The sequence below is a fragment of the Abramis brama genome (assembly GCF_963993115.1).
Source record: "Abramis brama genome assembly, chromosome: 18".
NCBI lineage: Eukaryota > Metazoa > Chordata > Actinopteri > Cypriniformes > Leuciscidae > Abramis > Abramis brama.
In genome coordinates this window covers 29,545,665-29,759,838 of record NC_139980.1, presented here as the reverse complement: position 1 = coordinate 29,759,838, position 214,174 = coordinate 29,545,665, and the positions used below count along the sequence as shown (strand labels likewise).

Genomic DNA, 214,174 nt, shown 5'->3' with positions numbered 1-214,174 from the left:
TTCAGCACGCAAACATGAAGGATGCTTGGGCCAGTTAACAGGCCAGCACTGCATCGTCACAAGAGTTTAAGTCTGGAGAATTTAAATATTCAAGACACGAAAGAGAACTCAATTCGTTAATTACGCGCTGTGTGAGAAGTTTAGACATCTGAAGTGCGCGCACAGAAAGTGCATCTACGACAGTGCACAAACTGAATTGAGCTCTCTTTCACGTCTTCTTGCACTTGAATGGACAAATAAAATAAAAAAAATGTGTCAACATACCCGTCTCGGTGAGAATTCTAGTAAACATCGCCGGTTATGGCTTAAGTGAACGTAAAAAGTTGAGAAAGATGTACCACTATCAGTGTATTGGATACATGCATTAGTTTTAAAGGGGACATATCATGAAAATCTAACTTTTTACATGTTTAAGTGCAATAATTGGGTCCCCGGTGCATCTACCAACCCAGAAAACGTGAAAAGTGACAACCCAGTAACTTTGTTTTGGTGAGTCTTTCTCTGCAAGCATGTCAAAAAATAAGCCGAACAAACCGTTTGTGATGCACTTTTAAAAGGTAAGACGTTTAAAGAATAAGATTGTATATTATCAGTACATCTGAATCAAATTAACTTGTGTATTTAAGGATGCTGTCACGGTTCATGAATCCACTGTCTCCCTCTTGTGTGTTTGTGTGTGTGTGTATGTGTGTGGGTATGTGTGTGGGTGTGGTTATCCAATCTCAGGCTGATTATTGCGCCAGCTGTAATCAATTCCCTTTCCCTTTATATGTTCAGTGATAACTGTCTCATATTGTCAGATCGTTGTGGTTTCCCCAGTGTTATGTCCTGTTCCAGTGTGCTTCTCTCACCTTCCTCGTGTGGATTATCTTCGTTGTGCTTCGTCTTCGTTGGATTGTTGGTTCCCTGGATTCCTGTGCACGCCGATTACCGCACGCCATCACCGGGTTGCCTGTCGAAGTCCCTGCGTCAATTGTCACCTGAGTGTTTTGTTCCCTGACCTGTTGTTATCTACTACGAAGCTCCAATAAACCGTTTTACTTGCATTTGCATCCGTCTCTGTATCATTACAGATGCTAGTTGATTATTGCTCTCTAAATTTGTAATTTTAGGGGGCGTTATCAGATAAAAGATAGGTCATTGGATAAAGTTAGTAATGCATAACAAACCACAAACAGCCTATTAATGCTTAAACCCATTTCATCAATGCAGTTTTATCCTTTGTGTAATTAGAGGGAAATGCTTCTAAACGGGTTAAATATTATGGTCATTGGTCATAACATTGGGGAGTGTGATAGTGATGAGTGGAAGTGGTAAAATGAATATCCGTTTCATTCTTATGTGCAATAACAGAAAAAAAAAATCCTTATTTTAGATTACATATTTGAGTAAGCAAAAACGTTTTTTAGGCATTCTGTTTCTGTTGACTATTACTTGATCCAGCCTAACTCCATTGATTTGAATCATATACAGTATAAGAAATGGACACAAATAACCCCATAGAGTTCAACGGAGAAAAGTGAAGTCAATTAGAAGCACTCACTTCCTGATGGCTGAGCATATTGCGCAGCCTCAAACTGAGCTTGACAACGTAGATGTGACGTGTGCAACCTGTCTGACAGTTGTAAGTTTTCTAGTAGCTGTGCCAAGAGAAATCTGAATCATTCCCTTCCGAATCTTGCAGAGATGGAGAGCTTGAGTAGGAGCTGTCCATGAGCTAGGAGCAGGAGCAACTTTATGACTCTCTATGGGCTTCTCCCTTGACTTTATGCCTCCACATCCCCCCGATTGCCTTCGAGCTTTTCCTCCTGTCTATACGGTAATTTATCTACTGTGCGACAGAGAGTCGCTTGGTTATGACACAATCGTTAGCCTATTTTTACAAAAACGGCTTCTACGGGGCCATAACGTATCTTACATGAAGGATTCTCGGGCCAGTTAACAGGCCAGCACTGTAACTTAGCTGTTACAAGGTAATGGAGCCTTGTATACATTGTTGTGTTTCTTTAGAAATAAACAATGGACAAATGGAGTCTTTAAACGCCTCAGAAGTTATTTGCAGTCAAAGTGACTCCAAAATGAATGGGAGTCAATGGAATGCTAACAGCAGGTGATGGCTTGCTAGCCAATGGCTGCCCCCATGGAAGGTACGCTTTCCGGGTGCTGGTCCGTTAAGTCCGTGAGACCGTAGGGTGTCCCATTTTCATTTTAGGCCTCAGAAGGCTCGCGAGTGCCCCCTATGCGGTCGATATGCGCCCTCGATGCGCACTTTTGCCGAGCCGCAGACTTCTCCCCAACAGTCAAAGTGGCATTACGTCACGAAAGTGCGGACTCGTAGGAAGACCACAAGTGCTTAGGGTGCCATTTGGGACAGGACCTATATGGCTCTGGTGTAAAGGATCGGTCCTCTTCTGAATGGTGCGGGGAGCAGCAGCTCATTTGCATTTAAAGAGACGTGCACAAAAACGGAGCATTTTTGCTCACACCCAAAAAGGACAAGCTATAATAAATGAACTGGGAGGTATTTTGAGCTGAAATTTCACAGACACATTGAAAATTGGGGACACAATAGATTTATATTACATCTTGTGAAAAGGGGCATGTAATATGTCACATTTAAAGTGACAGCAACCTTATATTTCTGCTGCTGTCTGTTTTTAATGTTAATCAAACAACAAAAGACAAAAAATTATTCACTGCTCTTGACTGAATGACTTTTGTAAATTTAATAAGGATTAATTCATGTTAAATTTATATAGTGAAGACTATCCAGTGTTTTACATTTGATTAGTTTATTCAATGTCTCTACCTGAAAACTACTGTTACTTGTCTTTAATAAAGTTTCAAATTTATATTAGTTAAGCTAGTAGTTTTAGCTTTGGCTTTGAAATTGGAATAGAGAAAATTGGATTATTCACAGTCACCGGCCATTGGCAGGTGTGCCAAAAAGTTATTTTTAGGCCCTTTATACATATTTACATTTACAATTCAAATATATCACATGAATCACATTTGAGCTTTTTTTTGGTGTTCATCTCAACATTTCTTTCTAATAATATTCATGCTCAGTGTTTTACAATAATAAAGTAGCATCAGGTGATGTGGAACCTGATTCAGCAGAGTGAGAGGAGGAGGACTTTGACTCAGGTGAGGCGGGGGTTTACAGACCGCTTACAAAGAGTGCTGTTGAAGTGCACTACTGAGCAGTTTCATGTACACTGTCTTCTCAAACATCTTACACAAAGACTTGAAAAGGTAACATGGGCCCATTATCTCTTGTCCTGCTCTTTCTTTCAGCCCAGTGGTCCTGCGCTCAGGAAGACCCTCTTCTGCCTTTCTCTGAACACCTGGACCCCGAGCACAATGTGCGGCTGAAGTGGGGCTTTGATGAGATCCAGGGCACCATCTTGTTCGAGCTCACTGTCAACACCAGCGGCTGGGTCGGGTTTGGCTTCAGCCCTAAAGGAGGAATGACTGGAGCCGATATCGTCATTGGAGGAGTTGGACTGAAAGGCAGTTACTTCACGGTAAAGTAAAAAATGACTGACACTCATAACTGTCAAAGTCACTTACAGTAGATACTTTTATATTCTTGATTCTGATTCATATATGTATTTCAAATTTAGTTAAGAGTATCTCTTAGATGACTGATGATAACTGTCAATAACTCACTTCAAGTGGAGTTACAAGCTCTTCTTTATATTCTTGATTCTGATTCATACTGAGTGATATGTAATTAATATGTAGTTCATTAAATATAAGATTTTATATTATGAACTTAGTTAGTTTTCTCAGTGGCTGTAAGCTGGGATATTTTTTAAGTTATTTTATAAGTGTGACAAAGTCAAAGACAAGACAAAGTCTACTTTTGTATTAGACGAATAAGTTGAATTATATTTGTTTCCAAACTAGATGTTCTAAATAGATGTAAATGTTGATAAATTAACCTGATATTATTGAAAGTCAATCTATTAAATTAGTTTGAACTGGATTGGGAACTGTACATCTATAAACATAAAGACAAACACCTGTTGCATACGTACATACATCTATGTTTTCTTGTTGTTCAGGACCGTCATTCTGGGGGGAATTCAATACCTGTGGTTGACCAGCAACAGAACTACAAACTCCTGTCTCTAACCGAGTCTGATGGGAAAACTGTCATGAAGTTTCAGAGATCTATTGAGTCCTGTGATGAGAATGATTTACCCATCACTGTGAGCATAAACATTGAATGTGTTTCTTCCCCCTATACCACTACAAAGGAAGAGTAGTTTAACAACACCATGTAACCCTCATCTTTCTTCTGTGTAATATGTATTCTGCAGTTTCATCCAGAAAACAATGATGGTGAAACTATGGCATTGTTGACAAAACAAAACCAGCAATGTAATGGAATCCGCATGTCCTCAGGGATCAGGCCAGGGTGTTTCTGAGAACGCCTTCAACTAGCTTTCAGTTGTCCTTCTAAAAACCCTCCTTAACTCAGAAACCTTACATTTCTATATCAAACAAATAGCTGTTATCAGTGGCCATATGCACACAGCAAATTTTTGTGAGTGACAACCACATTTAGGTGCATTGTGTAGGTGGCCAAAGAGCTTCTTACTTTCCATTTAGAAATCACATTAAAAGTTTATTTTTATTTTTATTATTGCATGATCAGAATCTTCCCATGAAGCTGATCTATGCGTACGGACAGAGTGATGATATTGCGTACCATAATAACCGAAGGGGAATGAAGGAGGTGAACCTGTTGAAGTACATGCCTCGTGTCACTCCTCCAAACAGCAAGTATTTCGACATGACTATGGTCAATGTAAGAGATTTTTACTTTTTCTTTATGCCTGAAATTTCATGAGTAACATGTGACACTCATTGTAATTTCATAATAAAAAATTATGCCAATAATTTAGATCAAAAAGAAGAAAGTACTGGTTGTTTAAGTAATTTCAACTTAAATTTTACGTTAAACTGACTTAATCTTAATCCTTAAATGCATACATTTTTTTGCCAATCATATTAGGTTACATATTTGGGTCTTAGCGACCCGGATCTATAGATCTAACACAAAGCTGTATTTTCAGCAGCATTACTCCAGACTTCAGGGTCACGTGATCTTTCAAATCATATATGTTGAATAAAAGTAGGCTATTAATTTCTTCTTTTTTTAAATCATACTGACCCACAAACTTTTGAATGGTAGCCTAGGCTACTGTAAATGCATGTTGATCTCAAAACTCGGCACCAATCATGCAAGAAAAAAAAAAGTGAGTGTGAACTTTCACTTTACTTAATAGGCTGCTTACATTTAAAATCATTTCAGTTCTCTGTACCAGCCAATCAAACCTTCTATCACTGCAAGATCATGAGAGCCCCAACTTTTGATCGCAAACAACACATTTATCGTGTAAGTGAATCTATGAATTAACACACATGATCTATCCACCGATCTGTCGATCATCTTCATCTCTGACTTACTTTCCTCATGTCCAGATTGAGCCGTTCATCACAAACTTCGACCTCGTGCATCATCTGCTGTTGTACCGCTGCCCGCCGACTGTGACGGAGCCATTTGAAGTGCGTTGTTACACGGGTCGCGGGGAAGAGTGTATGGAGACCGTTGCTGTGTGGGGAGTTGGCGGAGGGGTTAGTCTCTCCTGTGATTGTGGTTTTAAAACATTTTCATGTGAGAAACAACCAAATTTAAGCAATTACTAACATAACTGATTCAGCTGGTTCACTAAAAAGTTTTTTCAATTTTTTATAAATAATATTACTTTATTATTGAAATAGCCTACTATTCATGTATTAATATGCAAAACTTGAGGTACAATTACTCACTGAAGCTCTATGTAACCTTTGAATTATATGATGTTTTTCAAGGCTTTTGAACTCCCTGAGATGGCAGGACTTCCAATTGGAGGAAATGTTGGAGATTTTTTCTACAGGCTTGAAGTGCATTACAACAACCCAAATAAAAGTTCAGGTCAGTCAGTAGTGGTTTACAATGTAAAATATCAATGTGTTGAATATTTAAAGTCAGCATGAAACGGAAGTTGCGATAGTCTTTTCTTCCCTATTGTGATTTGTGACATATCCGAGTGAAATGGCTTCTTGAATGTGAGGGGTGACTTTGTGGTTTGCTATAGAGTGCAACAGTCATGTTCCTGATGGAAAAACTCCATTTAATTTCTCCATAGGGAAATAGATTTTTTTTAACGATAACTTATAAATCTTTAAACAGGCTTTCTGTAAGCTACAAAAATACTTCCGGAACCAGCGTCGCTGAAAAAGTTAGTGGGGACTGTTGCACTATTGCTGTGATCTCATGTGTGACAGGTTGTCCCAACCTCTTTTGATTTCATGATGACAAAGTAAAACAATATTCCCCTCTACACAGGTCGAGTTGATAACTCGGGTCTGCGATTCTATTACACATCTGAACTCCGTCAGCATGATGCAGCTGTTCTGATGACAGGACTTGCCGTGGCCCCTGGGTACGCCATCCCACCCAAAGCCAAATCCTTCCTCACGTATGGCCTGTGTGACACTGCCTATATTCCAAAGGTATGTATGTATTAGCTACTCACATTCTCACAATCAAAGGCAGACTCAGCAGATGACTGGATGATCTGTTGTGTTCTGTGATCTACAGGTTCTGGAGTCGCCACATGATCTTCAGGTGTTTTCTGTGATGCTGCACACACACTTGGCTGGACGGAAGGTGCGAGTCGGACACTTCAGGTAAACATTTTTGGACTAATGACTGAATTAAAGTTCACCTGAAAATAATGTGCTTTTCTTTCTTCTGTGGTGCATAGCCTAAAGTTACTGTAATGAATTATTCTTTTTGTAAATTCTTATCCTCTTCAGAGGGGGAAAACAGATTGATCTTCTAGCCGTGGATGAAAACTACGATTTTGAAAATCAGGAAGTGACAAACATGGGCAAAACTAAGACAGTGAAGTTGGTAAGTACGAAAAGGTTTAAACTAATATATATATATTTAAATGTTTTGTCAGGAAGTGAAATAAAGCTACTTTTTTTGTCTTGCAGGGTGACAAATTGCTGGTGGAGTGCACATATAACACTGAAAACCGCGCCACACTCACATGGGTACATTTACATAGAGGCTCATATTGTCTTTTATTCAGCAGCGTGTAGTTTCAGTGTTGGGGAAAGTTAACTAATTGTGTAACTAATTATTAATTAAAAGTAACAAATTACTTTTTATGGAAAGTAATGTGTTATGTTACTTTTGTATTACTCTTTCTCAACTGGGCTGGGCTTCCTTGTTTGTATTTTAATAACAAAAAAGGTTCTATTTTTGGCAAATGTAATGGCCCTTTCACACTAAAAGTGAAATGAATAAACCTCAGGCTGAAGGAAATGCCATTCTGGATTGCAGAAGAATAGGACACTTACTTCAGCAATAAAAACAAAACAAAAACAAATGAGATGTTTATCTAAAGTCCTTTTCGCTTAGTATGGTTGAATTGGATCATCAAAGGTCAGCAGCAAAGACATTGGTTCATAAAGTGAGATTAAATACATAAAGTATATTTGTGTTATTTAACATATTTAATTATTGCAGGTTTGTGTATTATTCTGAGTATGCATTTCACCGTTTTATTTATTTTGAGGAATTCTGAATCTGTTTTTGTGCAAGTGAGATGAGTAAATGCTCACATTTAGAAATACACTAAGCATCATGTTCTCACAGCGCACACAACGCCTCTGCAATTACTCATGATTTCTCTCAAGAGGTGTCAGTCAATAAATGGGAAAATAAAGTAACCTGCATTGCTTATTTGAAAAAAGTAACTTGGATATTTTGTTGTAAATTTAAAAGTAATGCGTTTCTTTACTAGTTACTTGACAAAAGTAATCTGATTACTGGGGGGAATGTGGATGTGTAACTCTCTTTTTCTGCCCTCAGGGGGGGCTCTCGACTTCAGAAGAGATGTGTTTGTCTTTCCTCTTCTACTATCCAGCTATGAATCTGAGTAGTTGTGTGAGCTTCCCTAATTTACAGACATTAGGATCTGCAATGGGAGCAACAAATACAACGTAATCTAATTTAAAACATTGTTTTAATGAATTTAGCTCTCAATATTTGCCCTAATGATAATGTGGCTTTTATTTGATAACTTTGCAGTACCTGGGTCAATATGATGAACACGAACACTTGGAATGACACGTCTATCAATCAATACCAGCAAACACTGAAGAGAATTGATCAGCTAGTCATAGTCGTTGATTCATTTGTAAGTGTCCACACCTCTACAACATGAATGAAGCCTTTAAACATATTTCGGTTCTGACCTCAGCTGTTAACCTGACACCCTTTTCCGTGTATTTCCAGAACAACGGGTCATACAACCCAGGGATGATTCCTGATCTCAAAGTCATCCCGCCTGCACCCTGCATGAGCGGTTGTGCCATCAAAAGTCTTGCTTTGATATCGCTGCTCCTCTGTTTGGCAGTGCATTGGGCTTCTTTATGAAACGTTCATGCAAAATACTAAACATGATGTAACCTGATGTTCTTTCAGTGTATGTGATGAATATGTAAATCAATTTAACAAGCAACAACTCCTGGCTCAAAACAGGGACATACTTGACAGCAACCTAAAAACCAGAATAACAGACAATTTAGCTTTTTTACATAGATTTTTTAGCAAATTATATCAGGATGAAAATAAACTTTAAACTTTACTTCCATTGGTTTACTTTCAGTTATATTGTAAATAAAATGTAAATATATAGAATATTTCAAACCTTGAATTGTAATTAAAAACAACAAAAATGGCAATAATAATTATGATTTTTTTTTTTTTTTAAATACCCATTTATTCAGCCAATAGATCGAGTGTTTATGCCGTGGTAATGCATTTAAATGGTAGACGTGTGCTTATTGCGCCCTCTAGTGAGAAGAATAGACACTGTCAACTGCTTGCCTAAAAGGATAGTTCACCCAAAATTGAAAATTCTGTCATCATTTACTCACCCTCAAGTTGTTCCAAACCTGTATGAATTTCTTTCTTCTGCTGAACAGAAAAGAAGATATTTTGAAGAATATCGGTAACCAAACAGTTGATGGGCCCTATTGACAGATCTATGGTCCTATACTTATTTCGTCCACTTCACCAAGTGGAACACACTTCAAAATGGCGGCAGGGATTCCCCTGAGGGGAAGTGCTTAGGGAAGTTCGCAAGTGCGTGTCTAAAAGTGGACTGGAACACAGCCCTGGAGAAGCTGCGCTGGCTGAGTCCTCCGGCTATTCTAGAATCGCTCTCGCGGTACTCTGATGGCATACGTCACAGTCACGTGACATTGACGCTGTCTCAAGTGGGACAGCATTTATAACCGGCATTGCACTGCTTCAAGTCAGCTCCGATCGGTCTGCGCAGAGATGCATGAAGTCGAACAAGCCTATTCTTTCATGAATACGACTTCTCCAAGTACGGCTCACTGCAGCATGTGGTGGACATCCAACCCCGCCAACATCCAAGTGTGACGTCGAAAGCCGCACGCCCATGTCCAATACGTCACCTTCCTTGTGACTTGCTTTGTTGTACACATGTGCAAAAATTTTGCTACTTCCTCTTGGAAGAATGTAGAAGTTATCTTTCGTAACTAATCTTTTAGAATGTAGAAGTTAATGTTATCTTTCAGAACTAATCTTACGATAACTAGTACATGTTTTCTTTTTTTTGTAGTGAATGTCTAGGCTAAAATGGCACAAATTAATTCTAGGACAAAAAAAACCACTCTTTTTGCCACTCAGTGGGCGTAACAGCAGTCACTCTGGCCGACATAGATGTCATGCGCATACCGTTTATACAGATTATGACAATCAGACTTTCAGCAAGCAAACATGAAGGATGCTCGGGCCAGTTAACAGTCCAGGCTGCCCAGCGCAGCATCGTCACAAGAGTTTAAGTCTGGAGAATTGAAATATTCAAGCGCAAGAAGACATGAAAGAGAACTCAATTTGTTAATTACACGCTGTGTGAGAAGTTTAGACATCTGAAGTGCGCGCACAGAAAGTGCATCTCCGACAGCGCACAAAAACTGAATTGAGCTCTCTTTCACGTCTTCTTGCACTTGAACGGACAAATAAATTTAAAAAAAATGTGTCAACATACCTGTCTTGGTGAGTATTCTAGTAAAAATTGCAGTTTATGGCTTAAGTGAACGTAAACAGTTGAGAAAGATGTACCAGTATCAGTGTATTGGATACATGCATTAGTTTTAAAGGGGACATATCATGAAAATCTAACTTTTTCCAGGTTTCCAGGTGAGTCTTTCTCTGCAAACATGTCAAAAAATAAGCCGAACAAACCGTTTGTGATGCACTTTTAAAAGGTAAGACGTTTAAAGAATAAGATTGTATATTATCAGTACATCTGAATCAAATTAACTTGTGTATTTAAGGATACTAGTTGATTATTGCTCTCTAAATTTGTAGTTTTAGGGGGCGTTATCAGATAAAAGATAGGTTGGATTGGATAAAGTTAGTAATGCATGACAAACCACAAACAGCCTATTAATGGTTAAACCCAACCCATTCTATTAATGCAGTTTTATCCTTTGTTGTGTAATTAGAGGGAAATGCTTCTAATCAGGGGTTAAATATAACATTGGGGAGTGTGATAGTGATGGGTGGAAGTGGTAATATATCAACCAGTGAAATATCCGTTTCATTCCTTAAGTGCAATGACGAAAAAAAAAAAAAAAATCCTTATTTTAGATTGCATATTTGAGTAAGCAAAAACGCATGGGTGGAACTATCTGAGGTCTATGCGAATCATGTGACGACCAAGCATTTTGAACTTCCTCTTTAGCTGGATCCCAAATGGCACAATCCGGCCTTGTGGACCTCCTTCGAGTTCACACTTGGTGACGTCAGGAAGTGCAGACCTAGCGCTGGCCTCGAGTCCACGCCGAAGTCCGCATCGAGGACACAAAAGGCGGCGCTCACGAGCACACTTTTGAGCGCTGAAATGCCGAATGGGACAACCCTACTGACTTGTACACTTGGCGAGCACAAGCAATTTAAGGCCACGAGACCGCAAGTCCACATGAAGTGTGCCATTTGGGATCCAGCCTATCTCTATGGCCCTGTCCCAAATGGCACACTTCATATGCACCTTCGGTCTTGTGGACTTACACTGGCTGCCGCATGCGCATGTCCGTTAAGTCCGTGAGACCGTAGGGTGTCCCATTTGTCATTTTAGGCCTCAGAAGGGTGCTCGCGAGTGCCCCCTATGCGGTCGATATGCGCCCTCGATGCGCACTTTTGCCGAGCCGCAGACTTCTTCCCGACAGTCAAAGCGGCATTACGTCACTAAAGTGCGGACTCGTAGGAAGACCACGAGTGCTTAGGGTGCCATTTGGGACAGGACCTATATGGCTCTGGTGTAAAGGATCGGTCCTCTTCTGAATGGTGCGGGGAGCAGCAGCTCATTTGCATTTAAAGAGACGCGCACAAAAACGGAGCATTTTTGCTCACACCCAAAAAGGGGCAAATTTGACAAGCTATAATAAATGAACTGGGAGGTATTTTGAGCTGAAATTTCACAGACACATTGAAAATTGGGGACACAATAGATTTATATTACATCTTGTGAAAAGGGGCATATAATATGTCACATTTAAAGTGACAGCAACCTTATATTTCTGCTGCTGTCTGTTTTTAATGTTAATCAAAGAACCACAGACAAAAAAATATTCACTGCTCTTGACTGAATGACTTTTGTAAATTTAATAAGGATTAATTCATGTTAAATTTATATAGTGAAGACTATCCAGTGTTTTACATTTGATTAGTTTATTCAATGTCTCTACCTGAAAACTACTGTTACTTGTCTTTAATAAAGTTTCAAATTTATATTAGTTAAGCTAGTAGTTTTAGCTTTGGCTTTGAAATTGGAATAGAGAAAATTGGATTATTCACAGTCACCGGCCATTGGCAGGTGTGCCAAAAAGTTATTTTTAGGCCCTTTATACATATTTACATTTACAATTCAAATATATCACATGAATCACATTTGAGCTTTTTTTTGTTGTTCATCTCAACAATTCTTTCTAATAATATTCATGCTCAGTGTTTTACAATAATAGAGTAAAATCAGGTGATGTGGAACCTGATTCAGCAGAGTGAGAGGAGGAGGACTTTGACTCAGGTGAGGCGGGGGTTTACAGACCGCTTACAAAGAGTGCTGTTGAAGTGCACTACTGAGCAGTTTCATGTACACTGTCTTCTCAAACATCTTACACAAAGACTTGAAAAGGTAACATGGGCCCATTATCTCTTGTCCTGCTCTTTCTTTCAGCCCAGTGGTCCAGCGCTCAGGAAGACCCTCTTCTGCCTTTCTCTGAACACCTGGACCCCGAGCACAATGTGCGGCTGAAGTGGGGCTTTGATGAGATCCAGGGCACCATCTTGTTCGAGCTCACTGTCAACACCAGCGGCTGGGTCGGGTTTGGCTTCAGCCCTAAAGGAGGAATGACTGGAGCCGATATCGTCATTGGAGGAGTTGGACTGAAAGGCAGTTACTTCACGGTAAAGTAAAAAATGACTGACACTCATAACTGTCAAAGTCACTTACAGTAGATACTTTTATATTCTTGATTCTGATTCATATATGTATTTCAAATTTAGTTAGAGTATCTCTTAGATGACTGATGATAACTGTCAATAACTCACTTCAAGTGGAGTTACAAGCTCTTCTTTATATTCTTGATTCTGATTCATACTGAGTGATATGTAATTAGTTCATTAAATATAAGATTTTATATTATGAACTTTAGTTTTCTCAGTGGCTCTAAGCTGGGATATTTTTTAAGTTATTTTATAAGTGTGACAAAGTCAAAGACAAGACAAAGTCTACTTTTGTATTAGACGAATAAGTTGAATTATATTTGTTTCCAAACTAGATGTTCTTAATAGATGTAAATGTTGATAAATTAACCTGATATTATTGAAAGTCAATCTATTAAATTAGTTTGAACTGGATTGGGAACTGTACATCTATAAACATAAAGACAAACACCTGTTGCATACGTACATACATCTATGTTTCCCTGTTGTTCAGGACCGTCATGCTGGGGGGAATTCAATACCTGTGGTTGACCAGCAACAGAACTACAAACTCCTGTCTCTAACCGAGTCTGATGGGAAAACTGTCATGAAGTTTCAGAGATCCGTTGAGTCCTGTGATGAGAATGATTTACCCATCACTGTGAGTCCTGGAACAACATTCCCATACTACCATGTTTTGAAAGACATTAATACTTTTATTCAGCAAGGACGCATTAAATTGATCAAAAGTGACAGTAAAGACATTTATAATGTTACAAAAGATTTATATTTCAAGTAAATGCTTGGACTTTCTATTCAGAAATCAAAATGTATCACAGTTTCCATAACAATATTAAGCAGCACAGCTGTTTTCAACAATAATAAAAAATGTTTAGCATATTAGAATGATTTCTGAAGAATTATGTGACACTGAAGACTGGAGTAATTGCATCACAGGAATAAATTACATTTGAAAATATATATAAAATAGAAAACAGTTATTTTACATTGTAATCATATTTCACAATATTACTGTTTTTATTGTATTTTTGTGACAAATGCAGCCTTGGTGAGCAGAAGAGACTTCTTTCAAAAACATCAAAATATTATCATTTAAAAATGTCTACCTTTAAAAATGTGAGGATTATGGAATTTAACCTTTCAAACTACCATTTTTAGAGATTAAAATGTTTAAGTTTAAGGTTTGGGTAGTTGAACAAATATCCAGCAACAAATGATGTCCTACTTGAGTGAGCAGACAGGATAAATATACTGTTTGTTCCTGGAACTGGTCTAATGATAAACAGAACACCTATTTACTGAATTTGATATCCCATTTTCTGCTAAATCACCCCAAGGCATGTTTGCAATTTACGAAATGTGATGCGACCACAAAAAAAAAGTACTTGCAAGACAATCAGTTTCACTCTCCTCTTTTATTATGTATTACTCAGAAGTTTTACCCAGAAAACAATGTGAACGTAAGACCTACGGCATTGATAAAACCCTGAATTGTAAGATCTAAAGAGTGGTGTGGGTGTCCCCTTTCAGAGTCTTTTCACTCTCATACTGGAAATCCACACTGGGACCAGGAAGTTTCTACTGATTCTGTTTGTTTAGGGACTGTCAATTTGGCTACTTAATCTAAAGCTGCAGATGTGATGGACTGTCTGACTGAACTCAGAAACCCTGAAAGTCTCGATCCGAGAAAGAGTTTCTCATTTTTTCAGCTCAGATTTTCCAGCTGGTATCTGTGGATCAGATGTCTGTTTTGTTTTATTGCATGATCAGAATCTTCCCATGAAGCTGATCTATGCGTACGGACAGAGTGATGATGTCTCGTACCACAATAACCGAAGGGGAACGAAGGAGGTGAACCTGTTGAAGTACATGCCTCGTGTCACTCCTCCAAACAGCAAGTATTTCGACATGACTATGGTCAATGTAAGAAGTTTTTACTTTTTCTTTTGCCTTATTTATTTTGGTCAGTGTCATTAAGCAGATTTAAAAAATTTTTTTTTTTGCCATTTCGTTATTTGAGCTTTTGATAATCAAGAACTATTTTTTGTTCTTTCAAAATGCACAAAACTTTGACCTGGTGCAAATAACAAAGAGACAAGCAATATTCCAGGTTAAACTTCATATTTGTCCTACCAGGTTGTGACCACAACAAGCAACAGAATGTTTGGTGATTGGTCCAGGTGTACATTAAACATGGTTATTGAGAAAACATGATGCCATAACATTTAGACTAGACTATAGACAAGTCAAGTCACCTTTATTTTTTAGAGAGCTTTATACAATACAGATTATTTAAAAGTGATCAACAGGAAAATAAATCACTGTAAAGTACATTTCCAATTAGAAAAAAGTGTCATTGTTCGTCTGAAGTCACAAGAGTGATTTTAACAACAATGTAGGGCTAATTCACTAAAAAATAATATGTATACATTTACACATTTGGCATTCACTTTATGTGACTTAAAGGTGGCATGAACTGATAATTAAAATTTTCCTTGATCTTTTGGCAGTTATGAGTTTGTTATACTATAAAAATACCATGTAAGTTTCAAAACTCAAAACTTACTTGTTATTCCAAAAACTGCTTTTATTGAAACCATGGCCAGAAAACAGAGCGTTCAAATCAGAGGCTAAAATCAGGCTAGGAAAAATGCCTTTTATTTCTAAATTATGACAATTTTTTATGAAAAAATCATACTAACATTACAAGGGCACCACAAGAAACATTATAAAATAATAAAATAATCCAGTTCATGACCCCTTTAAGGTACATTTGATCAGATCAAGCATTCCCTGGGAATCGAACCCATGACCTTTGTCATTACTAGCGGCTGCTCTAATGTTTGATCTACAGACACTCTCTATCAGTGGTTCATTCTTAGTGAATTCCCCCATAATTCTCTTTGACTTAAAATGTCTAATGTTGGAACTTTCACTTTACATGTTGATTAAATCATTTCAGTTCTCTGTACCAGCCAATCAAACCTACTATCACTGCAAGATCATGAGAGCCCCAACTTTTGATCGCAAACAACACATTTATCGTGTAAGTGAGTCTATGAACTTAACACACATGATCTATCCACTGATCTGTCGATCATCTTCATCTCTGACTTACTTTCCTCATGTCCAGATTGAGCCGTTCATCACAAACTTCGACCTCGTGCATCATCTGCTGCTGTACCGCTGCCCGCCGACTGTGATGGAGCCATCTGAAGCGCGATGTTACACAAAATTGAGCATCAGTGAGTGTATGGAGACTATTGCAGTGTGGGGAGTTGGCGGAGGGGTCAGTATCTGTTCAGAAATCAAACATTCTCTTGGCTCATTTTCGCCTCTTGGTTATATTTTCTCATTTTTAATTTAAAAATATTAAAAAAATTTGCATATTAGTCATTTAAAATTTTTAAATGACTAATATGCAGCGGCGGGTTCACCATTTTGGTGTCCCCAAGCAAAGAAATATTGAAGAGAATTAAGTGAGACATTTAAAAAAAACATATTTATTAAAACTGCATGCCAAAAGTTGTCTACACTTTGGTACTTGCTCCCTTAAGCTTTAAGATATAAACCGTCTTGGTTTTGGATTCATCAAGAGTCTTCATTTTGTCCATTGTCTTCAATATTCAAAATGAGTCCATTTAGCTATGAGAAAATAAACCTCTTGGTTTTAGCTTGAACAATTGTCTTCTTATTTTGAAATATGGCTATCTGATATTTCGATTCTCAAAAATGTTTTAGTGATTTTATTTTGTCTTTTAAACACTTTTATAATGATCATATTAGATGATAACGGGTGAATAGTTTGCTCTTCACCGCAGAGAATCAGAGTTGTCGGATTTACAACACGCAAATTCATTCACATCCGAATGACATGAAATTAAGTGGCCAGTGAACTGGGAGAAGAATAAAAAGTAAAACTAAAAGTAAACTATTTAGTTACCTACACGATGTATTTCTGATGTCAATCATTTAGAATAATTTATTGCAGCTTCCATATATTTTACTTTAGTTTTTTTTTGTTATTTAGTTATTTTATTTTAACTAAATATTTTTTTTCTAGTATTAGGCCTACGTGTATTTAAATGAAACCTAAATTGGTGTTGTTGTTGGAAAAAACCTGCACAATTGTGAAAAATGGCAAGCACTGTCTCTTGCTCAGCGCCAAAGCACTCACGGCGATTTGGTTAGGGTTAGTTCACCCTAAAATGAAAATACCAACATTTACTACGTTCCATACAACGTTCCAAACCCATATGACTTTCGTGCATTTTCAGGACACAAATGTGAAGATTGCCTATTTGAATGAAATCTGGAAGATTTTCTGTCCCTCCATTGAAACTCTGACGCTTCAAAACGTTCATTAAGAATCATGAATCGAGTTTAATCCAGGAAGAGACATGATTGCTTTAAATGATGAGCAGATTTAATTCAGGCTTATTCACATATAAACATTGATCAGCAAACAATGCTTGCAGAATTAAAAATTTGGTTCCGGAAGCTGCTGTAACAGCAGTCAACAACTGATTTAATTGCTTGGTCAGCAGGGGGTCCCTCAAACCTGCGGGGCCTTACGCATTTGCGTGGTGGTTAATGTGAAGGATTTTTTAATTAATCATAACTAACATTTGTTTTTCTTGCAGGAACAGCATTCATATGCTTTTGAATTTTAAATGTATGAGTCCCCTTTGACGAACACTTGTGACTTTGGTTGTGTGAGTGTAAAAATAACAAATATGGGAAATGAAACTAGACAGATGACTAGGTTTGAAACCTTGTGGTTACCTAGTAACAAGAGGGCTTGTCTATGAAGAACCAATCAAGTTGTAGGGAATTTATGTAATGCATCATGTCATTTTCGCCCATTCTCCTATTCTATAAAAACTGTTGTATTTGTGTTTGCTGGTGGGATTCTCAATGGAATTTGTCTGAGATCTTCCGGCCTTGCTTCTTTTTGGGAGATTCTCTGGAGAACTGCTCTGAGATTCCCCGGCCGTGATTAAAGCATTTAAGTCTGTCTGAAGGCTGAAGTCTGTCTGTCGATTATTGCTGCACAGCAAGTCAGTTAGGGGAGCAAATTAGGGTTAGGTGACTCGGCCGACGTCGGTTGTAGACGCTCTGGAGTATAAATAAACTAAACGTTGACTGTAGACATTAGGGGATGTTGATTGTAGACGAGACTCAGGTACGCAGTTAAGGTTTAGGGAAAAATTTTACATTAACAACGCTACTGCTAATATGGAACATTTGTGGGGTCAATATATATATATATTTTTTTATATCTCTTTCTTTCAGGATTTTGAACTCCCTGAGATGGCAGGACTTCCAATTGGAGGAAATGTTGGAGATTTTTTCTACAGGCTTGAAGTGCATTACAACAACCCAAATAAAAGTGCAGGTCAGTCAGTAGTGGTTTACAATGTAAAATATCAATGTGATGAATATTTAAGGTCTTTTGACATGATTAAAACAATACTTTCTTCTGTACACAGGTCGAGTTGATAACTCAGGTCTGCGATTCTATTACACATCTGAACTCCGTCAGCATGATGCAGCTGTTTTAGGAACAGGGCTTGTAGTGGCCCCTGGGTACGCCATCCCACCCAAAGCCAAATCCTTCCTCACGTATGGCCTGTGTGACACTGCCTATATTCCAAAGGTATTTATGTATTAGCTACTCACATTCTCACAATCAAAGGCAGACTCAGCAGATGACTGGATGATCTGTTGTGTTCTGTGATCTACAGGTTCTGGAGTCGCCACATGATCTTCAGGTGTTTTCTGTGATGATGCACACACACTTGGCTGGACGGAAGGTGCGAGTCGGACACTTCAGGTAAATGTCTTCTGATCAATAACTGAATTAAAGCTCACTGGAATATCAAAATAAAAAATCATTTACTCATGTCATTCCAAACCTGTGTGCTTTTCTTTCTTCTGTGGAGGACAGGAGGAGATGTTAAGCTGAATGTTCATGCTGCTTTGTTCCATTTAATAATAATAACTTTTATTTGGGTGTTTTTTATGTTAATGACAAAAAAAAAAAAAAAAAAAAGTTAAGATAAAAAAGTTAAGTAAAAAGTTGTTTGACCTGATAAAAATAAGAGTTTTCTCATTTTTCTACTGAGGAAAAAAAAAACACATTAAAAGAATAGTTCGCCCAAAAATGAAAATTATCCTATAATTTTCTCACCTTCAAGCCATCTTAGGTGTATATGACTTTCTTCTTTCAGCAGAACACAATCGGAGAGTTATATAAAATAACTTCTCAGCTTTGTAATGGCATTGAATAATTTTTGAAGTTCAAAACAGCACATCCATCCATCATAAAAGTAATCCATACGACTCCAGTGGGTTAATAAAGGCCTTCTGAAGTGAAGCAATGGGTTTTCGTAAGAAAAAAATCCATATTTAATATTTTATAAACTATAATCACTAGCTTCCGGCAACGACCGTACGCGCGCTCATGAGAGAGTCGAGATCCGGCAGAAGGGTGACCTCTGAACCGACGAAATCCTCAGACATTTTTCTTTAAAACTACTAGTTTCTCTGATCCCTAACTTTATGATCCGTTTCATGTTATGCATGTTGTTTTCTGCCCTATCTGTACTGTCTCTTTGCCTGCTGTCGTGTTTACTTGCTATAATATAATAATGTATTGACCTTGAGTTTGCAGAAAGGCACTAAATAAAATAAACTTATTATTATTATCTTTCACTGCTCAAAATGTCTATAGGAAAAACAAAACATGTTAAGTATGTCTATTTCAGAGGAGGAAAACAGATCGATTTCTTAGCTGCGGATGAAAACTATGATTTTGAATACCAGGAAGTGACAAACTTGGGCCAAACTAAGACAGTGAAGTTGGTGAGTGTGGAATGATTTGAATTGTTGAACAACTTAAAAGGTTAGTTCACCAAAAAATGACATTTCTGTCATTAATTACTCACCCTCATGTCGTCCCAAACCCGTGAGACCTTTTCGGAACACAAATGAAGATATTTTTTATGAAATCCGAGAGCTTTCTGATCCCACATGGACGGCAACACAATTACCACTTTCAAGGCCCAGAAAGGTAGTAAAGACATTGTTCAAATATGTGAACATCATGACGCATGCGTGTGATGCTGACGCAGGAGCTGGCGTTCTGACGTAGAAATCGGAAACGCTGCACTGTGTTTATAGCGTGAACAGCGCCAGAGACTGACACGGAAGAGAAGAAATTGTTGAATATAGTGTTTTTTTGTGGTCTTTTTCCCTCCGAACAAAACGTATTCTCATCGCTTCATAACATTAAAGTTGAACCACTGAACCACTGTCTTTGCTACCTTTCTAGGCCTTGAAAGTGGTAATAACGTTTCATCAAACGCAGTTTAATCAAAAATGTGTATTAATTTGCATAATTTGTGTTCTGAAGATGAACGAAAGTCTTACGGGTTTGGAAAGACATGTCATTTTTGGGAGAACTATCCCTTTAACATGCTACTCACTTTCCAGGGATTGCTGCATCAAATATATACAATGTCATGTACAATATATTGTATATATACAATGCCATACATCATGCTTATATGTTAATCAAGCCAAAAAAGATGGTCTTGTCTGAAGGAGGTTTAGTTATTAATGCATAATTATTAGTAGTATTAAGCAAAATAAAACATCCTTTTTCTCTTTTAGGGTGACAAATTGCTGGTGGAGTGTACTTATAACACTGAAAACCGCACCACACTCACATGGGTTGGTACAACTATCTAACTTTTCTTCATGCAGCTTCACATTTCAATTGCTTCTTTACATAGAAATGTCTTTTATGTGTGTGTGTGTGTGTGTGTGTGTGTGTGTGTGTCCACAGGGGGGGCTCTCGACTTCAGAAGAGATGTGTTTGGCTTTCCTCTTCTACTATCCAGCTATGAATCTGAGCGGCTGTATGAGCTTCCCTAATGTAACCACTTTAAGATCTGCGATGGGAACACCAAGTCAAAAGTAATTCATTTGTAAACACTAATGTAATCTAAATGTGATCCATGAATGCATTTAGCCCCAATAATGACCTTGGCTTTTATTTGATAATTGTAGTGCATGGCTCAACATGATGAACAACATGACTTGGAATGACACGTCTATCAATAAATACCAAGAAACACTGAAGAAAATCGGTCAGCTTGTCATAATTGCAGATTCATTTGTAAGTGTCCACACCTCTACAACATGCATCAATCTCTCGTTTTTATAAGTTGCCGCCTAACAGTGTTGTGAATGTGTATTTCCAGAAAAACATATCACGCAACCCAGGGATGATTCCTGATCTCAAAGTCATCCCGTCTGCACCCTGCATGAGCGGTTGTGCCATCAAAAGTCTTGCTTTGATATCGCTGCTCCTCTGTTTGGCAGTGCATTGGGCTTCTTTATGAAACGTTCATGCAAAATACTAAACCTGATGTAACCTGATGTCTGTGATTAAAAGTCAATCAATCTAGATCAGGAGCTCAAGGCAGCTCCACCCTCAATAACAACCAGAGGGAAATCCTACAAAATGAATGTTTCATATCAGGGAATGTCAAAGGTGTGATTTCTAGGCCTAGAATAATCATAATTAATAAAATCTTAAAGGGTCATGGAAAATTCTATATTCAATATGAATTGTTCTAATATATCATTTTCATTGCATGTTAAATAAAAAAGCAAACACAATAAAACTACACTGACATAAAAAAAATAACATGCATTCATGCTGACATACAGATTATTATTTTTTTTTCATAAAAGTTGTCATGTTTACATTTTTTGCTGAGAATTGATTAATCCAAAATACTTTAAAAAGATAACTCAATGGCTTGGTTATACCTTTTCTAACATGTTTTCAATTTCAGAATTAAAATTCATTGTGATTTTTGTGGGGCAAAGTAGTAAATTGGGTGTAACTGTTGTGATAATTTAATAAAAAATATAATTAAAAGGCTAAAAAAAAAGGATTTTTATTTAAATGTTGTTCAATATCAATATGAGCCAACCATATGTAGCCAAGACTTTGTACTGTAGTAGCCGATCAATTTTCACTGGAGCAAAACGTGTGACAACTGACAACTAGCCCTGCATGATTCCTGACGACCTTACTGCGTTTTGAATTATGGGTGGCACTTCCGGTTTGGGGAACTTCCATTCAAAAAGGCTGAAACGAATCAAATCATAAGGTTGCCCTACAAATAAAGCTGATCCGTCAGTTTGACTGGATGAGCTGTCAATTTTCCTTCATGATATATTTTCAGACATCATGACATGTTATAACAAGAATATCTATGGCAAGAGCTCTTTTCAATCACTGCTTTCTTTTCCTCATGATAATTTTCTTTTTTCCCTTTGCAATAGGTAAAAGTATGAAAAAGGACAAGATATACTGCACATTTGTGGTCTGTTCTCCCGAATTTAATTTACGATATATTCCATTAATAATTAACTGGAATGCACGAAGAATCTCTCGTTATTCTCCTCAAATCCTCACGTCTCTTTCCAGGTTTGTTTTAAAAGGTAAATGCAATTTATAATCTGTCAAAATGACGAAAATCACTTTGAAATAGTATCACGTAATGCCGAAGTTAATGAACATTCTTGTTTAAGGAAATAATAGAGATATATTACGCGCTTTTGGGGTTATTTGGTAGTTGAAAGTACCTTGTTGATGCTTTTGCACTTTTAAATTTCCTTTTAATGTTCGATGCTTTAAGTAGATTAATGTCATCTCATTGTGACACTTTCGTTTCACTGATTGTTTACAGCTTAACGGAAGTTACACCCATAATTCGCGCAAAGCGTCATGGAGCGTAGGAACAAGGTGGATATGTAGCCTATAGCATGTCAAATTTTGTTAGTGTACATGAATGATAATAGTATCTATCCTTTTATGCAATGCTTGTTTGACAGTCACAGCGGACGCGCCCTTCAGCCCGATGCATTCTCCAGGTTAGTGGCTTTATAAAGCTGGCGTGAAGAATCAAAGGGCATTAGTTACAGCAGCAGAACTTCATCTAGACATGTCGCGCGCTTCCGCCACTCCACCGAACTTCTCGTGGGTTCAACCTCAGAAACTCGCCGGACTGGCCTGTCCTTCAGAAACTCAGCATTTCAAGTTCCTGGTGGAGAACGGCATCAAACACCTGGTGTGCTTGTTAGAATCAATCCCACCGAAATATGAGATCTGTCCAGCTCTCATCCTGCATCACATCAGCATAGTGGACTTCACGCCACCGAGTCTGGCTCAAATACTGCGATTCCTGAGCATCGTGGAGGAAGCCAATGCTAAAGGGGAGGTGAGGGTGGAAAACATTTTATAATTAATAGATGAGATCCATGATCGGATTAAAAGCCAAAAGCGTAATTTTCACGTTTTTTAAGACTACGACTAAAGTATAGTCGTACAAATCAATTTTTTTAAGTTCAATAATCATAAATGAATGGTCGATGAGTCAAGCGCAGAGAAAAGAAACGGGTGACACGTGACACCCCTGAGTGCATGAGCTACTCCAGCAGAGAAAACTAATACTTACTTACTATCTTAGTTGTCGTGTTGCGTTACCTTTCTTAAATGGTAAATTTGTAATACATAATCTGAAATCGAACTGACATGTATATACAAATACATAGTATAGGCTACATTTAATACGACAAATGTAGGCTATTTCAATTCATATATGCCCATTTGTATTCTTTTACGTTTTATGATATAAACATAAGTGTAAAAAAAAAAGTGCAATTAAACATCGTCAAAAACATTTTTTTTTTATATAATTAAAATGCTGCCCGTTCCGTTTACACCCAGAACGATAAAGATAGTTCTAAAAATCGTTCTAAATATAAAAGAATATAGCAGAGTCCGCACCGCAACTATAACGTCACGTGTCGATAACGGCACCGAGAAATGATATCATTGGAATAACTTGTTTCAGAACGATTTTTCCAGCTGATGAACGATAAAAACATTGACAGCTAATCAGAATTAATCTTGCTTTAAAGAGCCCGAGCTTTTAAAGCAGCAGAAGACGGATATTAAACAGAACGTTATCATGAGTTGGTGTGGACGCAAATATAGTTATCGCTCTTGGTGTGACAAGGCCTTAACAAGTTCATTAAACAGTTATGTTATAAAAACAGATTTATTATAATGTAATAAGTACTACTTATCTGTTATGTAGTGTTGTAATGCCCTATGTTAAAATATCATAGCTTAGAGTCAACAAAATGTTGAGTGTTTTCATCAGCCAGATGAAACCTGATGTTGGCCCTTTCTCATCCTTAGGCTGTTGCGGTTCACTGTATGCATGGTCATGGCAGGACAGGGACCATGCTAGCTTGCTATCTCGTGAAAACAAGGAACATCTCTGGTCTGGAAGCCATCAAAGAAATCCGCCGACTTCGAAAAGGGTCCATTGAGACAGAAGACCAGGAGAAAGCAGTGATAGAGTTTCACAAATACATTCAAAACTGTTCTCAAAAACATTAAATCCACATTCACATTTATATCCACATTGACAGGTGTCTGTGATCCGTGTTTTTCACCAGGTGTTAAGTCTTTCTCTCTCTCTCTCTCTCACACACACACACACACACACCAAAGAACAACTGCTTTGTGTAACCTAACCTACTCTTTAGGTAACCAATGATATATGGGTTAATACAGAAAACATGAACTTGTTCAGCTGGGCTCCTACTGCTTTATAAAATAACCCTGATATTAATACACAGCGCAGATTAGGATGCCACAGTTACAGCTACATCATGTTACATGAAGTCTGTTTATTTCCATTTAACAGTCCAGTTAATCTTGAATGCAATGTTAATTGGGTCAATGATGCTTTTGTTTGTATTTAGATCTAATGATTGATTAAAAAATGCATTAATAGTAAAGCTCATTCACAACAGCTTGATTTCACCTTTTCTAAATTCAAATCTATAGAGATGGGGCAAAGTAGAAAAATGGGTATAACTTTCCTGATATTACAATGAAAGTGTCTCATTAAAAGGCTGAAATAATAAATAAATATAAAATACTGACTGCTTTTTTCCAAAATAACGGAAACAGAAAAAATAAAATACTGAAATATTATTTATATATATATATATAAAATATAGAATTTTGTGTAAAATATTGGCTGAAATTACATAAAAATATAATTAAAATAAATAAAACCAACTATTATGCAAGTATAATCAATTTTTCATTACAGAATATAAACATATAGGCCTATATTTATATATGATGAATGATTCTTACAAAATAGACACTTTTCCAGCTTTTTTTGTAAAATCCGTATTTATTTATGATTTACAAAAGCCTATGTAACAACCATTAAAATGAATCAAATAAATTCATCTTTAACCTAAAATGTGTGTGTGCATATGTGTCAGTTTATGTTTCTCAAAGTGGCAAAAAAAGAAAGGATATTGACATTACCCTTATGCATCATTTGAATGTACAAAGTCTGTGTTCTCTGGAAAATTATTTACACAGGCGCCGACAGGTCTAAACTATGAATGAAGACACAGGTGCTTAAAAACTGAAGAGACAAGACCAGATCCTTGATTCAAATAAACATCTGCAATACTGAGCGGAGGGAAGCCGTTTAATGCACCATGAAACAGTGGATAGTGACTCGTTTACTGTGTCAAAAGACGTGTTTAATTCTCACGTTTGTCGCTCATCCATCAAATTTAACCTGCAGACTATCCAGACTTACAAATGCAAACAAATCTGTCACTATATCAATAGGTTCAAATAAATACCTGCCAATCAAAAGGCTCCTGCATCTCATTTCCACAAACCTCTATTTAAATCATCTCTTTTTAATATTACGCTACCATCAAACTTTGTTTCGTCAACGTCAGAACTGTGGACTACACATCATCCGGATCAGATAAACACAAAAAAGGAAAAATCTGGCAATTAGAAAATTCTAAACATTTTATAAAAGTGGTAAACCTCAGCGCTCTTACGGAATGACAGACTTGCAGATGATGCAGCAAAAATATTCAAGAAAACAAAACAAAAAACGACTACATTCTCAAAAGGAAAAACTGAATTTCACAAATGGTGCTAACAAGGTTACTGGAGCTCATTTCTGAGCAAAATCAGTTGAATGCAGACACGAGACGTGGCGGAAAGGTGCCTGTGTATCCATGAACGCGGAAGAACCAGCTGGAAAAAATAAAATAAAATAAACAGTGCGACAAGAAAAACGTGAGCCTCCTATATAAGTTTCCGTTGAGCTGTTCAATAATACACCGGGACCGACACGGACCCTGATCTGTACAGAGAGCTGTTAACATTGGTCTATAATATCGGCACTTACTTTCAAAAAAAAAAAAAAAACCAGAGGAAAGATGTAGAAAGAGAATAAAATAACACCATAAAATATCCCACTTTACTGCTATTAAAAAAAATAAAAACGAGCAAAAAATGCGTCATTTTTCAATAACATTTCACAAACAAAAATATACCCCCTTCATGTCATTTCAATTCTCTTACTAATATAATTAAAACAATTTACAGTGCTTTATTATAATATATCTTTCAAGGGAATTTATGGAATATCATCTCTTATTGCAGCTAAATGATACTTAATCGTCCAGTTATTCAATAAAACCAAAAAAGTATGTTTGGAAATGACTGGGAAGCCAAAGCTGGATGTGTTTTGTGTGTGTTTTTTTTCTTTTTTTTTTCTTCCAGGGATGGATCACGTATTGGCAATTAGTCCGGCTAGGGCTCTTCGCTACTGCTTTATGTTCAGTTCGTTCTCCAGTTCCATGAGCTTCCGGGACGCTTTCACTTTATTCGACACTTCCTTTCCCTGTGAGAAGAGTCTCTGGCGCTCCTTAAACGTCATAGTTTCTGGAGCTCCGCCTATTGTGTTCTCCTGATCGGGGCCGCTGCAATCAAACACAATCATGTGTGAGCAATGCAGGCTGAAAGAAATTATTCACCTTCACGTGGAACACAAAAGGATAGAATACAAATTTCATCCATTTTCTGATTTAAATATTGCATATCAAATTGTATGAAAGCTTTTATTTTGTCGCAACTGCAATTCAGGGTTTTTTTTCCCCCAGAATGTAATTAAAAAAGGTAATTGCGAGGTAATTCGTACTTTTTCTAACAATTGCGAGTTTATATCACAATTCTGACTCCGAATTACACGTTATAAACTAAATAAATAGTAATAAATAGTCGCAATTAGTCAAAACAAATTCTCACAATTGCAAGAGAAAAAAAGTCAGAATTGTGAGAGATAAACTGGCATTTAAAAAAGGTAAAAAGGTATTTTTTCTCACAAGAGAATATATATATTAGTTTTACTTTTTAAAAAGTAATACTAAATAGTATTTAGAATTACTTTTTTCTCACAAGAGAAAAAAGTCAGTTTTTATATCGCAATTCCAAGTTTATAACTTTTCATCTCACAGTTCTGACTTTTTACTTGCAGTTATGAGTTTATATCTTGCAATTCTGAGAGAAAAAAGTCAGAATTATGAGATATAAATTCATAACTGCAAGAAAAAAGTCAGAATTGTGAGATAAATCGCAATTACCTTTATTTATTTTTTTATTCCGTGGCTGAAACAAGCTTCCATAGTATCATGCCAGGTTTATAATATATATAAACATTCTACTAAGGAACACAAAAGATGAAGTTATATGGGTTTGGAATGGCATGAGGGTGAGTAAATGATGACTGACTTTTCATTTTGGGTAAACTAATCCTTTAACTTTGTCTACAAACAGGTCTAAGATTGTTTTGCAGTCAAAAACATCATTTAAAGCATTGCTAAATGTCGTAAGTAGACGGGTTCTTCTGTGTGTTTGTGTGTGTGGTGGTTCTACCACACCCAGTGCTGTGAGCTCAGAGTTAGAAGGGGTAATGATGTTTGTAGAGGCTTACAGAAATACCACAGCTTATGGTCCAACCCAAGCATGACATCATTGGTTTATATGCTTCATACAAACGTTCTGGGTTTTAAGAATCATTCTTAACAAGTGCATGATTGTGCTACTCACCCTTTCGTCCACTTCTCTCTCGGGTCATTGTAAACTTCTCCTGATCCTAGTCCTGTTGTGCTTCCAGTGTACGAATTAAATCCTGTTTTAATTTGGTCAAATGGTAAAAACAATGTGAAATTCACATGAAATATCAAGAATATAATTTCAAGAGCGATTAGCAAGATAACTGCAAAAGCTGCTGGGCTCTTAATGGTGGTGAACTGTGTGTGAATTATATATATAATATATATTTTAGTGCCATCAAATTAATTAATCATGATTAATCACATCTAACACACACATATATATATATATACATATAATTAAAATGTATATATAAATATATTGTCCAATACGTATTTGTTGTTGACTTTAAAACCCTACATCCCCATCATAGACCTTAAATCTGTTTAATATGAAGATCGTTCAGTTCAACCGTATACTAGCCCAGCAACTTCTGTTCTCCAAACGAAACGACTCCACAGACCAGAAGCTGAACAGCGAGAGGAAAGCTTGTTTAGTTAGTGTTAAAGCATTCCAAAGCACACCTGACACAAGGTCTGTGGATCACAGGTCAAAGGTGGAGGTCAAGCACCAGCTGCTTCTAAACTTGTCTGGTGTTGAGGAACGTCTCTGTCAGCAAGACGCTCCCCAGCTCCGCACGGCTGGCCTTCGCTGCGACCCCCACCGCTGACCTACCGTAGGCGTCGTCTATAAGGCTCACGTGTCCTTGTGTCTGTCGGGGTGAAGGGGCGGTCCGGATTGACCCGGGGAACGCCAGGTTGCTTCTAAGCAATGATGTGCAAGAGCACCACCGCAATCCAAATGCATGTTGACGGTTTCACTGATTGACTGATAATGGAATGAGTTTGGGCCGGAGGGAGAAAGACACAAACACATTGACTTGTGAACCAAAAAAACAAAAACAAAAAAACACCTTCTCCACTGGGGACAACCAAGTATTCAAGAGCAAAACAGGGCAGCTGGTGGTTTAGCCTAAAACAAGTGGCTCGAAAAGCAAAAACAAGCACAAAGCCAGAATAAAGTTGAGTTGAAAGGTTTTGTTTTTGAGGCCAAATGTGTTTTATATTGTGGTTTTGAATGCAATACAAAATATGCAGCGAAAGTCTGTAATTGTTTGTATGTTTGCACAGAGCTGTTCAGTTTGTATTCATAAAACCTTAAATGAGCTTCGATTCCCTTCAAGAATATTTAAGGGTTTTTTTTAAAGTTGGTTTTTGATTTATGAGCAAGATAAGATCTGTGGTTCACATTACTTTGAGGCTTTTTTGTTTTGTTTTGTTTTGTTGTGTAACATGAATTACAGAGTCAGATATTTTGAAACCATTGTGGGCTTTAGAAATGCAAGTTGTGACATAAGGACTACAACAATTCATCAAGCATGTAAACTCACATTTTGGTAGTAGTTATAGTCTTTATGTGCTTGTACACTGTCAAATATTTTACCTTTTGAAGTACAAAAGCTAGTTTGAAACAATGTTAGATATTTTGAAAGTAGTCTATTAAAGTACAACACTAGTTTTGAAATGTAAAAGTTCTAGTCTAAACATTTTGGAAATATTTCTATATCAATTTCAAATTAATATAGATGCTAATTTCGGCACTCAGTTTTTTCCTCAGTAAAAATAATATATCTTTGAAAAAGATGCGTGTGTATGTATATATATATATATATATATATATATATATATATATATATATATATATAAATATAAATGTATTATATTTTAATTATCATAATTAAATAAAAATAATAATTGAATAACAGGTGCATATTAATACCTTAGAGTAGGTAAATGGACACCACACTTAATGTAGTATTATGAACTTTTTAAGGGTACATAAATAAATAACTGCCCCAGTGACAAGCTTCTGTACCCATAAAGGTACAATTTTTGCCCCAAAAAATTCAGTGTATGTGTTTATGTTAGGTACGGCTGTGTGTAAATAATATTGTAGAAGTGAAACTTTTGAAGTAATGTTCACCAAACACCTTTTCACTCAAATCAAAAAAATGCTTTCTAAAAACCCATTAAAGATCCCCAAGGAAACGCATGGTGAATTAGCCTACAAACTGACATCGTGACTGAACAACTCTACAGTAGTATATGGCTGTGAGGCAATGCTCTTCCTTTCATCAAATCCCAACAAAGCCAAAAACAGAACTTTTTACTAAATTTTCTGATTTTGATAATAAACTTCTTTAACGATAAAGCATAAAATCAACATTAAAGGCTTAAAGTCCACAGGTAGTGATCCTTTTTTTGCTCAGAGACTTGGTTGTTCCAGCAGGTCGGCGCACCTTCTCAGAGAAGGTGATGGGAGGGGCTGTGGTGGAATCCCATGATTCCATGCGGCCCGATGTGAGAGGAAGCAGGGGAGGGTGGGTGGAGCCAAGCAAATGATGATGGCAAAGACACATCCATATAAAGACAAACTGGACAGCAAGACAGCAGACAGACAGAATATAAGAGTGAGAACTACAACACAGCTGAAACCAAGAGAAATCAATATTGCATCAGCGCTAAATCTCTGTTCCAAAAACTAGTGAGCTGCCTTCTAAGGTACATCCACAAACATAGCATCTTAATGTAATAATCTAATACACAATTTATGTTACACATTAATATTGGTTAAAACGGTTCAAGTAAATTAAATGATATTTTTCAGTAATCAATGAAATATTTATTTATCAATAATTTTTTTATTAAATACATTTATTATTATACATATAATTATTATCTAAATGACATTTGTATATAATTTGAGCAATGAAAGAAATATTATAATATGTATTATAATTATTAACATTTAAAATAAATGTTAAATCAAATATTTACTTTATCAAATACATTACTATTATTATACATGCATATTATTATTATCATTATCTACGTGTTATTTTCATTTGATATTTTTCAGTAATAATTGAAATATTTATAATTAACATTTAAAATGTAATATTTATTTTACTAAACACATTTATAATAATAATTATTATACATGCATGTATTTATTGTTTATTATTACTATTACTATATTTAACACATCCATAGACTCGTCCATCATCTTAGATTTACCTTCTTTTTTTTTAATCTCATTGCAATGCATTCTGGAAAGACAAAATTTAGAAGACAATGTCTTCCTGCAATGCCTTCTGTCTAAATAGGTAGCTTACTAGGTTTTGGAACTGAGTGCAAACGTAAAGATAACAACCAAAGGGTGTGTATAAAACAATGGTTTTGGGTCCATGAGGCTTCAGCAGTGTTGCAGACAGAAATAATGACATTAATATGGTAAGAGACGCATTAAGCAAAGCAGCAGCAATTGATTCATGGCTTAAAAAAAAGCTTCATTCAGTCTGAGCAGGGAGAAGTGCCGTGCTTTTTATTGGCTGATTAATGCAAAGTTAGTTCCTCGGTAAGCGTAAATGCAATTCTGATCACAACAGGCCCCAATGACATTAGGTGGAGGGAAGCTTTGTGCAGATTACATGCAAGGTCAGATACACTGGGCATCTTTGTGCAATAGGGTTGAACAGCTTTTTTTGCACATGACTGTTTAAAAGTTTCATATCTGTTGCAAAGTCACTCAAAATAAGTACGTACAGACAATTGCAAAATGTACAAATTAAATACTAAAATAAATAAATATGCAACCAAGTTTGAAAAAGTAAAACAACGACTTTGTAATTTTATCAAAATATGAATAAAATATAATATAAAATATGAATATAATAAAATATTTATTTAAAATAGTACTCATATGTATTCATATTTAAAATAAATATAATTATTATAAAACATAATAATTATAATTAAATTATAATAATAAATACATATTTCTTGCATCATTTTCCAAAGGTACAATTAATTTCCTTAGGGAAACAATTATTTTGAGGAAAAAAATGACTAAATCCAACTTGAAACGGATATAAAAATATTACGTTGTGTGTTAAAACTAGAGTTGTACTACAACATTTTTTTTTTTTTTTTTTTCAAACAGGTTTGACTTGGCAGAACTACATGCACTGATTTAAATGCTTAACACTTGAGGGAGCCAAACCCTAAACAAACCTTTAAATTCTAGCAGGACTGTACGCACCAAGATTGCTAAAGATACAAGTAAAACAAATTCAGATGGATTTTAAACAGTCAAGCAGAAGAAAAGCGCCTCATCCAACAGATCTTTTCCCCGTTGCCAAGTGTAAACAGGACTGAGGAGAGGTGCAGCGTTGAGCCCACCACTGCAAGTGACAAGAAGCCAGTGTCTCGTTCCCTGAGCTGATAATGTTCGAGCATGGGGTCTGGCCGCTGAGGCCTGGGCCTACCCCAAAAGCACATCACACACACATGAAGCGGCTGGCAACACCAACAGTACTTGGACTGATTTTGGACCGCACAGCGAATCACGAGGTCTACTGACTGCTTGTACGGCGCTAGGATGATTCGAGGAAGAGGAATCGGGGAGAATAGGTGATCGGAAAACAAACAAACAAAAAACTAATTACTATTTAAAAGGAACATTATGGGTTTAATACAAGCTGAGCTCACTTGATAGCATTTGTTGCGTAACATAAGTTTGATAACTTAGTAAAAAATAAAAAAGAATAACAGTAATTGTACCAATAAATTGCATCCAAGTTATGGTTAAAATGTTGTTCTGCTGATTCAAGGCGACGGTCCTGAACGACTCGTGTAAAATTACACCAACCTTTCTGGTATTCTTGTGTGAACAGTTTGCAGGCTTTTTACAGTAGTTACGTCATCATGACAACAAAGTTTGGATACAACTTTACATAGACAACGTGTAAAGTTATATTCCCCCCTCCCCCCCTCTCTGATTATCATACATGTTGAAAAATGTTTTTTTTTTTCTGGATCTTTGATATAAAGATCAAAAGAAAAGCATTATAAATAACTTTACTGTCACTTTTGATCGCTAATGCATCCTTGCTGAATAACAGATTTGATTTCTTTGAAAATAAAACAAATCTTACTGACCCCAAACTTTTGAGTCGTAGTTTAAAAAGAAAGAAAGAAACGAGTCGATATTGTTTTCTATGATAATGGATAAATGCTGTCAACTGAGCTCAACTGAACCCAGAAGATTCCAGCAAAAAGAGAAAAAAAAAAAAAAAAAAAGAAGATAAAAACCAGGACATATGATTCGATTGATTGGCTATGATACTACGCAAATTTACAGATAGAAAGGTAGAGGGAATATGGAAAATGTAGAGCGCTGAGTCTCCGTTGGAAAACAGGAAAAGGAACAAACGAACACCAAAAGAAAAAAAACAAAACATGAAAACGAATAACCCAATAACAAACGGAGGACGAGCGGGCTGAGGTCGGGCCCTTCTCTCTCCTCGGCGTCTCTACCTTTCGAGTTGGCTGACGGGATGAAGCTGGGTTTGGTGGGAGGGAGAGGGGGCTGCCCTGCCTTGAGAGCAGTACTGTTGGCATTGGCCGCTGTGGGCAGCTGGAATGAGCTGGACAGAAAGATGCCATCTGAGACGGGACGGGGCTTGCGCGCGGTTGGCGGCGGCTGGGGCTTTTGGGCGGGCGGAAGGTCACCGTAGGACTTCCGGGTGGCCGAGAGCTTAACCTGACCTGTTAGGCCCGCGTCCTCCTCATCCTCCTCCTCCTCGTCATTGTACGAGACAAACTTGGCAGTGTATATGGTGTCGGGGGAGGCGACCTGGGTTTTGAGGTAGGAGGTGTTTCTCTGAGGCGGGGGCGGAGGGGCGCTGTTGTTGATGTTAGTGGTGGGGGTGCTTGCGGGTGAAGGGGGCTGGTAGTCCCGGGGAAGGGGAGGTCTGTACAGACCAGGCTCGTCTGGCGTTAGCAGCTTACGCTCGGCTTCCTCGTGCTGCCGGCGCCGCCCTGCCTCCAGGCGGGTGTAGTACTCTTCCTCCTGTCTCCTCTGAAGGGGGAACATGGGAAGAGCTGGTTAGAGCTGCCTTCGCTAGCCTGCGCCGCTCACATTGACCACCAGGGGCACCGGCGAGGCCTGGGTCAAAGCTAACGGTACTCTGGCTAATGGATGCACCAATGTAGTAAAGCTACATTGTAGTAGAAGAAATGTGTTTGCTGATGTGATGTAATGTGTTTCTGAGTGAATCAAGTTGCTAAAACTTACTCCTGCATGTTTGGGGAAAGTGGGCCAGTGGCTTTAACAAATACAGTGAACACTGCAAGCAAGCAAGCAAAGGCACATACTAGACAAAGCAACAATACTGCTAGCTTGCATTGTCCCTTGTTGCATAGAGAGCCTTGTTATTTGTAATGCGCGTAGTTTTGCAAGTTCAGTGCACGTTGCAGCTTAATCTGGCCAAGAACCACCCATTTGGACAGGAAATGTCAGGCTGATTGACATGAAAAGGGACCAATCACTTACATATACACACATACAAGTGTTTAAAAGATATGTTTACATGACAACGATGTACTAAAAATAGAAAAGTTTTTTCTTTGTACAGATGACGTTATCAAAAGGATCCCCATTCACACGGATCTGCGAAAACGACTAAAAACGCTGTATTATGCATGCCAGGCCAGTAGTAGGTGATGTCACTTTGTAAAGAAAGACTATGCGCCTGTGCACATTCGCATTCTTTTACAGGACACTCGCCTGCCTATAGACTAAACACATAATACGCATGTGCATGCTATCACCTTTTTCACAGATTCACGTTTTTGTACTTAACATGGAAACAATAACGGTATTGTTTTAAAAACGTACACTTTGAAAACCAGTTTTCAAAAGTTTGCATTTTTAGGCCCCCAAAACACCGTTATCATTATCGCATTAAAAGTTTTCCGTTTCTAGTTGAAAACGGTGTCATGAAAACGGCCCCTTGATCTAACTCAAAAATGCCAATTGTATAAACACAATCTAGTTTAGTTTAGCTGCATTGTGTTGCTTGCTTGCAGTGAAGACGATGTATAAGACTTGCATTTGATTGTAAGCACACCAGATGGCACCAAAGAGAAACAAGTCACTACAGCTGACAGATGCGTCTTGTTCTAACTGTAATGGAAAGACTGGAGCATATGATACTGTTACAAGCTCCATGTCTGGCTGGCATTTGGCGGTTTAATTCTGGAGAAAAACAGCCAGTGGCTGGCTCTGCTCTGGTCTCTGTGCATGGATCCCCTGGGTTAGTATGCGGTGGGAATGTCTCTTATGAGTGCGTGTGGAGGCAAAACACACATGAGCTAGTTCAATCTGGGACGGCCTCCATGAAAACCAAGGTGGGCCCATTTCCAACAGCACTTCCAAGCAATGTTGTATGGAATGGCAATGGCCGCCCAACAAAATGCTGGATTGTTGTGCAAAGATCTGACGTGATTCTCATGCGTTTCTTTAAGGGGATGGGGATACATCACAAACACAAGAGTGGAGATGTTGTGAAGACATGCAGTTGGACATCACAACTGGCCTCTAAAATTACCAGTGGTCTGAAAATGACGCACACAGGCACAAATAAAACTGGATGGTCACATAGTGGGACGATACTGCTCACATTTTAGATGGAGAATGTAAATTCAGACCACTGGTAAGTCAATGACCTGCTGAGGCATTCCAGAAGTGTAACACATGGGAGTTAAACTCAATTTAGCCTTTATCAGTTAACGGTTCATTACTAACTCCAGGACTGCAGTAAACCTTATTATCAGTTAACAGTTCATTACTAACTCCAGGACTGCAGTAAACCTTATTATTATCAGCAAATATAGTATGTATATACATAGATACACATTATTTTAAACTAAGTATACAAGGGACTGTGATATTGTACAGCCTGACGTATTAAACATCAGCTGCTGTCTCTAATCACACCCACTTACAAGATCGTGAGGAACCATCCACATGGAAATCAGGCGAAAACCTTGAAAAAGCTTTGTATTAGCATAAATAAACATGGCTGATCACATGTCTCCTTCAGTTAAATATGTCAAAAGACTGATTCATAAAGGTGCAGAGAACGTTTTGGGAGAACATCTCACTATAATTAACCTGACTAATAATAGCAAGATTACAGGTCTGAGACAGTGAAATCTATCTGCTGTAGTCGTGACTTGTGTTTAAGGCCTGTTTGAGGGGGGAAAAAAAGACAAAGATAATCTGCATTCCATATGAAGTGTGCTAAAACATGCCTGCAATTGCACATTACACAAAAAAAACTTAACATATGCATGCTGCATTTTCGGTCTATGAGTCCTTTCTCATTAGAAACATCTTAAATAAATGCTTTTAACTACATATAGAAAGTTCCTAGTTGTCGCTGGTCCGTTTCGATCTCAATACCTTCTCCTCAGTCTCTCGTCTGGCTCTCTCCTCCTCTCTCCAGCGTCTCTCCTCCTCCTGTTTGGCTCGTTCTTCTGCTTCACGCTTACGGATTTCCTCCAACTGCTGTTTCCGTCGTCGCTCCTCGTCCTGTAGCTGAGGTGCACAATACATAATCAGGTTTAGAGGAAAAACACTGGACCACAGAGAGGATGGCTTGGACTGACTGAATTTGCCATTTTAAATCCTGGTGCTAAACCTAAATGGTTGACGTGTTCCTAAATTAAACTGATGACAACCTAGATATCTAGAAAAAAATTGGTGCTTGCGCCTGTTTTATTGGTTAATAACTAAATTTCATGTCAATTTAATCCTAAAACTACTGATATATAATCTAAAAAAAAAACTGGCTTTATTAGTTAACTAGTTTTGTTGGTTGATATTGTGATTTTAACAAACATCCACTACCGTTCAAAAGTTTGGGGTCTATAAGATTTTTTTCTTAAATTAATACTTTTAAAGACATTTATAATGCTTCAAAAGTTTTCTATTTTCATATAAATGCTTTTTTTTAACCTTCTATTCATTAAAGTATTCTGAAAAAATTTATTTTCACAAAAATATTATGCAGCACAACTGTGTTCAACTTTGATAATAATAAGAAATGTTTCTTAAATACAAATCAGCATATTAGAATGATTTCTGAAAGATCATGTGACTGAAGTCTGGAGTAATGATGCTGAAAAAATTCAGCTTTGCCATCATAGGAATACATTTTATAATACTAAATACAAAATATGTATTTTAAATGGTAATATTATTTCACAGTATCACCGATTTTACTGTATTGATCAAATAAATGCAGACTTGGTGAACATACAGTAAGAGAATCTTTCAAAAAAATGAAAAAAAAAAAATCTTACTGAGCCCAAACATTTGAACTTCAATTTAAACTTATAAACCTATATCTACACATAACATTAAACCAAATACTACATTTAAAAATATATATTTTTACAGTTTTAACAGTCATCTAGATAAAATGTGTAGTTGTTTTATTAATAGCTCATTTATAGACTAGCCTGCTGTGGTGATTTGTATAAAAAGCATCCTGTTGAATTATCACCAGTAAGTTTGTTGATGTGATCACTGTGAGTGGTATCGTGCATCAAACACAATCACACATTAAAAGAGAATGACATGCACATACACCGCTGCATGCAAAACAACTTACTGACAAAAACGCTTCTTCACATCTACAGAAAATCATTTGAAAGGTAATCCAAACACCTTGGTCAAACTTCATACACAATACATATACAATGCTCAACAGGTAGGGAAATACAAATCATGGCCATACAACGTTTCCATCGGAAATCAGAAGGAAGAGGACATAAACAGAGACATGTCCAGTAGTCAGGATAGGGGAAGAAGAAACCCAGCACCAAAAACCACGGAGAAACGCAGAATAAAGGAGCGGCAAAGCGCCAGGGTCAACACAGACACAGAGAGCAGTGATGAGTGGAGTGGAGGAAGAAACCGGAATGGAGATCACAGCATGGTGATGAGGCCCTCATGCAAGCAAGCTCAGGGCCGGAGAGACTGGGCTGGAAGAAAACATGCACCAACCCACCCCTCATGATGACACTGCATTGAAACAACGGCTGCCGAAACCAGCAGAGCTTCATCACGTTCTCCAAGAAGGAAAAAGAACTCAAAGCTTTCTTTGGAATGAATTTTGTGGTTTTCTAGATGCAAATGCTCATGTCTAAGCCTTGCACACACTTCCAGACGTAAGGTTGCTATCCTGAGCACATTTAAAGCTGAAGTGTGTGATTTTTGTAGATTGCCATAAAAAAATATTTCAACTTCTCCATCTTTTTCTTAAAAAAACAACAGTTACAGTGAAGCACTTACAATGGAAGTGAATGGAGCATCAAAATACCCACGGTTCAACAGTATAGCCACAACAACGTAAAAAAAAAGTTTATGTTAAGTTATATCCAATTTTGTTGACATGACAACGTCATAAACCTTAAAATGACGATAAAATGAAGAACCACTTTTACAGCTCAAATAATTCACAAGTTTTAACAAGAATTATTGTAAGTGCTTTTTATAAAAATTATAAGCTTAATATTTCTGAGGCCTTCAAAATATGGCCTCATTAACTTCTACTGTAAGTGCCTTGCGTTTTTTAAGAAAACGAGGGATGAGTCAAGTATTTTAATTATTAAAAAAATTCTTTAATTTTTTAAGAAAACAAATACTGGGTCAAAACGATTTGGATTTTAATTATCTTCATTTTTTTAAATTTGATTAATAATTAAAAATGATCTGGAGTGAGTTTGGAGGCGAGACCGTTTCCCCAACCAATGGAAGATGAAAACTAGTTTTGAATATAATAACTACAATACTTAGTCCATATGGTGACACTCGCTTAGAAATGACTAACTTTAGCTTTAAAAATGTATTTTCTATGATGTCTTTCCTTAAGGATTCATTCGGCTCATTTTTAGATAGTTGCAAAGCAGCAGTTTCCCAGTGAAGCACAATGAACATCCCGAGATGGAGTCCCCATGATGGTGTCCCCTGCTTGAAAAAGTGGTACATCTCTCTCAAAATAATACCCATGGGTAAAGGAGCCACCACGGCTGAATGAAGGGAGGGAGGTAGTGAACAAGAGGAGACACAGGTGGAGCCGAAACAGGAAGACAAGTAAAGAGCGTAAAGAACATACCAAGTCTAGTACAGAGATTGCTGGAACAGCAGTCTGCTGCAAGAGAAACAAAAACATACAGAGCAACCAAAGGGGTGGGAGAGAGAATAAATAAAGTAGTAAGAAATAAAGAAAAGGAGGGGTTTTAGAGAAGATAAAAGTAAAAAATAAAATAAAATAAAAACATTGGCGCAGTGGGCCGGGACGCAGTGATGTTCTGCCAGGAACATTCCAGGGCAGTTTGGGTCTGATTAGTGCCAGCGGTCCACTTCTCTCCACAAACACTTGAGCTGGTGAGGAATTTCCCCATCATTCCACGTCCCCCCCCACTGAAGCACTGGCAATATTTTCCTTCAAACACACAGGATTGTGTTGACCTTCCCTTAGACGGCTCGACCTGCCAACTCCTCAGAGATGGAGCGATATCAAAGTTAGCTTTGAGCACTGTGCTGCACACAGCAGAAACTCAGGTGAACGCTAGGCTACGGCAGGTGTTGGAAACCTAAGTGGACTTCGGGGGGCTGAAGTTTGTGCTAGCACTGAATGTCTCAGAGACTTGGAAAGCACAAAAAAGCCATTTGGAAATAACACACACAAACCAGCCCACCAAGAAGTCAAGAGCCTGAATTCAATTGAACTGAACTCAAATGTTTCGACATTAAAGGCTTTACTCATCACAGGCTGTTTCCTGAGCACAGATTAAGCCATTAGTTACTAATAGGGCTGGGCGATACATCTAATATTTACTATACATTCAGCAATTTTATGGATATATAAAATCGAAGTTGCCAAATTGAATATTAAACATTTTATTTAGCCAATATATATCCTAACGGTTACGAAATATTTTAATGGCAAATCGATTCATTTGAAATGACGATTTGTTAGCCATCTCTAAAAATTGTTTAAAATAAAATATATATATTTTTTTTAAATATATATTATATAAATATATAAATATATAAATATATATATATATATATATATATATATATATATATATATATATATATATATATATATATATAAATATAAATATATATAAAAGACGTATTAATTTAAAACAAAATATATGTAAATATAGTATAAATAAATAAATACATATATTAATGGGTCAATTTTGAAAATAGATATACATTGCTGATTATTATTGTATGTATAATAATATTGGTGCATAAAAATAATTAAATGTTAAATCTATCGATGCATATATAAATACATACACACACATCGATAGATTTAATATTTAATTATTTTTATTGATTTTATCACCCAGCCCTAGTTACTAACAGAATCAATGGTTTTGATTCTCCACCCCGGTCAGAGACGAGGCTTAATATGTGCCTGAAAAGTCCTTGCATATAAATAATAAATGTTCATGTCTTGTTCGAAATTGTTGTTAGCACATTTCAAATAATATTGATTCTGATCCTACTGTAAATGGTTGGTTAGCCAGTAGCTAAAGGTCAGAAATGGTTCCGCCACTGATCTGTTTTTAGAAGTTAAATGAATATCAGATTTTAAATGACAGATGAGATCAGGAGAGATGTACTGATCTGGACGAGGCAGGCTGATGCTGGGGCAAGCAGTGGAAACGTGTCCAGTGCTTGGCATCGTAAAGCCCTGGCTTCACCCCTCCGTCAGCGCAGCGTATATCAGCAGTGCAGCATGGAAAAGCAATGACATAGGCATGTTGCAGGAGCACATGGCAAAACATTCATTATAACAGCGGAGGCTTAATCAAAAATAAAAATAAAAACATTCACGCAAGGATTCCCAGGTTAGTGATTAGCGAGTCCATCACCAGTCTGTCCTGCTTCTGACTGCGGTTTCAAGCATAACGCAAAAGGCTATACGGACATACAAAGAGACCGGCACTCAACTTCAAACAATACCGCAGAGGTTTGCAACGACCTTAGACGATTCAATCTGCGCAGCAATGGGAAAAACACATGTGCAAGTGTACTCAAGTAGAACTAGTTCTTTCAAAAATGTCCTGACTCTGAGTCGTTCCAAAGCAGCTGAAAAACAATGTTAATGCTCTATACAAGTGTGAGGAAAAGGTTCATCACAAAACCATTTATCAAGATATAGTAACATTTTAAGTACTTAAAGTCAACATGAAAAGCATCACAACCTATTTGACTTTTGTGATGCGATGAATTTCAGACCTAAAAATTAAAATACGTTTTCCTATAGCTTAATATGAAGTGACAACTAGTACACCAATTGTAGGTTCACTAGGTTGTCTATTGGCTAATATTATTTTCCCTGCCCACATGGCTCATATCCACACCTTTCAGAGATGGAACAAGTTATTACATTTTGATGAAAGATTACAAAGACTTCTTTGAATTGACGTGCCCTGATAATTCGCTCACAATAAGACCAGGAATGCGCATTATGAAAGTAAACGAGGTCAGTTTTGATTTCATGTTGACTTCAACCATTTATATGCACACAGCAAACTACAGCTATCAATTTCCCCGTGTCTGCTCACCCGTGCTCTCTTCTCCGCCTCCAGTCTCTGCATAATTAGCGTGGTGTCTACATCTTCGTCATCCTCCTCCTCCTCATCCTCCTCGTTCTGCTTGGACTCCTGCAGTCTCTTCTGGAACTGCCACTCCAGCATGAGTTTGCGCATGCGGTCGCTCTCCTCGGCGGTGCGCTCGGGCTTGGCCTGAAGCTCCTGGATCTCCTTGTCCAGGAGGTCCACGATGTGAAGCTGCTGCTGTTTCTCCAGTTTCTCGCGGGCGTCCCTCTTCCAGGGGTCGGGCGATAGGCTGTCGCTGGCGGACAGTTCCTCTTTGCTGATGGTGATGTATTGCAGGTCGCGCCTCTCGATGGTGCGCGGCTGCTGCTGAGGCAGGAGGTCACGGATTACCGTGTCCTGTGGTGGTTGGCGAGGAAGGCTGGATAGTTTATCGGGCCGAGTTGGTTGTGGCGGCGGCGGTTGTGGCAGCTGGACCGGGGGAAGGTACGGTTGGGGCACCTGCACTGGCATGGGGGGCTGTGGATGGGGCATCTGTTGGTGCTGAGGGGCAGGTGGCAGCGGACCGTGCTGGTTGTTGTGCATGGCAGGGCCAGGGACGGCAGGGTTGCGAATCTGTACCAACTTCCTCTCCTGGTCTCTTCTCTTCCTCTCTCGCTCCTCTTCGAGCCGGGCCTTTTCCTTCTCATACCAGCGCTGTTGCTCTTCGCGTTTCTTGCGATCGGCCGCGGCCGCCGCCTGTTGCTGTGAAACAGACGGTGGTGGAGGAAGCGGCATGTCTGTTTGCGGCTCATAGTCGTAGTGTGCAGGTGGAGGAGGAGGAGGAGGGGGAAGGTCAGAACGGGAGGGTTGGGAGACGCCCACTGGGCCGGAATTGGGAACTATTGGGGTTTTCCAGCGGCCAGGGCCGCTCTTGTGGTTGCCCTGGGACCTAGAGCCAGAGGATGAGGAAAAGTTGAGGTGTTCTTGGCTGGAGGTACTGGACTCCACCGAAGAGGACACCTGGTGGTTCCAGTGCTCGCCTCCACCTCGCTGGTACTCAGCCTCACGCTGCTGCAGGAGCATCAGGTCTTCCTGACGCAGACGTTCACCTGGGTATCCGCCCGGAACGTCACACAGCTCCTCCTGAGAGCGCGCCACCCGCTAGCAAGACACAATGACACAGCAGTGAGATTCATTTCTTATTTTTGTGTGAAAATGTCACAGATGTTGCAGACAAATGTAAATTGTGACTAGACAGGAGTTACATATGAACTTTTATTTAATGGATAAGCTCAATCAAACCAAACTAGCAAATTACAAAATAATTAAGTATTATATTTAATATGTTTTTAAAAGATTTTTGAATCTCTGGGGGGGAAATAACAAAACAAAAAACAGGCAAATTTGTGTGAAAACCACACATTAAACAGATACAGTTTAAAGTATTAAGTCCTTGGTAATGTAATTAAATGTATTTAATTTGTAAGATAATGCATATAAAATGAATGAAATGAATGAATGAAAATTAAATTAAATCTTAAAAAATCTGAACATTAAATTAAATTTTCAGAAATAACTGATAACGTAAGAGATACTATACACTACCATTCAAAAGCTTGTGATTTGATTTTTAAATGTTTTTGAAAGAAATCTCTTATGCTCAGCAAGGCAGCATTTATTTGATAAAAAAAGTTATGGCAAAAACAGCAATATTGTGAAATATTACAATTTAAAATAGATTTTCTGTTGTAAAATATTCCTGTGATGGTAAAGCTGAAATTTCAGGATCATTACTCCAGTCTTCAGTGTCACATGATCCAAACATGTCTTAGGCTACGTTTACACGGAAACGATCTGAAGAGAAAACGCAAAAGTGATCACTTTTTATTCTGCGTTTAGACGAGCGTTATCGGGGGGAAATCTGCGTGCATATGGTGACGCAAAAGTATGTGAAATTCAATGTAGTATGCACTCCAGGCGGCTAGGTGGCAATGTGAAGCACTGATGTGAGCCTTCACTGTCTAGCAAACTTTTGCGTTTTTACCGTTTAGACGGAAACACGACGGTGGAGCGTTTTTAAGATTTCCACTCTGGAGGGTGGTTTCAATTTTTTGCGTTTTTAAGCCCCGAAAACGCCGTCAAAACGAAAGGCACATCTGATAAAATATTTTTACGTTTTCACCCGCGAGCGTTCACGTGTAAACAGGGCCGTCAATGTTGAAAACAGTTGTTATGCTTTATATTTCTGTGGAAAATTGGCAGTGATCAGACAATGTTTTTTCAGGATTCTTTGTTGAATAGCAGTTTTTTTTTTATTAGAAAACTTTTTTTTATAATATATAAATGTCTTTACACTCACTTTTGATCAATTATTGCATTCTTGCTGAATAAAAGTACTAATTTCTTTAAAAAAAAATCTTAAGTCTAAATTTTGAATGGTAGTGTGCATTATAACAATAAAAAAATATGCAAAATAAACATAAAAACATAAATGGACACAAAATGTACATAACATTTTACTGCAGAATGCCAAAATAATAGTAGCTCTCATACAAATAGTTGTATCTAATGTACAGTGCTGTTTGAAAAATACTGTGACACTGCCAATGTCGTGATATTACTGTGTCACCAGGACATCATGCAGAACTATTATGCATTCTCTTCCTAAAAAGGCTAACCTGCATAGCCATGCTGTTGTTAGAGTGGTTATCCATAGGGGGAAGAGGCTCCGGTTCGTTGTTTTGCCAGGGCTGGCCAGGGCCCATCCTGTCCTGAGATTTGGAGGCTGGGAAGGTGAAATACTCCCTTGGGTATGTCTGAGTGGGGATCGGATAAGCCTCTGGACGGGGTGGAGAGGGCTCCTCCTGTTGGACAAACAGGGTAAAGACAGATTAGACTGAGCTGTGAGTGTAAACTCCCTTTCCATAACTTTTTAGTGCAGCGTTATTGGTTATAATTCATCTAAAATGGAAACTAGTGTGAGAGTAAGCATGTATGTGTATAAATCAGAGGAATGTGAATAAAAGAGTGATTAGCCAATCAGATGGTGATTACAGACATGATTAGGATTAATTACAAGAGCAACACAACAATCAGCCATGAATCATGTTTCTATTAGGCCTCTATTAGCCTGTGGTTTCAGAGACAAAAAAATTATTCTGGTGTGTGTTTGGATTGGAGATTTTCTGGTTATTCAATTAAAACCAGAGACTTCACATGAAAACGACACACCCGCATTACAACACATTTCCGCATGAACTATTCTGATGTACTTCTGAATATAAGGGAGTAACTACCTAAAAAAACTACCTAAACTACACTAACTACATATTTAAGCGGCATGTCATTAGCTCAGCTGCTTACGTAATAGTTTCGTTTCTCTAGTAATAATGAGTCATTTTTCCATTTAACTGTGTAGTGTGACAAAACTCTAGGATTCATTTTCAGGTTGGTCCAAAAAGTTAAATGCAAATAGTCACTCAAAAATGTTCCCAGATGTCCAGTGTAGCAAATTTACATAATTTTTGTAGCAAACTTTTTAGTCAGACACTGCTATTTTTAATAGTTTTCATTTAAAAAATTGATTCAGATATACAAAGTTGCTGTATTGTCCCATTAAACAACTTAAATATGATTGAAGTAGCCACTTTTACTTAGTAAGTTACTAAATGACTTACTAGGGATAGGAATTGTATGGAATTTAATATTGACTCTTAATGATTCTTTAATGTGTATGTGTTTGATTCACTAACCAGCTCATAACAGTCATTTGCTTGTGAATTGGTTAAACTACACTAGTCATGCTGTATGTTTTGGATTCACTTAAAAAAAAAAAAAGTTCATAAGAATCATTTGTTTGGGAATTAGTTAAACTTCACTGTTCATGCTGTACATTTTTGATTCGCTAAAAAGAACCATCTCATAAGACTCATTCATCCGGGAATCAGTTGGACAACACAGTTCACACAGCCAACAGCAGTGTTGCAAACACTCTTGATTCACTGGGGAAAAAGAGCTCATGGCACACACGTGCAACATTCATCTTAGAGGTGCCGATGATTGTGTCTGCCCTACTCACATCAGGGCAGAGGTTTCCCGTTGAGACTGACGTGATCTTTCCTGGGGCTCCTGGGTAAACAGGCTTCCCACCTGGACTCTGAGCCTGGTCTTCAGGAGGTAAACAGTAGACATAAATATAATGTCAACACTTAAAATAAGCACATATGACAAGTCTTTGAAGTGGCACACTTACTAGCCACATTTGGGCTGGAGCGGTGGTCTGCACGATTCTTCAACAACCTGTCCTCCTTCTTTGGTTCAGGATAGGTGTCCCACGTGCCCTGGGGGCTCTCAGGAGAGCCATTCTGCACTGAGTTGTTATAGAGCTCAAAGCCCTCACTCTTTGGTCTTAGCTTTCCCTTGTCTCCACGTCCACGGTCTGATGCTGCAGAGATGAAAGACAGGTTTGAAAGAGACAAAACTCAGCACTGAGAATGTGCCCATCTCTTTGTAATGGGGGAATTCACCCACAACACACTAAATCAGAAACACTACCAGACACGCGTCGAAAGCATTTAGATTTAATGCATCACTTGAACCATTTTGTGTGTGACTGGGAACGCTGCGGGTGCCAGATCCACCACATTTCCACCTCTTTAAGGAATTAGTCACATGCACGCTGGGCAGCAGCTGCTGATATTTTTAAGCAGGATACTGAAGCTCCCACACACAAGCCTTTACACAAGCTTTAAAGAGGCCATATTATGCTATTGTAAAAGTTTGTTTTTGGGGTCTACTATAATAGGTTTTCATGCTTGAATGGGTTAGGGGTTAAAATGGGATTTATTTTTTTCATATTTTACACTGTTGCAGGACCTGACCTGACCCAGTCTGTCACTCTGTTAAATTCCGGTCTCTATGAATTGTCACGCCCCCTTCCCATAACTGCACATGCCTTTGGGCGGGAATTATTTAGATGAGGAATACTGTCACATGCCAGTTCCCAAAAGAAAACTCACTAAAATCGAGGCGTTTCAGGGAGTTCAGAAACAGCGCTTACTGATATAGAGAATAACTCCCTGTAGAATGGACTTTGTAACTTTGCAGACCTTTTTCATGCTCAAACATCAACATTACACACTAAAGAAAGTTGAAAATGTAAAAAAGCATAATAGGTCCTCTTTAAATAAATATTCACGCTGCAGTTGTGCGTTGTGTGCTTACCGCGGGACATCATGGGGGACGGCTGGCTGAGGAGCGTGGCCAGCCCGTGGTAAATGGCTCCCTGTTTGGCCACCTCAAGTGTTACAACCGAGCCGGTTCGTGTCATCAATTCCGCCGCCCTACAAGACAGAGACATCTTATGAGTAAAACACATAAAACAGCAGACTATGTGAATTTCATGACCAAAGCATTCATGTGCAATCCCACAATCTCATGAGAGCTTATTTCAAGAGACTAATCTCTTAGAATGTCTGTTTGGATTTGTTGTCAGCTAACTGTAAGCAAATGCCTCAAAGAGATGGACACTGGAACGAATACCAAAGGCAACTCAAGTTGTGTCCATTCACAACTGTTTTGAGCCATATGCTTCTCATTTAACTCAAATCCGCAGATTTAAGAGTTGCATCAATTCCACCGTATCTCAAAACTACATGCAAGACACAAACACAATTTTTTGGACAAAAACAAAAAATGTATGCCATTTTGACTTTGCAAACACAAAAGGTGCTTTGTACTGCACAACTTAATGTCTTTAAATGTTGAACTAAGTTCAAGTTAAATCCAGGATAATTACATGACAAACCTCAGTGTCAGAAATGAACTTCTCATTAAAGCCCAATATTCTCTTTTTACTTTAATGAGTGCATATTTGTGTAAACACATAAAAATGTCATTCTTCATGCAAAGTCATCCTAATAATGAGACTTTCCTCTTTCAGATAAAGTTAAATCAACAAAAAAACATAGGACCTTATTGAACTGTTCAATTTCAGGGGCATTTTTGCCTGAGCACCCCATCAATTGCTCTAAAAACATGAGACATCATATATTATTCTTCCATCACTTAATTGTGTGTATAAAGACACAGTCCTTGCTTGTGATGTGATGTAATAAAATGGTTTTAGCATGCAATCCTCCTGTTTATTTCACTGAGAAGCTCATCTTCTCTGATGTAGCCGGATATTACATGCTTTACCTGTAAGTCCATTTCAAATTTTTTAAATCCCATTCTACAGACATCATTATTAATGGTCTGAATGCTCCAGAATTACCTCTCCTGAGAGAGACCGACAAGACTTCGTCCATCCACGCTGAGCAACTGATCTCCGGCAGTCAGACGCCCATCCTGAAGAAAAACATTCAAAAACAAGACAGTCAAGCAAAGTTTGATTTTTACAGATTTTACAGTTTAATACTTAACAGTGCAATTAATTATAATAGTAGTAGTGTAATATTAATGATAATAATTGCGAGAAATAACACTAGCAATGCTAGCTACTAGTGGTTTCAGAAGAAATGAGGTCACAGCATCTGCTTTTGCCTATAAAGAACATAACATTAAAACATAAAAATATAAATAAACTCACCATGTCTGCCGCACCTCCTTTGACAACAGACTTGATGTAAATACCAAGTTTGTCTTGCCCGGCACCCTAAAAAACAAAGAGCAAAACTTTTTATTAGCACTATGAGAAAGATCTAAATGTCATTAACAGGCTCCAGAAGTTCCACTGCGGAAACCGCTGGACGAAGAAACCAGGCGTTCATTCACGAAAGACTATAAATCTGGAGCCAGCAGTGAAGACATTCACATAAATAAACTCATTCATGAATTCAGACCAGATCTGGGCTAGGTTTTGTTCAAACTAGCCATGTTTAACCCTCTCTGAGTACTTCACCCAATATGCGGGGTCAGAAGTCATCATCTGACAGGGGCCAGCTGGCTGCTGGACTGTGCAACCATTGAGATATCAGCTCGACCCTAAATGCCAATGCATGCTACAGAAATAATGCTCAAAATAAAACCTAGTAATTAACTTCAGGATAAAACAATGCATTCATTGAAGCACTTCCTGTACTCTTGAAATGGTAACACCGCACAAGCTTTAACACTCAGTCATAACATTTCTATCACGTAATGCTCCATAACTGGAGTTAAATGGTCTTTTCAAGGCTTTAAGCTGACTGAGCACCAGTGATATGAGCTTTAAAGGGGTTTGCTTAAGGACTGCGGTTTCAAGTTAGCAACATTTGTTTTTTTCCGATGGCTGGATTTGCTATTTGAGCAAGAAAGTACCCAAAAACCCCTGGCTGCTGCCAGCGGTTCTATTTTAGGGAGATCATGCTAAAATTTAACTACAAAAAATAAGATGTCTGTATTAAATTCCTAACTCTCACAGCTGTTTTCTCATACAGAAACCCACTTGACAAACTAATAACAGAAAAGTCTGACCACAGCAAATTGTCTACAAGAATATTACACAGCACAACCATTTTCAACATTAAATGATTCTTGAGCAGCAGATCAGCATATCAGCATATTAGAATGATTTCTGAAGGATCATGTGACACTGAGATCTGGAGTAATGATGCTGAAAATTCAGCTTTGACATCATAGGAATAAATTGCAAGTTAAACATTGTGCTAAAATAGCTGTGCTGCTTCTGTTAAGTGGTTAAAGGAAAGAACTGCTCCTTTAAAAAAAAAAAAAGAAAAAAAAAAGTGCTTTATATCAACATAATGTCTCTGCTTTAGTAGCCTGATATGAACTCTTTCAAAAGTACAATATTTACATCTAAATTCCAGGGCCAGACCTCCTCCAATGTCCATGCCATACTCCAAAAGATGATTTCATGGTCATAAACCCTTTTCTAAATGCCACACCACCCAAGTCTACAACATTCCCTCCATGCTGGCTGAGCACACCGACTCTGCTTTTCTCCATGGTTTCAGCACTATATATGAAAAACCCATGCTGATCAATACAGGACTGCCACGAGTTATGAGTGCAACGTCTACATTTACCATACAATCATGCTGTTGTACAGTATGTTGCTTTTAGCCTCTTTGAAAAGATTCAGACCCCACAAAATATCACATTAAATCACAATCTACCTTATGCAGGAACACTTAACCTGGGCCTGTTGTGGCTGTCCAATGGATTGAGATGTATATTGGGTCCATACTGGTGAAGCTACAGCTACTAGGTGTTAAAACTAATAGTTTTCAAATAGTTTCATTAGATAAATATGATATATTCCTTCCTTCAAATCTACAACCTACCAGACTGGTTTCCTCATTTTCAGAGGTTTTGGTTATCACTTGATTAGATTGGTATGTGCACCACATTGCTCATAAGCACTAAAAACCTAAACAAAGCTGACCAGAAGCAATGGATCGGGAAACCCAGTAACAAAATCTGCCTGGGAAACAGCGACGTCTTTTATTCTGCCCTCTAAAATAAAGCCAATGTTAGCCACAGACCCCCATAACCCACTCACATTACACTGGCATAAACACACCCTACAATTCTACACCCGGAACATGAACACCACACAAATATCACCCAGAACATTCATGACTTAACCACAAATATAAGAAAAATATGAATCAACATGCACTGTGTGCTAACAGGCCCAAAAAATGACTGAGGTCATGCCAGTTATAAAGCAGTCGGCCAAAGAGAATTTTAACAATGAAAATATTTTTTGTGCAGTCTGAAAAAGTGAAACAACACAAACTTCCAAAGAAAAATCTGCTGCATTAAATCAAGAATGGGTAATCAAATAAAGATTGATGAGTCATTTGCATAAAAATCACATAAGGAAAATAGAATAACCACACAGAAATGAGGGATTATAATAATATAACTAAAACTTAATAAAAAATTTCTGTTAATTGAAATAAAATAATATAAAACAATATATATAAAAACTTTAACTTATTTTATGTCAGCTAGTTGCCAAGGGAAATTTTAATTTAATTTTAATTTAGTTTAAATTGATGCATAAAAAAAAAACAGAAATAAAAATAAATGAAAACTGACAAAAAACTAAATGACTAAAACCTTAAAATAAAGATTAAAGCAGAAAAATAGGAATAAAAATGTTCAAAATATTAATAAAACCCATAATAGTATCTCAATTATAATAAAATAACACTGCCAATAACACCATCAAATAGCTACAAAGCTGTGAGATCAAGTGATAAAATGATGGAAACAGTAATGGAGAAAATACGCAAAGCGATGTCATAAATCATCTTATGGTGAAGATGAATAAAAACAACCTACCGCTATGTGCTCTGCCTTAGTATAGCACAAGTAACTTCGTTCCTGTATGTTGTGGGGGTGATATGATATGATCCTGGACAATGGCTCCTCCTCATAGGGAGTACACACAACAACAGGATGGGGGTTTTCCAAAGCATCAGAGGGAATACAAACCAACTGTTGGAAAACTACTTGAAACTGTAGTATACACAAGCTACAACATACTGATGATTAGGGCAACAAATCAGCAAAATACACTGCTAGGAGGGAAAGAATGCTAAGGAAGCAATTTAATGGTAACAACAATTAAACAGAAATTCTGCATATGCCATTTTACAAGGGGCATCAAAGCCTGCAACACATTAGAAACTGTGTGCATATTATCAACAAGTAAGAAAGCTGAAACACAGATATGCCAATGTTGTGCATGTGAGCAGCTTCTCATCTGCTGTAAGGTCTCAACTTGTCTGAGTCCTGAGAGAGATAAATGTCAGCTGGCAAAGCTTTCTGATTAGACTTTGAAAGTACGTATTACGCTGTGATGAGAAACAACCGTTCAAAAACCAGTCTCTCCACATTAAAGAGGGAACCTGCGGTGAGAGACACATGAGAAGCCCTAAGGTTGAGTTCTGAGGCGGAGGCGGTTTCCACGCAGTCTGAACACGACTGATGCTGGAGTCTCGTGCAGGCCCAGCGGGAGAGAAACTGAGCTGACCTTTCCTCAGGAAACTTGCGTTAAACTTGCTTTGATCAAAGCTGGAAAACCTGGCACGCAGAACATGAAATGGAGTACGGTCTATAAAAGCCACTGATAAAAAACAGATGCATGTTAACAAGAGAACTAATAGCTACTGTTTTTAAAACAAGGGGTGAGGAGATACTGGCACAGAGTTCATTACTGTTCGACAGAAGGCTAAAACAAGTCTCTGTTCTTCTAGACTGTAAACCTCAGCAACAGAAGAGCGTGTTTGAAATGTTTATGGAGAATATTGTCAACTAATTTACTGAGCTCTCTTCCGAAGTTTTGCTCTTGTGACAACAACAAAAAGTCATTAGAAGAGTACTCAAAACATACTCTATGCAAGTACACAAGTACAAAACCTAATTTAACATGTTAATTCATAACAAAACTTTTCTCTTTTAGCATAAGATATCTTTCATCGGCACTTTCTCATTAAGGTTAATAACATTTAAATGAAGTTTAAATGACTCATTAAGGTTAGTTAAATTTAATGAAAGGAAGTAGAAATGAAAAGAACTGAAATTTATATAACTTTCAAAACAAACTTTGAATGCTGAAGGTTTATAGGTTTATATCTGAAGGTGTATAGACTTTGATAGCATGATAGAATAATGATAGCATGACAGAATAATAGAACGATAGATGGGTACAAAAAAATGACAAACAAACGACAAACAAAGAGAACAAAAGATAGACAGAATGACAGATTGATCATATTTAATTAACTTTTGCTCACTGTCCAATCAGAATTAAGAGGTCAGCTGTTACTCACAGCAACACAGAACCACGCCAGTTCAACACCCTTGCATAAGTGTGTAAGTTGCCGAGCGTGTGGTGTGAGATTTTATTCTAGGCGTGGTTGTTTATGCGCTCATATTTCAGCTCAAAGAAAATGATAATGTCTGTGCAGCTAGTAGACATCTCAGCATATCCAAATGTGAGCATGATCTCATGTTGTGAAGAATATTTTACAGGTGCTAAATCCCTTGTAAGCAAAAACAGAAACTGTTATTCACAGCAGCAGGTTATTTGTTTTTCTTAGTGTGTCAGAAGGTAAAGGTCAGTAAACTTGGGAATGAACTGAGTCTGTTTGCTTGGGGCCCAGCATTGGCAACAAGAACTTCACACACAACGATATACCACAAAAAGACTGTTCAAGCACATATTTACCCCGCAACCGGTTGTCTGGCGTAGTCGGCATGCAAAATTATGCTTGCATTTTCAGTGCAGACATTAGACATTAACAGGAAAGTGTTGAAGTCTGAAGGTGTTCACTGATAACAGTACTTGGAGCAGATGCTCAAACCACAGAATTCCAGCTTCCTTTGATGGTCCTAAAACCCCATGCAACAAGCAAACAAAGTCTACAGCTTCTTGGTCCCACCCTGACGCTTCCTGTCTACGGAAAAGCTTCCCAAACCTGCCTTTGCAAATACATTTGTAACAGAAGTAGAACTGAACTTCAGTACTCAGTACTCGCGCCCCCATATAAAGGCGTACTATCTAGCCACCGTACCCCAAACACACAGCTTCCTGTTCAAGGTTTACGGTTGTGGATGTGATTGGCAAATCGAAGTCCTCAGGGAGCTACACGTGTAGACATAAATGGCCGAGTGTAATTTGTTAACAGCCCCAGGGAGTCAAGGCAGTGCCTGACCTCTGACAGAGATGGCGGAGTCCACGGTGCACTAGAAAAACAGAAAATGCATCTATTCACTGAAACTTGACCAATCACCATCATTTCCTGCCCCAATTAATCACCCACAACAAACACAGCACGCTGGGGAAAAAAGCAGCCGGGACAGTACTTCGCTCCTGAACGTAGCAGGTCCTTATTGTCACGTCTAGACAGATGGAAGACAGATGGACTGCTGAGGCTGATGGCTAATGGTGGGTGCAAAATATCATGACTAACTCAAGAGGCTTTCAATAATGAGCTGCTTTCAGCCGACGGTCTTCATCACGTCTGAGTGGCTCTAATGATCTGCAGACTCCTGGGCTACTTGCTTCAGTTAAGAAAGACCAAACAAAGAAGTCTGTCTTCCTTCATAGTCCTCTGGTGGTGCGTTTAGAAGACAACTCAGTTTTTGGACACAAAGGAAACATCTCTCCTCCAAATATTTTGCTGTAAAGGGACAGAATTATGTCCAAGACATGAGTCATAGCTTAATAGAGGGTTCGGTTTTTTACGTGCAAGCTTGACATCCTTTTCTTCAAACATAAGAATGTCCTGAAGTTTTACTAACTAACAACTTGTTATCTCATGTACTGAAATAGTTCCTTCCTGGACAACACATCTGTAAACTTTTAAATGGAAGATAGTGTTGCAATGGGACCCTACTCTTTCCTTCTGCTTTCTCTGTCAAAGCATGAAATGTCACGAACGTGATTATCTTGATGAACGCAAACTGACAGTTTGAAGCATCTCTAGTTGGACAATTCTAGGGGTTTCTGGTTTTATTTTGCCCAAGGACTTAAGCAAACTAGTTCTTGAGGTGTGGTCTGCACCCACACCTTTCAAAAGATCCCACCCCTAGCCACTAGAAAGTGCACACGATCCTAAATCCCTAGAAGACATAGTCAAAGAGTGTTTTCATGGTCATGTCTTCTTTTGAATCCGGGATCCAAAATAAAGTGTAATTTTGGTACATTTCCGGAGTGGGTAGTCACATTGGTTTCACTTTATATCAGTTCAGATTAGTAAAAGATTAGGAGACATAACATTCGAGAAAACTCCATGTTGGGCTCACATTCTGTTCTCCACTCTCAGAGTCCTCAGGAAATCCAGGCTCACGTATGGGAGTCACACATCCTTCCATTGTTGTCATACATGAGATCAAGAAGCCCACAGAGAAGGAAGTCAGTGAGCTATTGTGCACCAAATCAAGTACACAAAGCGAAAATTGAGATTCGCTTTTAGAAGTTGGGTTCTGCAATAAAACAGAAAAAAACGATCCTGGAGGCATTGATTCTTGTGGCAAAAACTTATGTTGGCGCTATAGCAGAATCTATGGGAAATTGGGAAAATGTCAGGTAGGGAGTCGCACATCCTTCCATTGTTGTCATACATGAGATCAAGAAGCCCACCGAGAAAGAAGTCAGTGAGCTAATGTGCTACAATCAAGTACACAAACAAACAAAACATTTATTTTTGCTTTGAGAAGTTGGGTTCTGCAATAAAACAGAAGGCCGATCCCGGCTTTGATTCTTGTAGCAACAACTTATTTTGGCGCCGAAGCAGAAATCATGTGAAAGTAAGAAAATGTCAGGTAAGCACTCAACAGTGTAAAGTATGGAGGTCAGGATTTCCCTTGTTCTTTCCCCTGAAACTCAACACCATCCCAAAAGAGCTGTTATGGCACAAACATCTGCAGCCTAAGAAAATCGAGCCCTGTGACGTAACGTGGCCATCCAGCTGGACCAACCCTGGATTGTTTGCAACAAATGATGATGAGTCACTAATACCGGGATACATATTGGGGAACTCAATGTTCAGAGCTTGCAAACATTACCCCTGTGACCCTGATTACAAGATACCGCTGTGTGCACAACCACGCACATCTAAGGTAGAAAATGTACAGTACAGTACAAAGTTATCTCAAACGAACACAGAATGAAATTGAGATATGCGTTTTGCTAAACTTTATCTGTAAATTCGTGCTTGCATTTGTTTTTGTGCCTAAACTAATATAGTTTTAAATGTGTGGAGAGAGCCAATAGAGAAAATGGACCACCTGTACAATGTTCATGTGCATGTTTGTGCAGTCTGGTCGCATGACTCTGTTTACATTGGCAAAACATTGCTTTCTTACACTTGATAACAGTCGCCGGAATTGATGTGTGCAAGTGTGCATGTCCTTGTCAGGCATTTATATAACTGATTCAAGACATCAACAGATCTCAATTTTACAATAATCTGATAGCTTTAATGTTTTATAATAAGGTGCTATACAATGGCATTAGCAATAGCTGGTATGAAATTATAAAAATAAAATAAAACTGTATTTTTACACCATTTATTAATCTTGGTTAATGTTAAATTCCACCCTGACGGCAAACTATAAACAAACTAAATTCACTGTGATGTCTTTTTAGCACACTATTAATCTCTTAGCGTTTACTTTCTTACTCTCCCACATAAAAAGAAAAAGAAAAAGACACACGCTCTATGTCAAGTGGTTTCTTACCGGCTCCTTCCTCCCGACCACAGAGAACCACATGGTACTGCGCTCCTCTTCGGGGTCAAAGCCAAACTGAGGAAAATCAACTAATAGCAGTCCAGGAAAACTTATCCAACTCTTTCAAAGCAGGCAGGACTACTGAGGAGCGACTCCTGGGCTACATGTTAAAAACCATATGCAAATATCTGAAGCCAGAGTAGGAAATACCACATCCAGACTGTTATGCAAGAGAAACTCCCACAACTCACTAACAGTTAGGTGAAGTTAACTCAGCTTCCAGCTGCGACCCAGCAAGCTTCACACCGGGACAAACCGTCTGTCCTATTTAGATCCACCCCTTTGTCCCAGAGCGTGCCTTACACCCCTTATTATTCACTCCTCCTTTCCTTCTCCTCCCATTTTTCACTCCTTCCCTCCCTTCTTTTCCTCCATTCTACCTCTACCAAACTTCATGCTTCCTCAGAGACACTAAGAGATGAAAATAGAAGCAGTAAAGGGGAGGTTTTGCTATGAAAATAAACAGTTCCTGAGAGCCCCCTTCTCCAGCCTCTACACCTCCCCTGAACCTGACGCACATCTGGTGGGGAAAAAAGGTTCTTCTGTCCACCAAAGTGGTGAAACACAGGCTACTGAACTGCAACTGTCTGTTCCATTAAACCCACCAAGAATAATCCAAATCTGAAACAAAACGTTTACTTGCGCAGTAACTGGTTCATTTTCTAACTGCGTATATCAGCCATTACTAGTATGAGTTTAAAGTATAAACAAAACCCTAACATGCAATGTTGACTGTTGTTGTTCAAAACTAATCTTATTTTCTATGCTGACGAGAGTAACTGGAAGAAACATGCCAAAACATTGAATATTTTAGCACTTAAACTGTGCTATAAACTCTAACATAAACGATTGCATTTTGTGAAAGGTGTGAAGACCCAAAAGGCATTTCCTTCTGCTGAAAACAGCAGACTAGAACAGCGCTCTGTTCGACACGGAAAAAGAAATGATTTGCTTATGACTTCTTTTTAAATTTGAATGTTTCAGAAGCACACAGACCAGTTTGTGACAAACAAACCAAGTGTATCCTCTCAAAAGCACATGCCTGTTTGGATGTCTGTTATGACCTGAGCTTGGTAAACTATGCCATACCATTACTGCCCACTCAGATTATAGCAGCTACCAACAGCAGAGACCAAAATGGTTATAGCAGCTACCAAGATCAGGAACCAAAATGGTTCCTCATAAACTCTGAGTTAAAACTGTACACTTTAACTGCATCAATGTGCTATTGGATCGATATCTATGCCAAAACCAAATGCCCAATCTGCTACAGCACTCAGACCCCTGCAAGAAGCGCACAGAAATTGAAAGTGGGTCAATATTATACACCCCCAAAAAGAAAAAGAAAAATTGTCTCTGACCTTGGCTGCCACAATACTGAGGCCCATCCCATTGTGTTTCTTCAAAGTCACAGTCACAATTTCCGGTTCCTTCCGCATTGGCTGTGGAGAGAGAAGACAGGTGAGTTTACTTGTGAAAAATACTGTATCTTCAGCTTTAGGTCCAAACTGCTTCTGGGAGCTGCGTCTGGTGGCTGTTCCTAGAGCAAACTGAGCTAAGATGAGGAGGAGGAGGGAGAATTAGGGAGGTTCTGCCACTGCTGGTTCTCAGAGCACAGCCGACCGCAGAGCGAAACGGCGGGCTCTGGAGACGAGTCAAGAATGAAAGCCACATGCGTCGGCTCCAGAGTGCATCAGGCCTCAGTGGGCTCGCATACGCACAGGCCGGGCCTGGGAGAAAGAGACCAGATTCCCATAGAGGAACGGTGCCACAGACTCTCCTTTAGCGAGCCCCACTGCGTAAATGCTGCACATGGCATGCATTTATTGAACAGGGAACTTCAGCTATGTTGCCCATCCACATTTTTAAAAACAGCTTGCGGGGTGGGGGCAGAATTGGTTTAATTGGTTGGGTAAAAAAGAAAAGAAAAATCCCTGCAAGCAAAAGGCAAGAGGGCAAATAGCTTTGCTAAAGCATGCTCTCTTCAAAAAGATTTTCCGGGACAGCATGTTTTCAAAATGTCTCGAAAAAAAGTATATTTGTAAGTCATTTTACTTCTATAATGAAAGAACATACAATGTGGAAAAATGGAAAAGGTAATATTATTTTTAATAATAATAATGTGGACTTATCTTGAAAAGGATACTGTAAATATATAAACAAACAAACTATGGGCAGGAGTTTTGAAAGCCAGCTACAAGCTATCAGCTACAACAGTCGCCTAAAACAGTGTCTGAATACCTATTTTGTTATTGGTGAACATTTTGTTTGGGCCAAGATAATGTCATGATTATAAACAATCTTTTATCTTTAAAATAATGTGTGCTGAATAATGCACAATAAGACCAGGAATGGCAAACAAGGTCAATTTTGATTTCACATGTACAATGTGTGAGTTTTACGGTAAGCATCGGTCCTGGGACGGCTGTAAGAAAGGGATGTGGGAGTGGGTGGGTTGGTCTGGCACACAACCAAGCTGCGTTCATAAGATTTCTGTGTGGTATTTAAACGTGCTCCGAGCCCCAGCTCGGTCTGCTGTGGGGCGGACCAACATTATGTAAAAAAAATTAATAATAATGATGACATTATGACATGTAAAAAAAAAAAAAAATCCACTTACGTAAAAACTCGAGAGACAGTAGAAGCAGACTAATTACAGGGGAAGAGCAGCAATTAAGAGCTTTGCGTGTTCAGGGTGAGGAGAAGGATATTATTTACAGCCAGTCCTTGGGACTATGGTCAAATATTGCCCTCTGTGGTGTAACTGGTGTTAGCTGGAATCTAAGAAAGTGTTAGTCTGACAGAACACACACTAGCAACCGATATCTATCTATCTATCTATCTATCTATCTATCTATCTATCTATCTATCTGTCTGTCTGTCTGTCTGTCTGTCTGTCTGTCTGTACCTACCACCCATCCATAAATCCATCCATCCATCCATCCATCCATCCATCCATCCATCCATCCATCCATCCATCCATCCATCCATCCATCCATCCATCCATCCATCCATCTATCTATCTGTCTGTCTGTACCTACCACCCATCCATCCATCCATCCATCCATCCATCTATCTATCTATCTATCTATCTATCTATCTATCTATCTATCTATCTATCTATCTATCTATCTATCTATCTATCTATCTATCTATCCAAATGGCATTATAACTTACCAGTTCTGACGTGTCAGCTGAGAAATGACTGTCGCAATCAGCTCCTTCGAAATAAATGGTCCAAGTTCCCGGAGAGCGTGGGTGAGGGGTCAATCTACAGAAACCTGGAGGAGAACAAGCGGATCAGAACATATCCACCAAATGTAAAACTTGAAATCCACTGGTCTCTCACTGTCTTCGTCAGACACCTGTAAAAACACACATGCACTCTCTCGAAAAAACAAATACTGATAGGAATGGCAGCAAACAGACTTTTCTACAGGACCTTAACAAACCACATTCCACTGGCATTGCGTCAGCCTTAAACAAATAACCGCAACAAACTCTGATTCACCATCCACCTGATACTAATTGTGCACACCACAATTGACATCAAACACTCTGAAACTCGTTTAGAGTGGCAGCAGTCTGAGTATCATCTGTACCTCTCTGGCAAAGCGGATCTAGGAACTCTTGGAATCCATTGGGAATGTTCCGCACCACATCGCATGAGTAGCCGTCCTCAGGCAGTAGGAAAGGCAGCTGGAGGTCAGGGTCCTCTTCCAGCTGTACTTCCCGCCCATCACTTCGGGCCAGTTCGTCTGCAGTGTTCTCGGCCACAGCCACCACATGATCGATCAGCTCCTGTGGGCATGAAGGGGTCAATGATCAGGATGTTAGATCATGAAGAACTCTAGCGAAACTTGACATGCTGCTGTTCTCCGCCATTCAGTGATGTGTATCTTTGTAGAGTTTTGGAAAAATACGGTGCGTTTAATTTGGTCTGGGAGAAGTTCCAGAATGGCTCAAATCAATTACAGCACATTTTACAGTATGAGTGTGATATTGCTTTTTAGAGTATGAGTGTGACATGAGTGTGATATTTCAATCAAACAAAAAGGTAATTTTATGAGAAACTTTGAGGATGAAGGAAATGAGCAGAGCTACTGTGAAAGTGCAGCACACCTGTTTCGATTTATCTCAAAAAGGACACATGTCATCAGAGCAGGACTACACAGCCCAAATGAGACAGTTCACTTACAGGAGGAATGTAGGGTTCATCGGGAGCACAGTGGTAGTTGCTCAGCAGAGCGTTGAGCTGCAAAGAGTTGAGCTTGAAGCAGGTGTTGTTGATGTTCTGCACGTCTTGCATGGAGTACTTGTCCATGGTGAGGAGGGTCGTTGCCTTGAGAGAAAGAAGGTCAGTTATGATCAAGTTTATTAGGACTTTTAAAACTTTCAGGTCAAGTACAACCTACGTTCAAACCAGAACATCATAGTCACTTATATATGAAGCAGGTGTATATATTATATATAATATATTAATATATTTAATTATATATATTTATTTATAATTAAAATAAAACATTAAAAGATATTTAAATAAAAAATAAATAATAATAATCTGTATTTTTAGTATTGTAAATTGTCTCGGCATACCACTGGTGGTACGTTAACCACACTTTAAAAAACATTGAGGGCGATACAATCATATTTATAAGTTTGCACTAAATTTGCACAAAAAAAACACTATTTGTCACTTGACAGCAATGTCACATTAAAAACAGTACTTTTATGATATTGTGATTGAATTAAAATATTTGTACTTGTAAAAAAAAAAAAATCCACTGTCACACTGTAAGAGAATTCAAGTGAACTTTTTTTAAAATCTGGTGACGAAAAACTGTTAAAAACATAATACATACAATCTACACTTTCTCTTATACATTCTTATACATCTAAAATCTTGACGTTGGGAAGTTGCCAATGTTAATTATCAACTACCCCAATACTGGAACACAAAATATTAGTGAAAGCATGAACAGGCAACACAACCTAAGGTCACATTTTGAAAAATTACACATTATGTTCCTCCATCTTATAAAAACAATCATTATATACACACAACAGACTAAGCCATAAGAAAGCAGCTCAAGGGGTTATAATCCTGTTGTGCATGTACATGCATGTTTTGCTGACGTTGTGGGGGTAAATGTTTCCAAAAGAATAGAAAGAGCTCTTTATGTGGATGAGCCCACAAGAAAAAAAGGTTAATAAATGGGGCAAATCATGTCTCGATTGTGTTTTAGGATTGGGTTTAGCAGTTGTTCCCAAACTGGGGTATAAGATGTGACAGAGGGGGTACACAAACAAAATGACGAGTTAGCCGTTCATTTAATTCATCTTTTGCGGTCAAAGCTGACTGCATCCACACAAGCACCGTGCATATGATAGGTTGTGTGCAGAGTATGCCGTCTTAGAAAATCACGTTACATTACTGCCCTTCTCGACAATTAGCATTACTAGCATGAAGAACAAATATAGACACAGAAAGTGCAGAGATCGATTCAAGACTCAAACTCTCTTCCATATAGAAATACACCCTGTGTGAGTTCTTGTTTTTAATGTTGATCATATATTATACGAATGCAATTCCCGAATATCCACACAACTGCAAATGTGACACTGATTTTATACAACAGTTCGACCAACAAAAAGGTAATACTAAGTGATGTACATTTTAAACAGTATTGTCAATGTATCTTTTGCTCTATTTTGCAACAAACCGATAGTTCCAATGAAAGCCACAGCAGAACTGTCGTGCATCTCCAATGCCATCCACATTATTTATGAATATAACATTATTCATCGTTATTGAACGAAACTGCGGCTTTGAAAAAATTGGGAGAGTCAATGAATACTGTATTCATTGACTCTCCCAATTCAGCCACTGAATAAATACAGAATGAATACAGAATACAGTTCATAAATACAGTCAGCCACTTGCTTCATTACTGAGTGAATTAATTAATCGATGACTCACTCATTAAGACAGTGATTGTTAGTTTAATTTGCTAAGTATCACTTTGTTTTTATCATCATTTCATATTTCTCTATTGAACATTTTCATTTAAAAATGACATTGTAATTGCATTCATGCCATCTCTGAGCGGCATTAAACTGTATAAATACATCTAGATGCAGCTTGGGTACACCACTCTACAAAATTTGGGAACCACTGGTCTAAAGAAATGCAATTTATGAAAATGTTGTCAAATATAGTTTTTAAAAAAAATCACTAATAAAAATGGAAATATTTGGACCAGATAAAGACAAAATGTGCCTGTAATGGTTTAGGTATGGGACGGGTGTAGTAAACATAACTAGTTTAACCTCTAACTTATAATAGCTAATTAAAAAATAAATAAATAAATAAAAATGCAACTCTACAGAAGGTTTTGATAAGTATAAGTATGACAGTATATATATATATACATACATACGTATATATATATATATTTGCGTGTTTTACCTGGACTATGCGGCTGAGGTGACAGTCTGCAGCCAGCTCCAGTCCCTGTTTCTCAGCCCAGGCCTCGATATGGCTGAGCTGCTGGCGTAAGATGGCGCCCCAGTAGTGCGAGCACAGGCCCGAGTCGGCCTCCGTCACCAGCTTGTTAAAGAGCCACATATTGATGAAGTGGAAGAGCTGTGAGAACAGCTGGATGGTGAGGGCCGCGTTGACTCGGCACCGCCGCAGAAGTGACATGGCGCCCGTCAGCGTGTGCAGAACATCGTCTGTTTCAAAAGAGGAAAGTCAGGGGCTTTTTACTGTATGCAGCATAAACAGAAAAGGGACTATCATTCTTGTATTTATTTTATTTGCCATTAAAATGGTGCAATGTTAAGGAACTATCGCTATTAGCTGGGACAAATATTTATTAAATGCATGTTTTGTGTTTTTTTAAGTATTCAGGAACATGTGGGTGGTTCCTGATGTGGGTCGTCCCTTAAAAAACCGTTTTCTAGAGAACTGGAAGTGTTACTGTGTTGCTTAACATGTTGACATCGTTCTAGTCAAGTGGGCATGCTTGTCTATTTGCCAAAGACATTTTGGTGAAACAGATCCACTTGTCAAAAAACAAACAAAAAAACTATTTAGTGACCAAGATAACATAGAAATTAAGACGCAGTAAACTCCTGTAAAGGAAATGAAATATCACCGTTTTGGGAAGAGCACTTCTGCTGTTTAGTTTCAAAACCACCACTAGGTGGTCCCACAACTATTTCAATTCTCACTTCCAACTAAGACAAAATATTTGTGTCCTTTAAACACAGGTTAAGACCAACCTATCTGTTTATTTTCATACATCCCTGACAAAAAAAGCAACTGTTGTGCATCTGAAAAGGTGAGATTGGGTCTCTGCTCACCTATCTTGGGCCTCTGAGGGTTCTGTTCATCGGGATCTTCCAGGAAAGCTGGCATGTAGTTATTCAGATCCGACTGCAGGCAGTGCACCAGGTACCTGCAAGAACATACATTATTTATTGTCCATATATATCCACCAGCAAGGGCCTAAAGGAACTTCCTGTAGAATCCCACAGTAAATCTGAGACCTGGCCGCTTCACAAACCGCACAGCCCGCACAAAAGCACAGTTGTTTCAGCTGGTCATTCCAGTGCTTAAATGAAACGGAGGCCCTCAGACCGCATTGTTTTTGCTGAAAACCAGCCCCAGGACCGTAACTCTCTCTCATAAACCCAAACTACAGCTCAGCCAATACAAGCCAGACCCAGACAATTCCTTACATTCAGCACTTCCTGCCACCTGATAATGGTTACAGGAACACAGTATGAACAAGTTAAAATGTATTTTACAAACCGCTTTTGTAATTGACCATTGACCAAATGTTTTCATATGAAAATAGTGAAATGAAATAGTGCTGAAATTTATGTATAAATAAATTAGAATTTAATAAGTTTAATAAGCTCAATAGGTTTTTTGACAGAGCTAATATTTTTTTGAGCACTAATGCATGCGTGTGCAAGCACTAACTTGAAAGCCATCTGAACCAGGTGAGCGAGAACATCCTGTGCGTCTAGCGTGATGCGACTCAGATCCTTGTCCTGCTTGATGAAGTTCAACAGCTCCGAGGCGTTAGCCATCCAGAAGGCCAGAGCCCCGGCGATGTTCTTCTGTTTCTGTGCAACGACAGACGAACACAGAGATTACACACAGCTAAAAATGAACCAATCCAACAAACAAACAAAAAAGAAAAGAGTTACAGCCATGAGAAGCACTGAGTAGCACTCCCAGGATAGACATGTGCCTCTGTCCAACCCTCCCGGCCTCCAACAACCAGTCACCGCGTCCAGACAGAGTAGAAATCATTCATGTGTTAGAGTTAGCTCAAGCTAGGCAGGGCTGAATGGGAAGCGGCGATGACTGGTTGTTCTGGATCCCACATCCCTGCAACACAGAGAGGGGATACACACGGCCCGGATCCAACCGGACCCCTGCGTATACCCGCACACGTCTATCCCACATAATGACGACGACAGAAACACCCCCCCGCCCCACCATGACCCTACGTCATACTGGCCACAGGACGCATCCATAAGAACAATGACGTTAACCACAGACATGAAGTCAAATGAAAAGGAAATTAAAGTTTTCAAACAAAGCAAAAGAACATGGGGTAGTCTCTCATCCACACTGAAGTGCAGTAAGCAGAGGTCAAAAATGGAAGATGCCGCAATTAAAATGTTCAGAGTTTGTTTTTTAGTATCACATGGTCCAGGTTGAGTCATAATGAGGGGTTATAAACGATTGCGTCCAGCTGTAGGAGGAGGGATTACTTAGTCGGCTTGGGTTGTTTGCTTTCTGTTATGGGGGGATAAAAGAGGCATGGAAGACGGAGCGAAGCTGCCAAATAGAACAGAGAGACAGAGAGAGAGGAAGAATGAGACGCCTCCCTAGCAGTGCAAACTCCTACCTGATCACCTTCAGCAATCTCCTGTAGAGATAGTAGGTGTTGGGGGGGAGGAGGGGGAGACAGACATCCGACAGGACAGAGAGAGAGACTGTCAACAACAGCCATGGCATGGACAGAATTCACAGGCATGTAAACACAGACATACACGCGTTCACACAGAACAGGTCACAACATCATCTTGCACGCACTGCCGTACGGGACGTTCTGCCACGTAAGGCTTGACTCTATGTGGTGGGATCCGTCACAGTGTTAGGAACCAATTATCTAGAGCAATTTTACTCGCTTTTATAATTACTGTTGCATTGTAAGGACGCCTGCCCGTGCAACGGCTTGACTTGAGTTGATGCCAAGGATAACACTAGCTGGACGGCATAGATAAAAGATCTCAGGAAGGTTGCAGAAATGTTTATGTAGATACAGGGGAAAGTGTTTTTAAAAAAAGTTGCATGGGGTCATTCACACTACTGTACTAATATATATTTTTAAAGAATTGAATACTTTTATTCAGCAAGGATGCATTAAACTGATCAAAAATGACATTAAATACATGTATAATGCTTTTCTTTTGAACTTTGTATTCATCAAAGATTCCTGGAAAAAAAATGTATCACAGTTTCTACAAATACATTAAGCAGCACAGCTGTTTTTAACATTATATTAATAAGAAAAAGAACTAGGTGAAAAAATTAATTTTAGAAAATGTATGTAACAGTCATGTGTCCAGTTTACTCTCTGCTGTCTGCATCGACCTAAAACTGGTCTTTTTGTAATCTTTTTGGAGTATTAAAATCATGCAGTTATTGCAACCCGTTTGTGATATTTGGATATATCGTGCAGCACTAATTGCCTAGAAAAGTTACTCCAAATAAAAACATTCAAATTAGGAACATCCTAACGTCTTTCTATTTTAAAAACGGAGCACAGCTTTAAGACCAGGTATTAAAAAATTAATTCATTCTCTTTTTCTGACATTATGTTTGTCATCTTCTAAGGTTAAAAATGTGAAGCTTTTAAGATTTTGGATATCCCGAAAATACAGAAAAAGAATATCAACCTTTAAATGAATTATGATACTAATGCTGACTGAATCCGTTCATATAAATGACAGTCTGTCTCTCATTTTAGATGCTGAACCCCAAATAATGTCTGGAATATTTATTAAACTATATGCATTTAAATATTGCAGTAAGCCTATGAGATATATAGTTTGAACACCTGGGTGGGCCACTCAAAAAACTGCAGGCACTGACCAGAAAAAGAACATAAACAGAGAGCATGTGGACCTCATTTCTGAACTGTAAAGAGGCGTTCACAGTCATTTGTGGTGACTAAATGATGAAAGTGAACGTTGGCAATGCAATGAGTGCATGTGCAGCTGAGAAAAGTTTAACTTTATGCAAATGAGCAACAACGACTTCTTGATGTTACTGTGAATGATTTCACTGTTCTGTAGAATTGTCTCATTCAGTCTTGTCCATGATATGATGTATTATGCACTGCTGATAGATACACCACTGTTCAAAAATTTGGAGTCTGTAAGATTTTCTTTTTAATTAATTTAATATTTTTATTCAGCAAGGATGCATTAAATTGATTAAGTGACTGTAAATGTTACAAAAAAATCAGATAGATGCTGTTCTATTAACTTTCTATTTATCAAAGAATCCTGAAATTCTTTTTCTGTTTCCACAAAAATATTAAGCAGCACAACGGTTTTCAACATTGAGAATAATAAGAAATATTTCTTGCTGCTGTAAATATGGCTCATGAATCAGGTAAAACAAGGCACAGATATAAACACATACACACAGACATTCACATACAAACAAACACAGGGGAAACACTGAGTGCAGTATTTTAAGCACTGTTTGCTGAGGCAATGACCTGAATCGATGAAAGCAAAGTGAAACAAGCTTTAACGCTAAAACTACAAAAGCACGTATAATGTAACTCCACAGACAGATCTCTACATCAGAGCTACAGCGACATGTCCAAGTATTAATATTAAAGTTATAATATAATAAAGTTACACACAACTCCCATTGTAAAAAATAAAGTATCAGAAGATAAATAGTAAAAATTGCAGACACCCACCTGGATAACTCCTTCCATCATGCTCACCATCTTGTTGACAATGGCGATGACCTTGTGCGTGCGCTCGGACGGGCTGATGTCGGGCCGGTATTGGCTGGACATGACGTAGCGGCAGGTCATGTACAGCACGTAAGTGGGAGACAGCTTGAAGTGCACCGTTGAGCTGTTGGTGTAGTTAATGATGGCGGACAAGAAGGCATCTTCGGCTATGGGGGGGTAATGATGGTATAAAGGAAACAAAAAGAGTGTTAAATGGGATGGACCAAGAAGGAGAGAGCTAGATTTTAGCGTGCCCATTCATTTAAATGGCAGTTGCATGGCTGGTGCATGGTGATTATTATTTATTTTTTTGCCAGTCACCTGAGCCGTAAATGCCATGTTACTGATAACGCTATTATTATAACTTGCAGTGAAAAGCATGTGGAAAAAGCAACTGTAATATTTTATAATCCATTTCATTTTGTGACATTTCATTCAAGTGTATGTTGCTTGCGAAATATATTATGAGGATCCTGCTTTTAGTTAGCCCATAACATAACTTATGATAACACATAACATACATATAACAAATAATAACACATTACATATAACACGGATAACATAACATGACACATAACATTACATGTAACAAAACATAACCATAACATACAACACATATAACATAATACATATAACAACGTTTTAAACTCAGGTCTTTGTGATCTTATTTTGAGATGCTTTCAACAAAATAAATATGCAAATTGGAATGTATAAATGCAAACAAAACATATAGTGGGTGATTATTTACTTTTACTAATTTATTTTTTTTACATTTTATTTTGTGCATAGTAGAAGAACATCTCTGTCTCCTCGCATAACACTCACTCCTGCCACCTAGTAGCATGGATGGACAGTTATATATTATTATTTTTTAATGGACAGAATGATTTTTCCACAGAAAATTGATGTATTAAAATATAAATGATCTTGAACTAACTGAACACTGACAGAACGGGATTTTTAGCAGTCATCAATACTTTCCATCCATTGATCTATGATGCAGCTAACCATAAATGATTTCTATAATTAGCTTTCTGATTTGCTCTGTAATCAGCACAGCCAATGAAAGCACAGCTATAATGTGTCTGCAACACCCAGGAAAAGCTAATGGCAAAACATGTACAGAAACAAAAAGCCGCCATACACCAGACAAAACACACGATCCATGACCCAGTTAAGGTCAGAAGGCACAAACAGAAAGGAAAACAGCACAAATCAATCGGTTTTGCTTTGTAGATGGATGTGGTACTCACAGTTTTCCCTGAACTCAATGCTGGCCGGCAGTGTGAGCTCTGGGCCGTCCTGGGACCTGCAGGGAAAAAACTGTTGCTCGATGAACCAGTTAAGATAGGACAGATTGACACCACTGTCTACAGACGCCCACCGCTCCAGAGACCCCGCTCCTGTCCTGCCGTACAACATCCTGTCACAGATGTCAAACTGTGCTGTGCGTGTGTGTGTGAATGCGTGTTCTCATCTCCACTGGATTATTGATGATGAGACTGAAGCCAGGTGAGCGGCGGGCTCAGGTGTCTCAGGTTCAGACAGAGAGACAGGGTTAGGTTACATATAGAGACCTGTACCCGGCACCGACTCCATAGAGACCCTCACTGACTGATAGCTGACATGCACAAAACCTGCTGTTACTGAACAGAGAATGCAACTGACATGGCACTGTTTTCTGTGTCATACTCTAAATCTGGTTTTATTATATTTTCTGCGCAACTGCAGAGGAAAATCAGCAGAATTCTGAATGTATTTAAAGTAACATCACATCAAAATCACCCCAAAAAATGGCAATGGCCTTATTTTGCATAATTTAACATCAGAATAATAATGAATTATGCAAAAAAAAAAAAAAAAAAACCAAGGCTAGCAACATTTATTAAAGTAATTACAATAACAAAATAATGTGAATTAATAAACCAATATTTTAATTTGATTAATTTTACTATTAATAAAATAATAATGGTTATTATAAATATTACTACTTTCTGAATAAATGTCCCTGGACTTATTTTGTATAATTCATAGTTATTTGCAAAATTATTTGAATTATTTCCTCTCTCTTATGGAACATAATGGGCTTACACAACAAGATGATATTATTTTCATCTAAATATTTCAGAAAAAAATACTTGTGTGTAAGTGATCATAAGGACGTGGTAGTAATTTTAAAAAATGTGCAATTTTTTGCAAAATCTTATTTATTTTGGTCTGTTACCAAATTCTGATCCATTTTAACTTTTAAAACAACCTATGGACAATTTTTTGTTCAGACTTGGAACAAAATTCAAAAATTTTGAATTCAAGAACAAAATTTTGTTCATTATTGAGTGTGGTGCACAGCCTTACCCAGTCTTCACAAATCTGTAATACTAATACTAATATTAATAATAATAATAATACAAAAAATCTAAATTGTTAGGCTATTAGATAACTAGCTAGGCTAGGCTAGTGGTGTACTATCAAGCTTTAATAACATGACCACTTTGGGTGATATGACCAAAATCTTATAAGCAACCCACAGCAAAACAAATACTCTTTTTAGTACCATCAAGCATATCATACTTTTTATTTGGTCATTCATCCATGTTTCTTAATCGCTTCGCCCTGTGCTTTGAACTTATGCGAGACAACAGGTGGGAAATGTTCGCTTTCACTTTGTTTCACACAGACCACTCACTGACATAACGTGCGCGGCATCTGTATCATCGCGAAAATAATGCATTGCAACTTAAATTTAAATTAGGGATAGTTCAATTAGATGATAAGAATTTATTTTTTGTGAGACCTTTTAATTTTTCAGATTATTTTGCGGCCAAGTCCTTACCTTCCGTCAAGTTTGTTAAAGTCCTGCTGTTCTCCTCTGATCATGGGCTTCACCAGGCCTCTTTCACTGTTGTTTCCTGGACGTTCCATCTCCAGCTTCCCTGAACTCTGAAACAACCAAACATCCCATAAGAGATGCATCACACCACACACATATACATGCAGAGATCAAAATGAAGCAGGCAGATGTGACACCTTGCTTGTAGGGAGAGCAGAGCCACTATGAATGTCCCCGTGAAGGTCAAAGGTCGTCTCTGCGACACTTCTGGGATAGAGAAAGACAGACACAAAAAGAAGGGGGGGGTTAAAAGGAAAAAGCAATAATTTCAGCAGATGTCATGAAAGTAAACACTGCCCGTGGCCAAACAAACAGACCTGCACACGCTCTAAAACACACAATTACATTAAACCTGAGCTGAATGGAAAGTCAAACAACAGCAGCGGCACACAGCCTCACGAACACCCGGATACATGAGAGTGTGTGCGTATGTGTGTGTGTGAGCTCTGAAGGCAATCAATAACATGCCAACATTCTTACCAGGCTAAATGAATGAGCAGGAATCCTACAGACTAACGATACACCCACACAGTGTTTGAACGAAAATTATACAAACGAAAAGTACCGTTAAAAACAAGATTACAAGGCAGCAAACTGCTACCGTGTTCAACAGCTGTCAAACAGCTGTATCCAGCTCTCAGCTTTCAGATAGACATAGTATATCCAGGTATCATCTATACTGCAGCTTGGGTGTGGGCACTTCAAAAAGCTGCTTTATATATTAAACAACCATGTGGTTAATCCAGAGAATTAAATATTTTACAAATTAAAGGTACAGTACTTTTTTTGGAACTTGATGGATGCAAACCAAAAGATACGATTATTCTGATAATATATTAAGCCTGGCATCAGTGCGAAAACAGCTCCACATTATGTAACTCCAAACAGTACAAGTAATATTTAAAAAATGGATAGTTCTCATTCAAATCTCTGATAGTTGAGAGCAGAACTGATTTTGATCAGAAATTGATCTACTGCTGTAATAATAGTAAAGCAAAAATGTTCAAAGACAACCTAAAGTTGCAATGTGCAATGCTGTTTACAATACACAACATGAAGATCAAGATTTACAAAAAGAGATTTTTTTTTAAAGAAATTAATACTTTTAATCAGCAAGGATGCATAAAATTGATCAAAAGTGACAGTAAAGAAATGTATAATGTCACAAAAGATTTATTTTTCAAATAAATGCTCTTCTTTTGAAAAATGCTACATTTTCCACAACTGTTTTCAACATTGATAAGCACATTAGAATGATTTCTGAAGGATCATGTGACACTGAAGACTGGAGGAATGATGTTGAAAATTCAGCTTTGCATCACAGGAATAAATTACATTTTAAAATGTTTACAAATATCTTAAATTGTTATTTAAATGTTTATTTTAAACTACTGTTTTTACTGTATTTTTGGTCAATTAAATAGAGAACTGGTGAGCATAGGAGATTTCCATCAAAAACATTTGAAAAAATCTTACCATCCCCCAAAATTTCTTTGCATTAACCTGCAGTACGAGTACAATTTTGTACATATGTGTACAGCACATAATCAGAAAAATCAGATACTACAAGGACTGAGCCCATGTTTGATCCTTCCCATCAGCAAGCTTCCCTGTCCTGGAATGAGCACCGCTGTAATCCAGCGGAACATCAGGACATCAGATTAGAGATTTCTGCTTACTGCCACAAACACGTTTGCTAAGAGATGACATGTTTTCACATCAAATCAATGCAGGAAATGAACCTAATTGAACCTAGACATAATGAATGAATGACCTGAAATAACCACAGATTTAATTACAGCGCATTCACATACTTGCATGGAATCTACATGCTCACACAAACAGCTCAAAACACTAAATTACTTTGCAGAGTCAACTGAGTTTTTTCCCCGCAACTCTGCAAAGTCAACATAAGAAACAGGAATTACAACACGGGGCATAGCTCACATGTTCTAACAGACAGTCATAATCTAATAATAAAACTATTGAGGTGGGCTGGGAAAATTGGTATGTTATGCAATTAAATGTATAATGTTTTTTCCCATTTCTTGAGGCTACATTTGAATACACAAGAATTCATATATATAATTATTAGTGCTGTCAAATCGATTAATCGCGGTTAATAACATCTAACATGAGTTATATATATAATATATGTGTGTGTGTATATACATTTTAATTTAAATATATTCCATATGTGTGTGTGTGTGTGCGCGTGTCTGTATATATACGTATACACATTTATAGGTATCTGTACAGTATAAATATGTGTGTGTTTGTGTGTTTAAACCGTATATACACAGACATTTATATAATAATATGTATATACATGCATATATATTATGTAAACAAAAACTCATGTTAGATGTGATTAATCGATTTGACAGGACTAATAATTATATACAGGTATAAAAAGCCTTGAAGTAATTTTACAAATTACAAAAAAATCCCCAAACTTTTGAATGGTATAACTTTTGAATATAACTAAATATGTTGTAGTCGATGTCTGCTTTTGTCTTGTGAGATTTTTGTTTTTCTATGCATTTTTTGCATAGTAAAATAAAACCTGTAGCTGTAGTTTGCCTTTTTTGCCAAATCATTTTGTCACATAAAAATGTTTTGTTCTTTCCTCATATTTCAAATATTTAAAAATAATAATAATAAAATATGTTCCTCATATTTTGATGGTTTAACTTGTAGGATAATTAAAAACAAATATCCCCTCGGGACATCACTTTTGATAGAGTAGGTTTTATTTAACTAATATACGTCAACTAACCACTAAAGTTAGTTTCAAAAGAAACTTTTGAGTTTAAGAGTTAAAAGAACGCTAATATTTTAATTAGCATTTGTCATTAGATAATACCAAAACTGTAAAAAAATAAATAAATAATAATAATCAAAATAAAGGCTGCTTATAATTAAATCAAAGTTTGAGAGTAATAAACAATACAACAAATCTTCATGGTCACCTGATCACTCAAGTGTACAACTCGTGTAAAGCATGGATGTACTCACCAGGACAGCTCTCGACGACTCTCTTCCCTGTCTGATATGTTTTACAGTGAAGTGTGTGTGTGTGTATGTGTGTGAGCGTCACTACTCTCCGCCCTGTCTCAAACACACTTCGCCAGCGTTTCTCTCAGAAATGACACTGGGACACACCCCTCTCCAACCCACGCTGATCAGATTATAGAGTCTCTCTCCGCCTGTGGCCGACATAACCTTCTGCTCACCCTCTCCCTGTCACTCCAGCCTCTTTTCCAACATTTCTCACAGTAAAGGCTGCATTTAAGACTAGAAATCTGAGAGGACAGTCACTGCAGAAGAACCCATGAAACTCCTGTTGCCATGGCAGCAGAGCATCCCATAACACAACACGCACTGGTCATTCAGAGTGACGGCAGACACAGATATAAACGTCACAAACCGAGAACAAACAAACGAGAAAGTGCAAGTAAGACACTTAACCATCTAAATACTGCCATCTAATGGCTCCACAAGTGCAAACCATCTCATGAAGAACAGTGACATACTAGTGCACGTCCGTAGCATTTTGAAGTCAACTTTAACAAAAACAGTCATAATATATAGGTGCTATCATTATATAAAGAAAAACATTCCCTGTTTTTCCTAACTCTATTTTGTGGCTCTTTTATTTTTTAACGAGTAGCTTGTCTGTAAGTTTAACTACTTTAAATAAGTAGCTAGGCAAGCAACAAAAGAAGCTTCCCCAGCTCTGTGTCTAATGTTACACAGAACAACAGATGGTTCATTGTGCAATACAGCCACAGCTGGTCAAGAAAAGATCCGTCGTCTATCGTCAAAACATGTAAACTATTTTAACACAAAGTAATATATTAAAAGTTGGATATATAGTACATACATACTGCATGCATACAGTATACTCTCACTCTCTCTCACACACACACACACACGTGTATGTATTTTATATATATATATCTATATTTATCTTAAAGACAAAATCTGAACTATATTATCACTCAGCTCTAATCTGCTTTATGTAATTAAGTCATGAAGATATCATCATGTTGTTGTTTTTTGTAAAGCTGCTTTGAAATGATGTGTATTCTGAAAAGCACTGCATAAATAAATATGTAATAAATAAGCTCTATGCTCTTAAAATGAAAATGGCTCACCCTGATTTGTGTCTTCCCTTCATCATGAGCCCTGGGTCTCTCTTGGACATGCTGTGGTCGTAGCTGGGGTCTACGAATTTGAAAACGTGAGTGGCCCCGAACTGGACAGTGTCACCGCTCCGCAGAACCGTAGTGTCCGAGATCCGCTGTCCATCTACAAACGTCTCAGCGTCCAAACTGACAGGGGTCACGGTCACCAAGCCGTCTGCATGCATCAGGTCGCAGTGATGAGGCAGAATCCCAGGCCCAGCCAGCTGCAGTGTGGGAAAATCAGGGAAGTTTTAGGTCTTTAAACGTTTCTCCCTGTTTCATTGTAAAACGCTGCAGCTTCAAAGTTGCCAAGCATTTTCCTTACCTGGATGTTTCCCTCTTCACTCCGATCAGATCCGACTTCAGTGACGCTGTGCTGTAGTCGGTAGAGTTTGGGTTTATCCCTGGAGTCTGACCCATCTAAAGAGCAGCCACAGAGCAGTGAGACACACACATTTGTGTTTTTTGCATTTTACTCAATTGAAAACACAAGCATGTGCACGTTGGCACAACCCATTAGTCACTTCTGTGCTTAAGGCCATGTAAAAGATATGCAAAACTACATGTTTCCAAATTCGTCTACTGTATAATTAGGCTGTTTTCACCCCTGAATGTAAAGACGCAACTCCCCCGAGAGGGTGTTCCGGGGTTGTACAGTATGCTAATTAAAGCACTGCCTCTAAAAATACACTCCTGTACAAAAGTTTGAGGACACGAAGATTTTTTTAAAACAAATTAATACTTTTATTCAGCAAGAACACATTAAATGGATAAAAAGTGACTGTAAATTATAAAAACTTTGTCTATTCTGTCTATTCATCAAAGAATCCTGAAAAAAAATTGTCAGTTTCCACAAAAATATTAAGCCGAACAACTGTTTTCAACATTAATAGTAGTAAGAAATGTTTGAGCAACAAATCAGCACATTAGAATGATTTCTGAAGGATCATGTGACATGAAGACTGGAGTAATGCTGAAAATTCAGCTTTGCATTACAGGAATAAATTACATTTTAAAGTATATTAAAATAGAAACCAGTTAATGTAAAAAATATTTCACAATACTATTGTTTTTACTGTATTTTTGATCAAATAAATGTAGCCTTGGTGAGCAGAAGAGACTTCTAAAAACTTAGACACCAAACTTTTGAATGGTACTGTATATACTGTAAATGCTGACCTCTCTCATCAACTAGTTGTTTCTTGATTGACTAGTCCACCCTCATGACACATCCTTACTAATAATTGTCAAGTACATTTTATGAATACTATGCAAAAACAAGTACTTTTTTATTTACCTGAAATTGGAACTTGATCACGATTTTTTGATTTTTGCTAAGAAACAAAGTACTTTTACAGGAAATCCAGTGTTATAAATGATGATGGGATGGTTATGGTTATATTTTAAATCATAGATTAGTGAGATGATTGGCAATTAGGAGTTATAAGCAAAATGCAAAGCACAAACAGTAAAAGAAGGAAATAAGATTTAAAAACATCATGTGTTTTGTGGGTTTTTTAATAGCCCGACACAGTGTATAATAATGTAGGTGACGTAAGGTGAAAAGTCTTTAGAGTAATTTTAGAGACACATTTTTGTAAAAAGAAAGGTTTTTTTCTTTATAACATGCACTGATGAATCGTGCACAGTAAAACCAGGAACTTGCATTAAAGAAATGTAACCGGGTCATGTTGGCTTTTAGGTAAGGATCTCTAACCACGAATACATGGTAAAAATAGATATTTAGGCCTTGTCCACACTAATACTTTTTCATTTGAAAACGCATTTTTTTCTCTCTGTTTTGGCCTTCCATCCACACTGATACAGCATTTCTGTCCTGCGAAAACTGAGCTTTTTGAAAATGCTTATGCAAGTGAATAAATTTGAAAATGGTGTTTTCGCGACTGTGAAAACAGAGGTATTTGAAAACGATGATGCATTTTTAGTCATGTGATGTACATTGAACGATAAGTATGTATGTTTATACTGCTATTGTGCCTGTTATGTGCCATTCACTTTCACACTGTTGCTAAAAATGTTACTTTGTAAACTCTTCATAATCACAGTACAGCAAAGATGCCAGAAATTTTACTCACAATTGCTGTCCTGCGGCAAAACATGAGAGCAGTTGCGTTTTAGACAAAACATATAATGGCGACTGAGTGCGAACTGGATTCATCAGTGAATGGTGAGATATTTAGCTAAATAAAATGATCCTGCCAGAAGAACAGCATGAGAACTTTATCATGTCTGCTCCGTCTGTATCAACTCAGTGAGCTTTTATGAGGTTTTACGCATGCGCACTAGGTGTGGCTGAGACACTTTTGGAAAACGCTTGAAAATGCTAGTGTGGACGGAGAGAGTTTTGAAACGAAAATGCCGTTTTCAATGGTATCCAGATTAATATTGACATAGCTTTAGCAATTATGTAAGAGCAAAGCTGGGAACTTTCTACCAATACAAGGAACATTGTGCTTGTAAAACTAAATGCTTTACCAGAAAATACCACATCCATCTTCTCTAGTGCCAACAATCTGACCACATAACTGCACACATTTCTCTTTCACAGTGTGTGAGAGAGAGAGGTAGAGCTAGGGGAGGGGTGGAGGTGCAGGCAGGTTTGTGTTACCTTCATGATGGCGGTAGTAGTAGGCATAGTGACTCCCTCGCCCTAGGATGGGACACATGCACAGGAGCCAGGAGCAGACAGAACGGCGGGACGCACGCCAACAACGCGCCAAAGAGAGAGACAGAGAGAGGAAAAGCCAAGGAGTACCAAACGCAGCAAGAAAGAGAAAAAGCGCCATAAGCAAGTGGTCAGTCTGTCTGCTGACACAAACTCAAGAGATGAGTAAATATGTCAATCAATTCCCAATTTCCGATCAATCAGTCGCTTCCAGTGTAGAGACGGTGTCATTACACATCAGGAGAGTTTCTGCTCAACTCTTTGCAGTTAAAAAGCATTGGTTATAAACTCAGTGAGAGGGTTAGTTGTGGGCCATAGCAGCGGGGAACAGTATGCAAGCAGCAGTTAGACTGAGAGACAGCGTTAGTGAGGTTTAGGTCTAGATGATGCGAATTTCCATCTCTAAAAAACCATCAACTCAACTGAAACTAAGGTGTATTTAAGGGTTCTCACTAGCTGACAATACAGCGGTCCAGAGACTGAACTCAATTGTTGGCCACAGCTCTACTCATGCGTGAATGTCAGTGGGCAATTGGTGGGCCACTCTTCATATCTGTCACATCAGTGCAACTGAAACTCTAGCGCAGGCTTAAATCAACATGACTGATCTACGAACAGCTCTGCTACCATTCTATGATATAAAAGCCTCTGTTTCTGCTCTAATTTTCCTTGTAAGTGGATGTGATATCATTGTGTATGTTTGTGTGTATGTCACCTGGGCTCAGTTCAACCAGGTAGGGCAGTTTCTCAGGAGGAATGGATCCCTGCTGCCCCATCCTGGTGTCAGGCTTACGTCCTTTCCTTGGAACATAGTCTGGAGGACGCTTTTTCAGCTGGAACACTAAGGCCTCTGTAAAATGGAAATTTTTTATGTAATAGCACATTAAAGTCAACAGGGGGTGGTATATACGCTGGTGTAAATGAGAGCCTTTTTATAATCTAACTCCTTTAAATGCAATTTTAGCAATTTAAGCATGCAATGCATAACTGGCATAAAGTGTATCTACATTTCAAAATGTGTCAGAATAAGAAATGGTATGTTTTGCTGACCTTTATCACTGGTCCAGTCTCTGAGGATCTGCAGAGGGCAATCGGTGTCATCTAGGATGGTCTCCTTCACTTGTTTATCATTTACATGAATCACCTGCACAAAGTGAACATGCACACACTTTAAGGGCCAAATTTACTAAACGGGGCAAATTAGCATGAGAGCGCAATCCCATAAAAGCACAGATGGGAGTGGAAAGTTCTCCGTGTGATCTACTGACGACACACAAATTAAAGAACACAGACGCATCCGGATAATTTCCATAATGACCAACGTAATCTACCAAGAGCAGCGCAAATTAGCATCTGGTTTAAGACATGCTTTTTTAGGGTGGTAAAAAATGGTGCAAATACCGGTAAAACGACTAGCGCAAACCTTAGTAAATCACCTTGCATGATTCATTTTAATACTCTCCTCCCATAAATTTTGCATCTGAAACTCTTACAAATGCATATGCAATAAGGTCAGCCACAAAAATAACCCTGTCCACGCCTTTTAAGCGCTAATTTTTCCTTAAATCCTGACTGTAGTTTTTTAATACCAAAAGGGGGTTTGCACCGGTGCATGCTGTGCAATCTGGCCCTAAGAGTTTAAAAATACAATTTTGTTGCCTAGAGAACTAATAAAGTTTGACTTATTTGGCAAAGCACAGTAATATTTCAGTTTGCACTCCAGGCAGGCAGTAAATACCTGTTTTAGTGACAGATACACACTCCCTGCCACGATTTAACAGCAGCTTTGTGGACAAGTCGTGTATGTAATTAAAATTGGCCAGAGTGATGGGATAAGATGTCACGATGGCACACTTCTCTCAGAAACTCTCAATGTGATTGGCTGAGATGGCGGCTGAAAAGAGCTGTGACCAAGGGCGCAGACAGCCCAAGGTTGACACTTTTGTATCAGCGATGTTTGTCATGTGTTGACAGCAGAGATTAGACCGGCCACTTCAAGCTCTTCCTGCTCTCCTCCTCTACACTTCCTCTTCATCCCCACGTATACATCTCTCTCAGCGTACAGCGCTAAACATGCGCAGGCGGGGCACTTTAGAACTGCACAATTCAATTACTCTCAGCTGAAGAGGTGAAGCAGATGCCAGCTCATGGCTTTAATCTGGAAGATAAATCATGCGGTGGCCTGATGAAATATGCTGGATTTGATCACTGGAAGAGGAGGGGATCCACCGAGAGAGACGGACACGGAAGGGACGTTGAATCTGATTAATAACTCAGACTCACATGGTGTGTGCAACCACAGAATTATGAAGAAAGTTCCAAAGATTTCAACAAAAGGTCCATCATTAATACAATTCTACATATGCCTTACATGTTCATTAATTTATTAAAATAGGGATTTTCTATTATTTTATTATTAATTCTAAATATTTTTACTTTGAAACATTCAGCGCTCACATTTATTTAAGTGAATCATAGCCTTTTCAAGTTTAATAATCCCATCCTCGGATTTAAGCCCTCTAATAACTATAATTAAGACTTTTGTTGCACCATTTAAGATATTTAAGACTTGACCTTAAATTTGATACAACTGAAATAGACTTTTAAAGGACCTGCAGGGACCATGTAAATAAATAAACGCATAAATACAAGTGAATTTAGGCATCACAACATTATAACAGTATAATATGAAAAATGGATATACATTTTGAGATTTGTTAAAGATTACATTTAACAGTGTTATTTACATTCATACATTTAGCAGATGTTTTTATCCCAAGTGATTTATAAAAGAACAAAACATTTAACAATATTGTTTCATAATATACAATACAAAGTGTGTTAGTTATTATTAGTGTTTTTAAAGATTAATTAAGTGAGCACTAGATGACAGCAAAAGTAATCTAAATGAGAAATGAGCACACATAATTTAATATCCAACACAGACTCTGATTGATACTGATTAAATCGTTAAATTTATAATATCGGCAGGATAACAATAAAATTCCAACATATTGTGCATTCCTCCATTCTACCATATTTAAATCTATCCTGCAGATTTTTAAAACACTGGCAGACGATGCTGCACCATCAAATTTATCATAGGGAAGTACAACTCTCTGAAAGCATCCCCTTGGAAAAGGGGGAAAGCGAACACTGTGTTAAACCTCACCTGGGCGATGCAGTAATCTCTAGGGTTTTCCTTCTCCAGACCATATTTCTCCAGAGCCTCGGCCACAGCAAAGTCAGCCATATCAGTAGTTGAGAGCAGAATGGTCTTGTAGGGAATGTTGGGCTTCAGACTATCGGCGTAGATCCTCAGAGTCCCTCCTAAATGAGAGCGATAGTGTCAAAGAGAATTAAGAGCTAATAGTGCGTAGATTAGCAGTAGACTGATACATTGGCGAGGCCAATTAATCAGATGATACTTGGCTTTTCCAGATTATCAGAATTGGCTGATAATCATGCATATTAACTTGCATCTACCTTGAGTCAGCTCCAAAGGCAGACCGATATATTGGCATGGCCAATTACTTGGCCAATACTCGGCATTTGCATCAGTTTAAAAACCTGCTGACAGCATAGTCAATGTACGATTTAATGCCGATTTACACTAACAGAATTAGCTGAAATTTTGCTCATAAAACACCCTCCTATATTCTGAATAATCATTTTGGTTGTGCCCAATGTGGGTTGTAGGATTTTATTAGTTTCGCAGCAGACACAGTGTGAGAACTCAAACATCCCCAACACTGGGATCTAAATCCCACCACGTGCCTCTAACCATTTCACACACTGCTTAACTCTTGCCGGACGGGGTGAATGTGATGACTAACTGGGAGACTTTTTATGTGTGTCACATTGAGGATTTGCCTCTGGTCTAAACCCTCGGTAGCAGACATACGTTATTATCCTGATTACATAAGCTCGGAAAATCTAAATATTCATGTCTGCCCAGAACAGAAAGGCTATTTTTGGTGTCGGTGTAAACAGAGCTAGAATATTAAGTTTTATGTTGAGGCCTGAAACGGTTTCCAAATTGAAAGTAGGTGGTTCTTTGGCAAAAGGTCCCAACAAGTGTAATGGACCTGCCAGGGTTCTGGTTTGGTGCTCTCATTATAAAATTACAGTTTACGGTATCCCATGGAGACATACTGCTGACATCATAGCCCATTTTGCATGAATGATTTCTAGATCCACATATAGACCGTATACGCAAGAGAAACGAGCGTGCAGCCATCATTAGAAATTTGTCTTAAAACTTCTGTTTTTGCGGTCGTAAACTAATTAGCTGATGAAGAGGATTTACTTATTGCAGAGTTAACAAAAGTTATCATGAGCATTGTAATGTTTGAAGCGGATGTAATAACAAATGTCAGTTGACCGGGAAGATTTTAAAACGAGCGGTTCGTTCATAAAGCAGTGAAAACAAACTCAATTTAGTACTGAGAGGTGGCTTTATGTGCGGGCACATTGGGTGGGAGTAAAATTATGCGCAAATTAAACTGTGTGTCGCTGTCGGAGAGGTCATGAGAGAGCAAGAAAGCGCAGCTGGTATTATGTATCTATTCTGCTGAAAATTAGCGATATTTCAATATCAATATGCATAAAAAAAATCTATATTTTTACAACACTACATTGCACTTAGTTTATTATTTCAGAAGCCTTTTTAAAAGACTACAATTGAAAAATGTATATATTATAAAATTCAACCCGCAAAAATGGCTAGTAGGAGTGTTGTATGTGTTGCCAGAAAAACAAGTTCTGAAAAAACAGCTTTTGTAGCTTGTAGTTTCAATAACTGGTCATAAGACTTCCATATGTAAATAAGCTCTATCATGACTGGCTAGCCTCTTCGCACGCAAAATGATAACAATGGATTCTACTGAATAATCTGCAATGTAAATACAGGTGGTGATATGTCACTGTAGAAAATGTTTACGCAGTAGTGCCGTACAAACCTGAGTCCGGTCGACCATCTCCGCTGCGGAATTCCTGCATCCTCTTCTCTAGCTTCTGCTGTCGTCTCCTCTTCATCACCACCTCGGGGTTAGAAATAGTCCGTGTAAAACTGGTCTCTGGCATGTCTTTATATACCTCAGCAGCCAACCTGGAGTCTCTATCAGGAAGAAAGTTAAAGATAGTCACAGAAATTAGCTATCCAGCACAACACCACAGAAAGAGAAACCTAAAATGTACTGAAAAGTGAAACAAAAGAAGCTGAGTGGATTTGTTTTTTAAGATGCTCTTATACGATTTACCCACAAACTGAGTCTTACTAAAATTCCTTTAAAATGACTTTATGTGCCCGTCTATCATACAAGGCAAATCATAGTCCTCACCCATCCTCACGGTTCAGCGTGTGATCGTCTCCATCTGGAATTCTAGAAAAGGCCTCCTTCTCCCTCTTCTTCTCTTTCTTCTTCTCCTTCTTGGACAGTGTTCTTTTGAAGTTCTGGATCACCCCCTCCTTCTCCTTCTCAGGGCCATTTGTCAGTGCTCTCTGGTGGAGAGATCGAGAGGAAAAATAAAGAGAAAGAGAGTTGTTGAGAAAAACTGCAGTGAGATATTTAGTAGAGTAGGTTATGGCTAGACCCACATGGATTCTATTAGGAATAGGAGAATTAATCCAGAAAATACTTTGCATCCTCTTTCATGTTTATTTGTTCCTCCCTTATTGGAACTATATTCTGAATAAACATTTCAAATTAAACTGTAAAATTTGAATATTAACTTTCGATTTTTTATATTGCTTTCAGTTTCCAATTAGAGAAGTACCTTTAAAATATTTATATATTAACTTTTATTATAGTACTAGCGGTTAACACTTAAAAATATTATTAATTTAAAAAAATTTATTTAATATTTAAATTATTTTTAAATAATCTTTTGCATTATTAAATTATTTATTATAGTTAAAAGGTGGTGAAAGACTAATGCTGAATTATGTGGAACAATGCGTTTCTATTGATTTCAGTTCTAAACACTCCAGAATTTGTTACAGAGGGATTTCAAAATATTGCATTATAAATGAATAATAAAAGGCCAAAGCAAGGATTGCAGAGTTCATATTCAAGCATCCTGAACAAGTTACTCTACAAGAGAGCGGCCAGACAGATGTCACAAAACCACTTCAGCTCTACATCATCAAATGGTTGAGCTGAGAGCAACTGAATAGCTCATTTTATGAACGAATTGAGTTCACAGTTGATATAAAAGCAATCCGTCATAAATTACTGACATGAACCACTATTTGCACGCTCCTGGTTACACTTACTCGTCTTGTTTTGCAACGTGCAAGTTAGTTATTTTCTGTGAATGTGTGAGGACAGCCATTAGCTGTTATAGATTAACTACAAGAATAACCAAGTGCCGTAAACAGTAAAGCTATTTGAGTTACAAACCAGTGTGTTTATGATTAAGATAATAAATTAAAATAATATAACAAGTACCAGTCTGCATTATTAAGCAGCCTAACAGGCTGTTTTTGTACAGCTAAAATAACTATGAGCAAATGACACCGGAAGCCGCGTACATTCAAGTTAAAATTAACCATATCTACTCTTATGTTAAAAATAAGGCAGATAGCAAACTGCATAATAAAACCATGACACTGGCATCTTCTCATCCTGAGATGTTACCAAGTTTTAGTGCAGTTAACACAAGCACTTATGTTGATGACTCAAACATACAGTACCACGTTTTGGAGGGTGGAATCCAACTTTAGTTCGGACTGAGCAATCAAACCAAGTGTGAAAACAGCCTAAAACGCAGAAAATTGTTGGGATCTACCGCCCACACACCTAAACACACACATTCTTGCAGACTCAGACAGTCCTAGCTCTGAGTTTATGTCTCTTTGGGGAGTATTGCTGCACACAACACTAAGAGCCACTGAAGTGAAGAGAGAGAGAGAGAGAGAGAGAGAGAGACAGACGGAGTAAAACGAAAAAAACGGAAAAAAAAGAATTGATCTGCTCCAGTTAAGCGAGGAAATGAAGTGTCTGCTGATGCCTGTGCGTTTGTATGTCCTGAGAGGGTTTTTAACTGACGTGCAATGGGCCGGCTTGTGGAGAAGATGGTTTTAGGGGCCGTCTGAACAGCAGGGGACTAAAAAAGCTGTTCCAACATAACCAAGAGCAGAAAACTCAACAGGAACAAACACAGACACCCTTAGTGAATCATTGCAAATCTGCAGCTCCTGCGTTCAAGCAGAACAAACCAAAGAAACAAGCTCTGTGAAAGGGAGTCGGCCTGGTCTCTCTCTCATCCACGTTTCCTCACCTTGGGCATGATGTCGTTCTCGTTCTTGAGAACGAAGCGGCCCTCTCTGTCGTCTTTGTTCCAGTTCAGCTGCACGACCAGTGGTTTCTCGTCCAAGTCCAGTTTCCTCTCTTCTGTCACAGAGACAGATTATGCCCGTCAGAAATTCACCTCTCTATAGACTTTAATCAGAATAGACTGAAACGAAAATGAGGCTAGTCCAAATGGGTCTCATTCTTTTCTTAATTATTGCATTTAATTGAAAGTGATATTACAAAAAAAAAGAAAAAAGATTAAAAGTGTTTACAGAAATTTGCTCTGCTCATGTTTTGTGAATAACCCAAAGCTGTGTTATTTACGGATATTTTGTGAATTACAGACAATTTTATCCGCTGCAAACTTGAATATAGTTACATGTATTGAATGGACTAGAACTCAACCTAGTACATCGGATTCAATACAATATTTATATATAAAACACATTTAAAAACAACCAAGGCTGACCAAAGTGCTATACAGAGCAATACTTTTTAGTCACTAAGAGTAACATTGCAAAAAAAAAAAGGTCTTCCAACCATATTGTATACGCAAAATCAATATTATAGTGTTTTCTAAAAATAAAAGGAAGAGCAAATATGAAATGTGCCATCAAATGCAACCAGATAAACTAAAATTTAAAGTATGCAACTACATGCAATATTTTATGAACTACATTGTGACAACAACATGAAATCAAGATTGTATTGCTAAATGTTCTTTCAAAAACATTTAAAAAAATCCCAAACCTTTAAAGGGATACTCCACCTTTTTTTCATATTAAACTATGTTATTCCCTTAACTAAGACGAGTTGATACATACCTCTCAACACATCAACGTTTTCCCTATTTAAAAACAGTTACACGAGTAGTTATACGACCAAGTATGGTGACACAAAATAAAACGTGGCGCTTTTCTAAGCGGGTTAAAAAGGATAACTATAATGTATGGCGGAATAGCACTTTTGGGAGTACTTCGACTCGGCGCAGTAAAAAGTCACGCCTGATCCTCTTCCCACTATTGACAGAAGTGACAGGAAGAGGATCAGGCGTGACTTTTTACTGCGCCGAGTCGAAGTACTCCCAAAAGTGCTATTCCGCCATACATTATAGTTATCCTTTTTAACCCGGTCGTATCCTTTTACTTGGTCGTATAACTACTCGTGTAACTGTTTTTAAATAGGGAAAACGTTGATGTGTTTGGTCACTTCTAAATTCATTGCTGTTAGATACCACTGAATATACTGGGCTAAGCTAAGTGCCATCAGAGTGTCACCGCGCGCCAAAGCGATTAAGTGCACGCACTGAGACGAGAGAGGTATGTATCAATTTGTCTTAGTTAAGGGAATAACATAGTTTAATATGAAAAAACGGTGGAGTATCCCTTTAAATGGTAATGTATGTTTCATGAAAAATTAATTATAACTTGTTGCTTCTGAAAGTATTAATTGTAAAAAGTCACAAAATGGCATTTTCAAGGGGTGTTTTTTTTTTTGGTGTTCCCATGACTCACCGCCACTGACATGGACCTCATAGAGGGAGTATTTAGGAGAAGACAGCATCCTCATGTCGGGTCTGAACTTCTCTGCCAGCGTCTCGATCACATCCTGCGTGGTGGCCGTGCTGGACACTCGGATACACTTTGTGGCGAAGTTCCCCGCCACGCGGTCCTGGAAGTAAAAGCGCATCACACCATGGAACTCCAAGTCCTGAAAGAAGAAAAAAATAATACAACAATCAGTTCATGCGGTTTCAACCCTCATTCAAAGAGCATCTTCAACATTCAGATTCACATTCAGCCTGCCGCAAAAGATCATCTCTTGCCCATCTGCGGTTAAATCTAGCAGTAGGCTACATCTGTACCATCTCTGTTGTGTGAAAAAACGACCAGCTCTGTGTGGCAACATTAAACTCGTAACCTGCAGCGGAGGCTGATATTTGAGCTGGCCGAGCAGGATGTATCTGGGACAAGAGGACAGCAGCCTTAGGACAACACTGAAGACGTACTTGAAGAAGCCTTTGTGTCTGTATAATAGAGGAGCAGGCTATCAGCTTACACTAATATTGTCTGATTATACCACAGCAATATGAGCATCAAGAGTGTTTTACACTCATCTCGATGAGCTGCGACACCACACCACGGATACACAACTCAATCACATTGTACGCTGTCGTTTCTGGACACACCCGAACACACGCCTGCTTGTGTGCCACAGTGTCTTACAGATGAGATTTCTGGACCCTCAGGGTCATGGTCATGAAGTTATATTTAGCAACAAAAGCAACAAAAAAAACTATGTATTCAAATTGTCCAGCACAGAAATGACTGCTATTACATTTGTGTGAACAGACACGCCCCAGTCAAATTTTAACTATAATGATGCCATACAATCAAATGCATCTATTCTATAACATAAAGGAAAAGTAAATAAAAATGGCATGAAATAGCCGTTGCAATGCATTGAAATCCTATAATATGACACACTTCTTAGTTAAAACAGCAGGAACTTCATAGTATTCATAAGGATTTGAGGTTGCTGCACCTTTTGACCAGTGAATTTCCCTGACTTTTCCAAGATCTTTCCGATAGTTTATACAGATAAAGATTTGAATATATATAATATATCTAAATTAATTAAACATATCATATATATATTTTTATTTTATTTTATTTTTATATATTCTTCAATAGCTGCTTTAGAAAAAAGGTGCCTTGATGTCTCAAAGCCCCAATAAGCAAGAAGGAAAAATGACTCCTATGCAGTGGAGGGAAACAAAGGAAACAAAGGCTCATAAATACACAGATAAGGGAAAACATTTTGGGATTCTAATTCCTGAAACGTGAATGTGTGTGCGAGAGGTGTGTCTTCAAACATCAAGAGAACAAACACCATGGCAACCAGAACAATGAATGTCAGGAGAGTCACCATGTGTTTCCTCAAAACACAAAGGGTTATTTCCTGTCAGGTCTAGTGTGTACACCAACTTCAGCCGTTTGATTACATCTGTAACAAAAGGCCTAATAAAGAAATAATCTAGCAATAAACTAGCATTACAGTGAATTTACCAGCTATGGGCCATTGCTAGACACAATCACGATAAAAAAATAAATATATATAAAAATTAATAATAAAATAAAATGAAAAAATTTAAATAAAATAACAATGAAATAAAATTATACATCACTTCATTTGTTAATCACAATTTTTTTTATACATCGATCAGATTTAGAACCAGAACGGTTCAGTTAATCATGCTGGATTGTACTAGACTTCATAGAGTTCAATTATCTAGCACACACAGACAGAGGAAGACAGCAGAACACACTCTTTGGCTTCACACAAGAATGTCTTTGAAGCATGGTAAGAGGGTTTGCTGATGAAAAGGAGACACATGAGAGCTGCGGCTGACTGTTTGCCCCCCGCCGTCCCACCTTCGACCTTGGAACTCTAAACCCTGCTGGAGAAAACTCATCCCAGCTTTATCATCATGCGTACAGAGGGACGCACAGTCTGAAGCCCTGCACTGTGCCGTGGAGCTCATAAATCAGTTATGGGGCGAGTAGCAACCTTTCATCTCTTATCCATTTGAATTTAAGGAATTCTGAAGTCGAGTCAAAGCTTCCATCCAGGCGGCTATCATCAGGCTTGTCTGCTGAGGACCGTAAATATGTCAACAGTCACCGCTTTCAGCATATGGAAAAACACGTGTGGAGCAACTGGAAAAATATCAGAGGTGGAATTTGAAAAATTCCAAAAACCTTGACGATACCTGATCCATTCAGGGAAGCTGGGTCCCTCAGTGGTGGTTAAACTCCAGTTTTTCACACATTACTTTTTTCCAGAGGTGGAAACTGCACATTTGATTTAAAAAAAAATTAAAAAAATGCTCTATGCATTGAAAGATCCTTTCAGGCACAGTCAAAAAAAAAAAAAAATACATTTGCAGGGAAGTGGCTGACATAAGAAATGGTGAAATTATACCAGCAGGGGGCGACGACAGGTTATTACAGCCTTCATGCAAATCATCAGGCAGTTTAACAACAACAAGCTTATGAGCTCATAGGTCTATCTCGAAGTGGAGAAAAAGCATAATAAAACATGTCAGTGGAGAATTTCGGTCAAGCTTGTGGCGACCCGACCTGACGATCACTCCCAGGATAACTCAAAACACATGGGGACTGCAGCCACCTCCCAATTCACACACCAGAGAGCATTTTAAAAGCATTTATCTTCCCTGAAAGTGGCGTTTAGTGACAACGACACAAGATTTAGTATTTTCAGATTACAAAATATGTGTGATATGCATTAAAATGCGGTTTCTATGATGTTCTGAGTGGTTTCTAACTTGTTATATTTACATGTGGCAGATGCTATAATTCAAAGATAGGCCTACTTCATTCAAGGTATCGTTTATCAGTTTATGAATTCCCTAGGAATCAAAAACATGATTTTTGGCATTGTTAGTTTAATTCTACACTGCTTATCTGCACTAAAATACCTTGTTCAAATCAGCCTGTATAAGCAAAAATAATAGTGATGCTTGCCTTCAGTAGGCTACAAAAAAAAGGTTGTCATCAGTATGAAACAGTGGAGAATGCAAACAGGCTAATCTGCTCACCACACCGTGTATGACTAAACATTTCCATGTACCAAACTGACAGTTCTGACCATTGAGATAGGACTGAGTCAACAACTTCAGCCTGCATCCTTCTGCAACGTCTACATACAAGAATAGCCCTAAAGACCACAGGGTCAGTGTTCATCTCTGCTCGAGCGCAATTAGCATACTAATAGCCCAGCTCTGCTCTGTTCTTGTCTCCTGCCTATCAATCTCCATAAAGAGAAACAAAAACGAATCGCTTGCAACACCAGCAGGCCTCGGTCGGCTGCTGTAGTGATCAGTTTAAAGGGATAGTTCACCCTTCACCCAAAAATGAAAATTCTGTCATCATTTATTCACCCTCATGTTGAGTTTCTTTCTTCTGCTGAACACAAAAGATGATATTTTGATTTGAAGAATGTTGGTAACCAAAAGGGACCCCATTGCCAAAGTCAACTGTCTGGTTACCAACATTCTTCAAAATATCTTGTTTTGTGTTCAGCAGGAGAAAGAAATTCATAGAGGATTTAGAACAACTTGAGGGTGAGTAAATTATGACAGAATTTTCATTTTCGGGTGAACTATCCCCCTAACTTCTGCTCTGCCAGAACTGAGTTAAAAATACTCCCATCATGGAAAACAATATTTTTCTTGCTCTTTTGAAACAAAAGTAGGGATGCACAATATATCAGGACCGTTTGTTCAATGTTAGTATTTAAATGTTGATTCTTAATGCAACCTATTTTCCAACTTTTGCCGTCATGTAGCACTAACTTAAAACTATACCATAATCTTGCACTATCCCTTTTATCACTTTAAGAGCTCCATTTCTGGAAAAGCAGTCCCTCATTGATTATAGGAACTACTTCATCTCAACTATTCAACTTTCTCATTACATCATCTTAAAGGCATAGTATTAAATAATATCAACATCCATATTTCTTACAGTACATTATAATGCTGTGATAGCTGAACAGACTTTAGCATCACAAAATTGATTTGACATTTTTTTGTTGATATTTTGAACAAAATAGTATAGACTTTTAATATTGGCCATAATAAAAATATAATTTTTATTTAAAATTTAAAATTGTCACTTCACGTCATAATTAACATATACATTTATTTAACATATTTTATTTAAAAATTAGAAAATAAATGAAAAATAAAAAAATATGATTGGTAAAAAATTTAAGAAAGAACTAGAAAATTTAGTAAAAGTCTTAACAACTAACAAATTAACATATGGCCACCCGTTATTAGTAACTTTTCCTGCCCAGACGAACGACAGTGTGATCCATTTCTGCCAAACACAACAGAGCTCACTTACATATACATGTATTAAATGTACAGTAGCAAAAACAGGCTGATTAACATTATAAGTAGACTTCAAAGAAAAATATAAAATGCTACAACCGGATACAATATGTCCCCTTTAAATGTTCAGATAATTAAAACCTAGTAAAGTACTAGAGAGGTCAGTGGGGCCATATTAAGTTGTTTTAAAAATGCAGTTAAGCAGAGAAAGCACATTCCTGCGTACGCACCTTTCACCTCTGACAGAGGCTGATCCCTGGGGAAATCAATGTGTTCAACAGGTCTCTGACCTGGATTAATGCAGTGGTGTGTTCAGAGGGGCAGCGTTAACCCCACGTCAGCAGGACACCCCGCTCGCAGAGACAGACCACACCATTAACCCAGACGAGCGTTTCGCTGATTTTACCCCCCATAGAAAATGTCTGGGCCTGCAGAACAAACTATTGAAATAATGTAGTAACAGAGTGCCAAGGTCACCAAATTCAAACTTTTGCTCTTAACAAAAGAAAATTAGAGTTAAAAGGAAGCAGCTGCTTTAGCTGTCCTACATCAGATAAGGAAAGACCAAAGCAGAAGTTGAACATCTAATTACATCTGAGTTTACAGAAGACAGGCAGCAAAACACTATGTAAACAACACTCTAAAGCCTTATAAACACACATACTGTACAGAGAGAGAGAGAGAGAGAGAGGAATGACAGAGAGAGATTGAGAGTGAGATAAGCTAAAGTATGTCAACCCAATATGAGTGAACAGAAAGAGGAAAAACGGGACCGCAGAAAGAAAGCGAGAGAGAGAGAGAAAGCAGGTTTGTCCTCTTCCTTCTCTGACTCCTTTAGTTCTGTCTCTGAGGGAAAGAGAGCTGTCCAGTGTCATATCACACCCCATTTTATTTCAAAATCTGAGAGGTGACATTTCAGGCAAAGGCGGTTTCATGTTTAGCTTTGGCAATTGTTCTATGCAACACAAGTCACAGGAAGGGCGGAGCAAGGATGGACAACGAACATGCTTCTGTATAAATCAACAGAGCAGTGTATAAATATAGATTTTTTTATTGCGAAATATTAAATAAAATAATTTTAGCAAAATAAAATACATTTTATCTAAAATAAAATGTTTGGCTAACATTAAAATAATATATACAATCTCAATTCAAAAATGGCTGTCGTTTAAAGGGGTATATTTAAGAATATTAATGTATTTAACGCTTTTTTATTGCCAATGTGTGAACAGTTTGTGACGAAACATAAAAAACAAGCCTTTCCCTGACTATGTTGTCTATGAAAGACTATAGACGGATCTTTACATAAAGGACTTATGGATTAATTAATTAAAACTATAACCTTACATAGCCAGATCTATATAGTCTATAGTCTCAAATGATCATAACAGTGTCATTTTAATGACCTCATCTGTCAACATGATCCCGGTGAATTGCAGAGCTCATGTAAACGTGCATATCGCTATGATCAGATGCTTTCTTGTCATTTTTGTTGTGTGTTTATTTTGTTATCGAGAGGAAAGCGCGCAGCACATATTTACACATCGCTCTCAGCGCGTGGACGGCATTGTGATGTTTGTTAAAAAAGAATATCGCTGCAAAGGTATTTCCAACTTGTTTTTACTTCTAAGAGAAGAACGAAAAGGAACCTTGCCGTGAGTGTATCGGGGCCTTGAATCATGTTCAGTCTCTTGTATGTTATGTGTGCATGAGTGTGAGCATGAGCAATAAGTTGCTGGTTGCAGTTCGCTTAACAGCCACTGGTGTTGCTAATAACAATGGTTTCTGAATTCTACATATAGCCCCTGCAAGACTTACTTTTTATTCTAGTCAAACAAAGACAGAATGTGTGATTTGGACAAAGAAGCCTCAACTTAGTTTATCAGTTACATCTCCACCCACAGTCATCTCCCGATTAGTCATTTCTATCTATGAAACTATTACAACACCGTTTCTGGTATAGTGATTCACACACACCCATAATGCTTCATTCAGCGTGGTGGATGTAGTAACCGGTTTACTCCACAGAGGCCGGGTGAGGGTTTATTCACAAGTCTGTGACAGAGTTGTCAGATAAACAATGAGCCATGGATGAGGTAAGCGTGTGGAAATGCAAAACATGTGACATCATAGGAAGATTAACGCCACAGGACCACAGCCCGAAGCAACAGATCTATAATCACAGGTTTAAAAGTAAGTGTGTGTGCTTTTTAAAACATAGCTGCTGTGCACAAGAGGACCGAAAAAGAGTTTTTTAAATCAAAATGGACATTTCTAGAGAAAAATAACCCAGTAAAGCTACTATTTTTCTTAATATACAAGAAACCAGCATCACCCGAGCCTACAAACTATAAGGGAAGCATAGATTTAGAGAGACAGATTTTACTTTGTAAAATTAGTCATTGAAATGAATGTAAAGCAAAAAAAGCCTGTATTCTGGCATAGAAAATGTATATAGACTAATTTGGGGGGAAAAAAATCCTGATATTAGCTCCTTCCAACTTCCCAAATAATAATAATAATAGATTATATATACACACATATATATTAGAGATGCACCAATTACAATTTTCTTGGCCGATTCCGATTTCCGATTTTTCATTGAGTTTGACCTGCCGATACCGATTTTAACCGATTACGATTTAATTTTTTCTAACCACTTTACAGCACACACAAATATTTATTTTCTATCTTTTCTTTAATAGAACATTTTGCACAGAACTAATTTTTTTGAACAGATAATTGCTATAAAATGTAACTATATAAATTACTCCTGGTGTGGGAAATTAAAAGTTAATTAAAATTAAACTAAAAGAAAGCTTATACTGTATATTCTGATATATATATATATAATAATAATTTTTTTTTTTTTTTTTTTTTATAAAACACCATATAGTACTTTTACCCAAACTGAATAATAAAAACAAGTTTAAATAAGTAAATGTTCTATAAATATTATTTTCTGACATAGTTTCTTGTTAAAACACACTAGACATGCAAATTCTGTGCATTTTGGGCACTTTTTGCGTGAAATAATGCTTATTTTGTCCATCAAAAGTGTGCTTTCACTTTAATTGAGTGTGAGCAGCAGCAAAAATAGGCTCAGCGCCGAAACCTGCGCTTCACTGCTGCTCACGCGCTGCTCCTGCTCGCAGTTGATTAACTTCATTATTAGTTGAATTCTTGATTAACATTCTTGATTTGAATTAGTTGAATTATTGATTAACATGCACGCCGAAAAAAAATACGCGCTGCTCATGTGCCACTCACGCTTGCGGTGTGAAACGGCCGTAATTCGCGAGGTTTCCTATTGCGTTCCGTTTGCACGTGTGATGCTGATGTTGCGCTATGTTAATCATGCGGCGCCCGGGTGCATTTGACCGGCATAAAATCGGCATATGTCAGACTAACCAGCCGGTCGCCGATCATGGCCGATCACGTGAAAATCGGCCAATTCCGGTCACCAGCCGATCAATCGGTGCATCTCTAATACATATAGACATTTAGCAAAATGTCTGAACTAATAATGATAAACATTAACCAAAAGGCAAATGCAAAGGCTAACAACACAAAATGAGGACGACGAAGTGGACACATCTGTTCCATTTGACATCAAACCAGCACTGTTCAGTTCTCTGAGGAGCCCTAAACGAATGTGACGGAGAGCTGAGAGCAGAAAACAGAAAGATGCTGCTTTGAGAGCAGCCATATATTAAAAATGGACAAAGAATGGGAACAGAGGGTAGAGAAGAGAGGCTGGAACAGTTGGTATGTGAAGTCGGGTCATGGAGAGCGAGAGGACTTCTGTTACTTCTGTAATGTTTCAACCGACACTACTTGTGTGTTATCATTCTCCAAAGCCCCGAGCCTGTGGGACTGTCCTGATTAACACTAAACTCTGAGTGAACTTCCCTTTTTACACACAGCTCTAACTAAGACACCACATTCTAAGACTCAAAGAAACTTCCATATTCTAAAGACAAAAAGATAATGATCGACTAGTTAAAAAAAATGGTGTGCATTTGGAGGGGGATTATCTTTTTACGGATGACTTCACCTTTAAAACTAAAGGAAATAAGTAATTTTCTGTGTCCCGCACACAGTCGTGTCTGCACAGCTTTTAAAGTGTAGTCAACCGGTGATGAGCGCAGACCAAAAACAATGGAGAATTATATGCTTTCTTTGTTTACCGTTCTTGGCACATTGTGTTGTTTTGTATTGCTCTTGCCACACTCTTCTACTAATGCACGTAGTGGACTCTTCTGTCTCAAAAGATTAGGCTGTACGTGGCCAGTGTGCCCAGGCGTCCACAGACCCTCCTGATGACGAAGATAACACCTAGGGCTGCACGATATTGAAGAAAAATGCGATATACGATAACAAAATAATGCGAAATTCGATATGCGATACGATAATGCTTAAAGTGTGTAAAATAAACTTAAATTATCTTTAAAATATATTTAAAATTATATAACCTACATATGTGTTTCACATTCTTTTTTTAACAAGAAAACATCCCTAAACTTCTGAAAGTGAACAGCAGTGTTTTACTGTAGCATAAGAAGTGTTATTTTAACATCAGTGTAAACCACGGGGTTTAGGGTTTCAGGTTATCCTACATTAGGGTTATTTAACAACAGAAACTGAATAATCAAATGTAAAAATAAAACACTGCTTAGTTTTCACAGCATGAATTAAATATATACTGACTCTTATTAAAGCTACAAAAGTTATTCAGCCAAGAGCAGTGAGTGATTTTGTCTTTGTCTTTTGTTCATGACCCATATTATTGCAAGCTGTTGCGATATGCATATCGCGATATATACATTTGCGGTATTTCGATCATTTTGATATATTGTGCAGCCCTAATAACATCCCACTGACAGAGCGAGGAATGTGGAGGGCCGAAGTACTTCAGGCTTGAGGCTTTTGGGTGCAATCTAGTTAGTAATGGGAATTTGTAATATATAGGTGACTATACTGGCATCAGGAAATATTATTACTTTTTTATCATCATCATTATGGTCAGTCTGAATCAACAGAATTCGAACAATATTCAGTTTATAATTCCAATTTATAAAGCTATTAAATAGGTTTGGTCTTTTCTATAACTGATTAAAAATGTGTTCATGTATTAAAGCATAAATTCAAGATAAATTATAAAAAAATAAATAGTCTGTGTACATATTTAAAATATTGGCCATGATATTGGTTATCAGTCCTAATAAACCTAATCATCAGACATCGGTATAGGTAAAAAGTTTAATATCGGTGCATCCCTAGTAAGCATTTCTCCATTCAGCCTCTGCCAGAGATAACAAAGCTTTATTGCAGACACAGCAGTTGTAGGACCATAAAGATCTTTTTTTGCCATTCATGAATATTCATTAAGACATAAACACATACTAATATCCCTATACACAACAAAATGACAAGATTATTCAATAAAGCAATGTTAGATGCAGTATAAATGAGCCATGATGCCAAAGCCAAGTAGCTAGTTTAAAAATCACCCTGCGTTCAATGGTTTAGACCTTCAATTACAGACGCAGTAAAAGCACCAACCATTCTTGAGATTTTTAAACCTCACACTTTACAAGCTCCATCAATTCTTTATACGTCCAAGCATCTTAAAGTAAAATGCTGAGCTAAACGAGACCATCCACTCGGTCCAGAGAGGACTGTAAATTTCTGATGGAATTAGACCATGTCCAGCTATAAACAGCCTGCTTGCATCCCAGAATAGAAACATATTTAAGCATCCTCATGGTTTGCCCTGCTGGCAGCTGGCAGATCTGGCCGTGAGCTCGTGGTGAAGATGCTGCTAACCCCCTGCGGTGGACGGGACGCTCACAGAACAGTGAGCCGCTGATAACAACACCTCTTATACATCACCGTCCTGAGAGAGAAAGCTGAAAGAACTCTAGAAAACTTTTGTGAATTTTCACTTTAGGATCGCACGCAATCTCAGCCATATATAGGGCTGCACAATTAATCAAATTTGTAATGGCGATTACAATTAACCCTTCGCTAAGCTCCGCCCTCCTTAGTTACTGTTGCTACGTCTGACAAGCTTTCGCGCCTAGCACGTCTATTACAGTATGAATGCACCGGTGTCAGACATTCCCAAGGAGATAATTAGTCATTTTTGGCGAACAGGTGAAATATCTGAGAGAGCAAGACAAAAGGGACTGCAGTATGCATTCGAGGGATATATCCACGACATAATATGCAACCGATTAGAGAATAATTGAATCAAAATTGAAGCTAAAGCCTATGAGGTTCACTTACATTATTCTGTGTGCTTAAGATGTGTTGTTGTTCTTTCTACAGCTTATCTTCAGCTTGTTTATTTTGATATAACAATATGGCATACAGTGGCTTCAAACAATGGCATAAAGCTATTCAAAACATCATTCAATGTAAATTGTGATAATCGTAATTTATAATCGCAATTACAATTTCAAGGGAATAAATCGACAATTATGATTTTTGTGATAATCGTGTATATTATCACAAATATAAAGAATAGACCCATATATAAAGAAAAGAAAAAGAAAAGACAGAAATATGCTGGGTACATGTAAAGTCCATGTCATATATAGCTGATTATTAGGTTTTTAAGAACACTAAAGAAGTGTTTTCCAAAAGAATTCATAAACAGGGCGGCAGAGCAGACTCCTGCTGATTGGACCAGCATTCAGGCGGGAAGAAAGACTAATCCTGATGCTGTCTGAGCTGCTGTTAGCAGGAGTGTGTATGTGTCTCCTGACACGCTCCAATGCACACACCAGTCACATGACCACTGACCAGTCTTCCATGGGGTCTCATGTTCTTTTGCGTTTATCCATGCAAACAAATAGGTCCATTCAAAACAATGATGGGTTTTAGGGTTGGAAGAGTGGGCAAATTTGTGGGTTATTTTGTTATTTTATATCATTATAAAAGGTTAGAACTTTTATATAAATTACAAAAAGGATTAGTACTTCTCTAGCATGGCATAGAAATAGACTACAAATAAGATTATCTTGCAAATAATGATCCTTTAAATGTATTATTATTATTGAATAATAATAATAATAATATTAATAATAATAATAATAATAATAATAATATTATGCAAGAAATATTGCAAATTAATATTAATAATAATTAATAATAATTTAATTGGAATACTACCGATCCCGACCTGAATTCTGACTTGTGATGCAGCCTGAATCATAAATCACACACTATTCGTTTGTTGGCCAGAGGAGAACTGGCACCCCGACTGAGTCTGGTTTATCCCAAGGGCTTTTTTTTTTTTTTTTGTCACCTGATGGAGTTTGGGTTCCTTGTCACTGTCGCTGCAGAACTGCTTTATAGATTAAATGAACTAATTTAATAATTGATGATCTTTACAACTGACCTGAATCAACACTGAACTGACTTCAGCTGAACAACAGCCGAAATGCATCATTTTCCTCTGTTATCACTGTAAAGCTGCTTTGAAACAATCCGTTTAGTATAAAGCGCTATATAAATAAAGGTGCCTTAACTTGGATAATCCGTAACAACAATTAATAATAATAATAATAATAATAATAACAACAATAATAATAATGAAAAAGAAAACAAAATAATGAGAGAAAGAAAACAAAATCCTACACAGGAAGTTATGTAATTCCTAAAAGCATTCTTACTCTTGATATCCCAGTGCATCATGTGACAAAATCTAATTTTGTGCAAGATAAAGCATGTTTTGTGTACTGGTCAATCCAACTAGGTGGTAATTAGTTTTGTTTCCTCAGGACATGAAAACATTGGGCTAACTAACTAATTAATTTGGATAATCTCCGTAAAAAGCAAATCTCTTAATCTATCAAATCAGCCTGACTCAATAGCAGCCCCATGTCCTGACAGCACACCAGAGACCACCTGTTCCTCCGTATATTAAAACACTGTAAGTGTGTATGTGTGTGTGTTTGTGTTAGCCTGGGCTAAAAACTCAGCTGCTAGAAAGACCAATGTCACACTTTCTTGCAACAGAATAACACATCTGGGTCTCCATCTGTCACTCCAATCTCTGAAAACACATGGACGAGCACATACACACTGCCTAGGACTTTCCCCCCCACAATCTTCTAGATGCATGTGACCCGTTCACACACAGTGTTCTGGGGTCAGCGTAGAATATAACATGCTTGTGTGTGCCGTTTTCTATTAACAAAGGATTTAGAACAACCACATGACTAGTATGACAACACCACTACATGCAGATGAGGCCAGGCCAGCTTGGCCAATCAGCTCAGAGCTGCATGCTTGCTCAGCCAATAGGGAGACAGTATTTTTCCCTTCACCTCATCCAGGTCTAGCTGTTTGAGAAGGGAGTGGCTTTGAGCCAAACACAGCCCTGTTAAATCTGATTAGCAGCTTGTTTGTGTAGCAGGATTAGGCCCAAGCGTTCCTCGCGGTTCGGTTTAAAAGCTTGAGGACGCGTGCGAGAATAAAGAGTTAACCGCGTTAATAATGCACGGTTGACCACACCCTTCCTCCATGATTTCCACACGGTAGTCCATTTAAAATCAGAGATGAAGGTAGGGCTGCACTTATCCACCCATACAACAAGGGCAAACTGGCAAAAAAGTTTGGGAACAGACTATAGACGGCATTTTAAATTTGATGCAAATAAGGGATAGAAGAATGGTCAGCAGGTTGTGGTGTTCTGTACTTTAGTGCCGATCATTCAGTCGATAAAAATATTAAAAAAATAAGTAGAAAACTTCCAATGAAATCTGGAAATTATGAGCTGTAAATATGAGTTGTGACCAAGGAACTTAACATAACATTTGCGACATACTTTGTGTCCATTTAAATTTGCTGTCTATTCTTACTAAGAAGGAAGGTGCTATGTTTGAGATGAGGTGCTTGATGAGAGATGCATCTTTAATGAGTGGACATTCACTACCAGACATCAATTTTTGGAAACAGGGCATCCCTTCCCCCCCCAACGTCAAGAATCCAATAATGGCCTCGTGTTCTCATGTTCAATAAAAACACAGTGATTGCACAGCATTAACTCAGTTCAGTAGGATCTGGATTCAACCCAATCGGACATTACCACACAAACATGAAAACATGTTTCTTGAGCACAAACTCAGCATATTACAATGATTCTTTGCCATCACAAGAATAAACAGCATTTTAAAAATATATGAAATCTTCCCCCGCAAGAGTTTTTTTTTTTTTTTTAGTTGCCAGCCACCCACCAGCATTTTTGATTGCTCATATCATTTGTATCTTTTTTCTATTGTATTTAACTATGCTTGTAATTTGTTTAGTTTATTATTTTCTATGCAGATGCACTCTCCTACAAAATCACTCAAATCATCCTAGAATGATTAATTCTTTACAAATAGAGCTATTCAAATCATCTGGTGAAATAGTTTTCATAAATCACAGAAAAACTAAATATCCCAATGTCAGTTTATTCCAATATCGTGCAGCCCTAACGTGTATAAGCAATGTTTTTATCGCTTGTTTTTGCTTATTTTTTTGCCTGTGTTTTGATCCGGAAATAATCTACTTTTTCAGAAGTTGCATAATAGCACCCCCCACCGTATAACAGTGAAAACGCGGAAAGCCGGAAAATTCCGTCAATGGTGGGGAAAGTGGTTAAAAAAAAAAATCCACTCATCCATTTCATTTTTCTCACTGTTATCACCATCAACTCCTTTCATAGAAAATGACAGGAAACATCCACTGATTTTTCTGCTTAGCAAGAATCATCCTTAACTTGGTTTGACCACAAAAACAGGCTCTGTCAGCTCAAACGTTCAACAAGACCCAATGATCGCGGATGACACTGAATACATACGCCCACGAGGAGCATGACCACCATTAGTCGCTGAGCCGGGGCCCTGGTTTACAGTGGGGACCCAGCAGCTGTTATCAGTGGGGTGATTTGGAGCCCGTCTAGTAGGCTTACAGTCGTTCCAGTGTGATGGGCTGAGTGCTGACGGCTGCTGACCCAGGGACAGTCTCTCCACGGAGAGGAACAATGAGGTTCTTTCAAGCCGAACACTTGTTGCTTTCTTGCCAAATCCCCCCTGCATGAGTCAACCCCTCCCCGAATCCTCAACAAGATAGAAAGTGGTTTCAGTCTCTCTCAAAAGAGGGAAAGAAAGAGAGGGGGCGGGGTACGTACGTGTGATGCTGATCGAGAGAGGGAGGAATAGTTGTAAATCCAACTCTTACACATTCCTTTCCCAATACAGTCGACAGTTTGGGAGTGGTTTGTCAAGGGTTACTCTTAACCACTGGAAATAGAGCGAGACAGACAGGGTCCAGAAATTCCATAGAAGAACCATGGGTTCCCCAAAGAACCTTTCAGTGAATAGTTCTTAAAAGAACCATTTTTTTTTCTTAGTCTGAAGAACATTTGAATTATCTAAAAGGTTATTTTTCCACTATAAAGAACAAGGGAAATATTCCATGGATATTGAAGGCTTTTCATGGAACCATCAATGCTAAAATAACCTTTATTTTTAAGAGTGCAGGGTAATGAGAATCTCAGGGCCACTGATTTACCAACAGGAATGTGGACAGCACATCTCCAAGAGAGTCAGTCAAGCCTATCCGCAGAGCTATTCCTCCTTGGAGACCGCATTCAGCTATGTGCTGGTTAGCACAGTCATGCAGGATAAATGGCATGGGGAGAAAAACAAAAGACCTGGTGCATGCTGGGATACTAGAGAGTGGCACTGATCCTGTGGCCAAGCTCGATGCTTGAATTCAATGAGGGGCACAGAGTCATGACTGAGATGTGAGAAAGAAGCCAAGCTCATTTCTCATGTGTGACTACACAAAGCGCACAGGAAACATGGATGAAAGTTCACAGAATGGCCACATCCTGAGGGCCAAGACGCCACCCTACGGGTCTGATGAGTAAATCCATGCATTTGGGCTGTGCTTTTGCAAGGATTCTGCAAGCATGAGACAAGCACAACAGTGATGCAAAAAGTTGCTTAAAAGGACTTTGAAACCCTTAACACAGAAATCTAGGCCTCACAAAAGCATCTACTCACAGCTAAGAAGGGTTAAGCAGGTCACAATGGGTGACTAAACAACTAGTTGATTAGTGGTCTAGCGGTTTTTACATTTATTTATTTTTTAATAAAAATAAACGCCACCATTCAAAAGTTTGGGGTCAGTAAGATTTTTTGTAATGTTTTAAATTAAAAGTCTCTTATGCTCACCAAGGCTGCATTTATTTGATCATAATAAAAACTGTAATATTGTGAAATAGGCCTAATATTTCAACGTCTATTATAACGTTTTAAAATGTAACATATTCCTGTGATGGCAAAGCTGAATTTTCAGCATCATTACTCCAGTCTTCAGTGTCACACGATCCTTCAGAAATCATTCTAATATGCTGATTTGGTGCACAGGAAACATTTATTGATGAATAGAAAGTTCAAAAGAAGAATTTTTTTTGATATAGAAATCTTTTGCAGTATTATAAATGTCTTTACTGTCACTGATCAATGTGTCCTTGTGAATAAAATTATTAAATTCATACTGACGCCAAACTTTTGAACAGTGTTGTTTTTGACAGAATGACAAGGGAACCGAAAACAAAACTGAGGTGTGAGATCTCTAATTACTACACAAAGGCGTCTTTACAATTTGCACAACAAAATTTCAAACTGTGTGTCTAAATTCACTGGGTCTCCATAGGAACTGATACAAGCTGAACACCTCTGTTGATTAGGGAATGTTCGTGTCAGAACAGGAACTTGAGAAAACAGCAGTATGCAAAATCAAGTGCCGGTCCTCATGATTACTGCATCAACACTGCATGTTTGCAGGGCGTTACACATGACTCTCAATCAGCCATAGCAGTGCATGACAGCCCAACAGCAACATCCGTATCCAAAACAGTCTGTGGCTGTATTCATATTATTAACATTATTACCATGATAAAATAAACTTTATAAATTTATTTAGCATAAAATACTAAAAATAACAAAAACACATACTGCACAAATATAGCAGAACTACAATACACACACATCTTAACTAGCCTAGATGTGGTTGTTGATCATTTTCAGTCTTAAACAAACAAACAAACAATTAATCAATCACAGCACTGCAAGTCATCTTGAATGAAACTTGTACCAAGCTTGTCGAACTGCAGTCTGGGATTGCGTTATCAATGAAAGGTGCATGCAACACCGCATTCGATTTTGGCAGAAATTTTCCTGCATACAGTTTAAAACATCAAAAACGTGCCTAAGGGTGTGATCTGGATCGAAAAAGAAAATTATACATTTAGTCCTGGTTCGCTTAGCATTCACATTGTCATTTTTAATACCAACCCTAAATGCGCTCATTGCATGCGTGTACATATGATGGTATTTTTATCAGCTGCAGAACTCACAAAGAGCTTACAAAATGTGTAAAGGAGTCAGAACAGAACAGTAGTAGGAATTCCTCTGTTGCACACAAACGAAGATCTGCTGCAAGGAGACAGCGTTTCCGACACCTGTACTGAACTGTAATAAACAACGTAGCTCTTATGACAAGAAAAAACAGGTGTGCTTAAGCATTCTGTCCTTTTTAGGGTCACATCTAATGACACCACATCTTATTTTTAGTTTAGATGTCCTTGGTCTGTGTTGCGTTCATATTTCAGTCGAACTACACCAGAGTTCATTGGGAAGTGGATCGAGACCCACCTTTTCAGCAGTCTTGGTCCGCTTGTTTGATGCACACCAGGGTTCAGATGATGGCGTTCACACTTATTAAAGTGAACCGCAGTAACAGAGCAATTGTACCAGAATTCGCTTTAATCTTACCAAAATCTGCCAAATGTGAACACACCCTAAGATGCTTAAAAAAGTTGTTTAGATAGGCTAGAGACATGTTAAAGGGATACTCCACTTTTTTGGAAATAGGCTCTGCGTCATATCATTACACCTGCTGGACCTATGGTTCGGCAGCAAAGTTTCTTGATTATTACGCAGGAATGAGAGTATAGTTCCTAGCCATATCAGCCTAGAAAATCACAACTTTACATTTTCCGTCGGTCTTAGTACACGATGTAACTACAGAAGAGTCAAGAAGAGTCAAGTTTTAAATAGGAAAAATATCGAAACTCTTTGGTCATTTTTTTGAGAGAGATGCTAATGGTCCTGTCCGATTCAATGATCTATGCTAAAAGTGGTACCGCCAGACCCGGAGATTGGCTGAATGGATTCGAAAACGGTAAAACTCAACTGTTTAACTCTGGGGGAGTTGTAAAATGAGCCTATTTCCAAAAAAAGTGGAGTATCCCTTTAAGGTAGACCTGTTGGTCCTCTCAGTCTCTGTATGTTTCTTGTACCTGAACAGCAAAACTAAAATTTCTCAATCAGCGGGTACAAAATACTGCCTAGGTTTCTTGAAGTTATATGGAGAACAGCTGCAGCAAAGCTGCATCTGTACGGCTCCAGGCAAGTGGTCTCAGACAGGATAAGTGTAAAAGCTGAGCATCACTCTCCAGGGCCCATCCATCAGGGCCGAGGGTGAAGGGGGTGGGGCAGGTCTCTCGGGATCTCTCCATCACCACACAGGCAGGAATAGGCCAGGGAAGAAGGGTCCGCCATCGTCAGCTCTCCAATCACCCAGGGGAACACACACGTCTGGCCACTATCCCTCACGTCTACACGTCCTTCAACGGCGAAGAGGGATCGGGCTCCGGCCGTCCTTGGCCTGCCGAGAGCGAGTGCCCATATGTAATAAGGATGTTGCAGAGGACAACATCGATCTGAATTTGAATATGCGGTAATGAGTCTGAGGCTACATCTAGATTAATACAGACACATTTGAAAATGCAACTTTTTCCCTTCAGTTTGGCCTTCCGTCCACACGGACATCATTCTTGTCCTGCGAAGACTGAGCTTTTTGAATACGCTCTCTCAATTGATTCAATCTCTAAATTTGAAATTGGCATATACGCATGGTAGCGTGGACTGTGAAAACTCAAAAAGGTATTTGAAAACGATGGCAATGTTTAGTCAAGTGACGTATATTGTACCAGGATTGTATGATTATACCAGCATTGTTGTGCCTGTCATTCATTTTCATTGTTGTTAAAAATAAATGCTAATTTGTACAATCTTCATACATTCCTGCAAAGATGACAGAAAATTCACTCAGAGATGTCAATTTGGAGTGCGACCCAGGCACATCAGTAAGTGGTGGGATATTTCACTAATAAAATGATTGTACCAGAAAAATAGCATGAGAACTTTATGTCTGTGCTCTCAGTCATCTCAGTGAACTTATTACATTTTATGCATGCACAGTAAGATGATGTAAGGGTTTTTCCAACATTTTAGTGTGGACGAGCAACTTTTGGAAAATGCTAGTGTGGACGGAGAGCGTCTTGAAACAAAAAAAAATGTATCTGGATTAATGTAGATGTACTCTGTTTTGGTTTCCAACCCCTCCAGGATAAAGTTACAGCGCCAAAGGCCTCCGAACTCCAATTGGCTTCCATCAAAACCATGGAATGCTGTGCTGCAAACAGACAGGTGTGCAGAAGGAAAACAACTTAAGAGGAAGCCCACTCTTGACCTTTTAATCACCAAGAGCAAACCACAATTTCCTTTACGTGGAAAGTTTTGACACAGAAGTCCTGAGGCAAAAGTGAGCTACACCCAAAACTGAGGCTCAAATACCACTATAGAAGCCAAAGCTAATATCGGTTTAGTCGCATTGAGGCCTTTACAGCAGCATCCAGCATCTACAGCTCAGAAGATCATCCCGTGATGGAGAACCTTCTTTGTATTCCTGCTAAAAAGTCCAATAACAACAAACAGCAATGACAGTCAGTTTTTGTGCAGCTCATTCATCATTGGTGACACGTTGGACCACAAGTGATGGTACACGGAGACCGCATTTCTGGTTACTGGAGGCACTCTGGTGGACGTTGTGCTTTGGGGTCGATGTGGTCCCACAGCTGTCAGAAAGCCAAACCAGAGGCATTTCTTGCTCAAGGGCAAACTATGGCCTGGAATCCGGTAGTCTTGCATTAGCATCGCCACCAATTTGAAGCTAGGCCAGTTGACCTCTTGTTTAAATACCGCCACATCAGCAGGCACATTAATCCGTCTGTCAATGTCAAATGTTTGCAGGCAAACAACAGGGCCATATTCATGAAGGACATGTGAAATCAGGCCACTACGATCCAGTACTTACAAACGAGACAGGATTAATGAAACGAGAGGGAAAAAAACCTACAGGGTTTTTTCACTCACATTGAGTCAAACTTCTCTTAAACGGGCACAACAGAGACATGGGAAGCAGCAGACAGCAAACGTGTGTTAATCAAGAAAAAATACAGACTTTGCTAGGGGGAGATGGATGCTCATCGCCGGCAAGCGCCTCAACGGTTCTAATTATCAGATAGTAAGCTCTGATAGTGTAAATAATCTTTACTGTGACCGCAGTCTTTCCTAAACTTTTCCAAACTTCTCAATCTTCTTCTCAATCAACTTCTTTAATCAAGACTGGTTTAAAAGTACTGGTACTACTTTGCTTAAATATATGCAAAAACACTGTACTAAATTGTTTAATTGCAATTGCTATGTGGGGGGGGGGGGGGGGGGGGGGGGGGGTTTAGAAATCACAAAAAGTATATCCAATATCAAATGATAAATTCTAAATAAAAATATATTAAAAAATAATAATAACTGAAAAAAAATAAAAACAAAATGTATATTATACATGCATCCCTAAAAGCAACAAAGTTCAATAGTACTTTAGGTTAAGACAAAGTTCAACCTGTTCTGATCAGAAAAAAAGGCTTGAGCTTTTTGTACAACAGGAATGTCCATCTACACCTGAAACCAAACCACAAAAAAAAAAAAAATCTTCCACAGGACTTCTTCCTTAAGACTTATGCTATTTTTTCGTACTCATGGTTGCTGCATAATACTTTTTAAGCCCAGAGCATTCCATATAAATGTGGACTGCTTTGTTTTGAATCCACCAGAGGATCCGGGCGGTTTCCTACAGGCAGACTGACAAGGATTGTGGTCCAGCTGGTTTACCAGCCTCTTGTTGTCCTTTTCCTGTTCAAGACAGGAAGAATAACAGCCAGTGGTGTCATGAAGACAAATGTCATACAGCTTTTGCCCCCTACCCCCTATGAAATAGACACGATTAGTTTCCTTGGCTTGCGGGGAAAATAACTATTTAACTTGGAGGGAAGTCACTTCAGCATTCCCACAACTTTTGACCAATGAATTTCTATGACTTTTCCATGACCTTTTTCAGCAGTTTGTAATTACTGGATGAGGATTAAAACATATCATTCACATTCCAAATGATTCACTGACAGATTCATTGAAAGCAATTCAAAAGAATGATTAGCTTACAAATCAGACATCACAAAGGTTTGTGAGTTTTACTTTACCCAAAAGCAAAATCTTGCTGAAAAACAAATTAAGGGAGGGGGAAAAAGCATTGTTATATTATTATTGGAATTTCGACTACTTTTCCCATGACGTTTTAAGATTTAAGGTTTTACATGATTGTGGGAACCCTGCACCTGCACTGGATGGTTTCACAAGTTGCAGAACAGACATTTTCAATTGCAGATTTCCTGGAAAGGGAAGAACGATTTGTCTGGACATCCAGGGAGCTGGTGCACCAATTCCAAGCAACTTATGAAATTGCGCACTGTACAACTGGACTGACATCTTCACTTAAAAATGCTACTGCAGTGATTTCGCATAAAAAACTGTCACAAGTTAACACTGTTGTTTTTCCTGTAACAGGAAGAGGAAGGCCACACAAAGATAATTAAGCATCCTGAAAAGATTCATCCATCTTACAAAAAGGGCAAGACTGAACCGAGATCATTTGTGCAAAATATCGACAGGACACCCAAGGTCGGAAGGCTAAGCTATACGCCCTCAGTGGCTGTCCTGCAATACGGAGGAAAGAAACAGGGAATGTTTATCAATCAGCCCAAACTGAAATACTTGACTTGGACTACACTATTAATCGAATAACTAGCTAATCAAACATGAAATGCGTCTATACCCGCATTCCATCCAGTCAGGGTCCAGAAACAAGAACATATTCCCTCTAACAAAATTCCTTTGCTTTTCTTTTCCTCCAGGCTGCAGCACTATATCATGCCCTGTTATCGGATATATTTACCTGTTCGTCTGGCAGCTGTCACCTGATAAGCAGAGACAAGCAGCCAAGCCTCTGAATAATGCATCGAGCTCCAGCGTTCTACATCTCGCCAACAAACAGGCCCTGCAGCTTCCTCTCTTCTGGGCCGAACCAAGCCAGAGACATGAATCGAGAGTTTTAATATTCGCCCATCACTTTGTGCATTATTAAAAGTGTGTCAAAACCATCTTCCAGTCAGTTGTTGCAAAAAAAAAAAGAAAAGAAAAAAGACAAGGACTTTCAGATAGCAATGACTCAGTGGGAACGTCCGTGTCTTCCGTTGCCAGTAAGGATTCACTGAGGTAGCAAAAAGAAAAAAAGATTCTCCTTTTCTCTGTGTTGAGATGAAAGAAAAAGCTTGCCTTTGTAATTCTCCTCCGCTGCTATGCTCTGCATATAAAAACCTCTCTCTGGGTTTTCCTGAGTCACATGAGTTTCCTGAGTATAATGAGTCACATCACATCTTCCCACTCAATTAATCTGATTCTGATTTGATCGACTATATTGGACGACGTTTAAATAAAAGAGGAAGCGCAGAGGGGCGGTCTTTACTTTTTCTTGTCTGCAGACACTTCAGAATTCAAGCAGCATCACGTTGGCCTTTATCCCGTCAAGAGATCGGCTCCTTCACCTTTGAATACCTGAAAACACTGTCACATGCTTCCTCCGAACACCTGACCCTTATCTAAAACGCTCCCAATAGCACCAAGTCATCTGGATAACTGCATAATTAACTTGATAATTGGCATCCATTATTTCTTCGCTAGATTAAATATGAGGAAGGGAATTAAATGGGAAATCACGTTGAGCAAGAGAGAGACTAAGCTCTCAAATGTGTCGCGGTGTCATGTGATGGTGTAGCGGTAGAAAATCACTTCACTAACCTCAATCAAAGTAATCGGGAAATAAATCAGACAGCCATGATAAAATAGCAAAGCTTCCGCATGCAAGCTCACAGCACAGACTCAGGAAAAATAATGGCTTTCTAACAACAACAGAAACTATATTTTGTGAAACATGCTAGATAGGGTGCTTAAGGGGGTCGGAAACGAGGAGCAAGACTCAGCTGTGCAGAAGGACAAGAACCTCCGGGCAAGTTAAAGCAGGGGTGTGACAAATGGCACCCGACACCAGCTGTGGTCATACTGTTTTTGAGTAGAATCAACATGACTTGACAAGTTTGGATGGCCTTCTGTTCACTACTGATGAAACATTAGCGGTCGATGTGCCGAAGCATCTGAAAAGTCAAATAGGAGCACTGCAGGGAAAATCTTTGGTAAAATGATTTAAACAGAACTGAGAGCGTAACACTTAAAGGGATGGTTCAGAGTAAAATCAACCTAGGGTCCTTTGCACCATGACCTCGAGCCAAACACCCCCCCAGAAGCCTTTTTTCCCTTGGTCGAACATTATTAAAGTTAGAGCTTATTTAGAGATATCAGCCGAATGGCTTAGTGCAGGCGCTAACGGATCCAAGGATGTATGCCGTAAATTACCCCACTAATAATGCCCAGAATGGTATCAAACTTCTACAGTAGTACAAATAGGATCTGTACTCATAAAATGAGGCATTGGAAAGTTTGTAAGTACATCAGGAGTTTATTTAAATAACACTTGCCTGACGGCTCATGCTACTGCTAACTCGGACGTCGACATCACTTCAGTGGTTGGGGAAAAGCCCATAAAAGTCCTGGCAGAAAGCGATGCATAGGGATGTAGTGTAACGACGAAGTGTTGACAACTTAGTGTTAACTAATAGGCTAATTGTTGCAAATGGCTCGAGGTCATGGTGCAAAGGACCCTAGGGTGATTTTACTCCGAGCCATCCCTTGAAGTGAAATAAAAGTATTATTATTTTTTTTTTTTTATATTGTTTTTTTGGTGATTTTCCTTTTATTGTTACAGGACAGTAGAGAGATGACAGGAAATGAGGTGGGAGAGAGATGGGGGATGGGATCGGGAAAGGTCTACGAACCGGGACTCAAACTCGGGCCGCCCGAGCGCAAAGGCGCTACATGTCGGTGCACTGACCACGAGGCCATTGGCGCCGACTAGTGTTGTCAAAAGACCCGGTACTTCGGTACCAAGTCGGTACTAATTTTTTTTTAAACGTCACGGTACCAGGTTTTCTCAAACCCGGTACTTGATGCGCGTGCATGCCCGAAGCGCGTGCAGTTGCGTCCTCTTCATAAAAGCGCTGATGGCGATCGGCGGTGCTGCTGATGTGGTGCTGATGTTTTTGCGCGTGCAGATACGTTATTTCAAATGGCGCGTGGCAAGCGCGCTCATAATAGAAGCGGCGCGCTCGCTTTTCCATGCGCGTTCATGGATGCATAGCAACGACAGACGCCACGGGAGTACAAACGCTTGTGCGAACTGCGCTCTCCATGACGACGAGGAAGTGTGACATAGGCCTATTAATTGATTTCTAGCCCTTGCATTAGCTTTACTACTAAATATATTTATGGAGATGAGAAATAAAAAGCCGTCATTAATATCAGTCCGTCAGAAAAGCAGTTCTAGTCTTATTCTTGGCTGGATAACTCTTAGCAGGTTTAAAAAGCCCCTTTAAAGTTAAATATGAATACAGTTTTGGATTAAATAAAAGTATAGTCAAGTCAAATAAAACATATTTTATCTCCTGTATAGTTTGGTAATGCTACAATAAGATACCATTCATTAACATCACTTAATGCGTTATCTAACATAACACATTGAGTGAACAATATATTTTTACAACATTAATTAATGTTTGTGAATGTTATTTAATACAAACACTTGATTGGTCATGTTTGTTCACTTCATTCATTGTGCATTAAATAATGTTAACAGAAATAATGTTAACTTTTGATTTTAAAAATGTATTTTTAAATTAACCCCTAAAGGAGAATAATTGCGACAGTATATAACTATTGTTTTTTTGTTAGGTCATTTTATCTAATGTTATCTAACAAATGGAATCTTATTGTAAAGTGTTTTTAATACTACAGTTTCCATCTTTGTAACTGTGATATACACTTTAATATAATTATGTAAATTTAATCTAAATTAAGCTTTGGTACCGAAATTGGTACCGAGAACCGTGGATTTTCACTGGTATCGGTACCGAATACTGAAATTTTGGTACCGTGACAACACTAGCGCCGACAAATAAAAGTATTATTGAATAGGAAAAATAATCATTTTATACACGGTCTCAGAATGGTCAAAATCCTCAAATAGCCTGGCTGATATATCAATCTAACACTGATTATTAAGAAGAAGAAAACTACAACAAGTAGGAAATGTGCAGAATTTTTTTAAAGTTGCATCTTTCAATTCCACATAAATCTGCTGAGCTTTCTTCTGAATTCTGCTTGCTCAGATAGCATCTCTTCTTCATGACACTGCAGTGTGACTGCTGTGAATTTAAAGTAAATTCACAATCACAGTGTCACAGATCACATCTAGATGATATCTAGAACTTCACAAACCTGACATTTGTCATTCCAGAAACAATCTAAAGATTCAAAAACAAATCTGATACCAAAAAAAATAATTTCAGGAACAAATGGCACACATTCTTTCAAACCAGAATTTGTACTTAGCAACATTATTAACCCTTAATGATTTGTAATGAGATTCATGAGTGTATAATTTGTGCAGTGACTGTTTTCCCTGGCTGTAATACAATGGAGCAAGAAATGACAACAAAAAAGCAAAGAGATTTTTTCTCCACTTAACAAGTAATTTCTGCATCTCCTCACAGGATGACTGAGTAGAGGAGCTTATCCCCTCCCCGCGCCAGGCCGAGACGGGACCGCTGAGGTATGCATTGACCGGGACATGACGAAACCCAAACTTTTGCTTTCACAAAAGACCACCACATGTAGAGAGAGCACAGAAGATACAGCCAAAATCTTCAGCGCCTCGAGAAATCGAATGAGACAAACCCTCTGGAATTTGGGAGGGTTAATTTGCACAATGGAAAATACTTTGATCATGCAGAAATAATTTCAGTACACTGCATCACTTCTTGGCTCTTTCTGTTGACGTTTGGGAGTGAGACTGTGAGACTGTGTTGGCAAACTCTCTAGTTTTGCTGCATTGTGATGGACCAATCCATGCGATTTGACACCACTCGAGCAATGGTAACAAATAAAGGCTACGCCTCTTTCTAAGAATTCAGAGCGCTCTCTTACTGGCCACTTCCTTGTGTCACTGTGGAAAATTACATGTCATTTAAAGCTAACAGCTTATTCCTAACCTTTCCTGGTGAGGCTGCGCTGAGAAATGCGATAACAAGAATACTTGCGAAAAGCTTTCGGTTCACGGTTCAAAATACCTTAAATCTCCAAGCTAAAGAGATCAAACATATCCAGCACTTGAAAAAACATAATACTGCCAAAAAAAAGAGCCAAACTGACCAGTTACCACATATGGGCAGAAAAAGCAAACCGCTCATGCCTGATTCAGGTAGAACATCAGAGAGCAAACACCATAATAGGACATTTCTTCTCTACGGTAACAAGTTATTGTTGGAGATCTATATGGAGCCAGTTTAAGCAAGCCCAGCAAAACCTAGGAGGTCCAAGAGCACAATCTGGGTCCATTCCCCCATCTCCACCAAAGAAACAAGTGGTCCTCGTTCCAAACCCATTTGACTTTCTTCTGCAGAACATAAAAGAAGACACATTTGAAGAACATTGTTGGGGTCCCACTAAATGGACACAAAAATATTTTCAAAAGATCTTAATTTGTGTTCCATAGAAGAAAGTAATTCGGGTTTTAGAATGACATGAGGGCAGGTAAATTATGATCGCTTTAATTTTGGGGTGAATTTTCCCTTTAAATCTGATATAAAAAAATAGATAAGCCTACATCAACAAATATGTCTGCAAAAAGGAAGGTTCTGCAAAGTTTCTCTGATATTAATAAATCTTATACGAACTTTATAATTTCTGACCGTACACATATACACAGCTAAATTAAATTACTTTGGATGTTAAAATGTGTTTAAAAGTAGGAGTAGGGCCCTATGATTTTCACAATGGGTTTTTGATAAATCAATTTAAACATAAAATAAGCTAAATTAAATTAATACAGACAACACAGAATTTCTGAAAAAATAAAACATTTCAAAGGGCCCTATAATTGTAAAAATTTGATTTCAATTAATTCAATAACTTTGATTATTAAAATTAAACCACAAAAACAGAATTTAAAAACAGAATTTGACATTTAAAAATATAATTTTAGTAAACTTTTAATAAATTGTTGTTTCATGATTTCAATTAAATTAGTCATGCTTTCTGATTACTAAAATTTATTTTAACCATTAAAAAAGAAAAAAAGAAAATGGAAAAAAAAGTGGAAGTGACATTTAAAAATAGAAACAGCAGGTTTGTCGTTCTGCAGGCCGTTTCTAAAAGAGTTCAACAGACACAACGGGCACCGGCTTAATTTGAAAGAAAAGGGCTAAAAGTGGGCCAGAAGGAACAAGAGGAGCAATCACCATGACTAAGGAAGTGTCGAGTCTGAGCTGATTTACAGCACAGGCCGCCCATCTCACCTCACTGAGGTTATTGGCAATGGCAGGTGGGCAATTTAAAGTCCTGAGATTGAGGGATTGCTTTGCGTAAATGGCTGACTTAAAAGCTAACAGAAACCGTTAGACTCAGTATTTTCAAATCTCCAGCTGGAAAAACCATTAAGCAATCCCATGAAGTCAGAGCTAAACTCTTTAAATCCAGTCCCATGCTGAGCGCCTACTGTTACAAAAAGCATCTAAAACAAGCTTTCAAACTACTTGCGTTCGATCCGTGTAAACGGGATGTGCAAAAACAGCACAAGAAATGATGCAACGGCCAAAGATGTCTATCTGACTGTGTACGGCTGTATCAGCAGTGCTTTGAGGGGGATGAATAACTTTTTTTTTTTTTTTTTTCATCACCAAAAACAAAAGATTCATTAAATTGATCAAAAGGACGAGTTTCCAGAAAATGTTAAGCAGCACAACTGTTTTCAACATTGATAATAAGAAATATTTCTTGAGCAGCAAATCAGCATATTAGAATGATTTCTGAAAGATCATGTGACACTGAAGACCGGAATAATGATGCTGAAAAATCTGTCATCACAGGAATAAATTATATTTGTAAAACAATTTCAAATAACTTATTTTAATATGTAATAATCTTAGTGAACATAAGAGATTTCTTTCAAAAACATTAAAAAATCTTTTCAAACGATAAACTAGTCAATCTTATCAAACAGCTAGCTCTTGGATGAATACTCGACAATCATGACTCATCCCCAACTGTGAAAAAACAGATACAAATGAATAAACCATCCTCTCTGTCTTCATCTCAACAACAAAGAGTCTATTCTGCTCACTTTGAGTCGAGAGGGACCAATTAGGACATTCTGAAGCAGCGCCCTGACAGCCTTCTAAATGTAAAGTGCCAGTCAGTCTTTTTTTAAAAGTCTTGTCTTGGCTAAATAAATAAATGATAAATAATAATCCTCCTCCCCACTAGAAGCTCGTGTTCACAGGCTGACATTAATGCCAGAGTCTCCATGCGGACGCAGCAGGAGTTTGTAGTGACTATAATTTTCATTGTCAGTGAGAACATCCTCTGAGCCCTGGTGGCTTTAATTAGAGGAGCAACACTGGCAGACGAAGACACCCATGAGACAAGACACCTGAGACCACCACGAGTCCAGCCAGGCACGTTTTATCAGTGCCGACAAGCCCATCTGGGGGGAAAAGACCCAGAGAGTCCAGTTCAAACACAGGCGTCAATGAGATTAACAGATTTATAGCAGTTCTCTTTCGCAAATTAGGCCGGATTGTTATGTCATTTGCAGACCACATGAACCATACGACAGATGCCTGTTTTCCAAACAGCTTTCAAATGAACCAAACTCTGACGTCAAACAGAAAGTGTGAAAACACCCTAAAATGGTTGGTTGCCTTTCAAACAACACTTACTTATTCAGTCCTGAATCTGATCTGGTTGACTGTTTATTGGTTTACTAGGACTGAACTTTGTCTTTTCCAGCTTTATGGTATCACACAGCTCATTAGATGAAGTAATGCTGCCAATGTGTGAGGAAAAAAGGGACTCAGCATGACAAAAAAAAAGAAAAATATGGGGGGAAATGAGTGGAGGAGGAAGATAATAAGATGAGGATCTGCACATAATCACAGCAAAAGCAGGTTTCAGCAGAAATAAGAATAAAACTAAACACCATTTAGAATAACATTTGTGAAAAGGCAATCCATTAACACCTGCTTGTCATATTTAACTACAAACTAAACGACTGCAAGCTCAGCATTTCACTGCATGCAGCTCTCCCAGCTTGATGGAGGCAATATTTACAAGTTATATCAGATGAATATGAAGGCAAATTGGCAATCATCTCACATTGGCTCTCTAAAAGCAAACTGGCACTGCAGACATCCAAGAACAGTCCGATAGTTTGCTACTTTGACCCCGCTGGGATCAAAACCATGCAATGGTCAGTTAAAAGATTAATCCACCTACATGAAGCAGAAAAATAAAACCATCAAGGTGATCACAACCCAAAAAGTTGTAGTTTAACTACCAGCTATGAAAGACTCCTCTCTGGGCTTTAGTGTTTGGTTAATGATCAATGAGTCACAAAAGAACATTTCAAACTACAGTTTCTCAAAAATAACTAGCATATCAGTTTAAGATTTTATTAACTCTTTCAATAATTCAAGTGTTCAAAAGACACTTAAAAATTAAATCTATTAAAATACCACAAAATTGTTGCATAACTAGTATTTTTTATTCACAAAAGCAATACAAAGCACCACTATGACTACAATTCCTAAACCACCACGAAATGCTGTTAAAACGCTTGTGTTTTTCTAATTATTAATAAATTATTTTTCCTAATTATCCTAATTATTTTTGTGCATGCTTAAGCCATTAGCAGGACAAGAACAGTTTTTAAGTATTGTAATTTGTTTAACCAAATCTATCAATTAAACATATATTCTATTATACAGTTATTTGTAAAAAAAAAAAAAAAAAAAAAAAACTTTTCCAAAACCATCTGGGGTTTTTCCAAAAACTTTTCCAGGCGTGGAAATTGCCATTTTAAAATTCCATGACTCCAGGTTGTTCAATAACTGTACATAACTATTACATGTCTAAGCAGAAAAATGCCAATAAATCTACAGTAACACCTGTACGTGAAATGAGTTGATAGTCGGTCTATGTCCTGATTTTTACGGTTCTTAAAAGTTACAGTACTGCACATTCATAGAAGCTAATAAAAAGCATCACCTGCTGATGTACACAATTCCAGCAATGAAACAAGCCCAAATGGGTTGTTTTATGAAGCACAGCGAAGACGAATGGTTACCTCAACATTCATTTGTTTTAATGTTTTAAATAAAAAAGGCGGTCTGGAAAAACCCCTGATGTCCAAACTGATATGCAAAGGTGTGATGATGAATCATGGAATTGTGCTCGTTCTCCACCTTCCCGGTTAATAAAAAAAGGGGGACTGAGTTCATTTGTTAATCATCTGCACAAATACAAAGAGCAATGAGACGGCTCGGTCGGGTCAGGATATGTGTGGCGTACAGGAACAACATCAAGGTCTCTCTATCTCTCTCCATGTAGCATTTGCTTTCCCTAGAGCAGTTCTGTGAGGTCTTAGCCAGAGGCTGCATTAGTTTGTGTGAATCACTGTTGTGATGCCAGGACTATTCCCTGAAGGTTATTATTATTACATTAATTTTCATATCTGCACAAGAACGAAAGAATCAAGTCAATGTACAAGAAGTAGTAATCTCTGAGGCTACAATATTATAAATATAAAAATGAATATGACTACATTACTCATTCATTATTATGAGATGACATACTGATTTTTCCCCCACCTCTATTTAGATGACACTGTTTTGGTTACCTAGAAAGTAGAAGCTGAGTGAATAATTAAGTACTAGTAATAGTTTACTACTCTGAACACTGTTTATTGTACTATCTCTGATAAAGAGGGTTTCCCATGCAGACCGGCTTCTGCCAGGCCACAAGCCCTGAATCAATCATGGGTGGGCCATGACGGCAGCAGGAGACCGCAGGGACGTGTTCTTTCTGTCATGTCTGTGTAACCCAGGTCAAATAACGACTCCTTAATTCAGAAATTCCTGAAAGAAAAGCCAAAGTGCTCAGCAGGACAAGACGAGGGAAAAAATAATGAAAGGATATACTGAAGGATCGAGAGGCTGTTCTTCACTGGCGAGACTCGACTATGAAAATGACATTAATGGACTTTCACAAGGTTTTTCTGCTGATATATTGCAGCTTTCTTGCTGAAATAACATGTACGTCATCAGAGGTTTAGCTGAGGCAGATGCTCCGCAGAACTGAGTCAGACAGAGGCTGGGTCGGTCAAGGGCAAGATGGAGGCCACAAGGGCCCGAGCTTGCAAAGGAAAGGACGTGTCTGCAGACCGTGGGTAAGCTCTGGGGATGACATGAGCACGCTTCTGCTGACAAAAAACAACAACCACATACCCCCATAAGGTTGGGGTTGGTTTAGGGCATTTAAACAATTGTGAAAACTGACAGCTCATTTGAATGATAGAAATAGGGCTGTGTATTTGGGGGGGAAAAACACCATACATACTTACAGTACAACATAATATCAAATTTCCAATTAATAGAAATATAAATTTGAATGATATCTATATACATTTTTAAAATCCCAAGACAAACAACTAAGAAGTGTAGCCAGTTCCTTTTAAGTGATTCACAAACAGAGTGCAACCAGTGCAGTCACATTCACAAACAAACCAGTCGAACCTTTGAATAAATTATTCAATAGACTTGTGAATACAAAAGTTACTTTTTGAATCAAGAACAAGTGATTCTTAAGAGCCAATCCTTTCAATTAATCATTCAGAAAGACACATGAACACGGAAGAAGTCACTTGTTTATAATTCAGGTGACTCTTAAGAAACATTCCTTTCAACGAATCATTCAAAAAGACTCAAACACATAAATTACCTTTTAAATCACAAACAAGTGACTCTTTTGAGCCGATCATTTGAATGAATCATTCAAAAGCACTCACAAAATCAGAAGTCAACATTTGAATCAAAAACAAGCAAGTCTTCTGAGCCAATACTTTCAATGAATCAGTCAAAAACACTCAAACTCAGAAGTAACCATTTGAATCAGTTTGATATAATCAATCACTGAATTCATCAGAGTGATTAATCAATCAACGTCTGGTTATAACTTCTAGGATAAATCCTTTTTTTTTTACATTCTAGAAGCCAAGGTTTCTTGTATAATTTATAGCATTAGCTTAAATGGAATTTCTTTCATATAAAATCAAAATAGACATTATATCTGAAACATGACCCAATGAATTGGAAACAAAATTGAAATCAAACTGAATAGGAATCATTTAATCAAACTGACAATCTGTGAATCAGAAACCAATAGTAGTGCAGACATCAATAACTTTTTGAACCAATGAAATTTCACTACAACCCAGTGCAACAGTCAAACAGAGGCCACAAATGACCGACAAAATGTTTTGTTGTGGTCACTGCTGGTTAGGAAACTGTTAAGGCGAAATCTTGAATGAGACAGTTAAACCAATTTAGACACGATAAGATTCTCAATCTATTTAAGGGTCTTATCTTCAAGTGGTGCTGATCTCAGCTCCGAAGAAATTCAAGCACAACCAAAAGATCTTCGCTTATCATTTAGAGATTAGCATAACATCTGCCACCTCTCGCAGAGAGCTCCGCTATCATGACTCACTATCACTGAACTGAGACAGTTTGTGAACTACACTAACCAGAAGTTCTCTCTGTAACAGCATGGATTTCTGTGGCCTAATAAAGCAGAGATAAATCTGTCAGACTCCAAGACTTTTCCAACGACGCCTCTCAACAGAACTGGATTTACAGGTTTCCAGAATCAAAACATCAAAATCCTCATAATACATGACGACAATGTCTATCCTACTTCACGAGGTTCATCTGAGGTGGACGTGGTTAACAAAACTAGACAGCTGGTGCGGTCCATTTGATGGGCCGCAGTGGTTTTTTAAAGAACAAAAACACATATGAAGTCTGTCCACATGGTCCTTCTACAAGGGAGAGCACTGCCCATCATCCTTCAACGTCCTGACAAATGAAGCACAGCTTTGCCAGGCATTCGCTAGAGGAAAAGCCAGCCCATTTGCTGAGATACCATTAACCACAGCAGCTTGTAATGCCATTAGCTCAGTGTGCTTTGTTAAACAAAAGAGACATCCTCGCCCAGGTCATAGAAGACAGATTCACAGCTGTGCTGGACCGCTGCCCCTGAGATGATTTGGCAAAAAGAGCAAAAGACAGACAACATCACTTGAGATGTCCGCATTACGATCATCCAACACTGCGAAATCACCAAAATCTCACTGTATTTATTCTATAAACCAAACCAACAGTTATATTTGTTAACAGCTATGTAAAATGTTTGAGTTTAATAATTTCAAATGATAAAACTAAATTTAAAATATTATTAAACAGTAGTGCAGATTGTAGTTTAATGAGAATTCCGTAAAAAAATGTTTGAAAGAAGGCCCACCAAGGTTGTATTTATTTGATCAAGAATACAGTAAAAACAGTAATATTGTGATATACTGTTACAATTTAAAGGGTTTCATGACCCTTTAATATAACTGTAATAAACTTCATATCTTTCGACAAAAAATAAATCTAACTGACCCTAGACTTTTGAATAGTACTGTACATCTACATTAAAAGAATCAAGCTGCAATGTGTTTTTCCCTTTTCTTCCTCATCTTGACTTGTTTTGAATATGTTAGGGTTATGAAATGAAGGTCTGCTCTTTATAATGTATTGTTAAAACCAGCTCAGATCTCATGGGAAAAAAGCCCAACATGTTAAAGCCGAAGCAGAGCTTGCGAGGACCTGCACACTTGCCTGAGCTCCCCAGCGGCCATTGGTGTTCACTGAGGTGATCAAAACACAGAGGAAAAAAGTGGACAATTTACAGGCTATCAGTGTTTGTGTTCCTGTCACGGCATTAGCAGGCAGACACAGACCTCCACCTAGCTCTTTTTGCACCGTGTTTTTAAAATCAAGGTTGCAAAGTGTGAATTTCAAAAGGCACAAAGGAGACTTTGATCTCAGTCACTACAAAGTACAAGGAGAGAAAAAAAAGTCTTGGAAATTTTTCATTCAGTGCTTTAATACCCTGTGCTTTTTCAAAGACAACATAAAATAACATCTGCAGCACGTCTGGCTCCCGTGTGGCACATTTCCAAATGAAAATTAACATCCACTGAAAAATAACATTTTACCCAATTTGATAGGGTCAACAAAAGTGCACTACCATTTTTTCTTATTTAAAACTCTTATTTACTTTTATTCAGGAAGGATGATTAAATTGATCAAAAGTGAAAAAGCCATTTATAATGTTACAAAAGATTTCTATTTCAAATAAACACTGTTCTTTTGAACTTTATATTCGTTGAAGAATCATAAAAATATACTCTCCCGCTATAAATGTGCTATGATCCAAATAGGAATAAACCATCTAAAATGCTTTGAATGATCAAACTACTAAACCTAAATGTGATTATGGTGATTTAAATGTTTCGAATGAATGCATTCTGATGTTTAGACTTGTCTTTATAACAACATGCACAGATGAATCATGTGCAAATAATGACATTAAATAAACAAAATAGGGTTGATTTCATGTTGATTCTTAATAAAAAACTTGATGGTTGGATCACTCTGTTAAGTGGTCTAAATGTATTTTTATAAATGTCGTCTGTGGAAGGCGTAGGACCATAAAATGTTCGTTCAATCGTTGTGTTCGGTCCGAGCGGTCCTATAGGATGTGTTCCCTGTCGGTCAGTGTGTGTTTGCAGGCAAGCAGCAACGAACTTTCCTTTTGAACCGACAACAAGTGGCACTGGCAAAGGATCTAAGATCTATATATCATCGAAGCCAAGCAGACTCTCATCATGGAAACCCTGTCATGCAAGAAATATTATTACACTGAAAGGTTTTGCTAGCTAAACAAACCGAAAACTAGCTGCATCTAATTCTGTTTTTAAGAATATGTTTACATTTGGTATTGTAGTGTTACTAACTGTACTATAAGGTTTTCTCACCGGTGAATGACACATGATATATTGCAGTAACGTTGTCTCCAGTCTTCTCGGCTGTGCGTGTTCATGCTTTCAGGAGGCGTGGCTTTGGACGGCGATTTGCAAGGAGGGTTGGACATACGCTTTTACTGCTATAGAGACAGAGCGTATTTAGGCCACGCCCACACCGGGGGGGAAAACAATCCAACCGTCTCCATTGACTTTGCATTGCGAGAGGCTGCCTCCTTGTCATTTATGACTTATAACAAAAAACTTTTGTGTCCTTAAACGCTCGTTTTTTGGGGTCGACAGATTATAAAAACTTATTTCTGGGTTTTTTAGCTTGTTTGCTGTACACCTTGTCACACAGCAGCTTTTAGGCATTTTTCTGTCTTTTGTTATAAGTCATAAATGACAAGGAGGCAGCCTCTCGCAATGCAAAGTCAATGGAGACCGTTGGATTGTTTTCCCCCCTGGTGGGCGTGGTCTTCAGATTATGACGCGTTGCGCTCTGTCTCTATCAGGCTAAAGTTAGCATTTTCCCACTTTAACCTGGCATGGTGTCTCTAGAGTAAAAACAACACCAATTGTGAAGCCGATGACAGTCTTTCCGATAAAGGGCCTGCTTCACATCAGTATCGGTAATTAATTCCAGATGCAAGTTGTCATCTCTTGTGGATTCATGGCCTTCGTCACACACCCACCCCTCCCATCGCTGAGCGCTCAGTAGGAGTAGAACAGCTGAGCGAAGGAGTCTCCTTTCCAAGTAAATATTTGCTGAGGATGATCAATGCATGACTACATACAACTGTGTACAATTATGTCAGAAACTTCCTGCAAGTACACTTTACACTTAAGAGAAACCAAACCTATAAATAACCCATGAATCAAAACAGAACACAGTATCGGGACTCAATTTATTTGAACATTAAACATAAGCATGAATCTGCCACTCAATAACACTTAGTGTTTACTCTTTCGTTTTCAGTCTGCATTGGTTGAAGGAGTTACCAGATACGAAACAGAGCGGCTAGGTGTAATTTATTACCCCAACAACAGCAATGTCACAAATCATGCTCGGCAAACACTCAACTGCGATGACAGGTGCGTTAATAAATGAGAGGACCAAGGTTAGGCCACGGCATTACAGTAGAAGCATTGTAACCGGAGCGATCACGAGGGTGTCGCTCCATTTACTGTCTCCTGAGCTGGAGTAATTTACCTCGCTCCTGAAATCTTCCCACAAGGCCACTGGGCCTGATGAGAACTGCCCCTTCAGCTCAGACTGGCAGTAAATTGAGGGGAGGAAATAGTCCCCAGTTAAATAAAATCCAGTGGTTAAGTGGCAGAAGATTTAAATGCTCTACCGATCACAGAGTGGGAGAGATTTCTTTCCCTCGACACTTGCAATTCAGCCATGAGTCATGGGAAGTTACAAGGATCTCTCCTATAAAACCTTCATCATGGACACACCGTGTCATTACAGCTGAAAAAACATAAACCTGTGGTGCGACAGGACAAGGGATAATCAGACAAGAAAATAACACACTCCAGAATACAGTCAACGTGAAATCATGGACGTCACGTCATGTAAACGCAGTCATAAAACAAGGTGTAGCTATCCAGATGGTTCTTCTAACCCTTAATGGAAAGGTCACATATACACATCCAATTTATCTTAGTGTCTTTTATAAAAATATCATCAACTGCAAATAAACAACATGTCATCATATGAACAACTAGTCAGTAATCATAATAATTAAAGGTTAACTTTAAATACACAAAACTCGCTTTGTTTCGAGACAGACATCACTTAACGTAATGAAAACCTACAGTTCAGTGAGTGAGTCTGATTCAGTGAAGGATTCATCAGACTGATTTAAACCAGTTTATGAGTACTGTTGAAGATTCATTAAAAGATGAAAGGTTTAATACAAGCCATTAAGGATCATGTGACACTGAAGACTGTAATGATTAATCATGCTGAAAATTCAGCTTTGCCATCACAAGAGTCAAGACAGGAATAAATTACATTTTAGAATATATTCAAATAGAAAATAATTATTTTAAACCGTAATATTACTGTTTTACTGTATTTTTAAATCAAATAAAATGAATGCTTGGTGTGCATAAGAGACTTTGTTCAAAGACATTAACAAAATTGTGTTAATCCTAAACTAATTTTGTGTTTCACATAAGAAAAAGAGTTCCACTTGACTATTTCTTTAACATTTATGATGAGGGATTTTGAGAACACAAAAATATTTTTTGCATTTTGGAAAACCTATGGGACATGTGCAAACTCATAGGTTTGACAGATCCAAAACAGTGTGTGTGTGTGTACATCAGTACAACAGTATCGGGTTCAAATAGTGACAAACACACACACACCAAGGCCTCTAAATTATGCAACAGCGCACAGTCCTATTACATCTGCCCTGAGCGGACTTGTACGGTAGGGACATTTTGTTTGCTGACGCATCCAATTACGCCCGATTAATTCACAATTCATCAGGAAACGATTATTGTTCAGACTGCATCCAAATTATCCTTTCAAAGGCTTGCTTTAGCAAAGTTAACACTCGGTGTGTGACTAAACAGAGAAACTTTGCAAAGAGGTGAAACTCTAGCCTCGTTTAAACTTTCATTACGGCCACACACTGGGGCGATCAGCTACTCCTACAGTCAATGAATGCAATGACTAAAGAAGGGAATTCAAGCCACACAACGAGGGTGTGCCGGTCGTTCACTTTAAATAGTTTATAAACAAACAACTCGGTTCATAAATGCATCTCAAAAACCCAACCATTTTCAACACCTCCTTCCCTGCTTGTCTGTGGAAGCCAGACTGCAGCCGGACTGCTCGTTCCATATGGAAGTGATTTTTTCAAGCAGGATTTCCCCCAAGGTTCACGCCAAGCACTACACCACCCGCCAGAACCAGACAGCATACAGTGGACCATCAGATACAGAGCCAACCGCATCCCCACACCTACAAAACCACCCAGAAGGCCCGCAAACCTCGTCTGTCCCTGCATCTGCAGCCCGAGACGATGCTCACGTCATGCTTGTAACATCTTTACATGTGATTTCAAATTGGGCAGAGCAGGTTTCATAAACAGAAACAGATGAAGTGAAGACATCTGTGCAGGGAGGAGCTGCATGCTTTTCATGTCGAAAGACGCTCTCTGGGGTCAAAATCGCAGTCTAGTTCAATAACCATCTGAGGGGCGGTGCTGTACTTGGAAACTCTCCCCTGCAGAGGTCATCTCCCATACATGCATTGTCTACTTGTTGCAATATTATTGCTCTCGGTAGGTAACGTCCCCCCTGCTCGGGGCCCTGGCGGGGTGGAGAGCTACAACGGAAAGGCCCGGACGACTGCCAAAGAAAGCACTTGCTCCGCTCAGGTATGGCTGTTACAATGCAGAAAGATCTGCTTTTTCAGGCTGGATTTAACACTCAAAAAATGTTAATGGACTAAAACGCAAGCTAACAGTGTTTATTGGCCTTATGGTGGTCTGCATGGACTAAACGCAGGAAATTAAGGCAGAACTGATTAAAAGGATTGTCGTCCTCATTATAAACTAGCCAATAATAGGCTTTACATCACAGCCTGCCAAAAGCACAATTCGCTACTTGCTAATGCCAGTCAATTGTAGATGGTATCGGAAGTAACTTTGGAGAGAAGTACTTTTTAAAAGTGTAGGCTATACTTTTAAAAACTTGCCTAACACACTAAAACAATTACACTAAACAACTAAAAGCCACAAAACGATTTTCATTTGACAAAAAAAAAAGAAAAAAAAAAGAAGCTCTTTAGTCAGACATTTAGACCTCCAAAACACTTCAAATGTTATGATCAAAATCACATTTAGTTAGGGCTACAGGATATGGGGAACAATGTAATAGTGATTTTTCTATAAAAAATTGTGAAAGCTTCAGGTCTGCTGTTCTTGTCTGTAGGGTTGCATAATTTGGTCCAAAATTTTGTGATTATATATCAACATGGCAATAAAATAATAATAATAATAATAATAATTATTATTATTATTATTATTATTATTATATAAAAATGTAATAATTACAATATATTTCATTCTCATTACAATTTTGGGAAGATGGTTGGTGCATGTTGCATTCCCATATACACACTAAGCAACCAAAACGAAGCACATGGAGAGATGAGCTCATGTGGAGCAGAATTTACTGCTTTGTTTTTCTTAATGGAAATGTTTACATTATAAGAATATAATGAAAAAATATAGCAAAAAGGAATTTGGTTTTACCTATGAAATGAACCGAGCCACTGGTTTTACCTACATTGGTTTTACCTACATTTACGAACCGAGCCACTGAAATCATGAGCTGCTCGAGTGTAGAAGAACACATTATTTTGATTAAAGGTGCCCTAGAATGTGAAATTGAATTTATCTTGGCATAGTTAAATAACAAGAGTTCAGTACATGGACATGACATACAGTGAGTCTCAAACAACATAGTTTTCTCTTTCTTATTTAAATCTCGTTTTTGAAAAACACCCCTGAAAAACAGGCGAATCTCCACATAACACCGACTGTGACGCAACAGTCGGGATCATTAATATGTACGCCTCCAAAAATTTGCATATGCCAGCCCATGCTCAGTGCCAGGCGGAACTGCGCAGCCGAATCATCGGAAGTTCTGCAGGTGAAGAAACAAGCAGGAGGAGGATCATAAGGAAAATGGCAGATCTATCTATAATCTATCTATCTATCCATCTATCTATCTATAATCGGATACCGCTACAGTTTAATTCGAAGTTGTTAGTTGCTCTGCCCATTTCACCACGGACTGTTTCTCTAACCTGGAACAATATCAAGCAGCCAGGCTTCTCTCGGCGTCTCAAACGGACGAAGGGGGCAATTTCAACTAACGTTATATTCCCGCAAGCGGTAAGTAGTGATTTTATTAACGATAATTTACACTGTGTTATCTAGATCCAGCGCGATATATTGTTTTTTCCTCGAGAGACATCGTGGCTTGCAAACGAGCGAACGAAGCATGGCAGTTGCTCAGTGTTTGGATGTACAAATGAACACAAAAATATTTTTTTAGTTCCTTCATCCGAGCCTCGGGAGAACCAGTGGGTTATGTGAATTTCTGATGTGTAATTGTTCAAGTTCAGACAGATAATCTTTCTCTCAAAGTCGTTCAACACTGTTTATGCATCAGTAAATCGCGTTGCAGTGATAAGATCTTCATTCACGCGATCAACAGGCTGTCATCTGCTCAATGCTCATCACTGCAACCTTTTATGTGATGGGAATAGATCTAAATACTTAAACTTCTCATGATTCGTTAATCCCGATAGCTGTAATAGTAAAAACATATAAAATCTGTAATAGTAAAAGTTTTCCAGATAGTTCTACATGTAATGCCAGATATTTCATATGCAAGCATGTCAGCCAATCACAGCAGTGGGCAACAACACTGAAGTCTCACAGCAGACACGCCCCTTCAAACTGAGTGTTCAAATCAGAGGATGAAATCAGGCTAGGAAATATGCCTTTTATTTCTAAATTATAACAAATTTTGATCTAAAAAACATACTAACATTATAAGGGCACCCCAGGAAACATTATAAAATCATAAAATAATCCATTCTACGGCACCTTTAATCATCCAGCCCTACATTTAGTTGTCACTGAAAACTTAGACAAAAAAAACAAAAAGTTAGAGCATTTTTCTTTAGTGAGATCCTAAATGCATTTAAGAGGCAAACGAATAGATTCGGGAAGCAGAACATCCTCTCTGAGGCCTGTGGTTCTTCCACGCTAGTCAGATCATCAGTCATTAGGCATTTCCTGGGCTGTGATTTAGCTGAGCACTTTCAGACAGCGAGTAGCTGACAGGGCCGTCCCCGTTCTCCGTCCCATGAGAGCAGGAGGCCTTTCTGCTGTGGTTGAACTCTCATTCCAGTGTTATCTTAAGGCCAGCACACACACTCACAGGATGGCTCTGCTTATCTCCTCTGTCCAACACAAACAGAGAGCTGACGCTGTGGTCATTTTCCCTCAACCCCTCTCAGCAGCCGATCTCGGCCCCCATAATTCAGCAGAGATTACGAGCACAGGGTTTTTTTTACCCATATGCTTTCTGGACTGAATCAGTAGATCTTTTTCAGCACTAATTTAGAATAAAGTGAAATGGATTTAAATACAATAAATGCATTAAACAGAGCAAACTTATTCTTAGCCTAAAGCATCCTTAATGCAAGACAAAATACTGAATATACAATAATGTAAAATATCTTGCATGCACAAAACTCTCAAAACTCAAGTGTTTTGTTTTAGTATTACTAGTAAATACACCCATCTGATGCTGGACAAGGTCATATAGGATCAGCCATCAAAATTGCACAACAATGGCCATTTTCAGTGCAACACGCATTACAACAACAGTGATATCAGCCGGCATGATACGGCCTGATTGTGCTCTGAGAAACCACATTTCGCACTCAAAAGCACTGAAGTAATAATGCATGCACTGCGCCGTACCATGAACCTTTCAACGAGCTGTAATGATGTCATAGCCACACATTCTATGATGGACATTCCTCAGTCCAACCAAATGTAAAGCTCTATTGTGCTGAAGTAAGGACAGGAACACTATACCTCACAGATAATATACGATCGCGGTCGTACGGGGAGCGTGGATGAACCAACACCCTGTGAATCCACACCCTATTTCGACCGAGTGAGATTGTTTAGACTTAATGAGTTTGAACTAGGGCTAGAACTTATTAATCGAATAATCTAACGATTATTTTTTTCTGGTTAATCTATTGTCTATTTACTGAATAGCCAATTAATACTTTGGTTAATTTACCAATAAATAATAACTAAATCTATGTACGAACTTGTACCTAATGATACTATTCATGACAAAAGATAAGGTTTATGCAGTGTAGGCCTAATTAGGAAAGGCGTTTATGGCTGCGTTCAGTCACTTTACAGCCGCAATTTACGGCTTAAATCCAAGTTTTTAAAGTGTAAATCCAGAAATATTTTGTTCATTCAGGAAATTAAAGTAGCTGCTTGAATATGTTCATTCAGCTGTATGATCAATAACCATCACAACCGCATTCAAATTTCACTGCTCAAATGCTGCACTTGTTCTGGTGAGAAGACGTACAAGGTGAGATCGTGAGGCGCTGTCAAATATGTTTTGAGCGATGTTATATATTGTTCATCCAAAGCATCACTGAAATATATTAAAAAAATATTTCTTTAAATTAAAAGTTATGGTTTATTATTTACTCTTACTGTTGTATTTTTCAATGATTCGATGACATTACAAAGTGAAACTATTACATGTGTTTTTCAATTTAAAAAATCTTTCCATTTTTATAACTTTGAGTGAAATTGTTTGGTAGTCAGAGAGAGAGAGAGAGTGAGAGTGAGAGTGAGAGTGTGTGTGTGTGTGTGTGTGTGTGTGTGTGTGTGTGTGTGTGTGTGTGTGTGTGTGTGTGTGTGTGTGTGTGTGTGTGTGTGTGTGTGTGTGTGTGTGTGTGCGTGCGTGTCAAAAAAGATTTTTTGAAAGCCAAAAAAGTTTGAGAACCACTGGATTATGTCGACGCCTCATTCCAGCCCTAGTTTGACGACCACACAGAAAATAAGACTGGTCACTGAAAGAGTTGAAAGTGTGGAACATTCCAGAACAATGAAAATGGGCCAATGTGTGCCTCAAACATGGAATTTCCACTTGCTTAGTTTTCCTTAATTATGAGAGAAAAAAGCTTATTCCCATCAACCTTATTTGACATTACGGCTAATCCCACCAACATTCAATTTTACTTTAATTACATTTGGATTACATTTTAATCCAATCTGCATAAAAATATCTCCATCAAGGACATGGCAGCACAGTGAGCGCACAATGTTATGAAATCATATATTGAGAATGATATGGCTTACATTGGTAACAGCACCTGTTTATTGTTATTTTTAATATAAAATTTTAAAGAAATATATATAATAATAAAATATACATGGTTTTACCATTTGATACATAACTGTACTATGGCACCATCACAGTACTTTCTGTAAAAACCAGTGCAGTAAACAAGAACAGGCCTCATGAGCGGTCAAGGGAACTTGGACAAGGCGTTCCAGCCTGCTCGCCAACCGAAAGAGAGTTTCACGCTCATGGGAGGACACATGCGTAGTGTAACAACAAAAGATGCATTCCAAAATGTGCAACACGCCACAAAATATTTGGCTAAGCTTTGAGGAACATTTGCAGTTTAGAAACAGACTTCAGGAGGGTGTGATGGGTCAGATTTCTCAACACTAAGCATTCAAAACAATACCATCAGAGATTTTACTCTAAAATTATATATTGTAAAAAAAAGTATATTCATGCCTAAATTTAGGATATGCATTCAATGAGTCTGGGGAATGTAAAAAGATAATTAACTGAAATAAAAGAGTCTGTTTGTGGTTGTTAATTGATGAGAGAGCATGTTGGAAAGAACAGCACAAACAAACAAGTCAACAGCTCTGAAAAGCCGTCTGATCCTGTGAGGTCACCTGTGTGTGACTACATACACGCACACAAGAATAGCGGGTCTGCGCACAATGGGTGTTTGTTGGAGGGAACGATGGCCAATCAGGTCAGCCCTGGAGCGGCCACTGACTGACCATCGGGCCTCCCAGGAGATTAATAGAGACTGACAGGCCAAGGCTAGGGCTGGGATCAGACCTCCCATTCACAGGACATCCATCCAGTCTAACGACAGCCATTCAGCACTGTGACAATAAGGCGTTTGTGTGCACAAACCACAGAACCACCTCACAAAAATAACAGGATCAAAGTCACTGGGTGGATGAAGGAAATCTAGGTGCCTTGATCTTGGACTATGTGGATAGGTGATGCATTATATGCATCAAATACTATAAAAACAACATACTGTGAATTTTGGGATTTCACATAAAAAAAAGCACTGGGTGGAAACACCAAAATGTGCATAAATTCCCATAAAATGTGCACGCCCATTAAAATACCTTTGCGCTCAAATGAGGCGGATCATTTTGTACAGAAACATGTACCGAATAGAGAAGTCAACTCATGTGACTTCAACAGAGAAGTCACAAGAATGTGATTAGATAACTGGACTAACCAGCGGATCCATTTCATTGTACAGCATCCCAAATGTTGGTTTGATCATTCTGTAATGCCTGAGCCAAATTCGGTCATCAAAATGGTTGGGTATAATGACCTCCCAGAAGGATCTCACACGATTGCGTTCCCAAAGACCAGACATCTGCTTCTGAACTCCAGATGACATGACAGTGTTTACTGCGTTTCATCTACACAAGTCATTTATGATGTACGAATAAAGAGCCACAATGTCTTCCCCGATTTCAACAACTTTCCTTTTTATTACAGATATTTTGTGCTAATTTCACAGGAAGTGATGATTTTGTTCTCTTGGACACATAGGATGGAACCGGTGCTTTATTCGCTAATGTCTTATGCAATATCCCAATTTTGCTAATTTGCAATTTTGGATGGAAACATAGCTAATACAATCAAAAAGTCAAATTCCATTGTGTTAAAAACATTTAAAATATATATATATAAAAAGGTAAAAAGCATTTTGTAGGTAAAACCAAATTCCTTTTTGCTATATTTTTTCATTATATTCTTATAATGTAAACATTTCCATTAAGAAAAACAAAGCAGTTAAATTTCGCTATAATCATTACATTTCGAAAACATAGGATACATGTACAGTATTCATCATTTTGAGCTACAAACTAAATTTGTTGTTGAACACCACATTCAAATTAACCATAACTGAATCATTCTAAAGACAATGCAAGTAGTACTGATGTTTTTACCAGTACTTGGGTGTCGGTCCGATACTGTGCTCATGTACTATAGCGCTCTTAAAAATACCCCGATACAACTGCACCCGTTACCACCTTAAGGGGCCGTTCACATATCGCGTCTAAAAATGTGTGGAGATTTACCGTTTCAGTAAAATGTTTCACCTTCTAGCGTCTGTCGTTGCTATGCAACCATGAACATAGGCATGCCTGGAAAAACGAGGCTCTCCTACATTTGAAATAATGAATTTGCAGAGCACGCGCAAAAAACGCGATATGTGAACGGCCCCTTATGGCAACCTGACATTAGCCTAACCTCTCGTCAGTTGAGCAGGTAGTCAGGGGAGGAGTAATTTCAGCCGTTGGGAGATATTTTAAGATAAGCGATGATGATAAAAGTACAGTAGACTGCAAACTATGCTCTGCAAAATTGTCAAAAGGAGGGGTGAGAAATAGCAATTTGCAAGCAATTTGATTATACAAGTTGAATAGGCCTATTTACTTTGTTTTATTTTCATCAGATGTTTTTCACTCTCTGACTGTAACATTATTAGAAGAACTGTAATGGTATTATTAAGTACTCATATTGGTACTTGGTATCGGCAAGTACCCAAATGTAAGTACTTGTACTGAAAAAAAGTGGTACCAATTCTGATTCTCTGTTGACAACCTCTCACGCTGAACTTGCACAACAGAGCCGATTAGCTGTTTTCAAAGCTCTCCTGCAGGAGGGAGGGTGAAGCACATGTGTGTGTACGAGTGGAATACAGTCGCTGTACGAGGAGGAAAAGCATGAGAGTGGAATACAATGATTCCGATAGCAACCCCACCCTCTGCACCACGTGAGGCCACTTGTTATGATTCAACACGCAGCCTTTGCACAGGAGCTCAGTCAACGGCTAAAGGTTCAGAGAAAAACACCAGCCAAAACCTGAACCTGTCACAGAACTTACTGTAGTTTCCTCAGGGAATCACAGAGATTAATAAACAGATTTCATCATAAAAAATTCTGAATAATAAATGAATGCCAAATGACTTCATAATGGATCAGAACTAGGAAATTGCTAAACATGGGATACTTTAACAACCTCATGAAATAGCTTTTAGTCCATGTCTGTTAGATTTGAGCCTATATACTAGTGAAATCCTAAATTGACAAAAAGACATTGTATATATACAGTATATTACATATATTAATTGTCTTCTAGCAAAATGGATCAAAAATATTTAAACATTTTAATGCTTTACGTCCTTTCCCATTCATCAACTGTTTACAAAGAAACTTGATAGAATCTACGTATTTTGAAAGCGTCTTCATCGCTTTCATTCACGGTACAAGTTGTCAAATGTGATGTAATTTAAACAATGTTATTTTCTGAACACCATTTTAATCAAAAACATCTCGCCCTTACTTTCCTGTTTTAACAGGAAATACGCCAACACAGGGGAAAAATCAGCTCTAACCATTTTATGGGAGTTTTTGTGATAAGAGACAGTTCCACGGCAAAAATAAAAGACAGATAAAGCACAGATATTCTTGATGATGTACCCAAAAGTGCATTAAAATCCCCTCAGATTAGGGAACCATGGATTAGGATTTTTAAATTACTGCTGAGGGAAACCTCTTGAGTTTTATACCTACACAATTACAGCGCAGACCGCAGTACATTTCTCACACAAAAAAAGAAAGAAAGGAAATCCAGGCTCAGATTGTGCACATTTAAAGGCATGAAAATCACCATGGAGATGATTTCCCAGAGAGCCACACGCTGTTGAGGTGACAAAGCCTCTTCATTTCTAATACAACATTTTCATACCCACCAAAAAGTTACATCTTTTAGCTTGCACACCTCATTGAACACAAAGACTTGAGTCTCCGATGCCCTGAGAAATCAGAATTAAAGTTCATTTAATGCAGTATGTGATTATAATCCACCAGAAATCATCCTAATGCACAGATTGTTCTGCAAAGAGGTCACATCTAATGTTCTCTAACATCACTGAGTGTAAAATTATACAAGATGAAGTTTTGCACACAAGAACACTATTTGCCTACAAACGCTACATAGCCACTGCCTCCACTAACAGTTATTTATCAGCATCATAAACATTATGCAAACATGCAGAGAGACTTACAAACATAATGTCAGATCTAAAGCTCTATATAAAGTCAACAAGTGTAAATGGTTGCCAAATTAGCACTATTATATATTAAATCCATTCAGTTAGATGCTTCAACCATGAGGAAGAGAGAGCGAGTCTGCATACGCAAATATTTTCCCACGTCGTCCACAAGTGACACTGAACTATCACCTGCTGGGAACAATCAGGTTAAGCGAAGATACTACCATGGGAAAACCTGATTTGATTACTCTTTCACGTCACCTTTACCCTGAGCTACACATTAATATGCTGAAAAAATAAGCTGACTGTGTAACAATCTGTGTCACAATCTTTAAAGGTATACCCTCTACACTTATCCATTCTTGATGCACAAATACTAGAGATTGAGGAATGTTGATTTGTTTTATGCTTAACTGTCCAATAAACAACTTGCAGAACTGAAATGTAATAATTTCTGCTTTTAGATCAACTAATATCTAAATCATTCACCATTAGCTTCTTAACACAACACCCTGCTTTACTTGACTAATATTGTACATTAGGGTTGTCACAGTACAAAAATGCGTTTTCAAATGCATCCACTTTGGAGAGTGTTTTCAAAAAGCTTTGTTTTCGTTAATTAAAACGCTGTCTCGGTGTGGTCGGATGGCCAAAACGGTGTGAAAACGTAGTGTGGACAAGGCCTAATAAACAGAAAGCAAAAAGAAGAGCCTCTCAATAAAGCACAAGCTTATTGAACTCTGCAATCTCGCGAAAACTCCCGTTATACAAAAAAAGGTGTCTTAATTGTACAGTGAATCTCTTATTTACATCATGTTTACACTTTGTTGGTTATTATAATGAAAGGATTTACTAGCGTGCGACTCGCATTGGACAAAACAAAACATTTTGCGTTTTCAGCGGATTCTGACTAAAGCGATCACTTCGTGATCCCATGTTTCAAACTTTAGTTAGTGTGTAATGTTGTTGTTAGAGTATAAATAATATCTGTAAAATTATAAAGCTCAAAGTTCAATGCCAAGCGAGATATTTTATTTAACAGAAGTCGCCTACATCGAACGGCCCGTTTGGACTACATCCCTCTACTTCCTTCTTTAATGACGTCACTAGAACAGTTTTTTGACTAACCTCCGCCCACAGGAATGCTCCCTCAACTCTACCGAAATACGTTTATGTACTTGCGCACTTCTTATAACTTACTGTGTTTACTCAGCTCCTACGGTGATTTTCTGAAGAAAAACTGACGCTTCATCTTTTGTGTGATGTACAATAAACTTTATTAAACTCATCAGTATATGTTTGATCATCATTCAGACAGCAGACTTGTAGGCTATTAATAAATAATGGATACATACAAGCAGGTGACAAATACGTTATAATAACCGTAATTAAACTACTAAACTATACCTGTACCATCTCTATACAGCACTCTGACTCTGTAGGCATTATTGTCCGACTCGAAATGAACACCGTTACTGAGAGTTTCTGATATTATCATCATTCCGTGAGATGAAATTGTCCTGAGAGACTGAGTGCGAGCTCATGAAGCTCCGCCCCCTGGGTCGTCCAGCAGCAGCTTATTTGCATTTAAAGGGCACACACTAAAACAGCGCGTTTTTCTGAGCCCCAAAAAATTACAATTTAAACATGCTGTAAAATATTATCTGTTGGGCATTTTGAGCTGAAACTTCACATACACACTCTGGGGACATCAGAGACTTATTTTACATCTTGTGAAAAGGGGCATAATACGGGACCTTTAAATTAAAGTTACGGCTATCTTGTCAATGCGGGCGTCTGTTGTTTTTGAGGTCTGTGGCAAGCAGGACGAGGACGAGGGCCGTGAGAACGGGGCGAAGCCGGTCGCGTGATTAATAAATGAGCGTCACCTGCGGTCTCGGGTTTCTCACGGAGGAGCTTCGGAAGCATAAAAGGAGGAGCGATGACAGTAAAGGAAGAGAGAGGACCAGGCCTGGACTATTTTAAGTTGTGTTTTGTTTATGTGTGTGTCTTTTTATTTTATAAGATTAAAGTTGTCAAATGTTCGCCGGTTCCCACCTCCTTTTTCCATGATCCTTTAACTTCGTTACACAGTCTTTGGTATTTTTTTTTGTTGTTCCATCTCTTTAGTTTCATGTACTCCTGTGAAACAACAGCCTGCCACCTTTTGGATCAACTGATTAGTGCGAAACAAATTCATTGCGCAAAATACGTGCAGCTATAAATCTCGGGCAGAGGGCGTACTATTCTAGTGAGGAAAATTAAGTATTCTGGAATCTAAAGCCAGAGACGTTTGCTTTGCTAGATAATCATTTCCATAATCTTTTGTTTTGTTTTGTTTTTTGCTTTTTCAGCCATGGAATGGGCATCCAACACTTGCCAAAACGGTTGTCACAGAGCCAATCTTAGCCAGTGTGAGACACATGGGAATGGAATCACAAGGCTTTAGTAGGGAGGGGACAGTGAGGGCCATGCAACTGTTTCTGGTGAACATGACAGATGCAAATACAGGAAATGATGGCATGCCTCATTTTGTTCCTCCATTCTCTTAAAAACACTGCGCTGATGGGTGAAAAGCTTGGTTTTTATATTTCTGAATCAAATTTGTTTCATTAAACCATTCATTTGCCTTATTACAAACAATTGCCTTATGCATCTTCTCTTAAAGCTCAAATAATCTTATGAAAGATTGTGAAAAATATCATCTTTTAATCATCTAATCTGGTAACTTTTTAGTTATCATATTAAAAACAATATTCCATTTCCATTTAATATCTTAGTAGGTGCTTCATTAAAAAAGCAAATTACAAACGAGCAACATCGCAATGTTTAATAAACAGAGGGAGCTACAGGAAGTAAGCAGACTTCATAAACACTATCCACGCATATTCAAACATGAAAAGTTGTATGTAAGATGCCACATGCAAAACCATCCCTACTATAATCCCAGAAAACCAAGATGATAAATTATGCATGTAATAAATGACTAAGCTAGTTAAACACACTTGCTTATTTATTAAATGTATAACAAGCCACTTTTTAAGTCTGCCCAAAATCTCCAAATTTGAACTGTAAACACACCGCAATCCCAAATGACTGTGATATTAAAACTGACAATGAAAGAACAGCAGAGTCCATCCTTGCACTACTACTCAGGATAGAGGCACAAAACAAATCCTTACATGAATCCAAATGCAGCCCAAATGCATCCAATTACGCTTCTTCTCTTTTCAAAATGCATATTTTCATGCATGCACCTATGAGCTAATGAGGTGACGTTTAAGAGAGATGATCAGAATCTGTCCATTTTAACGTCTGGTCTACTGATTTACGACATCATTTGTGTCTCCAAAAATATACAGTAGCACCAGCAGAACCCTTCAATTATCCCACTGCACATTCTACTGTAAACAACAGTGTTTCACAGGTAAAGTAACCAACTTATCTAATGAGCTGTTTAGTGTTTACATAAATTACTCCTTACATAACTCATTATCAAGTGAGAAATGCGAAGCATTTTAAACTTAACATCCCTAGCCAGCCACAGCCCAAAACAAAAAGATAAATGATTTGCAATCTAATGACTACAATAGAAATTCTCGATAGTAGATCTACACATTGGTGATTAAAAAAAAAAAAAAAAAAAAAATCAGTACGGCTGTAAAACAATAAAAAATATTAGGTGATCTAGTTACTATACAGTATTCCAGTGAATAAAATGTGACAATAGAAGCAGGCTTGCAAATCGGCTGTCACAATTGGTTGGAGGACTAGACGATTACGTCATCACTGGCTCTTCGACACTCCCGCTGATCTTAGGAGTTTGTGCTCATAAAGGGGGTGCTTGTAGGGGTTCTCCTATGCACTGTCCACTTCTTCCTAATCACCCTCTAAACACCAAAACAACCCTAATCTAGGCTTTTATTGTGTCACATCAGCAGGTGCTTCGGGGGCTCAATATCACTTATGGCATGCATTATTAAGGGCCAAAGAATATTCTCAGAGCCTATGGGGGTTTCCAGTAAATCAGCAGGAGAGACCCCCGACCTGATGCTTTATCCCCAACCCCCTTCATTCAAAGCATTCATGCACTGCCCGCCTAAAAACCCTAATTCCCTACCAAAAGTGGCTTGCAATCCAATGCATCTGCAGGTGCCAAAGTGCATGCATGTACTCAAGAAAACCAATGCTTGTTTTAAACACCTCATTGATCGCAAGATTGTTTGCATCGAAAACACGCTGATCTAATATTGAAGCATGCATTCTCATGCACCAGAATGACAACATGCATGACATTCAATGACGCTTGCGTTTTAAATATCTGAAAACATACACCGTGCAAATAAATGCACAACCATCGGTGCATTTCAAGTTACATTTATATCTAGTTTCTGGTCGCTATGTTGGCCACCGACACATCTACAGACATCCTACAAAACATTTTTATGTTTATTACATTAACGGACCAGCTACAACATCATGCAACATCATCATCATCCCGCACTATTATGCAGCTGGTCTGATCTAATCTGACAGTTTTGCATGCAGCTCTGCTACAAACTGCAAGCACCGATTTTTTCCCTGTAAATGACCGGCTCGTGCACGATAAGAAACGTTTTACCGTACAACGAAAAGGCCAATGCAATGCTAAACAGCAACAGGGACCCAGCTAAAAGTGCTCGCATCTCATTCATACCAAAATATTTGTGTTTACTTCACCTTTATAATAGACATAACCTGTATTTAACTGACTCAAAAATACACGAAATAAGTCATAATAAACCTAATGTCGAGATTCAGTCGTTCCAGAGCCACTTAGTGATTTTAAAAAAAAGATAATTTATGACAGATCAAGCGCACGTTTCACTATAACAATCTCGCGTGTTGGGGGAATGAATCTCGCGGCACGGACAGCCAGGAGCTCGTGCGGCCTGTGCTCGCTCGCGGCTCCGGGGACTCACCTCAGTCGGTTGGCTGATCTCGAACAGGTCGAGCCGGTTGGCGTTCCAGTGGTTGATGATGTCGGCGAGTTTCCGCCGCTCCTCCTCTCGGCTCCCCGACATTCTCAAATCCCGACTAATTCTAGTCAAGCCGGAGAGAGAAAGATTCTGCCTTTTTCCCTCGTCGATTCGGTTTTATCCACTCAAACTGGCTTCTAATCCGACGACCTAAAATAAAAGTGAATCTGTTACACCCAGAATCTGGGCTTTCAAACGCGGTTTCTGTGGTGAGTGTCGCTCTTTCCCGCAGTCGCCGGTTAATGCACCTCAGCTCTATCGTCAACCGCTTCTACTGTTTCCGCGTTCCCTGCTCTCGTTTCGTTTGTCTTATCGCGCTCCGTGCGCGCTCCCTATGGCAAAGCAGTGGGACTGACTGGAGCTGTGCGCGCGCCCCCTATACTCCACACAAAATTCATGAAGGACGCTTACGGATACGCGCATAGCAACAAATAATGAAAGACACATCTCGTGCCAGGCACTTTTTCAAAATACTTTATTGTGTTCGCGGATTTCGTTTGATTAAATTGTATAGGCATATTTAAGATTTTCCGACGTGATAAAATAAAATAGATAGATAGATAGATAGATAGATAGATAGATAGATAGATAGATAGATAGATAGATAGATAGATAGATAGATAGATAGATAGATGCATTTGGTTGCCACAAGGCTGCTCAGTCAAACAGCATCATTATAGACCTGACATGACCAGCTGTGCACATCTGCAAAGCAATCAGCTCAATGAAGCAGGATGATCCACCATATAAAACTAATTCAATATGAGCCTGTTACATCATCAGAGCCCTGTTCCTTTGTGCACCCAAAAGTACTCATTTCAATACAATGCACTGCAATTCTGAAGTTTGCAAAGACCTTTTTAAATTAGTGGGGCTTTCGGTTTTTCAAACCCCTTGGCAATAAGTATTAAGCATTATGTAACTCGTCCTGAACCATTTGTACTATGAATGAGACCTGAAATTTTGTGCCTCATCTGAGTGATCTGACTTACCTATACTCACATTCTTCAGATAATGTGAAATACTTTGGTTAATAAATGAAATGGGTAACATGTTAACACAGCAAAATGACCCTAAAAAAAAGGCTGACAAAACCAAAACAAAAAGCATCTCTCATTTACATTTTGTCTGGTCTCAGTTTTCCACCGCTGGAAGATTCTGTCTAGCGCTGCACTTTGGTGGTCTGGAGAGCCAGACATCAATTGTCCATTTAAAGGGCAAATTAAAGAGAAGATAGATTGGCAAATAAATCATCATTTGCTATCTAACTGATATGTGCTTTATGAGTCAGCTTTCTTCACCTCAATCTTATTTCATATTGACGCAGATCCTGGGGCAGAAACTGACAAAGCACAAATGGAAAGATCTTATTAAAAGTGCTGTAAGTGATACTTTTGATATCATACATGAAATATATCCACTACCTGACTAATATCACTGCTGGACTCTGCAGAAAACTAGCATATTTGCTTTTGGAAAATATCTATAATGTAATATTTACGATTCATATGCCCAAGCAACTGTTGCACTAATAATTAATTTCGTAAGAAGGTTTTTTTTTTTTTTTTTTTTACTTCCTCTGTTGCTTATCATGATCTTACAACCTGTAAATAATTTCCCTGCCTCTATTTTACACCCGGTGATATGTAGTGGTGAGGTCATGGGTAACAATAAGTAAATCACAGTGTCTCAAGCTGCAATATCTGTGGTAGAAAGAGGAAGCTTGTGAGAGCCAAAGCAATATGGTTTCCTGCAGCGGTCTCTTTTTAACACCGCTTTCATTTTCTCTCCCTACATACACACACACTCACTTTAAAGCTGAAGTTTAAGACTGAACTTTGAACTCAGAAATGTTTTTCTACAGACATCTGAAAGCACTTAGAGGATCTTTATATCTGCAACCTTCTTCTGTGATAAGAATATAATACTGTTCAGAAACGCATACTGAGAGAGTTGCAGTAAAAGCAGAGGAATGTTCACGCTGCAGGGTGGAGGGGGAAGGAAGGTGCAACGAGGGCAACATGGAAACATCCTGCATCCTGATCCCTCCTGCTGAATCTCATATATTATCTCATTACATTCATAGGCAATTAAGCATCACTGTCATCAGAAAGACAACACTGTATGGTCTTATAATTGGAAGTTGTACACTGCCCGGCCCAAACAAAAAAGTCGCTGTTTGGATTTAAATGCTTACGAGTCTATGATTGGATCATTATTGCTGTGATTATTATATTTCTAGCATGCTATTGGCAACAGTTCTTCTAACCCTAATTGATGGATTGTGTAGCTTTTAATTTCTTAAACAACCATAAGACACATCATGGCCATATTCGGGGATTAAATTCATTGAAAGTCTTGACCAAAAATGGCTCCAATAGACTCTTAAGTATTTGCATATCATATTATGTAATTGTGGTCAGAGTCTTTTTTTTTTTTCTTTGTGATAATGCAATGAAACATGCCAAATTGTGCGGACATAATTTTTGGCCAGGCTATCATACAAAGAAATTATGTACACATGCAAAAGCAAGAGAGAACCAACGAGCTATTAATAACTGATTATGTTAGTAAATGTATGCTTTATTTGCATTTTGTTTTGCATTGTAAAATAAAACCTGTAGCTGTAGTTTGCAAAATAATTTTGTCAAATAAATATCTTAACCAAGTTTAATGTTTTGTTTTTCCTTATACTGTATATATACATGGAAATATATAAATATTTATATATAATATATATTAGATTTTTTTAATCGAACTTGTAGACTACAAAAATTGTATGAGCAATAAGTTATAACAAACAACATGTTTTTAAATAGCTCTAACTCTTTTAATAAGTTATACAATATTTAAATAATTTAAGTCAGTTTAATGTAATTTAAGTAGAAAATACTTAAATATCTAAGTTGATTGTACTAAAAAATTTAAAGCAGCAACTTTTTTTTATACAGTGTATCCTCTCTTGGACATCACTTTTGGCCACTGCTGTATATATTAAAATGTATATATTGAGCAAAACTAATTCCAAAAAATGTATATACTATATTTATAAACAGTAAAAGAGTTTTGCTCAATGGAAATTTTCTCTAAAAAAACAATCTTACTGAATATTTCACTGGAAGTAATACTGGTTGTGAATGCTGTTGTTGATATATTTCTGTAAATGTGTAGTGCTTTTCTTACTTGTAAATCAAGGCAAAAAACAAAGTGGTGAATATGAAGTTAGGAACTCAGCGTCTTGAGAAAAGTTACTCTTTAGGGACAAAAAAAAATGAAAGCAGCTGTAACTAAAATGACACACCCTGAGCTTCTCTGGAATATCATCCATGATTTAATAAACTCCATCTCTTTTTATATCTGCTTGCACACAGCGGTAATGCATCACTTCCACATTAAATATTTCATGGAACCAGATAAACATATTGTGCATTTCAAGTAAAAAGAGTACAAGCATAAATGCATTCATCTGCTTTAAAAAAAATCCCTTGTAATTTGACACTGACATGTCATACTGTAGGCCCATATGGCTAGAGTGCCACTTTCTTTATATCATAGGAGATGAACAGCATGTGGAAGTTTTGACATTTGCACAGAACAACCCATGCTAAAGAACACGGGACATGCACAAAGCAGTGGCCATTAATGCAGTCAATGTGAAATGTTGTCAATCCATTTTACATCCATAATGTGACATATTTATGAGGGAAAAATTAGATTTTTGAATCATAATGACTCATTTACAATAACACCAGACATTTGTATTTTACCTCCAGGTGCTTCAAGATATACATGCCTTACCCAGAGCCAAAAGTGTCTAAATGGACAACACAATAAGAAACATCTCTGCTTTGTCTCACTGATCCACCCAGCCCATCTGTAAGTCATTGAACTCAAACCCAATGAGACCAATTACCCACCATCTTGCACGTACATCACATTTTCACTGAGAGAAACCAAGGCTGAATCTTACAGACATCAAGCTCTATTTCGAGGCCTAAAAAAAGACAGATCTGAAATGAAACTTAATTCATACTTGGTGTCAATGCAGTGGAGTCTAAGCTTATGTCGTATTTAACAGTGTGGAGGAATGTGTTGAAGTATTTGACATAGCATATTCTGTAGAACTTTAATTACATGTTCATCCTGCTTTAGTTGGCAGAGTGCAATATTTGTGTAGTTTTATGTCAAATTATTTCGCTATTGTAAACTTAAGCTTTGTACTGCTCTACATTTTGTAATTTAACATATACTGTGATATGCCTTAACATAACAATATGAAAACCACCCATTTTTACAAGATAATTTGATTGCTATCATGTTACGAAAATGCACAAACAATACAGCCAATAGCAAACAACAGCACATGCAAAGTCACATGGAAAATAACAATGCACTTTCTTGACTATACAACTGAACTATAATAACCTAGCTAACAGGGAACGTTCTGACAAGGTTCTCTCAAAGTTATGAGCAAATTATTTGTGTTCATTTAATGTTCAAGTTATCTGGTTATGTGTTATCTGGTTTTTAATAATGTTCTCAAAATGTTAAAAGCACAAACATGTTATTTATACATAGTAGATCATGAAATGTTTTATTTTGAAATGTATTAGTTGGTTGGTTATATAATGTTTTTGAAATATAAGAGAACAGTCAAGTCAAGTCAATGTAACTGGTCCTACTCGACCTGCTTCGAACCCGGGGTCTCCGGTGTGGGATGGGGGCGTGCTAACAAGGACGCTAAAGACCGTAGCCGCTAGCATCAGTTGCTAGCGCGCCTCTTGAGGCCAGGGGAGTTAGGTTCACGCACAGCTCTTACTGGCCTATGTCTACACTCAGCCACCTAAACCTCACTCCCATCCGGGTCACGGCACCAAATTTAACCGGTCCTACTCGCTCCGGGTGGGATTCGAACTGGGATCTCTGGCGTGGGAGGCGGGGGCCCTTTTGAGATCAGGGGAGTGAGGTTTACATACACAGCTCTTACTGGTCTACGTCCGATACATCAAGTCACATTATTTAAATAGCGCTTTATACAATACAGTTTGTTTCAAAGCAGCTTTACAGTGATAATAAAATGATTCAATGATGTTTATTTTGGCTGTACAGCCGCTCTAAAAGAAAATAGTGTCATTGTTCAGCTGAAGTCAGTTCAGTGTTGATTCAGTTCTGTTGTAAATATCATCAATTAATAAATTAGTTAATTTCATCTATAAAGCAGTTCTGCAGAAAACAGTGATGTCGTTGACCAGCTCAGTCCAATTCTCATCCAATAGCGTCAGTGCAGTCAAATCAGTAATATTGGTGATTATTAAGTGTCCGCAACTAAGCAAGTCAGAGGCACCAGTGGCAAGGAACCCAAACTTCATCAGATCACAGAATTCAAAAGTAACATAATGTTCAGATAACATTCAGAAATAACGTTTTCATAACCTAATGGGAGTGTTAGCAAAATGTTCTTATATTTGTTAGCTGGGAACACAAATACACAACATCCAAATTTACCGCGAAATATAAACCTACAATCAACTTTAAATACCAAAAACCAGTTTCAAACTTTTAGTCCTAGCAATGAATGCTGAGTAACCCGCAACGCTACAATACTGTTTAGTTTCTAACACAGAATTCGCCTTCATTTTTAGGAGTGGCCCTCAAGGCCTGTTGGGAAAACATGCAGTTTACACAGCTGTCCCACACATCCTAATCATGATGAATATTTCCATCGCACTGGAAACTGCCTTCAGTTCTTCCTTTAGTGCTGTTTAGGGGCAAATCCAACTTTAGCAATACACTAATGTCTGGAATACATTATGAGGGGAAAAATTACAGCTAGAATGTTGCAGTTCACTGATCATTTTCTATGATTCAATTTTCTTTATTTTCCAAATACATGAACACAAAGACAATGATAAGAACTAAAACTAACTGTAAAGCTATTTTAGGCAAATTTAGCGTGGGAGAATATTCAATAAAAATATATATAAGGTTGCCACAAATGACACAATGCTGGAATTATATACATATATAACATAGCATATATATATACTGAAAAAAATGATTCGTTGAATTTAATAAAAAATGTTATCATAAGTGGTTGCATTCAATTGATTTGATCTACATTTAAACAAATGCATTAAGTTGAACTAAAATTGATTAAGTTCAACTTAATACATTTGTTTAAATGTAGATAAAATCAATTGAATGCAACCACTTACGTTTGTAATTTTAATTATTATTATTATTGTATGCATTTTAAGGCCTTTTTTCCCGGAATTCAGTAGCCTATTACACTAGGTTTTTTTAATTTCCATATGCAGTAAAGGTCACAACTTTCTACTTTTGCGTGGTTGATATGTTTAAACAACATTTTTCCAAGCCCTTTTGAACCAGTGACTTTCCAAGACTCTGCCATTTGTTTGTGTTCACTGGATTTTTAAAAATCATCTTTAGCCAAATATAATTCCAACAGGTATTATATGTTATTGCATGGAATTTTTATTAAAAAATAAAACAAAGGAGCAAAAATGTGATTAAAAATTATGAAAAACTTTAGTGACCACCGGAACAAATACATTTTTCTTTATACATAAATAATTTTTACCTGAAATCTTGATGTTGGAATAAAGAAGCTCACATACATGTCATATATATATGACATAACTCTTTAGTCAAAAAAAGCTCCTGATATTTCCCATTTGCTGTGTAAATGCTGCTGATTTAAAAGTCATGGGGCCCTATCTTGCACCCAGCGCAATTGACTTTGTACACCGACACATGTATCGTTCCTATTTTGCACCCGCGCAAAGCGCGCTTTTCCCTCCACAGAAGTACGTCGCTAAACTAGGGAATGAACTTGCGCTCCCTGGGCGGTTCAGCGCAAAAAAGGAGGCGTGTTCCGGCGCAAACGTTCCTTCATGCTATTTTGCAGGTTTAGAAAACAATTGCGCCACTAACCAGGAAAAAATAGTTTAAAGTCAGTGGCGCGTTGCGCATGTTATTCATATGCTATTTTAAGGGCGCATGCTTGGCCATAATCAATGTAGCGTGTGCACAACGCGCATATTTGATTCTCTCATCTACACAGAAGCAGCAGTTTTCATTTTTGCAAATCATACATTATTGATAGATAGATAGATAGATAGATAGATAGATAGATAGATAGATAGATAGATAGATAGATAGATAGATAGATAGATAGATAGACAATTTATTATAAAAGCATACATCTAGCTTACACATTTACCCAAATTATCATACGCCTTTTTAACCGAAGTTAATTTGGGTGGGTTTCTCCATCCCCAACGTCCCTGACGAGAGCGTTGCTCTCCTTGAGAGCAACGCTCTCCTTTGCGCGTCTGGCAAATCCGCCGTTATAATAGGAATCCGCTTTAGAACAAAGCGCGTCTGCTCTTAAAGGGAATGTGAGATGACGCTCTGATTGGTTTATTTCACGTTACGCCCAAACCACACCTATGAATAATGAGGCTACTTCAGACCAACCCATTTTAGATTTGCGCCTGGCGCAAGAGTCATTTATCCCGCTGGGAAAATAGCAACAGCGCCAAGACCCGCCCACAAATTTACTTGCGCTTTGCGCTTTGACACTTGCGTTTCAGATCGTTAAAATAGGGCCCATGGACTCATTTGTCAGTTCCATAGTAGTACCAGTTCCATAGTAGTACCCGATCAAATTTTCAAGGCTGATTGAATGTAAAAACCTTCAGTGGTGAGGTAAGGTTGCACAGACTTGCTAAGCTAACAACCAAATGGTCGCCAAATTAGAGCAGCACTCCGGTAACTGACACAAATTGCCAGCTCTTGGCCTGCGAGATAGCGTTCTGCCGGCACAGCTGTGTTTGATATTACTGCGGCTTTACAGTGAGACAGCAGAGGCCTCGGCGCCCACAGAGCCAGAGGAAGTCTTCAGGGGAAGAGTCTGCTCTCTACAGCTCCTTTTCAACCCACTTATTCAGTGCAGATAGAAGCGGTGGGCAGTCGCCTCCAGTTCCTGAGGATGAGCTCTGGCACGGAATGCCGTTTCCGTGGCGATGGCTTGGCAATTGGGAAAGCTTCACCTCATTGAGCCTCGGTGCTTGTCAAGTGGCAGACGTCTCCGCATCTGCTTAGCCGTCTACACAAAAACAGAGAACCCTGCTAGTGTGCTTTTATGAGAGGCTGCTCCACGCTGATATAATTCAGTTTACATGAGACAAACAATAAGTTCCTGCTCTTGCATTCAACTGATGTCTTTTGAACGGGTCTGAAGAGGACCACCAGTGTAAACCATAAAACATGATGAGGGGACGATTCACGAGCATTAAGTGAATAAGAGATGCCTTGAAGTTGCACCTGTTAATTGCATTTACCATAGCAACCGGTGCAACTTCTGCATCTGTGGTGTAGGCTATAAGAGAGAGTTTCCACCCACACGCACACACTCAAGCAGAGCTGAAAGAAATTCATCTAGAAAACCACCAACTTGCAGAGGGTTTACAGTTTATTAGTTTACTGAAACAGCCACAGACATTAAGGTTTCACTTATTTGGCAAACTGAATTGCTATTTCAGACTTTTCCATCTGAGACAATTTGTCTGAAGTGGAAAATGTGCAGTGTGTTGCATATCAAAGAATTAGTTTCTCGCTGAAGGTCTGATAATGCAGAAACGGCTGTCTAGACAGTGTTCAGATACACTGGGGGATCTCTCATTCAGAATGTATGATTGAAGAGATCAGCCAAACCAGGGATTGATGCTTTCAAGCTTCAAAAAAATATGCAAAAGCACCATATCAGTAAAGTGGTCAGCATGACTAATGCACTATATTCTAAGTCATGTGATTGATTTGTGTGAACACACCAGATTTTATTATTAACTGACGATTTAGCAACTGAATTATTGAATCAGTGAGTTGAACTTAAGCATCAAATGAGTCCAATTCATAAATGAATCATTCAGACTGTTTTTTTTCAACTGTGGATGAACCAATTCATTTGATTCAAATAAATGATTCATTCACAAATCAGAGATTGCTGCTTCTTTCATAAACTCTCAAAGGCCGCATTTACATTACATGATTCATTCAGATTTTTTCCTCCCACATGGCACAGATCAGATATGACCCATGAACGTGTAAGCAGGAAAAAAGCATATGGATTCTGATATTCCCAGATTGGTTTCAGGCCTCATTCATGTGGAAATAAATCGGATATGAATCGGATACATGCATTTGCGTCTGCCATGTAAGCGGACAGATCAGATATTCCCGTCAATGTGAGTCTTACATCATTGAATAAGTGATGGTGTGTGAATTAGCCTACGTTTACTCAGGATGTCAAGATTGTCAACAAATGACATTTACTTTACTTTACTTTACTTTATTATTAATATATAAGAACTTAAAGGAACAGGTCACCAGAAAATGAAAATTCACCTTCATTCCAAACCTTTTTGACTTTTGTTCTTCTGTGGAACATAAATACATGTGTATTGAAAAACATTGAAGTCCAAAGAACATTGTATAAAACTTTCATTGTATGGGAAAAAAACAAACAAACACTGAGGCATTTGTCAAAATACAGTAAATGCGTTCCTGTTCCCGTAAACCAGGTTAAATAAATAATGACAGAATTTTCATTTTTGGGTGAACTATCACTTTAAGAGAAAGTGTGTTATATTTATAACTGTAATGAGGCATCCCACTGACAAGTCTATGCAATTATTCACAACTCTTGGTTTTCTCCATTAGAGGTCGATGGTTGGCAGATTAACTAAATCTCTAAAAACTAAAGTCCTCTGTCACTGTGCTGCCCTGGAATGTAGCGTTTGTATTTTGTATTCATGGTCTCATGGTCCATAAATGCTGCCCTGGCACTGCTAAACAATTCTGAATTCTGAAAATGATCATACATGGACAGAAATATACAGAGCAAAAGGAAGTAATCTATTGGCAACTTTTATAGATAAAATTTGAATTATTTTTATCTGTGTGATTAGAACTAACACATTACACACGCTGTGAATATAAATTATGTGCGTGATCAAATATGCAGGGTAAAAGAGAGACTGATACTTTTAGAAGATGCTAATGGTAGTGCTTTGAATTTTTGCCTCAATAATAGGTTCCCACTGGCTGTTACTTCTCTTTACAGTCAGCAGACAAAAGAAAGCTTGAGGAACACAAATTTCCCACAGTTCCTTTTCCCAATAGCTGCTGCGAACGTCGACTGTAATTTGTCAGACCAATTAAAAGGCCATTTTGGGAAGTAAGAAGGTGCAGAAAGCCACCCTCTTTTCTCTAGACCGAGCTGAAATAAAGCTGTCGAGACTGTGTGCTGTGAAGAGGAGCGTACGAAAAAGGGGGAAATGAATAATTCATGATAGTTTTTTGTCACAGTTAAACTCCTTTTCTGTCTTATTTCTTTCAGCCTGACCTTGACACCACTCATTCAGCAGAAAATCCGGTATTTAACGCCTCACACATGATCGCTAATATGTCTTCTGTCTGTGTCATTCACGCAGGCCCCTATCTGACTCAATTCTGAATCACACATGAACAGAAAAAGCCATTGTAAGTTTATCTTATCATCACTATCACAGTTATGATGAGGTGTTTGAGACAATGGGTTTTGTTTGAAATATATGCAGATGAGCGTTATTCGCTCTTTAAAAAATTCTGAATGAACGCTTATAAAATTTTATTCTTAATTTGGAACCAAATGGTATCAACAATTACATTAGAATTATATTACACTGATTTTTTTTTTTAAATGATTATTTAATTATAATTTAAATTTATACAGTAAGATAATGCCTGTTTTATTCATGTTTGAGGGCTTTTGATACCAAATTCTGGAGAAATTTTATTTGCGAAGCATTATTTTCCTTTAGGAATAAAGGTAGGGGTAAACCTACATTTGAACTTACCTATAAGTCTCTATGGATAGAGACAGCTTTTGTAGTCCATGTTCATTTATTTTTGTGGTCAGTTCCATCTCACACACTGTAAAGTAGAACACGTTTGACACTACCAATTGGAAGATTCTGTTTAAACGTTCAATCATTATTTGCACATGTGCTATCAATATGTGATTGTTGGCAGTAACGCATTACAAGTAACGCAAGTTCCGTAGACCAATTAATAACTATAAAGTAGGCTAACACATTACTTTTAAATTTACAATAAAATATCCAGTTACTTTTTCAAATAAATAATGTAGGAAATTTTTTTTTCCCCATGTATTGACTGACAGCTCTCCTGTCCCCATGTTGAGATAAATCGTGAGTAAGTGCAGAGGCGTTATGTGCACAGTGTGAACATGCTTATTGTAGTTCTAATGTGAACATGCATTTACTCATCTCGCTTGCACAAAAACAGATTCAGAATTACTCTAAATTAATTAAGACTAATTAATTAAAATAAATTAATAAATTAATAAATTAATTAATTCTGAATTTAACGCAAAATCACAGTATAAAAGAGCAGGCAAAAATACCTGGATGACCTATTACTTCCGGTGAGATTCTGAAGTGTGTATATGATCATAGACAGTAAAAGAAATGGACACAGCGACCCCATTGGATTCAACGGAGACAAGTGAAGTCAATTAGAAGCACTCACTTCCTGGGAGTCAAGCGTACTGCGCAGACTCAAACTGAGCTTGACGACGTAGATGTGACATGAGCAACCCGTCTGTTGCTGTGCCAAGTGAAATCTGAATCATTCCCTTCCGAAACTTGCAGAGACGGAGAGTGTGAGTAGGAGCTGTCCATGAGCTAGGAGCAGGAGAAACTTTTGCTAAGTATTCTGATTAATTATTTTGTCATTTTGCCTCCACGTCCCCCCGATTGCCCGCGAGCTTCTCCTCCTGTCCATACGGTAATCTCTCTACTGTGCGACAGAGAGTCGCGTGGGTATGACGCAATCGTTAGCCTATTTTTACAAAAACTGCTTCTACGGGGCCATAACTTAAGATACAAGGTAATGGAGCCTTTTATACATTTCCGTGTTTCTTTAGAAATAAATAATGGACAAATGGAGTCTTTAAACACCTCAGATGTAAAGTTATTCGCTGTCAAAGTGACGCCAAAATGAATGGGAGTCAATGGAATGCTAACAGCAGGTGGGGGTCCGCTAATCAATGGCGGCGCCTGGGGAAGCTTCAATATTTTATGAAACCCTGCCCCCCTGTATACACTCTCAGAAAAAAAGGTACAAAAGCTGTCACTGTGGCGGTACCTTTTCAAAAGGAACACCTTTGTACCTAAAGAGTGCATATTAGTCCCTCAAAGGTACATATTGGTACCAAAAGTGTACATATTAGTGCCTAAATGGTACATATTAGAACCCTTTTGAAGGGTACTGTCCCAGTGACAGCTTTTGTACCTTTTTTTCTGAGAGTGTATGATGGACACTTTACTATCCCATGAGGCCACGTGAGATGATTTGTGAATGTCAGTGAAGCGATGCAATCAAACACTTGGTGGGTCACATGATATTGACAACATGGCAGATGTAGTACGTCTAGAGTACATTCATACTACACACACTCATACTATATAGAACATACTTTTTTAGCGGTACCTACTCAAGAGAGTAAATGCGATTTCCGATGCAGTCAGTGTTGAACTTTCTTCTCCTGCATCCAATACAGAACGGCAGAACAGATGAAAGGTTGTTTAAGATGCGCCCTCTACTGTACAGGCGTGAATTCGCATGTAAAACAATTAATTTAAACAATGAGTAACGCAATATTGTAACGCATTACTTTTAAAAGTAACATTGCTACTAACATTGCTACTTTGCCCGCAAAATTTCGGCGAAGTTTCGCTAATGTGACCGTGCCTTTATAGCGATGCCGAACGCTACATCATATACGAAACAGGTATTAAATATAACCAGTAGTATTTTTTTTTGTGTGTGCTTGATTTGTGGACAGACGAAACAAATTTAGCCCCGTCAAAACTTTACAAAACAAAATCATTTTGAGGCTTGAAGTCCGGTTTAGCCCAACAAATGGAAAACCCTCATCCTCTCCCTTCCTGTCTTTCTCTCTTTTGGGAAGATGAGGTTAGGGGGAAACAGGGAGGACTGGTGGTGGTGAAGCACACACATGTCATCGTGAGCCGTTTCAATTTTGCTAAATAAAGACATTTTTGTAGGGTGTCAGCATCTCTGTGCCATTGTGCATTGTGCTGGGACCAGCAACAGAAAATGCCCTCCAGATCTACATCCACATCAGCAAACAGCAAACAATGGGCACTGCGAATGACTCACGCCTGTCATCGGTAGCTATCAGCAGGAAAAACCCGTCTGGCCTGCTGAATCACAAAGAAAACAAATGAGGTTGTGTGGGTCATGGAAATCTGGTGGCAAATGCCTAAATGTAACAAGCACCAGCGCCTCCTAGCATTAGAAAAGACACCATGCACTCATCAATCTGGTCTATTTACATTTCATGCTTTCTGTTGAATGTCTCCAGTCACAATGACTCCAGTAGGAAGTTTCTGAATCGGTACAAGATCTTTTTAAAGTCAACATGAGTCTATTTACAGTACATTCTTATTGCAATTTCCAGTTGCAATGTTTCATTCTGAATAAAACAGGATCCTGAATGTTTTCTCCATTTTTTTTTAAACGTCTTTAAACCAGTTTTTAATTCACAATTGAATTTTTGAAGATAACTTGACACGTATATTGAATAGACTGTAACTCCATTAAGTCTGACGAGCTGTGAATGAGCAACTTGGGAGCAATAAAAATTCCTCCAGGTAAGCAAGTGTATTTATATATTTATATTTCAGTCTCTCAGTTGGTCGTCCCACGGAGAGTGTTTTAACTGCCCCGAGGATAAGACGGATACACTGCTGCATGAATGTCTGGCATTCCTTAAAGGATTTGCACAAGAACAGGAGGCTTGAGAAAGGGGGGAAACTAGACAAACTCCCACAGAGGCACTGCAAAGTTAGTGAGTGTGTAGACAATATCTCCCTCAGGTATTTGAACCTGGTCTGAGAACTTGAGCATACATTTACATTTATGCATTGGCAGACAATTTTATTTTTCCAGTTCATGCAATCCCTGGGAATCATACCTATGACATTGGCTTTGTCATTATCTAAATATATAAATGTAATTTCATTAGATAACATGAAAAAAAAAAAAAAAAAAAAAAAAAAAAGTACATGCACACGTTTAATGCCGTTTAATTAGGGCTGAAATAATAAAACAATACATAAACGGACACAATTATTTGGACACTTTCTAGGTGTCAACTGTTAATGGAACATGTTCATACAGTAGTTAATGTCATAAATGTGGTTACTCTGCTAGGGCACCTGTGTGAACCTTAGGAGAACTGACTTCATACAGCCACTAAAAATCACCAAAAACACCTTAAAAGATCCTCTAGCCATGATTTGTTAAACACTGACCTCTAGTGGTAGAACCGGTAGACGCAACATCCAGAACATGGCTGTTACAATACTAACATACTACTTTTATTATTCTGTAGAATATAGTACGCATATTGTGTTCTATCAGGCCATTTTAATAAAGCAATGTAAGATATGGCAGGCACGGTGACCGGGAAGGGACATGTTCGGTTCACTTAGTTTTGTCGTGGGGAACGTCAAAGCTGGGAATGTCATATTAACTTGCGTGCTAAGTCATGACTACAAGATGGTCTCGAAGTCATCGTATGTTGAGGAAACGATATAGGCTATTTTTATTTTATTTTTTTATCGTGCAGGCCACGACTTTATGACTTTATGTTTAGGGAACGATAGGCCTATCTATTTTGGCCACGAGTTAAATGCGTAAACAACCTGCGCGACCATAGCAAACCTGGTATTGCCAGAAATTGATAGGCCTATAATAATATTTATTTGTTTGGAACGACATGAAGGTGAGTAAATGATGACAGAACCTTTGTGCTCCTGAGCAAGACACATACTTACAGTAACCACACTTAACCTTCTTACAGTGAACTGTAACGTCAGATAAAGTGAACACTTACTGTAAACAATATGACCTCAAATAAAGTCTGAGGTAAGGAGTGAAGCACACAGATAAACCTGGGTGGAATCACTGATGTGTAATTACTGTATGACTGTCCCCGCCCAGCTGTCAGAAGAGATTACATAAGTTTATCACATCATATGCATCACAAAACCTAATCCAGCTGGTAAAACATTATCTGAGAGTGTTGACTGTAAAAGGTGAGTCTGCAAAGGCAAGTCACAATAAAAAATAGTACAAATCCTTCTGGCTATCAGAGTATCTAATCATTATACTAAGTCTTGTGTCAACTAAGACAAGCATGTGTTGTTATGATGAAAATTTACAAAAGTAACTCAAAGGATACATTTGATGTAGCTTAATGATGCTTTGATGTTTGGTTATGATACGTTCTTGCTAATAACTCTAAACATGCAAATAACATCTTGATATTCTACTTGTGCAAAGATGATTAATAACTAAGATAATTGAATAAAGATATAGAGTGATGATCACATCTGGCATATATTCCTGATAAAACATCAGACTTGCTCTATTTTTAATAATATAGGTCATGGCCTTTATTCTAATTGGACATGATACAAATAAGTAATCAAAATAATAATAATTTATATAGTACGTGTGCATTGCATTTTGATTTTAATACAATTCAATGCGGAAGGAAAATTAGACATAAGCTAAACGTTTGAAGCTCTGGTTGAATTCATTGTATTTCTAAATATATATATTTTTTTATCACAAAATGGACTGCATTTTGTTTTAGCAGGAAGACGCTTAATGAATTAGCTTAATAAAATGTCTTTAATATTTTATTACATAGTAACCCTTGAATAAAACGAATAAGGCATGTGAAGCATTGCTATATTGTATAATCTTAGAATAAAAGGTTCTATATGGAACCGTAAAGGATTCTGTCAGGCACTTCATATAAAACCTTTTAGGGGTTCCCATCATGTGATCATTTGATTGATTTTGTTTTAATTCATTTTCAGTTTTAATAAAATTTTAAGAGTTAAACAGCTTGTAAACATACTTTATCACTAGAACAAAAATGAAAATTAAACATGAAAATATGCAATCATTTAAGACATTTCCCCTATTATAGAACCTTTTTGGCATAATGGGTTCTTTAAAACTAAGCCAAGAAGGTTCTATATAGAACCCTGAACCTTTTTTCCCTTTTTTTGTAGAGAAAAATAAAGCCGTACACCATATATCGTGTCTAACGACATTCACAATATAGCATGACCTCTAGTGACTTCAACACTATCAGAAAAATGGTACAAAAGCCTTCACAGTACCTTTTCAAAAGGTACTAATCTGTACCATTTAGGTGCTAATATGTTTCTTTAAGGTACTTATCTGCACCCTTTAGGGGTAAATAAGGTACAAACAAAGATGTACCTTTTGAAAGGTACTGCCTCAGTGACAGCTTTTTTTCTGAGAGTAAATAGTCCAACATAATTTTTTATGATAGCAACAAAAGTTCAAGGTTTGTAGCTATATGGTATAAATAAAGAATACAACCTCATATATAAATTAATTGGATTTCATTGCACAATACATAAGGGTGCGCATGAAGTAAACTCTGCAATTAAAGGCTGTAGCAGTCCACACCAAGAAAATGGTTCCGTTTTATATATTTTTTTGTTTTATCATGGTAACTGAGCTTCCAAGTGCATAAGGAAGTGGTATCATTTATTATTGTTATGACCAAAACGTAAGTCTGTGCTCCAAAGCATTCAAGGTTTATGACCGCTGATTATGATTTCAGTTTTTTAAACTTTAGTTAGTGTGTAATGTTGCTGTTTGAGCATAAACAACATCTGCAAAGTTATGACGCTCAAATTTCAATACAAAGGAAGTATTTAGACTACTTTTCGCTTTTTAAGGACTACAAGAAACGGCTGGTAGGGTCTACAACAAGCTTCTTCTCGGGTTGGTGACATCACAAACCCTAAAATTTAAAGTAAACCCTGCCCCCCGTGAACACAAGAGGGTAAGGCCATGTTGGGCTGCTTTAGAGAAAAGGAAGAGTTGTTGTCACTGTTTTTTTAAGTTTGTCCTACGGCTGACGAACTTAGAGAGGTTAAAATGTATTTTTAACACTGTTCCTGAACATTATAACCTCAACTTTTGTCTTTGTGCTGCACATTTTATGGAGAATAGCATAAAGACAGAGTACGATGCAGGCTCGCACAAAAGCTTCTCCTGAAAGTCGGTGCCATTCCCATTTTGTCGGGGAAAATTTGTTGTTTATGGACTTTTAAGTATGTCTTATTATTTGTAGCTGTTTTTTCTATTAACAGTTCCAATCATAAGCTTTATGTAGTTGGTATGATAGCTATGATGTAAATGAAGGGCAAAGCTTTGCCTCCGCTAGCCTGCTAACTAACATAACAGTATTGATGTAGTGATTACTTTAGCTTTTGTAAGCTCTTGCTTTTGTAAGACTGTTCACCGCCGGCGCCCCTTAGGAAAATTATCCATGATTTTGTGATCAATTACTGTTTGTATTATCATAGTTTTCAGACAAATATGATTAAATGGTGGATAACATCGTATCTATAATAAAACTAAAAAAACAAAAACATACCACTCTGAAACATCCTGTGAAATCCGTGCTTGCAAAGTCTGTGCTTGAAATCCATTCAGAACAATCCTCTTGTTTGTTAACATTGTCAGGGTCTGAATCAGGCTCGAAATGTTTTGAAATTGACGCCATTGTTAATATTTACATCTGGGTAGAGCTCGCGGTTATGAAGGGGACATTTCTCGAACACGCGCTAAGCGCTGCCAATCACAACACACTGGGCCAGCTAACCAATCACAGGACATTTCGTATTTTGGAAGGAGGGGCTTCATCGAAAACGGCACGTTCAACAACCAGACTGGGGAGAGAGGAGCTGTGGTAATGTAAAATATGTGAAAAAATGATGCGTTTTTTGAACATTTAATCATGAAAACATTCTAATAGCCTAAACCCAAAAAACAAAATCAAGACTTCGTAAGGGCATAATAATAAATGTAGTACCATAAAATCTCTTTAAATATTAAATACAAAACATCAAACTAAAATATAGTACATTCATTCCATTGAAAAAAAAACAAAAAACTAATTTTTAACTGCCACAGGAGGAGAACCGTTGCCTGTTCAACAGTCTCATGTTTGCAGATTCAGAGAGTACAAACTATGCAGTAAAAATTTGTCATTAAATTATATTACTGGTAAAATCTGCTGCACATGTCTTGGCTGACGTGACTACACACATATCAAAATACATGTGAAATGTAGCACAATAAAGCAATCAGCAGCACTGACATCATAAAAACATTTTATTTGACAACAGCTTGAAAGACTGTTAGCACAATTTTGACAAATGCCAGACTCTTTGTATATATATTTTTTTATCTTACGTTGATGTTTTAGAACAGGGACAGGACAAGAACAGGACAACAAGAACAGGAACGTGCTTTTCCATCCTAAAACTTCCTTGTAAAAACTTGTTAAATCACTTTTTGTAACTGATAAGAGATCATCAATCATTGACCAAGCTTTAGTCATGTAAATATTGTATGCTTTTTGATTGCATTACACTGAACTTTGTCCTAGATGATGTTCAGCCTTTGCTATATTAGTTCAGTGTGAATTCCAATTCAGTTTAGAATCCGTTTCGTATTGACACGTGACACATTCACTGGAAGAATTCCTTCTTCTTGAAGCATTTACAGGATTTCAAAATGAAAAAATTTATGAGCCGAACCACCAAAAATGTCCTTGTGGTTTCTTTTGGATTTTTGCTCTTATTCACAGCATATGGAGGGCTGCAGAGTTTACAGGTAACTAATATAAATCAGAGATCATAGATTGTGTTGCATTTTTTATTTGTATGTCGCTTTGGATTGCGTTTGATAATGATGTCTAATAAATAATGATGTAAAAATCTTTTTGTTGACATTTCTCATAATCAAACTCTTGCAATACAACGTCAGGGTAATTTTCATAACCAAATAGAAATTGAGCTCTAAATTAGCATGATGTTAGATGACAGCATAGGTTATACTGTATATATAAAATAAATAAAATTCAACATATTTTTACTTAAATATGTACTCATAGACCTATATCATAGAATTATAATTGAAATATGATTTTTTGTAGAAAAGGTGCAAAGTATAGATCATTGATTTTTTCCACATCCATTTACTAAAGAGGAAGTTTGGGTGCATGGGAAATAAAATTCATAACAGTGAAAGTATGGTACATTTTACACAAATTATTTATAATTTATGAAAACAATTTATGATTGATTTAAAGCATTTTTTTATCTTTAAAATCATCTAAAGGGACAGAACAGTTGAAGAAACTGACATCGCTCTGTGTATCTTGGTATTGATTTGTGGATGTATTTATATTGACAGAAGCATGTTTGTATGTTACAGAGCAGTCTCAATGCTGAGGATGGAATGGGCGTTATATCGCTCAGCGTCATCTATGGAGCCATCATTTTGTCCTCAATGTTTCTGCCCCCAATAATGATCAAAAATCTGGGCTGTAAATGGACCATCGTCATTTCAATGGGTTGCTATGTGGCATATTCCTTTGGAAACCTTGCGCCAGGCTGGTGCGTGTATTTCTCCACCTTTTGTACTTGCTGATCTGTTGAATAATATACACAAATACTTAATGTAAGTGTTTAGTTTTAAGATAAAATGTGAGAGACCGTTTCAAATCCCAGACATGACAAGACTATTATGTGTGAGATACAAGACAGAGCTTAAAGGGATAGTTCACCCAAAAATGAAAATTCTTTCATTAATTACTCACTCTCATGTCGTTCACACGACATCTGCTCTCGCGTCAGCACAACACGCATGTGTCGGTGCTTTTGTGAATGTGCGTTGTAGATTAATATTTTGTAAATAAAGTGATAAATTATGTTTTTTTGCGCAAACAATGCACTCACATCGCTCCATAAAACTGAGTTTAAACCATTTGGGTCACATGGATTACTTTAATAATGTTTTTATACCTTTCTGGGGCTTGAAAGTGGAAGTTAACTGTCAATGGAGGAACAGAAAGCTCTCAGATTTCATTAATAACATCTTTATTGGATTTCTGAAGATGAACACAAGTCTTGCATGTTTGGAACGACATGAGGGTGAGTAGATAATGACAGAATTAAAAATTTGGGTGAACTATCCCTTTAAAGGGATAGATCTGTAAAACCACAAAATATATGGAAAAAAAATTATATTTAAACTGTTCAGAAGTTTGGGGCTAGTAGGATTTTTTTAATCCTATTTTTTTATTTTAATTTTTTTTATCTTACCAAGGCTGTATTTATTTGATCCAAAAATACAGTATACAGTAATATTGCAAAAATATTACTAAAACTAAGAACTGTTTTCTATTTTAATATATTTTAAAATTTATTTATTCGTGTGATGTCAAAACTGAATTTTCAGCATCATTACTCCAGTCTTCAGTGTCACATGATCCTTCAGAAATCATTATGATATGATGATTTGTTACTCCTGAAACATTTCATATTATTATCAATGTTGAATGATGAATGATTTTTGTAAAAACCGTGATACATATAGTGATACACTTTAATGAATAACAATTCAAAATCATTTTTTTTGTAACATTATTAATGTCTTTACTATAATTTTTGTCCAATTTAACAAATTCCGAAGATAAATTACTGAAGTCTATGAAATAATTTTGTTTCTGCAGGGCAAGTCTGATGATCACTTCTGCCATTCTAGGTATGGGAGGTTCTCCGCTGTGGTCTGCAAAATGCACCTATCTCACAATTAGTGGAAACATGCGTGGCCAGAAAATCAACAAGAAAGGCCAGGATCTCATAAACCAATATTTTGGCATTTTTTTCTTCATTTTTCAATCTTCTGGGGTGTGGGGAAACCTCATGTCATCTCTCATATTTGGCCAGGACTCTAACATAGGTACAGTTGAATTAAATACTTTGCCAGCATCTCTGTATTTTTGTGACTGTAAATGCACTGAGCGTCTATCCGTTTCTAGTCAAAGTCCCCGAGGAGAACCTGCAGTTCTGTGGTGTGGCAACATGCCTTGACAATTTCACCATCATTGGAAACTCAACCCGTCCAGCAAGACACTTAGTAAACACACTACTAGGCTGCTACATTGGTAGGACATTACTTTTTTTTTTTTTGTATGCTTGTATAGTGAGCTGTTGAAATAGGACTTCATTAATATTATCTATTAGAATATTCAGCACTGTGTGTAAGCAACTAATTTTCATTGTTCTATGAAGGTCCATTAAGACTGTATAACCTAGTGTTTCCTGGTCTATGCAGGTGTGGGGGTTCTGGCCGTGATTTTTGTGGCAGTGTTCTTGGACAACATAGACCAAGGTCTGGCCAAAGAATTTCGTAAAAACAAGGGCAACAAATCATTTTGCAGCACCTTTCTGGCTACCTTCAAGCTCTTGAGAGATCCCAGATTGTTGCTGCTCATCCCATTGACCATGTACAGTGGGTTCGAGCAAAGTTTCCTCTCTGGCGAATTCACAAAGGTACCTAACCAAATACAGACTGGGGCAAAGTCAAAAAATAAAGGGGGCTTGGGAAACAAAATGCCACCAGAATTAATAAAATGTATGATGTTTTTAAAATTTATAACATACAAAACAGTTAAGCAAATGGATGCCCTACACAGAACTTCAGTTATCCCCTTATATTTAAAACATTAATATCTCATTGCATTATTTGGTTACACTTTATTTTAATGTTTCCATGTTACAGTGTTATTACACATTTAAGTACTGAATAATAATAATGTACTTACTATAAGGTTAGGGTTAGGTTTATGGTTAGTTCCATGTATTTAAGCACAATTCATAGTAATTACTATTTTTAGTAAATAGTAAATAATATTACATGTTACGTATAACAAAGACACTGTAAAGTTACCCATGATTTATGCAATTGTAATTACTGCATTAAACAGTCTGTAATTAAACAGTCTGTGTAAATACATTTACAGTAAATGCCACTTCAGATGCAAAGATGGATTTTGTACAGATGTCCTGTACATATAGTAGAATTTAAAATAAAGTTGAAACTTATTGGCTGCATCCAAAATTGCATACTTCCCTACTATATTGTTTGCGAGAAAACAGTATGTGACAAAATGAATTCACATTACTTATAAAAGAGCAGGCAAAAAATACCTGGATGACCTAATACTTCTGGCGACATACTGAAGTGTGTATATGATGGACACTTTACTATCCCATGAGGCCACAGGAGAGGATTTGTGAATGGTCAGGCACCCTAAAGGGGTATTGCATATTTACCCCTAAAGGGTGCAACATGGCGAAAGTAGTATGTTAGAATTACATTCATACTACACACACTCATACATAGGGCTGGGGTAAACGATTATTAATTAAACGATTAGTCGGGCGATTATTTTATCGATTAGTCGACTAATCTAACGACTTATTGGAATTAATTATCCTGTCCTGTTATAATTATCCTGGACTGTCACCGGACTAATAATCTTGGTGACAGGAAACGGGCCAATGAATTTGGGAGCTAACTTGTTAGACACGGAGCGGAGCGGAATATTCTTGGTAGAAAGCCACACTTTTTGACCCACGACGTAAACGGGAGGCTTTGACCGGTGGCGATCGGCCTTGGCCTTCATGCGCCCCCCCCCGCTTGGAGTAGAGTCTCACGGGCTCTAGTCCAAGTACGGCGGCACCTCTGGACGAATGCGTGAGCGGAGGGGACCGCGACCTCGGATTCCAGACTCGGAAAAATTGGTGGCTGGTAACCTAAACTACACTTAAATGGCGAAAGGCCCGTGGATGACACTGGTAATGAATTGTGGGCGTACTCCACCATAGAAAGCTGTTGGCTCCAGGACGACGGATTCTTGGCAACCAAACATCGCAACATTCTCTCGAGGTCCTGATTGGCTCGTTCAGACTGGCCATTGCTCTGGGGATGATAGCCCGAGGACAGACTGACCGTGGCCCCCAGTAACTTACAAAATTCTCGCCAAAATTTGGATACGAATTGGGGACCCCTGTCAGAGACCACGTCCATCGGGAGGCCATGTAACCGAAAGACGTGATCTATGACTGTGACTGCTGTCTCCTTGGCTGAAGGTAATTTGGGCAAGGGGATGAAATGTGCCGCCTTCGAGAACCGGTCCACTACGGTTAAAACAACCGTCATGCCTTTGGAGGGCGGGAGGGCGGTGACAAAATCTAGAGCGATATGGGACCAGGGTCTCGAAGGGACAGGCAGCGGTCGAAGTAACCCGTCTGGGGGTTGGTTAGATGTCTTACCGGTGGCACAGACTGAGCAAGCCAAAACAAAATCGTGAATGTCGCGAGCCATTAATGGCCACCAGAATCGTTGCTTAACAAGAAAGCTGGTGCGAGTCACTCCTGGATGACACGCCACGTTGGAGCAATGACCCCATCGAATAACGTCGGACCGTAACCCCTCCGGAACAAACAAACGACTCGGTGGGCAACCAGGCGGAGGCGTTACCCCTTCTAGGGCTGTCTTGACCCTCGATTCGACCTCCCATACCAGAGTGGAGATGACAACCTTCTCAGGTAAAATACACTCGGGAGTCACCGGGCGTTCGGATGGATCAAAAATACGAGATAAAGAGTCGGGTTTGATGTTTTTGGAACCCGGGCGGTACGAGAGAACAAAATCAAAACGTCCGAAAAAAAGAGCCCACCGAGCCTGCCTGGAGTTTAGTCTTTTAGCAGATCTGATGTATTCAAGATTCTTATGATCGGTCCAAACGATAAAGGGTACCCCCGAACCCTCTAACCAATGACGCCACTCCTCCAACGCTAACTTGACTGCCAACAACTCTCTGTTACCAATGTCATAATTACGTTCGGTAGGCGATAGTCGATGAGAAAAAAACGCGCAGGGATGCATCTTGTCGTCTGAGGAAGCGCGTTGTGAAAGCACTGCTCCTACTCCCACCTCTGACGCGTCGACCTCCACCACGAACTGACGTGTGGGATCAGGGGTGACAAGAATTGGAGCCGAAACGAAGCGACTCTTGAGGTTGGTGAACACCGCCTCGGCAGTGTTCGACCACCTGAACGTCGTTCGGGGGGAGGTCAAGGCAGTCAGAGGTGCGACTAGTTGGCTGAAATTGCGAATGAAACGCCGGTAAAAATTGGCGAACCCCAGAAACCGCTGTAGGGCCTTACGGGAATCTGGACTTGGCCAATCTACCACAGCCTTAACCTTGTCAGGATCCATGCGCACTCCCTCAGAAGAGATGATGTACCCTAGGAAGGGAACAGACTGTGCATGAAACGCGCATTTCTCCGCCTTGACAAAAAGCCCATTCTCTAACAGTCTCTGGAGCACTCGTCTGACGTGTTGAACGTGTTCCTGGAGAGACGAAGAAAAAATCAAAATGTCATCCAGGTAAACATATATGAATTGATCTACCATGTCTCTCAACACGTCATTCACGAGTGCCTGGAAAACCGCTGGGCTGTTGGAAAGCCCGAAAGGCATAACCAAATATTCAAAGTGCCCCCTGGGGGTATTAAAAGCGGTTTTCCATTCATCCCCCTTCCTGATGCGAACCAAATGATATGCATTACGTAAGTCCAGTTTCGTGAAAATGGATGCTCCCTGCAACCTCTCGAAAGCTGAAGACATCAACGGCAAAGGATAAGAATTCTTTACCGTGATGTTGTTCAGCTCTCGGTAATCAATGCAAGGTCGCAGAGAACCATCCTTCTTCCCAACGAAAAAGAACCCCGCCCCCGCAGGAGAAGAGGAAGGCTGGATGAACCCAGAGGCTAGAGAATCAGAAATATATTTCTCCATGGCCTCCCTCTCGGGAACAGAAAGAGAGTAAAGTTTGCCCTTAGGCGGAGATTTACCTGGCAGTAGATCTATCGCACAGTCATAGGAACGATGCGGAGGGAGAGAAGCAGCACGAGACTTACTGAACACTTCCTTCAGGTCGAGGTACTCCGCGGGCACGTTAGACAAATCCGCTGCCTCACTCTGAAACACAGAACCAGACACAGAGGGACAGGCAGACACTAAACAGGACTCATGACAGTGGTTACTCCATGTGGAAACAGAATTAGTGCCCCAGTCGACACGGGGGTTGTGTCTTGAAAGCCACGGGTGTCCCAAAACCACTGGTGCAAGTGGTGAGTCCATGAGTAAGAATGAGATGAGTTCTGTGTGATTGCCAGAAGTGATGAGAGTGATGTCTTCAGTAGAATGCGTAATCCGGGGAAGTTCTTGTCCATTGAGTGCGTTGACGGTAATCTGGTGCGGGAGGGGAGTGACGGGAATCTGAAGCTTAAGTGCAAGTTTGGAGTCCATGAAATTACCCTTCGCTCCCGAATCCAGTAGTGCATTGGTGCAGTGCGTCGACGTTCGCCATCTCAGTCTTACCGGAAGGAGGGTCGATGATGGTGATGAGGTCTTCTCGGCGGAGATCCCACCCGATAGTAGCCTCATACTTACTACCGGGCTAGCTCCTTTACCCGGGCAGGAATGGATGAAATGGCCCGCCCGGCCACAGTATAGACAGAGTCCCTGGGATCTCCGCCTTTCCCTCTCCTCCCGGGAAAGCCGAGCTCTCCCCACCTGCATGGGCTTGTGGTCGAATGCGGGGCTGACCGCGCTCGCACCACCGGGCTGGTGGTCCCCCGTGTCGGGCTGTGGACGGCTGGGACGCGTCAATCTGGTCACACGATTCAGTCGAGCGTCCACTCTCAGAGCAAGTTCCACCAGTCCGTTCAACGACTCTGGTAAGTCCATTGTGTATATCTCCTTTTGAACGCGGTCAGCCAGCCCATGCAGGAACATATCCCACTGCGCCTCCTCGTTCCAACGGCACTCTGCGGCCAGGGTGCGGAACCGAATGGAATAGTCCGCCACCGAGCCTTCCCCCTGTCGCAGTCCGGCGAGTAATCTGGCCGCCTCCTTACCCGCCACTGCACGATCGAAAACTCTCCTCATCTCCTCGGAGAGTGCCTGGAACGAGGTGCAGCAGTCGTTTCCGTTCTCCCACACCGCCGTTCCCCAAAGCGCTGCTTTCCCTGACAGCAGGGTCAATACAAATGCCACCTTTGCATGTTCACTCTGGAAAGTGCGTGGCTGTAAGGCGAAATGCATGGAACATCTCGTGAGGAACGCTCTGCAATATTCAGGCTCACCGGAATATCCCTCAGGTGTGGGTAGGCGTGGCTCCGGTCCTTCCGCTGCTGCGGGCGCTGGTGGTGGTCCTCTTGTTGGTCCATACGTGTGATGCAGTGAGCGATGAAGTCGTTGAGTTGAGTTGTGCTTGCTGCATCCATGATTGGTCAGATCGTTCTGTGAGGAAATAACAGGAGGATGCAAGATGCAAGTAAAAAACTCAGTTTATTATAAGTGGTCAGATGTAGAGACACAGGTCGGGGACAAACACTCAGGTGGCAGTTGAAGCAGGGACGAGATGGCGATCCGGTGGTGGTGCGGTGGTCAGCGTGCACGAGTGAAACCCAGGAACCGTGGAACATCCAGACGACACGAAGAACTGACGAAATCCAGACGACACGAAGAACTGACGAAATCCAGACGAGGAACCTTGCAGACGAGGCACGAGCACAGGACACACACCGAGGAACAACCACAACGATCTGACAACATGAGAGGGAAATTACTGGGCATATAAAGGGAACTGGGATTGATGACAGCTGGAGACACTAATCAACACAACGAGTAACCACACCCACACAATTACACTCACGCAGACACATCAGCGTGAGACAGCCGATTCATGAACCGTGACAGAAAGTGGCAAGATGAAAACCACTATTTTCTGTTTCAAACTTTCACATAGCACCTTTAGGTTATAATAACATAAATAATTCAAATCCAGATTTAGATTTTCAAAGATTTATTATAAAAACTGATTATTTTTCCCCAAAAATGCAATAAATTCATGACACTTTTTTTTTTCAAAATGTTGAAACTGTTGAAAATACACAACAAAGTAAGTTGATCCACATATGGAAGCCTCTGAACTCGGTCAATACTAATCTTATATACAGGCACGTACTGGATTAAACATACATTCAATCAGCCATCGCTAAGAAATACCTCTTGAACTTTTTTGACGGCGATCAGCTGTAAAATGGCTTGGCTCGGTTTTCGTTGACTGAGTACAAGAATTGAAAGTTTTTTTAAAGATCCCCTTGAGGTTAACGTGTCAGCATTCGACAGAAGTTTGACGCTGTCGTGTGAGAACAAGCAACAGTCGGCATTTCTCTTCCCCCCGCGTGCCTCATCTTCTTAATCTCCTCATGTAATGATTAGATTTCGATGGTCTTCCCTACGGCAGAAACCACCACAGGTTCATCAATGCCGTCAAATGTATTAATTTTTTTGTTTGTTTGTTGTTCAAAAAGTACAAAGTAGATAAGGAAAACTAGGATGCCGGGTGTATTCAAAGCGCCGCCGTTAAGGCCATTGCACACTGAGTCCGAAATTTTCGTATGCGTTTTTTCGTGTTCGTCAGCCTTAAAATTCGTCACGCACAGAAACCTTGCACACTGAGTCCAATGCGTATTTATTAAACCTTTGCGGAAAAAAACGCAAAAAATACAAAATGGATTCGTCAAGCAGTGAGGATGATTTTGTTTTTGTTGCCCTCTTTCTTCTTTAAAAGAGAAAAAGAAAGAGGAAATATTGGGTCCATCCAATCCTGAGATTGCGCCGAGAGGAAGGAGAGTTTCACCTCCTTATCAAGGAGTTGCGAAATTATCCCAAACGATTCAAAATTTACCTCAGAATGTCAGTGGAACAGTTTGATGCTTTGCTAGCGATACTGGAGCCACATATTAAAAAGAAGACCACCAATTTCCGTGAACCAATCGATCCTGAACAGAGACTGGCAGTAGCCTATATGTCTAAGGTATGGGCACACACACACACACACACACGCATACACATAGCCTGCGCACGCACGCACGCACAGACACACACACACACACACACACGGCCGGCGGAAGCGCTGGGCAGACAGAACAGCTGTATACAGGTTATATTTTATACCCAAATAATACATGATTAGTAATCGAATTGGGTGCTCGATTTTGTCGTTCGCTTGTACAGTGGCTCTGAATTGTCAAAAAAAACCTCTCAAAATACTGGCTGTGGATGCGAAAAACGCAGAAAATCGAACCTGATCCGAATTTTTTTATTACGGACGAAAGTTTCGTAGACAGTGTGCAAGCGTGATTGACATAACGTGAGGTCGATTTTTGTTTTTTACGTGCGAAAATTTCGGATGCGAATTTCGGACTCGGTGTGCAATGGCCTTTACTGTTTACAATCCGTGGAATGGTGCGCTGTGAATGGTTGAGCGGATTTATCGCATTCTGCAGAGAAAGGAGACTGGCGTTTGTCGCGGTTTGGAAAGAAAGGGAGAAAACATGACAGAATAACACGGCGGGCGGTGTGTGTGTGTGGCGAGCTGTACCTCCGGGAATGGTGCAAAAAAAATAAAAAATGAAGCGTCGTCGACGCAAAAAATATGACGTCGACGCAATTCGTAAAATCGACGTCATCGACGCACCGCTACAGCACTACTCATACATACAACATACTCTTTTAGCGGTTGTAAAGTAATTACTCACTCAAAATAAGTAGCTACCTGAGAGAGTATGCGATCTCGGACTCAGCCATGTTGTTTGACTGGTAACAGTTCAATTGCTTATTCTAATTGAATTTATTGTTTAAACATTTAGAAATTCAAATTTAACATCATAATGGGAAATTTAATTTCTAATTCATTCTCATGGAATATGAGCATGTGTTTGTGATCCTCTTTCCCGCAGAACTATGTGACTTGTGCGTTAGGAATACATTATGTTGGCTTTGTGATGATCTGTTTCGCTGCTACCAACTCCCTGTGCTCATTTGCGTTTGGGAGACTGGCTGAATACACTGGAAGAATCCCCCTCTTTTGTTTGGGTAATACATGAACAGGTTGACATATGGTTTAAGGTTAAATATTGTCTCTAGAACTGATGCTCATACTGTCTTACTACACTTTCACAGCTGCACTGACAAACCTGGGCTGTTTTGTGGGTCTTTTGTTCTGGGAGCCTCATCCAAACCAGCTGCCTGTGTTCTTCGTGATTCCGGCCCTCTGGGGCATGGCAGACGCTGTGTGGCAAACACAAACCAATGGTGAGTGCTTCATACTGCATCCTACTTAGTTACCTATACAGTCAAGTTATTGTTATGAATATTAAAGGGTTAGCTCACCTAAAAATGTACTCACCCTCAAGCCATCCTTAGTGTTTATGACTTTCTTCTTTCAGCCAAACACAATCAGGGTTATATTAAAAAATATCCTGGCTCTGAATGGCAGTGAATGGTACCATTTTTTTTAAGCCCAAAAAGCACTTCCATCCATCATAAAAGTAATCCATACAACTCCAGTGGGTTAATAAAGGCCTTCTGAAGCAAAGCAATGCATTTTTGTAAGAAAAAATTCCACAATTATAACTTTATAAACTGTAATCATCACCAGCTTCCGGAAACGGCCGGCACCAGAGAGTCTAGTTCCGGCGTAGGATGGTATATGACGTAGGATGTAGGAGTGGAGTAGCGTAAACATTTCTCTTTAAAAATTCTCGTTTTAGACTTCTAATTTGTGACCGGTGTTTTGTTTTGCTCTATCCTCTGCACTTCCGCATTCGTCAATATGTCATGCGTCATTTAAAAAAAAAAAAGAATACTTTATTAGTGATGGGGACGAGACCGCCTATGCCGAGTCCGAGTCAAGACCGAGTCTTTGAAGGGTCGAGAGCCAATCCGTTGGTTTTCAGATACAGTCGAGTCCGAGTCAAGACCGAGTCTTTGAGGAAGCAAGTCTGAATTGAGACCGAGTCTTTAGGAGTCGAGACCAAGACCATAAAAACATGTCAGTTTTCATATTCATGATTTAATATCACCCCAGTTAATAATCAACATTTAGGCCTACAGACTAAGCTAGATTGGGAATTGTTTAGAGGAGCAGTAATATGGACTATGCTTTTACTATCATTAAAAAAATCCCTACCACATGCATCATCTTCTGCCTATTTTTCTAAACTGCTTCAACAGTTCTGCTCTGTCATCAACATGTTAAGCCCACCCTGACTTTTTTAATCATGGTTAGGACATGCAGAGCAAATTAAGATTTTCTAGTGGTATGTATTCTAGTGGACTAAGTTAGTGATGGGGACGAGACCGCCTATGCCGAGTCCGAGTCAAGACAGAGTCTTTGAAGGGTCGAGACAGAGTCAAGACCGAGTCTTTGAAGGAACAAGTCCAAGACGAGTCTGAGAAAGCAGAAATCGGTCTTGAGACCGGTCTCGGGTCCAAGACCGGACTCGAGTACTACATCACTATACTTTATTATTATTACTATTATTATTACTTAACATTAATTCAGAAATGCTTCCACAGATGTTTAATGTGTTTTATATTTGTTGTATTGCATTTTATGGTATTCAAGTTCACATTATGTTGTTAATTTCTAAATATTTTATAGTTATTTATTATACTGTGTATTTTTTGATTGCAGCACTTTATGGAATTCTCTTTGCTGAGAACAAAGAAGCAGCATTTGCCAACTACCGCATGTGGGAGTCCCTTGGTTTTGTCATAGCCTTTGCTTACAGCACATTCATCTGCCTGTCCACCAAGATCTACATTGCTTTGGCTGTTCTGGCCCTTACCATGGTAACTTACCTTTACGTTGAGTACGAGGAGTACAAGCATCCAACTCCACCAGTGATAATGGAGGACTTGCATAAACCAGAAAAGGCCGACCTCAAAGAATTGAACGATAAAGATATTATTGCCCAGACACAACTGTAAATAGATTTTGGTTGATATTTCTGCCTCAGCATGTAAAATGTTGATTTTTTTTGTTGTCTTTCAGAGATTATTTTTACAGTAGTTTGTACAATGTTGATGTAGCATATAAATATTTTGATAAATCTTCTTTATAACTGTACAAAGGCAAATCGTTTCTTTTTGTGTTTGTATGATTCTGTCATTTTTACACTAAGTGCAACAGATAGAATGCTCATATGTTAAATGTGAACATGTCTGGTTAACATTTGGCACTCAAGGGCCTGGTTTAACCTTAGTTCAATAAGGACATTTAAGTAGCGCACGGTAGGCTTAAATCAGGGCCGGGGGTTTCCCGATAACGATGTATCTTAGCTCTTAAGAGCGCTTTCTACGTGCAAGGTTACGAACGTTCGCAGCAATTCCACGAGCGTTTCCCAAAAATGCACTTAACATGAACGCGCGAGAACGCGTTCTACATGCTACTTAAGAGTCGCTGTCCATTCGTGAAGTGCTGAAATATAACCTTATATGGAATCGTATTCTGAACGTTTAACCTAATAATTGTCATCTGTTGTGGATTAGCAATCAAGACAAGTCTATATAAAGCACCTACAGGCGGAGGCAGGGCCGGCGATTGCTATAGGCGAACTAGGCGGTTGCCTAGGGCGACAAATGTGTTGGGGGCGCGGACGCACTCTAGTGTCGCCCTATCTACTTCCCATATTAATCATAAAATTAGAACGAAACGCGAAATAAAAACGCAAAAACTCAATCTTGCCTAGGGCAACCAAAGGGCTAGAGCCGGCCCTGGGCGGAGGCACTGACAAAATGGCTGAACAAAAAGAAAAAAAAAAGAGAGGCTACCTTTCAAAAAGATTAAATTAATGTCCTTTTAGAGGAGATAGAGCAAAACAAAGATGTTATTTTTAACAGATTTAAAGGATTTCTTTTTTCTTTTTTTTTGTTCATTCATTTAATTTTGATTAAAATTATTAGATTAAATTATTTCTATTTTTTGTTTTGTTTTCTGACCTTTTTAATTATTTAATTTATACATTAATTTAACCAACAACAAAAAAAGAGTAATAAAGTGTACAATAAAGTACAATCAAAACCTTATATTATAATCACATTGCATTTGAATAAAGTTAAAGGTGTAATCTGCCGGTTGTCCTGCAGGTGTCCTCATAAATCTGTCTTCTTACGATGCACTTGGGGATGTACGATTACTCCAGAGCACTCGTAGATCTACGAAGATTTTCAAGTGCTGCCGAGTTCAGACTGCACGATTTTAGCCCCGATTTTGGCTCGCCGACAGGTTTTGAGAAATCGCCGACAAATGCCCGAAATCACAGGCAAATCGGTGCTCGTTCACGCGAGTGACAATCACGCAGTGTGAAAGAGCAAAGATGCGATCTGAGAGAATCACCGATGAGTCGCCGACGCCCGTGAGATATTTGGCATGCTAAATATCTGGACCTGTCGGCGATTCAAAATCCTGCTGTGTGAAAAGTGTTCTGACTGAAAACTACATCGACGATGACCGACAGCCAATGAGAGAGCAAGATACAGAGCAGCGGGGAGTTCGGGCAGGAGTTATAGACCAGAATATCAGTATTTTAATAGATATATTTACAATTATATCAAACAGAAACAAAGCACAAACATTAGCTTGACCAGCAGCAACAGCAGCACATTGCAAAATTATTTATTTACCCCCAACTCTCTTTGCAGAACACACAGTCCTTGCTCCCCTTGTCTTCCCAGCCATTTCTTCATGCATAATGTTTTTCTTTTTCTCCTTTTCGCTGCAAATCAGTGCACAGACTATTTGGATCGCAGCTTCTTGCAGGCTATAATTTTTAATAACAATTTCAGTCTCGCGCGAGAACGCGAGGTCTACGCACGCAGGATTTTGCGCTATTTCCTTATCACTTCTCGCGTGTGTTTGGTTGTGAAACGTAGTTTGCGGACCAGACAGAAGTTGTCGGCGATTCTTCCTCCTGAAAGTCATGCAGTGTGAAACCTCCTGTCGCCGATGCATCGTGCAGTGTGAACACACCAGCAACTGAATGTTACCCCAGATAGTCACGCAGTGTGAAAAGAACAGTGACCCGACTACTTTGAAAATCGTGCAGTCTGAACTCGGCTTTAAGCTACGATGCTTTTGGGAAACAGACCATAATATTAAGATCAGTCGTACGATCGTTTTTACGATCAACTTAGGCTTACGATGCTTTTGGGAAACGCAGCCCAGGAGAATAACGCGGAAGACGATCTTTTAGCCGACTAAATGCCTCAAATTTATCAGGGCTAAAGTGACGGGAACACAGCCGTGGGTCTTTAGGGAGTTGTACTCGTCCACAAGCAACTTCCCACTCTTTTCTTATTTTCTTCTCCTTTGGAAAGCAGTGGAGGCTTACATCACTCCCCTTGTTGCCTGGAAATTACAATAGGGGTGATGGTACCATTATGGGTAATGTTTTACGTGACCAATTTATTTTGGGACTTTGTGATGCAGGATTGCGTAGGGAACTTCGGGGTATGGTTAGAGGAGCCCCTGATAGCTCTTTTGTAGAAGTTAAAAAAGAAGCAATTCTACGAGCAGAGGAGTTTGGGGAGGTAAGGCAAGCAGTAGCTGCAACAGTACAGTTGAAGCCAGCCCCAGATACAACAAAATTGGTTGAGGAGATTAAACAAGAAGTCTTTTTGCAGTTAAAAGGAGAAATAAAGGGAATGGTTGCTGGAATGATTAAAGAAGTTTGTGAAGGAGTACAGCACTTATTGCCTAGTAGTGATAATGCAAGACCTAGGTATGAGTTAAGGAGGGGTCGAAGAAGCTCAGATCAATTTGACCAGCAGGGAAGACCTATTTGCAGACGGTGCAAACAAGCTGGGCATATTGAAAGACGTTGTGGGGCTGTAGAGGGAGGACAGGGGCCTTTAAACTTTTAGAACCCACTGTACAGGCCCAATCAGTGGGTACATTGGGTAGTGGCCAATCAGAAAAGAAAGATAATTTAATAGGACAATGCCCAGTTGTGGAGGTGGTGATACAGGGGGTTAAAACACCTTGTTTGATTGATACGGGTAACCACATTAACCGAAAGCTATTTTAAAAAATATTTTGTGACTAGAGGACCAACAGTGTACCCACCAATACAAAAGTTCAATTTGGTAGCTGCTAATGGGTTAATGATTCCATATATAGGATATATTGAGGTGGACTTGAATATATGTGGGAAAGTTATACCAAAAAGGGGAGTGTTGATTGTTAAAGACTCAAATGGATCTTTGTACCCAGGACTAATCGGCATGAATGTGATTAAGGAGTGTAGAGACTTCCTGATGACACAGACTCGGGATAGTTGTGTAGGAGAAGGTGAAGTGCAGGTTAAGGTGTGGCATCAGATGTTTTCGGTTTGTGAAGATCTGTTAAAGTTTGGTGACGAGTCAGGACAGATAAGTTCAATTTACTGGCCGCAGGGAAGACGAAAGACAATTCCAGCACAGTCAGAGGTGGTGATAGAAGCATGTGCACGTTTACGACCTGACAGGAAGGATTGTGTGGGCTTAGTAGAACCTTGTAAAGATGTATTGCCGGGCCAGTTGTTGGTAGCTAGATCACTGAGCACAGTTTCAAAGGGAAGAGTTATGGTCCGAATTCTAAATCTTTCTCCAGTTCCAGTGACTCTTTTTCAGCGCTGTCGAATAGGGCAGATTTTTGATGTTGAGTTGTGTCCAAGTCAGCAAGGAGATGTAGTGCTAAGACCATTGGATGATGAGACTGTAGAAGTGGGGGTGAGGCAGAATACGGTGCAGGATGTAGAACAAGAACAGGTGTTTCGGCCGGTGACTGTTCCTTTAGACCCACTACAATTTAGTACTGAACAACAAGAGATGATTGCTAAATTATTATCTAAGCATCAAAAGGTCTTCTCAGAACATGATGAGGATTATGGGTACACTGATAGGGTGTTGCATGTGATACCAACAAGCGATGCAGCCCCAATTAGAGAACGGTATAATAGAATTCCACCAAAATTGTATCAGGAAATGAGGGGGCTTTTGAGTAATATGCTTGAAAATGATATTATTCGAGAGAACTATAGCCCCTGGGCAGCGCCTGTAGTGCTCGTCAGAAAGAAGGACGGCACCCTTCGTTTCTGTGTAGACTACAGGAGATTGAATGGTGTTACCCATAAAGATTCTTACCCCCTCCCCAGAATTGAAGAATCATTGGCTTCATTGAAGAAATCTAGAGTTTTTTCAACATTAGATCTAGCGCATGGGTACTGGCAGGTGGGGGTGCATCCAGCTGACAAGGAGAAGACCGCCTTTGTGACCCCCATGGGGCTATATGAATTTAATCGGATGCCGATGGGGCTGTGCAATGCTCCAGGAACATTACAGAGACTGGTTGAAAGTTGCTTAGGTGACCAAAATTTTGAAACATTGTTGCTCTATTTGGATGATATAATTGTCTTCTCCCCTTCTTTTGAGGCCCACATTGCCCACCTGGACTTGGTTTACAGTCGCTTGGAGAACTTTGGCTTGAAAGTGAAACCTACTAAGTGCTTTCTCTTCCAGAATGAAGTCCATTATCTAGGACATGTGATTGCAGAAGGAGGGGTGTCACCAGACCCAGAGAAGTTGCGAGCAGTGGAGACCTGGTCAACTCCTCAGAATATCACCCAGCTGCGTGCTTTCCTGGGCTTAGCAGGTTATTATAGACGTTTTGTTAATAACTTTGCCCAAATTGCAGCACCCCTGAACTCTATGATGTGGGGGACATCAAAACGACGCACCCGACCGGCCAGAGGTAAACAAGACTGCTGGGTACGGGGAGAGGCACAGGACATGGCATTTAAAAACTTAAAGGAGAATCTCCTACAAGCACCCATACTGGCTTATGCAGACTTTCAGTTGCCATTTCTGTTGTACACTGATGCCAGTCAGACAGGCTTGGGGGCAGTGCTGGCACAGGTGCAAGAGGGAAAGGAGAGGGTGATCGCCTATGCAAGCAGAAGCCTTCGTCCAGCAGAAAGAAATGATAAAAACTACAGCTCCTTCAAACTAGAACTGTTGGCGTTGAAATGGGCTATAGTGGAAAAGTTTCGGGAATATCTTGCTGTGTCTCCCTTTACTGTTTTCACAGAAAACAATCCACTAGCTCACCTGAATATGGCAAATCTGGGTGCAGTGGAACAGCGATGGGCGGCCCAGCTTGCAGGATTTCAGTTTGAGGTGCGATACAGACCGGGGTGGACAAATGGAAATGCTGACGCCCTCTCCAGGTGGCCTGTGAATGAGACCTCTGCCAGGACTATAGAGGATGGGATTGCCCCATGTGGTGAGGGTGGCTATGTAGCATCTGCAGTGGTCCATGCCTGTGTCCACGCTTTTGTTCCAGTGGTTGAAGAGGTCATACTGGAGGAGGGTCAAAAGATGGATGCAGGGGCAGAAATAAATGAAGATCGAGTTGGCCCCAGCCTGCTGGCCGAGTGGGTGAGTGCACAGCGGGGTTGTCCAGTGGTGTCACGACTGTGTGTCTATATGGACAGAGGAAGAGGGCCCGTTCCAAAAGAGCGAGCAGCTGAAGACCGGCCTACCCAAGTGCTGCTACGACAGTGGGCCCGTCTCTGCGTGGATCAAGGACTGCTGTGCAGGGAGGTATGTGACCCAAAGACATTTGACAAATGGAAACAAGTAATTGTACCTCAGTGTCTGCAGAATCAAGTTCTGGGATGGGTGCATGACCGTGCAGGACACCTGGGCGTGGAAAAGACTCTGGGCTTGGCCCGTCTACGTTTCTTCTGGCCAGGTCTGGCGCGAGGAGTGGAGGAGTGGTGCCGCCAATGTGTCCGCTGCAATCTCCATAAGACTCCAGCCAATAAAGTAAGTGCCCCCCTTGTTGCTATACAATCAGAATACCCTCTCCAGATTGTTTCTGTGGACTTTCTGTCATTGGAGCCTGCACGCAGTGGAATGTGCAATATTTTAGTAATGATGGATCACTTCACTCGCTATGCAGTCGCAGTGCCAACACTGGACCAAACAGCAGTGACAACCGCCAGAGTGTTGTGGGGACACTTTATACAGCCCTTTGGGGGGTTTGATCAACTGCACTCCGACCAAGGCCCCAATTTTGAATCAAAAGTCATCAAAGAATTATGTTCATTGTACAACATCCATAAGTCGCATACCACTCCCTATCACCCAGCAGGAAATGGACAATGTGAGCGTTTTAATCGGACATTGCTGAGTATGTTGGGGACATTAAGGGATGACCAGAAGGAGAACTGGGATCAGCATGTGGCGGAGTTGGTACAGGCGTACAATAATTCACCCCATCCCTCTATCGGATATACCCCTTATTTCTTAATGTTTGGCCGACATGCGAAATTGCCCATTGATGTGATGCTGGGCCGGGGAAATGAATTCTCAGGCACCGCTGGCAGCTGGGTGCACCACCACCATGAAAAACTAGCGACTGCCTATAATCAAGCCAGAAAGCAAGTTCAGAAGGCTCAAGTTCATCAAAAGAGGGGGTTTGACCGTAGGGTCAAGGGGGAACCGTTGTTGGCGGGTCAGAGAGTCATGGTATTAAATAAGAGAGCCAGGGGGCAGGGTAAATTGGACGATAAATGGGAACGGAATGTATATATAGTTACATCACAACCTAATCTTGATATTCCCGTTTATGTGGTTAAGAGGGAGAGGGGTGATGGTGGCGAGAGAGTGTTGCACCGCAATATGTTAAGCCCATGTAAGTTTGAAATGTCCTTGCCCTTAGAGGAGAGAGAAAAAGAGGTTTTACATTCTAATTCTGGTGTTAATCCCATGAACAGTAATTGGTGTGTGTATCCTTGGGTGGGGGGCTGTCTTACAGGTCGGCCGGGACCCACACAGAAGGATGGAGAGACTGTTTGTAATGTGGACATTGAGGAAGCAACATTACAGACCCCACAGGAGGAAAGCCCCTCTTGTTTGAACACTTTACCGGTCAAATGTTCCGCATCCAGACGGTCCACTCGGGCCACGAGGGGCCTGTTGCCTCAACGTTATAGAATGTGAGATATTCGAGTAGGAATGTGCGGACACATTTACAGTAGGGGGGGCGGATGTAAGCTGCTCATCCTCAAATAAGGGGAGTTGCAATACTGAGAGTGTCCACCGTGTTTCCTCATGACGCGCTGGGGAAAAGAAACACCTGTGTGGCATTAGTAATTAGAGGGAAACATTATAAATGTATGATGTATTGGTTGTTTGGGGGGGTTTTGCTGGTTGTTGCTGCTGAGTTCCTTGCCAAAGCTGCCGTGACGGGACGTGGGTTTAAGATTGTTGCGCGAACCGTGCGAATCGATCGCGAGGGATATTTTGCTGGGGTTTTCCCCGTTTAAGTTTGGCGGCCGCCGTTGAGTTCCCTGAACGCGAAACCCACGTCCGGTAGCGGGTAAGAAAGCCAGCAGTACATTTTCCTTTTATTATTGTATTGGGTATTAATGTATGTCCTTGCTGTGTTTGCCGGGGAGGCCCTGATGTATGTGTGAACCAGGGACGTGCGGTCAGGGTAGGCAGGGTAGGCAGTGCCTCACCAAAGGAAATGTTGACATTACATTTATTAATTCCAAGAACTTTATTAATTCACCACATTATGATTTATTTTATTCCAAATATTAATTTTTGTAACAAAAATTCTCAGGAATACACATATAATATACTAATTTTGCCATTGTTTGCTCCTAAAACCATTGTTTCATGCAGGAAATTCAAGGCCATGGCCATTGAGGCAGAGGTTAGCAGTGCCTATTTGGTCCATAGAACGTAGTTTACGTAGGTTTGCGCATGCGCAGTCAGTTCTCATGCTGTCTTGAATTATCAACATTGAGGCAGAGACCGAGCTTGCTTCATGTCACGTGATCCACTCACTCTCACTCAATCCGCGCTTCCCGATCTAGCGGCGCCTAGCGTTGGCTGTCAACAGGCCCGGGGTGGGTAATCGGGAGAATTCCCGGTGGGCCGCTTCACTTTTGGGCCGGTCGAGGATTTTTTTTTCCACATTTGTCACGTTAGTTACATTAGGCTACACACGTTCCGCATTCTGACACCGCAGCGCGCAGCCTCTGCATAGGTTGTACCATGTGAGGGAGTTCTCCCCTCCCCTCCTATAGAGTTGGTTGGGTCCATAGCCCGTCTTTTCCAAAACGTTTTCTCAGGTAACTACCGCGGCACCGCCGGCGCCTACCGATAGCTGGGCCGGCCCGGTAGCTATGCGTCAGGGAGGATGGATGGGAGGAAGAGACCTGGGTAGGGCTGCACCAGTCGTTCGTAAGTTCTTTCTTAAATTGGAACGTAAAGTCCACACTAGAGGCTTAGTAACTACTAGCTAGTTTGTAACTAACTCTGAACTTTATTCCGTTGCACCATTTGTTCGTAAGGCAGAACATAGCTAGTAGGTCGTAAGCTCTCCGTAAAGTAATGCGTAGTCGCATAATATGACGTTTAGCCTCGATGATCCAATAGCAGCCTTCAAATACGTGAGCAGATGTTGTGTTGAAATGCTGTGAATTTCAGTTTATCCTTCATTCTTTTGCCTCACGTTACTAACGGTAAAAATAAGTTTCCATTAAATACGATACTTGATCATGAATAGCATAAGTGTTTTTATATGTAAATAACATTCAGAAACTGTATTTTAAATGAAATGAATAAGGATCAATAAATAAATATTGATGCAAAAAGCATAAGAAATTACGTTTATTGATTATGACTGATATTTGACATTCACAACATGGACCGATGCGCACGGCGGCGCGCTGTTTAGGACGGGTTCGTGTTAAAGAGCCGCTATCAAGGTAATCTTTTCACATAATGTTCTCTCTCTTAAAATGTAAGCGAGTGTAAATGTCAGCATTATCATATATGTCTAAAGAATTTAAGTCTGTCAGGTAAAAGAAGAGCTTATTGATGCAGTTCAGTCTGTCTAATATTTTATTCCAACCGTTACTCCTGATCGGAGGCTGCCGTAAATATTTAGTTTATACGTAGAGTTACGCTTCAACTAAGTTTAATGGTGCAACGCAAAAATATTTAGAAGTGCGTAAGTCATAACTTAGTGTCCATTTACGTCAAAACTAGGCTAAGTTATAACTTACGCACAGCTGGTGCAACCGGCCCCAGTAGCCTAACTATATGTTTTATAATTACAAGTTTGTGTAATTTGGGTTACTGTAGCCAGTGACATTTCATTATTTGTATTTTATGGCATTGTACATTTTTTGTTTTTATTTGAAGGCTGAGGCTTCATTAATAAACACAACCCCAATTATCATCATTGGTTTTGAGATGTTACTTGCTGTGAATACCTGTCTGTCAGTACAGTATTGTGGCATAGTATCAGGACATCCTGGCTAGTGTCTGTCCCACACGGCTAGAGGCGAATGGCCGGATGATGGGCCTATTTGGGAGAAAGTCCAGGGCTGTTTTTTAGCCCCAGTCCGTCCCTGCACACAAGTCTTGTACGTGACCATTTAGTACAGTTATAGGCATCTAAATATGTATATACCCTCAGTTTCTCTTTACCTTCGGTTTCTCTATCGGGTAGGTGTAGAAGTCAGGCCACTCAACCGGAGGTAACGTTAGCGTTAACGGTAATCCAGTCAGATCGTCCAGCCATTGAATGAGCGTGTATGCCGGTGTCCAGCCAATCTGGGATGTCCGTTAAAATTAACTTTTGCAAATAAAAATCGCGGACCTGGACAGTGAGTGACCTTGCACATTAAGATAAAATCGGATTTTCTACAGTCATTGTTAAAAAACAAGCTAACAAAACTTGCACAATGCACACTAACGTAGTGAAGCGGCCAGAACGATCGTTCTGCCTCTGACGAAAATGTATTTATTCAATGTTGTCTACATTATATTGCATCTGCAGATGCATTGTTAACTTTTGTAAAGATAGCCATTAACTTTTAAATGCATCATTATATTCATATTGCAAGCACACGAGTCTCCGCATGAAAGACCCACGACTGGCAGATAAACGTGCAAATACATTTCTCTCCGAAACGGTAGGAAATTAAATTAGATTGAATGGAGGATTTTAACTGTGACAAGATGATTGACAGGGCAGTTTGCGGTGACAGATGCACGCGACAGATCTGTCCGTTAAGTATGGCCCAAAGCTTGCCTACTCTTTTGCTACACACTCAAAAGTATGTACTTTTTCTTCACAAAAAAAGTACATACTTTTAGGGCGTAGTATAAGTAGGCGAATTGGGACCTGGGACGCAGCACATGTTTACCAACTGAAGGGGTCTATACCAGAATGCAGTGCGCGCTCAAAAATAATGTCTGCCTTCATAGTTCAGATTCTGTAAAACAACGTGAGGATTTTTTTTAAAGAACGAAAAAGTTGTATGTATTGTATGCTTTTTGATTGCATTACACTGAACTTTGTCCTAGATGATGTTCAGCCTTTGCTATACTAGTTCAGTGTGAATTCCAATTCAGTTTAGAATCAGTTTCGTTTTGACACGTGGCACATTCATTGGAGGAATTCCTTCTTCTTGAAGCATTTACAGGATTTCAAAATGAAAAAATGTATGAGCCGAACCACCAAAAATGTCCTTGTGGTTTCTTTTGGATTTTTGCTCTTATTCACAGCATATGGAGGGCTGCAGAGTTTACAGGTAACTAATATAAATCAGAGATCATAGATTGTGTTGCATTTTTTATTTGTATGTCGCTTTGGACTGCGTTTGATAATGATGTCTAATAAATTATGTAAAAATCTTTTTGTTGACATTACTCATAATCAAACTCTTGCAGTACAGCGTCAGTGTAATTTTCATAACCAAATAGAAATTGAGCTCTAAATTAGCATGATGTTAGATGACAGCATAGGTTATACTGTATATATAAAATAAATAAAATTCAACATATTTTTACTTAAATATGTACTCATAGACCTAATTATAATTGAAATATGATTATTTGTAGAAAAGGTGCAAAGTATAGTTCATTTTTTTCAACATCCATTTACTAAAGAGGAAGTTTGGGTGCATGGGAAATAAAATTCATAACAGTGAAACTATGGTACATTTTACACAAATTATTAATAATTTATGAAAACAATTTATGATTGATTTAAAGCATTTTTTATCTTTAAAATCATCTAAAGGGACAGAACAGTTGAAGAAACTCTGACATCGCTTTGTGTATCTTGGTATTGATTTGTGGATGTATTTATATTGACAGAAGCATGTTTGTATGTTACAGAGCAGTCTCAATGCTGAGGATGGAATGGGCGTTATATCGCTCAGCGTCATCTATGGAGCCATCATTTTGTCCTCAATGTTTCTGCCCCCAATAATGATCAAAAATCTGGGCTGTAAATGGACCATCGTCATTTCAATGGGTTGCTATGTGGCATATTCGTTTGGAAACCTTGCGCCAGGCTGGTGCGTGTATTTCTCCACCTTTTGTACTTGCTGATCTGTTGAATAATATACACAAATACTTAATGTAAGTGTTTAGTTTTAAGATAAAATGTGAGAGACCGTTTCAAATCCCAGACATGACAAGACTATTATGTGTGAGATACAAGACAGAGCTTAAAGGGATAGTTCACCCAAAAATGAAAATTCTTTCATTAATTACTCACTCTCATGTCGTTCACACGACATCTGCTCTCGCGTCAGCACAACACGCATGTGTCGGTGCTTTTGTGAATGTGCGTTGTACATTAATATTTTGTAAATAAAGTGGTAAATTATGTTTTTTTGCGCAAACAATGCACTCACATCGCTCCATAAAACTGAGTTTAAACCATTTGGGTCACATGGATTACTTTAATAATGTTTTTATACCTTTCTGGGGCTTGAAAGTGGAAGTTAACTGTCAATGGAGGAACAGAAAGCTCTCAGATTTCATTAATAACATCTTTATTGGATTTCTGAAGATGAACACAAGTCTTGCATGTTTGGAACGACATGAGGGTGAGTAGATAATGACAGAATTAAAAATTTGGGTAAAACCATCATAAAAGTGGTCCATATGACTTGTTATGGAAGGGTTATGGAAGCTAGCACAAAATGTATGAAAAAAAATATATATATTTAAACTGTTCAGAAGTTTGGGGCTAGTAGGATTTTTTTAATGTTTTTGAAAAAAGTATCTTACCAAGGCTGTATTTATTTGATCCAAAAATACAGTATACAGTAATATTGCAAAAAAAAATTACAAAAATTACAAAAATATTACTAAAACTAAGAACTGTTTTCTATTTTTCATTTATTCGTGTTATTATCAAAACTGAATTTTCAGCATCATTACTCCAGTCTTCAGTGTCACATAATCCTTCAGAAATCATTATGATATGATGATTTGCTGCTCCTGAAACATTTCATATTATTATCAATGTTGAATGATGAATGATTTTTGTAAAAACCGTGATACATATATTGATACACTTTAATGAATAACAATTCAAAATCTATTTTTTTGTAACATTATTAATGTCTTTACTATAATTTTTGGCCATTTTAATGAATTCCTAAGATAACAAATTACTGAAGTCTATGAAATCATTTTGTTTCTGCAGGGCAAGTCTGATGATCACTTCTGCCATTCTAGGTATGGGAGGTTCTCCGCTGTGGTCTGCAAAATGCACCTATCTCACAATTAGTGGAAACATGCGTGGCCAGAAAATCAACAAGAAAGGCCAGGATCTCATAAACCAATATTTTGGCATTTTTTTCTTCATTTTTCAGTCTTCTGGGGTATGGGGAAACCTCATGTCATCTCTCATATTTGGCCAGGACTCTAACATAGGTACAGTTGAATTAAATACTTTGCCAGCGTCTCTGTATTTTGGTGACTGTAAATGCACTGAGCGTCTATCCGTTTCTAGTCGAAGTCCCCGAGGAGAACCTGCAGTTCTGTGGTGTGGCAACATGCCTTGACAATTTCACCATCATTGGAAACTCAACCCGTCCAGCAAGACACTTAGTAAACACACTACTAGGCTGCTACATTGGTAGGACATTACTTTTTTTTTTTGTATGCTTGTATAGTGAGCTGTTGAAATAAGACTTCATTAATATTATCTATTAGAATATTCAGCACTGTGTGTAGGCAACTAATTTTCATTATTCTTTGAAGGTCCATTAATAACCTAGTGTTTCCTGGTCTATGCAGGTGTGGGGGTTCTGGCCATGATTTTTGTGGCAGTGTTCTTGGACAACATAGACCAAGGTCTGGCCAAAGAATTTCGAAAAAACAAGGGCAACGAATCTTTCTGCAGCACCTTTCTGGCTACCTTCAAGCTCTTGAAAGATCCCAGATTGTTGCTGCTCATCCCATTGACCATGTACAGTGGGTTCGAGCAAAGTTTCCTCTCTGGCGAATTCACAAAGGTACCTAACCAAATACAGACTGGGGCAGAGTCAAAAAATAAAGGGGGCTTGGGAAACAATGCCACCAGAATTAATGGGAATTTCTAATTCATTCTCATGGAATATGAGCATGTGTTTGTGATCCTCTTTCCCGCAGAACTATGTGACTTGTGCGTTAGGAATACATTATGTTGGCTTTGTGATGATCTGTTTCGCTGCTACCAACTCCCTGTGCTCATTTGCGTTTGGGAGACTGGCTAAATACACTGGAAGAATCCCCCTCTTTTGTTTGGGTAATACATGAACAGGTTGACATATGGTTTAAGGTTAAATATTGTCTCTAGAATTGATGCTCATACTGTCTTACTACACTTTCACAGCTGCACTGACAAACCTGGGCTGTTTTGTGGGTCTTTTGTACTGGGAGCCTCATCCAAACCAGCTGCCTGTGTTCTTCATGATTCCGGCCCTCTGGGGCATGGCAGACGCTGTGTGGCAAACACAAACCAATGGTGAGTGCTTCATACTGCATCCTACCTAGTTACCTACTGTATACAGTCAAGTTATTGTTATGATTATTAAAGGGTTAGCTCACCCAAAAATGTACTCATAATAACTCGTACCACCTTTAGGGGTAAATATGCAATACTCCTTTAGGGTGCATGACCATTATGTTCCACCCTCAAGCCATCCTTAGTGTTTATGACTTTCTTTTTTCAGCTGAACACAATCAGAGTTATATTAAAAATATCCTGGCTCTGAATGGCAGTGAATGGTACCTTTTTTTTTTAAGCCCAAAAAAGCACTTCCATCCATCATAAAAGTAATCCATACAACTCCAGTGGGTTAATAAAGGCCTTCTGAAGCAAAGCAAATGCATTTTTGTAAGGAAAATATCCATAATTATAACTTTATAAACTGTAATCATCACCAGCTTCCGGAAACGGCCGGCACCAGAGAGTCTAGTTCCGGCGTAGGATGGTATATGACGTAGGATGTAGGAGTGGAGTAGCGTAAACATTTCTCTTTAAAAATTTGTGACCGGTGTTTTGTTTTGCTCTATCCTCTGCGCTTCCGCATTCGTCAATATGTCATGCGTCATTTAAAAAAAAAAAGAATACTTTATTATTATTACTATTATTATTACTTAACATTAATTCAAAAATGCTTCCACAAATGTTTAATGTGTTTTATATTTGTTGTATTGCATTTTATGGTATTCAAGTTCACATTATGTTGTTAATTTCTAAATATTTTATAGTTATTTATTATACTGTGTATTTTTTGATTGCAGCACTTTATGGAATTATCTTTGCTGAGAACAAAGAAGCAGCATTTGCCAACTACCGCATGTGGGAGTCCCTTGGTTTTGTCATAGCCTTTGCTTACAGCACATTCATCTGCCTGTCCACCAAGATCTACATTGCTTTGGCTGTTCTGGCCCTTACCATGGTAACTTACCTTTACGTTGAGTACGAGGAGTACAGGCATAATAGCCTGACCTCAAATAATTGAACAATAAAGATATTATTGGCCAGACACAAATGTAAATAGATTTTGGTTGATATTTTTGTTGTTGTCTTTCAGAGATTATTTTTACAGTAGTTTGTACAATGTTGATGTAGCATATAAATATTTTGATAAATCTTCTTTATAACTGTACAAAGGCAAATCGTTTCTTTTTGTGTTTTTATGATTCTGTTTACCTCATTTTTACACTAAGTGCAACAGATAGAATGCTCATGTTAAATGTGAACATGTCTGGTTACATTTGGCACTCAAGGGCTTGGTTTAACCTTAGTTCAATAAGGACATTTAAGTAGCTTTTTATAAACGTGCCTTAGAAAAAAACATTACCGGTGTGCATCTTGAGACAAAACAATGGCACAGATATATATTTTAAGATGTCAGTGCAAGTTGCTTTCAGTTAAAACAGCTCAAACATGCATTTTAGTCAAAGACTAGCTTAAGTCTTGTCTGTGAAACCAGGGGGAAAGTATTTGGTTGATTAGGAGATCATATGAAAATATTATCATAAAGTAGGCTTTTTTTACTGATTTTGGGATATATGTCTATATGGAGTAAATAAGCTGTTTTCCCCCACATAAAACATGACGTTAAATTAAATTACACCAGCATCACTGTGCTGAGTCAATGATCAAAGTTGATTCTCATCAAATCATGATTCTCATACAAGATAATCTTTACAGCTTTTATCAGTTATGGCTAAAGGGTGTTTCTTCCTGAGATACTCATATAGATAGTCTGTGTGAGTCATCATGAAACTTAAAAAAAGAAGAAGAAGAAGAAAAGAATAATTTGCAGATGTAACTCTTCCGGAAGCTCAAATGGTGTTTCAAACTTTGTATGCATTATAGCAATGGCTATTACTTTTATTAAAGGCAAAATGCTGAAAATGAGAAGTGAAACAATGTAACAATGAATCAGAATAACAGAAGAAAGAAACTCATACAGGTTTGGAACAACTTGAGGGCGAGTAAATGATGAAATAATTTTTATTTTTTGGGTGAGCTATTCCTTTAAGCAGAGAGTAGCCTATTTTACATGACATTCTACCTACAATTGTAGTTACCATGACAGGAGTTAATTCATTCCCCAATATACAAACAGCAGGACTATCAAATTCTGTACGCGGTCGGCTGCTATGAAGGCTGTAATGTAACTCAGTGTTTTCAAATGTGCTTTCTCCCTTTTGGTAAATATAAACTAATGCTATGGTTTATGGTATATAGCATGGCCTGCACACTAATGCACAATATATGTAGCCTATACTACTACAGATCAACGCACTATTGCAGCTACACTGTTTTGCATTGTAACCAGTAGATGAGCATTCTCACTGAAAATAAACTCTCTCGGGCCTCTATTGGTGCATTTTGATCCCCAGTAGGTGGCAGTGTTTTCTTTTTGTCGGATCTGAGGAGAGAGAGAGAGAGAGAGAGAGAGAGAGAGAGAGAGAGAGAGAGAGAGCAATAATAACGTCAATCGCTCATCACTTTGCCTAAACTGTAACGCTATTAGGTCTACGTTTCGACTTCACTTAAAATGTGTTATATGGTTGCCCATTTCATTTAGGCCTACATAATAACATTTTAATATTTTGTCAATTACTGACATTTTTGAAATGCTTACAAAATACACTAGCCTAATCTTTACACAGCACAAGTGTAGCTATTAGTTAAAGTGTATTCGATTTAGACCTTCGAAACATATTTTTAGACAGATAAATAGCCTAATATGCAAACAAAAAAAAATACGTTTGGAAAATATATATTTTAAATTGTATTATTAGTATTATTATAAAACACAAAAAATACAGAATGACAATATATTAGCCTATATGCCAGGGAGCAAGAAAATAATGAAGGCTACCTTATTAAAGGATTCACAGTTTTCAGTAGAAGAATCAGAAATCAGATACACCGTATAAGAAAAAGGTTGAAGAAAGGCTTACTCTTACTAAATTTACACTTGTGTATAAAATATTTAGCCAAGTTTGGAAAAAAATTTGATGTCGCTTATTGACGCATGGTGACGTCACCTGCTCTGACCGCGCAACATAACACTCGCATGTCAGCAGCTCACATGGCGCGCTTTCATTCAAAGGTTTCCTAGCAACGAAAGATGACCAGAGCAGAGGACACAAAAGGAGCCACAACCACAACCTGTCTGACAGGAGCTCTGAGTGTAGAGGATCTCCCAGACAACAAAGCTCGGGCAGGTAAGAGTGATTTATATACTCTACACTCGGTGAAAACTAAAACTATATATTTTATAATGTGATAATTTCACAGTTAATCTCCCAAATTAATGTAGAAACAACATAAAGACAGTTTTATAAATGAAGGCCAGTATTACTGATATTAATACAGCTACTGGATTTCTCCTATTTCCCATAATTCAGAGAATTGTCTGATTTCTTGGAGGTTCTGGGATCTTCTCTATGGCCGAAAAGGAACGTGGTTTTGCTCCTCTGGTGTTCCGACTGCATGGGGGAGCTCCGCTGGTGGTGCGTGAGGTTCTGCTGGAGCGAGGATGGGAGGAGTATGATGAAGACGAGCAGGAGGAAGGAGACTGGAACCTCTACTGGAGATCCTCTGGCTTCCGAAACTCAGACTACAAAAACATCCTGCCCTGGCAGAGACTGAACCACCATCTCAAAATGACCCACATTACACACAAGGACTATCTAGCACGACATTTGAGAAGAATGAAGAGCGCTTTCGGCACAGCCTTGTATGACTTCAGCCCTGCGGCTTTCATACTGCCAAACGAATACACAAAGTTTCTAGGGGTGTACACTAAGAATCGCACCACTGATGGAGGGAAGTCTTGCTACTGGATTTGTAAGCCTGTTCACCTGTCGAGAGGAAGAGGTATATTTCTGTTTAAAGATATCAAGGACTTGGTCTACGACTCTTCGGTAATCATACAAAGATACATCAGCAACCCGCTTCTCATTTCAGGCTACAAGTTTGATCTCCGCATTTACGTTTGCGTAAAGAGCTTCTGTCCTCTTGTGATTTACATGCACCAGGAAGGCCTAGTGCGTTTCGCGACTGAAAAGTACACCCTTGCTTCTTTAGACAACCTATACTCTCACCTGACGAACACCAGCATCAATAAGTTCGGATTGTGCTACGCCATGGACAAAGAGCGAGTTGGCCGAGGATGCAAGTGGACAATGAGCAAATTCCGCAGCTTTCTTCACAAACAAGATGTAAACGAACTTCTCCTTTGGCACAGGATCAGCAATATCATCACGTTGACTTTGCTCGCAGCCGTTCCTTGCATTCCCTCCAACCCCAATTGTCTGGAACTGTTAGGGTTTGACATCCTCATCGACTCCAGCTACAAACCGTGGCTTCTGGAAGTCAACCACAGTCCGGCGCTTTCATTAGACTGCCCTGCTGATGTAACTGTCAAGAAAGGGCTGATCAATGATATAATCGACCTGATGAATTACAGGATGATGGATGGTTTCAGACAGAAGGAAGACCTCAGAAAGAGATATACAAGATCAGGTAAATGGTATTTACAGCCAAAAATGCCTCTGCTACCCAAAACTTTGCATGCTACTCCATCAGGCAAGAGAAGCTGGAATCAGTCTATCTCAACCTCTTCAAGTTCTCAGGACACTGTGTTGTGTTCTGTGGATGATTGTGCTAGAAATAACAGCAGGTATGCTTCTCGCCCCGTTCACCCCAATTCAAAATCCAGTGGACATGAAAAGGCTCCACAGAAGCTGGAGGAAATTAACGTTGAGGTGGATTCTGATACCCTAAAACTCACAACGCTTAACAGTACGAGGCAGTCTCACAGAAATACACCATCTTCCATATTCAAGTTGCCTTCTCTTCACATACATAAACTCAAATCCCCAACCATCCCATGGAACCGCAGGACTCAGGACAGAGACATCCCTCCTTGTCGTGTTGGAGACTTCATACTGACGTTTCCCTTTAATGAGGCTACGTGGAAAGCCTCTCAGGACCAAGTGGATGTTAAGGCTATTGTGAATGAGGTCCGTAAACTCACGAAAAGACTGGGATCTTCCTTTAACGAAAAAAAGAGGACAAAGGCGGACAGCAGTCAGAGTTGTAATGCTGTCAGGGACAAATTTGAGTCTCTGCTTTGGGGGCCAAAAGATCCACCTCTTCTCAGCGAATGCTACTCCTCAAATTCAGAACCTAAGTAAAATGGTTTAAGCAGGCCTATTTTTTTCAACGATTTTTAATCTCTTACAAGACAAGACAATTGGGAAGAGCATATATATCGCACTTGCCCATATAATAATAGCTTTTTTACTAATTTAGACAGAATTTTCTTTTTGCCTTATACATCTTTGACATGTTAGCAATTGTTACATATGACAATTAAACTCACTTGTGTATTTTTTAATGTTTTCTTTTAATGCTCACCAAGGCTGCATTTAGTAATGCAAAAATACAGTAAAACACTAATATTATGAACTATTATTACAATTTAAAAGAACTGTAGTGTACATGCTACGATTAGACAATACAAAAACATTTTCAAACACGAAACATAATGCTTATGTAAGATATTTATCCCAGCTCTCCCTTACTATTTTAGGAATGTTCTTCTACTGAAACCGGAGAGTTGTAGTACAAAGTCATGACTAGGTCAGAGGGTCTTCACCTGAATACAGTATCAGATGTGTTCATGCTGAGAGAAACTCTTAGCAACACAAGACGCCTGCTGACAGCACATGTAAAAAATAGGCAGGCTTAGTTCACCCGATTGTCATTTACAGTTTATTGATATGTTCAGATCAAAGACAAATAAATAAAATGAAAATATTTTTTAGAAGTTCACTTTTTGTCCATTATAAGGACACATTCACTGTTCTTAATGTGAACCCTCCCAGATGAGAACTTTGTCTCTTGTCTCCCATCCCTATAGACAGTTTTAACGGTTCCATCCGGGTACATCCTCCTCTTGTACAGTGAAGTGTGGATCTCTCTCTGCCCATTAGGAAACTCCACCATCTTTTCACCATGTCTGTGGAAGCAGTGTGTAAGAGAGTAAATAAAAAAGAAGCAGAAAAGAGAAAGGAACAAACAAACAGGAAAGACAGACATTCATCTTACTGTGATATCTTGACAATAGTTCCATCTGGAAAAATGCTTTCCTCTCGACCATCGGCGTGGAGAATCTTGACGGTGCCATCCGGGAAGGATATTTCCCTTGTGCCATCAGGATGGTGTTTTTCTATGGAAATGTAACATTTAAACAGAAATTTATAATCCCAAATTCAAATTACCCTGACATTTTTTAAATTCTTTTACTTAGAAAGTGCTAGTAGACAAATAATTACAAAGAAACTGCAAGTAAAGGATAATTCCTGTAGTGAAAAATAAATATACCAAAATGTATTTGAAATACATTTATTTTAAGCTAAGTATACTACAAATACATTTACATGTACTTAATATAAATACCCTGCAATTGTACATTTAGTATACTAAATTGATATACTTAAAGTCTGCTATTGGATACTAAATTGGAAACTAATTTTGTACTTAATGTACTTTAGTTATCCAAAAATAATGTTGAAGTCCAACTAAAGATATACATAAGTATATATGATTGTGCTAAAATTTACATTTAAAGACTGATATTATACAGAGGTCTTACTAATAGTGATCTTAAAACACATTTTAGGCTTAATATTGAGAAATGTGATTACAATAAAGAAGTACTCCAAATAAAGTTTAATCATAATATTTATATCTGTAAGTCTCAAGCAATATATCAGTAAATATGTTAATGGTTTGTAGTATGAAATAAATGTGTTTTAAATACATTTTTGTATAGGTTTTTTTCACTGGGGTCACACTGCACTGACAGATGCAGACCAGTGCCAACAATCACTAGATTACAGTGAGTCATTTCTCAGACATTCCACGACCTGACAAAAGCAGACTGAACATGGAAACATTAAAACAAGCGCCGACCAACGGCAACAGATACCGACAGGGTAACACACTGAGCGGACAAAACCCACCGAAGCGTCTGTCGCTGTTGGTCAGCGTTTGTCTGTGCAGTGTGAGTTGGCATTAAACACGTTTAATTAAACATGAAATGTTGAAGTCGAAAGACTGAAATAGTAATGTACTCCAATAGTCCAATTTTTTTATTATTTTTTTTTACAGTGTATGTCAACAAAAGAACATGTTTTCTTCTAACCTCTTTGGTTGTTTGGAAACTGTACAACCTCCAAACCAGATGGATAGGTTGAGTGAGTTGTTTGAGCATCACAATAGTAGTATATCTATATAAACAGAATTTAAAACAGGTTAATTGTTAACTAAAATGGCAAAACCAAACAATCATAAAAAAAAAATTAAAAAAAAATGCAATGCTTTGGTATAAAAAAAGAAAACCTTTTTTAAAAAAATCTAAAGGAAGCCATGCTAAAACTGGACACCAAAATACAAAATGAAATAAAAATAAAAACAAGTGACATTTTGAAAACTGTAAAAAACCCTGATCTGAAGACTAATCTGAAACATATAAATTCAGGAACAAAGACAAAAGGCGTGGTGAATTACGGGAAACAAAAATCGACAGCTTAAGCCTGTAGGAACATGTAAATATTCTGGTGAATGTCCACAAAATATTTAGTGAATTTTAAAATGTTGCAATACAGCAGCAGTAAATGTGGGAACAGACTTGAAAAGACATCCTTATTCTCTAAGGGCCTCATGATACACACCACAGTCCCGTCAGCCAGCGTGCGTTTAACATCTCCATTGAAGAAGGAAACAGTGACCGACTTGTCAACACCAATCTCTTTCTTTGTTCCATTGCGAAATGTGATCACACGACATCCGTTCAAAAAAAGACGTTCTACCTAAGAGAACATTTTGAAAAAGGGTTGGAAGATAATGCGTAATTAAAATTTCTAATTGCAAAACACCTTCCTTACTCTTCCATCTGGATAGTGAGTTTCCTCCCGTACTTTGTCTTTTCTGGCCTGGGATGCCATTTGTGCATCATTGCAGTCAGTATGATGATAAAACAAACTTCCCTGTGAACAAAAGTGTCATTATGATACTATGATGCATTGCACATTTCATAATAGAAACTGGGTCAGAGTCTATTCTGTCATGATGAGTGATACAAAATACACTCAGAAAAAAAGTACAAAAGCTGTCACTGAGGTGCATATTAGTACCTAAAAGGAACAAAAGTGTACCTTTTGAAAATGTGATTGCTTTTGTGCCTTTTTTTCTGAGAAGTGTGTGTAATTCCTTCATGCTCTGAGAGTACTGATGTTGACTGCCTGCATCGGGTGAACTGTGCCTTTAAGAGAAAAGTAAATACCTTTCCGCCACTCATGCCATTGTTCTGCGGACTGTCAGTGGAAAGTGCAGAATTCTTTCCTTTTGAATAACATAACGCACAAGATATAGCAATTTGAACACAGATATAGGCTAAGATTCAGTGATGATATGAATCTTCATGAATCTATGAATATGACATATTTTGGTTTATAAGAGATGAAGCACAAGCAAACATACTTACTCAAAGAGTCGGCTGAGCATTCTGTCATCCTGTTAGCTTTGGCAAAAGAGTGTCCATTTGCCTGTCCATCAAATAACAAGAACCACTAACTTGAAAAAGACACTGAAAACAAATGTTTTCAATAAACAGTATTGCACTAAACATCATTTTTGTTCTGTTATCCATTAAAATATGGAAAGAAAAGGAAATTTATTTATTCACTTATTCACATAAATCAAACAAATAGATGATGATACAGATGATCTGCATGCTTAATCATGCGTGTCACAACAACATGCGCAGTGATTGAATAAATATATTATGTGAAAGTGATTCTGCATTTATTCTCTGTTCCATTAAATTGAATAGCTCTTTGTGTTCATAAATTATGAACATGGCAAACAATTACAAAATAAAATCAGGATTTAACACTTACACTGTATGAAATGAAGATGGGTAGATGCATTGCACAAGCATGAATTAATTATAAAGAGCCGAGTCAATTATCTGACACTGGGCTTTGAGAGCCACCATGAATTATTTCTGAAGAGATTAAAGGGCACTTGAGAACACATTACACACCTCAACGGCTTTAGCAATTGAGTTTATAACTAGTTGTATGGGTCCTTACAGCAAATGACTAAAAATAAAAAAGGAAATATTTACTTTAAAGTAAAAGAATATTTTCATAATTAATATTTTATAGCAAGACCATGCACATTAATAAGGTTAGCATACTAACATCAATCTGTTGTGTCCTATGGATGGTGGGTTTGTTAAAGGCTGGAGTTGCGCTCCTAACATGAGGGGGCTTCTGTGGTTCATCTCTGCTTTTCTCAAACTGAAGCACAACATATGTTATTCATTGAGGCATATATAAATACAGATATTTGTTTTTGTTCATATACCTGATGAGAAATATTGCCCTCCATGTTAAAATATTTAGGTATATGAGACTTTAGACATTCTTCTAAGTAACTTTGCAACTACAGTATAGGCTACATGTCAACAAGCAGTCATTCGAGTATTAGTAGACTGTAATATTTGCTAACACTTTACTGACTATAAGTAACTTTGCAACTACGAGTCAACATATTATACTAAATCTAACCTGACAGTCTACTAATGAAAGTTGGTTGACATGTAGTTGCAAATTAATGAAATTAATGAGTTAGTTGACATGTAGTTGCAAATTAATGAGTTAGTTGACATGTAGTTGCAAATTAATGAAATTAATGAGTTAGTTGACATGTAGTTGCAAATTAATGAGATAGTTGACATGTAGTTGCAAATTAATGAGTTAGTTGACATGTTGTTGCAAATTAATGAGTTAGTTGACATGTAGTTGCAAAGTTAATTATAGTTAGTAGAATGTCTAAAGTGGACTGTCTAAAAAAAGTGTAATCAACCGTATGTTCATTCAAAAAGATTGTTTTCATTTTGCCCTGCTTTCCATATAGAATATCTAAATATTCTTAAAATAAGAAATTTCCTTTGAGCAAAAAGGCACTTATAATAAAACAAAATTATAGGAGACTTGACATCTATATTATATTTTAATAAATAAATAAATAAATAAAGTTATATATTTAAATTGTATTTCAATAAATAAAAATAAACTTCAAAGTTCAAAGGGAAAGTGTACAATATTGGGAAATATTGTATAAACCTCTTTAAATGTAGTTATATTTCTCTGAAAACAAAACTTAATGGCCTGGTTTCAGACAGGGCTTAGATTAAGCCAGAATTTGGCCTTAGTCCAATAAGGACATTTAAGTAGCTTTTATAAATGTGTATAAAAATATAGTTTAAATCTAAATATTTAATCTGTGGATCATTATTGAATAAGGTTTGAATTTACTCTCACTGCGCTGTATGATCCAGCATGAAGAGCAGAGGAACCAGCGCTCTGGGGCAAACTCTTGTTCACATTAAACCTGCTGTGAAGCTCCTGGTTCTCTCGGATGAGGGCTTCCACACGGCTCTGAAGGAGACTGTGGGCCTGTGACCAGTGAGACTCCCTCTCCATCAACTGCTGCTTCAGAGATGAGATCTGCTGGCTCAGATCCTACAGTAAATGCACAGTGATTTAAACATGATATGAAGTACTTTCTGAATGCATATTGCTATTAAAACCATGTAAGGATCCTAAAAAAAACTTTAAAAATAAGGGCCCTATCTTACACCCGGCGCAATGCAGCGCCAAGCGCGACGCAAGTGTTTTTTGCTAGTTTCAGCCCGACGCAATTATCATTTTCACGTCCTGCACCACGTTGTTTAAATAGCAAATGCATTTGCACCCATTTGTTCGCCCATGGGTGTGCTGGTCTGAAAACGAGGTGTGTTCTGGCGCATTGTTGGCGCGTTGCTATTTTGAGGCAACAGAAATAGACTGCGCCATTGACCAACTGAAACCTGGTCTAAAGTCAATGGCACAATATTTACCCACAACACACAGGGACGCACAGCAGCACACAAACCTGCTAAATATTTTAAATAAAAGGATTACAATGTAAAAGATTATTATTGTGTACATAAAGATATGGTGGAATCCGGCTTTTCCTGTAGATGGTCTGCTTGCGCACGAGCAGTTCCATTTGCGCTCTGGAGACTCGTTCGGCCTTTCCACTATAAAATTCTGTCATGTAAATAGCGAATCTGCCATGGCGCGAGCACAACTGGCATGTAAAGGGAATGGGAGATGAGATTCTGATTGGTTTAACGCACGTTAGAGATGCGCGGATGGGCTATTATTTCATCCGCAACCGCATCACAAAACTCATCATCCGTCCGCCATCCGTCCGCACCAACGTTTTTGACCAATTTTCAAAACCGCACCCGCCCGCCATCCGCTGATTGCTGTATACATAATATTTTTCATTTGATTGGTTCAACCGCCCGCCGCCCGCCACCCGCCTGAATTGAATTCAAATATTATTTTTCGTCACGTCATCCGCCCGGTGACAGTCCGCGGCTGTAACCGCCAACCGCGCATCTCTAACGCACGTAAATCCCAAAACACACCCATTACTCATTATGAGAATAGAGACAACCCTTTTAGACCATGCACGCTGACCATTTTCCCCGTCGTTAAACTAGCAAAAAAAGTGGATTCAGACACCACGCCCTAAGTGAACTTGCACTGTACGCTTTAAACCATGTGCTTAGATTGTTAAAATAGGGCCCTAAAGGTTCATGTATATATAATAGTTCCATGAAGAACCATCAACATCTATAGAACCTTTCCACTGAATGAAAGTTTCTTTATAGTGGAAAAAGTTCTATACAGAAAAAAATGGTTCTTTAAAGAACTACTTACTGAAAGGTTCTTTGGGGAACCCAAAATGATGGTTCTATGAAATCGCTGTGAGACCCCCCTTTTGTAACTTGTATTTTAATAGTGTATAAGAAGTAAAGTGGTGGTTCTTTACAAGGCCACACATGGAGATGTGATGTGAAAAAGGAGGAAACTTTGGTCTAAAATGTCTTGTTTCTACCTGAGGTTCATGAAGTTCTTTTGTAAGCCTGAGCAAAGGTCTGCAGCCATCCTCTCCTTTGAAACCATGCTCTTCCATCTCAGACCTAGTCAAATTCAGGAATATGTTCAATCAGAGATAGAAACTTAGAAATGTTCTGTTTTCAGTTGAAAACGATGTTGTGTAAGTGGCCCCTAAGTTAATAACTAATGATTTTTACAATGGAAATGAATGAATCAAAAACATACCCAGACAGCAAAATAGTGTCGGCTCAGATCCGGCCCACATCACACGAACCAGATGTGGGCCGGATCTGGGCCGACAATATGTTGCTGTCTGGGTACTTAAGCTAGACAATGACTTTCTTCTAGAGCTGCTGTACAGCCAAAACATTGCTTTAATTTCCTATTATCACAGTAAAGCTGCTTTGAAACAATCTGTATTGTAAAAAGTGCTATATGAACGAAGGTGACTTGACTTAGGTTTCAGGGCATAGAGTTTCTATTCAAAATACCACAAAATTGGTAAAAGTCATAATCTTTCTACAAAACCTGATTGAAGTATGTGGTTTCTCTTTCTCCATGCCATGTGTGATGTCTTCTGGAGTAACCTTGACTTTTGGAAATGTCTTTGTGAGAGTGTCAGGAACAGAAGGTGGTCTAAAATCACTGTAGGTCTCTCTTTCTTCTGTTTTCTTGGAGCAGTTAGCCATAGACCCCTCTAAGCACTTGAGTTCAGAATCACTGCTGAAGCTCGAAGAACTAGACGTAGGAGTTGAAGTGCGATGTTCTTCATTGAATTGAGTCTCACTCGGGGCATCACTAGCATAGTCGCCATCCGACAGATCCAGACTCTGATCTTTGTGATCCGTGTGCCTTGAAAGATAATGAGGAAACGGACTGTGAGGCTGAGAGTTGGGTCCGTCTTCGCTGCTAGAGCTGTCGTTAGATTCACTAAGAGCCAGTGACTCCATCACCTCATCGGTTAAATTGACTTCTTTAGACGTCTCTTTGGTACGTCCGCTTTGACGGTGGTTTTTGGTAAGACAGTTTTTCTCATGGACTTTGACAATGTGGTCATTAACTTTTTTAAAGCCAACACTCCTGCTTTGTGTCGGAGCAGATCCACTTGGCTTACTTCCATTGGTTTTACCATAATTCCTCACAACTCCTTCCCTGTGCTTACTTTTAAGTGAGACTGCATTGTTAACAATATTAGCAGTCAAAGGTTTGACTTTCCCTTTGTTGTTTGATGAAAAATAATTGTCTTGTAGAGCAATGGTCTTCTTTAGAGAGTCCTCCAGGCCAGGTTTTTGGTCACTGAGGTTTCCCACACCCTTCAGTGCAGGACTGCTCCTATTTGGTATCTCTTCAGTGGGTCGTACTGACTGCTGACTGGGCTTCATGTTCATCATTTGTGGACTAATAGAGCATCTCCTCTTTAGACTTAGTGAGCAGTCCTTAACCTTCGAAATTTTAGATGTTCCTTCTCCTTTACGAAGAAAATTCCTCTTCTCTGCTCCTCTGATTTGTGTACTAGCCTGTAAAACAGAAAGGATAATGCTTAGAACACACTCAATCTGCAGAAGAGTTTAAGAGTTTAAATGCTGCTCATACCTGATTCTCATATTGGAGAACAGCCTGGTCTGTTTTTAGATGTTCTTCAACAAACTCTTCAAATGTTTTTTGCTCTTCTCTCAGTCCTGGTCGAATGGGCCTGTGTTTAAATTATATTTCTTTTTAAATTGTACAGCTCTCATACTATACATATTGCAAAAGTCTTCTATTATACACTTGTGACGAACATGATGCACTGAGTCAGATGATGCACTGAGTCACATGATGCACTGAGTCACATGATGTGTGGAGCACATTGCTTAAGAGAGTTGGAAGACGGCAGTTAAAGGGCAATGCCTTGTGCAGTGGGAAGATGTGGGAAGTTAATCCCTGCATATCTCCAATCACAAGCTGCATTTATTTGGTCAAAAACACAGTAAAAGCAGCAATATTATGAAATATTATTATAATACAATATATTTTAACATTTAATTTATTCCTGTGATGTCAAAGCTGAATTTTCAGCAGCATTACTCCAGTCTTCAGTGTCACATGCTCCTTCAGAAATCATTCTAATATGCTGATTTGCTGCTCAAGAAATATTTCTTATTATTATCAATGAAATCAGTTGTGCTGATTAATACTTTTATAGAAACCATGATCATTATTTTTAGGATTCTTTGATGAATATAAATTCCAAAAGAACTGTATTTAATTGAAATAGAAAACTTTTGTAGCAATGTAAACTGTCACTTTTGATAAATTTAATGCATCCTTGATGAATAAAATTTCTTTAAAAATAATCTTAACCCAAACTTTTGAACGATAGTGTATATGAAACCAATTAGCCTCTTAAGTGACTTGAATGGCTTATTGCTTTTACTTAAAAAAAAACAAAACAGCAATATAATTATAAATATCAAATATAGCTGCAAGCAGCAATACAGGGGCCAAGCCCTTAAATGCACCACAAGCAGAACAAGTATGGCGCACAGCAAGCACAGCCAGCACATCATGTACATCAAGCACAGCAAGTACTGTAAGCACTGCAGCGCAGCAAGAATTTAAGCACCAACAGCAGTGCAGAGCCGGAAGAACAAAACATCAGAAATTAAATGTACATGTAAATGTACATCAAGCACAGCAAGTACTGTAAGCACAGCAGCGCAGCGAGCATTTAAGCACCAACAGCAGTGCGGAGCCAGAAGAACAAAAAAGAGCAGAAATTGAATATACATGTAAATGTACATCAAGCACAGCAGCACAGCGAGCATTTAAGCACCAAAAGCAGTGCAGAGCCGGAAGGAATTGAAATGACAACTTTATATACAAAATTTTAAAGTTGTTCCACACAGGACTCGAACCCACGACCGGAATGATTCGAGATTCATGACATGGTTTAGCAACTTGTGCCACTCAGAGGACGTGAATTAGTTAGCAAGGCTACAAACACAGGCTAGGTCAACTTTGCAGACGAATATCTCGGGAATGGTAACGAATATCAAAAATCTGTTCAGTCATTTCTGTGCGGCTCGGTCCAAAGATCATCTGATAAAATTTCTGTTCAAACTGTTCAAAAGTTATTGGCCAAAATAGCCATTTTCCAGATCTCATGACCTGTAGGTGGCGCTGTTCCCAAATTTTGCATGGACCCTCAGGTCATGACTCCGATGAAGCGTACCAATTTTCGTTCCGATTGATCAATTTTTGGTCGAGATACAGCCTCTGAACCAATTTTGGGTCGACCTCGTTAAGTTTGCAACATCATAACTTTTTTTTCACCAGTATGTCATGAAAATCTGTTCAGTCATTTCTGTGCGGCTCGGTCCAAAGATCATCTGAGCAAACTTTGGGCAAAATTGAGCAAGATTTGAAGGAAGAGTAGCGAAAAAACTGTTTACCATTTGCTTCAATATGGCGGACAGTCACATTCTTGGAAAATGACAAATGAGATATCGTCGGAATCGGCATAATCCAAGGAACGTAATGACATAAAGAAATCAAATTCTGACCTATGTTTTCAAAAGTTATAAGCGTATTTGCAAAACACCTTATACCTCTGGAACACTAGGTGGCGCTGTGTTCAAAGTTCTCAGGTACTTTCAGGCCATGGTAATGATGATCCTTACCAATTTTTGTGCCGATATGTCAAATATTTTATAAGATATTGCAATTTATGACAAAAATCAAAATGGCGGACAAGTGGTTCATCCAATCCTGGCAAAATCGGTATCCACGGATACATTATGAAGGAGGAGTAGCGAAAAAAACTTAATACTGTACTTTTCAAAATGGCCACTACTGTAATGGGAGGAGTCTTAATAGACTATATTGGTCTTGATCACCATGATGAGAGGAATCAAGTGTACTAAGTTTCATTTTTCTAGATCAAAGGGTTCAAAAGTTATAACCATTTCAATGTTGAATTTTTGAACTGGTGGTGGCGCTATAGAGTGGCACCTAGAGACTCCAAAATTGGTCCAATTACTTTTCATGACCATCTGTACAAGTGTGCTAAATTTCATCATTTTCCTATTTACGGTTCATAGGGCTACCATAGACTTCCATTGGCGGAAGAATAATAATAATAAGAAAACTAACAGATACAATAGGTGCCTTGCCCCTTCGGGGCTTGGCCCCTAATAAACAGTTAAATTAATCATACAAATTTCAACCAAGTAGGTCTTTAGCCTAATTGAGGCAGTTATATTAATTAATGTAGTTCACGTGTGTTTCAGAATTGGACAACAACTTAAAAAGTGGTTCATCCAGTCAGTATTTAGAGTGATAACTAAATGTTTTCTAAATGTACATATAATACCTTTCCTCTGGGTTTGGTGGGAGACCTTGCCTCAGTCCGAAAGGGCTGAGAGGACAGTCGTCTTGTGCAGGTTCTGAAGACTCTTCTTCAATAGGAGACAAGCATCTGAGCTCTGCTGCTTGCGCAACATCTGCAATACAAATTCAGATCTCATGTAATATTATGACTCAACTGTGTACGGGAAGTCAGGTAACCTGAACTTCAAGAAACAAATGTAATGCAATTCACCTTTCCAACATTATGCAAAATATAAAGTCTTAGAAATTAACGTCTGCATTGTTAGTAATAGTGAACAAAAAATAATCTTACTGTGCAAATATATAAGGTGTGGCAAATCTTTTAAACAGGCCATAAAAGGCAATACTTGCCCTTCAGCTATTTTTTTCTTTCACATATCTGCTCAAGCTTGTCTGGACAAGCCACTGAATAAATCGAATCTACTGTATGGTGTTAAGAAAAGAATATCAATAACCTTCACATTTTTTCATATACATTTGTTATAACTTGCATGGTGAAGTCAACACGCCCACTATTGTCCTGCCTAAATATGCTCAGTTCTTATTATGATCTTTGCAAATAGATTTGACTGTCTTTAGCTGACTTTTTTTTTTTTATGTTTGTTTGCTTTGTCCACTGTGTCAACCTTCCTGACACTTGATCTCTATCAATGCACGCTCGCTGAGTGCTCTTTTAAAGATTTAAACTTCAGTTGTCTTTGATGACTGTACTTGTCTTTTTCAAAGCAGTTCGTGACATCAGGCATTTAACTTCTCAACAGGTAGAGACTTGAACGCTCAGGCGGAGGAAGGGCTTCGCATTTAAGTCTGAGGAGCTTTAAAATGCTCAGCTTTGGGAGCACATACATTCAACATCTACACTCTTTAGGAAGCGGTTCAGACCAGGGATCTGTCAAATATGGAGGATTTAAACTACACAGACAACAACTGTCAGGAGAACATCGACAAAAGCAGAGCGCTGTATATTTTCTACTCTTCTGTGGTTGTGCTGGAGTTTATCTTGGGTCTCCTGCTGAACATTTCAGTTATCCATCTCTTCATCTTCAAGCTCAAGTTCTGGAAATCTAAAACCATTGACATTTTCCTGTTCAATCTGGTCCTGGCTGACATTTTGTTGCTGATTGGATTGCCCGTAAAGGCGTATAACTTTCAGCAATGTAGTGAAAATAAGGTTGTGTGCAAAGTACAGCTCTTTCTGCAGTTTCTCAACCGAGCAGCCAGCATCGCTTTCCTGACGGTCATCTCCATTTATCGATATTTTAGCGTCGTCCATCCAGGGAAGAGGAAACTCCTAAGGATTTTGAAACGATCACCTCAGATTTCTATATTTATCTGGGTGCTGCTGGGAATTTTGACTATTCCGGCCATGTTGCAAAGTTTTATCAGGTGCAACAGCAATGAAAATGATGAGGAGCCCAACTTGGTCGTTCTACTGAGGGAAATTGTGTTTTTTACCCAGATTCTGATCCCCTTTTTTGTTCTTGTGTACTGCTCAATACGGATGATCAAAAGACTCAATCAGAAGTCGGTGGGAGACAAGACTAAGCTCCGGAGAGCGATGTTCCTCGTCACTTCGGTGGTTCTCGTCTTTGCCGTCTGCTTCTTGCCGTATACCTTTACAAGAGTGGTGCAGCTAAAGAATGGGTTTGTAATGAAAGAGGAAAAAGTTGCTGTCGTTAAACTATACGATGGGTTTATTTGTCTCTCTTATCTGAACTGTCTGCTGGATCCAATCCTGTACTGTCTGAGCAGCAGTAAATTTAAGAAGTTATACATGTCAATGTATCTCCCCTTTCTGCTGAAGAAGGAACAAGTGGAAAATTCAGATGACACTGCAGATGAGTGAACCTGAGCATGCCAACTGAAAAAGAGGATTCTTGGAAAGACTGTTTAGGGGAATTTTTTGTAAATTATTTGCATTGCATTTGAATAGTTGACTTGACACATCATGACATCATGTCCAAGACTTATTTATTTTTGATTTTTTTTAAATCAAAGTCTGGATTTTAGTTAAAAAATTTAAGGAATGTTTATGGCAAAAGTCTCTATCTTATGCACTGTAATCATTTTAAATTACCATTTTGCCTTTATAGTTCATTGTAAATGGTCCTGCGGTGTGACAATTTTAAATTCACAAATAGTCCATGTATTCTCATTATGCATTCTACTTATGTCCTTATATTATTTTACTATTTAACAATGAATAAAATAAGAGGTTATGAAAGCTGTATGCATAATAATGACAAAACTATTAGTCATATGCCATTTAAAATAGTTTTAAATGAAGTAGCATGTCACACGGAAGCATTTTTAACAGCTTTATCTCCCGTTTACACAATGTGTCTTGCACATATTGGACATTCTGATGTGAGTGATGTATTTGTAAATGTGACTCATGATTTGGACTCACAGACGGTTGTCAGTTTTCTCTTTAACTGGAAATGTATGATTCTAGAGACTTCTCTGTCCGGCACAGAGGAGGAAGAAATGTCCAAGATTTTGTTTTACTTGCATTCTATGTTAGGCTACTATAAAACATTTTTTTGCATGTATTATTATTGTTTTGATTATTAATGTAGAGAATATAGGATCTCAAACTGATTTTTATCACAACACTATTGTAAGATAAAGGACTTCTCGATTCCTACCATTGCTGTTATTAGTTGCCAGCAGAGCTTCTGACTTATTCTCAACCTGGCCGGTATATGAGGGTTTGGTTGAGCTTTCCTTGAAGGGATCTAAATTCTCAGTAGTGTTGTTGAGATCAGCTTCTGAAGCGCTCGGAGGTGTCTGGGCTTGCCAGTGCGCTAAGAATGTGGGAGATAAAATCAGCCCTGAAAGAGAAAGGAAGGTTCTGTAATGACAGTGGTCAACTATAGTGATAAGTATAATGCATTTGCAGAGCTGGTGGCTTGGTGGTTAAAGCTGAAAAAAAAGTTGTAATGCAAATGCCACAGGTCTAATAACAGATTAAAACTGTAATTTACATTACGCTTCCTGTAAGTATAATTTGAAAACTACAGCATTTCAGAAATGAAACCCTAAAGAATGAAGATACTTTCACAAAGATTTGTTTTTCTCAACCAGATAACCATCATAAACAACTGTTATATGCATGAGGGTTTCTCCAGTCATACCTGGACTGATGAGAGAGAGCAGTGTGTTCTGTTCCTGTAAAACCCTCTGCAACTGATTCACCTGACGCTGAAGGAGAAGCTCATTCTGGCCTGGATTCTGTTCAGACAGAGATATAAACATCTAAATCTGTATTGAGATTAAAAATGTAAAGGTTCTATACTCTATAATCTTCATTAAGCTAATAGAGTCACTAGTAAGTGTTGCAACAAACCTATTCCACACTTCTCAATATATATATATATGTATATATATATACAGTATATATATACAGTGCAATGCATAAGTTAATACACCCATGCTAAAGTTGACTAAAAAGAGGAATAAAAAATCATATTTTGGAAATTGAACTTAATTAAAAAAATTAGGAAAAATCCAACCTTTTAGGACACCAATTTTCTTTGTGAATGAATAATGTATCGTAAATAAATAAATGTTCTTCCTTAAAATACATGGTGCATAAGTGTGTACACCCCTATGTTAAATTCCCATAGAGGCAGGCAGATTTTTATTTTTAAGTATTTTTTTTAAATTAATTTTTAGGATACTATGCATCCTGATAAAGTTCCCTTGGCCTTTGGAATTAAAATAGCCCCACATCATCACATAGCCTTCACCATACCTAGAGATTGGCATGGTTTTATTTCAGTTAGCCTAAAAGCTAGTTTGATTTGCATTGAGAGATGATCTTATGGAAAGTACCCCATGCCAATCTCTAGGTAAAAAATAAAAATCTGCCTGCCTCTATGGGAATTTAACATAGGGGTGTACACACTTATGCACCATGTATTTTAAGGAAGAACATTTATTTATTTACGATACATTATTCATTCACAAAGAAAATTGGTGTCCTAAAAGGTTGGATTTTTCCTAATTTTTTAAATGAGAAAATATGATTTTATATTCCTCTTTTTAGTCAACTTTAGCATGGGTGTATTAACTTATGCATTGCACTGTATATATATATATATATATATATATATATATATATATATATATATATATATATATATAGATAGATAGATAGATAGATAGATAGATAGATAGATAGATAGATAGATAGATAGATAGATAATTATTCGAATCAAACATTGACGGAGAAATATTTGTACTTTTAGGTTTTATTAATTTACAGTTATTTAAATAATCACATGCAGTTAAATGGTTGTAATTCAAGAATGCTTTGGAATATAGACGTAAGATTGGTCTTGTTTTAAAGAAGACATTTGGCAGAAATTTAGAAACAGAAAAAAAGTTATAGAAGTTTGAGTTTATGAAAATGTACAATGTAAAAATTTAATTATTCATATTTTACATAAAATATATATTTTCAAAACATGTTGGACTCTAAAACTGCAAGAAAATGAAAGCCAAAAATCTGAACAAGTTGTGTTTCAAATTTTAGGTTGATATCTCAGTAAGATTTTGTTTGGGCGCACAAACTTTTTCACTAGGTGACAAATTACTGCCCATATAAGGGCGCCTCCATTTCCATATATGTTTTGAGTGATCTGAACCATATATTTCCACAATTTTCATACAATTTATGAAGTAGACATCCTATTCAGAAGTAGTATGGGAAGTTTGGCAGATTTTGATATGTATTCAACCTCTAACACAGTGGTTCCCAATTCCAGTCCTCGTGACCCACTGCTCTGCACATTTTGTATGTCTCTCTTATCTGACACACTCAGTTCAGTTCATGGAGTCTCTCCTAATGAGCTGATGATCTGGTTCAGGTGTGTTAAATAAGGGAGACATACAAAATGTGCAGAGCAGTGGGTCACGAGGACTGGAATTGGGAACCACTGCTCTAACAGACACATAAAAAGAACCCGTATGGGCGTTTTAGTTCTCTGCCACATCACAAATGGTGAATCTATTTTATTTTTATTTTTTATATTTAAAACATTTTTTTTTTCTAAAAAGAAATTAATGGATGTTATCTTTTGAACTCTTGGCATGAAAACAAACTGAGATTTCTACCATTCTTTCATTACCATTTCAAAATAAAGGTCTGAACACACCTTAGGATTCTGAAAATTATCTGAAAATATTGAAAATAGCCGTTTCACCCAGATGTATGTCAAAAAGCTGTTATGTTTATTAAAAAAACAACAACATGTTTCTAATAAGAATGTTTGGGGTGTGAGTGTGTGCAGTTTAACAAAAAATGTTCAAGTATTGGCAAGTTATGTTTACCAAATACATTATTTTACTCATAAACTAATAATAATATCTACTAACACTTTATTTTGATGCTCCCCTAACAGATGTTCTACTGACTAAAAGTAACTTTGCAAGTAAATGTCAACTTATTCTACTAACCCAAATAACAGTCTACTAATACTCTAATGAGAATGAGTTGACATTGCAAAGTTACTCAGGTGTCTAAAGTGGACCATCGAAATAAAGTGTAACCAAAAATTGTTTAAAACCAAAAGAATACACATTGAATAAAAATATTTGTGATTTTATGTAACGATTTAATTAAAAAATAATAAAAAAATCCTGCAAAATGCAGTACCATTACCGTACCATAGTCTAATCAAAATACAAATATCAAAGGTTTCTTTGTACAGAAAATATGTGTAACATTACTGAGTGTTTTTCAGAGTGAAAGTCAGGACCATTTAATATCAGAACATCTTTTCTGTTTACCTGTGATTTCTTTATTTAACAATGCCATCTAAAGGTAGTATTAGCTAAGACAACAGATTTCTGTTTAAACATGGCTTCATCTTACACATCTGCAAATTCCAACTTGCACATTATTCACTGAGATTCTAAAGGCCACATTCAGCATTCATCATGTCCACTAACTCATTGATAAACAATACAAATTAATAAAAATGTAAATACCAAAAGAGACTAACCTCCTGAGGGGATCTTTGAGACATTATATGTTGGGCAGGTTGGCAGGCGGCTCTGCCCATTTCAGATATCCGCTGTTCCTCAAACGCCTCCTGACTCACTGACTTAGATGGAAAACTCTGGTCAGACTCACTCATTGGAGGTAGTTGGCGGATCGACTGGTTTTCTTCATGATGCTGGACAACAGAGCCGACAGATTGAGACTCCAAACTGTCTGTCTTTGGGCTTGAACTGGTTTCTACCACAGTTCGGTTTTGGGGTATTTCTGCAGACATTGCCCTCAAGTTTGACTGTAGAACTTTGATGAAAGATGTTTGATTGCTGTTATGAAATCAATATAGCATTAGTTATGGACAAACAAATGAAGCAAACTCAAAATCAATAATCTTAACAAATCTTAAAATGCCATGCTTTGAACAACTTAATTCAACTCCATGTAAACACAAAACTGGTACATAATCTGTGCAATTTAACATCAACAAAACTACAACTTACCTTGATCAATTCTTTAATCTGGTTAAAGTAAGCAATGAGCATATACATGTGTAGACTTACGCGGCCATGCACACCCTACAGCGGACAGTTTCAACTGTACTACAGTAGTTATAGTAACTGTAAACAGTGGATGTTGATACCAGATTAAAATGACAAACCTTGAATGCTTCCTACAGGTTTGCTGAATGGGATAGACTGAGGAAAACAAGCTAAAAATCTAGTGTATTTTTCTGAGACTGCATGTTTTTTTTCTCCATTGCACTATTTTTGCCTTGTTAGCTTATTTTGCTGTCATTCCGTCTATTTTCCATTCATTTCAAATCTTGATTACACTAGTATTTTTTTCATGGTTGCTTGGCTCAATGTTCACAATTGCAAAATTAGGCTGTTCTGTTTGTGTATTGAGTCGGATGACTCCTAGTCTCTCAGTTGATAATTAACTTGTTGATTTGTTCTTTATTATTTGTGACACTGATGAGAATATTCTTTTAAGGAGGATTGAATTGATATGTATTTAATTTCATTACTTTAAATCTGTATTAAAATATTGAAATTAAATACATTATTTACTTAGCCGGGTCTTAAGAAACAATATTGTAGTTGCTTTATCATGTATGACTTTCTCTGCCTATCCTTTCTTCTCTACTTTATTTCTTATAGTTTTTCTCAATGCGATTTTAGTACCAAACCAATATGAAATAAAACCAATGATGTTAATCAAATAAAAAAAGTCCAGCTCTGATAAATCATGTGATCAGAAACAGTAATGGTGGGTTCAAACGCACTGATCGACAAACACTATTTGACCTGGTCCATGTCCTTGTTAGGACAATGATTGACTGACGAGTGACGGCCCTATGATGTTTGTTGTACTGATATGCTTAAAAGATTGAAAACCTCTCAAAGTCCCTGACTGTCAATGCTCCAACATGAAGGTTCACAAAGCTGTTCTTTTACTTAGTCTATTCCTTTTTACAGGTAAGCCAATAGATATTTATTCACAGTGCCTTAATTATTAGGCTATTTCTGCGATCTATAAATGAACAAAAATAAAATGAACTGAGTAAAATCTATAATTAATAGCATTCATTTATCTGTATATCATTAACAACTCATGTTACCTTCAGATTTCCCAAGGGCCCAGACCGAAAGCACAGGCAAGTAAATCTGGTCATCTGAAAATGTGTTCTTTTAATTCATGTTTTGATGGTTCTGTTGATCAAGTTTCAGATCTTTATATTTTAGAAATAGACTGTAGTACAGTTGGTAAGGGCTTACATGGGCTCTTGTTCAGGACAATTTTTGCTTTGTTGGTTTCACTGAATCTAGATAGCACAGTCCACAGAACCCATTCGTCTTACTTCATCAACATCGGTAATCATGTGTTTATGATTAGAAGCTTAACTTTTTCTTTTTGCCATTTTACAGATGTTCTGGAAGCATATATTAAAACGGATGGGGCCTGGATAGTGAAATTGCCTAAATTTGTATACACTGTGAAAACAGTGGAAGAATGTGCCTTGAAGTGCGACAAAGAGACTTCCTTTACATGCAGGTGCAAGTCAGACCCTCTCAAACTCTCAAAATATATTGTGTTGCACTAGTGCAGTCTGATCTGATGTTAACGAGCAATGACAAATGATTTATTCTGCTCTATTATGTTAAAATACTGGGTATATATGTGCTTTGCAGGTCCTTTTTGTACATCGAAAAAGATCAGGATTGTGTAACATTACCTGCCAACTCAAAAACTGATCAGATACTGCGAAGAATGAGTGCTGTTCTCTATGAGAAAAAGGGTAAGATTTTATAGCCCAATCTATTTGATCACTTTACAGATTTGAAAGTTTAATAGCAGATGATGTTATGAATTATCTTCAGCATGCATTACTCTTAAGTACATTATGAATTATAATTATAAATGGGTTACGCTTTTTCTTGTTGTTTTTTTCTTCTTCAAAAGTCAGTCCGAGTTAATATTTAATCTAGATTTATCAAAGTTTAGTTTGGTCCATGTCAGTAAACAAAGTAAAGAAGATTATCTGAAAATCTATCGTCCAATGAGGGATTTCTCTTTCAAATGCAAATGTATCAAGTACTGTCTAGGTTAAACAATGAGAAATGTTTCGCTCGAAATATACCTGATGGATGTTGTCTTAACAAGCATACTTAAGGTCAGTGGTTCTCAGCTGGTTTTGCTTTAAGACCCAGATTTTACACTTAAAATCATGTAGTGAATAGTATTATCATAAAAAAGTCAAACATTTTAAAATGGTCACAAACTGCATAAGACCATCAATGTAGAAAATGATTGACACAACATAGGTAGATTATAAAAATAGACCATTGTTTAAATGCATAAACAGCAGAAGTGTAATTTACTGGGCAAACCCTTGGCTATCGCATGGAACAAAATACTGTAGAGCTTGTTTTACCATACAGTATGTTGACATCAACAGATTTTGCCCTACCTTTGATCTAAAAAGCCAGTTTCTTTTGCCATCTTAACTAAAGCACTTATTTTGTCACATTTCAGTATTAGCATTTACCATCTTTCCCTTATGTCAGAAAAGACATGAGACCCATTTTTGTATCACAAACTACAAACCTTGTGAGAACCAAAAGAATGTACAGTAACTACCAATAAGGAAATTAATACATCATCATCAGTTCTGTATCAACATCAAATTAAATGAGTGTACTAGCTTGTACTAGCTACAATTAATGTGTTTTTAAGTATGTTGTAATGAATGCATTGAATTCCTTCATACAGAGTACTTACTGGAATGCATGAATGACATTGGCAAGGACTACAGAGGGACAAAATCCAAGACAAAATCAGGAAAAATATGTCAGCGATGGGAAGGAACTTTCCCCCATGTGCCAAAGTAATTCTTAATTTGAATTTTTCAATCGTTATGCTGTAAAAGAGAAAACAGCTTTAGGAAATACAGAAACTAGTGGTTAAGTCAGCTAATTAACCTCAAAAGTAACTTTCTACAGCATAACGCCAAGGACACATCCAAAAGCTGACTTAGAGTCCAACTTTTGTCGAAACCCGGATGGAGACATGGGGGGTCCCTGGTGCTACACTACAGATCCACAGAAACGATGGGAGAACTGCGATATCCAAGACTGCACAGGTACATTTAGCAAAGAAACTGCTAAATCTTTTGGGCTAACATACTGATGTGTGAATCTCATGCAAAAGTTAACCTAATTATGAAGTGCACTTGAGGTGAGCACTCTGAAGTGAGCAGGGCATTAGCTGTGTCACTACCACTTTATCCTTATTCCATCTATATTCTGAACATTCTTAAATTCTTAAATACAGTATTTCAACTTGTATACAGTCTCTTTGTGCAGCGTTTGATAAAACTGGATTTAAATCCCTGGGAACATCACAACAATGATAATTAGCCTAGGTGTTAAAATAAATCAAAGATGTGCCACCCAGAATCATGTATTCATAAAAGAGAAGATTAGTTGCTTGAGACGTCCGTGCACATTTCAATAACGGCCTTGTGGAAAAGCCTTTCGTGAAGGGATTCAGTTGCTCACTTTCATTTGGAGCAACCTTTTGAAGCGATGTACAAGAGTGCAAAAACAGTTTGGAATTTGTCCCTTGAATCTGCTCTTTAATATCTCCAGAGGAATGTATACAGTGCAGTGGAGAAAACTACAGAGGCAAGATCTCCACTACTGTGAGTGGATTTACCTGCCAACGTTGGGACTATCAAAAACCCCACAACCACGGTTACATCCCTTCAGCGTATGACATTATCATTTATAGCACAAATGAGATATGGTCTATTTTATGCATTTTTTGACTATCTTAACTTTTGCAGTCTTCCTGATAAGTACTTGGAAGAGAACTATTGCAGAAACCCCGATGGAGAGCCAAGGCCCTGGTGCTTTACCACCAGTTCATCCAAACGTTGGGAATCCTGCTCCATTCCACGATGTGGTAAGCAATGTTCTTGTCAATCTGTAACACAAAGTTGTGTGTCAAATGATTAGTCAATCATTAACTGGTCACCGTTTTCTTGTAGCAACTGAACCACCCACAATTGTACCAGAGCTTAATTGTACAAGTGGAGAAGGTAGCTCCTACAGGGGCACCATTGCGGTGACGGTCTCAGGAAAAACTTGCCAGGACTGGGTTTCTCAAAGTCCCCAAAAGCATTCCAGAACTCCAGAGAACTACCCATGCAAGTAAGCATTACTAGAAACTTCCTGGCAAAAGTGTTGGAGTTAAACTCTGCAGGACAGGGCCCTTCAGGAGCAGGATTTGACACAGTTGAACTAGAAGAACGAAGTAGAAAGTGACTTCTTCAAAGTCTGAATTATTCTGTAGGGCAAAGCTATGAAATTTTACTTGCCCCAGTATGCCAAAAACATACAGAATAGTGACTGCACAGGGAATGCAACTAAAGTTTGTTTCCATCCCAGAGGCCTTGATGGGAACTACTGCAGAAACCCTGATAATGAAAGAAGTCCATGGTGTTACACTACAGATCCAGCGACCCGCTGGGAGTACTGCAGTGTGCCTAGCTGTGGAGATCAACCTAGACCTGGTCAGTTTTGAAGGAGCCATTACAAACCATATAACATTAAATGTAGATTATGGTGTCCTTTCTTTGTATGTTACTTCATATGCCCCTAGAACTGGTGAAAGATCCATGTATAACGTAAATATTTTATTCCCAGAGGAGCCTGTGATCCCTGAGGGTGAAGGATGTTATGAAGGTGATGGAACCTCCTACCGTGGTGCCATGTCAGAGACCATCAGTGGAAAGAAATGCCAGTTCTGGACATCCATGGAACCTCATAAACATTCCAAAACACCTCAGAAATTCCCTAAAGCGTAAGACACTACACTGAACTATATCTTGAACTGTTGCAACTTTTGATTTCACTGATTTCCCCTCTGGCTCCTGCCATGATTTCACCCATCATGCAGAGATCTGAGGAGGAACCTGTGCAGGAATCCAGATGGTGACCGAGCCCCTTGGTGCTACACCACAGATCCCACAGTTCGGTGGGAGTATTGCAACATCGAGCGGTGTGAAGAAAAGCCCAGCTTACGGGAGCCTCCTACCAATCCATCAGAGGCTACAGCTTCTCCATCTATTTCTCCACCTACTTCTCAGGAAACAGGTTAATCCACCTACAAGCTAACAGATTGTATCAAATGTCTGGGGAACTATAGTATTGACTAAGGAAGGAAGTGAGTTACAATGTGCTTTGTTTCATTTTACAAGATTGTAAGGTTGGTAACGGAGCAAGTTACCGAGGTCCCACATCCACTACTATTATGGGAGTGACCTGCCAAGCATGGAGGTCTATGACCCCCCATCAGCATGCCAGTTTTACCCCTGAAACGCATCCAGACAAGGGTCTAGAGTCAAATGTAGGTCTATGTAGAATTTCAAATATTTTTTCAAGGCAATTCCGGACATTTTAACACATTTTTTTACTTGATTACACAATTAGCAATGCAGAAACCCAGACAGTGACGTGAACGGACCTTGGTGCTATACAACGGATCGAAATAAGAAGTGGGATTACTGTCAGATCCCAGACTGTGGTAACTGTACTTAATATTCCTCTTGGAAATGCTTAACTCCAATGGCAAGGAAATTACCAAATGCTAATTGTTGTTTTTCCAGGCGATCAAATATCCTTGCTACAGTATATAAGATACATGACATGCATATTCCTTTCTAATCAGATGGCCTGAAATGTGGACAACCAGCAACGAAACCCAAGCGGTGCTTTGGGCGGATCGTTGGGGGATGTGTTTCCAAACCCCACTCCTGGCCTTGGCAGATCAGTCTTCGGACCAGGTATACCAACAAGCAACCCTCCTCTGCCTCTGTACTCATTTCCAGGCTCAGATGAATTGTAGTTATTAACTGTCATTTTCTGTCATGCCAGAAGCAAAATTCATTTTTGTGGTGGAACGCTAATTGATGCACAATGGGTTCTAACTGCAGCTCACTGTCTAGAGAGGTAAGTGACTCTTTTTTTTTTTAATTGTTTGAGGAGACAAAAATGCAAATAAAGGGTTGAAAATGTTGCCAATGTTTAGAAGTGGAACCACTGTGCTAGTGGTTCTCACTCCACTACTGGGGATTCACAACACTGTACATTTTAATTGTCTGTGGACTCCCTGAAATGGAGTTGATAACCATGTACTCCACTAGCATATACAGATGACCTCAAAGCCAAGACAAGGAAAAAACCCCACACAACCCTTCAATGGGGTCTTTATACAGCAAATGGTTAAATGTGTACATACCACTATGCAGGTCTGAGAGTCCATCTGCCTACAAGATCTTCCTTGGAGTCCACACAGAACGTGCCACTGAACCATCCAAACAGGAGCGAGAAGTTTCGAAGATTATTAAGGGGCCAGCTGGAACTGACATCGCTCTTCTCAAGTTGGACAGGTTAGAGTATTCTGTGTGCAACTGTTGCCATTGCAACTGAAACAACACTCTGAATCTGGTGAAGTGTTTAATGTTTCATTTGTTTATACTTTGTCGTATCCCAGTTTAATATACAGATAAAAGTATGAGTAAGTGATTTAATAGTTGATTCCCCAACACGAGTTTTAGATGGGATTGTCTGTACATTGGAGTAATGGCAGATGGAAAGTGTTGAGGAATCCTTATTGAAAACAGTCACTATCTTTGCAACCATTTGGTTACACTAGTGGCACAATACTTCTCGTTTAAAGGAGAACTCCGGTCAATTTTAACATTGAGCTAATTTTTTTGTAAATTTGGAGTGCTGTCAGTACAGAGAACAACGACAAAAATCGGTGTTGCCTACACCATGTTATTCTCTTTTTAAAATTTGCACCCTGTTGACTTAAATGGGGCAAGTTTTAAACCTGCTTTTAGCCTCTTAACATCCTTGATGTGTCATTACAAGTGCACAGCCAATGTGAGTGATTCCTTCAGAGTGAACACGGGTGAATCTGACTGCAGTAGATGTGAAAGATATGAATAAAAATGAAGTTAATTCGGCCAGCGCTCATACCTGTATTTATTTCCTGTTTTCGGTCGAAGTCCACAGTAATCGATTGTCAAGTTCACGCGCGTGATCATAGGTAACTAAGCAACAGTGGAGAACTCGACAATCGACTACGGTGGACTTCGACCGAAAACAGGAAATAAATACAGGTATGAGCGCTGGCCGAATTAACTTCATTTTCCCCGTGTTCACTCTGAAGGAATCACTCACATTGGCTGTGCACTTGTAATGACACATCAAGGATGTTAAGAGGCTAAAAGCAGGTTTAAAACTTGCCCCATTTAAGTCAACAGGGTGCAAATTTTAAAAAGAGGATAACACGGTGTAGGCAACACCGATTTTTGTCGTTGTTCTCTGTACTGACAGCACTCCAAATTTACAAAAAAATGAGCTCAATGTTAAAATTGACCGGAGTTCTCCTTTAAGCATCATTTAATCTCTCTGTTGAGTTAAATGCAGTTCTGGCTTATGAAACTGTAACCTCATTTTATTTATAAATGACTTTACGAAGGAAAACTAATTTTGTCTGATTTTAGGCCTGCATTAATAAATGATAAGGTATCGCCTGCGTGCCTACCAGAAAAGGACTACATTGTACCAAGCAATACTGAATGCTATGTAACAGGCTGGGGGGAGACAGAGGGTAGGTAACTTTAACAAGTAGGTATAGCAAAATGGATCCTTTATCAAATCTCTTTACTGTTTTACTCGATAAAGATGATTGATTATTGATTAAAGATTTCACAGCGTTCATAGCTTCAAGACCTTCTGTTTCCTAGGAACCGGTGGAGAAGGTGTCCTGAAAGAAACCGGTTTCCCTGTAATTGAGAACAAAGTCTGCAACCGTCCATCTTTTTTGAGTGGCCGCGTGAAGGAGCATGAGATGTGTGCAGGAAACATAGAAGGTGGAACTGACAGTTGTCAGGTAAGGGAGCTTGCACTATTTAGGTTCAGTCACCTATCTGATTTAAACCCTAGTAAGCTGCCTACCTAGGCACCACTTTTAGCAATAATTAGTTGTGTCCCAAATGACGAAATATACACTATGCACTTACAGTATACACTATGTACTTTTGCACTATGTACTAGTGTATGAATTTTATAAGGTTATTTTGTCATTCAACATCGGAGTCTGATGCCCCTCCCACTTCGCTATGTTATTAAAGTTGCGACAGTTGAGTGCATGAAGTGTCCAGTAACATTCCACACTTAGTTTCTTTCCATTCATTTAGTGCATCATCCGGGTATTTAAAGTGCACTTTTTCTTTTTGGAATTTTCAGTGTGAACACACTACTTGCACTGTTTATACTTAAAAAACATCATTGAATAGTGCACAAGTACACAAATTGGGACACACCTTATGAATACAAACAGACGTAGCCATGTACAAATGCCTTGAAGGAAGCATTGCAAGTATTTGTCACTGATAAAGCAACCTTAAGATTACATTTATTCAACATCGAAATATACTGTTAGAAAATAGATTTATCCAATTAAGAAAATGACTAAATACTTGCATATACTAAGAATCATTAGCTTAGTAGCAACATATAACATCCCACTATTGCAATATTAGGGTTTAAGTACTTCATATGGGGAGCACTATTTGCTTGAGGTTTGGTACAGAACCACTGATTTTCCATGCATGTTATTTTGATCACATGTTATCATTATCTTACCTTGCTCCTTGTTTTTGCTTAAATTAAAAAATTATGTTAGCTAACTGCATTATGTAATGTCTTAGAACTGTAATTTCTGCAATATGGACAAGTAGAAACATGCATTTTCTGTGAAGCTGCTTTGAAAAGATATGTATGGTGAAATAAATGTGAATTGTGCATTTAAAGGAATATTTCACCCCAAAATTCAATATTTTACTATAATCATTATCTCACCCTCATGTTCTTCCAATCATTTATAACTTTCTTTCACAAATGAAATTTGAGACCTACAACAAAGGGAAAGATTTTAAGTGAATAACAGATTAAATTGTGACGTGTTCCTCACACTTATACAGGGTGACAGCGGTGGGCCTCTTGTCTGCTACGCACAGAACACCTTCGTCCTTCAGGGAGTGACGTCATGGGGTCTTGGCTGTGCTATTGCCATGAAACCTGGAGTGTATACCCGCGTCTCCAAGTTTGTCGGCTGGATAGAACGCAGTATGAAAGAAAACTGAGAATTAGTCGGATTAGTCGCATGATGTGCAGCGGAATTTAAGTTAACTGATGGTAAAATAATGAAATTAAATTTTATTGATGCATAAGCCGTTTTAAAGTTACAGACCCTGTTAAGATGTTCAGTTTTACAAACTGTCAAGCCCACTTTCAGTCTGTACGGTTATATGCACAAGCCGGATGTGTTCCAGTTTGAGGCAGTCCCCAGTGAACATATTTTATTACAGAACTCTTCAAAGAACCAAAAATGTAATCAGATTTAAAAAAAATAATAATTTCCTACATTAAAGCGATAGTAAACATCTTTGAAGAAAGTCTCTTTATTTGTGTTCCACAATACAAACAGTTTTGCTGTTACAGTAACAGTG

The 214,174-nt window shown here is 38.5% G+C and overlaps 10 protein-coding genes across 33 annotated transcripts; 8 read left to right on the top strand and 2 right to left on the bottom strand.

Annotated features, from left to right (window-relative positions):
• Positions 1–3,165: 3,165 nt before the first annotated feature.
• LOC311068697 (DBH-like monooxygenase protein 2 homolog) lies at positions 3,166–10,731 on the top strand. The gene is made up of 13 exons (XM_084091304.1): positions 3,166–3,527; positions 4,071–4,217; positions 4,667–4,819; positions 5,327–5,410; positions 5,497–5,649; positions 5,887–5,989; positions 6,404–6,570; positions 6,659–6,747; positions 6,877–6,973; positions 7,060–7,119; positions 7,943–8,073; positions 8,162–8,270; positions 8,369–10,731. Exons 1-13 carry the CDS (start codon positions 3,261–3,263, stop codon positions 8,507–8,509), a joined length of 1,701 nt encoding a protein of 566 aa, XP_083947430.1. The 5' UTR covers positions 3,166–3,260; the 3' UTR covers positions 8,510–10,731.
• Positions 10,732–12,227: 1,496 nt separating this feature from the next.
• Positions 12,228–21,573, top strand: LOC311068831 (DBH-like monooxygenase protein 2 homolog). Its single transcript, XM_084091560.1, has 13 exons — positions 12,228–12,574; positions 13,107–13,253; positions 14,384–14,536; positions 15,576–15,659; positions 15,747–15,902; positions 17,909–18,011; positions 18,106–18,272; positions 18,361–18,449; positions 19,384–19,480; positions 20,291–20,350; positions 20,466–20,596; positions 20,690–20,798; positions 20,884–21,573. The coding sequence occupies exons 1-13, from the start codon at positions 12,308–12,310 to the stop codon at positions 21,022–21,024; spliced, it is 1,704 nt and encodes a 567-aa protein (XP_083947686.1). The 5' UTR covers positions 12,228–12,307; the 3' UTR covers positions 21,025–21,573.
• Positions 21,574–22,371: 798 nt separating this feature from the next.
• dusp23a (dual specificity phosphatase 23a) lies at positions 22,372–24,710 on the top strand. Its single transcript, XM_084091559.1, has 2 exons — positions 22,372–22,917; positions 23,904–24,710. Exons 1-2 carry the CDS (start codon positions 22,642–22,644, stop codon positions 24,105–24,107), a joined length of 480 nt encoding a protein of 159 aa, XP_083947685.1. The 5' UTR covers positions 22,372–22,641; the 3' UTR covers positions 24,108–24,710.
• Positions 24,711–24,898: 188 nt separating this feature from the next.
• afdna (afadin, adherens junction formation factor a) lies at positions 24,899–137,178 on the bottom strand. 21 transcript variants are annotated; one of them, XM_084091535.1, is made up of 35 exons: positions 136,773–137,135; positions 85,041–85,236; positions 83,513–83,625; positions 81,571–81,731; positions 81,190–81,347; positions 79,401–79,558; positions 77,279–77,372; positions 76,944–77,078; positions 76,172–76,213; positions 73,868–73,962; positions 73,513–73,766; positions 69,490–69,559; positions 69,296–69,402; positions 67,716–67,771; positions 66,424–66,629; positions 64,330–64,350; positions 63,390–63,535; positions 62,765–62,859; positions 61,866–62,131; positions 59,595–59,738; positions 58,999–59,197; positions 58,574–58,677; positions 56,758–56,838; positions 47,733–47,798; positions 47,418–47,491; positions 46,367–46,485; positions 45,396–45,587; positions 45,222–45,310; positions 43,822–44,007; positions 41,171–42,304; positions 38,692–38,727; positions 35,973–36,107; positions 33,041–33,584; positions 27,657–27,738; positions 24,899–26,530 (listed from the first exon to the last, which is right to left on the bottom strand). In XM_084091535.1, exons 1-35 carry the CDS (start codon positions 136,872–136,874, stop codon positions 26,374–26,376), a joined length of 5,817 nt encoding a protein of 1,938 aa, XP_083947661.1. In that variant the 5' UTR covers positions 136,875–137,135; the 3' UTR covers positions 24,899–26,373. The 21 variants fall into 21 exon arrangements, with proteins under 21 accessions (XP_083947661.1, XP_083947680.1, XP_083947665.1 ...); XM_084091554.1 differs by having other exon boundaries at positions 33,272–33,584; XM_084091539.1 differs by having other exon boundaries at positions 33,515–33,584.
• Positions 137,179–155,438: 18,260 nt separating this feature from the next.
• unc93a (unc-93 homolog A) lies at positions 155,439–167,923 on the top strand. 2 transcript variants are annotated; one of them, XM_084091173.1, is made up of 8 exons: positions 155,439–155,684; positions 156,288–156,469; positions 157,588–157,817; positions 157,897–158,022; positions 158,193–158,410; positions 165,743–165,878; positions 165,966–166,097; positions 167,482–167,923. In XM_084091173.1, exons 1-8 carry the CDS (start codon positions 155,586–155,588, stop codon positions 167,775–167,777), a joined length of 1,419 nt encoding a protein of 472 aa, XP_083947299.1. In that variant the 5' UTR covers positions 155,439–155,585; the 3' UTR covers positions 167,778–167,923. The 2 variants fall into 2 exon arrangements, with proteins under 2 accessions (XP_083947299.1, XP_083947300.1); XM_084091174.1 differs by lacking the exons at positions 155,439–155,684; positions 156,288–156,469 and adding an exon at positions 156,673–157,006 and having other exon boundaries at positions 157,620–157,817; positions 167,482–167,914.
• Positions 167,924–178,003: 10,080 nt separating this feature from the next.
• LOC311069136 (protein unc-93 homolog A-like) lies at positions 178,004–183,957 on the top strand. Its single transcript, XM_084092104.1, has 8 exons — positions 178,004–178,450; positions 179,040–179,221; positions 180,364–180,593; positions 180,673–180,798; positions 180,960–181,177; positions 181,314–181,449; positions 181,537–181,668; positions 182,451–183,957. The coding sequence occupies exons 1-8, from the start codon at positions 178,352–178,354 to the stop codon at positions 182,669–182,671; spliced, it is 1,344 nt and encodes a 447-aa protein (XP_083948230.1). The 5' UTR covers positions 178,004–178,351; the 3' UTR covers positions 182,672–183,957.
• Positions 182,475–187,078, top strand: ttll2 (tubulin tyrosine ligase-like family, member 2). Of its 2 annotated transcripts, XM_084092102.1 has the most exons (3): positions 182,475–182,608; positions 184,784–184,898; positions 185,104–187,078. In XM_084092102.1, the coding sequence occupies exons 2-3, from the start codon at positions 184,802–184,804 to the stop codon at positions 186,873–186,875; spliced, it is 1,869 nt and encodes a 622-aa protein (XP_083948228.1). In that variant the 5' UTR covers positions 182,475–182,608; positions 184,784–184,801; the 3' UTR covers positions 186,876–187,078. The 2 variants fall into 2 exon arrangements, with proteins under 2 accessions (XP_083948228.1, XP_083948229.1); XM_084092103.1 differs by lacking the exon at positions 182,475–182,608 and having other exon boundaries at positions 184,783–184,898; positions 185,082–187,078.
• A 146-nt stretch (positions 187,079–187,224) lies between these two features.
• LOC311068352 (uncharacterized protein) lies at positions 187,225–204,364 on the bottom strand (the record flags this gene model as incomplete). The annotated part of the gene is made up of 16 exons (XM_084090735.1): positions 187,225–187,702; positions 187,792–187,912; positions 188,891–188,975; positions 189,420–189,557; positions 189,633–189,734; positions 190,031–190,089; positions 190,232–190,292; positions 190,953–191,051; positions 192,072–192,278; positions 193,708–193,792; positions 194,238–195,226; positions 195,303–195,402; positions 198,064–198,193; positions 200,729–200,914; positions 201,218–201,314; positions 204,092–204,364. The coding sequence occupies 16 exons, from the start codon at positions 204,362–204,364 to the stop codon at positions 187,513–187,515; spliced, it is 2,922 nt and encodes a 973-aa protein (XP_083946861.1). The 3' UTR covers positions 187,225–187,512.
• Positions 198,689–200,742, top strand: gpr31 (G protein-coupled receptor 31). Its single transcript, XM_084092105.1, has one exon. The coding sequence runs from the start codon at positions 198,979–198,981 to the stop codon at positions 199,924–199,926; it is 948 nt and encodes a 315-aa protein (XP_083948231.1). The 5' UTR covers positions 198,689–198,978; the 3' UTR covers positions 199,927–200,742.
• A 1,052-nt stretch (positions 204,365–205,416) lies between the features above and the next one.
• Positions 205,417–214,120, top strand: plg (plasminogen). 2 transcript variants are annotated; one of them, XM_084091371.1, is made up of 20 exons: positions 205,417–205,562; positions 205,712–205,741; positions 206,013–206,139; positions 206,277–206,383; positions 207,358–207,472; positions 207,588–207,727; positions 208,236–208,356; positions 208,433–208,551; positions 208,637–208,799; positions 209,037–209,161; positions 209,295–209,451; positions 209,548–209,744; positions 209,849–209,997; positions 210,081–210,174; positions 210,319–210,433; positions 210,525–210,599; positions 210,899–211,039; positions 212,165–212,271; positions 212,408–212,553; positions 213,647–214,120. In XM_084091371.1, exons 1-20 carry the CDS (start codon positions 205,514–205,516, stop codon positions 213,806–213,808), a joined length of 2,439 nt encoding a protein of 812 aa, XP_083947497.1. In that variant the 5' UTR covers positions 205,417–205,513; the 3' UTR covers positions 213,809–214,120. The 2 variants fall into 2 exon arrangements, 1 of the variants encoding a protein (XP_083947497.1); XR_014603426.1 differs by having other exon boundaries at positions 205,434–205,562; positions 210,899–211,321; positions 212,043–212,271.
• The last annotated feature ends 54 nt before the right edge of the window (positions 214,121–214,174 follow it).

Bases quoted from the DNA above. Each gene is read 5' to 3' on its own strand.
- LOC311068697 (XM_084091304.1), top strand. From the start codon at position 3,261: ATGGGCCCATTATCTCTTGTCCTGCTCTTTCTTTCAGCCCAGTGGTCC. The intron at 5,990-6,403 runs GTCAGTCAGTAG...CCCTCTACACAG, and splicing joins CAACCCAAATAAAAGTTCAG to GTCGAGTTGATAACTCGGGT. The intron at 6,571-6,658 runs GTATGTATGTAT...TGTGATCTACAG, and splicing joins ACACTGCCTATATTCCAAAG to GTTCTGGAGTCGCCACATGA.
- LOC311068831 (XM_084091560.1), top strand. From the start codon at position 12,308: ATGGGCCCATTATCTCTTGTCCTGCTCTTTCTTTCAGCCCAGTGGTCC. The intron at 12,575-13,106 runs GTAAAGTAAAAA...CCTGTTGTTCAG, and splicing joins TGAAAGGCAGTTACTTCACG to GACCGTCATGCTGGGGGGAA. The intron at 20,597-20,689 runs GTAATTCATTTG...TGATAATTGTAG, and splicing joins ATGGGAACACCAAGTCAAAA to TGCATGGCTCAACATGATGA.
- dusp23a (XM_084091559.1), top strand. From the start codon at position 22,642: ATGTCGCGCGCTTCCGCCACTCCACCGAACTTCTCGTGGGTTCAACCT. The intron at 22,918-23,903 runs GTGAGGGTGGAA...TCTCATCCTTAG, and splicing joins AAGCCAATGCTAAAGGGGAG to GCTGTTGCGGTTCACTGTAT.
- afdna (XM_084091535.1), bottom strand. From the start codon at position 136,874: ATGTCGGGGAGCCGAGAGGAGGAGCGGCGGAAACTCGCCGACATCATC. The intron at 56,839-58,573 runs GTAAGTTATAAT...CTCTCTCCACAG, and splicing joins CAGCTGACACGTCAGAACTG to CCAATGCGGAAGGAACCGGA. The intron at 46,486-47,417 runs GTAATTCTGGAG...TCTGTCTTGTAG, and splicing joins GTCGGTCTCTCTCAGGAGAG to GGCGGCGGAATTGATGACAC.
- unc93a (XM_084091173.1), top strand. From the start codon at position 155,586: ATGAAAAAATTTATGAGCCGAACCACCAAAAATGTCCTTGTGGTTTCT. The intron at 155,685-156,287 runs GTAACTAATATA...TGTATGTTACAG, and splicing joins GAGGGCTGCAGAGTTTACAG to AGCAGTCTCAATGCTGAGGA. The intron at 158,411-165,742 runs GTACCTAACCAA...TCTTTCCCGCAG, and splicing joins TCTCTGGCGAATTCACAAAG to AACTATGTGACTTGTGCGTT.
- LOC311069136 (XM_084092104.1), top strand. From the start codon at position 178,352: ATGAAAAAATGTATGAGCCGAACCACCAAAAATGTCCTTGTGGTTTCT. The intron at 180,594-180,672 runs GTACAGTTGAAT...ATCCGTTTCTAG, and splicing joins TGGCCAGGACTCTAACATAG to TCGAAGTCCCCGAGGAGAAC. The intron at 181,669-182,450 runs GTGAGTGCTTCA...TTTTGATTGCAG, and splicing joins GTGGCAAACACAAACCAATG to CACTTTATGGAATTATCTTT.
- ttll2 (XM_084092102.1), top strand. From the start codon at position 184,802: ATGACCAGAGCAGAGGACACAAAAGGAGCCACAACCACAACCTGTCTG. The intron at 184,899-185,103 runs GTAAGAGTGATT...GATTTCTTGGAG, and splicing joins AGACAACAAAGCTCGGGCAG to GTTCTGGGATCTTCTCTATG.
- gpr31 (XM_084092105.1), top strand. From the start codon at position 198,979: ATGGAGGATTTAAACTACACAGACAACAACTGTCAGGAGAACATCGAC.
- plg (XM_084091371.1), top strand. From the start codon at position 205,514: ATGAAGGTTCACAAAGCTGTTCTTTTACTTAGTCTATTCCTTTTTACA. The intron at 207,473-207,587 runs GTAATTCTTAAT...AACTTTCTACAG, and splicing joins ACTTTCCCCCATGTGCCAAA to CATAACGCCAAGGACACATC. The intron at 208,552-208,636 runs GTAAGCAATGTT...GTTTTCTTGTAG, and splicing joins CTGCTCCATTCCACGATGTG to CAACTGAACCACCCACAATT.